The sequence below is a fragment of the Pezoporus occidentalis genome, unplaced genomic scaffold, assembly GCF_034315485.1.
Source record: "Pezoporus occidentalis ecotype Australia unplaced genomic scaffold, CSIRO_AGI_Poc_V1 ctg133, whole genome shotgun sequence".
In the NCBI taxonomy this organism is placed as follows: domain Eukaryota; kingdom Metazoa; phylum Chordata; class Aves; order Psittaciformes; family Psittacidae; genus Pezoporus; species Pezoporus occidentalis.
The window spans coordinates 1,764,955-2,027,205 of NW_026913136.1; the positions used below are offsets into that span (position 1 = coordinate 1,764,955).

Sequence of the window (262,251 nt, forward strand, 5' to 3'; positions counted from 1 at the left end):
CATATCAACACAGATTTTCAATACTCTTCTAGTGTATTGATTCCCCAAGGTTCCCAGCATTAAGTACTCTTTACAGCTTGTTCCCTTTTCTGTGGTGCTGTTCCAGACTTGTTTACTAGAAAGCCTGATTGATCAAGATTCTTAGCTTTATTCTGGATTTTTATTCCAATTTAGTAGTGTTGGAAATATTAATATTTTAGTGATTCCTAACTCTTCAGGTAGGTCTCAGTAGAGCTCTAGAGATGCTTTGTCTTCCAGATGCTGCAGAAGTGTGTGTCTCCCCAGCACATTGCATCATTGATGCAGTATTGTTTACTAAGGAATGTCTAAGTTAAGTGATTTGTGACTAAGAGTTTGGATGAAAAGTTCCTGGCTTATTTTTTGTTTTCTTTTTTTCACCTGCTGTGTACTGTACTGGGCCTTAAATACAACTCTGTTTTAGTCTTATTGCTCTCTATATTTTCACCTGGCTTGTGTCTAATGAGAATTTTGAATAATGTGTTAAAACTTCCAAACAGAGCAAAGCTGAGCATTTATCTATGATGCTAGAAACTCTTGATAATAGTAGGAATTATAATATATACTAAAGCAAAGCTGAATTCTGTTTAAGCGAGCAAGGCTAAACTTACATACTTACATTATGACAAAAGGTCATTATGATCTTTCTGATAATAGATGTATATTTTTTATAAGATAAGGAATCATAAAGTAGCCTGGTTATTAAGACAAAGCTTCTCTTTGATTAAAAATTGTCTACTTAGAAAATATTACAAAAAAAATTCTTGTCTGTGCATATCATTCAAATGTTTAGTCTGTTGGTGAAAAATTGTTGTGTTACGGTTTTTAAGTCCAAGCCCATAAATTTTTAACAGAATTTGAAAGAAAATACATGTTAAAAGAGAGCTGATTAAAGATTGGTTTATATCTGTCATAATACACGTAGGTAACAGCTGTATTTAGCACCTTATGGCCAGAAAAATGAACAATAATCAGATACTGTTATGTTTTTAAAACACCTTGCCAACTAATGTATAAAACAAGTAATTGTAGCAATCCAACTTAAGCTTTGCAGTTATTTTATTACTAATCTTAATGTTTAATGTCCTTTTGTTTCTGTATGTTCTTATGCTGTATAGTTCAACAAAGAATGTTTATATTTGCACTGGTGATACAGTTTATTTGCTTCTGAACTACTGAGGTTTGCACATTGTTTCTATGTGGTACCTGAGTCAGAAAAATGGAGGCTGAGATGAAAAAGTATATTCTGGTTTAAAGAGCATGTAGAAATGTTCATTCTGATGCATTGGAATAGATTCTTACTTCAGAGGAATAAATCACATTTTATGCTTGTGCTGCCAAGTGCTGAATTTGGCACTGTATTCTAGTTGTGCATAAAGAACCTTCAGCTGGGATTTATCAAAACAATATCAACAGGAAAAGGCCTGATCTCAAGTTTAAACATGCTGTCTTGGGCATATAGTTCTTTTGATGCAACCTGTCTAGCCTGAGAGCTTGTACAAATCTATCAAGGTCTAGGAGGAAATAAAGGGCCTTTGAAATGTAGATAGCAAATAAAAAATAAACTACTTTAGCCTCAATCTGTCACCAGCGATCAAGTAATATCTTTAAATGGTATAAAACACGGGAGTGGTTAATAATTAGCTTATTCTGTTATCAGTTATTTAATTAAATTCAGTAAGAAGTAGACATAATACTCTCCTAGGATTCTTTTAAAATCCCATCGTAAAACCCAGGGAGAAAATGATCTTTTTACATGTGCTCAGGGCTTGGTTTCAGTAACATTTAGAAAAGTGAATGTTTGAAGTTATTTTTTAATGTGACATGGTTAAGTATTTCCCTGGTTGCATCTAATTTTACCTGATGTTTCACAGCAAATAGGTCATTTAAGTGTTTGCTGGGAGTTACCACTAATACCCATTACCTATTACCAATAATTGCCATGGTTTGAATGATAAGAATGGTGATTTTGGTTACCATAAGAACAGAGATTCTGTTCTTAACTTGGCTCACAGCTAGGCAAAAGAATCGAAATATTCCTGAATACTTGTTGCTGCCTGTAAGATCCTAATTTACTTTCAGCTATTAGACATACCATAGTCCAGAATAAAACCTCTGTAGCTAGATCAGAGTGACTGCAGAGTATTAAATAAAGGAAGTACACTGAATAGAAGGAGGAAAAGAAAACACACTGAGGAAAGATAAAAGCACAAAACCAGGAGCTACATCTGCATTCATGCCAGCATGTGGCAGCAGTTATGTTATAATCTGCCACTGGAACACTGCATGCTGTTGAATAATAACAGTTCTGTTTATTGAACAAGTCATCCTTTCTTAAGGAAATCTGAAGAAAAGCCAAATAAGCTAACTTTGCATTCTGGTTACGTGCTGTTCTTACGTAAGTGAAAAGTCACTGCATTGGTATCTCTGGGATTTCTGGAGTTATGCAATCTAATTAAAATAAAATTATACTTTTTGTCTGAACAGTTCGAGGGGATAGATTTCAGTGCCACTTGGTAAATTAATTGGTGGGCCTTATGAATTTTCTATCTTTTTCAGTTGACTTATGTTAAAACCGCTGTGGTTTTTATTTGGTATGCTACTGAAATAGTTGCAGTAGAGATACCAATTGTTTTTGAGTCCATTGTAAAACTGAATTTAAATTTTACTGACTGAATGTTAGCAGGACAGAAATGGAAAAGCGACTCCTGATTTCTGATACAGCAAGTTTTCTTAGCTTCAGGAATCTTGCCTGTGGACTTTGGAAACTGTTGCATACCCAGTGCTTCTGGTGTACGAAACCCAGTTGGAATAGTGAGAGGTTTGTTGGCAGGTGTTTTCTTCCTGGACACTTCTGAAGCTAAAAAGGGAAAACTGACTTTCCCTTTTGACGGGGGAAAAAAAAAGGGGGGGGGGGGGAGGGAGAGCTAACACTTTGCTTTTGTTTTTCTTCTGTGAATTTTTCATTACTTGCCTAGGACAGCCAGGTTGGAATCCTATTCTTACCTGTCTGCCTGGCTGTCTAAAATAGATAGCAGAGCCTTCAAAGAAAACTTTCATCTGTCGTTAGTATATGTGCTTCCCTGGAATTACGCAAAACAGAGGTAACTGCTTGTTTTGGGTAGCTTGTTTGGATAGCCATTAGGAAAGGATCAAGGGAGAAAATGCAGGAGAAATTTGGGTGTGAAGGATAACAGTGAGGTAGAAGTAAGGATATATTGGATAGGGATTTCCACAGCACTTGAACCACATTATACCACACAGAATAATGTGACAGAATAGTGCAAATGTCATTGTGATAGAAAAGCGTCAAGTAAGAAAAATTATAATGCAGAGTAATTGCTTGCTGCCTGAGAGGAGGCAATATGATCTGGAGGTAATGCAGAGCAAAACAGTTACTTCTGCTAAAGAAAAAAGCTGATGAGGATAGATGGACTTCTTTCCAGGCCAAATTGCTGATTTTATGTAGTTGGAGTTCTCTGACGACAACTGCAGAGAAAGGGTGTTTTGAGTTCCTGTATGAAGACTGTTATCAGTACAGCCAGAACAGGATTCTGTGTCTGTGTGAAAACCTTGCAGAGCTGTGGCTGATAACCATTTCTTTGGATGACATGTCTGAAAATAAACACACCAAGTTGTGAAAAAAAAAAAAAATGGAAGTTTTGCAATGCCAGATCTTAAGTTTAATGGTTTTAGTCCTTTTTTCCCAAGTTAAATTGAAAAGTCTGTGTTTATGAATTGCTGACAGACTTGGCAAGACTTTTTTAAAAAATTCATTGTGTTCATTGTGGTTTAGAACTAGACAGTTACCTCCATGTAGATGTGAAGTGGGATTCATATCTCCTTCTGAACTTTGGGACTGTGTTGTAGGTTTCCTCGGGGGACCTCCAGAGAAAAAAATGAAGATGAATACTGATCAGACATAACAGCTGAATTAGGTTAAATTAAATTAAATCAAATAATAGGAAAATAGTTGGTCTTGTTACTTGTGATGTCTTCAGTGTAAAATTAGAGGTTTGGAGGGACTTGTTCACTCCTTTAAAGATGCTTCAGTTTCACGGATATTAACTCCTAGTATAAATGAGTTGCTTGCAGCTGCAGGTGTTCTTAACAGTCTGAAACATTGCTCAGCTCAAGGCAAGCGCACAAGTTTTCCTGGAATAAGAAGCTTTTCCAAGAGCACTGTTCTTAAAACAGGGATTATGTAGACTGCATAGTAACTGGTGTCCACTATAGTGCAGTTGAGTACCTGTACTCAATTTGAGGGGATAAAAAAATAATGAAAATCACTTAGTAAATTAATAGCAGCAACAATTTGAGTAGAAGATACAGAGGATAGAGCCTCTTACCCTGGTAGAAAAAGCTAGAAATGAGCTGATGTTAGAGTACAGTTTGTTTAGAATGTTATACAATAGTATTTTCTAAATTTTTGAATGTTTTGAATTTTAATGTTCTGTCAATGGTCCTGTAAACTCTTGCTGGTTTATTTCCTGTGAAATCTGTAATGTTTGTGAACCTTCACACCTAATTTTGAAGCTGCTGTTCTGTTGATTGTGGGGGATTTTTTTTACACAGAAGCTAATACAGCTACAGCAATTGTATTTTTCACTACATAATAAATTGTTTCTATCCAAAACTGTATGCTATCTGTTTGGAGGTGATGTTGGGCACCTTGAGAGGGGAGGGTGGTGTACGATATAATCCAGCTGAAGAGACTGTCCATTTTACAGGCTAAGGAGTTTTAATCCCCTGTTGTTTCCTGACTTGAGTAGTTAGTCAAAGTTTTGGGAGACCAGGATGCCTTTCAAAACTCAACTGAGAAAGAGCTTGGATGCTCATATTTTCTAGGTGGCTTCATGATAGCCACTTACACAAACATGCTGATAGTGACCTGGATGATTTTCAAACTAGCTTTTTTGGTTTTAAACCATAAGTGAAACTTTGAGAGGGGCGGTGTGGAAAACATAATCTCAAAGCATTTGTGACAACAAGACCATACAAATGCAAATGGCAGAATGGTTATATTACATGTCCAAGTGCTACATGTACCTATCTGAATTCTTCAGCATTCAGATTCCCTTGTGCTGCTGTGCCAGAGTAGCACCTGGAAGGGATGAGTACATCCATGAGGGGACCTGCTTCATTTCTCTAGGTGGGCAATAAGGGGATGGAAAGGAAAGCAGACCATAATTTTTTCTTTCAAGGCAGACCACAGATTTTTCTTTCTGCTTTGCCTTATAAATCTATGACCAGCATGTGTGTACTGGGGGAATGGTGAGTTGGGAGTCTTGGTTTATAGTTCTGTTTTGCAGGGGGTAATACAGTTACGATGGGTGGAAAGGTATCCTCTGTGTTACCTGTTTTACGTGTATGTTAAAAAACCCCAACCAAACAAAAAGCAAAATAGAATATCCCACAACAAATGCCCTCCCAACCTGCCCCAACCCGCTGCATGCTAACTTTGCAGTGGGGACCCTCAATTGAGCATGGATATTACACAATTTCAAAAGTAACTGGGAAAATTCCATTCTTCATTGCTGTTCATTTAGTGAAGGCTCATTCATACATCTTTAGTCAATTGGTGGTATGTGGTAATTCAACTGAATCTCCACTTCCGAAATATATTTTCCAATCCAGTAAATAATCAGCTACCTAGTAAAGTACATACTTTCTTTCTGTGAAGAAAGCCTCTTGGGTCAATTCAGTGGATCAATTTTGTAACAAGACTCACTAATGAAAAGTGAGATCTAGTGACTAATGTGAAAGTCTTACATTGCAAGATCTCTTCAAAGAAAACACGGATAAGGAGCAGAGTAAAAAATGCTCATGGAAGTAATTGCCACTTAAGAGGCAACATGAAATTTTTCTATGCAATTCTTTTAGTTGTTTGGAGCACAATCCCTGCCCTCTCCTGAGAACGGTTTTAAAATGCAAAGTGTTTGTAAAAAAGTATCCCCTCAAGAGGTACTCGAGGAGAGAGCCATAGTAGTGGTGATTAATCCTGGCAAGAGTAAACCTGGATCTGTGTTGTAAGAAGCCTAGCTCTTTCATCTGGAACTTGTTAAGTCATAAGATTGTTTTTGTAACATGGGTGTGACAGTTCTGCCAATAGGTGAAAAATTTCAGCAGTTACTAAATCAATTAGACTTCCGTGAACTGTTTACATGCACAGTTTTTAACTCTCAACTCTCTTTTAACTTCTCAACTTTCAGTGACAAGATCTGAGCAAGTACATAACGTTAACAGAGGATTATGTCCAGGCAAAGACAGTAAAGCCTTCAAGCAAAATCTTAAGTCTGAAGTTGGATTTCATTTGGAATGGAAAAGAATTGTTTTGACCAATTGAAATCATGCAGTTAAATCATAGCACTGAAATAACAGATTGGAGTAACTTTTTAGCTGGCATGTGTTGCTGTGACTCCATCAGAGGAGCCAGTGACTTCTATTAAAAGAGTGAGTGGGGCTGGACCATTTTATTTCTAGTCCAGTACTATTTCTGTCAGAGAGCCTGTGCAGTGTCAGAACTGTGCAGAACCAGAAGCAATGCTGAGAAACAGGCAGAAGACCTTACCTACCACCTGAAGACTGAAGTTTGTTCATCCATAAACTGAGCATGTTTCCAACAGCCTGTTCTGTCACCTTGTTCATCCAGCACATGCACATTCTGCATTGATACCTTGTATTGCATACCTTGGCCTAAGGTTGTCATAAGCATGCAGTTGAGGTGTCCTGGATTATTGGAATAATTAAATAGTGTTTTATTTAGGAACAGGTCAAGTAACACATCTTTTCATGTTTATATGTAGAAATATGTGCAATAAGTTTTCACAAATATAAAAAAGTTGATATTCCAATACACTTTTGAGTGAGAAGTTAGTAAGATCAGTATTATCCTTTGTTAACTCCATTCACTGCTGCAATACAGGTAGGCAAGGTGAAAGTTTTAAGAGGCTGGCTGCACAAGGGCAAGGACTCGGCAAATCTATAGTAGGCATATGAGAAAAACATAGGAGGAGTTTTCTGGGCATAAATCCATTGCATTGTTAATTAATAGCTAAAATTTAATAATTAAAACCATTGTTTCTCAGAAAGCAAATTGTTTGGATAGATGTAGCTGTCCCACAGCTATTTCTGGGTGAACGCTCAACATTTAAACTGTCCTACCTAATATTGGCAGCTGCCACCCAGATTGCAGGGCAGGAGCCTGGAGCCCAGCCTGGCCTGCTGGGTCCCACAGGAAAGACTTTGCACTGTAACTCCTACTTCAAATACAGAATAACCCACCCTTATCCACCTGGTGCATCCCTATGGATTTCAGTGAGCTTGGTGTGACTATGTGATCATACTAATTGGTCTCCTATGGCCAGCTACTACTATAGCACTGTAAAACACCTGTGTGGTTTACATTAGTGAAGAGGCATTAGACGTATCTTGTAACATCATGTAAAGAAAACAGGAGTTCCCAGTGCCATAGCATCACCATTGTCTCGCATGGAGTTTCACGCTGTGCTGCTGTGCCATTTAGCAGGGTTTCCTGGGGGAGTTGTTTCTTCTCCCTAGCCCTGTTACCTTGCTGACTTTTTTGAGGGACCTCATACTGGCTGCCACCACATATGTACCTCTAGCACTAGAAAATATCATCAGCAAAAGCTTGTTTAGCTCAAATGGTGTTGTTTTTAAAGGAAAACAAAACAAAAGAGCCCAGCACCTCCCAAATCCTTCTGGAGAATGGGGCTTCCAGGGGAAGCATCAGAGGCAGTTTCATTCAGAAAAAGCTGAAATTTTTTAAGTATAAAAAGCTAGTGGTGGATGGCTCAAGGTTCTGAAGTATTTTGAAATGGTTTCAGGTATTTTCCTACCAAACGTGTAATGTTTCAGTGAGGCCTGATGGGGTTGTGAACATTTCAGCTACACAGCCAGGATGAAGCTGTCTTCTCAGAAGGTCAGGAGGCCTTGTGGGACAATTCCAATTAAGAAATATGAAGCCACAGCCACCCTGAAATACCAGAATCTGGATGTTGGAAAATAATCAGGAACGCATTTTATGGTACAAAACCAGAATCAAACAGAAACTGATTATCTGAGCTTGTTTGTTTATACTTCAGGCTTTTTGATAGGTCTGTTCAATCTCTTAACTCAGTAAGTGGCTGATTTGTCAAAGGATAAGCTTTTGAAGAAAGCCAGATGGAATGGCATTGAACTCCCTCTTATTTCGTTTGAAAGAAAATGGATTGTTTTGTTGCAGTTCTGGATGTTCCGGAAATTCAGCCAGTTTAAGCTGTGTTACTTCATTGCAATTCATGTGTTAGAAGCTTGCACAAGCTACGTTTTGCTAAACTGCAATGTCATTAAAGAGTGTTAAATGAGCAGAATATGATTACAAAACCTAGAGGCTGGACCCATGAGAACAGGCTGTGCCCTGCTCTCATGACAAAAGTTGACATGCTCTTGGCTTACACAAGGCTCCTTGCTGCTTTGCCCCATTGCTGCAGTTCAAAGCAGTAGGATGAGGAGTGTATCAGTGAAGCTGCGAAATTGAAAGGTAACACAAAGCTCAGCTTTAACAAAGAAATGCTTTTTTTTGAGTTAGGGAAAAAAAACCACTCTCTTCCTTCTCCTGATGCATAACCTTTCCTTTCCCTTCTTTGCTTCCCTCCCTCCAGGGGAGGGAAACCCAGCAGCAGAGCCCAGTCCCAAACTGTGCCCAGGACCAGCAAGTACACAATATTCCTCCCTGCTGTTCCTACTCAAGCTTGGCAGGTGGAGCTGCTTGTGATCAAGATATTTATTGCTGTTCATGTTATACTCACTGGGTGTGCAGAAACAGGGCCTCGAGCCTCTGCATAAATTTACAGATCTCTTAACATGCTGCAGACATTCTTCATAGAAATGGAATGGATGCCACCCTGCAGTTATTGAACAGGGAAATTAAATAGGCTAGGTGATGTAAAGAAAATCACAGCTTTGAACTTTCCTACTTAAAAATAACCCTGCACAGAGAGTACTATTTTGAACATGTGAGAAGGCATTCCTGGTAGGGCTTGTGGGTGATGTGGCACTTCTCCAGTGACAGATAGATGCAGGTGCTGAAATTGGGCTTGTTAGCAGTTAGGTTTCATCTTAGTCCCAGAACTGCTCCATCTCTCAACCCATCACCTGAAAAAAATCAAGGGTAAGGGAGGTGGGTTTGTCTCTTACCATGGGTGTGTGGATGGTTGCATTTTCACAAATGGTTGGGCCTTGCATGGGAAGGCAACTTCAAGAGCAGTTAGATCATTCATTTTAAGTTTTATGAAAATGGTATATCATTATGGTCAGAGAGCAGAATGCATATGAACAGTGTATTTCTCAAAGGAAAGAAGGGGTTTGGTACAGGGGGACTTTAGGGCAGTTTTATGACCAGTCAGACAGAATCTGAGTAAGCCACCAGAGGAACTGCCAGTGATGCTCCTGCTGCAGGATGCTGAGGGAGAGATGGTGCGAGGGGAAACCCTGGGCTAGGAGGGTGTTCCCTCACCAATACCAGGGAAGACACCCAAGTCTTCCTGACCATGGCAGAGGCAAGATCAACAGCAGAAACTGCAGCCTTACTGCCTTGCCAAAGCGCAGTGGCCCAGCATCAGCCCCTGGGCAGGGACCCTGGAACACCAATCGATGTAAAGCATCTTGTGTTTTGTTTTTCTTTCTCTCTTCTAAGTTCATGCCCTCTCCTACCTTTATCTTGTCCCCTGTAAATAACCTATGTGACCAAATCAGCACTTCCCAGAAGGCACAGATTCTGCTCCCCAGGGAGAGCCGTGGCTGCTGTTAGCTGTCCTCACCCTTATCAACACAAAGAAGGACCCTCAAGCTGCAGAGAAAAAAGGGGTTGCCCTTTACAGGAGCTAATTGAAATTGAGAATATAAGATGATGTGGGAGTTATTTCTCAGAACATGAAACAAATGGCTGTAGCCTTAACAAGATTAGCAGAACTTGAGAAATATGTGCAATGTTATTTAGGACACTGTTCTGGTCATTGGTGAAGCAGTTGGAGGACTGAGTACAGACAGCTGCATGTTACAGAGAGATGCTGTTCACAGAGGAAGCAGCAGTCTGAAAAGCAGACAGCAAGACCTGGGAACTGAAGGAACAGTACAAATCCTATCAGTATCACCAAAATAAAACATCTTCAGAAACTGGTGTCATAGGTTCATGTCTCCAAAGCTGTAAACTGGCCATTGTCCTTTTGGCTGCATTGGCTGCAGACACATGAGGACATGACCGGGGACTCAGCCAAAATAGCAGCTGAGAGGACACTCTGACATGGAGGTCTGCAGATGCAGTATCTGGCACATCCAAAGCACAGCGCTGCATATGGGGCTAGACAAACTCCTTCGGACATTTAGGATGTGAAGGGTAACGGTGTATTTGAAATGACATTGGAGGTGTGGTTGAGACAGGTGGAGGTTAAGTGTTTTCAAACTTCTCAGACTGTCTTGTACATTATTTGTTTGGATCTCATGCAATTCAAACATGGGATCTGTGCACAATTTAGAGCAGAGCAGGAGCAGAACTGAGGTGAGTACACAGGCACTGAACCTGGCGCCAGGACTGGGCTTAGGGTCCTGGTGCACTGACATCCCAGCCCACTGACAGGAGAGAAAGAAAGTGTTGCAAAACTTTGAGAATATGTCATTTTCCTACCCAGGGTTTCCAGGTAGGTGCCAAAATGAGAGAGAATGTGAAACAGGGGCTCCTGTACAGCCTGCAAGGAAAAACAGATAATAAAGCACCAGGACTGGATGGGTGTGCAGCTCATTTTAGGGGACATTGTGAGACAAATTACTTCCAGTTGTAGATTAAGTCTGTTGATGTACATAAAAAACAAAATATTTTCCCCTAACTTAATTTATCACACCGGGAAGAAAGCCAGAGAAGTGTAGAGTGTACAAACTTATGTCACTATCTTGCAATGACTACAATAACTGTAAAAATCAATTACTATTAGGTTAGGGGACAACATTATAAGATTTTCTCAGGACAAGTCTGCTAGAAGCTACTGCTCTCTGAATCACAGCACAGAGTGTGTGTATCAGCTTTACTATAGCATTACAATTTGATTGACTAGGAGTATCTCAGCAGGGGATTAATTTTACCTCCTGAAAAGGGAAGCTACTCACTCAGGCAGACACTCTCTTAACCTATTTATTGGAAGAGCATTGATTGCCCTTTCCCACCGCTGCCCTGGGAAGTGGAGCACACTCGCCTTGTATGTGTTGGAACTGCCTCACACACTGCACTGCTGGCCCTGAGGACTCTGAGCGGCCTGGATGTGCACTGGTGTGAGGCTCTAAAAGTGCTGACACAGCAGCTCACAGCAGTGGACACCAGCTCAGTTTGTAGTGAATTATGCCTTTGTCTGGAGCCAAAAGTACGTTGGGAGTCCAGTAATTTAAGTAGTGCATGCCATTCTCTGTGCATGGCAATTATCATCACAATTTATCAACAAGAAGTGTTTCTGGTTTTTAGGTCATACCACTCAAACCTAGATTTTTTGCTTGTGTAAGATGCAGTATATCTGCATATATATCTATGTGGGTGACAGTCTGCAGAGCTATCTTTGTCAGAGGTGATGTTTTTGAAAGACATTACCCTGTTACCAGAATTTGGGTCAATGTTCAGCATCTTTGTTGCACATGTATTTCATGTGCTTCTCTCTATCAACATGTATTTGTAAGGTATCGGTTGCTGTGGTGTAAACTTATACATTCATGCAGATACATACATATTAACATGTAGGCATATATATGTGTGTATATATGCTTTTTAAGCATCTATTTAAAATAAATGAGTAATTATTCCACTTGGGCATAATTTCGTGTAACAATGTGAGCCTTAGAAATATGAATTTGTAGCGCTTGGAGAACACTTCTCCCCGTGTTAGCATTTGCTCCATAGTTGCAGCGTAGGCACAAACACAGAGAGGTTTATTGTAGGAGGGAAGTAGAGCTGTCTCCAGAATCAGAGCATCCCTCCCCTCAGATGGTCATGATGTCACTGGCCTATGCTGAAGCAGAGGTACTCATCTGCTACAGATGTAGTGTGACTACTTTTAGTGCAAGATGTCTTTGGTAGGTCTGATCATCCTCATGCTTTCCAAATACAAATGGAATCCCACCTGGGAACCAGGGCTCCCTCCAAACAGAGGGAGATGAGCTTGGCTGTAGAGCTGTTGCTCTCTGCTGTGCCAGGCAGCAAACTCATCTGCAGAAGGGGCTCCATTAATGGTTTGAATAGCATTTTCAGTTTTATACAGCTTTTACCTGTGTGATTTGAAATAAAAGCAGCCCCCTCACGGTCAGTGATGTCTCCATGGCCTGCGTAAAGGACTATGCTTTGCTCTCAGGCTATGCATATGCCCTGCCTTTCACACAAGAGTGTGCTGAGAGGTTTTTCAAACTGTAACAGGTATTTCTAAACTTTAGCAGAGTATTTATTTCCTATATTTGTCCTGTTGTAAACACAGACTGTTGTTTCTGAGCAGAGCCCAGGAGGTGAATAAAAAATTACCAATGATGTACTTTTAGAAATGCTTCCAGTGTGACCTAGGACATCTCAATACCTTGGATATCTAGAATTTACAGGTTCCCTGCAGAAGCTGGGAGTCTTTTTTCAGTCATTTTCAAGGTTTATAAGACAACATCTTGGACTGATTCAGGTTAAAACAGTGTATCTAAGGATTTATGTATAAAGGAGTAGGAGAGGAAGTATTTCTGTTGTTTAATCGATCCATTGCCAGCTGTCTAGAGGTGTCCGGAAGCCTCTATATCCGTAGTCTCCAAGAGCGAGCATGGCTATACCGCAGAACAGCTTCAGCACGAAGTTTTTATTCTGTCGTTGCTGTGCTGCTCTTTCCTCAGTAGGTGGCAAACTTGTCAAGCTGCAGTTGGCTTGGTATTTTGCGGGGCTTTATCCCTCAAATAAAAGAGCATGCGCTGAGAAAGCTTTGTTTGGACTTCATCCAAATAATATTTGCTTTCCTTCACTCGCAAAAAAAGGAGCCATTATTGCTTCTAATTCAATCATTTTCTTTTCTGGGCAGATCTGTGGAAAACCCATAGCTGCTGCAATGGAGTGTTCACTTTGTGCACAAGTGCTCTTTGTAATTGTTGAGTAAACAACAGGGAAAAGGCCCTTTTTTTGCTATTCAAAAAAAAGAAACACCTCACATCAAGTCCATCCATGAAACACAGGCCTGGTTTATTGGTCCCACAGAGCAATTAGTTAAAATAAGGAAAACACTGCCATTTTCTTGTATAGAACACATTTATTTTGGGGCTACCATTTTTTTAATTTCACTATGAAGTACAGGAAGAGCTCTTGGCACTCTTCATACCACAGAAACAAGGATGACCTTCAAGAAAATTATATGTGTGTATAGATGTATATATATATATATGCTATATATGTATATCCAGCATAAAGCTAACATGACTCACGTGTTTCAGCAACTGCATAATCTAATTTCAAGTAGTGATACAGTGTAAGTAGCTAGGCAGCACAGAAAAACAGTGTCTGCCTTGGGGTCCCAGCAGGTTTTCTTTTCACTCATGGACTGGTGGCATTTCTACTAAGCATCAGTGGGCTTTGCAGAGGAACTGATGTCCCAGGAGGCATTTGAAAGGAAACAAAATGAATGCCTGATGCACAAGGGCATTAAGAAAAGTCTAAAGCATACGGGCCTGTGCCAGGTTGGCCTGACTCTTATCAGAAACTCTGAAAATTTTTATCACATTTGTTGTATAGTACATTAAAAAATGTACTTAATTTGCACATTATTTTGTACAGGTGCTTGTTCTGTAGCATTTCTCACAGTAGGAAGACAGAGTGAAGAAAACTAGAGAAACAAACATGAGGAGCAACAGATAGATTTCAATACAAGATGTGAAAAGGACTGGAGAGCCTCAGTAGCTGGGATGACAGTTCAGCTGAAACTGCTGCTGCAGCTGTTAGGCTTACTTTTAATGATACTGAATTTAGACTAAGTACAAAGGCCCCCCCTAATCCACAGGAAGAAAGTTCTCTGTGGGAATATTTCTGGGTCTCTGAAGGAGAAATTGCTTGCCCATCAGCAAGAATGCAATGTGGGGGGTGGGGGTGGGGGGGGTGGGGGCAATTGAAACCAGTTGGACTGGTAAAGTACTGTGGTCTGAACTGGAATTTGCTCTTCTGAGTGGTCGTGATGACATGCTGTGCTTCCAGGGGCACGTCATTTCATTAGTCTGTGCCTCTGAAGTTTTTGGCTGCCAAGCATGAGGTCCTGAAACGCTAATAAGGGTTTTTTTAAAGTCAGACATCTACTTTTTGAGCTGGAATGCCCAGTCCCTAGGGTTTATACCAGTGGTCTCTAGCAGCACATATACCATGCCTGTGCTTTTAAGAAGTAGCTGATTAACAAGTGCCTCTTCAGAAAAGGGCTTTTAAATATTCCTAAAGGGGCAACAAGGTGTCAACTGGAGGAAAAAAATTACTTTTTCCCCTGTTTCCTTTTAACAACACAACAAAATGTTTTTAAAACCCCAACATGGGCAAATATTTTAGTAAAGTGCAAAGTCCCCCTGAGGGACATTTTGGGGGTATGGATTACCAATGAACAGGAAAAGAAGACCATGATCTGCTCTGCTGGCCAAGACAACCAGTACTTCATGAGGGGCTGACTGGGCTTTACTTCGGACCCCCTGTTGCACAGGCTTTGGGTTGACTTTTAGAGCTAACATCAATAGCACCGTTCCTCCACAGCCCCAGGCTGTGCCTGTTGGTGAAACAAATCAAAGCAATCTGTACCTCATAGCTCATAATCTTCCCTTGCATCCCACTCCGGCTAAATCAGCTTGTTTACAAATGCAAGCAAGTCTGGGATAAACAGACAGGTGTTTACTGGTGTCCTGTGCAAACTGACAGGCTCCCTGCTAGAGAAAGGAAAAGCTTAGCCTGGGCTCCATGGGGCCAGAAAGGCAAATACTGCAAGTAGCAGTGTGGGGGAGGCTTCCTCATGTGGCCATGTGGTTTGCAATATGTAATGTCATGCACAGCTGAAAAATACTTCAGTCCACAGTGGGGCTGCGTGATCTTTCTGGATTTTGACACACTCCTGTTTCTTCAGAGCAGATGGTCAGGTTAGAAGCACACGTTGTGTTTGATACGTGTGGCTCAGCCTGTGTGCGGAAAATGCAAAGTCCCCCAAACCCCACACTGCTCTGTGGCTTTCCTGAAGCTGCATACCAAATTGTCATGGGTGGGTTTCATTACCTGTAACTCTTTATGGTCCTACTCTGAACACTTCTTCTGGCCTGTATACTTGGAACTGTTAGAAGCAAAACCTATTAAAGGCAATGACTGGCCTTTTCAATGTAACTAGGAAGAATCATATTATTTACAAATTCATGTTTTGACACAAAAAGTGTCAAGTAAAACTTGTAACACTTCTTCCCTCATTTCACTATCTGCTTGGCCACATGCCTGCATCTTCTACACAGTTTTATCACTATAGCTTTGTGGAAGAAAAAGGACCTTAAGCAGATGCAATACAAAATCAGGCTTTGTTTTTAACTGTCATTTTCTCTATTCACCTATTTACTTATCCAGTCACTTGAGCTTCAAAATGTTTAAAAATATCTAGGATTTTCAACTACTTGTATTTGCAGACACTCCTGTGTGGATTAAAATAACTCGTGGAGCAAGACCCTACATTGCTGCCAGAATGGCTATGTGAATTCCCTGTTGACTGGGATCTTTGCAGGATACAACAGTTAAGTGAGGTTGACATGAATCTCTTTTGAAAGCATGTACAAAATCTCCCTGGCCTCTAGTCCCTGCTTTCAGCTGTTGCCTTTTCTTGGGATCGCCTGCAGGCAGTGCTTGCTGTGCTGTGGGGTACATACCTGGGGATTGAATTTGAGTCCTGGTGGGAGGAAATGCAGCAATTATCATACCAGAATTATTCGTTGTTAACTGTGGCAATGGAAGAAACAAACATTAAGTTCTAATACCAACTGTAATTTTTGAGTGATTAAGGCATCACAACGCCAAAAAACCTAAGTAAAATAATAAAGAACAGAGTCAGTCTAGGAATAGAAATAAGTAAGATGGCCCAGACAAAGAGAGCGCATCTCACTTTTCTAGTTTTCTAGACATTTTCTATCAGGAAATCTTGATTGTTGGCTTTTTGAAAGCATTGTTTTGGAAGCAGAGGGTAGCCTGGTAGCACAGCTATCCTCTCACCTTCTCCCTGATGTGCAGCATGAGGGAAATGAAATGGAAAATATGAAAACAGGAGGGAAAACATCAGTTCCTCCTGCAGTCTTACAAAAAAAAAGGAGGGAGGAAACTCAGCTTGCTAAGTTTGCTTTTGCTAAGGTTTCTTTTCAAAAGCAGGCCGCCCTGCTAGGTAGCTGGATGAGACTGCTGCTGTCCTTCTGCACAGCACAGCGGAGATTAAAACTCGGCTGGAGCTGAAGCAGTTTGCAGGATCATGGATTTTCCAGGAGCTACATTTGAAGACTGTGGATAAGTTCCGAGTTTCAGTGCCCACAAGGAGGCGTCTCTCACATCCCTGTGCAGAGTGCAAATGGAAGCTGCATGAAGTGTTGTTCTGAAAGTCTCTGAAACCGCAGCGTCAGGCAGGGAATTTTACTGCCGGTGAATGTCTATCTGTGAGACGAAGGCAAACTGTTGATAACTTTTTGTGACGTTTAAGCTCATTAGTTCTACAAGTCAGTACGTGCAGGCATGGCTGGAACAGCAAATCCTGCATGAAAATAAGTGAAAAGACAAAAAAAAGATTTGTTCTGATTTCTCTGAAACACAGGGAAGATTAAGATGAGAAGATACACAGTCCAGTGTGGCTTATTCTATCTCTAAGGCATTCCCATGAGGCCCTTTTCTGTAATTGCACCTTCTCTGCCCCTCATGGAGTTATTCCTTGGGTGGATTCATCCTATCACAAAAAAAATTTTGGGTTATTTCCCTTGGCTGCTCTGGTTCATCAGTAGAGCAGCAGCTCTGGTAGCTCTTTCTCTGGCTAATATGCACAGTTTATGTCAGTCCTCAGGAAGAGAGTCAGAGGATGCTGGAACAGACAATCTCATTTCTACAATGAAAGGCATCTTCTGGCTAGAGCTGCAGAACCTTTGTTTCAGGGATCAAAAATGGTGCACTGATATTTCTAGATGCTGTCCATCCGTAGGTCTTGCCTACTGATTTCCACCATCTTGCTGTTTTACAGACCTAGTGATTCAATAAAGTGCAGAGATTGTAGGGACTGGAATGAAAACCCTATGTACAAAAGGATCTGGAAGTTAGAAAACACATGATTGGAGACAGATTGGAGACAGAAGTCTTTCATCTCTCCTGCACTGCACTGTTTGAACTTAGGCAGGTCAGTGCTCACCTTTGTGTCTCTAAATGGGGATAAAAGTAATCCATCTGTGGTGTTACTTGTTGAAATATTTTACACAAACTAAACATATTTTTTTTTGTTTAGATCAACCATGCCCAAATATAGAGATATACTCCTGTCCTAAATTTCCATCACTGAAATTAGTATAAACTACTACATTACTCAAAACCACAGATTCCCCTCAAAGAAATATAACCTGCTGCTTCTTTTCGTGGTGTAAATCCTTCATAAAAATGTTTCCCTAGTTGAATGAAGGAAAGACCTTGTGCTGTGAATCAACTGTCTTAGGGTGGACCACCACATAACAATGATTTCCTTAAGAAGATCATTCTAGGACCTTGGCCTCCTTCCCTTTGACTCATCACAATTTCCCCTGTTGTATCTCCAGAATTAATCTTCTTTTATTTTTTCCCTAGTAATTTCTTTCTTGCTTCAATGAACTAGAACGGGAATTTGTAGAAAATGATTTATGGATTGTTTATGTACTTAGATGCCTCCTCAGGTTAGTGATACCATTCTTGATCGAATTGGTCTTTCCTCCACATAAAACTTCCATCCTTGTGGTAACAGTGAACATGTGCTTCAGCTGTCCTGACCACATCTCTGACTCTCAGCATCAGTGAGGTAGACAGCACGTATTCACTCTGTTTTGCTGAGAGCAACCCCTCTAAACTGCTGAATTGTATTGTAGAGTAACTGCCAACTCTTCCCATCTGATTTCTCCTTTTGACAACCTGTATCTTGCAGCCACTGTCTGCACTGTTTGATCTGCTGGTATCTGTTTCCAGCCCTAAAATTGAACTAGTGTGTACAAACCATAGATCTGTGTTGGTCCCCCTGAAGCTGGTAGCTGTGTAAAAAACTTGGTAGCTCAAAGGCAGGAGGAGCAGCTGCCAGTTCTGCCCTTTACAACACCATGCTCCTCAGCATGCCTGTGACTTGTTGGTCTGTGGAGTGACACATGCAAATATGCCATTGTACTGTGGGCTCTGCTTGCTTTGTCAGATCAGTTTTGCTCCCAGAAATGTAACATCTATCTTTCATCTTGCTAGACTAGGAAGAGCTTCTGACTTCATTCTCTTTTATCCCTTGCATTTTTTTTTTTGCTCCACAGCATATCAAAGTACTGACTGGACCTCAAACATGACACCTTAACTACCACCATGATCACTCCAGCTTTGTCTTTGGCCATGCTGGAGTCTGCAAAGGTTGCTTTCTTATCTCCTGTCATCTTAACCACATTTCTGTACTTTTCATGTCTCTTCCTCACCAGTTTTCCTTTTCACTGCATTGAATTCAACCATTTCCCTCAATTTTAAGGCTTTCCAGCAGTGGTTTTGGCTTTCTCTCAGTGCTATCAGCTGCTGAGCAGAACCTAGAGCCTTGCCCGAGTTCCTCTTTTGTATGTGTTTTTTTCACACAATTGTGTATGCATGCTTAATAATGCCAAGAACACATTCTTCCTTTATTTTTAGTTATCCCTTCATTCTCCAGAAGCTTATTGATGAATACCATCACATATAATTGCTTTTCTTAGTTAACAAACAAATTGAAATGTAGTAAAAAGCACTAAGGGAACCCCCAGTGTCTTTTCTCTGTTTTGACTACTGAATTGCTATATGCTTTTTCATCTTTTTCTTGTGGCCCTCTTCTAATCCTTTTCACTGACCATCCTTTTTCAGTTTTGGGGGACTGTAAAATATCTGATAACAAAAGTGATGTGTCTGCTCTGTAAGAGGATCCTAGCCTCAGGAGTATTAAAAAAGCTCAAATATCCTCTTTGCAGAGCTCATAAAGAACTGCCTGGTGCCTTTTTGCAGAGCATTTTGTCTGGAATGTCTGAGGAACACTCCCTGGCTTCAGACATTCTTAAATCTTTTGCTGGATTCTTTAGTTCATCACTGTAATTTTAGTTTTGTAAAATTCCTTGGGCTCCAGTCCCACAAGGTACTAATTATTCTTGACTACTCCTCCTCAAAATGTGTTCCTTACTGCTTGAGTGTGGCTTTTTCTTTTCATTACTTCTGTTACAGAACTACATTCCCATTTAAATCCTTCTTGTTTAGTATCTATGTCTTTTTATTAATGAAAGCTGATTATGTTCCTTCATTTTTGTAATAAGTGAATTGATATGCAGTATCTTATTTCCTGACTTTTAATGTCCCTTAAATTCTTGATTTTAGTGTAATAGGAAAAATACCTCTGTCGTGGTTTAAACCCATCTGGTAATGCAGCACCATGCAGCCACTCGCTCACCTCCTTGTCCTGGGCAGGACTAGGGGGAGAATCAAAGAATATAAACCCCATGGATTGAGATAAGAACAGTGCTGTAACTAAGGTAAACACAAAACTACTACTGCTACCACCAATAATAATAAGGGAAATTAACAAGAGGAGGAGAATATAAAGGCGAAAAGGAAGAAAACAATAAACACAAGTGATGCACAATGCAACTGCTCACCACCTGCTGACCAATATCCAGCCTGACTGGAGCATCAATCTGTGCCCTCCAGGTAACACTTCCCAGTTTATATACTGGGCATGACGTGCTGCGGTATGGAATACCCCTTTGGCTAGTTTGGGTCAGGTGTCCTGTCTCTGCTTCCTCCCAGTTTCTTGTGCCCCTCCTCACTGGCAGAGCATGAGAGACTGAAAAGTCCTTGATCAGGGTAAGCACTACTGAGCAACAACTAAAACATTGGTGTGTTTTCAGCATTGTTCTCAGACTAAAGCCAAAACACAGCACTGCACCAGCTGCTAGGGAGAAAAAAAAAATAATCTATTACAGCTGAAACCTTTATATCTCTATACCTGCATGCATCAGACCCTCAGAGTCATTCAGTAGAATTAATCATGTGAACTAAATGCCTTGATGTACCCAGAGCATGTATAAGGGCTTGGTCCTGCATAAATCTTTTGTTTTATTCTCACTTCAGGGATAGTCACAGAGCAGCTTTTGTGTTGGTGCCTCTGCCAGTGTGTCCATTTCATGGGCTTTTAATGCCCAGTTTCACATTCTCGTATATTTGACATTTATTTCTGTGTGGTTATCCTAGATGTGCACCACCCTCTCTCAGACCTGAATATTTCTCTTTCATCCAGGAAATCTCTCTAATACCTTCTCATCTCATATTACCTTACAAGGAAATATGTAACAGCCTGCAAAAATAAACCCAAATACCACTGTGTTGAAACGCACTTACATTCACCTTTCACAGTGCTTATTCTGCTGCCATTCCTGAGAGCTAAAAACCTGGAAACTTTTGTCTTTGGTGTCCTGAGGTGTGATAACACCTCAGGAAAAAGCTTAGTGTGGGAGTGCAAGAAGCCTAACTTTACTTTTTTATTCCTCCAATAAATACTTCAGGCTAAAAGTGAAGACAATAGGGACAAGAAAGTGTCATATGAAAGGATATGGGCAATGAGCTACAATCTTATTTTCTAAAACGTGATTTCCTTAACAGCTACTGAGTCTCACTAACATGTAGAAACTATTTGCAAGGCTCCTGTCCAGTCATTTGTAAACTGAAAGTGCTTTATAAGCAAAAGTACTCACTTACAAAGTAAGCATGAATTGCTGACTCCTTTGGTGTCCTTTTTCCCATGTCCCCAGATTCCATAAATATTTCCCAGTTAGTTTTGACTGAAAATATACAACTGGTGACAAAGATAACTACTGAGCTTTGCAAGAACCCACTTGCAAGGTCTGTTTTCATGGCTTGCTCTTCTGTAGACAGTGATGCACTGCAGTGAAAAATACTAGCCTTCCCACTTGGCAAGTGCAGAAACTGACATACAGGACTTACAAGAAGAAATGAGGTGAGCTGGGTAGGACTGATTAACAGCTGACTGACATGACTACTTTCTAGTCATGCCTGTGCCGCACAGAAGAGTATAGGGCAGTCACAGGGAAAGGAAAGAGGATTCAGAAGCCCAAACTGAATATAACCAGTCCAGCAAATCTAGGCTGCCGTTGGGTTTTTAGCTTCTTCATGCTATGTAGTACTTATATGCTCTGTAATCTTTCAGATTCATACCCAGGAAGCAGCACAGCTTTCAAGATTCAGTCAGAGCTTAGCCCCTGCTCTAATCTCCCACAGCTGTGGTGAGGGGATTGGATTACCTACTGTAAACTAGAGATCCAGCCTACGTATTTAGCTAAAATCCTTAGTAAAGCTTCTCCACAGCCTACAAGTTGATATAAGTGCAAGTTGATTAAAAAATAGTAAAAAATATGGCCTCTATCTTACAGAAAAGGTCACAGAATCTTATGCTGTGTGTTCCCCCATATGTGCCACAGCTTTCATGAACCAAAACCCGCTTCACAAAGGCATGTTCTTTAACAGTTAATTCTGGAAGTGTTTTTTTAATCAAGCATCTAGCAGAAGACCACACAGGGAGCTGAACAATGCAATTTAAGCGCAAGCCCTTAGTGATCAGGGCCTCCTAAAAGCCAGCAGTTAAAATATTTGAAACTAAGTGAACTCGTATCATTGCTGCTCTGTGATCCTTTTGCACCAGCAACCCAAGTGCAGCTCCAAGTGTGCATCAGTATTGAGTACATGTTTGGGGCAGCAGCAGCATTAGAAACCCACAACTGGGGTGGAAGGGGTGCACAGTGGTCCATTGCAATAACCTGCTTTGGTGTGGCCCTGTCTGTTACCTGAATGTTGGGTAAGTATTTTTATGTCTGTTTTAGGGATATCCCAGGTATTTGAGTCTCCTCTTCCACAACGTGCATTACTGCCTGGGACACTTAATTGAGGTTAGTATTCTCATAAGCCTTCACCTGTGACTTCCTTTACCAGCTCTGCTGTCGGTTTGAATGTATCTCAATGTAACATTCTTATTTTAGGTGTCTTTCAGAATACATGGTATGTTTTGTTTGGCTTATTGTGATTTTTTAATTTTAGATGGATAATCCTCATCCTTCGATTTATTTATTAGCAGTGCAATCTCTGCAAACTCAGAGTAGCAATAAACTGACTGCCAGTTTTCCTTGTGAACACTTAGTATGTCTCCTGTCCTTTGCTGTGGCATTCCTGGGATTTCATGATCCTGTCTCCTTTTCCACTTGGATATCTACGTTGTTGGAATTCCAAGCATGAAAACATAATTGAAAGCAACTTATTGCTAGTCTGGTTGTAATTTCTCTTGTGCTTTGTAGTTATTATTCATGGTTGAATTGGTCACTCCTCATCCGTTAGTAATGGAGATAGACCTTTCAGGTAATGAAACTATTCACAAGGCCCCTGGCTAGTCATTTATAAACTGGAAGGCTAGTGAACTGCATTTTTAGCTGCCTGAGGTATCTGATTATTGAATTATCTCCTCCAAAGACCAGAAAAAGTCTCCCTGCAGAAAATTGGTAGAAGGATCAGGAATCCTGCATTGGTTTAGAAGGAATGTCACTAAACGTATGTTCCCATGGATAGCAGTAACTTCTCAATTGGGAAGAGGTGTTCTAATGACTTTTTTCAATTTCTCTGATTGACTTTATTCAACATACATTCTGTAAAAAACCTCAGTTTTCTGCTGATGAATTACATTCTTTGGTGTTCACCTTTGTGGAACATCAGTTCAGAGCATCAGTTCTTGTGCTCTTTCTTAGGATTATTTAGACCATTTGAAATAACTATTTCATCATCAGTAATTCTTCAAAAGATACAGTTATTGATGGAAACAGCTGAGGAACAGCATCAATGTTACATCTGTAATAAGAAGTATATTAGGGGTTGCTACTTAAAAGGCAGATATTTTTCTAGGTGAAATTACAAAACTTGTGTTGGTGCGCTATGACATTCATTTGAATAACCTTGCTTCACTTTCAGTTTTGGGAAGTTTTTGCAAGAAACAATTTCACGATTGTGGTTGGACAAATTAGCACTTGGTATATGAGGTCTTTGTTGAGTCTTTTAACCTGTATACTTTGGTGAGGGAAAATGTTTCAGTGAATTCAACTTCCCGAGTTTGGAAAATGAGTATATTCTCATTTATAAGAGAGAGAAAGAAAGGCATAGTTGCTACAGCTAAAATGCAGGATAATGATTTTGTAAGGTTTAACTGCTTATTATTTTCTGACCTCCTTCCACTGTATTGCCTTAATGTTTCCTGAGAACTCATATGAAAGACAAAATTTGCAGCCTACCAGCCCTATATTTAGTCAGTTTCTTCTTGTCAGAACTGCATTTTCTATTAAGCAGTCACAGCTCAGTCATCCAGGAAGACTAGCAACATCATCTTTCAGCTTTCACTCCCTCAGCTCCCACTGTCTAGAGGTCTTGCGGACTAGATAATAATATACTTTTTGGTCTGCAGAGTGAAGGAGGAGGTCTTATCAGTATTGTTCTTTCATTAGAGCATGCAGATGTTCTTTGAGACCTCACCTGGAGTATTGTGTGCAGTTCTGGTGTCCTCAACATAAGAAGGACATGGAATTGTTGGAACAAGTCCAGAGAAGGGCCACGAGGATGATCAGGGGGCTGGAGCACCTCCCGTATGAAGACAGGCTGAGAAAGTTGAGGCTGTTCAGCCTGGAGAAGAGAAGGCTGCGTGGAGACCTCATAGCAGCCTTCCAGTATCTGAAGGGGGCCTATAGGGATGCTGGGGAAGGACTCTTCGTTAGGGACTGTAGTGATAGGACAAGGGGTAACGGGTTAAAACTTAAACAGGGGAAGTTTGGATTGGATCTAAGGAGGAAGTTCTTTCCTGTAAGGGTGGTGAGGCACTGGAATGGGTTGCCCAGGGAGGTTGTGAAAGCTCCGTCCCTGGCAGTGTTCAAGACCAGGTTGGGCGAAACCTTGGGTGAGATGGTTTAGTGTGAGGTGTCCCTGTCCATGGCAGGGGAGTTGGAACTAGGTGATCTAAAGGTCCTTTCCAACCCTAACCATTCTATGATTCTCTGGTTCTATGATTCTATTCTCTCACACATTTTCCCAATTTCAGTGTCAGGTGGGAATTGCTGCCCTTTCTGTAGGATTTTTCGCCTTGTTCATTGCATGCCTCTAGTAAGTGTTACAGATGCACTGTAATCTTGTTTGGATTTCCTCCTCAGCTGATGAAGTCCATGTTGTATAGTGTAGCCTTCCAACAGAGATACTTCTGCAGGAATTATTATTGGACCTATCAAAATTCATAGTATCTATAAGCCAAGTAAATCACATAAATTTCACGGTCTGTCACAAATGGGTGCCCTTTTTAAGGCAACTACTTTCATTGTGCATTAATAATTTAAAAAGACGCTGTGACAACTGGAGTTCTCACACTGAAATTTTCAGGAGAACAAGATTGCCAATTGTAATTTCTTGTTTGTCTCTGAGCAAGACTGAGGCTGGACTCCTGGAGGAATTTCTGCACTCCCTATTATTCACAGCCTGTCCTGTGATACCCATCTGAAAAGTTCAGAAATATTAAAGCAATAATATTTCTGCTATTACAGAAACCAGGGTTGTTTGAAACTTTATAGGAAAAAATGTCACCCTTAACTTGTAGTGAGCTCTACTTACAGCCAAATCTGGGCCTGAAACAAAACATAGAATTAGAGTGGTGTGGGGTTGACATTCCAGGAATCATTTCCAGTTGCTTCCTGCTTCCTTCATGTTTTGGAGAAGCATTGGTCCAGTGTCCATCAGTCTGGCAGATGTATGTGTCCTCAGAGAGCTAACATGATGGACAAAGAAAAGACTTGGTACTCCGGCTGGCATACAAAAGCATAAATTTCTGTAGTTTTTTATAGCTATGATTTTTGTCTATGAGTTTGGTTTTGCTTATGATTAATGGATACCTTTTTAAAGGATATCTTTTGCAACTAAACAGGACCTGCAGAATGAAATTAAGCAGATTAACAAGAAATGGAGAAAGAAACTGCTATTTCTTTCTAAAAGCAACTTGAAAATGGGATGGTCAGATGACCACTGCCAAGAGCAGTGTTTTCTGTTTTAAGTAATTCAGCTGTGGTTTATTTGAGTTGTGCTTGGGTGTTTTGTTTTGTTTTTCAATCTTTTAACTTCAGAGTAGGGAAGGTTCCTAGTGCTGTGATGGAAATTTACTGCAACAGGACAATAATTGGTTCACGTGACTCTGCTGATTTTTTTTTCTCCCTATCTCTAAATGTAAAATGTCCACTGAAAGTACAAGATTTATTGAGACAAGGCACTGGTTAAAGCTGTTCATTCCACAAAAGAATAAACACTAGCACTAATTAAAAACTAAGCAGCTGTTATTAATGGCTTTATATGGAGTTACTTTTTCTTCTAATTTTAATCTTAAAACCATGCTCTTCAGAAGATTGCAAAAATATAATAAATCTGCACTGGATCTGTGCAAGGTCCAGGCTCTGCTTCCCAACAGTGCTGAAAGTGGACACTGAGGAAAAAAGGGTGGAAACAGGGAGACAACTACACAACATTTCAGCCTTTTTGTTCCCTTTCCTGCACTCTGTGCTGTCCAAGCATTTGGCCTTTCCCATTCTCATGTTGCTGAGTTAGAAATGGTTTCTGCGTACTTTGTGTAGCTCTGTGGATTTCTTCTCCACTAACCTGCAAGGACTCCCCTTCAATGTCTATAAGTCATTATGGTCCATATTGCCCTGTGGCGAGCAGTTCCACAGTGTCACCACCTGGGCTTGCAACAAATCTCCCAGCTTTTCTTGCTGATCCCCTTTTCTTTCTGAAGGGGATAGGGACTAACTTTTCTGCCCAGATATACTCTAGAACAAACTGGTGTTATAAGGATCTGAGCTGGTACGTGAATCGTTATTTCACTGTGTAAAACATTATTGGTCAAACTGAATTTTGTGTTCGTGTGAAGGGGTATGTGTATATGATAGCCATACCTGCTAGCAATATTTACTGAAGAGAAGGCCAAAAGAGGACGCTGTTAACTTTTATGAAAACTTGCACAGATTTTAGCTGCTGAGTTAAAAATTTTTGACAAATGTTACTGAAGTTGGACTAGACTTTTCTTAGGGTGGTGAGCTCCATCCACTGCACGGCAGCTATTTCTGGTTGCATCAAGTGTGTTTTTTTAGCAATGCTTCTTGCTTTCAGAAGCTCTCCTGGGTCTGTTTCTTTGAGAAAAAAATAGTCAAGAGGTCAATTGTCAGTATGCTCAAACACTGGTTATGGAGTTATACCTCAGTTGCACGTTTTCTTAAGGTTGGAGTTTGCATTTGAACTAAACCTCTCATGTTGATATGCAGCTTCCCTCTTTAGTATCACACAGGAGGTGAAGGCTGGTTCCTACCCAGGTTTGTTTGCATACTGTATGTGGACAACTGACAACTGCAAATTCAAGCTTATATCTAGCAGCTCCCAAAGACAACGTGGCCATGCCATGTACTGCTTCTAGACAGACAACCATTGTATACCCAAGAGTCCTTTTTCCCAGATTCAACAGGCTGTGGACATGTGGAAACCACCAAATGTATTTTTGGGGGATGGTGGTATTGCTTTAGTTCTGTCAGCTCTATGGCTCTGTAAGAATGGACAGAGTGACCCAATGCAATAGATTTTTTTTTTTTTCCATCAGCTGTAGGTTTCAGTTTCCAGATCTAGTAAGGACTTGTGGGCTTGTTTTAGCTCTTTCCAGGAAGGATATTGCCACTGATTCCCTTTGCCTATTACCAGTGAAGCTGCTGAGGTTTAATGTTCCCTTCTCTGACACACTTTTTCCAGAACTTTTTTAACTGTGGAAGCCGTATGTTCCTTGTCACACAGAAGACCATTAACCATGCCAGGCTGACTGCCAATAACCCTGGAGCCGCTGAGGTGCTGTGTCTCTGGAGATGTTTTTCTTTTTCATCTTTTCAGTATCTCCCTGTCTTTTGCAGGGATCTGGCTGTACTTACAGCTGGTTTAACAAAGAGAGCATAACACAGCTGGAATTCTATCTTCAGCTGCTTTAGGAATAAATCACATTCTAGGCCCCCTTATCAGCACAACTCCATGAATGCTGTTACTGACATAGAACAAATTGCTTTACCACTGCACCAGACAAGCTGTGGGCAGTGATGTGAACCTGATATGCCCTTGCACAGCCTGTGCTTGAAACGCCTTGAGAATGCACAGAGATTCATCTGAATGGGAGAGAAAAGAAAACCCTTTAAGGCAATTTACTGCTACTACAGAGGGTTTCCCCTGAGGTGTTCTTAGTATTTTGTTTACTCCTTTTAAAAAAGAGAAATTAAATGCCTCAGTTCACAGGATTTATTTAATGACCTTCAGACTCCTTGAACACAGACTGTAGTAGGGTGCTTACTCAGGATTATTTATTAATGAGAAGCCCATGTCATTTTTTTTTTAACAGTGGTGAATTTTAGTATTAGTTATCATCTACTTTAGAAGAAGGTATCGCTAGGTCAGAATGAACTGGACTATTAAAACTCTCTGACAACATCCCAACTATTTTGTTTCAAGAAAAATAGTGTTTCTGTACAAGCAGAAAAATTCTCTAACCTTTTGACAAAAAACTTTATGTAGTACTACATAAAACCCTTGTACAGGAGACCCACTAAAGACAATGAGATCCCACATAGTTTAGCAGCTTTGGTGGCATAACATGGCCTTTTTACTTGTTCCTGGATGGCGGTCTCCTCAGGCAGGAACATATTCATATCATCATTAGAAGTGTTCAAGGCCAGGTTGGATGGGGCTTTGAGCAACCTCATCCAGTGAAAGCTGACCCTGCCCATGGCAGGGGGGTTGGAACTACATGATCTTAAGGTCCTTTACAGATTTTGAAGTGTCTGAGAAGTTTCTGTTGCACTTCTTCCCCCCGCCTGCCCTTTTAAGATTTAGTTAAATAAAAATGTGAAGCATGGAAGTAAGCAAATTTTCACAAGTGAATGGATTTCCCTATTGACATGAAAGCAACTGTTGCCTCTGGTATTGACATGAGGCTCCCCAGGAGAGGAGAGCAGACAATTCATTCCCTGTTCTGTCACCTTCCCAAAGCTGTGCACTGTAAGTCAGAAACTGCTGATAGGAGCACCCCAGGAACTCAGAGTTTCTTCAGGAACCTTGCATTTCCCCAAGCCCAGAATAAGGTGCAAACCCCATGAATTGGACCTCTCATTGCTAGGAGCCTCAGCTATTTCCATGGAAGAAAAATCCTGAGACTGAAAAAATAATTCCTATGTTTGCATGTTAAAAATGCTAATGTTTCAGAAGTGAGACAATGGGGATCTAGTGCAAACCCCACTAGCCATTATACCAGTATCTTGTTTAACTGCGAGATACATTTGAAAAGAGACACAGTCATCCACGTAGGCTGATATAGTCTAAGGATCCTCTTGCTGAGAGTGTCTAAGCATCAACATGATAGCACCATGTACTGAATAGCATGCATATTGGCATTCAGTGCCATTGCCAGCTTCTGGCAGCTCTGGGCTTGCAGCTTTGTCTCTCTATTGCCTATGCCTTACTTTTAATAAATAACATTTTACACAGGTATGTGTTCTATATTAACATACATGTGTCTCTAATAGTATTCTGTAAGTCTGCCAAATATTTACTTGTAGTTATTTTAATCACTGCTGTCTTGTCCTTCTTTTTAGTATTTCATTAAAAATCAAATTAATGCTTCCTGCTTAATGTCTAGCTAAGAGCACAGAATATGGCTTACTTTAACACCTGTTGGGCCTGATTTTAACTTTATTCTGTGCACGATGCCCAGAATAAATATTGTTTAGCTTCACAGAATGTGGAATTTTCCCCAGCGCTTAAAATCTTGTCCAGGGCAAAACTTTAATTAGTAGAGTGCAGTGCATTGGCAATTATTAATGGAGCCTTTACTTGGTATGTGTTCTGGCTATCTTGGGGACTTAAGCATCTGTCAGAGGAAACACGGTAATTCTATTCTTTCTTTTGCTCTCCTAAGCCTCTTTATGCTGAGAATTACACCGGAGGCCCCAACTCTTTCTTTGTCACAGTTACCAAACACATGCTTTTTTCTCTACCACTGGAGAAAATGGAGGATGAGCAGTGTGATAAAAATGATGGAGGAAAGTTATACACCGGGTGCTTTGGGAACCTGCATGTCTGGTCACCCTGAGAACTGTCCCTTTTCATTAAAACATTTTAAGTATGTTAATATATGATCTAAGGGGGACGTGCCTGATGTTTTATGGTTATCTGTGATTTCAGAATAGTCTGGGACACTCTATAGTTAACTGTGGTAAGAGGAGGTCTTTGTGCAGCTTTTGTAAATCTAGCTGTCTCTGTCTGTGTTAATCACAGAGTTTTATTAGCTCAGGTTAGATAATGTGACTTTTCATGGTTTGAACTTCTGTCAAGGTAAGTCATGTAACATGTTTAGACTTAATTTCTAAGAATACATCTCACAAGAAGAGATTAACACAGCCAGTACAATATGTGGAGACCCCAGTCCTGGAGAAGACTAGCTATGGCTGTCACACCGGGAGGGTGTGATTTGAAAACATGGGAGGACATTTTTCTCTACTACAGGAACCTAATGTTCCAGTCATAGGATTCAGAAAAATGCAAGGATTGATAATGTTCCTGCAAGTGGAATACAAATGCTTTTCTGCCTACATTTAGGTTTGTACCTCTGCTTACTTTACCCTGACTTCCAGGGCAGAAATAAAGAGCCAAATCTGGTGACTCCTTCAACTCTGAAGAAAAATCTACCAGTGATTTTGAAAAATAGGAGGCAAAACCATGAAGGTAATTTGCTGAATGTTTTTATAAAGGCAGAATATGATGGGGGGATTAGTCCTTGTGAAAATTGAACTAGATATCCTATTAACAAGTGATTTTTCTTCAGAAGGATACTGTCCATCTGTGTTTAATTAACAGAACTGTTTTTTTTTCTATTTTGTGGGAGTAAAAATCCACCCAGTGCTCAGCAATACAGAGGACTACAAACATGTTTACTTTATCCTGCTGTGTTATCATCATGGCACTTTATCACCCTGCATTCTTCTTGCTCCACAAAAGCATCTTCCAGTTGAGTGAGTTTTTGTGAGCTCATGAGCAGCCCTGCACTGAAAGGAGTTTATGCAATGAAATCTGAGTAGTAAACATTTAATTGTTTTGCATAGGAAACAAACATTTTGTTTGTACTATTGTTTCTGTATTATTTTTTGGTGGGCTGAAATACAACCCATAAAAGAGCTTTCAAATAAGCTTTTTAATCTATTTTCCAGCTTTTCTGGCTTTTAAAAAGAGCTGACCTCCTCTTCTGAACCTACATTTCTGTTTTTAAGAAGAGTCTTTTTGGGTGTTTTCTTTCCTAAGAAGCATCAGGAGTAGTTGCTTTGCTCTACTCTTGTTTTGGTGGATTTCCTGGCCCGGTAAGAGGCTTACCTATGTGTTGTCAGCATGTATTCTTTGATTGACAGGAAGACACTTCAAAGTGTTAGCCAAGCCGTTATTACAAAGCATGATAAAAAGCTGTTAACAAAAGCTAAAACAAAGCTGAAGTTCCCAGAAATCTGTTTTTAACACTGCTTTTGCTGGGTTTGTCAGTTTCGTCACTCTAGTAAGGTAGTAATTTTGCCAGTTCCCTATATGCCTTAAGGGAACTTGTAGCAGCCAAGACCTGATGTTCTGACCAAAGAGGAAAAGAGTTTCTGCTGCAGTAGACCTCTTTCATCCACAGTTTATGTCCCTCCTGTACTTACATTTTTGCAGACTATTTTTAAGGAAATAAAATATTTGATCTTCCTTTCTTGTTCTTACTTTTTTTTTTTTTTTTTTTCCCCATGCCTTTCTAAAGGAAATGGTGGTGGAAGGATGAGAACAAAGAAGCAGAGAAAACAGCACTGCAAGCTAATAAACAAAATACTACTTTGGCATTCCTGCAAAAAATATCCTGGACTGGCTGCTGACCCCTGAGCTCCCTCTGCTCATGGCAAAAATAACAGGGAACACTTCTTTCATGGGGAAAGAGTAAATCTCTTCAGAAGTAAGCAAATGCACCAGCATCATAACCAGCAAAGTGTTATGAAGCAGAATTAGCAATAGAAATGTGGGTTTTTTTTGCAGTAAGTAGTGTTAAGTTTTAATTTCTTAAACAACCAATTTGTTTTGTTGTTAAACTGTAAATGATGCAACCAGTGCTAACAGTTACAGCTATTACCAGTCTGGTTTTGCAGAGAACTTTCCTGTCCTGCTTCTCTCGCCTCCTAGAGGTGAGGAAATACGCTTTTCAGTATACTAGTATCTCATTTTGGCAAGGCTGAGAATGGCACGTGAATTAGTCACATGAATGGTAACACAGGCCTCCTAATCTTATAAATGTATTTGCTACAGGGAGTGAAGAAATTGTCCTCATTATAGAATAAAAATGTATTGTGCAAAGCCCACATGAATAGGTACTCTGGCAATTACTTTGGTTTTGGAAGTTGATATACATACTTCATATCCTGTCATCTTCAGTATTTGGCAGTGCTCTTAGCAAGAGCTGGTTTGGTTAATTCAGCAGGATGTCAACTTGGGGCCCCTTGAACTGTGGATGTTCAAGAAATCATGCTTTCAGTTTCAGAGAGGATAGCTGAAATAGAGGTGGTCCCTTTAAATACATTTAAAGACATTTCTTATACACAATTTACTTCTGTTTACATGAGATCTTATCTAGAGGATGCTAAGAATTTAAACATCACTGTTCATTTGTGCTTACCGTAAAAACTGATTGTAACCATCTGTTGTAAAACACCCTCAGGAAGGGAAAACCTTCCTGGCTTCTAGTTGCTTGCCAACTGAAGCTCAGGCAAGCAAAATGAGAGAGCAGAAATACTGTTGTGCTGCTAAGTCCTGACCTGCAGGTTAGACAGTTGTTTGACTGCTGTTTGAAAGGAAGGTAACTGAAGTTTTCTACACAGAAATATTTTAGTTTTAATGCACATTGCCACTAAATTTTTTGAAACGTACAGACTGTTAAAATACTGATTCTGACCTTGTTGTCAAGTCTCTCTTGTCCCATTAACACGTAGCACCAGCATTTTGGAGATGCCAGAGGGTCAGCACCTCAGCAAATGAGGGTATCTATCTCAGCAGCACTGCAAACTGCCATAACATAGGAGTTGCATGGCCCTATCTGGTACTGACAGGACTGAAGGGGGATTCACTGTGTGGGATGCCTGAGAAGAGCAAAGTGCTAAAAATTATCAGGAGATGGGCTCAGAACTGGTAGAAATGAGACTCCAGAGAATTACATCTATAACTTGTATGAAGATTGGGATCATGGAATCGTGGAATCGTAGAATCATAGAATCGTTAGGGTTGGAAAGCACCTTAAGATCATCTAGTTCCAAGCCCCCTGCCATGGGCAGGGACACCTCACACTAAACCATGTCATCAAAGGCTCTGTCCAACCTGGCCTTGAACACCGCCAGGGATGGAGCATTCACAGCTTCCCTGGGCAACCCATTCCAGTGCCTCACCACCCTTACAGTAAAGAATTTCTTCCTTAGATCCAATCTAAACTTCCCCTGTTTAAGTTTTAACCCATTGCCCCTTGTACTATCACTGCAGTCCCTAGTGAAGAGTCCATCCCCAGCACCCCTATAGGCCCCCTTCAGGATCTGGAAGGCTGCTATGAGGTCTCCATGCAGCCTTCTCTTCTCCAGGCTGAACAGCCCCAACTTTCTCAGCCTGTCTTCATATGGGAGGTGCTCCAGTCTCCTGATCATCCTTGTGGCCCTTCTCTGGACTTGTTCCAACAATTCCATGTCCTTTTTATGTTGAGGACACCAGAACTGCACACAATACTCCAGGTGAGGTCTCACAGGAGCAGAGTAGAGGGGCAGGATCACCTCCTTTGACCTGCTGGTCACGCTCCTTTTGATGCAGCCCAGGATATGGTTGGTTTCTGGGCTGCAAGTGCACACTGAAGCCGGCTCTGTTCAGTTTCTCATTGACCAACAACCTGAAGTCCTTCTCCACAGGGCTGCTCTGAATCTCTTCCCTGCCCAGCCTGTAGCTGTCCCTGGGATTGCTCTGACCCAGGTGTAGGACCTTGCACTTGTCATGGTTAAACTTCATGAGGTTGGCATCGTCCCACCTCACAAGCAGGTCGAGGTCCCTCTGGATGGCATTCCTTCCCTCCAGGGTATCAACCAAACCACACAGCTTGGTATCATCGGCAAACTTGCTGAGGGCGCACTCAATCCCACTGTCCATGTCACCAACAAAGATGTTGAACAAGACCGGTCCCAACACCAATCCCTGAGGGGCGCCACTTGTTACTGGTCTCCAGCTGGACACTGAGCCGTTGACCACAACTCTTTGTGTGCGGCCATCCAGCCAGTTCTTTATCCACCGAGTGGTCCACCCATCAAATTGATGTGTATCCAATTTAGAGACAAGGATGTCATGTGGGACAGTGAGAAAACATGGGCTGAACACAGTGATACAGAAGAGGCAGGACACCAGCTTGTTTAAGAATTTTTTTATAAGAGAGACCTTTTCCCTCTCCTTTTCACTTGAAACACAGTAACTTCCTGTTATTGGTACAACTTGTTTGGACTCCTCAGAATAAAAAGTCTGGAAACTGAAATCTAAAATGTGTTTTGTCTGAGGCTGTTGGTTCATACATAGACTTAAAAAAAACCCCAACCCACTACTAACTTAAAGGGTCTTTCATCTATTTGATGTGATTGTCTACTTTGTATCCAATCAAAATCTATGAAGCCCAAGAGGTATGAGTACAAACGAGTACTATGAGCTCAAAAGTGTAAAATCACTAATATCACTGTCACAACTCTAGCTGGCTTCAGCGGAGATGGTCTTCCACCCCAAAACCTGACCAGAACTCTGAGGTTTTGTAGCTAGCCTGTGTCTCTGTTTAAAACATTCTTATTAAGTGTCTTGGCTGTCCTGCATGTGACCCAGGTCAGCTTCGGAAATAAGGGCACAGTGTTAGAGACAAAAAAAAGCGTTTTCACTAAGACAGACAATTTATTTTGTCTGGTATCTTGTTAATCAGTATCCCTCGTTCTGCTGGAGAAAAAAGGGAGAGGCAGGTGGGGGAAGTGAGGACAATTTTCTGGCCTACTCTAGCTTATATTGAATACTAAAGTCAACATTTATTTTACATTGAACACTACGGTCTGGTTAAGAACTTGCCCTTAACTTTAGGTAGGGCTTATAAGCATAATTGACTGAAGGTTAGAAAAATTTCACTAAGCAGTTCTCTGTTTCTGCAAGGAGTCTTTTGCAGAGGAAGTCAGCTATGCTGAGGAGATACAGCAGAGGAGATCAACAGTGTAAAGCATGCATTTTTGTTAAAAATACCCAAACCTTCCAAAATTTGCTAAGGTACAGTAATTAGCAGGTTATTACTCTTTTCCCTCATGGGTACTAATAACCCCCCTCTCCCTCCAGTAGTTTTGGTTGTTTGTTTTTTTTTATTCTAACCCCACATAATTTTACAAGTTAACAGCATATGTAAGTAATTGCCTTCTTCAGTCACAAGCAAAGTACCACATTCTTGCTTATCTGAGCTAAGTATTTGAAGGATGAGGTTTAGCTGACACCTTAATTCTCTGTAAAAGGGCTTTGGCAGGATTGAGAATGCAGGGAGCAGGCTTAGTAAAAGGAAAGAACCATGTATTGCCATCTGATTCCCACCCTCCACCCCCAGCCCAGATATCTCAGTTTGCAGATTGGTTTCTTCTCATAGTGGCAAGCTATCCCAGCCCAGGTTGTGCCTGAGGAAGGAGCTGTTTGCAGATGTCTGCTGAGCCTGGGATTTCTGTCAGCAGCCTGCTCCTCAGCCTCAGGCTTCCTGAGGACCCACTCAGCTCCCACCATGTTTGGATTTACCACTTGGATTCAGCTCCTCAAGCACAGAAGATGGTGCACCCAAGTTGAGGTCTCTAGTCTCCCACTGTGGTATTGTATGGCCACATGGTCTGTGGCCAGCGCAGTGCACACGGAGAGAGTGTGTCTGTCCAATGCTAGTTTGCATGTGTGGAGTGCTGGCCTTAACCAGGGTATAAGAAGTGCACAAAGTGTCTTCCAAAAGTGGCACCCAACAGTGCTACTCCCTTCTAAAGTCAATTTTAGGGGGACATCTGTGTAATTACAGAAGTAACCTAAGTTTGTGATCTGAAAGTATCAAACTACGGTTTTTGGCTAGGTTCTTAATAGGGTTTTGCTGCTGTCTGTATTGGTTGGTTTTAATAAAACTACTGGCTGCTAGACTGAATAGTTCAGTAAATTCCACTGATGAGGCTTTTGGCTGGTCTTAGTTCAAACTGAATATTAGCAAAGAGTGGTTTGATACACTTTATAATGGTGAATCTATGATGTACATTTAAATTTCTGCTCTTCCCAGAAGATTTTAAGCGCAGCTTAAACCTTTGTAATATTTTATATTGGAGTATTGTGTACAGTTCTGGTGTCCTCAACACAAAAAGGACGTGGAATTGTTGGAACAAGTCTAGAGGAGGGCCACGAGGATGATCAGGGGACTGGAGCACCTCCCATATGAAGACAGGCTGAGAAAGTTGGGGCTGTTCAGCCTGGAGAAGAGAAGGCTGCATGGAGACCTCATAGCAGCCTTCCAGTATCTGAGGGGCATTTGTAGGGGTGCTGGGGAAGGACTCTTCACTAGGGATTGTAGTGATAGTACAAGGGGCAATGGGTTAAAATTTAAACAGGGGAAGTTTAGATTGGATCTAAGGAAGAAGTTCTTTACTGTAAGGGTGGTGAGGCACTGGAATGGGTTGCCCAGGGAAGCTGTGAATGCTCCATCCCTGGCGGTGTTCAAGGCCAGGTTGGACAGAGCCTTTGATGACATGGTTTAGTGTGAGGTGTCCCTGCCCATGGCAGGGGGCTTGGAACTTGATGATCCTAAGGTCCTTTGCAACACTAACTATTCTATGATATTAGAGACCTTCTTTTCTTTGCTTCTTTATTTTTTTTTAATCAAAAGGGTATTTAACAGAATGTCTTTTTTAGTTTTTGAAGTCTCCTTAAACATCCAGTGATGTTGCTATGGGTGGTGACAAGATAAATGGTTAGGAAGCAAGAGTTACCAGTTCTGATGCCCACATAGCAAAGGATTCTCTCTCCCCAAAACCAATAAAAATTCAGTTTTGCAGAACTTCAATCTTACTGTCTTTGGTCTGAATGGCTAAAAAGAAAATCTTCCTGGAAATGAACCAAAACCAACCACTGTAAAACTTTGTATATGCACACAATACAACTTCTTTTCTTTTTTAAAGATTTTAATCATGTGAGTTCAAAGCCCTGGTTTTGTGGATTACAGTAAAGCTGCCTGCTTTGAATAAAAGCTCATTTTACGCTGGTGTTCAGTTTTAAATCCTTGCTGTTTTCACTGCATCCTGAATATAGCTTGGTGGCTACCTCGGTTCTTATGCTGTTGCTGCTGAGAAACACCAAGGCCATCTTCCCTACTGACCCTGCTTCTGGCCCAGTGACCTTTAAACAACGGTGGTCACAAGCTGCTGGGAGGTAGATACAAATGGGTGCCACTGCAGCTCTCAGTGAGTCTTAATGTAGGGCCTCAACTAATTATTTCTGCTTAAGCAGAGTATATCCTCCAGGGCAAAGCTACATGTTGACATGACTGCTCATTAGCCAGTGCATGAACTCATTCAGCACCAGCCAGGGAATGTTTGCTCAGCATGATGGTACCCTCCAAGTAAAGCTTCCTCTGGGCTTGTGGACGTAGATGCCTCTAAATAACTAAGTAACCTTGAACTTTAAGTAGGTTATTTTTCTGAAATCATTCAGTTTGACTCTGAATGGAGTCTGGAAAGTGCCATTTGCAAAAGCTGCAAGGAACTGAGATGGGCAATTCAAATTTAAGGGCATACATCCTTTACTTTCATAGCTACATCCCTGCATACTGTACTGCTGTTAAGGCTGAGCAGGTCCCTCACAACTATGCTCAGGCTCTGGGGGAGGTGCTTCCTTTTCTCTCTGTCTGTCTTTATGGAGAAATACAGTAATTAGACGTTTCAGTCTGACACTGACACAAGATATGCCCCAATCTATCCTGTGGAATCTGTACCAAAATAGGGTTTGGTGAAATTTTGAGCAACCTGACCTAGCAAAAGATGTCTCTGCCCATAGCAGGATCTTTAAGGGTCCCTTCCAAATCAAGACAATCTATGTTTCTAGGATTCCACATGTTTTGTTGTTGGCCTTGACATTTAGCAGCTGGCTCAATTTCAGTGATCTCATGCTTTCACTGTTTGAACCTAACTCTGACCTTTGAGAGAGGGAGGTCAGAAAATGGGAGAATTTTCTTTGTTTCTTGTACATACTTCTATTTTCTCACAACACCCAGATCTCTCTGGCAACACTAGTTTCTGGCCAACACACTGCAGTCCTCAAGGGACTTCCTGTGTGCTTTTTTACTTAGACCTAGTTTGGCTAATTTCAAATTCTGTTTGGACAAACTTCCAAGTGAAAAGACTGTCACGCTATCATTCACTGGTACTTTATAAAAAAACTCAGCTGGAAAGAAATTACTTTTGATACTTTGTAAAAAAAAAAAGAGTGTCTAGTTTTGAAAAAGAGGAACTAAAACAGAAACCAGAACAGGCAGTAGATACTGATCCAATTCAAGGAGAAAGCATGTGAGTGTACAAATTTTAGCACAGAGGTTTGGGAAACCATGATATTAACTAACCAGTTTATGAAGTAAAAATCCAAGAATGGTTCAAGTAAGGAACAGACACTGAGAATAAAAAGTATGCACTCCCAAGAGAAACTGAGATGGAGCTACATCTGGTCATTAAAGACTTGGGAAAACAATGGCTTCAAAAAAGCAATAAAAGAGGAAGAAAAGGAAGAACTTGCTTTATTAAAAAAAAAATAAATTAAAAATTAATTGCTATCAGCTACAGATGTGACCGTATGATGGATTTTTAGGAAAGTTTCTGCTCTTGGTAACTTGTATAGGTGTTTTGTGGTGTATGTTTTATAATTGCTTTTTCTAGACATGGAAAATTTCAAAGTTAACTCAAAACACTTATTCAAGGCCCTTTCTCAGTCATTCAGAAGTTCTTGCTTGAGAATTTTCTCCTTCTCCTTGTATTATCTGCTGTCACCCTAAGATACACTTTGAAAAGAAAAAAAAAAAAAAAAAAGAGGAAAAATTAATTAATTTCTTCCACTGACCTGGCTTAATTGCATTTCTTGCATCAAATCCTTGATGGTTTTTATCTGTCTGTACGTCAGGCTGGAGGAGTGTTTATTTGGCTTCAACAGATTACTACTGAATACTAGCATGTTATTCAGTAAGAATACCAAAACAAAGGTGTGCCTTAGGCTGCATGAGATGGAGCTGGAGGCTATACCCAGTGCCTGGGTTTCAGGCTGTCCTTTTCTGTTGTATTCCTTGTCCTTCTTTCTTTTTGGCTTTATCTTTCAAACCTCCCAGGCACATTCTCTCCTATTTTCCTTTGTACTTCCCATCATTAGGTCTGCATCTGCCCAGACAACTGTGGATCCTGCTTGGGCCACAGATGGTCTTTGTTATAGTAGGAAGATCACAGTAATAACTACATGTGCAGTGGGGATTTTCTGGAGGAGTCTGAACTGTACTTTTCCAGTTGATAATTTCTTTCACTGCAAGCAAGGATCGTATCTGTTACTATTATAATTAATGCACACCTTCCTAGATTTCCCCAAGCTCTCTCTAGGTGCATACAAGTTGGGTTTCTTTTATTCCTGTATCTCAGAAGGCTCTTTCAACTTTCTCTAATTAAACTCTTGTCTTAATAATACCTTGGCTGAATGCCAAGATATGAAAATTCTTCAGAAAGTAACCTTTAGAGGATTATATCAGATTAAAGCACCATCCTGTGTCTGAAGACTTCAACACACTTTCCAAACAGCCAGGGATTGCAGTCATTTCAGAATATGTTGTGACCCTTATTAAAGCATTTCTCCATGAAAAAATGTAGATTTCAGAAAGAAGGGAAATTCTTTATGAAGATTAGAATTCTTGGTTTTCAGTCTGGATGCTGCGTGTAGCACGTACAAGGATAAGCACAATATACTGAAACGTACAGGTTTACTGGAGCTACAGGTTGAGGGCAGGAGTGGTATCAGTTATGTGTTAGTCTTACCTGATCATGCTTCCGAGAAGCATTCTGCCTTCATAGAACTTGCAACTTTCTGCACAAAATGAAATAAAATGGATGATATTGTTCAGAAAACTTTATTTTGCAGATATTTCATAGTCAGTGGCAACGTAAACTGAACAAAGAAAGCTGGTAAAACTTTAGAAGCATTAACTGATATGAAAATCAGTTGTGCCAGCTGTGGTCTAATCCACATAAGCCAAAATAAAGTCCCTGCCCCCAAAAGGCTCAGTTTTCAAAGACTGGATAAATATCTTTAGACTCTCAGTAAATTCACTTTGACTGATCTCAGTTAAAACAACTAAGGCACCTTTTCTGAATGCACTGATATTATTTTAATAGTGATAAAGTAGCATTCTTAAAATCCTTTCAGTTTGTGATAAGTAGTAGTTTAACTACAAGAACAATTCCCCATCTGCATTAACGGGACTATATTGCATCGGGATTTTTCTGGAATGACTGGAGCAGGAATAATACACTTTAAAGAAAGGGAGGGAAAGCACTGGAATTTTGAACATGCAGTTTGAAGCCTAGTTGCGAGCATTGTTACAAGGAGTGGGCAGACTACCAGCAAGCAACAGTCCTTCATGTAGTTTAGGGCTTTTTTCGCCTATGGTATCTGACTACATTTTGAACCTGAAGTCTTTACCCTTTCTCTCCTGTGCTTCTTGATGTGGGAAAAAAAAAAGTTCTATCCCTTGTTAGGTTCATTAAAGAATAGGCCAGCTCTTCACAAGCTGGAATCTAATTTCTTCTGTTATGGAAACATGGATGCTCCTCCAGTGCCTTCATTCCTGTCGCCAACTGTGCCAAAGACCCTTCTGTGCCCTCTGTGAACATACTGGTTGTCTCAGGAAGGGATGGAAAAAGGTTAATCCAGGGCCTCATTGGTGACACCTGTGTGACAGACCAGACTGTCCCCACTCTCAAAACTTAGAAATGCTGATGGCCATCTTAGCTGCCACCAACCATTTCATGCTATGTTACCTAAGATTTGAAAAAGCCAACCTCTATCTTCTACCCTAGATAAGCAGTGTACAGCAGCAGCCTGGGACAAAATGGGAAGAATCAATACCTTTATAGATGCTGAAAGCATAAGTACAAATATTCATAACCACAATTTCTAGGACTGAAGTCCTGAGAGGAAGCTTAAACATGCAAGAATGCACTTTAACATTGCAGAAGATGCTATGCAAGACCAGTGTTAGTCTGATTTTCTCTTACTACTACATTGTTATATATCATCTGTACTATCCTCATTCAATGATGGACATACCACCTCTGATGGTCACATAGTCCCAAAACCATGGTGAGGCTTGCCCTGAAAGGGACAGGAGTGCTCTGGTGCTGTGCACCCAGTTGTGCCTGGTCTCCCTCACATCTCTGAAAAGAAAGACATGGCTACTAAGAGGTTTTTTTATGATTTGTGGTACGTATGCTGATCCTTATGGCTGTATAATTTGAAAAAACATTAGAAGTGTGATGTGCTCTAGGTGTATTCAGGCCAAGGACTGCAGGGACTGCCAAGATGCTGAAGTCCTAAAAGACATCAGTTTACTGTTCCTCAGCAATAACTGAAGACCTAGCCTAAGATACGAATAATTTTGAGAAAAATCAAACTGTTTAGAAATAACTCTATCAGGCATGGATTTTTCAATGGAGATACTATATCGTTTTAATTAAGAGACTGCAGTGTTTCAGAGAGCAATTTTAGTAAATACAAATAAAACATTTTTCATGATATGTGAAATAAATAGTATTGTTATTCTTTATAATATGTTCCAGTTAAGAATCTCAGTGTTTTATAAGCATGCACCTTGACTGCTGAAGAGCAACCATGATTTCAAATAGCTTTGTTACAACTAGGGCATCAGTGGGTCAGGTCATTTAACACAACTGAGGTGATGTCCTGGGTTCAGCAGTAGCAGTCATGTTTTTCCTTTGTGGTAGCTGGTGCAGTGCAGTGTTTTGACTTCCAGCCTGGGAACAGTGCTGGTGAAGCCGATGTTTTTGGTTGTTGCTAAGTGATGTTTACCCTGACCAAGGACTTTGTGAGGCTCATGCTCTGCCAGGGAGGAGGGGAAGCTGTGAGGAAGCAGAGATGGGGCACCTGACCCGGGCTAGCCAGGGAGGTATTCCATACCACAGCACGTCATGGCCGGGGTGGGGGGTGACTGGGAGTTACCCGGAAGGACATGGGCTTCTGGGTCGGACTCGTTTCTTGGCCGGTGGTATCGTATTCTCTTCCCTTGTTATTTTCCCTTATCATTGTTGTAGTTGATAGTAGCAGTGGTGATTTGTGTTGTACATTGGTTGCTGGACTGTTCTTGTCTCAACCCATAGGAGTTGCACTCTCTCGATCCTCCTCCCCGTTCCTCCGGTAGCGGGGAAGGGGAGAGCCCCGGTGCGGGGGGGACACGGACCTCGATTGTTGTCAGCTCGGCACCACTCACTGGGAGTGAGTGAACGAGTTACCTGACTGGGTTTAAACCACGACAGTTCTTTTTGGCGCCCAACGTGGGGCACGAGGGGTTGAGATAAGAACAGATCTGACTGGATTGATAGTCACTCGTCACAATGCTGATTTATTGGCTCTCAAGGTTGTTCCTCTTGATCTCACAGTTTCACTATATCGTATCTTACGTCCATCCGGTATTTGCTGTATTGGTGTTTTTCAAGTGTGGGGCTTGGGCTAAGGTTTTTGTCCCATTGTACTTTATGGTAATGACTTGTAATACAATAGAATCATTGATCATGAAACTGATCTGGCTTATGTTCCCAGTGTGGTCACCACCTTTATACTTTGGGAGGTATATAATAGAAGTGCTTAGCAATTACACATCTTTTTTCTCCTCGGATGCTCAACCTGTGAAGGAGACATCCTTTTACCCTCCCAGTCCCCCCCTCCAGACCGTTTACATTTGAGAGTTTTGAAGTTTTTGAATGCCCTTTTAATATTGTTGAGACTTGTTTGCTGATTGTGATGGGGATCACCATGCTGGCATGCATACAGAGTGTGTCTTGCCCACGACCATTTCGTCTGATTTCAAGAGTTAAGCAGAGTCAGATCTGGGTCTTGTCTGGGGTTAAACAACGATATAGGAGGACCAAGAGATTTTCCCTGAGGCTGGACAGCCATGAGTGGCAGGGTGTGTGGGATAGTATGGGCAAGTATCTAGGTCAGTGGGCCCCTCCAGTACTTTGGAATTCCACTACCGAACAACTGCAAAATCCAGAAGAATTAGTAAAACACTTAAATGAGGTGTGTGGTCATTCTGGCCATACCAGAGATGGACAAATCATGGCAACGTGCTGGGGCTTGGCCTATGCTTACAGGGCCTTGTTCAACACTATCCAGCACCTTCAAAAGGAAAAGAATGTCGGCGGATCTGAGGGCAAAGCAACAGTAGTGCAGCTACTCAAACTTTGGCTGCAATGAACAGCACAGCTACCCCAGTGGCAAGTACAGCAGCTGCTCAAACTTCGACTGCAGCAGACAGCGCGGTTACCCCAGCTCCAAGCACAGCAGCTGCACCAACCCCAGTGACAAGTACAGTTGCTACTCAAACCACAGTGATAATCACTGCAGCCAAACCAGAGAACCAATTCGTACCAATATCGGTTGCCCCTGTATGCAAGAGAACAAGCAAAAAGGAGGCAAGAAGGGTGAAGCGAGATGAAGAGCCAATGAATTCACCACCCGGTCCAGAATCTGATCAGGAGTCATCATCACATGACGAAGAAGAAGAAGAAGAGGTAACTTCTCGACCTCGGACCTCAACCGAGCTGCGGAATATGCGAAAAGATTTTACCCGTCAACCAGGGGAGCACATCATCACCTGGTTACTCCGATGCTGGGACAATGGGGCTGATGGTCACGAACTAGAAGGTACAGAAGCCAAGCAGCTGGGATCACTTGCTAGAGAGGGGGAATTGACAAAGCAATTGCAAGAGAGAAAAAGTCCCTCAGCCTTTGGAGGCGGCTCTTGGCAGCTGTGAAAGAAAGGTTTCCGTACAAGGACGATGTTACGAGTCGTTCGGCCAAGTGGACTACTATAGACAAAGACATCCAGTCTCTGAGGGAATCAGCCATCGTAGAGATGATCTATCACATCAAGCCGAATAACGGGGGTACACCCATAGATCCAGATGAAGTTGAATGTACACGACCCATGTGGCGAAAACTTACACGGAATGCACCGTCATCATATGCCCATTCATTGGCAACAGTAACCTGGAATGACATAGTACCACTAACAGTGGATGAAATGGTTCATAAACTCCGAGAGTTTGAAGACAATCTCACCCCTTCCATCATCTCAGCTGTGGAAAAACTGTCCCAGGACCTCAAACAATTGAGGGACGATCTATCTGATTTATCCAGCTCCTCACGTGTACCAACACACGTCTCAGCTATTAACAAAAGGCGTCCTATTGTTCGAGAGAGGAGATACAGGAGGTATACGCCACGGGGTACCCTATGGTTTTACCTGCTGGATCACGGAGAAGACATGACAAAGTGGGATGGAAAACCTACTTCAGCTTTGGAGGAACGGGTGAGTGAACTGAAGAGGGGAGCAAGGGCCAAGACTGATCGTCCCATGAGAGCTACGGCTTCAGTCTCTGGTGAGCAGTTTCCCAGATGGAATGGAAGAGCTGATTTTACTCCAGCTCCTGTGATAACAAAGAATAATCCCTTTTACCACGACTTAAGTGTCCAACGCTGTGAGGACCATTAGAGGGTCCCTGCCTCCAGCCAGGTAGAGGTAGGGGACAATCGGATTTACTGGACTGTGTGGATCAGATGGCCTGGCACATCAGTCCCACAGAAGTATAAGGCTCTAGTAGATACCGGTGCACAGTGTACCCTGATGCCATCAAGCTGTCAAGGGGTGGAACCCATCTATATTTCTGGAGTGACAGGAGGATCCCAAGAGTTGACTGTGCTGGAGGCTGAAATCAGCCTGACTGGGAGGGAATGGCAAAAGCACCCTATTGTGACTGGTCCAGAGGCTCCATGCATCCTCGGCATAGACTACCTCAGCAGAGGGTACTTCAAAGACCCAAAAGTGTACCGGTGGGCTTTTGGTATTGCTGCTTTGGAGACTGAGGAAATTGAGCAGCTGTCCACCTTGCCTGGTCTCTCAGAGGATCCTTCTGCTGTGGGGTTGCTGAAAGTTGAAGAACAACAGGTGCCAATTGCGACCACAACAGTGTACCGGCGGCAATATCGCACCAGCCGAGACTCCCTGATTCCCATCCATCAGCTGATCCGTAGACTGGAGAGTCAGGGGGTGATCAGCAGGACCCGCTCGCCCTTTAATAGCCCCATATGGCCAGTGCGAAAGTCTAATGGAGAATGGAGACTAACAGTAGACTATCATGGCCTGAATGAAGTCACACCACCATTGAGTGCTGCCGTACCGGACATGCTAGAACTTCAGTATGAACTGGTGTCAAAGGCAGCCAAGTGGTATGCCACGATTGATATTGCCAATGCATTTTTCTCAATTCCTTTGGCAGCAGAGTGCAGGCCACAGTTTGCTTTTACTTGGAGGGGTGTCCAGTTCACTTGGAACCGACTGCCCGAGGGGTGGAAACACAGCCCTACCATTTGCCAGGGACTGATCCAGACTGCACTGGAACAGGGGCAAGCTCCAGAACACCTGCAATACATTGATGACATTATTGTGTGGGGCGATACAGTGGAAGAAGTCTTTGAGAAAGGGAGGAAAATAATCCAAATCCTGCTGAAAGCCGGTTTTGCCATAAAACGGAGTAAGGTCAAGGGACCTGCACAGGAGATTCAATTTTTGGGACTAAAATGGCAAGATGGACGTAGACAGATCCCCACAGATGTGATCAACAAGATAACAGCAGTGTCTCCACCAACTAATAAGAAAGAAACGCAAGCTTTCTTGGGTGCAGTGGGGTTCTGGAGAATGCACATCCCGAATTATAGTTCGATTGTAAGCCCTCTCTATCATGTGACCCGGAAGAAGAATGATTTTAAATGGGGCCCTGAGCAGCAACAAGCCTTTGAGCAAATTAAACGCGAGATAGTTCATGCAGTAGCCCTTGGACCGGTCCGGACCGGGCCAGATGTAAAAAATGTGCTGTACACTGCAGCTGGGGAGAACGGTCCTACCTGGAGCCTCTGGCAGAAAGCTCCAGGGGAGACTCGAGGTCGACCCCTTGGGTTTTGGAATCAGGGATACAAAGGATCTGAGGCCAGCTATACCCCAACTGAGAAAGAGATACTGGCAGCCTATGAAGGGGTTCGAGCTGCTTTGGAAGTGATTGGCACTGAAGCACAGCTCCTCCTGGCACCCCGGTTGCCCGTGCTATGCTGGATATTCAAAGGCAGGGTCTCCTCTATACATCATGCAACTGATGCTACATGGAGTAAATGGGCTGCACTAATTACACAACGAACTCGAATAGGAAATCTCAGTCGTCCAGGCATTCTAGAAGTCATCATGGACTGGCCAGAGGGCAAAGATTTTGGAATGTCACCAAAGGAGGAGGCGGTACGTGCTGAAGAGGCCCCACCATATAAAAAACTGTCAGAAAGTGAAAAGCAGTATGCCTTGTTTACTGATGGCTCTTGCCGTATTGTGGGAAAGCATCGGAGATGGAAGGCAGCTGTATGGAGTCCTGGACGACAAGTTGCAGAAACTGCTGACGGAGAGGGTGAATCGAGTCAGTTTGCCGAGGTGAAAGCCATCCAGCTGGCCCTGGACATTGCTGAACGAGAAAAGTGGCCAGTACTTTACCTCTATACTGATTCATGGATGGTGGCAAATGCCCTGTGGGGGTGGTTGAAGCAATGGAAACAGAGCAACTGGCAACGCAGAGGTAAACCCATCTGGGCTGCTGCACTTTGGAAAGATATTGCTGCCAGGGTGCAGAACCTGGTGGTGAAGGTACACCATGCAGATGCTCACGTACCCAAGAGTCGGGCCACTGAGGAGCACCAGAACAACCAACAAGTGGATAAAGCAGCTAAGATTGAAGTGGCTCAGATGGACTTAGATTGGCAACATTAAGGTGAATTATTTTTGGCTCAGTGGGCCCATGACACTTCAGGCCATCAGGGCAGAGATGCAACATACAGATGGGCTCGTGATCGAGGGGTGGACTTAACAATGGACACTATTGCCCAGGTTATTCATGAGTGTGAAACATGTGCTGCAATTAAACAAGCCAAGCGGTTAAAGCCTCTTTGGTATGGAGGACGATGGTTGAAGTATAAATACGGGGAGGCCTGGCAGATTGACTATATCACACTGCCACCAACCTGCCAAGGCAAGCGCTATGTGCATGGTGGAAGCAACCACCGGGTGGCTGGAAACATACGCTGTGCCCCATGCCACTGCCCGGAACACTATCCTGGGCCTTGAGAAACAGATTTTGTGGCGACACGGCACCCCAGAGAGAATTGAGTCAGACAATGGGACTCATTTCCGGAATAACCTTATAGATATTTGGGCCAAAGAGCATGTCATTGAGTGGGTATATAACATCCCCTACCATGCACCAGCCTCTGGGAAAATCGAACGGTACAATGGGCTGTTAAAAACTACACTGAGAGCAATGGGTTGGGGAACTTTCAAGCATTGGGATACACACTTACCAAAGGCCACCTGGTTGGTCAACACCAGAGGATCTGCCAACAGGGCTGGCCCAGCCCAGTCAGAACTTTTACATATTGTAGAGGGAGACAAAGTTCCTGTGGTGCATATGAAGAATTTGCTGGGAAGACAGTCTGGGTGATTGCTGCTTCAGGTAAAGGCAAACCCACTCGTGGGATTGCTTTTGCTCAGGGACCTGGATATACTTGGTGGGTAATGCGGGAAGATGGGGAAGTCCGATGTATACCTCAAGGGGATTTGATTTTAGGGGAAAACAGCCAGTGAACTCAATTGTATGCTGTTGCCTGCTGCGTAATACTTTTATAGCCCATCAACTAGATGTCTCCAGGTCACCAGCGACTGGCCTTGACTTCCCTCCAGCCATCATCCCAACAGAGAATGAACTTTGAATATCATGGACTGAATGGACTCGGCAGCATTATAGGGATTGGTCCATGCACTAAGAAAATGATCTTTTCCTCTTGGTCTGTATGTATATGGATGTATATATGTGGGAGAGCGATGGTGTATTGAAAATGTGGGATCTGAGCACGACATGAATGGTATGGAATAAGGGGTGGATAATGTCCTGGGTTCAGCAGTAGCAGTCATGTTTCTCCTTGGTGGTAGCTGGTGCAGTGCTGTGTTTTGACTTTCAGCCTGGGAACAGTGCTGGTGATACCGATGTTTTCAGTTGTTGCTAAGTGATGTTTACCCTGACCAAGGACTTTGTGAGGCTCATGCTCTGCCAGGGAGGAGGGGAAGCTGTGAGGAAGCAGAGATGGGGCACCTGACCCGGGCTAGCCAGGGAGGTATTCCATACCACAGCACGTCATGCCCAGGGTGGGGGGTTACTGGGAGTTACCCGGAAGGACACGGGCTTCTGTGTGGGACTCATTTCTTGGCCGGTGGTATCGTATTCTCTTCCCTTGTTATTTTCCCTTATCATTGTTGTAGTTGGTAGTAGCGGTGGTGATTTGTGTTGTACATTGGTTGCTGGACTGTTCTTGTCTCAACCTGTAGGAGTTGCACCCGTTTGATCCTCCTCCCCATTCCTCCGGGAGCGGGGAAGGGGAGAGCCCTGGGGGGGGGGGGGGGGGGGGGGCCTCAATTTTTTGTCAGCCCAGCACCACTCACTGGGAGTGAGTGAACAAGTTGCCTGACTGGGTTTAAACCATGACAGGTGAGTAGAGTTTTTATTTGATAGAAAAACTGAGACACAGAATGCTTTCCAGGAAGCTGGACTAAAGCTTTTGAGTTGAAACCAGCGTCCAGAATTTCTAACTCTAAATGTTATGCTCAATCTGGCTAGCATTTTTACATGGTTGCATGTCTCTGCCATGTTCATTACCTGTTAATAGTAAGTTGAGGGGAAGTTGTTCTTGCCGAGGGACTTTCCCTGCTATTCAACCCAAAATAAATCTCTAAATGCACGCTGAAGAAAATAGCAGTATTTTCTCTGCTAGTTTGAGGTTTTACAGTAGGGTAAATACTGGCTTCCTTATATTCAGTAAATGGCTGGTTTTAGTTGGTTGGATCTGGGTAACATCCCTCATTCCCTAAAGATTAACTTTCCATAAAGCTTGCCTTTCTTTCTCTTTAATGGGAGTGTATACAGGTTAAAACTCCCTTTAGGTCACAGCTGTTTTTTTCAACAGCACAGCAGTGTCATGGTTCATAAATTAAGAGGTCAATTGTTTGCCACTGAAGCTGAAAATAACTCCCTAAAGGTTAGGCCTCTGAGAGACTCAGAGTTTCAGTGACAATGGTCCTTTGAAAAGAATATTTTCTGGTACTTACCAGGAATGAAACAACAGTGTGATGCCTTATCACTTTGGACTCAATAGTGTAGAAAACTTTGTGGTGCTGTTTGTGGTGTCACTGACATTTCTACTGTCGGTTACAGAGAGAGTTAAACATATGTCACATAAACTCTAGCACTGACAAAATGTAAGTTCCAGTCTTCTTCCTTCCCAAAGAAAATAATGCTTTTGTGGAATACAGCTAAAACCAATACTCTTCACTCAAGCAGATGTACCAAATCTCAAGGCCTGCTTCACTCCATGCTTGTAAATGGGTAGGTGTAATGTGAATCTAGATAGCCTGACTACCAGGTCACAAACCATTGTGTTCATTATGAGTCATCAAAACTACCCAGGACTGTGTTCCAGACTATGAGGATATGTCACCAGGAGTCTGAAAGCCGCAATGTCTTTGTACAGGCATCTCTCTCCATTCAGTCTGTTACTGCAGCAACCTTTCTTGAGCACCACTGCTGTAGTGGCTGTGGGCAATAGAGGGTTTAACCAAGCAGAGAAGGTTTTTTTGGTGTCTTTGTGTTGGATGAGGCTTTTTAGTGCCTCAGAAATGGAAGAGGAAATGGATGTACTCCCTGCAGCAATGACTGTTTTCTCTGTTGTGTTAATTGCTTTGTACTATGCGAATTAAGCAAGTTTCTTGCTTAACTGTACCTGACAACCAATAGATCCATAGTCTTCTATGAGAGAACTTAAAGGAGTATCTTACACAGTACTTCCTTGCTAATCTTTCAGAAAATACTTTTGGATAAAAAAAGGAAATAGCTGGGAGTCTGTTTAATTTTTAATTTCATTATTAACTTCTTGCTTATAAAGTCCAGTTTATTGTGGATGAAGATGACAGGCTGGAGCAGCAGCATTACCCTCTTAGTTGTGGTGGCAGTGCACAGCTGCAAAGAGGCCCCAGGCAGTGACTCTGGCCACAAGCATGCAGTATTCCCAGATTATCTTTGTTTCTTTTATAGGAAGTAGTGTTTTTTTTTTGTTTTTGTTTGTTTGTTTGTTTTTGTAATGGCATGGACATGCTTATCATGTTCTTATGAACTTGATCATAAGAACCACTAGGCAAGTCTCCATGCAAGCCTTGTGAATTTTCAGCCTCCTGCAGAATCAGCTTCCTATCAACATATCAATCCTTATTTTCCTGTTCACTGTCTGACCTTGCATTGTTAATCTTATTACATTTTTAACCTTGCTTTTTTATGTTTAGGAAGAACATAACTAAGTGAACTCAAGGGCTTTCCCACATTTGCAGTAGTTAAGTGAATCTTTATGGACTTGAATATACATAGGCTAAGGAAGGATGAAAAGGTAGATTTAATATTTCCCTTTTTAAACGTAATCTTTATCATGTTCTCCTCAGCCTGCATTAGAAACTGGAGAGTGGACTGCTGCAGCCAGGTACTGCTGCTCACAGAATAAAATTTCTGCCATTCAGTAAATACCTGGGAAGTAATTGTTACCTTTTTCACCCACAGTTCAGCAGGTCTTCCTGTGTGCAAGAAAATTGAGATTTGGGATTAGCACAAGTCTTTTTTTACTCTGAGAACCTCACCCTCCGTACAGGAGTATTGACTGAATGTGCAGATGACAGTGTGCAGTTCAGGACTTTGCTCATCAACTCAAAAGTTATCAAGTTGAAATGAAAGAGGAGAGATTGGGGTTTATATGTGTGTGCCTCAGGTACACGTTTCCTCTTGTCCAAATAAAAGCCTGGAAAGAAAGGGACTGATTTATTGTTAAAGAAAGCTTACAGAAAAGAGTTGACTGATTACCTTCATGTCAACAGTCTGAGCTGCACAATTTTAGCTAGTAATTAAAAAGGAATACGTACTGTGCTTAAGTTCCATTCACAGAAAACTGAACTATTCTCTTCCCTGTGTGAACAAATGTTGAAATAAAAAGGCTTAGTATGCGTATAAAGTGAATGTCTTCTTTTCAGTGCTCTGGCATTTCTCAAGAAAAGCTTTCGTAATTTCAGTCTATCCTTTGGATAATGTCTCTGATAGACTGCAAAAACAAATTGTAATTAAGGTGTACAATCAGAAATTAGATACCAAGCTCGTTGCTGAAGTAATCAAAATGGTTTGAAAAGAACTTCTGCAATTATGTTTTGGATTATTGGGACAGAGACCCACATACTTTAAAGTAAGCTGCCACTTTTTTAATCAGCCTGTAAGTACAGTTATGTTGATGATCCTAACCAGACCACTGGGCAATACAAACAGGCCATTCATCATGGTGAATTAGAAGCTACATTCCAGCAAGCACAAACACAAACATACAAGTGAACCCATAGTCATCTACAGGATTTAGAGGAGGTAAATACTCCTGAAACCCAGGACAGTATAACAATCTGATGTTAGTATTGTACCTCAAGGAATTTTTTTTTTTGCCTAGTGTTTTTTTTCACAAGCAAATATATCACAGATTGTATCCTATTACACATGGTGTAGCTTTGAGTTCATTTTAATTTCTCACAGTCATCTGTTTTCTTCATCTGCCTTCAAGTCATGCCACAGTTAACATCTGTTGATTCTTTTCTTCCATACTATTGACTTCAGTTTTGCATTTTTGTAGTGCAGTTTTGTTTCCGTATGAGGGTCTAACTCAGCTTGCTTGTTCAAAAGAGGGCAAGGGGAAATAACATACTGCAGTTACTGTCATGCTGGATTTGGCCCATGCTTACAAAGGAAACCTGAGAGTCAGAAGCTCTTCCCCATGCTGTCCTTCTTCCACTGCGGCTGGGCTGAAAATCTGCTTGTCCCCTGTGCTTAAAAGTGCTTTTAGTTCCTGTGCTGAAATGGGCATAGGGTCATCTGTCCCTGGTAATTCTGTCTCTGTATTGCAATTTGCTTCTGTACTCTGAAAATGTGGCTTGTGAAGTTTACTTCTCAGGATGACCAACGAGCCACTGTGTGGTAGCAAATTTTACTTAGATTCCCACCAACCAGTCTAAGCTGCAAATCTGGTATGAATCTCATGACAGAAGGCTGGAGAGATAGCTTGAATTTTACAAGGTATTAAATAATTGATGGTACTTGGCCTATAGCCTTCCTCTATCCTGCTTTTCTGAATGGGGATAAGAAATCAGAATTTGAATAGTCATGGATTTTCCCTTGTTGCAACTGCAATTAGTCAGTAAAATGAATATATTTTATTTGAATCCTTAATATTTTAACACATAACAGGATTTTCAACAGCAGTTAACCAAACTTTTCAGCTTGTAAATAATATCACATTTATAAGAAGGCAATATGCATTACTATTAAATTGTTAATTCAGCTGATTTTAATTTCATCACCCACCTTGAAACAAGAGCAGACCTATTTTGTTATCATCTTAAAAAGGAACTTAGTCACGTCTGTATTTTTATAAGGACTCTCTTTCTTTTCGTGTGGGAAAACTGATTGATCTGAAAAGATTTTAGGTCACCCCTTTGTCTATTAATCTTTAATATATAAATGAGTGTGTGTGTGTGTGTGTGTGTGTGTATGTGTTGAAGCAAATAAGCTAACAGAAGTGGGGATTTAAAATGAGCAAACCTTATTAACAGGAACTCAGTTTTTAGTCCCAGCAGACTTAACTAGCAGAAGGGGAAGGGAAGATCTGGGGCTGGCTGCCAGTGAAGCATTGCTGAGTGTTAACACTCCAAGGCATCTCAGAATGCCCTTATCATAGGGAGCCTGAAAGTGAACTCTGTGACTCTGCAGTCAGGAGCAGTCTTGCAAGGAAAGAGTGTTTACTGAGGATCTGGAGTAGGGAGAAAACTACAGCCAAGCTGACCAGAAAGACTGGAATTTCATCTACCTCTGCCTGTCCCCTCCCCCTCTCTGTCTCCCACTCACTGGATTTCTTTCTCTGCCAGCCTTTTAAACCAGAGATTACTGGGTCAGTGACGTTCATTATTCTTTTTATTCTAGTATGATCTCGTGTTTGGCCGCCTGGAGAAACGCTGCTACCTGTAAGTATCTGCTTCAAGTTTATAGTATACACTTCATGCTGTCATGCTTGTGTTTGTAACAGTGTTTAACACTTGCAACATTCAGTTTGCTGCTGAATGTTGCAGAAAAGCAGTCGGACAGTAATGTTTATACTTTGAATGGATGAAAGCTCAGTTCTAACTTTCGAGGAAAGCAGGCACTTGGCTCTTACCAGTAGTTTAGCAGGAGTTAACTTGGAAGTTAAGCATTCGAAGCAACTTAGTTTTTTCTAATATTCAAGCTGATACAGATTTCTCAACTACGCTGGCTTTCTTCCGTCAGCTCTAATAAAACTACATAGTTTTCTCTTTTATAAAAGCTTGGAAGCACAAAGCAAAATTTCTTTTCTTAAATCGGTCTTTTTAGTAAGATACACTGGGAGAGATGTAGCAAAAAGAACTGAAAAACATTCAGTATTAGTAAGTCTTTCTAAAGGAGGTATCTAATTTAGCTGGGAGAACTTATTTTTTAAATGCATGCTTTAAAATTGTAAACTTTTATTTTGCAGTAGAGATCTGTGAGAGTTTTCACATTTCCATGTACATTCAGACAGCTGACTTCATTCATCTGAATTAGACAGATGTTCATTGGTCGTATGTATGTGTAAATATTTATGTGTGTTTCAGGGAAGTCACATACATGCTTGCACAGTTTTTGCATTTCCTGCTGCGTTCTACGCATTTATCTAAAACCAAACTCAAAAACATCACCCCTTAATGGTTAGTTGCTGTAGCTCTATGTTGTGCTGAGACACTTCAACAAATTCTGTAGGTTATTATACACAGTTTCTTGGAACAGTTATTAAAAAGTGATTTTGCAAATTATTTTTGCTAGTTAGAAAATTCTACTAGTTCACCATCTCAGCTAACTCAGGACTGAACATTACCTTAGACAAAATGCATCTCTGCTGTTGACATATGTCCAAGGTGTCTGTGGGAGGCATTGAAACTGCAAATCTCCAGTTGCTTTCACAGTAAAAGAACACACACATTTCCAGTTGTCTCATCTCTTTTCCCTTACTTGGCTGTTACTGCTGTGTGCCTGCCAGCATTTTCTTGATGATTTTTTCCTAGGGTTTAGTTTTGCATGCAACATGACTGCATGCAAATTGGTTTGACCCAGAGAATGAGGAGTTTTGGGTCTGGGCTCCTTTAGGTTTTGAATATTTTCTCCAGCATAGATCCCTGCTCTCAGGAGAATTAGGCAAGTCTAAGGACAGATGATAAAACAAGTGCCTGGACAAGGACTGAGTTTTTTTTTTAAATGAGAGTACCTCATACCTGTTCATTCATTACATTTATTTTCTGCAGTCCTTGAAGTAGTCTTGATAACAGTAATCTTTGATATTAGTTACACTAGAACAAGGAAAAAGAAATGGTTATGGATTTCATCAAGCTAACATTGAATTTAGATGACAACAACTATGTGTAGTAAAGACTTCACAGTAAAATAGCACATGCTAGTCAAGTAGTGACACATTAAAAGTGCAATCCACTTGACTGTACCTGTTGAACATAAAGGGAGATTGAGCAGATGATTTGTCATCAATACTTTAACTTTTCTTCTCTAATTTTTTGAGATTGTGTGGCAGTCAGTTGTGGACCCAGATGAATTTATCTCATGTTAATGTCTGTGTGAGCTACAGTTACTGTAGCTGGGGTGTCCTTGCAAAACTTCATGCTTTCACACATTGCAACACGAGATCCTCAGGGCAATTCAGCTACCTTTTGAGCAGTTGGGTAAAAAAACGCGAAAAGACCACAGCTGGGAAGTTGTTAAACACTCCCTAACAAATGTGTTATTTCTGTCTCTAGTTGCTGTGATTTTGAAGTCTGCAACAGTAGTTCAAAGAACTCTAATAGCTGTCTGTGAAGATAAACTGTCGCTGCATTGTGTTTGATTTTCTGACAAACGTTGTCTAAAACCATTATGCAATTACATGAGCTGAATGGCTGTAGCTGCACTGTGCAGGCATCCTGAATGTGTAAGGATATACATATGTAAATGAAAATTCTTAGCTAAAGAGGAATCATGGGTTTGTTTTGTTTCTTTCACTGGATCTAGATTAATTTTGATGAGATGTGTGACTTTCTAGTGTATGATAGTTGTTTATTAAACATAATTTGAAGGTAATCATACCACATCTAAGTAACCTATATGCTTCACAGAAGAATCTGAAATCACTTTAGATTTGTATGCATGGACATCAAACTCCCAGTGAGGTCCCCATCTTTGCAAACCTAATTTTGTATCTGGGCCAAATCTATCCTCTTTCCCTAAGATAGCTATACAAACTGGAAGGAAATGCTTTTTGGAGACACATTTTTTGCTCCCATAATATAGCAATAATTCTGGCATAACCTTCGAACGAGCACCTAAATTTCACATATGTAAGGCTCAAAGAGATGAACCAAGCCACTGTGTTTGTGGGAAAGTGTAAACCATACCATCTACCAGCTGTTAAAATTTAAGCATTCAAAAAAATCCTCTGTGTAACATGTGCAGCAGATTGCAAGTCCTTTTTTTTTTGCACTGTGAAATGGGGCACATCCTCCAGTGAGCTTGTTTTTGTGAAGAAGTCTGAAAAGCCTTCCTTCTCAAAAAAAAATCAAAACATCTGCTATTACCCTCAAGGATTGGTCAGCTCAAAGCTCAACCTTCTCCCTCACTCTTTTAACCATCCAGTCAACAGCAGTGCATCAATTATTCTAAACCCACTAAAACCACATGCTGTGCTTCAGGTAGGTTTCTACCAGTAAAAGGGGGTCTGCCAGAGGCGGAAGTCCCTTGCCATGTCATTGGTCTGTACCTCCAAGTAGAGCAGGGTTGCATGCTACCACACACAACTTACTGAGGACAGGAACGTAAGAGTAACACTATGGAGATGCGCAAAATGTCGGTGGTATTGCATTTCACCCCCACTGCCCAACAATTGCTGCGCTGAAGTGCCAGTCCTTGCAGTTCCAGGTGTAGTGAAACAATGTTACTGTTGGGCAGCTGGTTACAGGTTCCTCATCTCTGCGCCTTCACCTTTCCATCGCCTGATCCAGCAAGATCCTTTTACTGCTTCTTTTATATGGATTTTGATACCTCACACTTGTGCATCAGAGATGCATTCACTCTCTGGTAAAGCTGCTCTGCCATAACTCAAGCTCATCTATAGCACTTCATGTGAGAGATCTGACCATAGCTTGCAAAGAGCATGGGGATCCAGAGTTAGAAGCCTTGTGTTGTCAGTATTAGGTACTGCATGCAGTACTGTTGTTTCTTTCTTCACTCACCAAATTTATGGCTCAAGGTGAAGCTAATCATTTTGTCCTTGTAACACAAGCACAGTGGTCACTGACTAATCCTAGGCTGCTTGCTGAGTTTCACTAGTTTCTTTTCTATCCATTACTAGATTCTTACTGAAATGAAATGTCTTTTCAAAGTCAATGGACTTGGGGGATTTCCTCTATCTACTACACTCTCTTTGGCCATCTACAGTTACCATTATCAGGGGTGGTTTAATTTTATTTTTGTGTCATTCTCCGGGTGGATTAGGGAAAGTCATCCCACTGCCCACATGTTGTTATAGACTGCTCCTCTCAGACCGAAGCCGAGAGAGGGAAAAGAAAAAAAAAAAAGAAGAGAACTGTTATCTACCATTTGTTAACTCAGAAAATACCTTGCTGAAGTTCCTATGTGACCTGTAATCCTTTCTTGTAGCACACAGAAAAAAAAACAGTCAAAGCAGTGCATGTGTTAATTGCACATTCTGAAGTGACAACCCCCTAATTTAACAGCTCAGGATCCTTCCATTGCCCTGGGCTGAGTTTTAATTGCTGTAATAATATTGGTCTTGTTTCACAGAAATCGTGGAAGGCTACTATTTTGTTTTTTTCTTTAATCCCATCATCTAAAAAAAAGAAAAAACCCAATGTTCTTTCTGTTTCTTGTAAACTTTTTCTGGTGTTCATTAAAACAAACCAGTCCAACTCCCAGCCCACAACAGTCACTTTCCATAATCCCCTTCAAGCCTGGCAAAAGAAATGGGCAATTTTGGATCCAATTGTTCAGTGAAATCTCCCAGGCAACCAAAGATTTTGTCACACACAGAGAAACTCTTGCCATCTCATCCAAATCCAATTGGAGACTTTGAGTGTCATTGATATTTGGTTCAAGGTCACTAGTGATTTAGATTTCTTTGTGGGTGCTCTTAAGGATTTAATGCAGTTCTCCACATTCCAGAAGCCAGTGAGCACTTGTCAAATTAGGAAGTTTTGTCAGCTAATTTGTGATTATGATAACTCTACAGCAGTCCTTTTTTTAGTCTCTCTTTTTTTTTTTGTTTGTTAAGAATCTTGAAAGCCAGTTGTATTTGGTAAGAAGTGAGAATATTAATGTTTTCAATTAACCATTGCATCATTTCTCACATCTGTACCAGCAGCCCTGGGGAAAAACTAGTTGTTTTGGCATTTGGAGGAAATCTTAAACAAACCACATCTGAAGGTCTCAGTAACCCTCCCCTACATTGTTCCCATTCTGGTCTGTCCCTCTGTTACACCCACCACTTCTTCAGAGGCTCCTTCTCCATTTACCTTTTCCTCTGGGCTCATCTGCAGATGGGGCAACAGTCTGCCAGCAGATGAGGAGATCCTCAGAGTTCCCCTTGCCAAGTCTCCCTTTCGCTATGCCTTGGACATGTCTCTGGGACTCTTTTTCCCAGCCCCCAGATCTCAGGGTCAGCTTGGCCAGTCAATCTCTTATTATGGGAAAGGTCTTTGTTGTCACATTTTTTATACCAGTCTGGTTTTATACTGGATCTCATGGGAATTAGTGGAGAGTTTGTGTGGTACAAAGCAGTATTCTGCAAAAATATGCCAGGAAATTAACTTGGGTCCAGAAAGCCAGACGATACTGTCTCCTGCTCCTTTCAGAGCCTTTCTGCTGTTAGTATTTGATGCAGCAAAGAAACCATCACCTGTGCCTGGGGTTTGTGCTGGCACCCATTGCTGGGGTTTATAAGGCAGGCACCAGAAACTGATCAACTGAACATCAGAGCTGAGGTGCAGAAGTCCCTGTATGAAACTTCTGGCAGTGCCTGTTGCAGACAGACAGCTTGTAAGCACATATGGAAGGTGAAAAGAGAGTAATACACTTCCCAAACAGTGCTATTTCTGAACTGGTGATTAGGCAGTCTCTGAACTATAATGTGTTTTTGTGGTTCTATACAGGTGGCAGTGGAGAAATTCGGAACTGCTCAGGCTTCAATTTTATAATTTCTCATAAAGTACTTACTGCCCTATGAATAAAGGCATTTTGTGTTGTAAGTCAATGCCCTTACCTGATATTATGGAGCATGAAGTTACTGGCATTGTCATGGCTATAAACCACCGGGTTTATGCTTCAGTTACTGACTGCTTCTCAGCACTTTGACAGGTTCTAGTCGGAGTCTAAAATTTCTAATCACTTTCTTCTTATCTGAGCCCCACTGTGGCTTCAGAAACTGGGTCTTCTCTGAAACAAGCTGAGACTTATTCATGCACTGCTTGTTCGTCAGGGTCTGGAATCAAAGGATTTAAAATCCATTGCAGTTCCTGTGCCAGGATGTTCCTGCTGGACAAGTATCCTGACATGCCTGAAGTCAGAGGAGACAGTAGGCAGAACATCTTCTTGAGACATGTGCCAAGAAAGTTATTTCACTTCCCTTAGACCTTTCACTTTGATGCAGAAAGTAGGAAAAGGGCACAGCAACAGAGAAGGTTTTTGCTCAGAATATGTCTCCAGGCTTTGCAGCTGGTATTTTAAGGAAACACAGATTATATTGGATAAATGCTAGCAACCCGTGCACTATGTGACAAATGCATACCATACATTCTCACCTGAAGGCTGAAGTGCAGTCTGTTTTTCTCCCTGTCTTTCCAAGTTGTCCTTTATGGGATTTAGGCTGTGTTTCAAAACTGTGAATTTTAGGAAGCTGATTGCTGTCTCAGATGTGGTTATTTCAGTAAAGTGCTATGCATAGCCATCCCACTAAAGAGAAACAAAAACTAGCAAGTACTTTGGGCACATTTACATATCTGGGTTTTAATGGAAGCTGTCTGGGTAAGTAAACTTTATTAAAAGGAATTGAGATTTTGAACAAATTAAAAAACTTTTGAACATGAATTTCATTCCTTTTCCTCTGGCTGGAACTCTGCATTTCCTCTCAGACTTTGTTCAGACTGATCTGGCTGCATAATTTTAGACCAAAATTGAAATAGTTTCAGGTAAAAAGCTAGGAAAGCAGCATTGAAATTTGTGGCCCAGACTACATGGTCAACATACATCTAACTTCAGATGTTAGTTCCAGTGTCTTCAGTCTTGAATATGAGCTGAAGTGAGTGGGTCTGTCTTGTGTTATTTTAGGAAGTTACTAATTTTAAAGAAATTTGTGACTACTGGTCACTTTTCACTGAGAGGTAAAACTGGGCAGATATATGTATAAAACTGTAGTCTGTTTAGAAGGTCATCCTGCCAGAAACAGCAGAGAAAAGACCTGTTAACAGCAATGAAGAAAATCAAGATATACACGGATCTTGTTTTTCACTCACTTTCAGGAAATCTCGCAGACGGTGTTAGGACTGGGGTTAAATCAGACTGTACAATTTAGTAGTCAGGGTACTAAAAATTTACAAGAGACAAAAGGAATGTTGATGTTTCACTAGCTTGAAATACTCAAGATCTTATGAAATTTAATTAAATTAATACCATTGCCTATTCTTTGGGACATACGTTCTGTTACTTTGGAGGGCTGTAGAAATTGGGTCTTACAAGGATTTCAGTTGGACTTGCTCAATATCAGAACTCTGTTTTTTGTATAAGTTTATGAAAATGAAAGATGAAGATTAACTGGAATTGGAGGGCATGAGGAACTTTTCTATTTTTTTTTCATATTATATTTTGTTCCTTTTCTCCACTGAAATGCTTTCAGAATGATTACTTTTTGTGTGTATGAAAAAGAAAAACCTCAGCTTTCATATGCTTCCATGTTGATGTCCTGGCATAGTTACTTGCTGTATCAGAAAGAGTAAAGAGTCACTTGCCATGTGTTTTGAATGGAAGTTTTCCCCCACAAATTCAATGGCAAAGAAAAAAGGGATTTAACAAAAGGCCATTTTTCTGTTATCCCATTTTCAGGTATATTTAACCTGGACAAACGTCTACTCCTTCATTTTCGCATTATTTGGATCCTCAAACACTTTTATAAATATCTACTCAGTCCAGCAGTAAAAAAGGCTGGTAACAAAGGATACTATACAACAAATGTTCATTATGGATCATATGGATCAAAGGTGTCTGGAATTCATATTGAGAGCTGACCTGTTGAAGGAGGGAGTCTCATTGGTACATAGCTAATTTTCTGAGCATGTGTGCTTTTAATAGCATTCAAAAGTGAATTCAAGCTGCTGCTTGCGATGAACTGCAGTTCTAAGAAATGATTTTTTTGTGTGTGTGTGGTTATTTTAATTTCCCCCCCCCTAATTTTCTTTCTTTTCCCCCCCCCAGGATTAACAACACTTTAAAGCACTCTGAGGACACATTCATCATTTTGTCAGGCTTAACCAATGAATTTCATAAAAACCCAAGCATATTTTCAAAGGCTCCTGTCCAAATTTCAGTCAATGGGTTCATCTTAATATAAAACATGTGGTACATATTTACCTGTGGATAACATTTTGGTCCTTCATTGTATGGTGGAAATCTGCTGGTGGAGAAAGAGAAGACTTCTGGAACATTTTCACTGGTGGAAAAAAGAACTGTCTTTCCCTTATAATATGAAGCCCATTGAGAAAAGCTGGGTGTTTCTACTGCTGCCTTTATTACTAAGAGTTGTATGCTCCTCCTTTATTAGTGTCAACCTTGGGGTGAAAGTGATGAAGGGACAGTCTGTCTTCCTGTCAGAAGATAACCTCAAGTTTTCCATCCCCAGAGAGAAGGATGCCTGCAAAGTAGAAGTTGTGATCAATGAGCCAATAACACAGAGGGTTGGGAAACTAACTCCACAGGTATTTGGGCTCTGTTTGTGCTGCTCTGAGTGTCCACATGTGCACAGTTGTGGGAGAAACTAGAAAGAGCTGCTTTATTGACTTTTTTTTTTTTTTTTCCTGGTAATGACCAAAAGGCACAAAATGGGATGGTCTATGAGATTCAGCCTTATCCTGAAAGTAGCCAGCTGACAGAGAGCTGCAGCCCTGAAATCCTAAAGCTCACTTCAGTATTACAGGTGCCTAAGAGTGAGTTTGGTCAGAGTATCCTTTCACAAGCAGAGAATGGGTAATTCAAACCTTTCGGTTAGGAGGCATTCTCCAGTCTCTCAGCTGCTTTTTTTTCCACCATGAGGGTAACCAGCGCCCCTCGGATAATGCACAGCCTGCTAGAGCATTTCACATTTCAGTCACGCAGCCACTACTTAGGGAGCAATTAAGAAAAAAAAAATCATCACATACAATAAGCACATTGTGTACACCGTTGGTTGCTTTGCTACAGCTAAATTGCTAGCAGATGGTGAGTACATGAAAAAAAAACAACTGTTTTTGTTAAAATGTCAAGATCATAAGAATAATGAAATGTATGTCACATATCACCATTCTGCTACTCATTTGCCCTACAAATCTCCCCACCTGAGTCATGGCAGAGAAGGAGCTGAAAGTAATTGACATGAAGGTGTGATGCTAGAGATAGAAGATGAATGGTTTGAATGAAGCATAACCAAAGGGGTTTTGCCTATTTTCAGAAAGTTTTGTTGCACCATACAGTATATGCTCCTTTATGTTTGTATATGTATATTGTTTTAAACATCCTCTCTGAGATTTCTGGTGGTCTCTGTGAAGATGGAGGCAGGAGCACCAGGCTCAACATATTTTTCAAAGCTTGTGGCTCAGTCATCGACATTATTTTTGCATAACCACTGACAAGTACTGTGGCTGAACCAGCACTTACAAGGAGCAGAGCCATGCTAGGGAATACAGGAGGCAATGAGCAGGGCAATGTGTGATCTTCTGTAGAGACTGTCCCCGAGCAGTGCAGTGCCGCTGCTGAGACTACCCCAGGGCTTGCTCTCTATCAGCACAGGGGCTCTGGCCATAGTACCCCTGCTCCACTTCCTCTGCCTAGTTTGGCCCATGAGAAGAAAAAGAAAGACTTAGGTGTGTCATTGTTGGAAAACCTATTTTGTAGACAAGCTGTCTGGCTGAGGGCGTGACTTTGCTTTTGGTTTCTGCCTCAGCCTCTATATGCAGCAGGACCCAGCTATGTCGAAAAAGCTACTTTGTCCTTTGTAACCTGACGTGCTTCCAGCAAAGGGTTTTCCGGAGACTCTCAGGGACCTGTATTCACACACCTTATTTTACAAAATACCTATGTACCCAGGGACTTTCCCCACTCCCAACCCCATCCGTGTTAAGTGTCCATCCCTCCAGGGCCCCAGTGAGAGCCCAACCAGCTGCATGTGGAAGCTGCAGGCCTCCCTGCAGGGCGGGTGCGCTATTCTGGGCCGGTGGCACTGGCATACCAGGACAGAGGAGTGCTGTGGCTGCAGGTGATGCTTGGGATACCTGCCCTGAGTGGCTTCTGATACGAGTGCTATCCTGCTAGGCAAGGTGCCTTTTCCTCTCCACAGCCATGGGGAGGTGGGAGTTCCAGACACACCACAGCTCAGTGTCCCCCAGGGAGACTGCCAGCGAGATAGGCGTTCTGGTTATCTCAAGTCATATTTCCCTGCTGGAAAACAGCAAGACAGCATTTGTAAGTTGAGGGCTTTTGTTTTAAATGACAAAATCTTGAGCTACACAATGTAAAGAGCTGCCCGAGCTTTTACCATTCCTGAAAAAAGGTGCCAGGGTCCAGCCAACCCTGTGCCACTAATGCTCTTTCTACCAGGAAATTCTGCCATGTCTCTGATATGATCTCTTTTACTGCCATTCAATGAGTAATGTCCTAGGAATGTATGACGATTTAATTACAAATTGTAGTTGAAAAGCAGTTGAAGTGGAAAAAAACAAAGCTCGACAGTAATTAGGAAAAGATTTAGAACCCCTTTGTCTTACCCAACGATATAGACAATTAGAATTGCCTGTTCGTATAAAAAGAAAACGTATTAGGAAACATAAAACAGATGTTTCTTTTTGCAAAGCAGATTCTGTCTTATATGTATGTGCAATGACTGTCAGTCAATGGTAATAGACCTTTGTGGAAAGGTCTTTCATTTTCCATCACCCTGTTATCAACTAGGAGGTGGAACTAATAATGTTTTGGAAAGAAAGAAATTAATTCTTTGATATCATAGACCATCTCCTCTGTTGTAGGCAGTCCCCTCTGATGTGAACATCATCTGAGCAGTATCTCATTGTCAGGTCCGCACCAGAACTACGTGTCACCAAAACCCTACTGACTTTGAGGGGTCTATACTGATTTACGCCAGTGAAGAATCTCATCTTCAGTGTACAACACTAAACTCCTGGAAGCTATAATATGACTTACTTTTGTGTATAATGTACTTTTTTTTTTTCTTTAGAGTATCACACCACCTAACTACTTCTTGAAATATTTTTTTTGAAGACATCACTTCTACTACCTAATTAATTACTTAACTGTTACCTTTCTTTATGTTAGCTTGCACTAAGAAAGAAAAGGCATTAAGTCAGATCAAGACGTCTTTGTTTTTTGTTAAACACTGAAAAATAACATACTTCTGTGACATTTGAAAATAATACACAACAGAACAGCCACAACATTGTCAAAACCTTCATCATATGAGAGCAATTTTGATTTCCACAAATTGTTCCTGTCCTTCCTTTCTAAACAGTCCAAACAAATGCAATCAATCATACATTCTGTAACACCCTATATTACAGATTATTCCAAGATTATTTTAGCCATTAGGAAGAGGGATAAATCTGTGTATATGGATCTGATAATCAACTGATTCATCACTTAGTTAAAAATAGAAAGACTTTGTACAGTGTGTTTCTTGATACAAGTTAAAAACAGCAACACATTTAAAAGTCACTAGGAATATAGAACCATTACCACGTAGCTTGAGCATCTGAGAATAACTTCAGTGGAAGTGGACAAGTCAGTAATAATGGAAGCTGATCAACTCGTTATTCTTCCATTATAGAAAGACAAAAGCTCTAATTCTGTATAATTGCTAGAAAGAAACAGAAGTCATTAGTTCTTATATGTGTTAGTGTAAATCCAAAGAGCAGTCATGATGTGCTTCAGTTAACCATACATTAACAAATTAAAGTATTTTATTTAATGAGAAATTGAAGTATTATTTTGTTTTTACACTGAAAGTCAGAGCATCCAAAGAATTTCTTCATGCACTGCACTTCAAGTCAACATTTCAGAGCCTCACTAAAATTGCCCTTCCATTTCACCACCCTCCAAATTGGCTGGGGAGATGTAGGTAATTCAGGCAAGTCACTTCAACTTCATGATTCTTTTGGTGCATTTTAAGAAATGACTGGCAGTAAGAAATGACCTCATCTTTCTGAAAATCTAAACAAAACAGAAGGTAATTTGTCAGTCAGCTGTATATATGTATTAATCTGCGCTCCTAATGACTTCATTATATCTATTACCGAGTACTGAACAAATTTTACTTTAGTACATAGATGTCCCAAGAGTTGTATACGCATACTGCCCATAAAAAACACATGCAGTTTCAAACTGAGACATCCAGGAAATGTAATTATTATTTTTTGCCTTTGTGCTGACAAGAATGTTCCCTGTCTTACTGTAAATATAAAATACATATGTATTCTCCATCTATGCATGGACCATGTAGGGGTTCCATGTTATCACAAGGATAACATAGACAAGGTTTTATCAATGCTAGCAGCTTTCAGCTGTTAAAAATCTATAAAGTAGTATAGTTACATGGGAATTGTAATTTGCCAGACTTGCAAACTGGTTCGTGCAGACATGAAAATCATGTGCCCCAGAATCCAAATCCCTTCCCCAAAGAATGGTGTGTCAGAACTCTCTAAAGTAATCTTTATTTCCATTTGGGAAAGGCATTTCTACTCATTGACTTGTGCAAGTCATCAAACAATTAAATAAAACAACTAGACTGAGAGAAGTGTCTGGTTTAGATGGCTAAACTGTGCCCAGACAGCTTTGTAAATTTGGCCTGCATCAGATATGTCTCTTAGACTCTTTTGAATTTGGTGGTGGACGGAATATAGAAATTCTTTGTGCTTTTATGCTGTGGGATTACACTGGCATTGGGGCTAGGCGTTGGTATGGCATGGAGATGACATCGGATCTGGTAAAAGGCTACCAGTACAAAGCTGGTATTCCAAAAAATTGCAACAAATCTGAGCTAACAAAGTTTCCAGCAGAGAAATATCACCAGATAATACTTTTGTAGTCCAGCGGTAGTGGCCATAAAGCAGGATTTGCTATCTAATCAAGCTACTGCCACGAGCAACTTTAAAAGGTAATACATCTAACAGTAAACTGCAGGAATTTGCTGCCTTTTTGGATCCACTGAAGTTGTACTACTGAATACAACTGTGTGCATGTGTGAGTTCAAACTAGTTGTTGCACTGGAGGAGGGACTCAGCAGCTTGCAACAAACACATCTATATGGCCTATTCCTTTTCTAATTGTAGAGTGCCAGCAGCCCCATTCTAAAGTGGATACTCTGACTCTCACTGGGAGACAACAGAATGGGTGAATACTTACTCATAAATTACAGATTAAAAATTTCCAGTTGGAGAGAGTTGAAATGGAAGCTGTGAAGTCAGCACCCTTGACAGTGTTATATCTGTCTATTCTTTCTCTTTCACAGGTTTTTGATTGTCACTTCCTTCCTGATGAAGTCAAATACACCCACAATGGCTGTCCAATTTTAGATGAAGATGCAGTCATGCTCAGGCTGTACAGGTAAGCAAACAATTCACTGTTACCAGAAGCACAGCTGCCCTTGGGAAGAGCAAGCAGATCATTTTTCATGGTAAAAGCATGTTCTGCTATACTTGTTGTACCTACTTAGATCCAGTTGTGGCATTATAATTCAACAAGTGACCAGCTGCTTACAGAAACATTTCTCACAATGTATTTCAGCTACATTTAAATAACATGTTTGGTAATATTAATAGATATCATGTATTGCTTATTTGTTACAGATAATCAGAGATTTTTCTTTTTATTATTGAAAATGACAACAGAACTTTCAGAGCATTGTACGTTCTGCGCTGTCCGGCTGATAGTGACACAGACCCTTGTATGTACGCAGCAACCAACCTCTTCCTTCACACAGACATCCTTTGTACAAGTATGAGGATGTTGGCAGCAGGATCTGGCACCTCATGGCCTCTGGTGGTCTGGGGTTTGAAGGCACATGAGAGAAAGTGGTTAAAATATTCAGTTTAGAATGTGAGGCCAATGCCAAAGTCACAGAGTGACAGAAGATGGGATGAAGCAAATTAATTTCCTTCTATCACCTGCAGGTTTACAGAAACTGAAACGTTTGTAGAGACATTCATCCTTCGTGTGCAGTTACTTGAGCCAGACTGTAACATCATCAAAATGCGTTCCCGTGCCCTGGAGGTCCCTGAGTACTATGGTCTGTCTAGAGCGATTGACAAGAACGTCCTCACTTTTGACTATGACAGGAAGATAAATCTGGATTGCACCATTTCCATAGCCTCTTCGGAAACCTACCTGCCTGCTCATGGGCAGCTCATTGCTGGGGAAGTGCAGCAAGAGCAGCTCCGTGGGGATCAGCCACAGAGCTTCTTCCCTGGCCCTAGTACGAAATGCTTTAGTTGTTTGTACTAGCAGATTCAAAGAGTCCCAGCAAATTAAGTATGCTGAAGTGGGTTGCTTCAGACATGCTGGGTAAGAGTGGGTTATGTGAAGTTTAATGGACAGCTTGAGCTTTTGTATAAACTGAAAGGGCCATGAAGTTTGTGTGGGGCACAACGCAGACCACAGAACTGGGTCAGTAGTCCCCTCATTGGAGTCTGGTTTTGTATCTTAGATACATGAACCAATGGGACACTTTGTGAGTGCCAAGACTCAGTAGAAACAGCACAGGGAGTTTTTGGAGGCAACACCTACCCAAGAGACCAAGGGAGGTTGGAGTTGGAAGATGTCGGTTGAAAAAAAATCCTGTAGGAAAACCTAAGTCATGAAAGGAACCTTAATTCTCATCACTGACTTTTTATCAGGGTCAGTTTAGCTGTAGGGATAGACTTCCCATCTTGGTTTCTGCTCTGGTAACTGTTTTGCTTTTGCTTCCATTGGATTACAGAGAACAGTCTGGGCCAGCAGTGCAGAAATAAGAGCTGCACACCGGGACTGGGAGTCATTCACAACACAAAAATGAGCTGTGAAGAATTTCTGCGTATGGGGATTAGATATCAGCATCTTGACCCTCCCTCACCTGACAATGACTATATTCCTGTGAGGCTGGATCTCACAGACACAAGAAGCAAAACTCTGCACAAGGTAGACTTTCGGACAACCTCACGATGTCTGATTGTCCTCCTGGCTTTCAAAACATTTAAGTTTTGTTGCTCTTTTTCACGTTTGGAGAGAGATAGTGAGCCTGAAAATTTGTTCAGTTCTTACACTATTCCATCATCTTACACTATTACATTGTCTCCAAGCCTCAATGCTTGGACCACTATGGGTACAGAGAAACATCTCTGGTTGTTTACTGGCAGGCATAAGTCATTTAGCCCGAGAAAAAGATTAATTCTGACATAATTCCACCGTTTTATAGAGAATGATATGTACTGAATTCAGCATATATAGTAATTAATAAGTTAAGAGCTGTACGAACATATTCAGTTAATAATAATTAATGGCTCATGCACCCTTCTGTCAAAGTTATACATTACACTCACATCAAATTAAGCAAGTTGTTTTGGCCCAAAATTAAGAGCACAAATAAGATTAATGAACCTTGAAGACCTTTTCATGAGGTCTAAATATTTCCTTTAGGCATTTTCTCATTAAAAGGTTTAATTTTTTTCCTTTTAAAAATAATTATTGCTTTAACATGTACCCCAATTAATTACATGGGGCGTAATAGACGTTTAATGTATTCTGTTTGTTTCACTTTGTCCTTCTATTTGTCTCTTTTTTTCCTGTTGTAGACTGAGCATGCATGGCTTCCTGTTCAGATTACAGGCGGTGCTCCCAATCAAATACCCAAAGCTGTCCCAGAGGCAAAGTTCACCCTGGAAGTGGACCAATTTATTTTAACCACCATTACAACCACAACTGTCGATGCTGAAGACAATGAAACTCCGAAGTCCCTACTTGTATTCAACATTACCAAGCCACCTCCACGGGGCTTCATCACGCATCTATCTGACCACACAAAACCTGTTGGCTCCTTCACATGGAAAGATCTCAGTGACATGCTCATTGCTTATCAGCCTCCAAATGTCAGCCACACAGAGAGGAGGAATTATGAGGTAACAGTGCAGTGTATAGGCATTTTTAGGTATTTTCTGGTTTCCACCTAACCAGGATTCCAGGATTTTTTGGTTCCTGTTTTCTTTTTTTTTTTTTTTTCCTGCTGGGAGTAGTAAAAGCAAGTCAATAACACAAAGAACATGGTGCAAACAATGCGAGCAGGGTCTGGAGTGAGTAAACAAACAGTGCTGATTTATGAGACCAAGGCTGTAGGAATACATTTACATTTTATGGGAGCAAAAAGAGGACCACTTCTACCTTTCCCATGTTGGCTGCTAGGTGCACAGTGTTACTTCATTTCTTCAGTAATTAGTGCTGGTAGATATTTTGCATAATTTAGCAGTGTGCCAGCACTCTCAGAAATAAGCAATAGTCTTAAAAAGGAGATATGAAAGGAAGATAAATGAGTTAAAGGAGTATATGAATATGCTGGTAGTTATAACTACTTGATAGGATAGTTAAGCAATATCCCAAACAAAATAAAATGGTTGGTACTAAAGGTATGACACCAAAGAAACAAAATCAGAGCAAGGTAAGCTCGGGAAAAGCAGGAGTGGAAAGCAGAGGAACAGTAACAGTAACTGGCACCTGATCCTGACAAAGACTATCTCTTTTTAATCTTGGCTGTTTCCTTAGTATGGGGATCAGTCATCCCACCAAACCACTGGCTCCTTAAGTGGTTCTTCTCTGTTCTGCTTTCAGTGTTGTTTCACAGCAGGTTCAAGAATTCAACAGTTCAAGAGTTCGATATTTTCTTCAACAAATAGTTTGTCTGTTTTGACAACAGGTGGAGTTTGAGGTTCATGACTTCTACTTTGAAAGGAGTTTACCAATCACTGTGCATCTTTCCATCAGAACAACAGATACAAATGCTCCTCGGGTTTCATGGAACACAGGTGAGATCTTTTTTCCTGAGTTTATTTTGCTACAGAATTTATAATGTTTTGACACAGACCTTTGACAAAGCTCTAAACTTCAGATTTACTCCTGGGGCTTAAAGACCATTAAACTGATAGAATGTAAATCTATTCTTTGCCTTTATCCATTGTGGGGGGAACATGCTACACCATCTTCAGATAATCTTATGGTTTAACTGGAATGAAAAATAAAGAAAAAAAGGGTGTTATAGGAAAATCTGGATTTTTGTATATAGTTTTTTCTTCAAGAATGAACTGGACATAAGAGTATAAATAGTAAGACAAATATGTGGTGGAAAAACAGTAGCAGGGTACTGTGTGGGAAAGATCAGTGTTTGCTGATATTGTTTAAAATGGAAGTCGGTAAAAACAAACAACTAGAAGGGCATGATACACCACCAGCCACTAGAAACCTGGAAACCTTAGAGGGTTAAGCTTAATTCAAAGAGATTTATAATACTTACATTGGAAAGGGGACAGGCTTTCCCATCTAGGGTGAAAAGTACATTGATATTTAATCCTCAGAAGGCAAAGATACAAGATCAAACAAGTCTTGAAGTTAATACCAGAGTAAGTGCAGTCTCCTCACAATAGGAAAGGAAGGAACCTGAAAAGAAGAGGCTTCATGTCTCCCAGAGAAACCTCACCTGAAATGACTGTCAGAGTAAAAGAGATACCATCCTCATTCATGAAGATTAATAGATATTTTCAAGTGCTGACTCACTAAGGAAGCTTAGCACCCATTTTCAGGCATTGTGAAATTTCAACTGTGGTGCTCCATTTTGTGCAAATATTCAGAAAAGTGCCTAACTAGTCTATCAGATCATTTGGAATCAAATACATTATTTCTCTGAAAAAAATTTCCTTAAAGACAGTTGACTAAGGCAAGTATCCCAGAATAAAAGCTGATACCAAAGCTTTGCATTGGCCTTGAATTGTCTGTCACAGGTAGGTATGTAGATGGATTTAAGCGTGTCTTTTTTCTGACTGTACATACCTTTAGAAAACATCTGACCAGATGCTGCTTACCTTGAATGTCGCAGATGCTTTGGTGAAATAAAGTTCTGCTCTTTACAGGCCTCAATCTCTTGGAAGGACAATCCAGACCGATCACATGGCAACACTTCCAAATTGTAGACGATGACATCCAGAGTGTTCGCTTAGTTACAGTTGATGGCTTACAGCATGGGAGGCTCACAGTGAGAGGTAAATAATTTCGATTTGAGGGCCTGGGAACATTCTCTAATGCAAATGGGTATGATAATGTGGCAGTCAATAAGACACTGATAGTGTCTGTTTTATGTCACTCCCTACTGAGGGCTGCCAGCCTAAGAGCCAGATTTACATGAGAATAAAGGAACAGAAGAAAATATCTGGATGCACAGTAAGAAATTTAAAAAAAATCACAAGCTCATAAAGAAAACCAGTCGCTTTACTTTTGCAAGCAGTTTACTTATGCTGTTCATGCCCTTAAATGCAAGTTGGGCATTTTGCCGACACACCACTTCCATTTAAAAATTAAATTGGTTCTTAATTTCTCCATTGGAGGTGAGTTCAGCCCAGTGAGCCAATGCACTTAGTAACATGCTTGGTGCTGACCTGTCTCACCGAGGCAAAATGAGGACAGATAGTACTGTGATGCCACTGCAAAAACAAGACTAACACCAGCATGGCCGTATATTGCTCTGGGTTCCTCAAAGAAAACAAGAAATTCTGGGGCATGAGAATGAGTCTTCTGCAGGTTTACCCTCCAGAGCAAAGGGCAAGACCAGCCAGCATGTATGGAGGCAGGCAGCACTCCCGGCTGCAGGCAGGCAGGCAGGGAGCTCTGCTCCCTCTGCCCAAGAATACAAGAGTATTGAAAGATTCAGTATTTAAACTTTTACTTTCTTAACATACATTTACTTTTACCTTAAACTTTTACTTTCTTTTACTTTATTTTTACTTTCATATCATACTTTTAAACTTTTAACTTTCTTAACTTTTACTTAACATTAAACTTTTACTACTTAACTTTTACTTTCTTACTATACATTTACATCCCAATGCTAAAATTTTAAAGGAATCAGGCATGCTATCATTGAGCAGGCATGACCTAGGCAAAATGCAGTCATTGTATTGTAACTTCTTACATTTTTCTTGAAGATGTTAAGGAATGAGGAGTGATTTTAATTTGTTAGCAAATACAGACAGCATATGGATAGTGTTGCTATTTATTGGAAGCTTTAAGGTTTATTTCAAAAAGAGGCAATTAAATTAGATGTAATTTGTTAGTAATTTTGCTTTGAAGTCTCATGAGGCAGCATAGTGCTGCTTTCTTTGGGAAAATGGTTAGGTTTAAAATGTCACTCTGCTGTTGGCAGGGTAGAAAGATGCTGCCTCTGTCAATGCTGGAGTTTTTGGTAGTTAAATGTATTAATGTAAACTGCATAGCCTAGAGACATACAAGTATTCAAAAAAAAGGGGAAGGTGGTATTTGGAATTTAATGGAAACAGGAGTTGTCCAGAAGTGCGTTTCATCTCAGGAAATTACTGCTGATCTGCAGGATCATTCTCCTGTAATTGCTGTCATTTCTGGTGGTGAGGTAGTTATTTCTCCATCATAAAGTTTGTCCATACTCTTCAAGCAAGGAGCAAAGAGAGTGAGTGTGTGTCCCAGCTGATGTTACACAGGCTGGAGGGCAAGGCAATATATTCCTTGGAGACCCTGGGGAGATCATCTCTTCCAGCATCAGCTTTCAATTCTTGAAACCTTTAACCTGCATGAATATTTGTCTGTGTACATAACATGTCTATAGAAGCAGATCTGTAAAATCATCTTATTATAGAGAGTAGCCTCAGTATACAGGAAAAACAAGAATCAGAAATGAAATGCTGATCTGTAATTATAAAGCATATTCTCTTTGATGCTTAAAGTACATATAAAATATTCTGATAAGAAAGTAAAGTTTGAAATAAAAGTGGTAACAATTGCAGTTAAAAATCCTTTATATCTCTGGTTAGCTTTAGTTCAGTGGACATTTGGAGGATTCTCTTTGCTAGCACAGTTGCAAAGTCTGCATTCTTATTAACTGTTCCAACTTCTACAATCTTGTTTTGAGTAGGAAAGATTACATTTGATTCTTCTTGTTGGAAATGCATTCTCTTTCTCTCTCTCTTAATAACATTCAAATTGGAAGGATTCTTCTCTGGGCTGAACTGGACATTTTTGACGTGTTTTCTTCCATTGTTTTGACAGGAGGGAAAGGATTCATATTCACAGTCTCTGACATTCAGGCTGGAGTCGTTCACTACCATCATGATGACAGTGATTCTACTAAGGATTTTGTGGTATTTAGGATTTTTGATGGCTGCCACAGTATTCGCCATAAGTTTCCAATCAATATCCTCCCTAAAGATGACAGCCCTCCATTTCTTATCAGCAATGTGGTCATAGAAGTTCATGAGGGACAGATGATCCTGATTCAGAGCTCTATGCTTCATGCATCTGACATGGATTCCAGTGATGATTACATACTATTCAATATTACCAAGCCACCACAGGCTGGAGAAATCATGAAGAAACCAGGACCAAATCTGATAGGTAATGAAACACATCCACAATAGTACACTTATCTTTGTTCATCCCTCCCTTCCCCCTTGCTTTTTAAAACTGCATTAAATGTTACAATTAGACAATTTATTTTGGCTCAGAACAAATAATGGAAAATTTGGACTTCTTTGTAGAGACCCATTATTAATGAAAGTTGGTCTTGGCACCAGGATAACTGTACATGTGAACACAATTTATCCCATAGTTCTTTCATTTTCAGTCTATTTGCCTGATGTATTTTTCTCCTCCAGAAAAGTTGGGCTAGTCAGGAGTTACTTGATCTATAAGGATCCCTGAGAAGTTCAAAGTTATTAGGTGATGCTAATGATGCTAAAAGGGAAGAAAGTTCTCCTTTCATTGAACTGAACTCAGAAATTCCTGTGCTAGACTGTAGAGGCTGCTCGTCCTGCAAATACTCTTTTGTCCTCTGAACAGGGCTTTAGGCCAATTTGCTGTGTTGTATAATTTTTTGAATGATCTTTAAGAGACGTAAAAAAGATGTTGATGACCTTCAGGAAATGTGGGAGACAATGCAATAAAGGACTTGCCCTAGTTAGGGTGAGAAAAAGGACATTTTGCTTCACCAGTTACTTGCACAGCTAACATAATTTTTATGAATTATTAAAATCATGCACTGTTCAATATAAGATATGTTCTTCAATTCAACAGGGTATTCTGTCAGCAGTTTTCTTCAGAAGGATATATTTGATGGAATAATGTATTATCATCACTTGGGAGGAGAAGTATTTGAAGATTACCTTGAGTTTGTGCTGTGTGATAGCCATGAACCCCCCAATCTCTCAGATCCACAGGTATGAAAATGAAGCATCTTTTGGCAGAGCCCCGCATATTTCCTTCAAATGGATGATGATTTTATGCCTTCTGATAGACTTTAAAATCAAACTGGTATGGATCTCTTCTGTTTGCTGCTACCCTGGTCATAACCACAAGTAATGGTCTTCAGAGCTAGCTCTTGTTCTTGCTTCCCATAGGGTACTTCTTTCTCCTAAGCCACAGAGAGACAAGGTCATTGCAAAGGCTTTTTGCTGCAGTGTAAAATGAAATGTTGAAAACAGATTAGATTTGGAGATTCTACAGACAAACAAAACAGCCCTCCTGAAGTCAACTGAGAAGAACTGACTCACCCAGGAGTCCGACATACTGAATTTAACTTTGATTTCAATTTAAAAGGAAACTACTAAGAATTATAGGCTTTGCATTTAACTGCTGTGTATCTCCGTTGCTCATGTATTCATGACTGGGCATGATAGCCACATCCTGCATACCATATTCCAGTGATTTACTTACTTGTCTGTGTGCATGTTTATAAACAACTGCTTGGACAATCTCATCTTGAGATGAATGTCTGCTGATTGCACTCTCTCCCTGATTTCAGGTGATGGTGGTGCACATAATCCCTGTGGATGATCAGCTACCCAGAGAAGCCCCGGGCGTGACCCGTCACCTGATTGTTAAGGAGACTGAGATTGCTCACCTAACTAAGAAACATCTCTACTTCTTAGATGTGGAAGATCAGGACAGGGAACTCACATACACCATAACCACTTCCCCATTTTTCTCTTGCACACATGGGTAGGTGTGACCTGCCATATCTTTCAGGTGGGACTGGGCAATGACTTATGTAAGAGAAGCAGCCTCAGTGGCAGTAGCATTCTTGTGTATCAGGTTCTTCAATTGTTTACTTAAAGTGCAACAGATGGTGCACCTCCCTGTTGATGATTAAGTGTGAGCTAAAGCTGAAAGCAGCAGAATAATACATGGAGTAATTAAAAAAGCCCCATAGTTTAGCAAGAAATAAGGAGGAAAGCATCTGAAATATTTTCTTTCCTTTTGTTGGACTTGCATTTTACACTGCCATATGAGATCCTGTGCAGCCTTGAGCACAAGTCACAGCACGTCTCTTACTGATGGAGTTGGACTGACCTGGGCCTACCCCAGGCTGAGACCATGAGGTGCTATAGTTTTTTCTAGGATATTATTATCATCATGGCACTGCAAAGGACTCCTGTTCCTGGACCCACGGGGCGCAGTGAAAGCAGAACTAGTTAAGGAGGCAATGAGTGTGTGGAATGAATGGGTATATTAGCCATCTACATGTCATTGATGCTGTTTCACTGGTAGGAAATTCATGAGAATTCATGACAGCATTGGCAACAATTTGTCAAATAGAAAAGTTTAAAATCCAGCCATTGTACAGCTCAAGCTGAAGAACATCAATTTCAGTTTTGACCTCAAATAACAGAGGATCAGCGTGCAATTGGGAAGAAGGAAGTTTATGCTGGTCCCTTATTCAGTCAAACAGCTACATGGTTATCTAGTTTGCTGGTTACCGCTGTTGGAAAGCTCACTTGTTGGAGATGGGTTCATTTCAGAAGTTTAAAGATGCATGATATAATTTATTTTTCTACATAAAAGTAAATGCAGGTTTGTAAGTAATAAGAATGTGATGGACTGGACTTTCAGGAGGTGTAATTGGTATCTGGGCTGTACAGAGACACACTTGTATCAAACCCAGAGCTTGCTTAAAAGGTATGTAATAAATTTTCATGACCATCCTGATACACATTTTTTTGTAGTCAGTTTTCTGTGATAATGTTTAAATGAATAGCAAGTACAGAAGAAAGAATATAGTTTGGGTGGGAATTTAATTTGAAATGCAAGACTGACTGAGCTATGTGACTGTTGGTTTTCCTGTTCTTCAGTTTCGCAACCAGGATGTGACATACTTATTTTTGTATAGCCACTCAGATGCTGGGAAGCTGTTTATGGTGGACACCATCCCCAAACTAGTCAAGGACCCTGCTGCTCTTGCACTGCGGTCCTTTGCTCAGGTTTGTTATATGTTACCTGACATTAAAACCTGTTCTAAACGATTTGAAAGTTACAAGTATACAGCTTCTTTATGGCAGGAAGGGGTTAAAAATCAAAACTTTCATAATTCAATTCCAGCTTTTGAAAGAAATGTCCATTATGCTTCAGTTCTGCAACATGTAAACATAACTTTCCTTCTGAAACCAGCAGGGGCTGCAGTTTCCTAGGGTAGCCTGTGTTTGGATCCACCATGATTTTAAGATGAAGGAAAAAATGAGGCCTTGAGAGTTTTCTGCTTATTCTCAGTGTCTCCACCAATAGATTTGATACAGGCTGAAAGAGGCCTCTTTCAGGATTTTGTTGCTATGTTTCCACTTAGTCTGATGGATGTCTTACGAATATTAGTAAAGTGCCCTGGTTTATATCCTGATGTATTGATAAGGTAATCGTAATAGATGATAATGATGATCATCGCAGTACCATAATGGGAGCTCTGAGCCTACAAATCCTTAATAAGGTGCCTAATATGGGTGTCTGGATGCCAGATTTTGGTGGTTATTTTGGCCTTTTTCAGCAGCCTTCTCTTGGAAAAAAGAAAATAAAGGAGGAGGCAAATTCTGTATTCAGACATGCAGTTCCTGTGTGTTTGTTAAACTTCATTAGTTTATAAGAAAACATTTCATTAGAAAAGGCTTTTGGGCCAGCATTCATAAAGGGATCCATCAAGGAGACAGGCCATCACCTCTGTCAACATTTATAAACTGTGCCTGTGCTTTTTGCTACAGGTTTGAGTATTCGAACCTGTACTTACTTGATTGGTAACTAAAGATGCATTTAATCAAGGTATTGCCAGTATATAAAGAGTAGATGCGAAGTTTACGGAATTAATTTTGGCAGTTCAGATTCCATCTAATAGGGGGTTGAGAAAGGTCCCTAATGTCAGTTTTGGCTCTCCCAAATTATGGGTTTATGGCTCTCTCATTATCTCTTCTTACCTTCACCCCTCTTCTCTTTTTGCAGCATGCTGTGAACTATATGAAAATTGCTTACATGCCACCGCTGCAGGACATCGGGCCTGAACCTCAGCATGTCCAGTTTATTTTTTCTGTCAGCAATCAGCATGGTGGCACTTTGCATGGGATATGCTTCAATATTACAATTCTTCCTGTGGACAATCAAGCACCAGAGGTAGGGTGGTGGTGAAGGCAAGAGGAAAGGACTGGAAATGGCTCTGAGTAGAAACAGAAATGCAGAAAGAGGTCTTGCTCTGACTGAAATGAAAAATAAGTCTTCCATGGGATCAGGGTTTTAGTGCATTAAATGTAGCCTGCATTGGGACTACAGTGGAGGGGAAAGTGTGGTGAGTGTGCAACGTGATTTTGTGTGTTGAATAATTTGAGGGCTACCTCCAATGCATGAGTGGCTGTACAAAATATGTATGCCATATCCTGGTTAACAAAATGCATCCTCCCTCTTTATTCTGCCTATCGACTATAAAGGCCAGGAGCCTCCTTGAACAGGATGGAGAAGGGGCTGCATGTAGTAGGGCCTGCTATTAGTAAATTCCTTAGGTTTTCCTAACACAGCCATTGGCATTTTATTTTTTAAGGTGTCATACGTCCTTATACTGGAGCAAACTGAAACTGCCATTTGGTGAATATTGGGAAGTGCAATAGAAAAGAGAGTTAAGCATTTTCTCTTCCATGCAGGTTTCTACAAGCCATTTAAGAGTGGAAGAGGGTGGCCTGAGCCCTGTCACAGAGGAACACATTCTCATTTCTGATGTGGACACAAAACAGGAGCATCTCCTCCTCCTCCTGCAGAGACAGCCTCAGCATGGGACGTTGGAACTGGATGGCATTCCTGTCAATGAGGGCGACAGGCTTTCCTGTGGGGATCTGCGTACCCTGGCAGTCAGGTTAGAAGAGTGGCTGTCTTCTCCTCTTACAGTGGCTGAGTTTTCCAGTCAGATGAGTGAAAGACCTGCAATGAATTGGTGAGGTGCAGGGGATGCAGCCAGCAATACTCACCATAGAACAGCTCTGGCAGAGCTGCTCCAAGATTGCTGGCTGATCCTCAGGACTGCAACAATCACTGCAGAAGCTAAGCTGCTGTGTCGCCAGAAAGTGGGAGCTAGTGACCATGTCTGGTTTAGATAGGTTTCCCTATATAGCACTGCCCCATGCAGAGGAAGAAGCAAATTCTGTATTCAGACATGCATCTCCTGTGAAGAAGGCAGTGGCTTGCAGCTTTTTTCTTTTAAGGAAATCACATGTTTATTAAACTTTGTTAGTTTACAAGAAACCTTGTACGCTAATTAACCCAGAGATGAAAATGCTGCTGATATATTTGTGGCAAGAATGAGACTTGATTTCCTACATGCATGCAGAATAAGAGCTCTCTGACTCCATTTCCATCTATTAGTCAAAGTAGGCACCTACCACAGCAAGGGCATACATGCTTGGCAGACATCTCACAAGCAGCCAGAACAAGGATGACAAAGCCTCAGTGAAACCTTTTTCCCAGCTGTTGTCTGGCTTTTATTGGCAGTTTTCTTCATGTAGGAGACCCCACAAGTCTTCTGAAGACATCCTAATCCAGAATAAGCAGTCTTAGATGGACACACTGGCACAGGGATTGGCTTTTTATATTGGGAAGGATCCATATTGACTCTGGCATGACCAGAAAGCAGAAAGCAGAGCTTCTTTGTCTATGTGAAATATGTGTAGCTCTTCTTTTCTTTTTTTTTCCTTCACAGTTATCGGCACAATGGCTCTGAGACTCTCACTGATGATATCCTCTTTGCAGCCACAGATGGCATCCACTTTGTAGAGTTCATTCTGCAGGTCAAGGTCAGTGTGTTACATATTTCTGAAAGCAATTGCCTCTGTAGAAGAGTGTAAAGCTTGATGTCTGAAAGTCTTTGCATTCTCTTGGAAGATAATGGACTTGTTAGACATCAGGAAGATAATGGACTTGTTAGGCATCAGGTTTATGTGGCAAATTGAGACATTTGGCCTGTCCTAGCTGAAAGGCATTTGCACTTGCTCTAGTCTGGGTTCTTTAACCTGGAATTATTCTCTGTGTACTTAAATCTGGGGACTGAGATTTTTCTCAGGCTGCAATTATCTAGTTCAGTTTATTTTTGTCTTTGAATTTTTAACGTGACCCTAATTCATCTGGTTTCATTTGGTTCATAGGAAAGCTCAGTGTACTCTGGCCGTGACACCATACTGCTGGTTTGAGCAGTATGGAAGGCAATGTATTAAAACAACAGCTTTCCACTGAAATGAAGGATAAAAGATCTTAACTTATTTTTCTGATTAGGTGCTGCCTGTGAATGATGAGCCACCTGTTATACAGACAGGCCTTGTTCCTGTGCTCCACTGCCTAGAGGGTGAAGAAGTGGTCCTCTCCTCAGAGTACATCTATGCCACAGATGCAGACAGTGATGACATGAAACTGATGTTTACTCTGGCTCGCCAGCCCTATCATGGGCTGGTGAGGAAAGCTGGCATTGCTGTGGATCGGTTCACCCAAGCTGATGTAATCTCTGGTTTAGTCACATACAAGCACACCAGTAAGTGAGTTCATGATAGAATTTGGCTGGAAGGTTGTCACAGAGTTTTCTGGAAGGAAATCTTAACCAGAATTCATATAATCTTTGCAGAAGCTCAGCAGGAACTGCTGAGAAACCACATGTGTTTTGTCCAGGGAAAAAAATAAGGTGGCTTTGAAAGAGCGCTGATGATATAAAACTACCAAATGTTTTAATGAGCTCTCCAAATCCCTGTTTGAAGTGAAAAAATTATTAGAACAGCTCCATGGAAATATCATAACCTTAGAGGATTTCTTTCATTGTTCCTGGTAAAATATCTTCGGCAGTTTTTTGGTTTTGTTTGGTATTTTTTTTTTGTTGTTTTTTTTTTCGGAAGGGGGGTATTACTGTTGAATTAGGTACAAAATAGAGCCTTTTTATTTGTTTCATGACATTAAAAAAGCCCACTTCAACCTTTTTCCAGAGTCACGTTTAAATAAAGGGATGTAATGCTGTAAATTGGGATGCCGTGTTTTAATAGAAAACTGCTAACAACCTGAAGTACTTCTTGCTTGCCTCTCCAATCTAGATGGCTGTCCATTTCTGGACTGTTTATAGTCTTTCTGTACCACAAGGTAGATGATCAGATTTTCTTCAGGAGAACCACAATGCTAAAAAGATGTTATTTTGTGGTTTTATTGTAAAAAATAAAAAAAAAAACCAAAAACTGTTTTTTTTTAATTTTTTTTTTTAATTACACACTGAAATCAAGGGCCAGTTAACCCTATTTCCTATTTAATGTCATATTTTTATTAACATTAAAGGGGTTGTCTTCTATGTCTCTGATGACAGCTTTAGTCTTGTTTGTTTTTTTCTCTTTTTCCAAAGGCTGTGGTTTTCTATGTAATTAGTCTGTAATTTTGTGCTATATATGCGAAATTTTCAGGCTTGGCACCATCTAAAATAAGCAGCTGGTATTTGAGAAGAGAAGCAAGTACTTGATTATGGCCACTCATAACAAATTTTTCTTCAGCAGCCGAAAGATACCAGGAACATTATTTCAATGGCAGTGTTTTTCAGAGTAATGAAGGGCAGAAACTCGCTTTCATGGGTGCAGTGCCGGTGTTTTTTCATTCCCAAATTTCTGCATGTGCCTCCAGTCAAATGTTCTAACAGCAGATATCACAAGAGATGGTGGGAATCACTGTCCCTTCTTTGCAGACAGCATATTAGAAATATCCTGCAACAACGCAAGACACAGGCTGCCACAAATGCTGGGAAATGCATTCAGCCACAGACGCTTCTTGCAAAGGGTGGTAGTTCCCAGTCCTGTGCTGTATCAGCCCACATTTTCAACATGATTACATATGGGCATAATATACAGTTGCAAAAAAGTACACATACAAAGCACAGCCCTTGTTATAGTCCATTTTGTAGGAATAAGAGGCATATACGAATACATGCATTTTTAGGTGTGCAAAAATGTTTTCTTCTGGAACACTGTGGATATTACCATTTGTCATAGAGAGAGTATATATACGTATATACATATCTAAAAGAATGACCTTTTCCTATATTTTTTGAGAAGGAATGAAGGAAAAACTCTGCATGAATGTATGATTTGCAAATGCCTTAGTGAACAAAGAACAGAATTATGAGTACTACTAGCAATTTTATTACAATATAGTATTACAAAATTGAATGAATAATGTTATAACTATTAGTAATACTTAGTTGCATACTTTTCTGCACCCTTTTATTCTAGAATAGAAGCTGGTTAAACTTAATTACAAACAGCAAACCAAATTCTTTACTAAACAGCACCCCCACCAGCCAGAATTAAGAATTCTAGTAATTTTGTTTTTTCTTCTGATTTTGAATACTGCAGGCTGTCCTTGCAGGATACAAAACTACTCTTCATGAAGCTTTGGTAAAACGTTTACTCTGATCTGCAATATTTTTTCCAGGTGGGGAGATTGGCCTGACTCCTTCCATTGAGATCTTAACCTTCATTGTCTCTGACAGTGAGGCTGGCATAGATGTGAAAGACTGCTGTTATGATGGACCTCTTTCTCCTCCAGTTCCGCTTCAAGATCCATTTCCAGTATATGACCTTAACATTACTGTACTTCCAGTGGACAACCAGCCTCCATCAATTGCAACTGGTGAAAGATTCCTCTCACTACACAGTTATAATGTGGGCTTACGCAGTACTGTAATGGCTAAGGACACAGGGATTTTACTTATTTGTTTGTTTATTTGGGATTTTTTTCTTTATCATCAGAAAGAGCTGGGATCAGCATACAACAGTTTTGAATCAGAATATCCATGGATACTTTTTTTTCTTTTGCTAGTACAGTATAGCCACCAAATTCAGCTGCAGGTTCAAGTGTGAGTAACTGCTTGTGGCTCTTCAGCTGCACGTTTAAATCATGTGGTTAGAGATAAGTGTTCAGATCTATTCCCCTCCACCTATGCACGTTCCTTGCTTCACATACGTAGGCATCATGGTTTATCGCCAACCAGCGACGAAGCGCCACACAACCTCTCACTGACTCCCCCTGGTGGTATTGGGGAGAGAAACAGCAGCATTAAAAGGGGAAAACTCACTGGCCACCCACGCAAGCAAAGCAAAGCAAGATAAGGAATTCATTCACTGTTTCCTACGGTCAGGCAGGTGTTCAGCCATCTCCAGGAAAGCATTCCATGTTAACGGTTACCTGGGGAGACAAACGCCATTGCTCCACATGTTCCTTCCTTCCTACTTCTTACCCCAGCTTTGCATGCTGAGCATGATGCCATATGCTCTGGGATATCCCTATGGACAGCAAGAGTCCGCTGCACCACCTGTGTCCCCTCCCAACTCCTTGTGCACCCCCAGACAGCTCACTGGTGGGGTGGTGTGAGAATCAGAAAAGGCCTCGGCTGTATAAGCACTCCTCAGCAGTAACCAAAACATTGCTGAATTACCAACACTGCAGCCCAAATCCCAGACTTAGCCACATACAACCTATTATGAAGAAAATTAACCCCACTTCAGCCAAAACCATTATAGTAAGCTATGTCTGAGTAAAAGTGATCAATATCTTCTCTCTGAACTGAACTTAGGTCCAGAAAATAGTCATATGCACTGTTTATGCAATAACATAAAGTAAGTATCTATCTACTTTTACATGTCAAAGCTACAAAAGAAATTTAGACTGGCCCTTATATAAAAGGAGAGAATCTTTTAATACCAATATTTAACTCTGTTAATAGATGAAGCCAAATTTATGTTATATGTGCAATCAATCAAATAAATAGATTTGAACCCATATTTTTACTAATACTTTTCAAAATCAAAAATATTTAGTTAAAATGGAAATAGTTTTGGTAATGTACATGTAGCCTAACAGACCTCATTGTGCAAAATTTCCATTGACTTCCTGGGCTTTCAATGAGGTCTGTAGTATACACATAAAGGTATGCTTTCTTTATGCCTGCCTTTTTCAATGTCATTTGTTTGTTAGCATAAAATATATGTTATGTATCTCAGAGAATATCTAAGCATATGTATGAGTAGTTTCATAATTGGCAGGCTTTCACCCAAGTAATGTTCTGGAAATGAAGTGTTGTCCCAACAGGGAAATTAAGCAGTGTTGCATGAAATATTATTCATTATGAACAATTCAGAACAGCTCTCATGTAATTAATGCTCTGACTAACACAGGTAACAACTGATTTTGAGCAGCACATAGACTATACCTAATGATTTACCAGCAAAATAATTTCATGATCCCCTTCCTCTCTACATACGTGATGGCAAAAGCAGGGTTGACAGTGTAGGCACTGAAAAAAAACCTTAAACCAAACCCCCTCGGTAACTCAGTATTTGTTGTCTTTTCCCCCTTAGTTACTACTTTCATTTGTATTAACAAGAGCAACAGCAAAATGAGCTAAAAGAGCAATAATGCTTATCATATTGTTTGTGTGCAGGTGCAAGGTTTGTGGTGGAGGAGGGCTCCTCAGCAGCCCTTACCACAAACCATTTGCTTGCCACTGACCCTGACACCACTGCAGATGACTTAGAGTTTGTCTTGGTTTCTCCTCCTCAGTTTGGTTACATTGAAAATATACTGCCTTCTCCTGGGTTTGAGAAGAGCAACATTGGTATAAGTATAGGTAAGTCTTAGTGACATACGGTAATCAAGTAGATGAGATACAGAGGGCTTCTGGTGCTGTGGGCTCTGGTGGTGTGTACATTAATATGGACTTACTGAGGAAGGCAGGTGCTGGCAAATGCAGAGCAAATGGGACTGTGAGGGAGGAGTTCAAAGGAAGACTACAAATCTGAAAATGTGAAGAATTAGCACTTGAAGTAAATAACCCAGTCTTTGCTTTATGCATTCCAGCTGCAGTCGATTAGAAGTGACAATATGAGACATTAATCTGCTCTCTCTCTGCCTTTGCCTTCAATCCCCTATGCAAGGATCCTGCACTTCCCTTCACCTAAACCTCTGTCACCTAAATGCTTTAGCTGAGAACTTGAAAAGCCTGGGTCCCATGTTAGTTTTCAAGACAAAGTAACAGAAGTGATAGAGATGTGGGTTGGCTTGGGTGTCTTCATCTTCAAACACTGTAATGCAGTTTCATCCTCAGTGAAATGGACTGTGGCATGCTCTGTAATGCTACCAGCTTTTACCAGTGCCTCCAGACAGACACTCGGAACCACTGAGCCTTTTGGTCCTCATTTTCCTGGTCTGTCATAGAAACGTTAGTGTTGAAGTGGACCTTAAAATTCCACTAGTTCCAAACCCCACAGCCATCAGCAGGGATACTTTCAGCTAGACCAGATCAGTCAAGTGAAAATCAATTTAACTACTTAGAGCCCAGGTCTTACCCATCATTTGGGTCTTTTTGGGGGAGCTCCGTTCTGCAGACTGAACTGGGAAGCATAAAGTTGCAGTCCCACAAGCAGCATTTGTGTTTCAAGGGAAGGGCACGTGTCCTGCGGTAACTTGCAGTGTAACTCTTTCAGCCAAAAAAAAAAATTGAAAACTTATAAAAACCCTTGCAAAATCCAAGATATTTCTTTGAGAACTACATAGTTTCAGATTTTTTTTATGATAAGACCAGAAGGTTGGAAAAGATTGTGTTAACTCATAATCTCTTTAAAATATCTAGCTTCGTTTCAGCTGAAGCACCTGAAAGCTCTGAATATAAACTATGTACAAGCCAGGCACGAGCAAATGGAACCGACAGCAGACCACTTTGTGCTTTATGTCACTGATGGGCTGCATCGCTCCGCAAAGACTCCATTTTATGTGCTGATCAACCCAACCAATGATGAAGTCCCGGAATTCATAGCAGGAAATATTACTGTAAGGAAATAATAAAATGTCTGTTACAGAATTATTTTATACCAGAAAACACTTTTTCACATAGATAAGAACATTGCTCTGACACTTGTTCCTCTACATCTTTCCTTTGCTCATGTAGTTCAGCCTAGTTCAGGAAACAGCCCCGTTAAATCCCATGTAAACTGGTAACAGAGAGCTGCAATGGGACTGTACTAGTGCACAGCTCTGGTAACTTTCAATTAAGAGGAAAAAAAAGTGCTCAATCTTTAAACAAACACATAATCTGGAAAGCAGAAGGATCTTCATGCTGCTTCTGGTTTCTCAAGAGCTTTTATATTTTCCTGTAGTTTTTTTATGCTTCAGGCTTAGCCTGTCCCCTCTCTGAAGACTGATTTTAAAATAGTTCTGCCTTCCCCTGGCAGAGGGGGCTCTTGAGAAGAGCAACATTAGCAACCATGCTAAGGCAGTGTAAACTAATGTTATTGTGAAGTAAAAAATGCATGATTTGTATAAATGTATATGCATCAATTATTTATACATGCATACCTTTATATATTCAAATTCTTTCTCCTTGGCACTTAATATGAAGTTTATTTACCTAACAGCTCTTCTATTAATTGGGGCGTTACAAACTCCTTATCTCACCTTCTTTTTTCATCACTGCAACCATTTACTTCTCTATGTCACTTAAAGTGGTTGAAATCAGTAGCTGATTCAAAAGCGACTGGGAAACGGGTGGAGAAAACAAACTCACACACGGTAACAACCTACTTAGGAAACTGAGCTAAAATTCTCAGATTCTTTTTATGTAAAAGAATTTGACATTTTTTTCTTTCGTGTTTAGGTTCAAGAAGGGGAGATGAAAGAGCTGGATCTTTCTGTTATCAATGCAGTTGATCTGGATGTGCCTCAAGACCATTTGGTATTTGGGGTTGTACAGAGGCCCCTGTATGGGTTCCTTATTAATGGAGTTCATGGCAAAGATATTCTATACTACAGACAGTTAATCAGCCATGACCACCACAGCCATGAGTTGCTTGTTCATGACTTTTCCATGGAGCTACTGAAGAATGGTAGGTGCAGCATTCTTCTGACATTGGTCTTTCATCTCTTTAATGAGGCAAGGTGGCACAGTAAGAAACCTTTAGCATTTATTTAGTCACTTGCCTTATGTGTATTTCCAAGATGATGTTTAGGAAGCCTACTGTAGGAGAGGATAAGTTTCGAGACCATCTTAAGAACCTGAACACGCACAAGTCCATGGGACCTGATGAAATCCATCTGCAGGTCCTGAAGGAGCTGGCGAATGAAGTTGCTAAGCCACTGTCCATCATATTTGAAAAATCATGGCAGTCAGGTGAAGTTCCCAATGGCTGGAAAAAGGGAAATATAGCCCCCATTTTCAAGAAGGGGAAAATGGACCGCCTGGGAATCTACAGACCAGTCAGTCTCACCTCTGTGCCTGGCAGGATCATGGAGCAGATTCTCCTGGGAACTATGCCCCTTCAAAACCTGAGGAGAGATTTTTTTTTTCCTCTGTTGCCTAATAGGAACCTTCAGAAGTGTCAAGTTCCCACCCCAAATTCCTCAGCCTTCCCAAGTGCTGTTTTTGTTTCTCTTCCAATTGCTTGGTTTTTCTCTTTTCCCATCCACAATGGTGACCAAGCTACCGTCAGCCCAGATCCTCTGATTGGCTATGATCACAGCCACAAGGTCAGCTGTCCTCCCTGAAGCTTGTTTAAAGATCCCTGAGAATTAAGGCACAGAAGAGTGTTGCCTGATAGTCTCACCCTTGCTATGGTCCCTGTTAAAATAAATTGGAATGAAGAGAAGAGAAGAAATGTGCCTTTTTTTCAGACCAACAGAGTCCTTTTTGTGGAGGGAGTCACTCCTTTCTCCAGTCATGCTGGTGTCTTTGAGACAATGATGAACATCATCGGCTCACCAAGCTTATTTTCTGGTAGCTGAAACCAGCTTGCTGTGACAGGTCATGTGGGGAAGGGAGATGGAAGAAGGGTGAGGGGAAAACAGAAATAAATGATGTGAGAGATTTTGCTGCAGTCAGATTTATTTGATTTTTCCATTTTTCTCCCTCTCTTCTTTTTCCCACCGCCCCCTGCATAGGAATGAAGCTGATGTACATGCATGACAATTCCGAAAACCTCACTGACAGCTTTAGAATCCAGTTATCAGATGGGAAACATAAAGTCATCAGAACCATTTCAGTAAAGGTCATTCCAGTTAATGATGAGAAACCAGTGCTGAGCAAGTAAGCCACATGTTCCTGTCTCTGACAGAGGGATAAGTTTAGACAAAATGATCCAAAAGTGATCAAAACAGCAAATTGGCGACTCATGGGGAGAATCACAGACTAATGTCAATACAGGTGTTTCCATATGGGTCTCTATCAGCTTGTTCAACAAAAACATTTCTAGTGAAATAAGGATATGCTTTAATGTGGCTCAACATTAAAAGAACAGTGAGAAAAAAAAAGAGTGGGGGAGCATGCTTATTTTGCCTTTTACAGCTTACTTGAAGATGTTTGTCAGAGAGCTGTCATGTTTGCACACCTCTACCGGCTACTGACCACCATGGTATTGACTGCAGCTACTTTGCTTTGCCCTTCCCTGGGACAACTGCATGTCTAAAACATCTTTCTGAAAGCACTTATGTATTTTGGCATGAGATAATCCACAAAGTTGATGCCTCCTTGCCTCACAGGGGAAAGCTTTTCAGCTTAATGATTCTTTTATTTTCTCTTTGCTTAGCTATAATTCAGCTTCTGAAAAGATGCATGCTAACTTCCCTTACAGTTCAAAACTAGGAAAGAGAAATGAAATAGACATAGTCAGAAATTGCTTGGCTTACCATTTGCAGATAGGCAGCTGGCTGTGAGAAAGATGGACCTCCTGGACATTTTAACAAGGGGCTTTTCCCTTGGGATCCCCATTTTTTAGCTAATGCTCTGCTGCAGAGCATGAGGGCCCCCATCTTCCTGCCTGGTTTCCAGTCCCAGTCAGGCAGATGGGGAGCTGGGAACCCAAAAGCTTTGGGCACATAGCTTGAACCTCTGAAGTCTGCATTTCAGAAACGACTCACAGTCTGTTCAGCAGGCTGCCAATAATGTGGGCATTTCTGATCCCTCAGGATATTTGGCCTGCCTTCAGATCAGACATACATTTCCCATTGCAGAGAATTTTGAATATTTTGTTTTGTTTACTGTGCAGAGCTTCCTGCTTTAGCAAATTTTAGTTTTATAGTTGAAAGATTATCAAGGATCACATAATGCTAACAAGAGAGAGTGTTCATTTCTTCTTAGAATAAATGATATAGTTTATGAATTCATATCACATACTGATAATTGCCTATTTGTTCCTCATATGGTAAAGACTGATACAACATTTTCCATCCCTTCTCTCTGAAGGAAGGTGATGGAGTACAAGAAATCAAGTGTTTTTAGGTTTGCCCAGCTGGATCCAGAAACTCTTGCTGCCTCATCTGGTGTTGTTAGAACTCACCATTTGCCACTCCTGTGATGAACAACACACAGTGAGCCACCTACTTGAAAAATATCTATTTCATTATAAGAAGTTACTGCTTCTTGCCTGTTACTCTTCCACTGATACGCAGTATGCTCCCAGTATTTAAGCAGTAGTGCTTTGAGGAAATGTGTTCAGTTTGGCGTTGGAGTGGTTTAGCTTCTACATTCAGTCATGACATCTTTGCCATGGGGTAGGAGCTACCTTACGCTACTGAAGGGTTTTACAGGTGAACATTTGACAGTACTTGTAAGCTTTTTCTCACCTTTTGATCTGGGGACACCCTTTCACCTCAGGGAGTTTCAGGTGTCATCTCCATTAGTGGTGGTCAACAGACTGAAGAATTTGCAATGGGATGTTTTTAGCTGGCAAACAGTGAGTGCCAAAAGCTCAATCTGTCAGCTCTTGGACTGCATCCTGTAGCAAGGAGTGCCCTTGGGGAATGTAAGGCCCTGACACATTCCCCTTGAAAGCTTCTTCTCAAGATGAGATATTGGTGATAGAAACAGCATAAAGAAGAAGTTGGTTACATCTTTGTAGTACCTTTTAAAGATTAAGTGACAGACTAGTCAGTTGAAAGACAGTCTTTAGTGTACAATCAGTTCATTGGAGCCAGTATTAATATCGTAGCAGTAATATACAATTCAGCCTATTTTTTTACACCACCCTCTTATAGATTTTATGAGGGTAAGTGGAATAGATTCCAGATTAAGACAGATGTGATAAATCCCTTATTGCTGTGTGTATCTGCTTTGCTATTTTTCACCATTCTAAGGAGAAGCTGGTCTGAGAAATTACATTGTCAGAGAGGTTACTTTTCTTTTACTGCATCAATACATGACTTTCAATTTTTGCAGAAAGGATGATATAGAGGTGAACATGGGCGAAACTCGAATAATTTCCAGTGCTGTTCTGTCTGCAGAAGATAAAGACACCCCCAGGGAGAGAATTTATTATATATTTGAAAGACTTCCAGAAAACGGTCAGCTTCAGCTCAAGGTTAGTCTTTGTACTTCAACAAAAAGCAGGCATGCAAACAATGCTCTCTTTTTTGGATAGAATGAAGTTCATCTTCCTTTTCTCTCAAGTGTCTGTCACGTTTTGAAGGAGACAGCTATGGCCTGTTTGACTGTTGAAAGAGTGTTTGAACCAAGCAACGATGCCGTCTCACAGGCTTTGACAGTAAAGGCCAGATCCTCAAGAGAAGGAGAGGGTGAAAAGCATAGCAGATCATCTAAGGTGACAATGGAGAGAGATGCTGGGAGAATCAGCACATGGAGGGCAAAACCAAAGTGTCAAATATGACAGAGGTGAAGGGGAAAAGTTCTTGATCAAAAAAAGTGACAAGGAAGCCATTACTTCAGTTACTTCAGGATTCAGAAAGAATGGAGGGAGATGTGTGTGAAAGAGTGAGGGATAAATCATGAGCTAGAAAAAAAGTATAAGGGGAAGGAAGGGAAAAAAGGAAGAAAATTAAAAGGATACAGAAAGAAGAAAGGCAGAAAATAAAGTTTGGAAATGGAAGGAAAGTTGACCATTAATTGACCAAATATAGGCCACATGAAGGAAAAGTTAGAGGAAATACCTCTTTTAAATTGCACGCATATATAATAGAAAAAAAATAAATCATTTTTTAAGACCCATAAGTATGGAAAGTATTTTGATGTTGGATCCTTGTAAGAACCTGTGGATCACAGGATCATAGAATCATAGAACAATTTGGGTTGGATAGGGCATTAAAGCTCATCTAGTTCCAATCCTTCTGTCATGGGCAGGGACACCTTCCGCCAGACCAGGTCTCTCCAAGCCCCATCCAGCCTGGCCTTGAATACTGCCAGGGATGGGGCATCCTCGTCTTCTCTGGACAGCCTGTGCCAGGGCCTCAGTACCCTCATCATGAAGAATTTCTTCCTGATGTCTAACGTAAATCCGCTCTCTGTCAGCTTAAAGCCATTCCCTCTTGTCTTGTCACTACTTGATTTAACAAAAAAGCCCCTCTCCAGCTTTCTCCATTTAGGTCCTGGAAGGCTCCTCTAAAGTCTCTCTGGAGCCTTCTCTTCTCCAGGCTGAAGAAGCCCAACTCTTTCAGTCTCCATAGGAGTGGTGCTCCAGCCCTTGGAGCATCTTCATGACCCTCCTCTGGACTCATGCCAACAGGTCCATGACCAAAACTCACATGAGACTTGTGAATTAAAGGGATCCCACTCACTGACTGAAGTCTGACAGTTTGAACATTCAGGGAACCCACGTGTGTTTGAGCTCTCTGTCCTTGATAAGCTTTGCTCCGAAGCAACTGATGCTGTTACTGCAGGCTAAATGTCAAATACACAGATCAGTCCAGCTACTGTGCTATCTTCAGAAAAGCAGGAAATTTTATTTGTCAATTCAATTCTTTCCATCAAAAGACAACCTCTGGGGGTCTCAATTTCTCTGATTTCCTGAAGTTTCCCATAGGTTCACTTCTGATATCCCTTTAGGTATGGTTTAGGAAGGAACCAAAGGCAGCTTTGTGAAATTAAGAAATAGAAAACATATGCTAGGTCAGGAACCATTTAATATTCATCTTGTTGGTTTTCAAAAAGAAATGCGCAGAAATGTATTTCCTGGAGTAAAAGTAACTGAGAAGGATGCATAGGTGACTATCTGTTTAATAAAGGGTGTTTACTCTTTCCAGGTAGGCCAAAGCTGGATAAGTCTCCAAAATGGAATGAAGTGCAGTCAGGAAGACCTGGATCTGAACCTTGTGAGATATGTCCATATGGGAACTATAGGCTCAAAGAACCAAGACAGCTTTACATTTTATCTGTGGGACGGGTACAACAGGTCCCCAGGTGTGGAGTTCTACATAAATATCAAGGACACGGAAAAGGGTAAAGATCTGTCAGACTTGACATTTTACAGCCTGTTTCTGAAACAAAGATGATGTGAATATGTGTCCTGATACTTCCCTGAACATTATATAGGCCCTTGACAAGTCTCCCTGCAGATCCTGAAAGGTCTCTGCATGGATTTCACTTCTGGCCAGAGCCCTGATGCTCCTGCTGGTGAAGAAGTGGCCCTGGGATTGGAAAAGGCACTGCCTAAGGCAGTGTGTTGCACCTTGCCTCTCAGGACTCCCAGCTACTTTTCAAATAGAGTTGAAAATATCCTTCTGAAACTAGATTTATGTTTGAATAAAAGCACAAGAAAACTGCAAGAATGTAATAAGGCAGACAAAAAGCTTTTCAAGAACAGCTAGGTCTCCCAGGCTTATGCTCTATTCTTATGGTCCCTCTTCCTTTATTGCATTCTTATTAGAAACTGAAATTCGACCAATTTAACCTGACACTGCTAAAATGGGAAAAAAAGTTCAAAGAGGTTGTGCTGTCTCCATCCCTGGTAGTTTTCAAGCCCTAATAGATAAAGACCTGAGCAACCTTGTTATGGGTGATCTTATGGCTGACCCTGCTTCAAGCAGAAGGTTGGACTAGAGAGATCCTGAAGTACCTTCCAGACTGACTTTCCCTATAATCATACCGCCCTATGATTTTTCTGCTGGTGATGGCTTGCATGTGGCTAAATAATGCAAAAGAGATCAACTTATGATTTAATATGACTATGTTAGTGTTTTGTCTATCTTGCAGGAGACATTGCTGTTTTTATAAAGCCTCTTACAGTGCCAAAAGGGGATCAGGGCTACATTACAACCGACGTCCTCCTTGCACTGGATGGTACTGACATGCCAGAGGAACTTCTGTATGTGATAACCTCCCCACCCCAGTATGGCCAAATAGAGTATGTCAGCTATCCTGGCATCCCCATTACAAGCTTCAGTCAAATGGATGTAGTAAGACAGATAGTTTGCTATGTTCACAATACAAAGGCAGTTGTTCCTGAAGATACATTCAGGTAAGGGATAACAAACACTTCACCTCCTGAGCTTTCCCCCTTGGATTTTTTCGGTATTCAGAAAAACTCACAACACAGAACAAACAAAAACAATTAAAAATAGGTGGAAAGCCTGTGGGAATTCAGAGTATTCAGATAGCAAAGATATTTCTACTATAATATACACAGTTGTGAATTCTTTGGTAATAAATGCATTTTCTAATTGATGTTGAAATTGTAGCCAGAGTACATTCACTCAATGATACTAGCGTCAATAGTATTATAGCACCCATACACATCTGTAAAGATATAAGTGCTGGAGAAGGACTCAGAACGTACTTTGTGGAATTTTCCTTTGGTTTCTTGCTACAGCTGGATGTGGTAAAACTGGTCCATTCAGGTACTGAATAGCTTCTTTCTTGTCTATTCTTACTTATCATATTAATTCGGCTCCAGGCTTTTTGAATCCATAAATGGTTCTTGAACAAAGTGAAAATCAGTCCACTTAACCTATTTTTCACACCACAATAGCTCAGAAATTCATGTAGACAATTGGATTTTTGAGGTAAACCTTGTTACCTATAGATCCAGTTCAGCAGCCTAGTGATATTTGTTTACTTTCACCCAGTTCTGAACTTTCCTCTTGGGCCTGCTTAGCCTAAAGTGAATACTTCCTTATTTTATTCTTAAATGAACCTCCCTTGTTTATAGAGTGAAATGATGTAATGAGTTATCATCAGGTAAAGACAAAGCATACACATTGTTGCTCCAAGTCTCAGGGACGGTTTTGTAAAAGAGAGAAAATTCAGGGGAAAAGAACCCCTCAGAAACAAACAAACTTACTTCCTGCTAGCATTGTCAATTTTGTCTGAAAGCATTTTTTGACAGAAAATGAACTTTCTACAAAATTCAGTTTTTCCACCCAAAATGAAAAGTTCATTGTTTTTTCAATTTTGACTAAGAAAAATTAAGGATTTATCTTCTAAGTGTTGAAATTTAGAAACAACCACTTTTTACACTCTATTATGACTAGATTCCTGATGTAAATGGCATTTTCCATGATGCATGATGAAGATTCGAGAGCATGTTGTGTCATTCATTTTGAGAGGTATTTTGAAGGGAAGTCAAGCAAGCAGGGCATGGAGACATTAAATAAATCTCCCTATGACATGGGGCAGCTCAGGTGACATTATCTAGAATTAAGCCAAAAGTAATTTTGGAATTTTCCTTAGTTTAAACATTTTAAACTATCCCTCCCACTAAATTCCATGTAACGGATACTTGTCTTATCTACTTGAGTTGTAACAGAAAAAGTGAACAAATATTTTCTGGCTTTATGTTTCTCGATTGTGAAACACTACAACCAAAACTAGGATTGGCTTACACAAGCAAGGTTGCAGTCACGCCAACCCTAGGCTGTAGGAGTGGCTTAAGTGAGTATGACCTCTATACCACACTTACGAAAAGCAGACCAAATGATTCCAGGGAAACCATGCATGTGGATAAACCCAGTGTCTTCTGTTTAGGTCAATGGCTATGAACCAAACTAGAAAAGTAAGATTACTAGCCTATAAAAGTGAGTTTATACCGCTTTAATAAATATTGATATTCAATAACTATTTAAATCACAATAATTAGTATCCTTGATGTTGTCATTTGAAAAGAATTTGGTTTTGTGTAGACATACAAATATCGTGGTAGAGTATTATGATTACTTGAACAAGGAATGGTTACATTAATTATATGGGTAATTATAGGGGGAGGAGGGATTAACTGATCAAATTTTTACTGTCCACTGAAGTACTTCCTTCAGACATAAATTTGCCTGTATTCTTTGGTGCTGGTGGCTTGGAAGAAAGATTTGGCAGTGCTTGTTTGGACAGACAACTTCAAGTGGTTAGCAACCTGACATCAGATGCTGGCAGCAGGATATGAAAAGAACATGCTAATGTCCTCCATTTTGACATGCTGGCTCGATTTTGTAATAAGCTGGCACTATTTATGATTCCATTTTTATCTTTTAAATGCCATGGCAGATGGTAGGTCCTGCAGCCAACTTTGTTGCCGTCAAACTGCAGAAAGCACGAAATGTTGGTAATGGTGAAATCAAATCATGCAACATGTCCTCCTAAATGTGCCTGAGATTTGTCCCCTGAATTTCATTAGGGTGAGGAGAATATTGGCTGCTCTCTATTCCTAAGGAAATGATGAAGCAGCCATAAAACAGAAATAAAGAACCAAAATCTCCCAAAGTGCAGAAAAAAGGACATCTTGGACACAGGCAGTTCACCACCTGTGAAATTAAATGGTGTATGACATTTGCATGGTAAATTTCAGTCTGATATATATCCCAGAGGTTTCCTCCTATCTGGTGCTCTGTAGAAGATTGGATGAGTCTTCAGTTTCATGAATGGAATTATCTAAGTCTTTCACTTAAATCATCCAAATTATTTTACAGCCATCAAAAGAACCAGAGGAAACTCACTTCTGCTGCAATCTTGCAGACTCTTTGAGAAATGGTTAAGGTCTTGACTGAATGTGTTTTGCCCCTTTTTGACTTAGCATTGCACTATTGATCATTATGCTAGTTCTGTATTTGATTTCAGCTAAATTACTAATAGCACAACCCTTTTACCATTGGCACAATAGCACTAGGTCAGTGCAGACAGATGTCTCTAGGTTCCCAGCTGGGAATACCATCCTCAGTAAACATATTTCTAACTGCTATATAGTTCCTGGTCTGCCTATGCTCATTCCCATCTGTTACATGGCATACTGCCAGTTTACAAGTTGATCAAGCCCTAATCATCAAGCATTGGTGAAGGCAGTGAGTAATTTTAGATGGACAGTCTGTGTGACACAGTAAGTTACTCCATGACCTAACTGAAGGTCACTTACATTCAAGGCATGCAACAATAGGCCAGGCTTTGACCCTCTAATTATTTAAATACTTCTTTGATCTGTGCAGCCAAGAGAGCAAGGGGAGGCGGGTAATTTAAATGTCAACCAGTTCCCATTTCACTTCTGAATGGTACAAGCATGCTATGTGAAAAGCAGCCAGTTAGACTGGCCCTCGTAGTGCTTGAAACAACTGTTTGTGACAGTGTCCCGTACAAGATCAACTTCATAAGGTGTATGTAAGCCAGAGGGTGCACTAAGCCTGCAGCCAGCCTGCCATTTTAGATCTGCTCCATCTGTATCTAAGGTAGCAGATTAGATCAGCTCTGTTATGATTACTAGGTTGATGAGTACATCCTCAAAGACATTCTTCTGGCATCTACTCAGATTGCTACAGATGCAATTGTAACTCTTGACAGATACCTAGCCATCTGCTTTCATGATTTTAAATCATACACCCACCCCACCCACAGCCTGGCTTTGAGCTCGAACCAGCTCTACTACTTTTAAAGTATCAACACAGGCAAGTCCTGTAGTAAAGGTGTGTATTGTCATTTCATTTCAGTACATGGTGAATCAAGAACATATGCTGAAGACTACCTTGCCTCTCTTTGCCAGATTCATCATCAGCAATGGAATGAGGACTAAGCACGGGACATTCATGATCTCCTTGGAGGCAGTCGACCAAGCTTTACCCACACTGTCTAGGAACATGGGGTTAAGATTAGTGGAAGGCACTATGGCACTCCTTTCTCCTGACCTCCTGCAGCTTTCAGACCCAGACACTGCCAAAGAAAACCTTACCTTCCTCTTGGCTCAGCTGCCCCAATACGGTCATCTTTATTACCGAGGGGTTGTGCTACTGCAGTACAATTTCACCCAGCAAGATGTGGACAACAGGGATGTTGCATACAAGCACCGAGGTGGGGATTCCCAGATTGACAGATTTACATTTGTGGCAACAGATAGGACAAATCAAGGATTCATCGTGAAGGGGAGGGTGCAGAGTGAGCCAGTGGCATTCACCATTCAGGCAAGTGTGACTACAGGCTTACTTAAAAGAGGTACATAGCATGGTAAGGTGGAAAACGTAGTAATTTTGATGAGAACTGGTACTTGCTGCAGTTTATGATTTAACTGAGGTATTTGTCAGCTAAAATGTTTGCTTTCTGTGTTCCATCAGTAATTAACTACTTGCCACAATGTAATTAAAAGTAATTAACTACTAACTCAGGCAAAGAATTTTATAGAGTTCAAAGAGAGAGACTGTGTTTGAGAAAAAAAAAAGACATCTTGCTTATATAAGTATGTACTTATATTTGCTGAAATATTTTACACAGAAATCTCAACTCTAAATCTTAGCCCAGCTGTTGGGAGGAATGAAATTCCTCCTGCTCTGCTTACCCACTTGGTACCTGACTCACTGATTTGCATGTGAGGGACACTAGCATGATTGTTGATCTTCATGTCACAGGAATCTTGAATTACAGACACTTTGCTCCCACAGCCAGACAGCCTGTCTTCCTTCTGGTAGTCTTTGCCTGCTCTGATTCTTCCTTCCCTTACTAGACTATTTCTGTTCACTTCCCATTTTCCTTATTTTCAAGTTCTTCCCACTGTGTCATAGGCTTAGGTGCTTCTTCTATGTATGTATGTATCTGGCACGTTTCAGGATGAAAAGCAGGCCTGGTTGCACTCTATGTCAAAATTCTGTAGTTTTCAAAACACTGATACTAATGAAAATGCTCCTAACTTTTCCTTATTATGAAGTCTGAAGTTACATGATGAGCAATGATGCTGTATCATCAGAAGATTAGGTATAAAAACAGCAACAACTGTTGCAGAGTGCTAGAAGATTCATTAGAAGTTATGAAAGGTGGAACAGATTTTAGGAGACATAGTTGCCATGTCTATGACTATGATTATCATAATCTTTAGGTTTCCAAGCTTGTTATTGTAAAATATTGGTGAGAAGCCCTTGTTTTGCTATGAAAAAAATTACATCAAAAAGGAGAAAGACAATGGGGAGTGTGGGACATCAAGGCAGAGGTACACAGAATTTGTATTGCCCTCCCCAGTGTGTGCTGTAGCCCACTGCATACATCAAGTGACCGGGCAATGTGGGCCTGGAAACACCTCATGGGAAGTAGTACTTTACTGGGGATCAGACTCTTGGAGTACACTGCAAGTCAAAGTGGCTATTGCTACCCTAAGGTAGCAGTTACAGTGCAGTAGCAGGTTACAGTGCTTTTAACGAAAGTAAGACGGAGAATATTCTGATGCTGTGAAATGAATATCCATTATTCTAACCTTGATTTAGGTGGATCATTTGGACAAAATGGCACCAAAAATTATTCACCTCCATTGCTCTTCTGATGTGGAACTGCTGAAGAATGGCAATTATGGGATCTACATTACTGCCAGGTCCCTGAAGGCATCTGACCCCAATACAGAGGATGACAAAATAATATTCAAGATTTTACAAGGTCCTCGTTATGGCTACCTGGAAAACATAACAACAGGTGCTGTCTTCTATGATCTCTGTATTTTGGCACAAACATACCCTGTTCATGTTTGCATGATAGAAAAAATCAAAATTTCTTATCAAATTTTGGGCAAGGTTTGAATGTAATAAGAAAGCTTTTACACTAAAACTTGAGTGTCACATTCATCATGAATGCTCAGAGATTTTGATATGATTGTTACTAGCTGCCTTTGAGAAATTTCTTGGTTTTTTGTTAAGATAAAAAAAGAACATTGAACTTGGCCATTTGATAAATACTTCAAATGGAAAGAAATTGGTGGGAGCTTGTAACAAGCTGGTATATTGCTGTTTGGCTATAAAACCACATTTCTGCAAGTTCAAATTTTCTAAGTGCTCAATAAAAAGTTGAAAGCAGCCTGTATGAGCTATGTGGTTCTTATTAACAGGCTTCTGGTTCACCTGAATGTTCCTCTTCTTTCCCAGGTGGATTTATTCAGGAAAGTTTTAGCCAGAAAGATTTAAACAGCAAAATCATACTTTATGTCATCAACCCATTGTGGGAAGTGAATGCAGACAACTTGGAGTTTCAAGTCACAGATGCCAGTGGAAACTCAGCAGTGCCCCAAAGGTAACTCTGACCAACCCTTGGTGGTGTGTGCTTTCCCCACACGAAATGAACACAGGCCAGGCTTGAAGCCATGCAGGCATGAATGTAGCTGTGAATCAAACAGCCGTTCTGTTGAAGAGTAGAAAGGTTTCTTCCCTCAGGGAGGTGAAATACAAAGAGCCAGCTCCAGGTTAGACTGGGGCACAGTAGTCAATCCTTTGGGGTATCATAGGAAAACATAATGGAGTTTACTGTAAGTGGCAGTTGGGCTTTGGAGATGGGAGACACTGAGTCCTGAAGAACTGGACTGTTGTTTCATGTACATGGTCCTGCAGCTGGAGGTCACTCTTGCCCTGTGCTGATGGCAGCACTTTTTTCATAAGCTTGAGATCACAATGGAGGGAATGCTCTCAAGCAGCAAAAGCTAAGACAGACATAGTTCTGCAAAAGAGCACTGAAAGAAGTTGGAAGGCACACATCCACTGCCAAAACTTATATGTGACATATGATAAGCCTCTTGGACAAAAATTAGAGACTGGGGTGTCATCTGAACTGTGCTTTGAGGGTTAAGGCCAAAGTGAGAGTAGCTCTACAGCAAGGGCAATGTTTCTCTTTATTTCTGAAAATAAGGCTGAATGTTCAACCACTTCATTTAATCACAAGTAACAGAGAAAAATAATACATGCGACTGTGCTTCTCAGCAACCTAGTCTAGTCGAAGATGGGGGACTGGACTAGAAGTTATTTGAAGGTCCTTTCCAGCTCCTCTATGGTTCTATGATTCTGGGCTTCCTGGGCTAAAGTGGCTATTTACAAAGCAGGACCCATGGTGAGAGAAAAGCATCAGAGAGCTGGTTCCAAGGGCCAGGCTCCTCTGCAAAGTGCTACCCTGCACTCTAGATTGAACAGAGCCGAGCTGGAGAGAGCGTTCTGGCAGTTACGTGCTGTGCCAAAAGATGTCCCCATACACAAACACATAGAACACAGCCAGCCTAGGCTCTTCCTAGCTGCACTGTGCTGGCTCACAGATGTACTAATATTAAACCACCATCAAAACACTGCCATTCCTCTTGGGAAAGTGTGGCTTCTTGTATATAAATAGCAATGCATAACATAGCTTTACAGAAAGAGCAAAGAGAAAGCACCTTTTGTATGGAAAATGGGAGCTTCAGAGAAGTAGAAGTTCTCTGTTAGCTGCACTGGATCTCAGAACAAAGGGATTTTGTTTTTTAAGGAAAAGACAGTAACTTTAATATTGGGTTTAAAAGCTTGTGAGAGGTATTTCTTTGTTGTTTGTTCACTTTTTGGTTTTTTTTGTGTGTTTTTTTGTTATTTTGTTTGTAGTTTTTGTTTGTTTGTTTGTTTGTTTTGTTTTGTTTTGTTTTTTAATTTATCACCTAATGATCACTGGTGCAAAATACAAGTTTGATATTATTAAAAATTAATCCCAGCTTTTATCTGAATGCTGCTGAACTACATCTGGTACATGCACCCTCTTTAGCAAAAATAAAGCAAATCAGCTTCTAAATGGGTTCCCACAAAATTAGTATCAGAGGATACAGGCAGACAGGAAGAAACTTCCACTGATGTTAGAGTTCATCTACCTTGAAAGGTCTAGAAGTTTGTTTTAGAAAAGTTAAAAATGTTTCGTAAGTAAGTATCACAGCTCATTTTCTTTCTTTCTGCTCTCCTTCATTTCTCTCTGACTCGCACTAATTCTTGTCACAGCTTTTAAAAACACAAGAACTTTATTTGCTATCCTGTACAGCATGCAATCCTCTGAGGAGGATTTTAAATTCAGTGTATGAGACACCTGAACTCAGCCACTTCTATGGTTGAAGAGTGAAGTACACAGAGAATTCAAGTAGGGTAAATGTGCAAAGTCCTAGAGTGTGACCTATATGCTACAGGAGGAGAGATAGAGGATAGATGAAGGAAGGTGGGAATAAAAGAAGATATTACAGAGAACATACAGGAGAGTGAGAGTAAAGTAAAACTACAGGGTTAAAGGGAACCAAGAAGAAACAGTGATAGTTTGTCTTGGCCTATTTGCTGTTGCAAAGATGCTGCAGCATCCACCTAGATCTGAAACAAGGTTCAGACTTGGCATGGGGTAGACTAGGACTTGACTGGAAGATTTATTGACTGAGTGGAAGATCTGTTAGCTGTCTCTCCTCATTTCTGATCAGCCAAATCAGACAAATATGTTGATTTGGAAACAAAGGCTCAGTATGTGTATTGGCTAAATCAGCAGTCAGCAGAGAAACAGCTCTTCAGTGAACCTGGCAGCAGGGGGTGGGGGCAGCAGGGGAGGTGGCTTTGCTTCTTAAGGGCTTTCCCTCCTCTCCTGCAGGCTGGAGCTACGGTGGTCTCGGATTGAAATGCAACAGACTGAATATGAAGTGTGTGAGACCATGGGAGTGGTGTCTCTGAAAATCACCAGGGCTGGACACTCCGCAGAGTCTGCCTTTGTGGATGTGAAGGTAAAGCTAAAAGACAAACTCCTAACTGGAAACTTGACAGTAAGCAGTGCAGTCCATTAAATTTTCCCTTGGACTTAAAAGATACTTAAGCAATCAGCAAAGTGGCTGTGCAATTCAAACCAGACTTACCAGAACATTGTCCTTGCTATGCAGATGGTTGAAAAATTGCTAACAAACTTTCTGAGTTTCAAGTAGAAATGATGATTAACCACAACTGGAATGTTTTGGAGTGGTGTTTCAGTTCTGATTACCTTCTGTGACAGAGCAGGCATTTTCCTCTGGCACTGTGCTCAGAAGCTAGGTTTCCAGGATTTGCCACATTAAAACCCAGGCTTTGGGCAACCTGGGGCCTTGGGACTTCTCATTTCCCTGCTCAGGCTGGAAGAGAAAGGGAGCTATGGGATCTTCAACTCCACAGTCATGACAGCCTTCCCCATTTCTCCCCCCACTGCCATTAGCATAGTAAGAAGTCCCAGGAACACCCTATATATTCAGTAACAGCCTCTGTCTTACTTGGAAAAAAAAAAAAACAAAAATACACCAAACAATTAGTCTGAAAGCAACACGTTATAATTTTGTAAACCAGGTTTTGTGCAACTACTCTTCACAAAGTTTTTTCCTCATAAAATGGAAAGTCCAGGATTTTACCAAATCCCCTTGCTAGAAAAATACTAAAACTCACAGTTGCTAAACATGATCGCCCTAATTGGAAACATAGTTTTGATTTTTCTTTCACTGAAATCACTGAAATTTTGCTATTGACTTCATGGGGAACCATCCTGCCCTGTACTTCATGGACTCCAGTGACTCTACTCCAGTTGTCACTTGACTAAAAAGACCAGTGAAACCGATCCTAGAACTGTGAACAACAGTGGAAACTGATGTCCTCTCCCTGTGAAAATCCAGGTAGTCACTGGTGTCTCCAGACTTACGTATATACGGATTCATGACTATCCCCATGAGTCTCTGGGGCCTGCCAGTCAGCTCTGTGTACAAAGACTTCTTCCAAAACCTCACAAATAGCTAAATAGGCAAATGTGGCCACGCCGCTTCTTCTCTTCCAGGACACCAGGATGTGCCTGTCCAGGAGCCAGGTATGGCCGGGTCCCCAGGCATGGTGAACAGCAGTGTTGTCTGATGCTGTCAAGTAGCTATTTGAAAGAGGAGGAGGCAAAATTTTAAATTGAACAGGTCTTTTATGAGGAGTTTTAAAACATGAGTAAGGACAGAATGACAGTTGTGCATCACAAGGTTTATTCTTTAGGCCTTTATCTTCTTTTCTTCAGCCTCAGCACATGTATTATGGGTTGGCATGTCTTTTATAGACTCTGTGGAGAGGCACACAGTAACTTCAGCACACAGCAGAATGCAGTGTTTTGGTCACAGCATGGCATTCACTGTCTGCTCTCTTCTCAGGTGAACGAAATATCTGCTGTTCTGGGACAGGACTTCACAGTAACTTCCTCCAAGCTTGTTCAGTTTGATCCAGGTATGAACCAGTGCAATGAATAATTTAACACTTAATTCACTGATTTTGAAAGTGTCAATTCTCATTTTGGAGAGTGAAACCTATTACCTTTCTGTAGCTAGAGGAGCTGAGTGCGATCAAAGACACTTCATTTTCTGGAAGTGCTTTCTTTGTGAATTTTCTGGGCTTTCTTTGTGAATTAGTATCTTATTATAGTTAAAGTTTCAAAACTGCTGTAATTATGCCTCCTTATCCCCCTACAGCTAAGCTGCAGAGGACTCACCCTAAGCTGAGCCATGAGATGCTTTAAAGATTTCAGGCATAATAGGTAAAATGCAGGATGCTGGCTAAATGTGGACAAAACTGAATACAACTTAAGTTATACAAGGTATCCAAGACCAGAAAGATGCAAAGGAACCTGATAAGTGTTAGACTTCATCTTGCTTGCACTGTAATCATAACAGCAGTCTGACCTTTGCTGAGTCCAGGATCTGAGTTTATAAAATGGGGTCTGCACAAGCCTCCCAGGATGCTTCCTGCTGTGTCAGCAGAGGTTATCCCAAGACTGTAAGCAGTAAGATTTCAGTGGCAGAAAGTCACAGTGACTACAGAGGAGACAAAATACATCATGTGTGAAAGGCTGAAATAAATGACATCTACTTGATAATTAAAATTGGTCTAAGTGCTTACCTGCATTTGAAAAACAGATATGGGGAATACAATACATCAGTTCCAGCCAAAGCCTGGGGACTTTAGAAAAAAAAAACACTGCATCCCATGGATGAATTCATATATACCCAAGCTTTGCTTGTCTATTCCATAGAAAAAAATGTGGCTTTAAGTTCTGAATCACAAATCTGATTACTTTGTAAATCTTCAACTACAGTCCATCCTGAGAAGGCAGATTTTATGTAAAGGTATAGAATTAGCGAATGCAGGTTATTTTTCAGAGGTGGATAAGAGAGGACACCCAGCAGACAGCAGTAAACAAAAAAACCTGTGTGGAAAGGTGAAAATCTGCCCTAATTTCCAGTGGAACACACGAGAAACCTCTGAAACCAATAAGCCACTCTCTGAGACCCTTTTATCTATTCTTAGATTTTTGTTTGCTTGCTTTAAATTAGAAGATGGAAGAAAGATCTGAGAGATAAGTGTTAAAAGTCCTTAATACTGTGCTGACCCAGGATTCCATCATTCTTTCCTCTAATGTACTACACAGTCAGGCTTACCAGACTCTGAATTAAAATGGCTCAAGATTGTTACAAAGAGATTGTGACAGGAGATACACACTGTTCCCCATTTCTGGCCACCTTCTCAGTTTTAAGCCTGCTGAGCTCCCTCACACAGTCCTTTTTGCGTGGCTCTTTATTTAGACTTAACTGTAGGGAAACACCCTCCAAACTCTTATGTTCAAGGTATCAGTTTCTTAGTTCTAAAATCAAGTATTTGATAGTTATAATTACTTAGTAAAGCTTTAAAAACAACCCTCAGCTGTGCTCTTGACTGGACTGATAGGCACATCGGACTGCAAACAATAAACTGTACGGGAAAGGGGCAGAAGACCCTAACCAAGTATATGGGACTGTACGCGGCTTCTCTTAGCTAGAAGATTCATACTGGAAAAGACGAAGGAAATAGAGCTTAGGCAGTGTCATAAGGATGTAGAGATTTATTTTTACAATGTTGCACATGTACCTTTGATACTAATTTTGGATGTCAGTGCTGACTTTGTGATGCAGAAATAGTTCCCAAGAAGTTTTGTTGACAGCAATGGGTATGTTGAGGTCTGTTTCTGTCCTGCTGCCTCTGACCTTTCCTGAACAAATTTTAGCCTTTTGGGTTAATAACTAGCCTCGTCCTTTATCTTGAAAAGATCATTTCCATAATACAAGCCTGAAGTTATGCAGTAAAGGCAAGCAACGCAGCAAAAGTTTTGTAACCAAGTATAAAATCTGCCTCAAAAGTTGTCCCTCAATCTAAGAGAGTCTTTGATCCATTTGCAAGTATTTTAAGTAGTCTCTAGAATAGATCTTTCAAGATAAAAACCATATGATTTTCTCCTGGAAATTGCAATGGAAGTCCCAGATCTATGCATTGTAATGTCATTTTGCACATCTGCAGCAATTTTTTGTTACAGTATGTGCACTTGAACTTGAATTTGTTCAGGAAAATATTTGAACTTAATGTTACTTGGGAGAACAGCAGGAGTCCAGTCAGTTGGTAAGAGCACGATAGCATACACCAGCTACTCCATTCTAGCTGCAGACATGTTAAATTAATATATTCCTCTGACACCCCGATTGATTGAAATAACACTTAAAGAGTAATTAAAATGTTTATTTCTATTAGGAATGTCAACCAAGACATGGAATATAGCAATTACCTATGACGGATTAGAGGAAGATGATGAAGTCTTTGAAGTAGTTCTAAACTCCCCTGTGAATGCTGTTCTTGGCACCCAGACAAAAGCTGTAGTGAAAATTTTGGACTCAAAAGGAGGTATTCTCTTTTGATCTTCATCATTAAGAAGGTGGGACAATCTTGGCTGAGTAGCTACTTATTTTCAACCATAAGTAGTTCCTAACACTCACCTTCAGATCAAAATGCTTAATTTCTTTTAGGGAAAACAGGCTTGACAGTTGCAGATCTTTTATTCTCTCACACAGTCATATTCATCCTCTTAGGAAACACAGCGTGCAGTAAGCAGTAAGTACAAAATGAGAAGGGTGCAAGAAAAGAAACCACTTTTCATAACAACATGAGTTCAGTTCCCATTTATTAAAATGGGAATAATGCTTTTAGGTCCATTAGAATTTTTTCCCTGTTATTGTTCAATGGTTAATGTTGCATGCCTCTAAAAAAAGATTTATTTTCCTCTCAAAAAAGATCCTAACAACTAAACCCAGCTCTTAGCAATACATTTTCTAATGCTTAACAAACAGAGTCCACAACATTAAAGCACACAGCAGTGATCATCACAGTTCAGGCTTTTGTGCCTTCACTATTATTCTGTTTCTCAGTCATCAAATGTGGTGTTCCTAAAATCACACTGAAAAACAAGCAACTGTAGAAAGCTTGAAATAGCTAGCAAGGCAGCAGAGTCCTCTGGAAGCACAAGAATTTTTTTAACTCTGGTCCTTAGTGAAACAATATTTTAAACACTTGTGTTGCAATGAATTAGGCTTCAGTTTACAAAAAATTCTTTTAAAATTTCAGACCTATTTTCTTTATAACATCATAATGTAAATCAGGAGTTAATTCATGTAATTGGTTTGTAGGAACAATAGTGTCCTGGATTTCTGGACACTGGAAAGTTATCTGGGTATGACAGAAGTACCACTGATATTAGCCAAACGCACCTGGCTATCCATGATCAGAATCCTAGTACTCCAAACCCCAATCTATGCATGAAAACAGGTAATTTCAGCAGATGCTTGACTGAAATTCTGATCTGTAGATAAACACATTATGCATAAAAACACATATACAGGTAGTAGTTGCAGTCATAGTCATAGCAAACCCCACAAATAAGGATGACTGAATGAACAACAAATCAACTACACCAAGTGAAAGAATCATCCAACTTTTAATGACAAGCTGTTTATGTGCCCATGTCAACGTGACCAGTTATCTGCTCATGCAGTTAGAACTGACCATCTGCCATTTTTTACGCTTTCAGGTCAGTGCAGCTATTCCCATTCTTCTGGCCAAAGCAAGCATGACTACTGGGGGAAAGGCACACTGTATCCAGTTTCCGCGGGCTCTTCATCACCTCCCAGGCCTGGCAATGCTCCCTTGGAAAGGATCCCACGGCTTCCTTCAAAAAGGATAAGAGAGAATGGAGGGGACCCACAGCAGGAACACAGCTTGGTGAATCAGAAAAGGACCAGGCTGAGAGTGACTGGAAATGGCAGAATAGTAAGACATTTCTGTAATGCAGTGATGGACTGATTTGTAAATTAATTGGGATGTGACATCTTCATTTAGTGCTTTTTGTAGTCATCCTAATTGACTGTATAATAACCATAAGCTACCTGAATTTTCTCTGAGTCATAAGTGAGAGGTATTTAAAAATACTGTGAGATAAAAATATGATAATATTATTAATAATAATAAAAATCATAATTTTAATGATCCATGTATGCAAGAGAATAAAAACAGAGTTGGGGGAAGAAACATGCACCAGGCAACTTCAGCAATTACACAATTTCTAATTTTGTCTAAATTATGGATCAGAGAGAAGAAAGAAGTTACACAGTTACACACAGAGTATGCCAGAGATTGGACGGGACCTCAAAAGATCATCTAGTCCAATCCTCCTGTCGGAGCAGGAACACCTAGATAATGTTACACAGGAATGTGTCCAGGCGGGTTTTGAATGTCTCCAGGGAAGGAGACTCCACAACCTCCCTGGGCAGCCTGTTCCAGTGTTCTGTCACCCTCACTGAGAAGTTTCTTCTCAAGTTTAAGTGGAACCTCTTGTGTTCCAGTTTGTACCCATTACCCCTTGTCCTATCATTGTTTGCCACTGAGTAGAGCCTGGCTCCATCCTCGTGACACTCCCCCTTTATATATTTATGGACACTTATAAGGTCACCCCTCAGTCTCCTCTTCTCCAAACTATAGAGACCCAGCTCCCTCAGTCTTTCCTCATAAGGGAGATGCTCCACTCCCTTAATCATCTTTGTTGCCCTGCGCTGGACTCTCTCCAGCAGCTCCCTGTCCTTCTTGAACTGAGGGGCCCAGAATTGGACACAATATTCCAGATGGGGTCTCACCAGGGCAGAGTAGAGGGGAAGGAGGACCTCTCTCGACCTACTAACCACCCCCCTTCTAATACACCCCAGGATGCCATTGGCCTTCTTAGCCACAAGGGCACAGTGTTGGCTCATGGTCATCCTGTCGTCCACTAGGACCCCCAGGTCCCTCTCCCCTACACTGCTCTCTAACAGGTCGCTTCCCAACCTATACTGGAACCTGGGGTTGTTCCTGCCCAGATGCAGGACTCTACACTTTCCCTTGTTCTATTTCATCAAGTTATTCCCTGCCCAACTCTCCAGCCTGTCCAGGTCTCGCTGGATGGCAGCACAGCCTTCTGGCATGTCAGCCACTCCTCCCAGCTTAGTGTCATCAGCAAACTTGCTGATAGTACACTCAGTTCCCTCATCTAAATCATTGATGAATATATTAAATAATACTGGTCCCAGTACTGACCCTTGAGGCACTCCACTAGTTACAGGCCTCCAACTAGACTCACATAGACCCATAGACTACAACTCTCTGGCTTCTCTCCTTCAGCCAGTTCACAGTCCACCTCACTACCTGATCATCCAGTCCACACTTCCTCAATTTAGCCGTGAGGATGCTGTGGGAGACTGTGTCAAATGCTTTGCTGATGTCAAGGTAGACCACATCCACCGCTCTGCCATCATCCATCCACCGTGTTATTTCCTCATAAAAGGCTATGAGATTGGTCAAGCATGATTTCCCCTTGGTGAAGCCATGTTGACTGCCCCAAGTCAGTAGAGCCAGGAAAATGTACAGAAGCTGTGCATCTGGTCCTGAAGTATTAGAGCTGAAAATACTGCTAGATTAAACAGGAAACTGTTACTTAAAACTTGCCCATTGATTTTCCTGCTTAAATTATATTGCTTTAACTAGCTGGTTTAGTAACATTCCACTACTGTAATCTTAAAGGTTAGTGAAATCTGTTTATAAACACATTCCTAATAGGTGACTTTTAATGGCTGTTTTCAGAGTTGATCAGGTTCCATTCTGAAAGAGAAAGAACTAAAGCCAAGATACGTGCTGCATGAACTGTGACCTAGATCTTGTAGTAAATCTCGTATAAAGTCTTTCTGTTTCTATAATACGTGAATATGCCCATCTCATTCTGCTATTCTACTGTTTTCAGGTTCATCCTTCATCTGTATTTAGAAATGGAACTGACGTGGTTTTCAAAGTAAGAGTATTAGGAATACTTTTCAGACATTTCTATGATTTCTTTCTGATTCTGTTCTTTCCAGAATATTTCTTTCTTAATAATGCACTATGACCCATACTTTATTTTCCTTTGCACCATTATTTTTTTTTTCTGTGGTATCACTTTCCCTTGATTTACAACAATTTCTATTATAATTATCTTTTAATTATTATTTTGTTTTGGTTTGTTTTAGAGTTGCTTATATGTGCTAACCTTTGCTTTTCCCTCTCCTGTTCTCTTTGTGTGTGTAATATTGTGGAACAAAGCATCACGGGATGGTATCACTCAAAATAGAGGAAGACACCTCATCAGCTAAAGCAAACAAGAAATCTCAAGTGTCAGTAATTAACCAAGCACAGTCACAGATAAATGTCATCTCCTCTAGGAGCGCAGAAATCCCACAAGCTGATAAGGCAGAACTGGCATCTGGACCAAGCTCAAGACATCAGGTATGAAACCTTTTGTTTCATAGGCATTTTCAACATCTGCTTTCAGACATGCTGTTTTCCAAAATGCTTTAACACTTCTCAGATCTGCAGCCTAACCTTTCCCACTCCAAAGCTGAGTCTAACCAATACATAGATAAATTAACAGCTCAGCATAAAGTTTAACATAAAACCTATTTAATCTGTTTCAAGTAGCTTCTTTTCCGTAATTTTCTCCTTCAACTGTTCAAATGACATCTCTCTTTCCAGGACTTCTACTCTTTCCCAAAGGCCTGTACAGAAGATTTAAAGGGGCTCTTGCATTATGAAGAAAGCACTGAAAAGTTATTTCAGTGTGATGGGATAATATGGCAATTCTGGAATTCCCAAAGCAAGGTAAAAATGCCACCATAACTATGCATCTAGATGGAGTCTACAATGAGTGAGACTTTCAAGCAAAGGACCTAAGTGTAACAACTATTGACTTGTATAGTGAATAAAAGAATTGTCCAGAGTCAGGTTTGCCATTCCCAGAAAAAAAGATTCCCAGAAACCTGATAAGGGTTTGATTGCCTTTCCTTTCTGTCATCCACAGGTGCCCCTGTGCAAGACACATGAGCAGTGATGCCTTGGTGCTTGTGGGGATGTAGATGAGACAGTGAGTGAATGAAGTCTGTGACAGAGCGAGGGAGTTAGTAAAATTAGCTCACTTGGGTATCCTTTTCCATCCATTTCCACATCCATTCCACAACATAAGATGTTGTCTGCACATAATGTCTGTGCGTTGCCTACACAGACTGCAGGAGACAGAAAATGGTGTCCAAACTAATTTGGCCTCTTAAGAGGGTTTTTGGAACTGAAATATCAAGTCACTTTTAAAGCTACTCATTATAAATTCTAGGCTCCCCTGGCAGGCATTTATTTCTTCACATCTTTCAATCAATGCTGTAGCATTATTGACATATAGCAAAGTTCATCTTCAACTTAATTCTGGGGAGGCCACAAGCAGCATCTCTATCTTTCAGCCTCATTATTGTGCACAGACCTAATTGCTGTGAGCAGGAGTCTGTTTTGCCTTTTACTTCTTTTATTTTAGGAGGTAAGCACGAAGAAATGTCCCTCTGGATGGAGCCATCACAAGGGCAGCTGCTACTTGCTGGTAGTGAATCAGAAGGTCACCTGGAACACTGCTGCTCGGGCTTGCAGAGAACGGTAAGAGACTTGCTCGACTGAATGTATTTGCTGTGCACTGCTGTTGCCCTGAGCTGAATGATGCTCTTGAGGATGAGTTCATTCAAATAAATCTCACTTTGGTTGTGCTGCACAGCTCCCCAGAAGAAGAACAACAAGCCCTGGGATTCAGACCCAGTGGAAAATAGCAATATTACTACTCTCAAACTGTTTCACGTTATTCACAGCATGAATTCCTGAAGCTATCCATTTACAGTGAGGATACTTTCCTAACAGGAGAGTTAGACTGGGAAGACAGAAATAGAACAAAGCAGTCTTTTGTCCTCCCTGACACACCAATTCCTTGGCTGTACCTTCACTTTATTTAGAAACAGTACAATGTTGCCAGCTCCTGTTGCTTCACTGTGTTCTTCTGAAGATGCAGTTCTTCAGATTCCATAACTACTTCAAAACATTCAATCATAACAGTAGATTTCTGAATGCTAGGATTGCCAGCCATGCTAGAATGGAGCTTGCCCTAGGGTTGTGCATGTTCTGTACCTTCTGTTGCATTGTGAGCACCAGGTCGAAGACCAAGATGAATAATAGGTAGGGCTTTAACAGACCTCTCCACTACTCCATGAAATGAGAAATGAAACAGGGAAGAACTGGGTATAAAAGAAACACAATGTATTCTGTAAGTGGTTGAAGAACATGCAGATACATGAAACACTGACCAGCATGCAGAACAACCCTTGATTCATTCCACTCTTATGCCAGATTATGTTGTCTTGGTAACACACAAAAGGGAAGTCTTGGTTCTCATACCCCCCCAACTGATGGAAGCTATTCATTACTAAGATATAAATGCTACTTGCTTTTTGAGGTTACCACAAATCTCACATTGTTGAATGGTTTACTTCAAATTTTGGCTTCTGAAATATTTTTTCTACCACCTGCCTTTATTTTGTTACTTACCCAAGCAAATCTATGTAAATCAAGTAAGCTATGAATGTTCTAATATTTTTTTTTTTTTCCCCCGGAGACTTCAATATTCAATTGATCCCTTGGGAACATACACCTTTTCCTAAAAAAGTGTGCTCCTGGTGACCCAGAATATTTATAGGAAGTAACTTCTTGCTGAAGTCTTTAGTGTGCAATGTAGATGTTAAAATGCATAACAGTAAGTTAATGACAGTGTTAAATACCTACACAAAAAGTCAAGGCATCACTGAATCCACAATGAAATGAATTCTATGGCAGTGATGATTCAATTAATGTCAGCCTATTACAAAATAAAAAAGCTTTATCCTGGTAAATGGAGTAATCCTGGCCTCCATCTGGAACTGATTTACAAAAGTACAACCCCATGCACACATTGAAAAGTGATACAAGAAGATAACTCTATAAATTTTATTTTGTGCTTTTGTCCAGCTCCTCCCTGGCAATCACCACTACCACCAGTTGTAGTACTTCTGTTATTAATATTTCTACTGTTGACATTTAAATAGCTGGTATTTCCAACAAGGAAATAAAATCAGCATAGATGTCAACCCTCAGTTTTTTTTAATAGCTCAAAAAAAAAAATAGACATTAAATAAAAATATTAGAACCAACTTTCACTAAATCATTCCATTTCACTGAAAAATAAGAATTATTTTTATTACTACAAAAAAAAAAAGGTCATTATTTTAAACTGCTGCCCTCCTGTCCTAATGCTGTCCTAGTTGTGTGAGTGACTGGTTTAACTTGTGCTATTACTAGTGATTGCAGAATGGGGATTCGGGTACCTAGAGTCATTTAAAGTCCCAGTGTACCTTGTCTGATTTTCAGCTGCCATTCTGGAAGTGCAGGGCTCCTTTAAGCTCTGTGTCATGTCTGACAGCCTCACCTGAATGCCAAAAGTATTGTAAGCAACATTAGACACCTATCGCAAGGCAACAGGATTACTCCGTAGGTGATTAAACAATAGGCTGGGATAAGCAGAGCCTCTCAGTCACTCCCCCCCGCCTTCACCATCAGTACAGGACATGGATTTGCTTCAGCATGTCAAATTAAATGTCCTTCTGTGCTGCATAGATTTTCATAGCTAGTCAAGTGTGCTTTTGCTGAAGTTAAATTTATTAGAATGGGACAAAGCTCTTTTAATATTATTATTGGATAATAATATCCAATTAATATTATCCCTGGATAATTTGATGTAAAATCAGCAAAGTCTTTGTGCTAATACTTTGCATATAATACTTCAAGGTCAATGGCTACCCAAAATATTTCCTTAATTTGGGCAACTGCTTTAAGATGATGGATGCTAAATGTTGATAGCAAACATTTCAAAACACACAGGAATAATTTCAAATGGACTAATTTAGCCCAGAAATCCATGATGTGTGTGGGTTTTGTTTTTTTTTCAAGATGACATTATGACCACTTCTCTAGAGTAATTCAAATTAGGAAGTGTTAGATTAACATAACTCCGTAATTAACATTATCTTGTCATTTCCTTTGTCTGGCACTCTGCCTAGAGGTACAGTTAGTAATATTATCCTAAGTGGTATGTTCCTTCAGGACTGTTCTCATTTCCCTACAATACACCAAAACCCTTGACTAGGTGTTAACAGTTGGAGTGGCTGTTCTCTCTTCAGCCATGTGTGCTTTTCAGACTGCATTTAGGATGCACTCCTATGGAGAAAAGATTAGATAACGTTATAATTATTGCGGTGCTTTCCTTTCACAGTGATGAAGTCTCCCCCTGGTAGTCGGCTTGAAGTGTGAGACTGTTATTGCTTAGACCACCCCGTATGTCATAAATAATACAGCAGTTACTGATACACATCGACGCTTTTTGGTTTTACGTTTTCTAAAGCAATTGAAACAACAGGAAGTAAGCTATGCTTATTGAAAGTAAATTACTTAGTTCCAGGGCTTTGATTGTCCTTAAGTAGAAGCCAGATAAAATGCCCTATTTCTATTCTTGCTCAGCTAGTAGTGACACCACAGAAACTGCTGCCCAAATCCCTTCTTAGCCCCAGGTTTGGTCAGGGGCCAACCATAGTCACTGTGAGGGGGAATGGCATCCTGCCATTGACTCAGTTACCCTGGGAAGACACCCTGAATTAACTGAGCCTGCCTTCCTGGATAAAGCTTAACCCTGAGCTTTTTACTGCTCTAGCACAGTCAAAATCTCTGCTGGGAGCTTCCCTTGGTGAACTTCTGGGAGCCTGTTACCATAAGCGGGCGCACATCCTGATCCCTACCAGACAGCTCCTAACCACTTTGTGCTGGGACAGGCTGTAATGTCATTATCAGTGTCTCTGAGGCCACCCTGCCACACCTCTACCTGAGGAAAGTGTATGAAGATGTCTGCAAGATCCTTTACACTTTGTTGCCTGGAGGCCTCTGAACTTGGGGGGGGCCAGGACAGTACCCACATTACTGTGTAGTGCTTGGTCCAGGGCAGCTCTGATTACAGCAGCTGTGAGGGCAAACCCTCAGCTGTCCCACAGGCCTTGGCAGACCTGTTGTGCAAAGCAGAGCACAGAGCGAATCACCTGCTGCTTGGTTGACTCCAGGGATAATGGAAGAGGCCTTTGCAGCAGGAGCATTCATTAGCATTAAAATGAATTTGGTCCATACCGTATGCCCAGTGTAAGGAAAGGTCCAGATTTTGTGCAGTAGGGACTGTAAAGAATATTGTGGGCTAATACTTTGAATTCCTCCTGATGCAAAATTTGCCTGCTTCCCTGTCTTGTGTGGTGTTATATGGCATCCATGGGAGCAGTACTGCTAGAAGAGCTACAAGGCAGCAAACAGGAATGGAGCTCCAGGTATGGGCCTCTAACTGGGCAGCAAGCTTAGTGGTGGGCTTGCACCCTAAGATCTGATTATGGTCTCCAGAGTGAATTCAAGTTTGCCATGCCCCTATGGAGGTCTGGTTGTTGTCCCACCTCCGAAAGAAGACAGTCTTTACTTCCTTTGGAGCAACACTGATCTTCTGTCTCTGTTATCTGGCAACAGTCATGAAATTAGCAAAATCCTCATAATGCCATTGACTTATTCTACTGTTAGAAAAGTTTTTAGCTCTCTTAAAACATGCTTTGATGACCTGTGTTTGCTTGGGCCCTATCAAGCATCACCCAGGATGTTCTGGGAAGCTGGAGGGGTTGGCATCACTGTTAGACTTAATGGCAGTCAGAAATACGGGACAACAGAAATAAGAGAGGCTCAGCATCAGAGGGAAGGCAACAGTAGGTGTGACAGGTAAAAACACGACATGACATCAAGGCAGGCAAAAAGATGGATCAATAAGAAAGTGGAGCCACTGATGGCTGACAGTTCCTGGCAAACATGAGGGATACAATTTGTCTCTTAATGCAACAGGATTTAGCCTGATCTCTAAATGGCTTAAGAGCAGCCTGCTGGGGCTTGCATGCTTGGTTCTAGGTGGAAGACTTCTCACTGCAAAGGTCTGCAAGTCCTCCTTTGGGGTTGTCATACTTTAACTACAAACACAGAGCAGAGTTTACAAACTGGCTTCATTCTGAAATAGTGTGGTTAATACACAATTTGCTTTGAGCTGAACTGAGTGTGTAGTCATTGCCAACAACATTACTTCTCAGAACCACACTACTCCTCTAAGTCAGGCCCCTAAATTACATGCATTTAGTTCAGTTTTGAAACATGACTAAGATTTTAACGGTTACTCAAAGCTTTAATTTTGTCAGAATGCAAATTTAAAAAGATATAGTCTGCTCTGCTACCAAACGGATGAAGCTGTATCTTTCAGTGGAGTGGGTTTTAGTGTGAGCAGATTATTATTTTAAATAAAAGAAGGTATCAATGATTGTGTCAATGGTTTAGAACTCAGTTTGTGAGTATGAGGTACATATTCCCTGTATACACTTCTTTGAATTGCCTGCGTGATTAAATTTTCTGTTAGAAAGTCAAACTAGGACTTAGATTCCTTTCTGAGAAATACAGAATTTTTAGACTTTATTTTCATGCAATTATTCTGTCATGCCAGTAAGTGGTGGTTTTCCTGCAAATGTTATTTACATGCTTTACTAGAATCAGTATCCCTTGTTGTTAAGTGGATGGGAGGTGTCTGTCACTGTGGAATGATAATTACTCTGTGCTCTCCCCTTGAACCTAGATACCTTGGGACTCTAGCCAGCGTGGCTAATGAACAAAACATGCAGTGGCTGTGGGACTTCAGTGGGAGAAGGCCCTTTTGGATAGGTAAGTACCTCATCTGACTGTCACTTCTGAGGGTTACAGCTCCTCTGCACCTTGGAAAGCAGAAACTGCCTCAGCAGTTCCAGTCCAGTTTTCAGACACTGGATTGCCCTCCACTTTCTGCTGATTTTCCTATTTCAGAGCAAGGCATAAGCTGCAAGCCATAATTTACCTAGCTAATTTTATAAGTCTTTATAAAAAAGAAGAGTTTATCATGCTGCCCTTTGATGGGTTGTTTTGTCTTGAAACCTTTATTTTAATACTAGCTGATTAAATAAGTTCTGATGGAGATCCTACTCTTTTGTTTGTCTCATTTTCTTTTGACTGTTATTTATCTCTATTTCTTTTTAACATTAATTATTTATGTTACTGCTAATTTAATGATGTCATCCTGTATCAGAAATCATGTTAGATGATTAGCTAAAGAAGATTTAATCTCATTACTTAAGACTTAGCTATTTCTTATTGTGCGGGTCAGAACGGTAGGTAACAAAGTGCATGGGAAGCTGCAGATCCAACAGGGCGGGCCAGTGCATAGGTAGCTCGAATTGCTCAGGAGATGACAGTCCTGGTCGGACACTTCCTGATTGCCTAAGCACCCTTTTTTCCAATCCGATTTGCATATCCCACTTGCCCTTGGTCATTGTGCTTGTAGTAAGCGTGGTTAAAGCCCTTTCCGAATCTTTGCTTGCGAAGCCAAGCCATCAATTGTGCATCTTTCATTTAAAGAGAAATGGAGAACACTCAGCTGGGCCTTCTCTGTACCTCCTGATCCCCTTCTGTGAATGACTGCCTTAGCTCATGGACTAGTGCTACTGCTTTCTTCCAATCCTTGTTTCTGCTACACTGTCCACATTTTAGGCTCTTTTTCTCCAACTATGCTGCAATTTTCAGCTCTTAGTAATTTTATAAGATGGATTTACTAGCTATAATAAACTAGCTTTCAAAACTAGTTACTTTGGGATCAGGTTTAATGGTCTGATGCTTCTGTTAACCTGAGAGAAATAAACTCCTCTGATAAGAACAAAGACCACAAGACCATTGTGTCAGTTTTCTGATCTTGGTCTCTTCTGGCTAAGAAGACAGTCACATTGGAAAATATGCCACTCATGTTGGTCTTAGTAACTCAGACACTAAGTGAAAAGACAAGTTTTAGGCTGCATTAACTAACACAACCTAATTTTACAACTGTTTATGTCAACAGTGCAAACAAGATCTGCAAAGATCTGCAGCATCTAATTTTCAGAAGGAATCTTGAGGGCATCTGGGGCTGCCCAGACTTGAATACAATATTCTGCTTGGCATCTTAAGTATCAAAAGAAAACTTGGTAGGAGATACACATGCAATAGATGGAAAGACAGATAGGCAATAATACAGAAAAGTGTGTTTTCCCGTATTCAGATGACACCAATTATGATTTAGATGGTCTTTTGAAATATAAATTGTAATTTGCTAGTATTCTTCCTAATGTTTTTGTTTGTTTTTTTTTCTCAGCACAATACTGCATACATTTTTTAACAAAGGGATAGAACAGCATGCCTCTGTTGGCATCAGCTAAAGAGATGATAAACATCACTGATTTGCTCTTACCAATTTCACACAGGCTTGAATGACCAAGTCAATCCTGGACATTGGGAGTGGAACGGAGGAGAACCTGTAACCTACATGAACTGGAGGAGAGGCTCCTACCACTCTCCAAAGAAAGGAAGAAATTGTGTATTGGTGCAGAAGCAAGGAAAATGGCAAGCAACTGACTGCAGGAAGGTCAAACGGAAGAGCTATATATGTTCAAGAAAGCTGTAAAGAACAGAGGATCCTTGTAAAAGCGTGCAGACATTCATGTTGTTTCAGCTTTACTTATCTTCAGAAATGTAAGGGTGTGCAGTCAGAAAACTGTCCTAATTATCAGTAGGATTCATTTTATATGCTACCAGTGGCACAGATGCATGGAACTCTAACCCAAGGAATAGAGGTCAGTTGCAGATGTTAAGTCCAGGCCAAGATTTTGAACTCTTCCCAAAGACTCGGATCTGTCACTTTTATGTAGTTCTACACCAAAGAGCTAGACCTGAAGGTTTTAATCACTTATTTGTGTACTTTGTTTTTTTAAGAAGAGATAGTAGCACATTGGTTAATGTGCTTTGCTCTTAAGGTTGTGAATTGGCTGTTTCTTCATCTGCAGAAGATAATGCAGTTTTACCCAAATGCAGGAAGACTGCTTGGGGTGGAAATGAGAGCAGACTCTGCTGGATAAAAACAGGCCCTTTTGGGTGATGAGAGACATTATGTCAGGAGACTGGGGCTTCTTGGGGGACACCTTAGTATAATTTCTCACAAAAATACCAACACCAGGAATTAGTGAAAGAGTACCAACAGAAGCAAAGCCTTGTATTCTTTTTTTCTACCTCCCAAGTTCAACTACAGATCCTAATGGATCTGCTAACACAGAGCTGCATATTGTTTCACATTCCTACTGAAAGCTGCTCAACATTTTCTGGAGTTGCAGGATGATGCTATAATTTTTAGTGTAATTAAATAATGGGACCTCTGTATATCCAAGGATGATTTACACAAAAAAAAATAATACTGAAGCTTAATCCTAGAATATTATCTTCAGTGATACATGAACATCAATAGGATTTATATGTGTGTATAAACCAATGTAATCGTGAGACATATTTTGTACTACAGCATCTATAGCTTTAGAGAAGTATTAATCTAAGTCCTTATTAGGGATTTGGGGTTTTTAAAATAATAATTAAAAATCCAGATTTAGTTCTGAGAAAGGATTAAAAATCAGAATGTAATTGGAAAAATCCAGCTGCTCGTAACTTAATTTTAACTTATTTCAAATATATGCAGTTGCAGTGTTACCATTTCCTAACATCAGACCTGTCAAAAATCTTGCTTTAGGACATTCTCACTGCCAGCCTTAAAAATCAGAAAAAGAAACAAGTCACACTCTTCCTAAAAAAATAATCAAATGTCCTCTCTCAAACCCTCCCTCTGCACACAATGAGTGTGTGACTGTTGCCATGGCACTGAGCAGAGTGAATTTGTCCTGCACCTCACAAGCTCTCATGGCTCCCATTTGCCTGCCTGCTGCCAGCAGCTGATTCTTCCCTTGCCCCCATCAGCCTGGCTATTTGGTCAGACTCTGGATCAACCGCATCTATGCGCTCTTTGCACCAGAAGTGCAAACCCTCCTCCTGAGGTTCCTCACCACAATGCCTCAGTCTTGCAAGGGACAGATGCAACATAATCACCTTTCCTCTCTGCACTGAGGGACACTGTGTAAGGGATTATTTATCCCTCTTCCTTGTTTTTGGCTTCATAGATTATTTATCCTTCCTCCTTGCCTGTGACATGTTAAATGAATATGCATGTAAGTAGCTGGACAGTCTTTTTATATAGCCCTTTCTGAAAGGGCTGCTGCAGATAAGCATGAGTGCATTGTAAATTGGAAAAATATTGTGGACAGAACCTCCTGTCCTTTATTGTTGGCATCAACAGACACAGACAAAAATATTCCCAAGATTTACTTTTTCTTGGTAATCTATACGCCAAGCTCCTAGACACCTTTAAAAGACACCAACACTTTTGATTAGTGAGTCTTCTAGATCAATACAGATAGATAAATTGCTTCAAATTCTCCAAACCAAGTACCCCTGAATATCCATATAGGCCTGTTTTTACTTCTGATAGTCTTCACTGACAAAAAAAAAAAAAAAAAAAAAGGATATAAAAAAGCACTCTTGCTGTTGTGGTCTGGAATTCCAGGATAAACTGACTGAGAGAATTTGGTCACACAAACATAAACTTTGATTTCTTTAGGGCCTCCTTTTTATAGAAACTGCTGAGTTTATTGGTGCTATCTTGACAAAGCCTGTCAAGATAATTTAAATATCTCTCCTAATTATTCAATAAATGAATGATATCAATAGAGAGGGAATTTTGACCAAGGTGCTTATTACTTGATCAGTAACTAATAAATAACTCATGCCTACTCTGAGACAACACTGATCTCAGAGGTTTGCTATTGTGAGACGGAAGGATTTCCCTCTTCTTGATTTCATTTGAACCACTTTAAAGTGATTGAGGAGAATGAAGGTTTTAGTACAAAATAGACAGTTGCACAGACTGTATGTGCTTATTGGTTTCATTATATCTAATACACTAATGAGACTAAAATTCTTACATTGCAGTACAAGGATATTTCTGCCCTGAAAGGCTACTGACTTTTTTTTCTCTCAATACAACAAACTGTTCCAAATATTTATTCATAAATTCTAATTTTTCTATTCTTAAAAATTGAGGGTGTTTTTTTTCACAAACTTTTACAGCTTTCATTATAATAGGAGAGTACAAAGAATACATCATACTCGAATCAGGGAAAGCACAAATAAATCAGTTTTTCTGCTGCCTGGGAAGTTGTTGTCTCTAAGAGGTTTAGTAAAGGAAGGGCCTAAAATCCTGATAAGTTATTGGGAATATTTTCAGTCTTCAGTACTTTTGATTTAGGCTCCAAGTAAACTCAGAGGAAAATCAGTGTTCAGTGGATCAACAGAAAAATTTCAAGAGGCTGAAAGTAAGAACAATGTAAATCTGGCATTCACCTGTGGATGCCACACTTTTTGGATAAACGAAGGATTTATTTCATCAGAGCTGTCCATATATCTTTTAAGAGCAACAGAACCAAGACAGAAAAGCTCAGTGAAAAGAACTCAGCAGTTAGCCCAGATCTCTGTAAAGGGATAGGCAACATGAGCTCTTTGTGTGCCCATCACTTTTAATCACCTTCTCTGTCAAGTATCTTTTAAATGTGTTGAGCAATTTCAAACAAATTTGACAGAAAAGTAGTTGACTCAAACACAAAGGTTATGAAAAATATGGATAGGTAACTGGGCACAGGAGCACTTCTTCCAAACCAGAATACTCTAAAACATTTGTATTGTTATTAATAACTTCATTGAGACTGGGGTTCTAATCTGAAAAAACAAATCAAGAAAGTTTTCCATATCTATTTTGTACACACTGAAACTTACTGAAAACCTTCAAGTCTTTATTCACTCATTCTAAAACTATAAAAATAACTTTGAGAGAATTATATATATAATTCAGTTAATACTGTGATTCTACATTATTTTCATCACAAGACTGGTGCTATTGTTAACTCTTGTATTCAGAACAATATATATGTTGTTATGTTTAACTTTGTTATGTGTATTAATACAAAATTGAAACACATTATGCTGAACATGTATTTCTTCAGTTTCATAATTTCATAAAAGTTTTTCTTCTAGAGGTGTAAACTATAGTGCTGGGCATATAGAAATATATTAGAATAGAAATAACTTACAGTTAAGCACAATATACCTGCTGTTTATTCTACAGTTTCTGAATTCTGTTTCTTCTTCTGCATGAGTTTATTCCTGAATTACTACTATAAAGGACATTTGTACCATGATCAAAACATTTTAAAAGAGAAAATTATGTTTATTTTGAGAAGTAAATTTAACAAAACTTACAGGTCTGGTAGCAATTATACAGAAAGAAAACCAAAATTAAATTCTAATATGATCCTTGATTTAAAGGAGAATGTGATTAAACGTAATTTTCCCTCAGTAACCAGTAATCAGAAGAGATGCAGATGTCAGTTCTTTCTTATTACCCTTTAGGAAGCTATGCAGATTGTAATAAGGAGAACTCTTGCTTTAATTCCATTGCTTAACCACTATCATCTACAGCCGTACACAAATCATACAAGGTCAGAAGAACACAATAGGTTTGTTTATTTATTTTTATAGCATTGAGACAATCATAGAATGGTTTAGTCAGAAGTAGTCCTAATGAATAGGAACCTGGTATCTGAACTACTGGATATAACTACAATAAGCAAAAAAATATAATTTTATTCACACAGATTAAATGATCAGATAAGTCTAAATATACTTTTACTTAATAAAAGAAACCCCATCTCCATCTTCCTCCCTGTATTACGTTACAAACATTTTCTTGGTGGTGTCACGCTCTTCAGTGAATCACCACTGCTCTCTTCAAATTATTCATGGCAATCTAAGAAAGATGCATCTCCCTGAAGACTGAAATGTCTCCTTGCCCAGACTCTTTCTCCCCTGGCTCACTGTCTCACAGCTTAACAACCTGAAGTAATCAAGCACATACACATACCCAACATAGCTCCTCAGGCTGGGTTCAGAGTTGGATGCACTCTCAACAGGCAGCATGTATGTGCCAGTACCATTCAGGAGATATCTCAGGAGGTGGACACCTGTCCAAAATATACCAGTTTGAGAAGTATAATAGAAAGAAAACCATCCATTGCATCATGTGTATGTACCAACAGCCATGAAAACATGGGCCAATATACACAAAAGAACATTTATCCTAGCCCTGCTGGACACATGAGTGAACATTTTCAAGTGTGAGCATCTCCATTTTGACACCAGCTTGAAACTTAAGACTGTTCTCAGTTCTGTTACCACAGCACAGAGAGAAGAGAAAGCAAATGTGAACAGGAAGTTATAAATGAGTGATGAAAGAAACAATGCAACAAAGGACTTGAATAGCAAAGGAAAGAATTAATGCTGTACAGTATCTGAGGTTGAAGGTACAAAACTAACAGATTTAGTCTGTTATCATGCCTCACACAGAGCCTTTTGGTTTCATAATTATAACTTTCCCATGAGGCCTGTATGTGATCTGTTTCCCCGAAACTCAGTAAAACAAAGACTACAGATGGCTTTCTTTGATAAGTACAATTATTGAAGAATAAAGTGCACAGTGCCAATTCATTAGTTCTGAGGTCTTCATATGGGTTCTGTAAAAGATATATATGGATACAAGTCTGTCTACATAGGATGTGTTTTGAAAATGATAGGATATTGAATTGGGCTTTAATATATAAAATACATTTTAATTATTTAATCATCAGTCATGCTATGATGAGACTATTTAGCTCAACAGAAGGCAAGTAATTCAAGCACTGCCTAAGAATTATTTTTAGACATCAACTGGCAGTGTAACTAATTACTCAGTTTATGTCCATAATGACTGAATAAACTCCAACTCAGAAACAAATGAAGACTACTTTGCATTTGCATAGGCCTTGTCATCTATAGATCTGACAGTTTTAGGATGGGCAAATATTCACGGTGTCTATTTCTAGTGAAAACAGAATGTCCCAAATAAATTGCTACTATGAAGGCAAATCAAAGCCTGCTTGAAAGACACCACTGCATTTAGCCACAAGATTTAACGACCAAAATACAGTGAAAACATGTGCTATGCTTATATGAAAGGGTAATCAGGCAGGAAAACAAGTTTTTATAAAAGACACAGCACTGCTTTTTGTAGAAATCTGAGATTAGCTGTATTCGTAACATAACGGTTATGCGTCCGGTCCAATCTGTATTGTCAACTATTACTCTATACAGTTGATGACACCACAAAGAGACTTTTAAATACTTACTATTTTTAACTTCAGAATGATTCTTCAAACTTGCTGTCTGAACTGGGATGCCTTCCCATAATGCAGGCAGGCTCCTGCCTGAGCTGAGAGGCTGAAATCTGCTACCTGTGCACGGTTATACAGGCAGCTGACTCCAAAACATATTTAGACAATATGTAAATACAGAAAAAACTGTGCTGAGATGTGCCAGGTTCCATTTCTTACCAACTTGGTCTCTCAGAAAGCAGCCACAGCTTACTATCATAGGCATGAAGGAGCAGTATTAGACTGGCCTGGCAGAACCTGAGCTGAGTATGCTCCTTTTGTCTCTCAACAGCTCCCAGTAAAACCACCCAACAAAACCCAGGAACTAGAACTGGCCTGACCTAGACAAGAAGAGAGCTCTGTTTCTGCCTCTGTGTGACAGAGTGCTTTCTGGAGTGACTTGCTGATACTGCTTTGTTTCAGCCTTCTTTCCTACCCTTTGTAAAAAATATTTTCTGCTTTTATATCCGAAGCCCTCTAAGGCAGGACTTTGTTCTTTCTGTATGTTATAGTATAGAATAGTACATACCATGAACAGATCCTGAACAGGTTATTTTCAGTGCCATTGCACTGCAAATGTAACACTAGCAGCTTAACATCTATGCATATATGTCAATACTAGGTTTTTTTATACATTCCTTGCTAGTATCTGGACTACATCAATAAAACCCAGACCAGTTTAAGTTAGATAGAAGTGTCTGGCAACCCAATTATTCCAGTACTATTATTTACTTATTTTTTATCTGTGCACTGACAGAGACATTTTTAGGTGAGCTGCAAAAACATATGTTGCTTCAAACAGTCAAATCTTGTGTTTCAAAGGCACTGTTAAATGTGAGGCCCGTCTGTATCTATACAATACAATATAATACATAGGTCTGAGTATCAGCCAAGTCTTGTAACTCTCTTAGCAACTAAAATAAAGAGGAAAAAAAAAAAAAGTAAAACTCAAAATATAATGTCCTTGTTCTTGCCGAATAGTTTTGCGTAACTACTACCAACATGCACCAGGTACAAGAAATTTTAGTTCCAAAGGTCAATTACTTCAGTTTAACTTGTTGGCCAATAAAGATAAAATGGGGATTTAAATGGCACTTCAAGACTACTTAATTACCTACCAAGCTAATTAATTATCAAATCAACCCTGTTGATTCACTGTTGCTGCACCTCAATACTGTACATGCTTGTGTAAATATGATGGAAGGACCCATCTTGTGGTAGATGCCAGTATTTTTCATGATTTCACTCCTGATAGCTGTGACAGAATCTGCCCTCCCAGGGCACACTTGAGACTTCAGGAAAGCACCAGATCAGTGGCAGAATTAAACTGCCTTCAGCTGAAATGACAGGAGTAATAAAGGTTGTGCTTCATGGCTGCATAATAAGATCATCCCACTGAGGTCAAGGAGCAAATACACTCTAAGATTGGTGTGGGAGCCCCATTCTTGCTGGAGCTCCATGCATTCCTGTCCCAGGATGGATGTCAGATTACAGCAAATTTATCTCAAGTGAATTATGAAGTATGGAAAAGCTTTAGAGCTCCTCCAACTTTTTGCTAAGGTTCTAAGTGCCCCACAAGCACGTTGCTAAGAAATTAGTCTACTTTAATTATCGCGCAATAAACTTATTTGCTGGAAATGAAAGTCAAATAACCTTATATACCTAATACAGACCACCTAAATTGTCAAGAATAATTAAGAGATTAGCTACAAAGTTTACAGTCTATTGATAGATTCTTTCTGAAAGAAACAGGAGTCTGTAGAGATTAGAGTACCTAAACAACAAATTATCTGAAGCAGAATTTTCTTTTAGTATTTTCAGGTGAGGATCAATGTTTTGCAATGTTGACTGAAAATGTTTTCCTCCCAACACTTTCCTCTGTATGTTCTGTCAGATTTCTCTTTTTCCTTATATATTGCATGGTAATTTTGCGAAAGACACCTCCGGTTTGGGGTGTGGCAGTCTTCAAATACTTCTGTTGAGTCACTGATGTCCAGAATCATAAAATACGTCAGTTTTAAGCAGTTTTGCTTAAATCCCCAGTTTGTATACCAACTTTATAGTGGCTTTGGCTGTAGCGGCTTTGGCACCCAAAAGAGATGTAGCAGTGCTAACTAATCTTTGAGAATGTGGGGTGCAGTGTTTATTCACCCCAGGACCTTTTATTCTGGGTTAGTGTTACGCCTGCAATCCAGCAGCTGCAAACCTGCTGCGAAGGAAGTGAAACAAGGGCCAGATTCCTGTGGGTGTGTGAGTACCAGTCTGCCAGTTTGCGGTAGTGCTGCTGCAGGCCTTGGGTCAGAGGTGAATTAGACTCAGCTTTTGAAAACACAGTCTGATTTGATGTCTCCAGATCCAGCTTTATGTTTTAACAAAGTTTTATCAGCTTGCCTTTTCCTGTTGTGATGAAATAACATTCCCAGTTTTGACAGTCTCTAGCTTTGTGGAATGGAAAGTCAAAATAAACAATGAAGACCACACTGAACATGCTAATACACAACCTCAAATGTTTCCTTAATTCCTAGGCCTAAACTAGACAGCTTATCCAAACATTTCCTCCTGTTGACTCCTTCTGTCCCTCACGCCATCCTGGGTTACAGGATTTTAGATAGGAACTTCTAATACACATAATCCAGATTGAAAGCAGAGTTTCATTAGCACAAACTCCCCTATCATAATTGTAATCTACAGTAAATGAATGCAATTAGCCACACCAGGTCTCCCCTGAGCACTCCCCTCCTCTGCACTCAGACAGCATCCATAAATTGACACCAGGCTCTTGTATAAAGATAGCACACTCTAATAGTAGCAGGTCTCCAGGCTTGCACTTTACGGGGTCATGTCACTGCTTCTCTTTCAGCTGTTAGTGCTCTCATGTCTTGGAGCCACAGAGCCAGATGGAGATTCACCACAAAAGCAAAGCAGAAGGACATTTCAGCACCTCCTCTATCTGGACAAAAAACTGCTTGAAAGTCAGAATTTTCGTGAGCTGGCAGGAGAAAACCCAGTAGGTGCTGAGGAAACCCTGGGAGAACCAAGCTTTTTTGTAGCAATTCCACAGATGGCATTTAAAAGTGAGAAGCAAAAGGAGAAAAAAATGTCCAGATTCATCCTTCCTGATACAAAACTCCATGCAGAACAAGGCCTGAGAACCTGGGCAGCACCCAGAGAGATCTCTTCTCTGGAAAACTCCTCTCCATCCCCCTTTTCCAGCAAAAGGGAGGTTGAACCTTCCTATAGAAGAGATGCCAAGAAATTCTGGGATCACTTCATGTTAAAGAAAAATTCAGCATCTGAAGAGGTTGTCCTGCCAATCAAGACCAATGAAATGCACCAACAAAACTGCAGAACGCTGCCTTTTTCCCAGGTAAGATCAGGTGTCCAAGATCAATAAACTTGTCCTTTTCCCTGCCCCTTGTAATCAGAGACTAAAGATTCATGGGTTATTTCATTTGCTAAGTCATGGGGCTGCTTTAGAACATTCACACACAATAAGTGCCTCAAAAACACTTCTGAAAAAGTCTGGAAAAGCTTTGGTATGATGAGGCAAATTGCTAAATTGCAGCACTGGAAAGCCACACATTAAATTTTCAGTTATTCTTATGCAAAGATGTTCTGACTCAGTCTGAGCAAGCAGGGCAGTGGTTAGTAATTACCTATTCAATGAATACATATCTAAACAGCTTTTATACATGAATTACCTATATAAAAATAAGTATATTCAGATACACATATTCAAATATACAGAGTTCCAGGGCAAGTATTTACAGGAGAAGCTGTTTGCCTAGACCTAAGCAAGGATTTCTTTCTGGTGGATTAATTGGAAGACTGATGCATACATCTAGTTCTCTGCTAAGGATGCTAGAGAACTGGTAATTGTCTCATGCACAGATGAAGCCATTCTGTCATATTGCAACACAAAGACAAGCAAATAGTATAGATATAAGAGCTGCATTACTTGTAAGGAAATGTCTATTCTCAGTGTTTCTGTACTCACAGTCCATCAAGGACTATGTTTTTTCACATCCCTCAGTAAATTTAGTTCACTAGCTGACAAAATATAAATGTAAATTATTAAATATAGATGTGGCCTGGAAACCTGTACTATTTTACTTCTGTCATGTAACATGGCAAGATTTCTCCAGGACAGATGCAGTTATGCCAGTATAAAAGGGCTCACTTCAGTCTAGCTTTTTAAAGCTTGAGAGTTGATGTAGGCCCTCCTGATACAAGGCACTGTTATTTTTGCAAAGCAAGAGATTACAGAACTTCTATTGCATTTTCAAGATTTTCATTAAAATAAAACCCAAATACTGCTAAAGAACATTGTCTATTCCACAAGATTTGAAGACAAATCTTCATGATTACAGCTGAGTCTAGCTTGTGGTTCATACAAAAGAAGATTGAACCAAAATTATATTTTAAGTCCTACTATGCGGGTAAGACTGCTTAACCATGTCAGAAATGTAGAACTCAAGGAATAGTTAAAAGGAAAATATGACTAACAGAATTTCCTCCATAAGCTCACAAAGGCTCTGACTGAAACTGACTTTGACTTTGTTGTTCAATCTAAGAACTCCTCATAGGAGGGCTATAATTTCTTTTTAAAAGCTCTTATGTTTTGCTGCTTGCTTGACAGAAACAAATAAACAAATTTAAAGTAAGTGTTCTGAGAAGAAAAATATAGTGTTTAGAGGGTGTGGGGAGGTGATATGAGGGGAGAGTTTTGCCTTCATGCCTACTAGCAAAGCCCATGTACCAGAAACTTAAAACTGCTTTCTGTTTCAGGGTGTTACTCATGACAGCTGTGAGAAGGTGATCGTGCAGAATAATCTGTGCTTTGGAAAATGTAGTTCCTTCCATGTTCCTGGTTCAGAAGATCATCTTTATACATTTTGTTCTCATTGCTTGCCCAGCAAGTTCTCCATGAAGCGCCTGGATCTCAACTGCACTGGTTCTGTTCCAGTGGTCAAAGAAGTCATGATTGTGGAAGAGTGTAAATGTGAGAGTCAGAAGATTAAAGGCTCTGTAACTGGATGTCTACAATCAGACTTGCATGCAAATGTACATCAGCACTATTAATCTGTGCAAAGTACCTCTTAACAACTTGATCATAAGAATTTGTAAATGAAGAAAAAAAACGCAAACCCAACAACAAAACTAAAGCTTTCATCACACTGATACACAAAAATATTAAACTGCCTGAACTGCTTCTCTGCTTCAACAATAAATTTACCTAACATGTAACAGATGTTTCCTTGCAGCTGTTAAAGAAACGGAGATGAGATTACTGGGCTTATGTGTACAGTTCTTACTTTAACAAGGGAAACCTTTAAAAAATTTTCCACCCTTCTTATCACTGTTTCTAGGATGCCAGTAAACAATAGCTGAAGAACTAGCAAGATTTATCTGTGCAAAACCCAGATGTATTGGCTGGTTTACATTCCCTTTGCTTGCAGAGACTGCCAACATAGGTTTATTGGCAACACTGATAAGGCTTTAGTTTCTTCCTTGCAAAAACAGGTCTACTTTCAATCAAGATAGTGCCTGAAGAATATAAAATATAAATGTGCATAAGGCAGATAGAAGGCTGTGATTAGTTAAGGTCATTCTGACTGCTTGTAGCTGGGGTCCAGTTCCCAGTGAAATCTAATATACTTCACAAATTACACACTAGGATAGTGGTTGCAAAGGCTATTTTGCCATAGAAACCACTTACTCTCCTTCTATGTGCCTGCATTTGCTATGCATGGCTTTTTTTAGCTGAACTTCTGGCTTCTCTGCTCCCTCCAGCTGCTTCTCCCTTAATTTGTCTCACAAACCTGGCACACCAGGCAGTGATCAGCTTCCAGCAACTAGGCTTCAGCCTATTGCTAACTCAGCTCATTCAGTTCTCTGGAAATCTGCTCCACTGCTATTGCCAAACTCTCAGGCCTGAGCCTCTGTTGTTGAACTATCCACAGCTCTTTTTTGGGACACTGGAAATCAGTATTGAAATAGCTGGCCAAGCCAAGGTTTGGGTAAATGATTCCTTGTATATGAACTGCTCTGTGATCAGAAGTGTCTTCATAGCCTGTCAAAAAATACATTCAGCATGGCTTTGGAGCGCAAGTCCCATTTAATATTTACTGAAAATTGCACCTGAATGATATTCTGCTACTGGATCTGAACTGCTGCAATAGCTGTTTGCTTCTGCAGGTCAGTTGCAGTCAGCGAACTCAAGATTAGTATATAATTATCCTACATTATACATAAACCTGGTTCTAAATAATAAAAATTGTATACTAAAACTGAACAAAGACTTCTCTTGATCCTTTTACGCTGAGGACTGATGTGCAAATTTTGTATGGCTGTTTGTATGTTGTGGCATCATATATGATGTAATTCCACATAACAAGCAGTCAAGGCCTTATCATCCCTGTACTGAATGCAATAAAGGACATACTTATTTTAACTTAATATTTATTCTAGCTTTATAATGCTGATCGATATCCTTGGGATGCTAGTGCAGTGAATTAGCACTCAGATTCAGAAATCCACCTTCCCAGGTTAGGCTGCATTAAGCATGAATGGGCTCATGTTATGACCAAAGAAAAGCTTTCATAACAGGCAAAGTAGGACCAGCTAGCAACTGTATAGTTTCAGAGAAGAAAGTAATTCCTTAAAACTCATGCTTTTTCCAATAGATTCCTCCTCACCAATTGAACATTCAACCTTAATAATTACTGCTTTGTTAAAGCACACTGTACGGAAGTGGAAAGAAACAGCTTCCTGCCTTACCATGAGGTCCAAATCTCAGCACCTTACTAAAACTTTGTGAGTCATTGTGATTATAAGTGCTCATTTTTAATCGTGCCTAAGGAATAAAAGCACACAAAGCATCAAAGTTCCCAACTTTTTTCTCTTTTATTCCCAATTTTATTTTTTTTTAATCTGAAAAACCTAAATCTTCTGAGCCTTCTAACCACTGACGTTTTAAAGCTGCGTTAATATATAAGAATGCTTGCCTGCATTTTCTTTTTTTCTGAAATGCATATATGCTTTAGGTTTGATACTTGCAGGGAACCACTTGAACGTAGGACCTACATACACTCCCTGTAAGATGACAAGTCAATTAAAAAGAAAAATCTGCCAGTCTTGTAATTTTGACATGGCTGACTGAACTGTGACTTTTGCACATAAGGATGGCACAACTGAAGCTATCCTGTGGACAACATAGTATTCAGCCTAAATTTTAAAGCGCCTTCTGTGTGCTGAAGTATTATTGCAGTTAAAGAAACATATTCATATAAGGAGTTTGCAGGACCAGATTCTTAGTGTGAATTTGCACAGCTTAAAAGTAGGTGAGAAGAGGTAGTGACAGCTGTAGTAACTGCTAATTAGATTAGTGCTGTAGGTTTTTTTTGATGAATGTTTAATTAACCCAGCAATGACTGGTTGCATGTAATTAGCACAGTATTCTGCAAAATCAAAAATGTGTTAATTGGATCAGATTTCTCAGCCTTTAAAAAATTTCCTATTAGGAATATGTTGTGCCCAGGGGCTAGCAGGATTTTGCTCTCTCTGCACAACTATGATGGCCTCTACTAGTATAATGATGTGGGTCAGAAAGGTGAAGGGTGTGATCCGCATCACTATATGGATGCTTCCAGTAGTAATTCCATTAAAGCAGCAAATCTGCATGACTTCAGTTGTGTCCACACAGAGGCTGCATGCTTACAACGGATGCAGTTAATGTGATCTCTTCCATTTCAGAGCACTCCTTGTACAAACCTACCATACAGAGAAAGACTGTCTGAAAGACCATGGTTGCAGAGGTCTCTGAAAATTCAGCTCAATTCCAAGCAGAGTTTGTACACTTCTGCTATTTCATTTTACTTACTGCTTCTTTTCCAAATGGGTGGGCTTTATCTTGAAATTAACTGAAAATAACTGTTTATGATAACTGCTTAAGCAAAATAAATCTTAATTTTCTTAAATAAGGTTTTTATGCAGTTTACTTTAATGCCTAATGTAATTACATCACACAGTAAATAAATTCTGTACAACTATGTATTCCAGGGAAAAGACTGTGAAGTTGCACTCAGTACTTCATGCTGTGCTTGGTAGTTTGTTCACCATTTATGAAATATTCACAGCTAACCCCATGGCTGTCAGCTAACAAGCTTTAAAATGTTTTACTGACAGGTGGTGAAATCTCTTGCGGTACTTCCTCCTAAATGTACTAGCTCCTTGCTGAAATGGCAAGACGACAAGATTCTCTACTCAGAAGCCCCCTGCCAGTCTGTACAGCTGTATAATCACATCATGTCTGCGAGCTCATGCTGCGCAGAACGGTGCACGTGAAGAGGTGTGGGGTTGAGGCTACCTCAGGTCCTCCATCAGGCAGCTTGCCAGTGGAAACATGAAACATTTATACTGAATTATAAATATTTTGTATTTGCTGTTTTGCTAAACCAAACTCCTTGAATATCTGGTATGCAGCCACCAACTTCAGCTCCCCTGAAATCTCTCCCTGACAGCTGCACACACTCCCTCTGCTCAGATGAGAAAGAATGGGGATAAGAAGACTCTGTAGCTGGCCCGCTGCAAGAATATCAATAAAAATGTTAATTGTCCACACTGAGAAAAAAATCACCCTGTTTACAGTGCCTTGTGCTCCACGTCACCAATAAAATGCACTTCAACTTGAAAAACTAAAAATGGAACAAAAGCTAAAATGAATAATAATAGGAAAAGTCAGGGACAGCTTTTATGTTTCTCTGAGGCCTTTTCTGAGGTATTTTACTTCTGCTGGTTTAGGATGTTGCTATTACCAGCCATTTAGTTCAGCTGGCGGCTCCAGCCTGCAGTCGGGGTGTTCAGACAGAACCGGCATGTGCCTCAGCTGTCTTTATGAAAAGGGCAGTATCTCAGCTTAACCCTCTGCTGAAGCTGGTTTAAACTCCCTTCGTACTGCAATAGATACAGAAGCATTCAAGCAGTGTGCTGCCTGCATTTTAGTCAGCAACTCCTGGAAGGAGAGAGGTGTTAGAAGAGCTAATACTAGGACATCTACTGTAGTGCCCACTGGGCATTATCCGAACAGAGCTCCTTATATCTACTGAGGCAGACAGTTCATAAAACATACCTTGCCTTTGATTCTTCTGGGAATTAGATCAGGCAGAAAATGTAGCCCGAGAGACATTTTCTTTTCCTTTCACATCTATTGCCTCATCCTCAGTATGTGACCTTATGACTGACAAAACTGGGCCAGGACAGCTTTTGTTTCAGCACAGCATGCCATTAACACAGACCTGGTTTTGTTTTTATGACATGGATCTTCATGACACGAAGGATTTTGCTCCCATTCTAGAGTTAACATGTCTCCTTCGGCCATCAGCAAGGTTTACAAAGAAGTAACAATGCAATAGTAATGCAGAAAAGTGGCAGTGGGAAACTGTACAATTTAGAAGGACATAGGAAGATGAGCACTGTTGAGAAGTCTGATTTCTCAACCCAGGAGATACCTGTGCTCAGCATCCCTTCTGTACAAGGGGCACATTTGGGCTCAAAATGAATCCTGGAAAACAGTCTCATAAAACAGGGGGCTTGGTAAGCAGTTAAGAATCACTGGAGTCACAGTGCATACCTCTCTCCTGCATGTGCTCTCCATAACCGAGCATCAGCTGTTACTGCACATGGCTTCATTTTAGCATGCTGATTTAATATTTACAGAGTGCCAATAAAATTTATATGATGACAGCTGGTGGCTCCTGTGGTAATTTATAAACAGCAACAACAACACAGCACAGGCATCAGAAATTCCAAGAGGAATTCTATGCCACTGTGCAACATTCAACACTGAAGAATGTGGGTTATTTTCTAAATTTGTAGACTTTTAATAATCTCTGTGTAAGGCATCCATACTGAACTTTAAGTAAAGTCTATATTATGCAAAGTTCTTATTTCCGCTAGGTACGTTGTTTTCATTCAGAATGGAGCTCACCACAAAGACTCCTTATCTAGCTATCTGGATTTGATTCTCTGTCAAGAGTGTCAAGTAATCTCTGTGGTTTGAACCTTTGCAAGTTCAATTGGGAAGTCCAGCAGATGATTGCCTGCTTTTCTTCTTGTGCTCTGCTTCCCCAAAAGAAATACTAACAAATGTGAACTGCTGTGCAGATGACTAAGCCAGAAGACTATTGCCCTTATTCTGCAACCTGTATTTACTCTGCACAAACATGAGTAGAGAAAAGTAAGCCACAATCTGTCTGACAACAAATCTAATGTCTGGCCATTGCCAGTGTACCACTATGGAAATGCAAACACCTGGTACATCATTAGAAGATTACATCATTGACTGACTCTTCTTCATTCTACCAAAAAAGCTTCATCAACCATACTATCCCTCTTTATCTTTCCTCTTTATTTCCCAAGTCCTTGATTTCCTTTCCACTCCTTGTCTGTTTGCCATAATTTACATTTATTCTTCAAATCAGTGAAAAGCTTTCACCTTTTATTCTGCCTTTTACATATAGCCATAAATTCAAATGTGAAATTTGTCATGGAAGAGAAGCAGAGGTAGTTTTTTTTATTACAACAACCTTTCCAGGATTCTTTTCCCCATATTTTTTAATAGTCCAATTAATATATCTATTATTTTTGGTGGTACCTGTTCCTAGGGACATATATAGGTTGTTCTGAAGGAACTGCTGTCTTCTGTCTTGAACATGCTCCATTCTCCTTCTAGACAACCTCCAGTTCCTGCTACCACTATGTATTTTCAGGTCAGAGTAACTTTAGCTTCAAATGTTAACAATTGCCCTGCACAACAGAAGATTCTGGACACCGAAAAATAAATCGGGACAAGGTCCACAAAAGCTTGAAATCCACCTAAACACTAACCTGGCTTTCTGGGCACTGTCTTTACAGAAAAATCATGTTATGATTTAAATTTTAGGAAAAAATATCAGTAATGAAGAGTTTTCTGTGGTGATCATATTACTCTTCCTCCATTTCATCCATCATTGTGCAGGAAAAACGCTCTGGGGCAAGAGCCCATAATTTACAGCGGGAACTATGCCACTCAGGCAGATGGGGTTACCTTTAGGTAGCCAAAAGATCATGTTTGTACATCAGCAATGGGTGTTCAAGGCATGATTCCCAGCTGGGACCACTGAAAATGCTGTCCGCTACAAGCTGTCTGTGGCTTTTAGCCACTGTTAATCCCCTGTGGGTCAGAATTACCTTTTAAAAACAGATTGGCTTCTGTGGCCAGTTAAGGGTCCTCCGTGAGCACGGGACATAGCACAGCAGGGGACACAAGTGTCATAGAAGTTTCACAACTGGCCTGTGCTGAATGAGGAGAGATGCTAAAAGTATAGAATTACAAGAATAATTCTTTATCCATGCTCATGAGGTATCCCATTCAAATCTGGGCACACCACATGCAGTTTTTTACCCACGGTTCTTATACCTTTTAAGCATTCAGATACAACATGATTTCTTGCACACACATACTTGTTTTGAAAACCAACTATAATTCTACAATGCCATCATCCACCTGCTTCCTTCTTGATCTAGGTGTCCCTAGATCCTAGGGAACCAAGTCCAAGTCTGGAGTTGGTCTTGCTATAGTTAATTATCTATGATGCTGCATAATGGGAGGATTTCACACAAGCGCTAGAGAGGCTGGGATGCTGGAGGTTGTAGGAGTAGCACATGGGTTTCCCTTCTTCATGGATGACTTTAAGATTCTGAGAAAAAAATATCCTTAGGGTGGCAACTGTCTTTCTCTTTCTTGCAGTGAACTGGGCCTTTCGTTATGCTGATTTAACCATGATTATGGTTATATATGTATCAGTGGCTATAAATGTATGGTTTTATATATATATACGAATAAATGCGTCTTAAGAAAGGTAACATGGTTTCATACTACTAAGTTAATGCAATTTCATACCACAAAGCCTACTTGGTACAATAGTTAGGGAACCAGTTCTCCGAAGAGGTGCCCGCAGACCGAGACAGAGGCCCTGACCGCAGCACTCTGGTTTTGCCAGGATTGGGAGAGGACACTACACGTAAAGGAGACAGCAACCACCTTGACAAGCGGCTGCGCTCGGGAACGGCCATGCCCTGGAGGAACACGGCCGCACACCCAAAAGCGGAGCAGGAGAGCCTGCTTCCCACAGCCTCCCGCCGGGCAGGAACAACCACAAGCTAAAACACCCAGCTCCAGCCGTACTACCCGCGCACATCCCCACAGGTCACTAAGCTCTACCCGCCGTCAGGCTCCGCCCCCCTCATGAGACCCCGACCACCTAACGCCCCCCGAGTCGGCAGCGCTGCCGGTGCGCGCATGCGCGGCTCGCCCGGCGGAAGCGGAAAGGTGTCTGTGCCACGCGCGGGGGCGGTCGGGCGCGTGCGTTGCCATGGAGAGCGGGGGAGAGGAGGGCGCGTGACGGCGGCCCCCCCCTTCTCCTGCCCGGCGTCGCCCAACGGTTGGTTCCGCCTCGCGCCGCGGGGAGAGGGGAGGGGGGAGTGGTTGCGCGGCGCGCTGGGGATGGGGGCCACTGCCTGCCCCGCCGTGTCCCCGTTCCCGGGGGCTGCGCTCCGTTGTAGCAGGGGCCGCTCCGGCGGTGGGCAGCGGCGGAGCCCCGCGGCACTGGGGAGGGGGGCTGCAGCCGGCTGACCCTGCGGCGCGCTGTGTTAGCGCTGCCCTGCCAGCCCTGGGTGCTGCTTCACCTGTGGTCACTGTAACTGCAGGAGTGCCGGTTTCTGCACAGACACCTGGGCAGGGAAGCCCTTACCCGGGTTCCTGGCTATGGCCTTACCTGTAAGATAAATACTGCTGTCACTTTCATCAAGACCCGCGGTGCTGCTTTCTCTGCCAAATGGCGAGGGGGTGAGTGCTGCCTTTGGGGTGGCAGTGGGAGGGGTGACTGCGGCGGCAGCATGGCATAAAGAAGCAGAATGCCCTCTGACATCTCCCAGTATCACACTTCCGTTTTCCATCTCCAGGAGTTAGTAAAACAAGACTGTACATCCTCATGTCCTTCCCACTGAGGATCCAGACAGTGATCGGCATAAGTAACATAGATGATGTGCCTACAAGTATCTGTTTGCTCAACAGTGGGTGAAAATAGTGTTCATGGATTGTGATCCGTGGGGATATAGTGGGCTTACATTAGCACTGAGCCATATCGCAGGCCAGGCCCATGTGGCATCTCTGTTGAATGCAGTAGGTGTTTACAGCTACGCCTTGCAAGAGCCTATCTATAGAAAGAACTTGGGTGGGAACGTCTTTGCCAACCTTCAGCAGCCTGTCAACAGCCACCTAGCAACTGTATTGCCAAGGGCTCTACCAGCAACCATCTATTGTATAGATACCTGCAAAGCTAGGTACACGGCCTTTAGTCATGGCAAAAAAATGCTGCTGCTTGTATTATCTGGTTGTTCCCATACTAGTTTGTTAAAGGGGAGAAGAGCTGCAGAAGGCACAATGGTAATTGTATTCTGACACCTGATAACATCATGTAAGTGGTTTCTTTAAAATGTAGTTGAAAGTAATTTAGTTATTTGGTTTAAGGTTTGAGGTTTTGGGTTTGTCTGTTTTGTTTCTGGTGAAGTATATTGTTAGTTTTATATCAGATTTTGGCAGTAATGGTGGAGATTTAAAGAAGGTCACAGATCTAAAACCACAGGTGGATCTTAAATTGATGGTGGCTGTTGATTGCTGTGGCATTGCCTTGGCTGTCACTAATATTACAGCGTTTCTACTCTCTATTCTCTTTTCTCTTTCAATTGCTTAGAATGCAGCCTTTTCAGAAAGTGATGTTTTGCTCACCCTAGAAATGTATTTTATAGAGCATAGTATTGTTCAGTCTGTGTGGAGTGTTAAAACTGGTTTCACAGTTGTCCTGGTTTTGGCTGGGATAGAGTTCTTTTTCTTCCTAGCAGCTGGTGCAGTACTGTATTTTGGCTGTAGTCTGAGAACAATACTGATAACACACTGATGTTTTCGTTGAACAATACTAAATATTATTGCTCTGTGTCACTCCGGACTTGTTTAAACATTTGGGAAAAAAAGTTATGAAAGTCAGATGTCACAGGTCTCACTTCCCTTACTGAAGTCCAGGGCTGAGCCGAGGCAGAATGTCTAGGGTCTTTTTTGCCAGTTATGTATCAAAGCAGGAACCATAAGAATGCAAGGAGCAGGATGTCACCATGGATAGCTGTCATCCTTCTTAGGATGGGAAGTCCTTGTATTGGGTTTATTTATAAAGCAGAATTTTCTGAGAATGTTTTGGGACAGTCTTGGTGCAAAATTGTATACTTTTTATTGAAGGTTGCAATCAAATGAGCCAATTAAAACAAACTTTATTTCATGGTAAGATTCCGGGTTAGTGCAATGCTTTCTTGTTTCTCAGAAGTGAGTTTCTGCTGCCTGACTCATTCTGTGGTCTAATTATTCAGTGGATGTCATATCAGAAGTGATACGGGAGGTGACTGTAGTGAACAAATATGGAGTTTATGATCCTGTTGATTTGGATAGAAATGAAAGGTTTACGAAAAAATGCTGTCCAGTCATTGCATAGTAAAATTAATTTTTGGAAAGGCAATAACAATTCTTGATCATGTAGGAAAGACTCAGTCATATTTTGGAAAATTAGAACTTTTCACAGCCATAGCTACTGTTTGTTTTCAAATATTTTGATATGTTTATTTAGAAAAAATGGCTATAAATTAGGGTAAGAGGGAAGAAAGCCACAAAACCTCCAACATTAGTGTTGTGCATTTTATCCTAAATTATTTTATTGGAAAATCTTTAGGCACTGCATATATGGATGCTGAGTGTATATGGATATAAATCACTTAATGGTTTCTTTTCAACTGATTTGTTGTAAACCTGTTCATATACTTTTTTCTCTACATATTGTAGTTATTCTCATCAGAAGTGATGCATCCTAAAGAACAGAATTATTTGAGATTAGTCTTCCTTTCTTTTGATGTATTTAAAAGACTTAATACAGATTTTTTTTAAAAAAGTATGTTTAAAAAGAGAAGACTACAAATTCACTTTGTCCATGTGTTGAATTGGAATCTACTGCTTTCTACCGAATCATCAGAACATGCATGTTGTAGGTTTTCTTTATACCACTTCTTTTCCCTTTTGTATTTATTTATGGTACATAAACCAAGAGGGAGAGGGGGGAAAAAAGCTCACTTTACTGGAGGGAGTCAGTATATTAATGTTGCTTATGCAGTATTGCTGACAGAAGTATAATGAAAAATATGAAACTTAATTTTTCAATATAATATGCATGCAGGAAGCAACTGCATCACAGTTTAAAATAACTAAACCACATTGGCAGTAGTGCAGTTTTATACAGACCTGTTTTTCATAAACACTCCCATCTTTTTAAATCTATATTGAAATTATAAATGGCTTAGAACTGAAATTCAAGGAACAATAGTTAGAATCAGCATGTCAGTTCCAATGTGAGATGCAAAGCATCTGGGTATTTCTGTGAATGGCTTGAGAGGAAGCTCTACTGAGTGAGATGAGGTATGAAGAACAGAATAGGAGGTAATCTATTATACGCAGCCTCTGAAAAGAGGGATGATGATTATTTATCACTCTTTTCTATCTCTTTCAGAAAAGATACAGAAGACGAAGGTGAAAAAAAATCAGTTCTTGAGAATGGGGCCTTTTTTTGCATAATTCCAACTTAATTGTGGAACTTTCCATCAAAGGTATGGATTTGGGTGTGGTAGCGGTGTTTGGTTTTGTTTTGCTTTTTTTTTTTAATTATAAAAGTAAATAATGTCATGCAGACAAAAGTTAGTCATTGAGTTGTAAAAATTTGGTATATATTTCAATTACAGGCATTCCCATAGTTTTCTTCAGAATCTCTCTTACTGCCTTATTACTCACACGTTATGCTTAGTAGGTCATTTGTAAACAAGTATTTCAGTACTTGCATCTCTGTTTTGTTTGTTGAGTCGGTGTTTTACCTTCTGAGGAAGGACTGTGGAGTTACAGGATCTCTGCTGCCCTGGTGAGATGGAAAACAGGCAGATTCCTGAGCAGTCAGCAGTGTTTCTAGCTCCCTTCGGGTTTTTTGGCCTCTGTGTTTCTGTCAGTCTGCATGATTTCCCCTTCATAAATTCATGCTGACTACTATCAATCATCTTGTTGTCCTTACTGTGTTTGGAAACAGTTTGCAGGATTATTTGTTCCACCTTCCCAGAGATGAGGGTGAGGCCAACAGGCCTGTATTTGCCTGGATCCTCCCTTTTTGCCCTTGAAAACAGGGTTGATGCTTGCTTTCCTCAGTCCTCTGGAACCTCACCCATCAGCTTAAAGCTTTCAGACAGTTGAGAGTGGCCTCACAATGACGGGGCCAGCTCTCTCAGCACTCATGGTGGCATCTCATCAGGTCCCACAGAAGTGTTACATCCAATTTGTTTAAAGATTTCTTAATCTGATTCTTCCTCATTTAGAGTCTTTATAGCTCCAGACTTTCCCACTAGTCTCAGGTGGATGGAATTTCAGAAAGCGGGTCTTACCTATTGAGCAAAGTGAAGAAGGCTCTTTGACATTTTGGCATTGTTTCACCAAGTACCCATCCCATTTAGCATCAGGCCTATGTTTCCCCTAGCCTTCTGTATGCTGCCCATGTACCTGTACAAAACTTTTGACCTTCATATCCCTCACCAGATTCAACTCCAGGTGCACCTTGTTTTTCCTAACTCCATCCAAGTGTACCCAAATGGTGTTCCTGTATCAGATGTGTGCACACACTTGATGTAGCTCCACTTCACCTCTGTTTTGTTGATTATAAGATCTCTATTGTCCACATCACCCTGCATCCTTTGCTTGCAAACCTGGACCTCCACTTCCTCACGGAACTGTATGTCACACCTCTCTTTCCATCATTTCTAGTCTAAGCCTTCCCTTAGCAAGTTGACTAGCCTTTTGGCAAAGATGCTTTTGCCCCACATGGTCAGTGGACCTCATCACCTGGCAGTTCTTTGAACTTAGTGAAGGTCCCATCATCGTAAAGGCTGAGTCCCTGTTGTTGATGTCAGCTGCATAATGACTTGTTTTTGCTGGCGGGATTCATAGGCTCCTCCAGTCCTTCCCCTTCACAAGCAGGATAAAATATACACCACCTGGCTACCAGGCACTGGCCAACACCCTCTGAGCACTGTAGTTGTGCTTGATACGCTCTTGGACTCCCTTGGTTGTATCTGTGGTATCTGAGTATAATAGTTTGAAGGCCAGCCTACTACTAACCTCAGTAACAGCCTATCCATGGTGTCCAGGAGCCAAGCCCCAGGCAAGCAGCAAACCTGGCTGGTGGAGGTGGCAGAGGTGCCTCTGTCCCAGCAGCAGAGTTTCCGACCACTGTTCCTTGACCCATCCTGCCGCACTGCCATAAGATGCCAGCTCAGAGGCTTCATTGGACAGAGCTCTCTGCCCGCTGCCAAGGCTCAGAACCTGCTCTGTAGATCAGGGCTGCAACAGGAGCAGGAATGGTCTTCCTAGTGCTAGAGCTTGCAAGCTCACAGGCTTCACCTGACTTGGCATCTCCATGCCCAGCTTGACAAGATAAGGTTCTGCCTGCACCTCCTCTGTGAAGTAGGGGCTCCTGTAGCTGCAGTGTCTTGGAGAGAATCTGGTCTCTCTCCTTTTCTGCATCCCTGATGTTACACATTCTGCTCACCTCCTCACACAGCTTCTCTGCTTAACAGATCCTCCATTAGTGCATGCTTAGAAGGATATGGAATGTTTTTTTTAGTTCTAAACCTGCTGCTTGCCAAAGTTAACTTACAACAGACACACACTAATGGTGGATTCAGCAGTATAATGCTAAATCAATTATATGTCTAGAGACTGTACATAATTTTGTAGTGTGTTAATACTGTGTATACAACAGACTGTGGTACTTGCATGCTACATATAGTAAAATTAAAAAAGAGCAGTAGATGTAAGCCTGATCAGTTTTTATGATTATCATGAACTTACAAACAGTTTTAAGGGCATAGTAGCTGTATTCAGTATTCAACATGGATTTATAAAAAAAGTGTTAGCACATATGATGAATTTTTAGGATAAAAATAAGCACTTAATACTCTGCTGTACTTGAATGGAAACACTGTTGCACTGGAAGATAACAAGCAAAGGGTTATGATAAATGGTGCATAGGAGAAGTGTGGAAAAATGTCAGCTTATTTGGGTTTGATTTTGATTACAGTATCACAGTATGCTAGAGATTGGAAGGGACCTCGAAAGATCATCTAGTCCAATCCCCCTGCCGGAGGAGGAACACCTAGATAATGTTACACAGGAATGTGTCCAGGCGGGTTTTGAATGTCTCCAGGGAAGGAGACTCCACAACCTCCCTGGGCAGCCTGTTCCAGTGTTCCGTCACCCTCACTGAGAAGAAGTTTCTTCTCAAGTTTAAGTGGAACCTCTTGTGTTCCAGTTTGTACCCATTACCCCTTGTCCTATCATTGTTTGCCACTGAGTAGAGCCTGGCTCCATCCTCGTGACACTCCCCCTTTATATATTTATAGACACTTACAAGGTCACCCCTCAGTCTCCTCCAAACTATAGAGACCCAGCTCCCTCAGTCTTTCCTCATAAGGGAGATGCTCCACTCCCTTAATCATCTTTGTTGCCCTGCGCTGGACTCTCTCCAGCAGCTCCCTGTCCTTCTTGAACTGAGGGGCCCAGAACTGGACACAATATTCCAGATGGGGTCTCACCAGGGCAGAGTAGAGGGGAAGGAGGACCTCTCTCGACCTACTAACCACCCCCCTTCTAATACACCCCAGGATGCCATTGGCCTTCTTGGCCACAAGGGCACAGTGTTGGCTCATGGTCATCCTGTCGTCCACTAGGACCCCCCAGGTCCCTCTCCCCTACACTGCTCTCTAACAGGTCGTTCCCCAGCCTATACTGGAACCTGGGGTTGTTCCTGCCCAGATGCAGGACTCTACACTTTCCCTTGTTCTATTTCATCAAGTTATTCCCTGCCCAACTCTCCAGCCTGTCTAGGTCTCGCTGGATGGCAGCACAGCCTTCTGGCATGTCAGCCACTCCTCCCAGCTTAGTGTCATCAGCAAACTTGCTGATAGTACACTCAATTCCCTCATCTAAATCATTGATGAATATATTAAATAATACTGGTCCCAGTACTGACCCTTGAGGCACTCCACTAGTTACAGGCCTCCAACTAGACTCACATAGACCCATAGACTACAACTCTCTGGCTTCTCTCCTTCAGCCAGTTCACAGTCCACCTCACTACCTGATCATCCAGTCCACACTTCCTCAATTTAGCCGTGAGGATGCTGTGGGAGACTGTGTCAAATGCTTTGCTGAAGTCAAGGTAGACCACATCCACCGCTCTGCCATCATCCATCCACCGTGTTATTTCCTCATAAAAGGCTAAGAGATTGGTCAAGCATGATTTCCCCTTGGTGAAGCCATGCTGACTGCCCCTCATAACCCTCTTATCCTTGATATGCCTTAAGATGGCACCAAGGATAAGGTGTTCCATCACTTTCCCAGGGATGGAGGTGAGGCTGACCTGTCTATAGTTACCCGGGTCCTCCTTCTTGCCCTTTTTGAAGACTGGAGTGACATTTGCTTTCCTCCAGTCCTCAGGCACCTCTCCCGTTTCCCAAGACTTGGTAAAGATGATGGAGAGTGGTCTAGCAATGACTTCCGCCAGTTCCCTCAGCACCCGCGGGTGCATCCCGTCTGGACCCATGGATTTATGGATTTCCAGATTGCTCAACTGGTCTCTAACCCATTCCTCATCGACTAAGGCAAACCGCTCTGTTGACCTGACTTCATCTAAGGTCTCCGGGGTACAGGGCTCTTCAGGACTGCCTGCAGCAGAGTAGACAGAGACAAAGAAGGCATTCAGTAACTCTGCCATCTCTGTATCTTCTGTCACCAGGGCACCCATCCCGTTCATCAGTGGGCCTACATTGCCTCTGGTGTTAGTTTTGTCTGCCATGTATTTGAAAAAGCTCTTTTTGCTGTTCTTGACCCTTCTCGCCAGGTTTAATTCTAAGGATGCCTTAGTCCTCCTAGCTGCCTTCCTACATCCTCTAGCAGCAGCCTTATATTCCTCCCAGGTGGCCAGCCCCTCCTTCCATGACCTGTAAACTCTCCTCTTCCACTTGAGCATACCCAGCAATTCCCTATTTAGCCACGCAGGTCTCCTGGCCCTCTTCCTTGACTTCCTACGTGTCGGGATGCTCCGATCTTGAGCTCGGAAAAAGCAATCCTTGAATGCCAACCAACTGTCTTGGGCCCCTTTACCTTCAAACAGCCTTGCCCATGGGATTTCCCCCAGCAATTGCTTGAAAAGGCCAAAGTTTGCCCTGCTAAAGTCCAGGGTTGCAATTCTACTTGGTATTCTACTAGTCCGACCACACAAGATCCTGAATTCCACCATCTCGTGGTCGCTACAACCAAGGCAGCCCTCAACCCTTACTGCTTCGACCAGATCCTCCTTGTTAGTGAGGATGAGATCCAGCAGCGCTCCTCTCCTGGTTGGCTCATCCACCATTTGCAGGAGGAAGTTATCATCCATACACTGGAGGAACCTCCTGGACTGTGGCTGGGTTGCCGAGTGGTCCTTCCAGCAAACATCAGGGAAGTTAAAATCCCCCACGACAACCACAGCCTGTGACTGTGAGGCCGCTCTCAGCTGCCTGTAGAAGGCCTCGTCAACTTCCTCACCCTGATCTGGTGGTCTGTAACAGACACCCACAACAGTATTGCCCCTGCCAGCCTGCCCCTTAATTCTCACCCACAGACTCTCAACTCGCTCGTCATCTGTCCCTGGACAGAACTCGGTGCATTGTAGTTGCTCCCGCACAAAAAGAGCAACCCCACCACCCCTCCTGGCTGGCCTGTCTTTCCTGAAAAGGACATAGCCCTCCATGACTATATTCCAATCATGTGAGCTGTCCCACCACGTCTCTGTAACTGCCACCAGATCATAGTCTCCTGACTTAACACAGGTTTCCAACTCCTCCTGCTTCCCATGCTGCGCGCATTGGTGTACAGACATTCCAGGGAGCGAGCTGAGCACACCGATTTCACCCTAGGATTATAGGAGGCCTCCCAGTCTTCATCAGTTCTGGAGTGCTGCCCCACTGGGGCAAGCCCAGCTACAACCCCATCCCCCTTCGAATCTAGTTTAAAGCTCTCCAAATGAGCCCTGATAATTCGTGCCCCAGCATCCTTTTGCCTCTGTGAGACAAACCTTTCCCACTTGTCCTTGGTTCATCTAGGAAAAGAAGAAAGCAATACATTAATGAAATGTGTCAATAATATTAAGCAGAGAAATTGAAAATGCAAGTGAGGAAACATGAAATAAGTAAGAAAACCCTGGAAACAGACACATAAGATGAAATTTCAGTGCAAGAAGAGGAAGCTTAAATGGATACATCCTGAAGCCCAGAAATAATGGAAACTAATGGGTTAGGAGAATAGCTTGGTGTTTGTGTGTTGCAATAATAAGACACATATATGAAAGCAGCCTGACGAAAAACGCAACAGTAGTAATCCTTCCCTTGAAGATTCTACTGAATAGTGCTTCCAATTTAGTGTGGCATTTTTATGGAGATCAGTTTATGAAGCTCCAGTGTTCATACTGTAGGACTTGGAGTTTCTTCAGTCTAAAACAAAAAAAAAACCAGCACACTAAAATATCAGAATGGAAACCTCAATGTTTTAAGTGTAATTAATAATGAGAAAACTATTTTACAAGATCTCTTACTGATCTACATGAAAGATATTAGGGTAGAGTGGTTTCTTTCCCTACTGGTCTGCTATAAATGCCACAAAGGAGTTTTTTTTAAGCAGGGGAACATAATAGATTCCTAGGGAAGCTTGTGAGTATTTTAGCATGCAAGCTTTTAAAAATAATCTTGGAATATAGTTGGTAGACTGTAATAGGTAGGTGGGAAGAATCCTTGTATAAGTCATTCCCTGTGGTTTTTTTTTTTGCTTTGCAACCTTTTTATTTTGATGGAATATTTCTCTAATATTTATATCCTTGGCTGCTGCTAGCTGGCTGTCAGTTGCTTACTTTACCTATTACTTAATAGTTTTTCCAGGTACATATTTTACTTGCATCTTGATAAATGTTTTGTTTTAGTGAGATATAAATAATGAAATAATAAACGATTTCTCTTCCTGATACTTGAACAGTGCATGTGAAATGTCTGCAAGTTTTCATTTAATTCCTTAAATCAGTAGCTGACAGGTTTGGTTGTTGTTTTGTTTTTTGTTTTTTTTTCCTATTTGAATGTATGTAGGACCCTATAGGTTGCATGATACTAGCTAATTTACTCTTTTTTAAAATGATTTTTTTTAATTTATCTCTCTAGGATAATTTTTGATTCCTGGGTTGTGACAGATTATTACCTGTTTGCATTCAATGGGACGACGAATTCACTTTGTGGTTGACCCTCAGGGTTGGTGCTGCATGGGTCTCATTATCTTTGTCTGGCTGTACAACACAATCTTTATTCCAAAAGTCATCCTTTTTCCACACTATGAAGAGGGACATATTTCAGTTCTTGCAATTTTGTGTAAGTCAATTTAACTTAGCCCTTTTTTTATACCAGTAAAGATAGTATATTTGGGTAATAGTTAACACGTAGAAGAAAGATGAGAAAAAGAAAAGACAAGAGGCGAAGCATAAAAGTACTGTGGTGCATCCTACAATTTTGTGTTCTGAGGAGCTGAGACTTTCTTTCATTTCAAAGGTGTTCTGGTAAAACATGTTTGTGTGTAAACTAGGGAAAAGTGTTAATATGGTTTTCAGATCCTGTAGCTGAAACTTGACCTAATTTCAGGCAAACAACTCTTAGTGCTTGTCAGAATTTGGGGTGGTAGTACTGGCAAACAGAGTTTCGGTAGTTTTGTCATAAAAATGACAAATGACCTGGGTACGTCAGCTAATATGAGCTATGGTAATGAGTTTTTCTGGAGGAAGGCTTGGATTATAACTGGAACCAACTTATAGTGAAGATTGACTATTGGGAATGTCCTTTCCATGTGTAGGCTTTTTCTGCTAATACAATAGTGAAGGAACTTCTTAAATACAGTAGTAAGGTCATAATGTCATTCTGTCGGTGCTGTCAGAACAGTGTTCACTGCTACATTTTCCTTTCCCTTTTTAAGACTGGGGATTACTTAATATTTTAGACTTCATAGTACCAAATATATGCCTGGAATTGAATGAGAAGGATGAGTAATTTCTAACTCAGTGCTGGAGCATCTGTGTTCTTGATTCAGTGTACAGTGGGTGTTTTGTACACCTGAAGAAGACTAACAAGATTTTACTTATTTTTTTAGGTTATTATTTCTGCTCATTGTTTTGTATAGCTTCATTACTAAGAGCCTCAGTCGCTGACCCAGGAAAGCTGCCTGAAAACCCAAAGATACCGATTACAGGTACATTAAGTTGTTTCTGTATAATTGAATAAAAGTTATTTTAATGTCCTCAAAATAGTAGGAATCAATTTGATTTTGTGAGATTTGATGAAAACTATGAGCAGTTTCTGGTGGAGCCTATGTTGTTAATGATATTAGAATTGGTATGGTGCTGTTTTTAACTTGTAAATTCCTAGGACTTTCCCTTTTGTAGACTTTTCTAGGACTTTTCGCTTGTATTCCATAAGAAGTTTAGTTATTTAGGAACTTCTGCTAGGAAATTTTTCCACATGAAGGTCTTTTTTGCATTCTAGGCTTTCAAACATATTGCATATACTTCTAACTTGGTATCATTTAATAAAAAATGTTTAGAGGCGGTTAGTCATTATAATTCCATAGCTTTTTTCCTAATAGATTTATAAGATATCCAGGGTGGTAGTAGAAGGTACAGGATTTTATCTATGTATTTTCTACACAATCTTTTCCAGTGACTTATGTTTGTGTGGGCTGTTAACCAAACAAATGTGATGCTAATTACATTGCGTTCCTATGGGGTAGCAACTTAACATGTTAGATTTCCCTTCTGTCCTTGTGAATTTATTTCATAATTCCTTAATGGTATCTGAGGCTCCAGAAATAGAAGGAGATTTGAAACCTTAATGATTCTTCACAGAGAAAGCCATATTTTTAGGAACTGTTGAATGGTGTAAAGGTGCTTGTCTAATGCAGAGAGCTTTTGTGTAGCAGTTTTGAATGGAGTAGGTCTATTAAATAATATGTCTAATAAATAGGTTTGTTAAAATGTATGAAATGGAGTGAGGGGTGAATATTTCAGTCTTTTTTTGTTGTTCCTGGCATCTGCCACATTGTATTTCACTCTCTCTTCCTAATGCTAGTAGAATCTAGGATAATGCGTTTGGAAAGATGATCAGTTTACCCTCAGCACTGATGTTACAAGGTGCCCAAACTAGGCAGCAGATAGTAGGAAGGGGTGTATCTTTCTGGGATTCAGATGTAAAATACTGATTGCAAAAAATCTCATGTCAATGTTCTTTCTGCTTTTGGTAAATGATCCTTTGATCCAGTAAAAGGAAAGGTGGCTCAGACTTGGGTTCTCCAGTCAGAGTTCTTGCCGTAGGAAGAACAAAATGGGTTCTGCAGCTGAAGCTGGAGACTGAAGATACTTAGTACAGTTACAGATGATTATACTTATAACTGAATGTTCATTTACCTGCAAGATACCAAGACCAATACAAATTCCTTCTGTACAAATGTTTCTTCCCCTTTTAAGGGATCTCGATAAACAGCCCTCCAGCCTTTTTGTGCTCCATTCATTTCATATGGCAGTGATGCTTTATAGATACTTGTGAAGATGGAATGCTTAGGCTTGACTGTGACATTGGATGTGCGGATTTCATGTATGCCATATCAAGGATTTTATACTTTCTCAAGTAGCACTTCAGTTCCCTGGTATTCTCTAGGTTGACAGGAAGATACATTTTTACATGGTATAAATTGTATTAAAAATTAGTTGGTGTTTTTGAACTTTGCTGGTAGCTATCCTATTAGGGAGTGACATATTTGTGACACTGGTTTTATGGGAACAGATTGTAAATCAGTTTCCATCTGGTATTATTACTCCTTTAATGATCTCAGATGTTTGGCTTCTTTACTTCCAGTGTCCAAATGTTATTTTGTTGCAAGAAAGATAAGATTAGAGCTGCCTGCAGGTAGCTCAGAAGTGCTAAATTTATTTAATTTATATTGGGACAGTGCTTTTTCATTTAAAATTTCAGAATGCCCTACTGCAAAAAGTATGCTTATTCCTTTCTGACCTCCCCCAGGATTCAAGAAATTTCTCTGCATCAAGAAAGTTCTATCTAGGTAGAAACAACCAGTCAAAGTATTTTAAGATTCTCAGTCATGCACCTATTTTCCTTAAAGACAAAAAATACATGCTTTTGTGAATGCAAGTGTTACAGTGTTGGTGTGATTTGTTTCCCCTGTGAAAATAAACTTCCTAATATATCATTTGAATTGTCATTTTCAAAGGCTTCCTCTAAATTAGATGGTGCATTTTGAGATAAATAATAAGCTGAGTAATAGTAGCTCCTGGTAGTTTCAGCTATTTAGTATCTCTGGAGATCAGAATCTCACACTGGGCATCCAAACATAGAGTATAATTTTAAATACAAGTCTATCCTCTCTTCTGTGTTTCCCTTATGTGTAAAATTGCATGTTGTGTGGTGTATGTCTGAAAATGTTTTGAGGTGGAAGATGCTCCTGAAGTGTTCATTCTACATTTTATTTTGATTAGCTGGCTTTGACAAATTTGAGTAGCAGTATTTCCTCAGGAGGTTTTGGAACAGCAGGGAGATTTTATGATGGTTTTGCCTAGCAGGTACAGTTTTTGCAATGAGCATGTAAGAAAATAATTGAATTACAGTCTTCCTTGTTTGAGTGACAGCTTTTGTGCTGTAATAATTACTCCCTAGAAATATATAGGAGGAGAGAAGATTTTGGGGAAGACTGACCCAGATTGGCAATATTTTCCAGTTTAATTAAGGTGACAGTGGGAGAAAAGTTTTCATATGCTGCATACACTTCTCAGATCATAGTAAGATTTTATTTTTCTTTTTGAATCACTAGTTTACAGATTTATCATGAGTGTACTTTACTGAGTTATGTCTTTACATTTTCACCTAGAACGAGAATATTGGGAATTATGTAACAAATGCAATATGATGAGACCAAAGCGTTCACACCATTGCAGTCGTTGTGGACATTGTGTGAGGAGAATGGATCACCACTGTCCATGGTAAGACCAGGCCGTTTGTTCTAAAGCTCTACTGTTGTTTTAGTGAATCATTTCAAAGTTCATGGTCTTGACTATTGCTCATTTGCCATATTTCTTTCCTGGCAGTGCTTACTTGTTTAGGCATTTAGAGCAGGGAAGAACAGCTTTGGGATTTTCATATATCTGCAAGTAAAACTGAAAGTAGGGACTACTACATGTAACATTTTATCGTTGTCAAATTGTTATATGACATATAGTTTTGGAAAATTAACATACTTTGTTTAAGTAACTGGATTTTGCACTGCTAATAGTGATCTCAGCATAATTAATTTCTACACTGCAGATGTATTTCAGCGGTTGCAATTCAGTTTCTGATGCTGGAAAAGAAATATCTTTTTGTAGGGCATTAAACAGTGTGTTTCTTGAATTGAAATAAAAGATTACAATTTTAATATAAGAGAGGATGTTCTTTGTATTACTAAAAAAAGCTGATGGTTTCAGACAGGTTTTGATTTTAATGGCAGTGATGAGTAGAAAATGTTAGTGATTCTTACCATACTCTACTTGTCATAGCTGCTCTGATTTTGTAGTGAAATTGCTTATTTTAATGTTCTCTAACTAGTTTCAGTCAAAATGAACTAATACGGATAAAATTCTGTTTAAACTGGTTGTAGCTTAAAATTAAACATTTCTGTCAGTAGTTCTAAGGTATTGTTTGCAGCAAGACAGCAATGAAAAACACAGAGGACACAACTGACATTAGGATCCTTCTATGTTGATTTAGTAATTTTTCAAACTACCCTTTTTGTCAATTGCTACTTCAGAAAATTGTGCCAATATAGTGCTTTTGTTATTATGCCTTAAATTGGTACTGTGCCAAGAATGTTTGTGTGAAATTGCACCCTGACTGCGGTTTTTGCATCAATGTAACTTCTGTGAAGCAGACTAGACCTAGAATTCAAAGGTTTTGAATATCATTATTTCTAGAATCCTGGTGATTTCTTTGCTCATTTGTGTTGGAGTTTGCAGAAGGAGTTTCTGAATAAAGATGTCTATTCTGTCTTCTGTGTCTTAGGCTCCTACCCAAGTCACGCTTATTTGTCATTGAGGTATCTTGTAATGACATTTATTTCAAACCATTCATCTACATTTCCAGTTTTTGGACTCCGTATAGTTCACAACCAGTCAAATGCGTTGAGTAGCTGGAGATAATGCGTATTACTGTGAAATTTTGCAGACTTTTAAAACCCAATTTTGTTACTTACTACTTAAAATTGTGGGAGTATGTTTGCTATATGGAGATACAGAGAAATATGTCTCCTGTTCTAAGCAGTGGTCTCAGTAATACAACCTACACTTTAAGTGGCAGTGTAAGGAAACCACTCCTTATAGTAACTGCCATCTGTAAAATCTTTATTAAGAATGGAGTGATTAGTCAGTAGTTCTTATGTTTGTGCCATAAAGAACCATAACTTCTTTTACAATATCATAACTGCAGTGTTAAAGTCTTTGTATTTCTGTCTTTATACATTTTATTTCTCTGCAGGATTAATAATTGTGTTGGTGAAGACAATCATTGGCTGTTTTTACAGCTATGTTTCTACACTCAGATCCTTAGTTCATATACACTTATACTTGATTTCTGCCATTACTACTACTTTTTGCCTCTGAAAAAAGAAAACGGGGTAAGAATCAGTTTTCTTTACAAAGTGAGTAAGTAGCTTGTGCTGTAATGTAATTTATTTTGGTATATAGTTACTACATGCTTCTTCTAGCTCAGTCGCTTGCAGTGAAGAGAGTTCAACTAGATGCATGCTAAATGAGCAAACTGGTTTACAGTAAGTAACAAAATATCTAAGAGGGTCTATGGTTTCAGTTTGTTAAAAACGCAACATTAGTTTTCTTAGAAATCTAGGAAAGGAGGACAGAATCAGTTAGGTTCCTTTAGAAGAGATTAGTGAATAATGGGGAGAAGCAAGATAACTGCCTTATGTGTATTCAAATATCCTTTTACTTCCTCCAAAGTAAATTGCAAGTAAATCTATTGCAAGTGTCTATTTAAAAATATTGATAAGGCTGGAAAAATGAGAAAAACATACAATTATTCTGAAAGGAGTAAAAATTGCATTGGCTTTGAAGCAATATTTTGTGTTGCTTTCAAAAACTTATGTGGGTTAAGGGAGAATTGAGTTTGTGGAATTTTTTTAATTGAACTCTGTGCTGTTACCGTATTTCAACATTTTGTCATCAGTTAAATGCAGTTGAACACACAGAGAATATGGACTTATGGATGTTTGCTTGAAAATTGCTCAAGGCTTGAAAATGCTAGAACAGCAAATATTATGAGATCTTGTTCATAAAGAAATGTAAAAACTTCTACCCAAAATCTGAAATGGACTTTGTATTGGTACTGGTCTGTGACAAAACAAGCACCCTAAGGAAAAAACCTAGGAAACAAGTTTAAAATATACTAAAAATTAGATAACATTCCAGATGTTCTAAGTGAAGAGTCTAAGACCATCTCAGAAATTGGTAATGTACTCTTAAGTTTGTTGAGATTTTTTCCAAGTACTGAATTGCTGCAGATTTTTTTTATTCCATGTTGATGTGCCACCTCAGGATGTTCTCTGCTGGTAATGTCACACCCATCTTTCAAGGCTGCTGGAGACTGGCTTTTGGTTATGGGTAAATTAAGCCCCTTTTTCCATTTTGTTGAACAACTTCAGTTTGTTATTTTGTATTCCAAATGGTATGAAATAAGAAAATTAAACTTATTTTCAGCTTTCAACTTCTGTAAAAGAATGGGGCATACATAGCCTTCCAGTCTTCTTTGCTTCCTTATCTGCCTGCAGTGGATTTGATGTTCCCAAGAAAGCATATGTGAAGATGATGTGTCAAAGGCTGTACTCCTTTGACCATCCAGAATTGATAAAAGTGTTATATTCAAGTTGATAGAGACCAACTTTTTAATATAGGGAATGCACCAAAGTTGAATTTTTTGCAAATCTCTCTTAAAATAACTTATATTCTAAAGGATTTATTTTTTTCGTTCCCATCTGTGTATTTCCCCTTTTCCCTTTAAATGGCTTAAGGAACTCTAAAAATAAGGAAACGAGAAGAATTTGCTGTCTTCTTGGAGCATCTGTCCATAGACACTGCCCTCTAAACAGAGACGGACCTGTAAAATATGTCAATTAAAATGGAGTACTCACATTTTTCACTTTGTTTCCGGTTTGTGGCAGATGGGCTTTTCATATTTACATTGTTTTACAGGCATTGTGAGATTTGAAGGAACTATTTTGATTTGTTGTAGCTATGTCCAAGTTAAAAGGAATATGAAATTGCAGTTTCTCTATTAGTCAGTAAATCTGTCATCTAAGTAAAATTTCTTAAGTTTTTGAATGGTAACTGAATGTAAATCCTTTGTTTCTAGTTTCAGTAGATTTGTAAACTTCTTTTTTGATTTATAAACTAAGTAAACCTACTGTGTTTCTGGACAGAGTGATCCTACATTTTGTGTATTCTGAAGGCTTCCTGTACATAGAGTTTGCAGGTTTCAAGTGCCAAGACTTCTCTCTCAGTGATACTGCTCTGAATTTATTTAGTTGTCTAGTCAATATATCTGCTGGGAATAGGTCGTCAGAGTCCTCTTAAGCTGTTTTTTTTTTACAGTGTTGCTAAGGATACAGTGCTATATAACTTCATGTCACAGAGTAACATGTCAGAATTGTGTAATTTTGATATCAAATGAACAGGATCACTGGAAAGATTTGCTTACTGTTAAGTAGGTTTTTAAGTAAGCATGCTGCAAGATTCTTTAGTCTTTGTATATCGACTAATACTGAAGTACCATAGCATTCCAGAGACTGAAGTACCTTCTACCTCTCCTGGAAGTGCTGCTTTTAGTTGAAATTTTGGGTGTAACCAGGAGGCTACATTTTCTGAATTGAGCAGGGCCAGTGTTTAGCACAGATTCAAAAAAACTGCATATTTTTTTCTAAACAGCCATCTGGAATTTGCTTATTCCTGATCATTAAAAATACATGTGAGGTTTTTGGCAGTGTGCCTTCAACTTAATTTTATTTCTTTGGATATAAAATAGTACAGAACACAGAAGCAGTAGAGTTAAAATTGCTTTTAAGGCTATTGTGAAATAATCACAGTACTGATTAATGCATTATGAAAATAAAATCACAGTATGCATTCTAGTATTTCCTTCTGAATATAAACTTGTGGTTTTATTTTGAAAGGGTTAAGTAAGAAAACTCCAAACATTTTGTATTAAGTGCTCTGCAGTAGAGGTGATAGCTTTAAAGTTAATAGGGGAAGCCCTTTCAATAGAGATACAATCTTTCAGCTCAGGTTTTATAGCAGAAAATTGCTTCATAGTATTCTTGGCTCTTCTAATTGATACAGTCAGAAAGATGGATTTTGGTTATTATCTCTGTTTGTCCAGCAGGAGGAGTACAATTACTGCTAGGAATGAGGAAAATGGTAATTAAATTGTCAATGGGAGATCCTAGCAGAATAAAAAATACCTAATACAAATAAACTAGCATATGAGTTCCTCTGTTACCTTTGGTGGTTTTCAGAGGCTAAAACTGGAACATTCTTAATTTTGCATCTTCAATAAAAAACATCAAGGTCAGGAAGTTTGTATCTTTTAGGAAGCATTAAATGTTGTGGGTAGTGAGGTGACGAGAATAAATACTAGTCTTGTCATGACTACATATATAGTTGCTGTGTACTATGGCTGTGCTGGCAAAGATTCAAGACACAGCTGGTTGAGTAGAAGCAAAAATAAATGCATTGGCAGTATATTTTACCTGATTTATAGAAGGCTTTCAATCTTTTAAGCAAAAGATTTTTTTTTTAAAAAAACAGAGTTTTTAAAAACTACTGACCTATGAAAACCTAAACCTCTTTGCTCTGATTTAGTTTTACCAAATTGATTGGTTTTTAAAGAGTTCTGGGCTCTATTAGTACAGGGGGAGGAAAGATCATTGAGGAAGCATTGCAGCAATATCAGCCTGCTCTGTCTGGGGCCCAGCTTTCTCAATTCCAATAAGTGCTGTTGGAAAATATTCATTAGCCTTTGTGAGATTATTTACAGTACTATTTCTTTCAATATTATGTAGTAGCTATAATATTAATTAGAATCTGGGAATATGTATTATTCAAAGTCCATTTATATTGTAAAGAGAACCTAAAGGAAACCTTTTCTCTCTTAGGGCCATTACATGACCTGCAGGATGTGAGAATTTTTTTAAAAAATAAAGTACATCAAAATTTTCCTTCTCAGTGTTCTGAAACAGCAACCTTTCCCTCCTCTCCTCTTGTATAATTATAGAGACAGTATATGAATATTGAATTAGGTTTAGAAAGTAAATTCTATACAGAAAAATGTAGGAGCAACTGAGAGGATAATATTTTGTTAAAAATATATTGATAGTGTCATTTTTATGTTAAGATCGTATGGCCTTTTCTTAAAATCTTTTCTAGTCTGAAAAGACTTCAGAATTATCACTTTGGATTGAAGTGTATGTAGACAATTGGTTTTGAAGTCAGAGTGTTATTCCCATTTTCACTTCAAACCAAATCATTCATGAATCAGACTGCAAAATTACTCATTTAGTAGAACTGAAATAGTCCTGAATCAAAAAGTACTTTATGTAAACATCAGTTGTTATAAATATCTCTGCAAAACGGCTTATTGCAATGCAGTTTGTGTTCTGTGAATTAATTTTTTTTAACTGTATTTTTGTGGAGTCACATATTTCTATTTCAACGCAGAACTGTGAAATGATCTCTGTTATTAAGATCTGATTACCAAAAGACTCTATTCCTGTGTATACTTAGCTTTTCTGTGGAAAAAGTGCTGTTCTGTCTGTACAGATTGCTAGGTGAGGGTCCAGTATTGATTTCCAGGTCATCATTGCCTCAGAGACTTTTATTCCCCTTGGGTTGTGTAATGGCTGGAAAAACATTGGTGATGTTGCCTCTTCAGCAGCATCTTTTCCAGTAGATGTTTTTGGTTTTTAGGATGGGAGGAAGAAGAATAGGAAGGAAAGAGGGAAGGAAAGTAAAAAGGAAGGAGGGAAGGAGAGAAGGAAGAAAGAAAAAAGGTAGTATTCCTTGGTCTTCAGTATGAAACATCTTTCCTTTTCTGTACTTCTAGTTTTAATGTAGGTTAGGGGGGCCAAGAGCAAAATGCAGTCTGCCTTCTTTACACTAGAATTTTCCTTTCTCATGTTTTGGGTTATGTGGTTATGTTCTTTCTAATGAAGGTGATGCTCAAGAGAAGGAACTCTTCTAAATTAGAGTGTTAGAGGGATACCAAGAGCTGTGCTACAGACTTTTTTCTAATGGGGAGTGTGATGCTAGACCCAGAATGTGACTTTGCTGTTGGAACTCTTACATTTCACTGTTTTCTGATGAGTCTGAGTATGTTAAAACTTTTCTGATAAATTAAACAATGAAGATAAACCTTGTTCAACAAGGAAGAGTGCCATGTCCACACGTGCAGTTGGTCTACAAAACCCCGCAACACTACAGGCATAGGGAAGGGTGGCTGGAAAGTTGCTCAGCAGAAAAGTGCCTGGAGGTGCTGACTGGCAGCTGCTGTACATGAGCCAACTTGTGCTCAGGCAGCCAAGAAGGCCACCGGCGTCCTGGCCTGTATCAGAAACAGCCTGGCCAGCAGGGACGGAGCAGTGATCATCCACCTGTGCTCAGCAATGGTGAGGCTGCACCTCAAATCCTGTGTTCAGTTCTGGGCTCTCACTACAAGAGACACATTGAGGTGCTGGAGTGGGTCCAGAGAAGGGCAATGAAGCTGGTGCAGGGTCAGGAGCACAGCTCTGGTGAGGAACAGCTGAGGGAACTGGAGTTGTTTAGTCTGGAGAAGAGAAGGCTCAGGGGGGACTTTATTGCTCTCTACAGCTACCTGATAGGAGGATGGAGCAAGGAAGTGGCTGGTCTCTTCTCCCGAGTAACATGTGATAAGGCAAGAGGTAACAGCCTCAAGCTCACCAGGAGAGATTTAGATTGGGTATTAGGAATGATTTCTCCACTAAAAGCGCAGTCAGGCATTGGAACAGGCTTCCCAGGAAAGTGGTGGAATCACCATCCCTGGAAGTGTTCAAAAACGTGTGGTTGAGGCACTGACATGGTTTAGTGGCGGACTTGGCAGTGCTAAGGTGACAGTTGGACCTGATGATCTTATCTTTCCGAACTTAGCTGATTCTGTGATATGAAAAGAATTTCACAGCTAGCAGAACTTGTGTCTTACCTTGGTGGTGAAAAGGAACAAAAGTTAGTATGAATGCTTTTATTTTGAGTTAATGTAATTTTGAATTAACTCTTTAATGGGTAAGAAGAGTTTAAAAAGAAATTGAAATGAAACATACGTTTTCTACAGGCAGTAAGAAAGGCCAACACTAACAAGAGCTGGCTTACCAGTTCCCAAAAGATGGTGGGATTTGCGTTAACTGGTGTTTTCTTCTTGTTCATTAAACATCAGCTCTCTTCATAGCCTTAGTAGACAGCATAAACTTTTTTTTCAGCATAAACCTTTTTCCTGGGTTTATATTTTGAACCTTTGTGAAAATAACTTAAATCTAAAATCAGACTTTTTTACTAAGTATAATTTGCTTTAACTATTTTCTGTTTAATTAAACTGCAGTATTCCCAAACCCTTAACCATTACACTGAACTTAAAGAAGGGAAGTTCAAAAGCAATGTTTTTTAATTGTGTTTTGTTTGGGGTTTGTTTTTTTTTTTTATTCTCTTCCCTCTTTCAGTTCACTTTTATGTTGTGGTTGTAATTTAAAGTATATGTGAAAAGTTTTAATAGTTTCCTGCTGTGATCTGGCTTTTCTAAGTGGGAAAACAGATGTGTACATTCAAAAGAGCCTTGAGAACATAATCGTAACTTATAAATAAGGGAATGAGTGTGTTAACTCATTATCAAAGGGTAAGACAAGATGTGAACTTGGAGTACACCTACAGTAACTGCCATGTGCAAATGTTTTCCTGTTATAAAAATAAGGTGTTTTAACCTTTGAAAAAGATCTATAAAACAGTCTTACACTTTTCATATTTTGTGCTGGGTGAGAGCAGGCTTTCTAGAGCAGGTGATACAGTAAGTTTGTATTCTCCTATACCCTGAGGCAACTTGGTTGTGCACCCATATCGAAAGTTAAAATAATCCACTGAAGGCAAAAATTTAAAATATGGAGATAAGTTTATGTTGGATAATAGTGTTACGGTGAGGCTAATCCAATACAGGTACTCATATTTTGTAGGTATCATCTTTAAAAGTCAAGCTAGGAATGTTATTTTTATTCTGAAAGATGTGATGTTAAAATTAAATTTGAATGGGTTGGAGCCAAGGTATAGGAATCTTATAAATTAGAGTATTTAACTGAATGCTGTTCTTATATTTTGGAGCTTTTTTTGTAGCAGTCTGACACAGTTTGAGATGAAAGATTCAGAAGTAACTCATTTGAGCGCACTCTATTCCCAAATCTTAAATACCCAAATGAGGTTTTTGAAAATCTGGCAAACCCTCCCCAACAATAAATAAAAGATTATCGATTTATAATTTCAGCCCATAAATGAATCAATTTGCAATGTAGCTCAAAAAATCCAGTATTTGCCTTTAGTTATAAATCTTTGGGAACAGCTTTTATCTAGCATTTCCACATAGTTCAAAGACTTAAATTGATTTCTGTGTGCTAAAGTCTCTTTCTTCTTTCTGTCTTATTATAGGATGTTTTTTTATTTAGACACGAACTTGCTCTCCTAAGAATATCTGCCTTCATGGGTATAATAATGTTAGGTGGAATAAGTGGACTCTTTTACACTCAGCTTATGGGTATTTTCACTGTAAGTATCTATTTTTAGAAGTATATATTAGTTTTATTTTCAATAAAATTTAAAAAAGCAGAAAAGTATATTGCATTTAAGGAAAGAGTAGAAAACCACTTGAACTTTGAGGCGTCTGTTTGGTATGTGATCTGTCAAAACTCTTGTTTCCAAGGAAGTCTTAAGCCATCTAACAAGTATCTAATAAAGTTCACCTATCAAGGCAATTTCCTGATTTATATTAGTAAAATAAAACCATACATGGTCCTGGAATTGTGCTGCCTACAAGGTATGTATTCGTGGGGTTTGAGTTTTGGTTTTATTTTAAACTTTCATGTGCCTTAGTGTTCATTATACTGTGTGACAGTGAGGATCTCCATTAAGTCACCCATTCTAAGAACACAGGCTTTCTGTTAAGTATTTTAATAAATATGCTTACATTTGTATCTCTTCAGTCACCAAACTGTGGAGTGGAATCGAGTAGAATTTACTTCCAAATGTATATTCTGTATTTAAAGGTACAGAAAAAAAAGGCTGTGCATGGAAAAATTTTCCAGTTAAACGGATTTGGTAATGTCATAAATATCTACAAGAAACAAGTGTCTGTTGCGGTGATATCCTGTTGTGTACATTAGAAGTTAGTCACCAGCAGTGGATTCCTTAATTATCTTGAGAATCCATGCAGGTGTTTGAGTTATTGCAGTGTTGAATGGAGAGAGTACAGTAGTTGCATCTGTATATGTCTAAAAGGGTGTATGATCTGACCTGCAAATTTTTTTTAAAGACAGTAACATACAAGATGACAGCATCTTTGTCACTGAAACTGGTTGAGATCTGCCTGAGGTCTCATTTGGGGATTATGAGGGTTTACACAGTATTAACCTTTGTAGGTGCACAATGGGAAACCTCCTAACTATATAATGTAATTCCTCTGTATAGAATAAAAGACAAAAATTACTGCATAGGTTTTCCTTCAGTTAGATAAAACAATAACATTGCTCACTGGTTTTATTGTATTACCTTTACATAAGTTTACTATCTTCTGCTCTTTGTGTGACTGTGGCTATGCTGTGTGTTATTTTTGCCATCTTCCAGCTGCTCTACCAGACCGTTTTCTGCACTTCTGTCAACCCCCCAGGTCTACAGATTTGCCTTTGTGCCCCTTCACTGTGTGCCTGATTTCTGTTCCAGGATCTTGCTGACAGGTTCTCACCTCGCTGTTTAAATGCTGGCACACAACCTTAATGTTTGTGTCCTCTAGAGGTGGGACTTCCTTCTAATCTGATATTGTGCCTTGCTGGGTACCTAGCTGAAGTGGTGGGCACATCTGAATTCTGCTCACCCTTGCTCCCAGTAGTGTGAGAGGCAGAAACACAGAGAGCCTTAGAGTTCAGATGCTGAAATACGGATTTGTTTTAGTCTGTTAAATGGTATTTGAGAAGGAACAAAAAGCCATGGGATCAGTACTGCACTAACCCACCTAAGTCTACCATTCTGTTCTGTGTGATGCTAGAAGCTGGACTAAATTTTGGCTATGGCCATCAGCATTTATTCAGCTAGTCTTAGTACACATGAAATAAAAGCTCTCAGTCTGAACCCTGTTCTGTCAGATACACCTGAAATTTGGGACATTTCTGTTCTGACACAGAACACAAACTGTGCTGCCTCTGCAACGGACAGTATCTTCTTTTACTGTTCTGAGCCTTAGCACTGCCAGGCTGCTACCACCACTGCAAACTCTTACAAAGTCCTGTAAAGCCCTTTTGCTCTGTCAGTTGCATTATATACTGTGAAGTACATCCTATACACTTACTAAGCCAGCTACTACCCTGGAACAGATGTGGGCTAATTACATTTTCAAGTCCAGCCTCCTTTTATGTGCTGAAATCATAATTCTGTGGGTTGCTGAGCTGCAGTATGCCTGTATATTCTGTTTTGTCCTCTTTGCCCACCTTTGCAAATAAACCACAATAACTGTGGATATGAATGGACTTTGAGAGGCAGATGGTGGAAAGTACAGCCCTTCTGCATTAGGGTATCCTACTGCACCCTACCTGTAGTGGAGGGGCTGTTGTGCTTGCTTCCTATGGACAAGTTTTTAGGTTTGGGATTGATGGGGAAGTGGAAATCCATTACTGGGATCTCCAAACTCTAACTCATCCACACCATGTGGATGCTGTTGCATTGACTCATTGAAGAACACAGGTCATCTAGTTCGTCCCTCACTCAAAGCATTTCCATATTAGCAGCACAATCATCTTCTTTTACAGTCCTTTCTTCATTAATATAGAATTGGCAAGAATAAACAATGCAGTCACTCTAAGGAAATCTACTTGGAAACAGCTAGTCAGACTTCAGTCAAACAAAACCAAATCTGTTTGTTGAGGTTGTGCTTAGCCTGCAGGTTATGTCAGAAAATCTTTCCGTACAAATAATTTTGATTGTCAGCATTGTAGTGTGGGGATTTGCTTCCTCCATAAGCACCGACTATCAGCTTTGGCTAGCCAATGGAAATGGCGGAGGAGAGGGCAGCAGATGAGTGAGTAGTTTCTTTGCAGGCTCCCTAAAGACACGCCTATGATGCATAGAATAGGGAAACAAAGAAACCGGGTATACCCATGCACAGGGCTGAGCACACAGCATGGAAAACATTCAAGTCCTGTGGAAGCAGTGAACCGTGATCACTAAGAGACAGCGATGTGCCTACTGTGTGCTATGCTGGAGTTACTGTTCAACATCTAACCTTCCTGCATAAACTGAGTAAATTGCAACTGAAATGAGCTCTATTTAAAATAATTAATTAATGGTGAAATTAAACCTAACTTATGAAAAGATACAGATCAAAATCCATTTAACAGCAGAATGCAATTGTTGAAGTATAATTCTGCAGACTTGAGGTTAATTTAAAAGAAACTCAAACACTTGAAGGCATAGATACGCAGTTAAAACCTTCATGTTATATTGATTGATCCATAGCTATTCTTCAGAGCAACAATATCGGTGATTGCTGAAGCTGCCCAGAGATGTGTGCAGGAGAGGTGGACAAGAGCATGGGCCTTTTGAAAAGGTGAAGCAAAGCAGCTCTTACTTGTGCTTCTGCAGGAACACAGATAATAAACAGTTTCCTAGTTCATGCTCTATGCCTGTGTTTGCAGTTTAACATCAAGACAAGATTAGTTCCACAGCTCCTGGATAAAAGTGATTTTTGAATAATAAGACAATCAGTATTGCATTCTCTGTGATCTAAACTTTCACTGATACATACTGTTGCTAAATGGGTCCAGCAAGTTCAGGGTTGTAGGGGTTTAACATTATTTACCTGTATTTCAAATGCTGCCAATATCGTATTTCTGGAAATAAAAATAAACTCAGGACCTATGAAACTTTGATCATTTTTGTAGCAAAACATCCTGATTGCCTGTAAGGTAAACCTGCTTGATGTCATTATATAAATTTCTGAAAACCAAGCCAGTGGTTTCTTTTCCAGCTAAGTAATACAAAGCTAAGGCTGACTTTTCCCAGGACTATTGGATGTGCGTGTTAAGAAAAAATCCTCAGTTCTTGGTCTTTCAGTACATATATAGAATGTGCTCTACTTACTGTCAGTCTTACAGAAGCAACTTGTGATAAAGAAATCAAAGACTTGTTTGTCCTCTTTTAGCATCATGAGTAACAAGTAACTGTGACCTGGAATGGTAGCTTCCCACTTCATTGTTTATGGTTGATTTCCACGTCTGAATGGCTCTGCTCAAATGTAAATAATGGGAAAGTAGCATGCATGTGAAATGTGATACCTATCCTAGTCACAGCACTTGTGCTGTTTCTTCGTATTTATGGAAGTTTATCATTTTTCTACTTCAGCAAGATAAAGTTGAATGTATAGAATTAATTTAGTGAATATACTCCAGCATGTTTTTCTGGAACAGGGCAGTAGCTAAAACAGGAGAGCAAAGCAGCACATTATGAAGTACAGGTGAAGCAGTCTGCTGTGTGTGCTGACACTTTCCAGAATTCGTTGTGCAGTTGACTGATTTCTGTGCCTATGAATTGCATGACTTGCATAGGTTATAACAGTATCTACTGTATAAGCTCTTTAAGAAAAAGGTGCATGTAATCTGCTGTTACCCTATTTCATGTGTGTTTGACAGATACCAAGATGCTTGTAAAAAATGTGATTTCTGGTAAAAGTGAAAACTTTGTAACTTGTGTACTCAAATTTGGTCCTTGCACAGAGAATGTTTCTTAAAACTGTACTTACTGCTTGAGAAGGTGATTAACAGAACAAGTTGCCTAACGTAATAATTGAGTGCATTTACCACCTCTCTTACTTCGGTATCACTGGTAGGGTATCATTAGCATAAGGCTGTTCATAGCTCGTCTGGAGGTGCAGGAAGCCAAAGAGCAAGGGAGGTGACTTCCTACAATGAGAGAAGAACAGCTGGTTGGCAAAAACTGTCCTTAGAGGAACTTTTGACAGGAATTGTTCCATTGGAGAGGGGAGCAGCTGAGGTAGCCTCTGTATATGAGATTAGTGCTTTCTCCCTCGAAACTAGCATATGTGAAATACACTTCTAGCAGAAGGGGCATACAGCTCTTTTCATCCTCCTTCTGCAATTGCTTTCCCAAGCTCTGTTTTGGCTCATTGTCATCCTGAATTTTAACACTTCTTCCAGCATGTACCTGAGATTGCTCTTGGGGAACTTTTATTTGGATACTTTGGAAACGGAAGTACTTCAGTTCTTTCTGGTTCATTAGTCTCTGAAATAGGGAGAAATTTAAGATCCTAATTTAGGGACTGTAGGATCCTAAGAAGATACTCCTAAAACCTCAGCATAACAATAACATAACTTCTTACTTACAAGTTTCATGTTTCTAGAGAACTGTATAGAAGAAAACAGTTTCACCCATGAACAAAGCAATGCTTAATGTAATTTTCAAAATGATAATGTATTTATATTGAAGGCCTGCTTCTCTTCCATACTTGGTGCTTCTTTTATCAGTCCTCTACTCCCTGCCACTGCTTGTAGGAAAAATTCAAATTTTATATTCCTTAAATGGAAATGAACCTGTATTCTCACATTCCCAGGTAGCACGTTTTCTAATGACAATGCTCAACAAATAAAAGCAAGCTTAACATATACCAGTAAGTGAAAAAAAACCAAAATCCCAAACCAAGGAAAGCAACAACAATCCAAAGCAAAAAAACAAACAAACACCCCCCCCAAAAAAAAAACAAAACCCCAAAATCCCCACCCAAAAGATATTTTTGTGAGTTGCACCCTACAAAAACTATTTTTTCTCCTACTAATATATATATTTTTTTTTTTGTCAATTATTGGTACCCCTTACTTCAGACTACTAGCTGCTTGTAATCTCACAAACAATTATTCCTTTTTTGCCTCAAACGCTACAGGATAACAAGATGGCGCTAGTGTAGAAAAACTCCATGAAGGTAGAGAGATGGGTATTTTCATTTGGTGGTTTGTAATAAATAATAAACTCACTATTTATAGGTAAATTACAATTTTGCTTGAAGATAGTTGCATTTCAGAAAGTTTTTAAATTTTCAACCAAAAAAAAAATCCAAGGTATCCACTGTCTTGTACAATAACAGCAGATAGCTATTAATTATATTGTGTAGCAATGGCAAATGCAAAGTTTATGTAGAAAATGTGCACTTAACCTAAAAGAAAGTAGACATGTCTATGTACCTAGACATACCTGTCTTACTCAGTTTTATTTCCAATTACTTTTTTTCTGTAGTTATCCTCATATTGAGTAATAAAGTTTAGTTGGAAGCTAGTCAAATGATATCCAGAAACTAACTTTCTCAAGACATATCTTCTTGACATAATGGTTTTTAAGAAGTCTTCTCTCATTTTTGCATGTAACAGATGCTTCTATACCTAAAAAAAAGAAAAAAAAAAAAAGAGCAGAGCGTAACTAGCCTATTTATTCATTCAGGCTTAACAAAAGTGTGTATATGTGTATGTATATATATATATATATATATATATATATACAGGTTGCTTCTGGTTTATGATTGCAGGAGGTAAAGAGCTGCAATTCAAGATGCTTTTAAAAGGTGGAACTGTCAGGATGCTTGTGTGTATGTTAGTTCAAGACTAGCCCTGGAACTTTCGTTATTCCTGCTCAAGCTCCATTTTTGCTTTAAGAAAATACTTCTATATGTCTTTCACATCACTTCAACAGTTAAATGGTAAAAGCCAATTTTTTCTATTTATACTGTAAGATTCTGATATCAGTTATATTTGATCTACAAGGCATTGTTGTAGATCAAGTAATATATGGCACACTTTTCTAAAAATGACTTTTCTGATTATTTTGATATTTGTTTATCTCTAGTGAGGTTTTAAATTGCACCATACGCTACGAAGAAGCATTCAGTTTGCTGACCTTTTATAAGGCTGGTACCTTTTCCATATGTGAAGTTTTTCTTCCTGTCAAGATCTGTATTCTTTATCTTGTTGGCTGCCACCTGTCTGAAGCAATCAGCCACTTCTTTCTGTTCCTCAGTACAAGAGGAAAATCCTCTCTTCCCATGGATGGTGGAAGGTAACAGGATAATCAGTTCAGCAGTGATCCTCTGATGTCATTGTGGGAGCCCTGTAAAAGCAGATTATCTGTGACCCAGATAAAATAATTAGAAATTACTCGAACACTTAAAAATAACTGATCTACTAATCTCATTTCCAAAGTTAAAAAAGGCCTGTCTCTCAACATAACACTACCAGATGTTTCAGTTAAACAGCATCCTTTGCAGAGACTAATCTGAACCCTAATTTTAAAGGATTACCTTTGATTGTTTTTTATTTCAAACACTAACCAGTTTGTGTTTTCATTTTTCCGTATGTTCAAAAAAGTATTTATATGGAATGAAAGAAATTGTCTTCATTTTACCACTGTGTCTATCTAGTATGATTTTATGTGATTTTTGTGGTTAGCATTGCAGAGAAAAACTTTTCATTAAAATTATTTAGTAATTAACTTGTTTCTCTGGGTCAGAACTATGTAATGGATGGGCTTTTATAAATTTAATAGATACCATGTGGTCTTTGTACATGATGGTGGATGCATTATTATAAACTAAGTGGACAATGACTTTATTAATTTAATTAATGCTACCGGGGTTTCCTGTTAATTAACTGTTTGAATGGGGTACGGTGATATGCCAATATCCTGATGCATCACTACTATGTGGATGTTGTAGAGAGAAATTTCCCATTATTTGGTTTGTGGAGGATGTAAGGGAAAATAGTTTAACAGCTGGTGTTCAACAGTCTGTCTTGTGCACAATATTGATGCCTACCACATAGATTTTTTTCCCGTAGAAGCATTTTACAATCTTGGTATTTGTTGAGTGCTATGTTTTATTATTGTTGCAGTGTTTCTCCTTTTCACCTTCAAGTACCAAATATATTTCACTACCTGGTTTTTGTCATACTTGTAAACAGATCCATTTCCACATGAATGTTTTAAACTTATTAATTCATATATATTAACTATTTTACTTAGTGTGACTGATACTTACAGTGAGCATGTAATAAGGAACATTATTCATTTTTATCAAAGCTTGTTCTCAAAAGGACAAAAAGTCCTTTAAGGAAATTTTTAAAAGATGGAAATTGTAAAAATTATCTTTCAGATATAATTATTACAAAAGAATATTTTCAAGCCATTAATTTTCTTTAGGAGTATCATTTACTTTAATAGTATATTTCAAAAATGAAGTGCAAAGAATAAAAATGCCAGTGAAAAAATTAGAATTCTTTGTATAATCAGTCAGATAAACTCTTACAAAGGTTGAAATGCAAAATAATGAAAATTTAGCTGCAATTATTCTAGCAATAAACTCAAAGGCTTTTTAATTCCTTGAATAGTTCATACTGTTGATCCATTGCTGTTTTAATATAGAGAGTGCACAAGTGATCTAGTTGTGCTAAAATGCTTTTTTGTCTCTTAAGTGTCTTATAATTAAACTTATTCATAACTGTATCTTTAATCAGATAATCTATTAAATGCTATTTTGATTAGTGAAATACTAAGGTTTTTTTCTGTTTTTTTCAAACATGGCAGAAATGTAATCAAGGAGCTATTAATCCTTATAATTAAGTTTAACACAGAAGAAATTAGGATTGGTAGGGAAATTAGGATTCCCAGGCAAACATATTCTTTAGCTGACTATAATAAAGTGTAAGATATAAAGTAATTGTAGAGGGAGAGCAAAAGGTATGTAAACCTCAAACCCAATTAGTAATTTGAAATTAGAGAAGTAACAGAAAATAAGTTCATGTTAATGTTGCCTGTCTGTGTCTTCCCCATTATTATCCCTTCCCCATTTCCTGTCTCTACCTGTAATCCACGTGTAGGTAAATCTTTTATTAGAAGACTGCATGAAGTCCTGTAAATTGTCAGGAATTAGTGATGTCATGGTCTTTGGATGGGATTTTTTTAACTGTGTGAAGTCTTTTGTATTTTTACCTTATTCTTCACAATCAGAATAGCAATTTGTTTAACATTTCATTAAATGTATTCTGACAGTCTTAAACACATATTTACTGTTAAAGGACAATTCTAGTAAATTTCAAAAACTTCTTTCCTGAGCTATTTAAAATTTAAGGATAAATTCAGGATAAGTGAGGATAAATTCACACTGAGTGGCAAAAGGTCTCATCTGCATTTTTTAAATAATTACATGGTTTTAGGTAAAGTGGAATGCTTTTATTGAAGTTAATTATTTACAATATTATTAAGGAAAAACGTACATTAGAAAATTTAATTAAAGACATTTTATATTGTGCAGAGAGCCAAAATACAATGCAAAAAATACCCTGTGATCATCACTCAAGGAGGAAGTCCTTTTACAATTCTAGTTATTTTATACATTTATTATAAATAAATATTCAGTATATTTAGTTATTTTTTCTGAATAGTAAAGGAAGTACCTTTAACCAACTGAAAATAAGTAACTATAATAACGTTTGAGTGTTCTGAGTACTGAGTACATTTTCCTTAAAAGTTGCTTGTCTCATTTAGACATCAGACCATTAAAATGGCTTCTGTGTGAGGAAGGTCAACACCTAGCCTTCCTAAGTAATTTTTTTTTCCCTGATATTTTTGTGCTAAGAAGACATTCGTAAGTATCAAGAAAAATAGTATGTTTTGTCACATGCCTTGCTGTCATGCAGCTATCTGCCCATGACACACTAAGGATTTGAAATAGAACAAAGAAAAGATATCTGTTTGTAGGTGTGTTCCCAATTTACTGTCAGAGGTTTTCTTTTCATTGAATCCTTTTCTGATAGCTGATCAATGCATTGTTCAACTAAATTCATCAGAGCACAGAGGAGTGTCGAAGTATTCCTAGAAATAATATAGTTTAGCTTTTTCATTTTGCACACAATTCTCTGATTTAGGGACTTGAGGTTAAAACTGAACTAGTAATTTTCAGGCTGAACATAATTGTAATTGATAAAATTAATCATATAAGCTGTCTAGATGTAAGGAAACATCGCTAAAAGATGGCAAAGTGGAAATCCAAAAGTAATGTCAAAAAGCAAAATTTCTGAAATATGAAGTATGCTTTCTATGAGATTTTCAGTATTTTTATATTCTTCAGTTGATCACCTGTCATTTACGTGCACACAATTAAAGGATGTTGGAAGGAATGAAAAAACTTATTATTCAGCTAGATGATATGTTGTCTTGCACTTTAGGATAGAAGCAATGGCTGCAAATTCAGAAAGGCTTGCAAGTTTTGAGTATTTTGTTTGTATGTTTTTCTCCTCTCTCCACTTTATCATATTTTCCTGATGATTCTTATATACTAAGTATTTGAAAATACTGTATTAAGAAAGTGTGGCACAATGCTTATGTTCTTCTACTGGAAGTATTAGAGCTGTACTGATTACATGTTACTTTAAGCAAACACAGGAGAAAAATCAAACCCAAGACTGTGGCTGCGTGCTTAGGAGTTAGTCCTGTGAGTTACAAATTACAGCTTCTCCTTTGGAGAATATGAATCAGTAAGAGGAAAATATATTTTCAGTCATGTGCTTCTTCCATGATAAATGGTTCATGGTGAATCCCATCCTATGGCACAGCTTGTTAAACAGTGCATGTGATCTTTATAAAAAGCCTGTTTTTTCAAGCAGTTGGTTATGCTAATTCAAAATACAGCTATGAAAAATATATTCCTCTTTTTAGCTAATACAGGTGCATTTGCAAATGAATCTTAAGTTAGCCTGCAGAATGCAGTCAGTGCTCTTACACAGTTCTTTCCGTTCCCCATCTTAGCTGTTGTCCCTTAAACAAGCTGCTCTTGCAGACTTGCAGTGTTTTCAAAGCAAAAAGCCACTCTTCATTCCCTCAGCAGAATCAGAAACCTATACCCTTTTCCTCTTGTTTTGAAGTGATGTGGTTTTAATTATTGCTATGTTTAATTCCTTCAATTTCTTTTACCTTTCTCACGAAGGTACAATTTTGTTTTTCCTGGTTGCTTTAAGATGCTTATCAGTAGGTATGTATCTGAATAACTAGGTGCAAGAGTAATAGTTGTTTCCAATCTGGATGATCACTCCAGGGGTCCACATGACCCATCGTGAAATTAATCAATTATGGGTTAGTCAATTTTTTCTTGTATGCAATTGTGAATTTTATTTTATGGAGATAGAGGTTACTAGGACTCAATAGATATGCCATGTTTGCTCATAGCAGTTTATTTTAAACATTTGGATGATTGCTAGTTCTCCAAAAGATTTTAACGTCAGCATTAGGGAATAGGGAGGGAATCTTAGCAGAGTTCTATTTGTGATAATAGTAATCCAAGATGATAGTATATGCAGACAGCCAAAGCCTCTTAGGCTGTAACACTGATGTTGTAACAAAACCAGGGTATACATCAAATGCATAATTAAGAGAGGTGGTATTCTGGTTGAAAGCCATTGTGAGATATGTTAATGAACAGAGGAACACCTTGTCATTCAGAAGAGTGGTAAGATTATTCTAATCCTCCAGTCTCTGAAAGAAATAGAAATTGTCTGTCTGAGAAGAAAGCCTTAAATAACAGGCCAAAACTCAACTGGGGTCCTCTCCCTTTCGTTCCTTTCTTGTCTCTAGAGGGGCTACCGAGTTTCCTGGGTTGCTGTGAAGTTTCACTTTCATATGAAAAGGTAAATTAGTTCACTCTCAAATGCAAGTACATTTCAAATGACCCCAACTGTTTGGCAGCAGTGTTGGCAGAGGGAAGCTGTTAGGGGAATTTGGTTCACAGCCATAGTTCACAGCTTTTAAAATGTGGCTATAAGGTTTTTGTAATTCTGAAAAAGTATCCCAGAATCAAAGGGTTTACTGCTCAGTCCTAATTCCTTTAAAGTATTCTAAAGTAGATGTTGGGAAAGAGGGAAGGAGGGAGAGAAGGAAAGAAGGAAGAATTTCCTTTGACTTCCTATCCAACTTCCATATCCCTAGTGTGTTTTAAAGGTGCGGAAGCTTGACAGTGTTTTCTTCAGTCATGTTCTGCAGTTCCTGTTTTGGTGCTTTCACTTAAATCATTAATTTAATGGATTACATTTTGAGGGGGACAAACCCTCATGATCATCTTCCAGGTCACGATAACATGCCATGATAACAATTAAAAAGAATTACAACCCCCAGTTCTCAACCTGGGAATTCTTCAAAAAAATCTCAAATGTATTATTTAAAGAGCTGTATGAATATGTTAATGAATAAACAGTGTGAAGAAACATGGCAAAAAGCCGGATTTAAGGTGTTCTTTTATTGTGTTACTTCTGTACCCAAAGCTACTTTAAGGTTCCTTTAGTGAAATGATAGCATAAACCTTTAACAGCTAGAAATAAATTATAGTTTGGACTAGCATGTTACTGTTTTACAAACTTCTTTAGCAATCATTGCTTTCAAACATACCAAAGTTATTTTTATTTTCTAGTAACAGGTAGGCAGCTTTGAGTTGATAGAGATGATACTTTGTAGAGCTGAGATATTTTTGCAGTTACAGAAGGAGCATCTCATGAAGATGATACTATAGCCTCACTGAAATGTTGCGGAAGCAATACCTGTGTTTACTTAGTCCTTTTTTATTCAGAAAGTTGTGTGTGGATTTCTGTGGTCAGAAAAGGTGGTATTTGTTCTGGCAGGAGTTAGGAAAACAGCCAGCCTAAGGAAGCAGAATATCCCTTGGCTATGCCCTTAGCCAAGGCAAGCCCAATCTTGCCCTGTGAAGGAGAATGGCTTGTGTCCTGTAATGCTTCCCTGCCACTGGTGGCAGGTGAGGAGGAATATGCTAGACAAGCCCAAACAGTGGAAAGGAGCAGTTTATCTGTGGGAATCAAAACAACAGACAGTATTTACATTCTTCTGTCTCCAGTCCTATCCTCTCTCACTATGGAGCGGTTGTTCAAGTCTGCTTAATCACGGGGCCAGAACAGTTTATGTAGTCTGCTGTGAGCATGCCTTCGCTAACAGGGAAAAAACCTATACATTGTCACCACGATGCGCAGGTATGCGTGAGAAGAGGGAACTTCTCTTGTTTGCCGTAGTGCACCTAGAATTCAGCTAGGTACATCATGGGCACAATTAAGATTTTTTGCCATTTAGCATATAGTAAAGGATCCTCTTCCAAAACTCATCAGAGCTGGGAAGTGGATTTAGAAAGACAAAAGTCGACAAGGGAAGTTGAGGCCACCTGTATCTGGTGAAGCTTCTTCATTTTGTTCCCACTCATATTTCACCCTTCCTCTTCAAAGCTTTATGAAAGATGGTGGCAGAATCCCAGCAGTGCCTGCCCTGAATTGGATGCACTGATGGCAGGAACAATCGAGGAACACAGTATGGTTTTATTGCTAGGTAGTGTTTCCAGATGACAATGAAGTTGCAGCCTAATTAAACCGCAGCCCTTGTGTGTCTGTATAGCTGGGACAATGGAGACCAGTTCTTGGTTTCATTCAGATGCTAGTGTAATCTGACAGGTGCATTATGTGCATGCCTAAATCAATGAACAGTAAAGGGAAATGTCAAGCTGCTTTAAAAGGGAGATGGAATCATGAGAAGTATTTCAGTTATTGAATTTTGGACCTCATGAGGGATTTTGGAACAGAATGAGCTATGAATGTGCATTGAAAATCCTAATAATGCTGGAGTTTAACAAAAAAAAAAACACCACCCAAAAGCCTGACTTTTTTGTTAATTATGTAGTGCAAAAGTGAGAAAAAGTACTATTGTTGGTAGTTTTAAAAGCTTTATTTGGGGGTGATCTAAGCTTAATTTTTTTTTAATTATAAAACTTTGTGACTGATTAATCAGAAAAGTATGAATTTAATTTACTGTTTGCTTCAGGGATGCATTCACTCTGCATATCGTTTAGTTTTTGTTGCATTTTAAGAGAATAATTTTTGTATTTGGTATTTACCTGTAGTGACTGTGGAAACTGATGGTATATTCCTAGTGGTGCTATTTGCGTTGCAATACTCATAAAAATCACTATTTTAAACACTATTTTAAAACTTCTTCATAGCTCATGCTTTTCAAAAATGCCACAACTGTTAACAGGTACATTTTACTAAATTTTTCTGTGGTTATCTCAGTGGGATCAGTGCTTGTGAAAAGTATGTCAAGAGTCTATCTTACACACATTGCATCTAAATGTCCCATTAATTGTAATATCTGAATAAATTTTGAATGTAATAATGCGGTACATTTTTGTTGACATTCTGTGCTATGTGCTGTCACAGTAAAACCACACAGTACAGATTCACATCGTGTTTGTGAAAAACATTTAACAGACTGAGTAAATTTGCATGTATGATCTCACACCTATTTAAAACTAATCTGATGAGTAATATGTAACCTAGTTGCTTTCAGAATGACATTTTAACTGTTAATAATTGTAAATAAATACTTTTTTATTGTGTTTTCTTCAACAGGACACTACAAGTATAGAAAAAATGTCAAACTGTTGGGAAGACACGTAAGTGCTCTCAAATTTCTGCATTTGTTTGCTGAAAAGCTGAAGGAGTAGCTGGGGGTTTAAACTGTGTGAAAGAGAAAAGGAATTGCAGGGACTTTGTTAAGATTATTTTTGTGTGGTGTTGTGCTCTGTACTTCCTATCTCTAGCAGCAGTTCACTAATCTTTTAATATTGGTTGTACACAAAGTAGCCTCACATTAGTCCCATTCCAAAACCAGTGGAACTATATTTTCTTTCAACAGTAAAGATCAAAAGACACTTTCTGCTGTGTCTTGACATACATTTAATTGATTCAGAGGTTCTTCTCTGCTTCAGCAGTTGCCTTCGGTTGATTGACGACACAGATAGTTTCTGTTCTCCAAAGTTAAGTCTCAGCTGTGTGCCTTAATGAAAGAAAAGCTGCATTTATGATGCTGGGACACAATTCATCAGAGTCCAGTATTGGATCCCCAGCCAACCTGCATTGTTCTAGCTGACTGAAGTGCACTGTGGGCGTGCTGTCTTTCACTAATAATGCTGTCTTCTGTAGATCGAGGCCCCAAAAGCCATGGCAGCAGACCTTCTCAGAAGTTTTTGGCACTCACTGGAAGATCCTGTGGTTTATTCCTTTCAGGCAGAGGCAACCACTGCGTGTTCCCTACCACTTTGCCAATCACGTCTAAACAGATGGATGGTGGGCACAGATGGGTCCTCCATGCTGGAAGTGCATTACAGGTTTTATGATAATAGGACTATGACAGTCTTCAAGTCAATTAAAATCCACCCACCAATCATAGGCACAACAGTGTGCTCTAGTCTGTATTTAATAGTGGTCTTGATTCTGTTCTGAGATTAATACAAGTTGTATGTTTCATCTTAGGCATATTTACTTCTAAATTAGCTTTCCAAGGGGATTTCTTTTGTATTTGAGGTTAATACCAAAACCAAATGACTGGAATGCAGTCTTACTCTATTTGTTTCATACTGGCTTTTTTTTTTATTTCGGTAGAAAACACTGAAGTTTACATTGATTGTTAGCTTTCCCACTAAGTGTCTTATTCAGCCTTGATTTTTTTATCTGTAGGTGTGTCTTGATAATATTTATGTCTTTTTTCTGCTACATGTATTTAAAATTCACTGACACTGCCATTTATTTATGATATGCAATAGTAATCCTGTGGCACTGCACTATAAAAGGTAACGTATAAAACCAATGCAGACTTCTTCCAAAACCTTCCCCAAAGAGATTTATAAAAATACATGTCAATGTATGTGTTTATATAGAGAAATCAAACATGTTACAGTTATCTTTCTGCATAGATATGATCCTAGTGAAAAATATTCATGTCTTTATGTCATCAAAGGAGATGATATGTTCCAGGGTAAAGTATGCAGATAGAAAGCATGTTTTCCTTATATCACAAGGATTTCTTTGCAATAATTCAATAAAAAAGTTGTATGGTGCAAATACTCAAATGATTACTTTTCTAAAAATGTGGATTTAATTAGTTTGCATGATGTACCATAAAAAAGAGTATATTGTTAATAAAGTTATAAATTTTATGTTTCCTTTAGTTATGATTAGGTGGAATTGGTCTAAGTGTTTGTATATTGGAAATATATGTGAAAATATTTTAAAATATTTATACATCAGATATTTGGTACTAACATGAATAGTGAAGTACATTAACTGATTTAATAGGTTACTATGTCAATGTAGATAGCTTATTGTGGGCCCTTTAAGTGCAGAAGTAGTTAACTGAAGAAAGCATCCTTAAGGTTACGTTTGGTAAAATGATGATTTCCAAAGTACTGGATCAGCTTTGCTATATTGGAAAAATTGTGTAATTTATTCTGTCCCTCTGGATCTGTACAAATATCAGCGTGATATGATTTTTGAAAGTTCTGTGATTTTTTTGGAGAAATTCACAGCTTTGATGTGAATTTTTGTTCAGTTATGCTGCTGTGTTGTCTAACGGGACTAGGATCCACCTTAAATAACAGTCATGCAACAGGATAATGAAAGACAAAAAATCAGGATGTGATATAGGTAGTTTGGAGAGAATAGCTTGTTTACGAACAGTTCATTCAAAAAGAAGGGCTAGATTTGTCATGAGTTTTATTCATAATGATTTTTTACATCAGCTCTTTGAAAGTCGTAACATAGCCACTGCCAGTGTTGGGTGTCCCTTTATTGAATTAACAGGTTTTAACGATCTATTGAAAATTCTGAAAGGTACATCTTAAAAATGACTTGAAGCTTGAGGAAAGTGGATGAAAAGGCTGGAGCAGTGCTTGGAATTAAAAAGAATGTGCATACACATTATAAAGTAATGGCAGTATTCTCTCGGGGTTTTTTCTTGTTTGTTTTTTTGTTTGTCTCTTTGTTTGTTTTCCCGGGAATTTCACTAGTTAAGTCTTCGTGAAACACAGGGAAATAAAAGCAGTTCTGTTACCTGCCGGCATTGTGGAGCACAGGGGTACCAAACGAGGGCAGACGTCCGCGGTTTACCTGGCAGCGCGTCCTCCTTCGCTCCCCTGGCTCCCTCTGTTGGCCGCCCTCGGGAACGACCCGGTATGACCACATACAAGTATCTGAATGATAAGCCGCTTACTGGAGTGATAGAAAGAAAAGCCTTGAGGCTGAAGTATCAACCATACATTTAACTAAATCATGCACATAAAAACCCGGCCCGATTCTCAAATAAAAATGCTGTTTGCACAGATTGACAGTTTCTCAAATGTCTTCGGATTCTTGGATTTTTTGGTACTTTTTTTTTTTGTTTGTTTGTTTGTTTTTTTTTTTTTTGTCTCATTCTGCTATTCATCCTTAACATTAGGAATCAGTATGCAATGCAATTGAGGCAGCTACTTCCTTTTCTTACCCCATTTCTGAGTATGTGCAGGAGAGAAGGGAGATTTTGAACAGGCTTCATTTTTAAGAGGCAGTGCGCTATCTCTGAATAACAGGCCTCCAAAAGTGTAAAAGTAATAAAAATATTTTAAAAAATTATGTTACTAGTTTATTAATGTTTCTGAAACTGATTATCAGAAAGAGTTATTCCAGCAGGAAATGATCAGGTAGACTTTTATGATCTAGTTTGAAATCCTTTGAATCTTTACTTTGAAATCCCACTTATTTCCGTCTGGCTCTCCTTCATGATTTTTTTTTTTTTTTTAGTAGAAATTGCATTCTTAGTACTAATTAGTGCTTGTCATTGTTACTCATGTTTCATCCTAATGTAATATCAAAGCTACACATGCTTTAATGAGCACAGTTAATACTAGATGTGAACTTCATGATATTTTATTTTCTGAGGGGTACAAAGAGATCTCAAGGCACTAATGAAAAACAATCTGAAAACATTGGAAAATAACTGATTTACTTGCAGTATGGGGTAGCTCCTGGTAGGACCAAACAATGTTACCTCACTGTCTCCTCATAATACCAGAGATTCGAGATTTCATCTGGAAGATCTTAATGCCTAAAATAAAAGACTGTGCATTAAATAACTTTTACCAACCTATCCTTTGATCTGTTGGTTTCAAGGACAGGTTCCATTGAACAGATGGTAGAGTACCTGAGATATGCAGTCATTCTCAGTCTTGAGGAGGATTCATGAGTAAGAAACAGTCAAAGAAGCAAGTGGTAGGATAGATTTTGAACTAGGCAGCTTTCTCCTTGGTTTGAATCTAAAACTGGTTAATGTGAGTGGAATGTTTATGGAAGCACAGAGAAAATGAAGGTGGGGCCAAAAAAATTGTTCTGATTCATGACCAGAGTTTACCAAATGAGGTGAGATTGTGAAGAGTGGCAGTTACGCAGTAAATAAATACATATGCTGTCATTATGTGATGTCTTTCAATGTCCATCTTACAGTTGTCCAGTTTTGTGCAGTAAATGATACATTAGCCATTATATGCCAATGCAAGGAATGTAGGTGGCAAAGATAGGATTTCTGCAATACTATTAAAGTCAACTTTGCATTCAGATGAAATGTGTCAATAAGATGAGTTTTCTGGCAACCTGAAGTCGTTAGTTAACATGAAACGCTTTTTTTGTAATACAGTATTTAACTTATTGTCTCGCCTTCCTGCCAGCGGTACATCACTTACTGCAGTGTTTCTGTTATATATTCGAGGATGCTGTCACCTAGATGTATTATTTAACTTGGCTATCTCCACCCTTTGTCTTCATCATACACTGAACAGGTAACAAACTTTCAACTTTAAAACTGAGTGATAATGAGAGATGCTATGGGTTACTTTTGGGAAGAATTGATACTTCTAAAATACAGTGTCTGTTCATCCGCAACATACTGCGTGACTGAATACTTCAGAAAGCATTGTTCTTCAAAAGAGTTTTTACTGCTTCCTCAGTGGCTAAGCATCTTCTGTCTTGCCAAGCTGTGGTGGAGCAATGAAAGTCAGTTGTTGCAACGAGCTCGTCTAAATATCGTCTGTATAACTGTAAAACTGATTCAGATTTACAGTTGAATATGTGCTTTTCAAGTTAGAAAATATGAAACTTAAATTGTAATTTATATGCATTTCTGGGTGAATAGGTATTTCTGTGCACGTTCCTGAGACTCATACACCGTAGATCACAGTGTAGTTTATAGGTAGATAATTATCACTCTGTCTCCTTAACAGTTTCAATCTAAGGGCCAGGTAGCAAAATATTACTGAGTTTTGTAAACTAGTATTCTGAATTTTGTAGTTCACACATGTGATTGAGCTTTACTAATTCATTTATCTTGACTGTTTTCAAACAATGCTGTTTAATGCTTATACTGTACTTGTTGAAAATTACAAGATCTGGCACTGATTATGCCTGAATGGGTAACGTATGAAGTGAATGGATGAATAATATCAAAACAGGGAAACTTACTCTGGTATTCCTTTAATCAAATATAAAAGTGCAAGAGTATGTACATCTGAAAAACAATGTATTGTCTTTTTATTTTGTTTATTTTAGTCACGTAATCTTTCTGTTTTTTCTTTTTTTTATTGATTTAAGTTACAGATAATGTTTTTATTCCTACTGAGATTTCTTATGTTCTGTATTTTTTGGAAATCTTATTTTTAAATTAAAAAAGAAAACCAAAGTTTCTTTTTCTTCTCTGGATTTCATTTACATTGGTTTAAAGTTGTGTAAATCCTTTGCTAATATTTTCCAAATCTGTTCTTTTTTTCCTAATTCTTATAGAAGTTATTCTCATTGCTCAGTATTTTTTTTATTGTGACTAAATTAAGCTATAATCCCAAATGATTGTTTCTGAAAACTGGCCTGTGAAAAATCACTGAATAGTTAGTAAGGAAATTATTATCTGAGTTTGGTTGGTTTTAAGAGACCAAATGAGTGTTGGTGGAAATACTGAAAACTTTCTCTGTTAGGCGTATCTATTGGTATAATAACACTAGTTACAGTATTGGTTAAATTTCTTGCCTATATAATTATGTGTATGCAGATGTTTATGTTATACTGATGAATTAACCCTCCTACCCTCCCACCCCATCCTTTTTTTTTTTTTTTCCTTTCTTTATGCTCTTGTTATGGAAGGTAAGAACAATCAGATTTCTAAAGCAAGCTGCTCAGGGATGCAAGCACATGAGACGCAGGCACATTTATGCTAAGATAGAGTTCACAATTATCCATAACCCCCACTAGAGTAGGAGCCTCTGATATAACCATAAACTAAAAGTTACATGAATTGCCATTTTTTTTTTCTTCTTAATCTTTGGCTTGTATGTTTTTTTACAATGTATTAGATTGTTCATAATCATTTTTGGAACACTTTTTGAAAGAGTTAAATGGATCTGAATCAGCTAATCATCTGGTTTGTGTACCTGTGAATTTATGTCAGATTTTGATGCAGAGAGTTTTCACATGTTTGTCTCTTTCAAATGACGTGCTGGGTTTAGACATGTAAAAACAAGTGCAGAAGTATTAATGGCCATAGAAAAGTATAGGAGAGAGGAATAAAGTAGAAACTGCTGGGTATGATATGAGCAGTAGTCTCAGCTTTACAAGGGGTGAAAGGAAGATTTTAGACACCTGGGAAGACAGACTGCAAGCTGAAGAAAAGAGCCAGTGGTTATGCCTGAAAGGAAATGATTAAAATAGCTGAGTTGTGGCACTTCATGAATAAAGGAGCACAAACTACATGATGACAGTTTGTGGCACAGGACTTGCGTCTTCTGTTTCAACCCAGGAATCGAATTCTGGTAATAACAGTAGTAAAAATCACTTCCATACTGATCCTTACACAACAGCATAAAACCGACCTGTAAAATCCCATGTTCTGTCTGTATTCCAAGACAAGGCTGTAGTGCCTGTTGCCAACAGTTTCAGTTTCTTTTGTATGAAATTTCAGTGGGCCTCTTTTCCCCACGTAATAATTTTGGGTCTGGTTGATCTCTGCTATAAAATTTATTTAGTTTAGTATTTACAAATTAGATAGAACTGACTTGTGTGAATGTGTGCCTTCTTTTTGATGTGTGGAAGCAGAAGTCTATTCCCACTTGCCCATAAGAATAATTTTAAGCGTAGACTGCAGTATTTTTAACGCCTAAAGCTCCTGGAATATTTCTTGATGTGTCTTGTTCTTTTATAAACTGAACAAAACAAAGTATTCAACAGTACTTTGAGTCTATAAATTAATTTTAAGAGGCTGTCAGGTAGTGCAGATGAACAAATGCATACAAGCACTGCTGTAGGCTGACCCAGTTACCCATATGAGCTGCAATTACGTTAACGTGCAAGGGCAATTGGAGGGAAAATTGGACCCTGTGGACATCCAGCTGAGTAAACAGGCTTGAGGAAGGATGAAGGATGTGTTAGTCTGAAAAAAATACAGCTAAGCTAATTTAAAAGAAAAACCAGGAGAGAATTTGTATCAGTCACAGCGTATTCTTTGTATGTCCTCTAGTTTCACAGTATTTTTCTTGTTAGACTTCCCCTCTCAAAAACATTCCCTTTGCTGAAGGATTAGTTTAAGATCTGACACATGCAGAAATAGGCTTTGTAAGCAGTAAGCCAAAAAGCTGTATTTCAGTCACACAGAGCTGAACATAAAATGAACTGGACAGGTGCTGCTGAGGAATAAGAACTCTTTCAAGCCAAAGCAATAATTTCTCTCCAAATATGAAATTATTTGCTGCTTAGGATGCTTCATACTCTCACTCTTTTGTTCCACGAAGCTGGCACTTCCCTGTAGCTGCAGCCAAAAGCCCTACTTCCACAATCTGTTGGCTGCCATTTGGGTGATGGGCTCCTCTTTTGTTTCTAAGTGGTGTTAAGTGCAGACAATGCAGTTACTCCAGCCCTGCAAAGGTGAGATTCGATAATTTGTTTCGGTAGCTAATGGATGCTATCGAACTGGGTTAGACTGCAAGTGTGGGACTCAGGAGATCTGCCTTCAGTTCTCTGTGTGGCCTCTGGTTGCTTGGTAAAGACACCATGTGTCCAAAGCAGTGGTTGAGTAGAAATGCAATACCAAAGGTGAAAGCTGTAACCCTTGCTCGAGCGCTGCTGTACATGCCACTGCATCCAGTGTCACAGCAGCTGAGGCTGTAATCCCATATGGGATCCAGAGCTCCCACGGTGTCCAGAGCAATGCATCCCCACTGCCCCAGGCTGCCTCTGCCTGGGGAACTGCATATTTGCTTCCTGCCTGCAGGACACTGTGATCCTTTCCTGAAGCCTTTGAATGATGCAGCCAAACACAGCTGGGGTGCATGAGTAGGATTTGCCAACTACATCAGCAGCCATTGCTACATTAAGGCCACAGCAAGTTACTGTGCATATCTTTAAGCAGAGAATTGCAGTTAGAGCAGTTCCCTGGGGTATTTGGTACTCCTCCCAGCTCAGAGTAGTTCCAGCACATCTCGGGTGCTCGCAACTGCCATTCACAAAGTGCTGGCTCCCATGGTGTCTTCACTGGAGGTCAAAACCCCAGCATTCACAGCTGTAGCATCCTTTTCTAGGGTCCAGGTAGGAGGTTTTTATTGCATCCAGGCTCCATCTCTTTCTGCCTGTATGGCAGAGTAGGACTACAAGTGCTTTCTGCCTCAGTTATGCTAAGGATAATGTTGCTAAGGGTGATAAGCAGTTTGGTGCTGTATTTTTTATTTATTTCCACAAAATATTCTGACAAATGAGATGGAAAGTTTTTTAATTATGTTGAAAATCACAAGTGTTGAAGGTAACTTTGTCATGTGTCAAAGAAGAAAAAGAGATTTATTGTCCCACGTTTATGTCTGATGAGGCTTTGTCGTGTCGTTTCCAACTTGGGTGTTTTATGTAATAATGCATCTGCCCTGAGGGAGAAGCCATGAATTCAAGAAGTTGATCTGTTTAATTGACTTTCTAACATTATTTCCAGTTAAGACAAGTCACTGTATTTCTGCTAATGATAAAACAATTTTACTTTCTGCCCTCATTCTGCCAAAAGGCAGTTAGAAAAATGAGAAAATAAATTTCCTCCTTTATCCCACTTCATTAGAAAAGTAATGCATTTCATGAAGAGGAGGTGGTTTTGAGTGTATTGTAACAAGACGATGAATAATATACTTCCCTTTTTAACTGCAGGGGAAGGGGAAGGAAGGGAAGGGAAGAAGGAACTTCAAGTTCAAAACCTCTCAAGTTTTGTCACTTGAAACAAATGCTTACTGTAAAATGAGATTCAAATACTCCACATTTCTGTCATCTTCCACTTAGGCAGTGGCTTGGCAGATATGAAAAGACAAGCAAGAGTTGGTAGCTGAAGGATTGTAAAATCCCCTCTAAAAGAGCTTCTTTTCTGGAAGATTCACGTAAAATCCAGACTATGAAATCTTAACATGTTTTGCCATGTTCTACTGAACACATACATGGAGAGCTCCAGTAGGGTCAATTCAACAGCCTCCATAACTTAGCAGAAAAGGATAAAGGAGAAGGAATGTGACCATGTTAGCATTGCACACCTTTTAAATGGGAACTTAGAGCTACTTTGGCATCTCAGCAGGATAGTCTCTCGCTGAGTATCTGCTACATAAACACAGCTTTACTTACAGCTTTTCAGGGTAAAGATATGTCTAAACCTCAATAAGTGAGTAAGAGAAGATGCACTCACTGAATTAAATAAAGAAATTTTCAGGACCTTATTTACAACTATTCAATGAAACCAGAATGCTATTGAACATCTAATTTTGTGCTGATAGTTTTAGATGGAAAGTATAAATGATAGGTTTCTTTGTTAGAAAGTGACAGCATAAAATGGACATTTTTTATAAGAAAATGTTTGGTTTTGAAGAATTTATCAGCACGGTGTTTTTCACATTTCTGAATCAATGCCATTTTACTCTTATTTTCTCACTCAAAGTGACTGTGCTCTGTATTTTTTGGTACGTCAAGTTAGACACAGATCTCTGCTTTTGGCGAAGTGATTCTGAAAGTACATTTTTGCAGCCCACATACCTCAAATTGCCAAAATCAATTATTTTCAACAGCACTGCAACCAGTCTTGTGTTGTTTCAGTAAGCTTTTATCTTCACTATCATTAATGCTTCCTGTCTGTCTCTGGTGGTATTGCATGGGGCATAAAAGCCAGTACTTAGTGCCATGGAATAGGTTTGTCAAGTTAACAGCAGGCCACCATGAAACATATTAAAACTCTTTATATATTATATATATTATTTATATGTTATATATTATTTGTAGGTAAAAACAGTGCTAATTTTGTCATTAAGTTCATCTTCGTTTTCAAGTACTAGCATTTTTGGTGGAAAAGATTCATATTCACTCAGTTATTTGTAAGGAAGAAAGCTGTTGAAAACAATGCATCAGTATCCACTAACCTTTGAAATTATCAAAGGAGTAGCACTTTACCTCTAATCAGTCAAACATAAAGCAAGATAATAGAATAATATTCAAGTAAGAAATTTATTTGTATGTGGAAATCAGTTTATATTTGAAATGAAGAATAACCATAAATGTGGTGAGACGTCCAAAACTGGCAGAATGTCATTACTTCACACAAAGACTAGATTAGAATCACAATCAGCTGTGTCAGGTGGGGAAGCAAGTAACAAACATTTAATCCATAGTAGCAGAATTGCTGGAAATTACCTGCCTAAACCTTAAGAATTGTCAAAGAGATTTCAAAATGTGAAATGTCCATCTCAGTTTGATTTTGGCACTTGAAACAAGAATTCTGAAATGTATTTTCGACTGGGGGAAAACATATTACCAGAAACATTCTGTCCTTGATGTTAGGTCTTCTATTGTTCCCTGTAGAATGTAAGAAAACTGCATCATTACAGAAGAAGTTTTGATAAATCCTTCCTAAAACCTGGCAAAAGGATGTGCAGGCTGGCGTATAACAAACGTAAAAGTGTGGACAGGCATTTAGAAACATGGGAGGGCTGAAGATACGCATCTAGTTTGATTTAGCTCTCCTAAATGAGATGAAAAGGGTTGTTGCCCCAAGGTGACTCTGAATTCTTTCCAATGTCAAAATGTTTCTGGCTCAAAGTGGTAAAGAGAGATGCAGGGCGCAGTGCTACTGTTAGCAAGCCTGCGTGTGAAAATTAGTCTCTTTATCCTTTCTGCTATCATCAGTTCAGATGCTTTTGTTCTTGGAGCTTCCTTGCGGAATTGCCGAGATGAATGGGTGCATCATGCTGGGACAGAGTCCACTCTTCCCAAGTCTTCCTTCAAATTAGCGGGAGAGCCGACTTTACAAAAGCTAAACATTTCAAGTCTAATAGAACTGCAGATACTTAAAAGAAGAAAATGTTGCATTGATGGCATTGTTGACCTTCAGCCACAGTCATGTCCAATTGATCAGATTTCCCACCTGCACACCTTCTTCAAAGCAGCAAAATCATTCTTTGAGGGTACACGCAAGCTAAATTGGTATCTGTAGACTTCAGAGTGTTCTAATAAAGATGTAGCTGCTGTTTTCTGAAAAATAAAGGCAATTGAAAAGGCAGGGGTTAGGTATTACAGCTAAGATGTGTCACTCTCTGGGTGTCCTATTCTAAATACTTAAAAAAAAGATATAGGAAAAATTACCCATTGCAATTGAAATTAGTGTGCATGTACAGATGAACACTTTCACAGTTTTGGAAAAGTCTGAACAAAACCACTACTATTCCAAGTAGATCTTGACATAGGCTGAGAGGCAGATAATGCAGAATAGTACGTAGTGGAAATGATTATCTGAAAAATTACATTTCTTTTGTTTGAGAAGCACAACAATGGCAAATTTTCTTATAGCAATGTGTGGCTGATTCTGAGGAAAGGAAGAAATTACTGGGGTTTTGGCATATTGTTTTGGTTAATCAAATTTTAGGAGAAAAATTATGCAAATGGATGGAAAAGAGATTTGGTTTCTCATAAAAGATACGCAGTAAACAATGTATGGCTGAAAAGGAAGCAGAGAGGAAGGATTGCACCTAGGAGAATGCTAACAAGGCTGTTCTATTAGTCCACATGGCTACTTGTCATTGTTAGGTCTAGTGAATGATTTGGTAAACCTATCTTAAGTGGACTTTCAGTTATCATTTTAAAGGGTTTTGAATATGAGTGCCTATCCTGTGTAGTACTTGAGTACAAAACCAGTGCTATGTAATCTGATCTCAATCATTTATCATTTAAAATAAATGGTAAAAAAACACTGGAAAATTACTTTTTGAGGAGGACAGGAACTGTGAATTCTTTGCAGGATATGCTATCTATATCGGCACATTTTGTGTAGTTATTTCACAAAAGCCAATCAGCACTTGAAGGTAAGAATCTGTATCAACCAAATAGCTTGTTTTGTTTATAATTCCCTGGAGGGGCTGGCTGGCTGGTTGAAATGATTCATTCAGTTTGTCTAATATGTCCTTAGAATTATAAATTGTGTAGATGAATTGAACTACATTATTATGTGAATGCCTTTCAAGAGCAGGCTTTCAAAAATAGTTACTGTTTTGATGCCAGGGCCATTATCAGGCAGACAATAATTTTCCCAGGTGGGAACTGAGTTAAATTTTGCACTTCTTTCCATTTACGTATTGCTTGCTGTTCTCTGCTACAGCTTGCTGCTCTGTGCTCCACTGGGGCAAAAGGAAGACGATGAACTGAAAGAATGAGGCTAGCTTCTGCTAATGCTGGGTCATTGAGCTCCCCATGAACCTCTGATTCATCATGTTTGCAGTCTCCTGCAGGTTTGGGGTATCTAGTGTGGCAGCAGAGGATTTGTCAGTTTCTTGGATTGCTTCATGCTCTGCCCACAGTGCGCTAGCCTGTATCTGGTAAAACTGGACAAAAGGAAGACACAGAAACACAGGAAAATGAAAGAAACACCAAGCAGGCCAGACTTTTATTAAATCACTGTAATATAGTCTTGGTCATTGCTAACTTTTAGCACATGTAGATGAGTACTTAAGTCGTATACCAATCAATTCAGGCAGTTAAAAGGAAATCGATCTTCTAGATCTTTCACATATGAGATGTTCTTTATCCCTGGCCTATTCTCCCCTTTTCCTTACCTCTCTTATGTAATACAACTGGGTGAAATCAACTGTAGCCATTCAACAGTGCCAAACTACATACAGCTTAACCCTGCCCCTGTATTTTTATTTTTTACAAGCAAAACAGGCTCTGGACTGTCAAATACAGGAGGGTGTGAAAGAGCATGAAAATGCTCATATGAGGAAACTACTTGAGCAGGAGGTGGAACAAGTATAATCATAGGTCTTACTGAGACATGAGCCAGTAGTTAGTGATACTCCTAGGTTATTCTGAGCAGCACAGTTACATGATGCCCCCGAACCCAAGGGCACTGTGCTTCCTGTCTAGCTAATAACAAACCCATTCTATGTAATTTCAGCAAAAACGTTAGAATGAAGTACATAAACTAAATGTAAATATTCTTGAGAGAAGCCAGCTAGAACAGTGTTTTCCCCTTACTCTTCCTTTTGTTTTCTGAGGAGTTTTGTTTCACCAAGTAAAACTGGTTGAGACCATCCTCCTTGCTCCAGCCGTGCCCTCTACAGTCCCTGGCCAGCACTCAAACCAAGGCAACTGCCATGCCCACTCCTTCTGCCCTGGGAGCATTGAGCGCATGCTGTCAGGGCCTGAATCTAGTGTTCAAACACATGAGCCTGGGGGAAGGGCAGTGATTTCCCTAGAGCCCTCTGCACTGTACTGTTCATGCCAATGCATGGTGAGCACCAAGCAGGTGTTTTGGGCCAGCAGATATGACTGTTTCAGCAGGCCCTGAACTCAAGATGTGCTGCAAGCAAAGTGCTTGCTCCACATCCAGTTACAAAAGTGCAGTGTATTTGATGAAGCACATCGGTATGCCCCTCTCTTCAAAGAGCAGGCAAAAAGAATACATTCCTTCTTCTAAGGAAATTATGAACAATCAGCATAATGACTTGCTAGGGTTCTTAGCACTGAATCTCAGGGGACACACTTCAGATTTCTACGATTCTCAAATAGCTCATAGGGATGAAGTCCAAGCAACAAATGAGGTGGATTATTGTTAGAGTATTATCCTGTACTGAACACTGACAGCCACCCTCCTCATGAAACAGGGTATTTACTGAATAAAGAACACTTGTGTGAGACACACAGTTCTTAAATATCAAACAATATTTTCTTGAAAATAGCAAGTATAACTTCACCTTGATCTTTGAATAATGGTTTTCTTTTGGGGATGTTTTTTTAGAAATGAGAAATGCCATATATTGCCTTTGGTAAAGTTCTTTTTTAAATAATTTCAGATAATGCTAGAATTTTAGCATTTCCACTTATGTAACATTGGCTCCATTATTGTGCATGAATTATTTGAATGGAAATTATGCAAATGAAACATTTTATGAGGCTGATTTAGACTGTACAGTTGAACCCTCCAGTTTTGGGCATGTCTCCACCACTGGCTGTGTCCTGACCAAGTTGCAAGTTATAGCAGCACACAAGCATATACAAAAGCAGCAGCGCTTCCGTGGACATATTGAAATTACATCATAATTAGCTTTCCAAGTAAACCATCCTATTTGCCTCTGAGTTTGACTGATGTATACTTTTAAAACCAGGAGTTTTCACTGTGCTGTTTTGCCATATTTGCTTTGCTAGTCCTCACTCAGCATTTATTACTTCAAGGAGTTACTTGCAAACAATAGTTTAGCATTGTTTCATGAATGTCATCAGCCTGTGAACTGGGTCTCTAGGCTTTAGGAAGCCACCTTGTCCACCTGCCATCCGCCATTTTCTTTCTGCCCCCAGAGGTGTTGTGCTCAGCCTGAAGGGCTACCAGGCAGCTGTAATGGGAGCAAAAGCAGGTGTGTTGGAAATACACTACTAGTCAGCCTCCACATCAGCCTTCTTTATTACTTTCAGTGAAGCTACTGCTGCTGCTGCTGTTGTTGGCTCTCTTAGTCAGACCGTTTGTGAATTGACTGTGGAGCTCTGCATGTTCCTGGAGGCACCCTGCCAATTCTTGTGTACACTGGAGTTCCAGAAGAGAGAGTATGTCTACTTGCAAGAAAGTGCTAAGGTGGAAGCGGCTGGTTGTAAAATGCTGGCTTTCATCACTCTAGCAGTCAGTAAAAATGCTTCTTGGATAGCATCCCTTCCCCCCAGCAATCAGTTGAACCACACAGCTTGGTGTCATCATCAAACTTGCTGAGGGCACACTCAATCCCCCTGTCCATGTCAGCGACAAAGATGTTGAACAGGATTGGTCCCAACACCAATCCCTGAGGGACACCATTTGTTACCAGTCTCCAGCTGGACACTGAGCTGTTGACTTCAACTCTCTTATTATTAATCCTTATTTGTCTCTTTACTAATGTCAAATGGGAAAAATTAGGCTAAGCAAAGGTAAGAGCAACTATTGTCCCAACTACCACAGCCGTGGCATGAAGGAATTGTCAAATTTACATTTTCCAGAGGACATAGCTGAGAGCAGTGGGCTGTCAGGCCTCTGTAGCCACATACTGCTCCCTTAATAGGAATTAAAAATCTTGTTGCCATAAAGCACCTCTCTGTGTCAGTTTATGTGAATGGGTTCTGAAAGTGCCAATGACTATGGATGGAATATATTTACCAGAAAATATCAGGGAAAGAGGAAAAGTTTATGCTGAGGGGCAGCATATGAAAGCCTCGCAAGAGCTGTTGGACTCTGGAGACCAGCAGTCCCTTTGTATTCTCATGAAGGGCTGAAGCAGGGCTGTGTGTGCATCTGGTGAAACAAGGCTGGATGGCTTTCCAGACACCTATCTAAAAGCCTCTGGTGTGTCACTGCAACACCACACGTCTGAGGAAACGCCTGGGCCTGATTTCCCAGCTTCAGCCCAGCAGTGATGAGTGTGTGTAAGTGTGCACACGCATATGAGTAAGAACTATGGGAGGCAGTACACAAACATGGCCTGTGGTTAGCTGTCTGCTATACTAATATAAATGGTTTGGCCTTGGTGGTGGCTGGGTTAATAAAAAGTTTCCTAAGAAATATGATCTGTGACCGGTGTCTGTCCAGAGGCCTATTAACTTCATGAAATGGAAATTACCAACACGGGAAGGGTCCCCACATACCATGGATAGCCTCAGGTCGCTAGGATAGTCTCTATCCACTAGTGAAAAAAGATGTTGCTCTGGACGTACAATAATGAAAGGAGTTTTACAGAAAAGAAAAACAAGATTTCAAGATCATCCAAAAATCTGGATGTTGATCTTGGTTTCTATAAGTCAATCTACAATACCAGTTTGGGTCTCTCTGTGCCAGCACTGCAAATCCTCCAGAGCAGCTTACTTTGACTTCTTTGTTTGAGCCTCTCTATTAGTATGTGTTGGGACCTTCTGAAAAGAAAGGCTCATTAAGGGTGGTGATCTTCATTACATCCCTTCTGGATATGAAATGAGTGCCCTTGAGCAGAGTCAAAAGCTGAGCCAGCCTGCAGAAAACAAATGTAAAAAACGTTACAAAACCCTGAGGAAAAGTCAGGCTGGCAATCACAGTCTTAATGTGCTAGGAAGGCAGGTATCTGCAAACGGATGAACTTGCTTGCATCTTACTTCACTTAAATAAGAACCGGATTTTTGTGGTACTGAATTTTCTATTCTAACATCTATTGCTCCTTCGAAAATGTGGGAAATATGTTTATCCAGGAGAGGAAAAAACCAAACCAAACCGCAAACACAAACAAACAAATCAATAAATGAATGAAATGGGGTCAGCAAAATTCACTTGAAAAGTTCACTTAAAAAATCCAGCTGGCTTGAAAAATTTAAGTTATTCCAGTTAAAACCTGCCACCCTCTTATGGAAATGAAGTCTGAATAACCTTGAATTGCATTGCCATTACATAACAAGCAATACTGATTGCTTTCCTCAGAAATCTGTCTTTTCCTGAAAGAAAAAAAGATAACCTGAAAAATGTTTTCCAATTACATGTGTCCCTGCACTGTGTGTAACTGTACCTATAACTGTATCTTCATGCAGCATAGGAAATTAGACCTCTTCTACATGTCACGGCATTGTAAAATTCTCACCCACAAACCAGACATGGCTGGGAAAAAAGGCAGACCTCCCAGCAGGCAGGAGAAGGCATGAGAGCAACACACGTATGGGAAGCATGCACTGACCAGCACTGCAGGTGCTGTGTTTCTGCGTGCCAGAAATCCCCATTCTGCCCTCAGCTAAAGCAAGGAAACAGGCAGCAGCAGAAGGGAGGCTCATCATTAACTCTGTCTTTCCTGGCTGCACAAAAATGGACATCCATGTGGTGTTTGTGCCTACAGAAGTGTTCTTCCTGAAGCTTCAGGAGCTGTGTTCCTCTGGAATGGAGCAGCTCCACTGGTCACAGCAGGCTTGGTAGAAGAGAATGCTGAGAAGTGGCATCTGCTGTGGGCTGGGTGTTTGAGAGCCTCTCAGGTAGCTATAGTGTGATAAAGCTTTTATCCTCTTTTTAAACACTGTGAACTGGCTAGTGATTACCTAAAGTGTGGACTTCCACTCCCAGCCATCACAGCACTGCTGAGGATTCATGGATTGCCCTAGTAAGACAGATTAGAGGCTGACACAGTTGGATTCTTCACCTGTGATCAAACTTCAGTGAGTGGAAAACTCCACATTAGTCCCAGGTTTCCTTCCACTGGGAAGTACATTTGTTAGCTGAGGTTAGCAGTTACGTGTGAAAGCAAGTGGTAGGATCCATTTTCTTGTCCAAGGTTTATATCACACCTGCAGCTGACTGCTGTGTGCAGTTCCACCGTGATGGTGAGCCTGTTAGTGATGGTGACAGGAGAGATTCATCCTGGGACCATTTCGGACATCTGATTACTCACTGCCTACCGACAGTTGGATAAAACTCTGCTGGTGGCGCACTCTATATCTTACAATGTTTATCACATAGCCAGGATGTTTGACCATGATATAGGGACACAGCCAAAGTGAGTTAATGCCTCCTCTGTGCTGCAAGTCTGCTGAGCCAACCCGCAACATAGGCAATTCATAGGCAGATCTTCCACTGATTCAGAATTTTCACATGTTCTTATTTATCACTGTGACCTAGCTGGAATGAAAGAGAAGAAAACACCCTCATCTATTGCATGGACCTCTTCTAGAAAAAAGAGTTATATATATTTAGGGGACTGGGATGTCCAGGCTCTCCCGTAAACAGTTCTATGTCTGCCTTCACTGGTGCTGGCCTCATCCATATATTTAACACAAGAAACTGAGGCAGCAAAATCTGATTTTAACAGCACCCATGGAGAAGGGAGGAGTTTTAATCGTTTGATGCGTCTGGTGTTGCTACAGAGCTGTTCTGTTGCTCAGAGTCATTTTTTTTAGGTGCTGTCATTGTTTCAGGATCTAATTAAATGGACCATGGATGCCAGCCCTGACAGTCAGCTGAGGGCTGTAGGTCCATGCTAGACAAACTACTGCCCATCCTGCAGTAGTGGGGTGCATGCATGGGTACCCCCATTCATCAGCAGGAGTGTTGCACAGCTGTGGCAGTAGCTACAGTGGGCTTTCTGCTGCATGAGCCATTAACTCTGGAGGTGATCTTCATGGAAGGAAAAAATACTGGAGGCTGTGGAAAAAAGAGGCAAGCACATGCAGGAGAAAGAAGAGATGCAGCAATGAGGAGTCCTGGTAGGCACTATGTGTACCATAGTGTTGGTACCTCCATATGCCGATAGTTCTGGATTCTGGCCTACAGCCCACGGCAAATAGGTGTAAGGAGCCTGTCGATTGCAAAGACTTCTCAAGTATAAAGTACAGAGCAGAATGTCAAAGACGATAAAGTGAAACCATGATAAGTAGAGAGATGCTAAGCATGTGAAAATTTCGCTTGCTGAGTCTGTGATTCTATAATATTATAATTTTAAAGAGAATTTCTGAAAGCGGGTGGAAGTGCTACAGAGGGGTTCGTAGCTAAAGCAACATAGAATGTGCAACACAGCAGTAAAACTGATTTTGATTGCTTTGGTCAGGACTACCAAATGTTCTTTCTGTATATCTCCTTTAATGTGAGCCAGGGTTTATTGATTTCCTCTGCGTACTTATATATGCACTTTTCCTTTTCCACAGCTTAAACTAAAGTCAGAATTCTTTGTTCTTCAAAGCCAGCCCTTCCTTCGGGGAGTTGCAAATTTTCCATTAGGGAAAAGCCTTGCATGGAAAACCTTTCAGGAAGAATCCCTTCTCTCCCTGCTGGCAGTAGGTACAACAGGCAGATGACCCCAGGCTGTGGAGAGGGAGGGAGCAGCGACTGAAGTAGTTCCCCGCCCCTCACCTCCCCCTAACCAGCTAGATCATCCCGAGCACTGGAGATCAGGAGCATCCATGGGAAGGGGGGGGGGGGGGGGGGGGGGAAGGGAAGACTGTGGCACTGCAATTCTGTCTGTGGCAGTGCAATAACCACAGCCCCTCCTGCTCCTCTTGTCGATTTACCAGCCTCGCTAGTCCTTGTTAGAGGCTGATTGCAAAGAGTTAAACTGTTTCCATATGTCCAGAATAAGAACAGAGTTCCTAGCCTTTGGCAGCCGCTGTTAGATGCAGCTGCAGCTGCTACCTTTTTGTTTCTGTGGGGCACCCACCTGTGCACAGCACACACATGTGTTTGTGTGTGCGAGCATGTAGCGGTGCGTGCACAGTCCCGACATCTGAACCAAGTCCCCACTGTGTCAGCACAACTGGTGTGGCCTTGCTGGGGAGACACTTAATTCAGAGCAGTTTCTTTCCCCTCGTTTCTTACGCTCAGAGCTGACCACGAACCATGTCAAACAATATACAACCGAGAAGAATGCAAATAAACTGAAGTCCGCACAGTCCAGCAATGCAGCTAGCCGCCCACTTGCGAGATGCTGAGCTGGTGTGCGCATGATACTCAAAGAAACACTGGCGAGTTTCACCAATCCCTTCAGAAAAACAGGAGGGGAAAAAAAAAAAAGAAGGAAGAAAACCTGATCCTTGTCTTTATATCAGTGAGGTTGGAGTTCTTGCTAATAAAGGAGCTTTTCCCATGATGCAGTGTGATAAGGATTGGCCTACATGTAGCCCAGCAAGCCACTGCTGATGTTTTCTTGATTAGGTGTCTTATCTTCCATTGAACTGCATCTGATGAAGGTTGCTGACAGCATAATGGCAGGGAAAGCATCGGACAGCTCCATAAAATGGCAGCTATGCTATGACATGTCAGCCAGGACCTGGTGGATGGTAAGTTGGTGTGATAACTTTCCTTTTTTCCTTGCCTGGAAGCCTTTTTGTTTTCCTTTCTGAACTCCTCCTTCACTGCTGCAATGCATATGCTGCAAAGTTCAGAGCATGAAAAGTTTCCAGCTCCAGCTCAGTGACTCTGCAGAGCTCCTTAAACATCATTGTCAGCTAGGCAGGATTTCTCTGCTGCTGTAGTGGCATGGGCCTTCTTTATAAAAAGGCAGCAAGGATAACATGGGATTTTTACTTCTTTTTTTTTTTAATTTTTATTCTTCCTATCTCTTTTTTATTTCTTCTTTTTTCTTTTTTTTTCCCTACACTTCCCTGTGAAACGCAAATTTTGCAGCGCTTGCCAAGCCACTTGGTGTGAGAATGTGGAGGTGGAAGCAGTCACGGGAAAAAAGAAATCAGCCTTGTCATCATGGTCTTGGCTAATTGTTCTTGAGTTGGTCTTAAAAACAGAGCAATCTGCCTCTTTATTCTGTTTCCTCCTAATAATTATTTAGAAAGTGTATTGTATCATGTTGTGAGCAGCCTCCTAATCAGTATGCGATTGTCTCCCACGCTTCCCCTTAATTTGGAGTCCTCCTCCCTTCCAATGAATGCAGTAACTGGAGCAACTACTGATTAATATGCCGCTTGTCATAATTAAATTTAGTTAATGAGGATATGCATATTCAGTCCATTTTTTCTTTGTTTGGACGAGCATGGCGGTTTTGTTCATATTTATACAGCTGCAAATGAAAGCGGGGAGGTGGAAAAAAACCCTTACTGAGCTCAGGGAAGGGTGGACCCTGAGAGGCAACTTTTTTAATGTTGCCGGGCAAAGGAGACCAAAACTTTATTTAATGAAAACAGTGAGGCTGAGAGCAAGTGTTCCGGGAATGAAAAGCTTTTCTCCTCAGCAGAGCCACATGAAGTTTTCTCCATATACTGATTTTGTTACGTGTGGACAATGGTCTCTTGTATGCAATAGCCATGCCATGAAAGGGACCTTCTGCTAGCAAGCATTCCATTATGAATATTAATTTCATTCTTGGGTTGCTTTGTCTGGTGGTGTATTTTTACCCTTTTCATTCCTTCATTGATTGCCTTTGCTTGTTTGTCTGCATAATTATTATGCTTACTGCATGGACCGTTTTTTTCACAATTAGTACAGTGCTGAGACAATAGGCACTTTATTCTTGGTCAGTGGGTCTGGGTAGCACCAGTGGAGAGCAAGTCCCGGTGCCTGGACAGAAGGCAGCTTTCCTACACGTACTGCGTTCCTACACGGCTTTGCAAGGACTTCATTATCTTCCTAAAGGTGGATGTTGATACATACCTTCAGTGAGGGTGTCACACCTGAAGGGAGTATTTCATTTAAATTATGTTTGCTGCTTGTGATTGTTTCTGTACTTTCTGAATATGGGGAAGGAGACTTTTTCTGTCTTTGCTACTTGTTGAACTAGTGCAGTATGAACATTAATGTAACTTCAAAAAGAACACAGCAGGAAAGTAGATGATGAGCTGTTTTGTGAACATGCTTTTCTCGCTGGGAGTTATACTGTGTACTATTATGTTTAGATTCATGTTTATATCTTTAATCAGACTTTTTTCATTGTAAGAGTGTACATTATTAAAAAGAGCTGTTAAAGTGACTGGCAGATGTTTTAGACATGAATATTGTGAAATGTTTGCATAGCAGATTTCCTTAATGATGCATGTACTATGGCTTGGTTTTTTAAAGGAGCATGTCTTAAGTTTAATAAACGTTTCTCTAAGGATAGCTTTCAGTAAGCTGGCATTGCTTCCAAAAGGAGAAGAAAATCAATACTTTCACTCCATGCGAATTTTGTCCTGATTGGTAATCTGTAAAGTGCAGGCAATGTAAATGTTAGCTGTCACAAGTGTGTATTTCATGCACACTTTAGAAAGTGAGTTTAAGAATGCTAGACTGTTAATTATGGGTTAAAAATAAAGTTGTATTTTAGCTGTGCAATCTATTATGCATCGTATTTCTAAAGATGCAATTGTAGAATCTGAAGTAAACCCCTGTACAGTGTGAATTGTTCTCTCTCAAAGAAGTATCTTATGCTTCAGTGCCATAGTGTACAAAATATTACCACAGTTTCCTGCATAGTTACTTACAGTAAGTTCCTATTAAGGATATGCAGTATAAGTAAAATATAAACACTTTTAACCAAAAAAAAACTCAAGAAAGGCTGATTTCATTGGTTTTCTGCTTTTCCTGAGTGATCCTAAACATTCAATTGCAAATGCTTTGTGGTGAATAGGAAATAATGTATTAAGATGATTACTCATAGTTATGAAAAGTTCATAAAGAAATGTTATTATGACAGGCATCATTACAAAATCTAGTGTTTTGCACTATAGATAAGTTATCTTTTTATTATAGGTAAGTTTATGAACTTTATAATTATTTTGTAGCACGGGTGTTCAACATCACATTGAGTTTGAATATTCCTAAAATAATGGCTGGTGGGTTTATTTGTGGTTTGTTTGTTTGTTTTGTTGGTTTTTTTGTTTGTTTGTTTGTTTTGGTTTTTTTTTAAGTAATTTCATTTAAACTGTTTTCTGGAAAACAACATTCTATCTTTCTCTTTAAATTAAGTTGAATGAGTGTTTAGTAAGTGAGGTCTGTGTTATCTACCTATGATATTGTAGTACCACTCTATTATTTCCTGTCTATCTTACTGTTTATTTCATTCAGATTCTTTTATTTAGCTATAATAGTAATAAATTAATTTGATAGGGAAATACCAAACAAACAGAAATTGCATTCTCTCTCCATCTGCGCTATTTTGAATACGGACATATTTAGTAAAACATAAGTGAGTAAGAGTTTTACTGAGAATGCAGCAAAAACCAAGTGCAAAAAAAAAAGTAAACTTTCAAGACATTAAGAAACACTAAATATATGGAGAACTGTTAACTGATTATCCCAGTCTTTTAGATGGAGTTAATGTGACCATCTTGGTTTCACATAGTCTTAGTATTTTTGCATTTAGCTTTGTGGTGAGGGAGAGAACATATTCAGTGAAGAGAGAGAACCTATCTATCTATCAAGTCCTGCTCAGTACAGCTGGCAAATACTCCAGAATTTTTAAATTGAAAAAAGTCCATTTATAAAGTGAGTAGGAATGTTTATAAAGGTGATTGAGAGGTTGATACCCATAGAAACACTAGATATTTTTAAATGTCTCTTTATTAATGGCAAGAATAATCCAGTAGCAAATAGCAAGTTCCAATTTGTTGCAAATACTGCACATTTCCTTTTTGCTTAATGGCTTGATCTTACAATCAAACACATCATAATGAGATCTCGGAACAAAAAGGTTGTCGATACAAAGTTCATCGCTTTCTTATTTTACTTTGTATTTTTGCCTTCAGAAAGAAGCATTTTAAAAAAGTATTATGTATCAAATAGTATTAAAACTGATTAAAATGCTATATGATTGCAAATGGAGGCAAAAATAACAGTTTAGATGCTATATTTCAGCATTGAAAGAATTATTCCAATCCTAAATTTATTAGTAAAACCAGATTTTAATGTACTTTTTGGTTTAACACAAATATTAATCACATTCCAAGGGAGTTACATTATGTCAACATTATGCAGCAGCACATCTGTGCAGTTTTCTAATTTGGATTAAAATTATATTCATAACATAATAACTCCATCAGTTGTTCAAATCTACATCTTGCTAATGAATCCTTTGTTCTCAATAATGACTTTTAATTAAATGATTTAGAAACAAATATCAGTATAACTGTGGACATATTAAACATGCTGTGCTTATTCATGGACCTAGAACACAATATCTTAATTCTATAAATTTCAGGGGGAGAAGCGGATATAAAAATAATGGTTAACTAAAGGTTATATTTGTAAACTGTTGTTCAGTTTTCCTTAAATAAAAATGCAAACAGTGTACATAACTTACTACAAGATACTTTATTAACTATGTAACGGTTATTCTGAATAATTATCCAAAAAAAAATCTTCTTCTAAGACACACTGTCTATGCTTATAAGACACCATAAGTATTTAGGGTTTAGGTTTTGTTCAGAACAGTTGTATTTCAGCCTATAATAAATATGAATCTCGGGTACTATGTATACTTAATACATCTCAGAAATAGACTGTTTAAACTCAGAAAGATCTGTCTTCTTCAACTGCAAAACCTGAATGCATGTTTGTTTCTAATGTTTTGGGGGATTTTTTTAAATTATGGAACAGGCGAGATAATCTTCCTTTATAAAATAAAAACCTAGAAGAGGCAGGGAGTTTAAATCCAAACAGTATACACTTGTGTAGATTCAGGGTTCTGTCACTAATGTTTAACACTTGGTCATTGCAGATTCTTAAACGTGTCCTTTTAACCAAGAATACCTGTGTTTATTCACAAGCACAGATTTTTCTAATTCTTCTGTGCCTTTTTCCTTCCAGTCCCTTGCATGTTAGTTATGAATTTCCAGTTAGATTTGCTGCCATGAGATGTTTAGGACCTTCTGAGTGAAATAGCGTTTTCTAGTTGTGCTTCATACTTGTACCTACCACAAGCTCCACACTAGGAGCCTCACAGTGCTTCCTTTTGTCTGCTCATTCTGGTAATGTTAACAGTTTTCATATGAAGAAAGCTGTACATCAGCAAATACCATAAACATATGTTTTCCTGTACGTATGCATATAACTGCATCACTAAATATGTGTGCACTGTGTTGACTTAAGGCAAGATCCAAAGTGCACTGAAAACCAGGAGAAAGCGAGTGTTTAGGTCTAAAGCATGCTTCTACAGCATGTAAAATGCAGAGTACTTTATATAACACATCTGTAATATATACAGCTGTCGTATTCAAGATGTAATTAACATCAGTGTTTCATGTACCTGTTCAACAAGTTTTCCTTTGTAACTTACCTGAACTTGCACTATGACTGAAGAAACCTATGTGTGAAGCAAGCTGTGGCACCTTGCCATAGCTGAATATTCTGTAGGATCTACAAAAATCTTATGCAACTCATAATAAAGTCACTTTTCCTCTTCTGAAGTTACCAGTCTGTTCTTTCACTTTCCTGTTTTTTTTTCCAGATACCTTTTTTAATTTGCATCAAAAATTTTCATATGCAAAAAATGTAGTTTTCTAGCTGAAATTTATGATAGTTGACCTCTGATGTTATTCGATGATCGCTGAGTCAAAATTCTGAAGAAATAAAGCTGAATTTTCTACATTCCAATATTGATATATTGAAAATGTTATCATAACTGGAAACATTTACTGTTTAAGAAATCTTTCCAGGCTCCTAGTGTAAGACATTCTGAATAAAGGATCCTCACTAAAGAAATGGAAGACCTAAAGTAAATACAGATAGGTGAAGGTTTCTGCAATTTCTTTTTGCAATTTAAATTAGAAATAAAAGTTACTAGTGAAACACAAAAGATAAGAAAGTCACTCTGTTAGCACTTTCTAGAAATAAGAGGTGAGTAGGTATTAGCTACAATTGAAATAGCATGTCTCAGATTATAGCTTCACAACAGTTTAAAGAAGTAAAAACTACACTGAGAACAAATAAAATCAGCTCTTTCAAACTTACAAACACAATGTGATTGGGAAGTCAATTTTACCCCTTTATTAGCTGCTACTAGCAACTTCACCACTTTGTGCAGTTATACAGTGATATCATTAAATGTCTTAAAAATTTGACTACAGCCATTCAGAATTCTAAACAAAATCACACTATCAATTATTTTAACAGGTCTTGTACCTTACAATCTCATCTACATTTAAGTTCTGTTCTTGCACTAGCCTGAATGTGCAGTGATAAATCTATTTTGATTCAATGTCAAACATCAAATCTCACATTGTCATTGTGAAATGTCAGTTTGTCAAAGCTATGATAGATGGGAGAGATTTTCTGTGTAGCATACTTTTAAATGATGACTTGCTTCTCGGGGGATCTCAAAGAATATAACCTTCCAGTGGAAGTGAAGTGAATTCTTTGTAAATCAAGGAAAGACTGCACCCAGAGACATTAGACTAGATGTAAATTTTCCCAGTCTTCAAGAAGATGTGACATAAGGATTTTTATTTCTTTCATATAAAAAAGACTTTCAATTTCTTGCATGTAATAAATTTGATCCAATGAAGTTACATGGTCTTCCTCTTAGGAAAAGCAATATGTAAAAGAAAGAAAGCACCAAAACCTACTGGTCTTGCGACTTGTGGTTACAATATAGCAGATCTGTTCCCCTTAAAAAATAATAGAGGATCAAACTGAATCCTTTAGTGCTGGGCTTTTAAACTAAACCAGTTTAATATTTGAAATGCTTCACCTTCATGTTGTGGCACTGCCAAGTTGTCCTATTTAACCAATCATATTCCACATCATCTGGCAGAACCATGCCTGTTCAACTGGCTTTTTTCAGCTTTTGAGGAGCTCTGCTTTTATAACACATTTAAAATTACCTGTTAGCTAGCCACAAGAGGACGTTCTATAAGAGTCTGTCACTGGAAATAAATAACTGCTGATTACATGCATGAAAGCATCACTGCACTACTTCACAGTAAAAGTTAACATAGTTTCAGAAACCACTGTGATCTGTTGCATTACCCTGGAAGGCTGATGACGCTTTTACCTGTCAGAATATCTGCAGACATCTCTGCGTAATGTCATGCAGACATGCTTCTTAAGCAGAGCTCACTGTCTCAGCTTCCCAGCCACAGTATCATTCATGCATATTGCTCCTTACAAAATAAGGATTTCCCAGTTGCATCTTGAAGGACACAGGGAAGCTGTTGGTGCTGTTGGTTCATTGTTTGTGTGACACCTATGATACCACTACAGTTTCTTATTTCATCAGTCATTGCTGTCATGGAGCAGTCTTCTCCCCGGCTTGAACAGTTGCACACTAAGAAACAAGGTTACAGTCTGCATAACTCTGCATGAACATATTGTGAGGTTACTTGGCCCATTAATCAAATTTGGGTTTGGGTGTGTTTTCATGGGCCCAACATTAGAAGGAGATATTAGATGTATTTGACGTGAAGGCTGACATCTATCCACCCAGCACCCATGGCAAATGCATCAGCACTGGCTTTCACTTTACACCCAGGCTTGAGCTCTAGTTGTACAGAGGTACAGTGCACTCCTGAAACCCATGAATTTTCTGTCCTTGGTACTTATAATTATCAAGTTTGAGTGGCAGGTGAGGACTCAGAAGACAGAATTTGAACTCAATTTGTCATTCACTTCATTTAAATTATTATTAAATTCTTTAGTAGCCATTTCAATTGATTCCCACCAGCAGCACCTTGGTGAGTGTCCTTTTCACTTTAATCCTATCTGATGCATCTGACTGCAATTTTGTGACTTGTCATAAGAATCTGTTCTTTTCAACCAAAGTAGTTATGAACCTGGATATTATTCCAGAGAGGAAAGCATAGTGAGTTTCATCTAAGGCTGAGACCACCTTAGAGTTTTTGTAAATGGAAGGAGAAAATGTCCTTTTATTCTTGCTCAAGTAAACTGCATTACAGTTAACACTGCTGCCCGAATGACTGGTGCAAAACTTAGATTAGAACGAAGTGAATGTGTTAATAGAAATGACACATCAGTTCTGAATTTCTGAAAACTCTTACCCAAAGTTAATGTAGTACAGTAATCCTCAAGCCACTTCATCCAGATGTGTTTTTCCATTGTGCTACCAGAATTATCTCCAGATACCTTACTGACAAATGATAAAGCATATAATTAATTAGATGGAATACAGTTAATTGTGAGTGTTCTTTCACAAATCAATAAGCAAACCGATATATCAGTAACTAACAGAAAGTCTACACTGAATAGAGTATAATAATTCAGATTTTCAGCCCATCTAATTCAGCCTTATCAGTGTGGTTTACCACATTGTAAGCAGAAACTGTAGGGGGTTTTAAACTCTGAACCATCTTATTTATTCTTAGAGTGAATAATTCAATTTGCATGGTATAATGCCAGGTATTTTTGATACAGTATTTGTAAATTTTTATATCTCAAATGATACTGATGTGTAATTAGAACTTTCCTGGTATGTACTGTGAAGATTGTCTCCTCCTTACCTAATTTTAGTGGCAATTTTAATTTTCTGTATATATGGTCAACAGCAAAAGAATGTTTATAGAGTTTACCAAATATCACAAACATGGAGGGGAAAAGACTCATTTGTACTGGCTCTCAGGCAACTTTTCTAGTAGAAAGCCTGATTTCATCTTGCTTCAATTAAAGCTGCTACATTTAATAAGACCCAGTGAAGACAGAACTGCAGGTCACCTGTTTCAGACAGACAGAAACAAGTATCATAATAAATATTTTTTCCAAAACATTTTTAAAGTCACTCAGACTTTGGCTTACATTCTCAAATGAGTTTTATAATATGATAGAATTAGTAACATTTGATGTAGACTTCATATGTAGATATTTATAGATTTAATTTTTTCATCATATAAAATCAGAAACCATTTGAACAAAGTGAAAGGGAGGTTGCATTCTGGAGGATATTCAGGTACATTAGCATTTCTTAATAGATTTCACAACAGTGGCAGTGCCCTTTGATACACTTTCGTATATAACTGATGCTCCAGGTAGGTTAAGAGGGAGTTGAAATACCAGCACAGTTTGACACAAGGAAAGAAATTGTCCAGAATTATTTTGCTGTTCCTTGGTTTTGTCATTCAAGACATGGATGGTTATTTACCTGCCCTTTACTGTCCTGCACTCTACAGATTGATCCACAATTAACTCATTACTTTTATCTTGTAATCAGGAGGTCTTGATGTACAATGATGAATGTATCAGAGCCTTTCTTTTCCTATCAGCGTCCTACATTTTTGCTGACAATAATGAGCTGTCACAGTGTGAGTTCTGGAGATGAGATTAGTGCATGGAAGAATGAGTAAACCTGTACACTAGGAGCATAATTAAATCAAGCAGAACATAATAACAAGCATGTTACAGCAGTTTGACACGAAACAGGGACAAACTTGAACAGGCTGCTAAATTGTGTATGTACAGAAAACTGTGCTTCATCGTTACACTTTAAAGATTAGCTGTCTTGCTGGTACCATGTTCATTATGTCCCAACTTTTCATAGCTTAGTTTCCCCGCATGCACTGCTAATGCAGACTATGAAGCATAACCCCGGGGATCTGTTTTCCACATATGATGCTTTTTTGGTGACACACTGTTTATATCAGAGCACCAGAAATTGCAACAACACAGTTTTGGAAATTGGCTTGAAGAGTAACGACAAGCAGTTATGGCTCTAAGGTATGTAATCTGCTTCTGTAGGAGGAGAGGAGAAGCTGGGTGACTGAAAGCTCTCTAAAAATACCCCACTCGGGTTCCTCCCTCATTTCAGGCAGCCCTGGAAGAGTGAAATTCAAGGTTAGCAGTGAGCCCCAGGGTGGTGATTGTTTTGTAATGGAAAAAATTCAATTACATTCAATATTAGAGCTGTCTCTCTGCCTTAGCACTCCTCAATCTATTTAGGGACAGTCAGGAAAAAAACTGAAACTTATCAACAGATGCCTGCCTGCCTGGGTACAGAGAGGAAAATCATAATTTGTCTGTAATCCCTAATGCAAACAGTTGTTCATTAAGAAAGAAAACTAATGTAATCTTGATGATTTGCTTGGATTTCTACTCTATCATGGTGTTTTGTACAGCTGGCAGGCTAATGTAATTTTACTTAGAAACCCAAAGCAATCTGGTACTCAGACAACACCATGTAGATTTAGGTAAATTTGGGACTCAGATTAGCATAATACTAACTAATCGTGAATATCATTTGCATTAATTAGAGTATTGGGGAAAGATTGTTTTTAAATGGAAGAAAATTGAAAGAAAGATTAAGGGCAAGGACTTACAAACCTAGTTTTGCTTTATGCGAGAATACAGCAGATGATTTCTGCTATAATGTCTAATATTTTAACGTGTAAGTATTAATTAGAGTATCAGCAAAAGATTGTTTCTAATTGGAAGAAAACTGAAAGAGAGATTAAGGGCAGAGTTTATGAATCTGCTTCTGCTTGATGCCAGTGTGTAGCAGATGATTTCTCCTATAATGCCAAAGAGCTTAATCTGTAAAGGATAGGGTGACTAATGCACTACACAGTAGAGACAATATAGGGATTTTTTTTTTTTCAAATTAGGCTTATTTCATGCTAAAAGAAAACCAGATGTTGTATGAATATGTCCATGATATTGTTAACAAAATTACTCTAGTTGGATAGAAATATTGCCTTTGAACATATATGCTGGGCTTAAAATGTGATTGACCCTCAGTAGTTTAGCATTTGGTACAGCTACTTTCTTTATAATGACAGTATTTCCAGGTTATCTGAGTGATTTTTTAAGAAAAAATATTTAATGTCTACGCTTTAGACTATGTAACAAATACATTATAAGGAGTGCTCTATTTTAAAGCCATGATCCAGTTATGCAACAGCTCTTTTCCATATATTGCTCTGGTTACTGAAGGGTTTGGAAACAGGTTTTATGGCTATTTTAAATATTAGATTAGTAAAAAAGTTTACCATGTACGCTTTAGCCTTCAAATATTTTCAAGACTTCCTTGTAGTCTAGTTATCACTATTTATTACTGTAATACCATACTGTAGTAAGTATTACCATGGCATACCATTTCTTCAGTAGCACCAAAGACTTTTTAGTTAGACGTGCAATTTCAAAGCAATGCCTCAATCACTGAAATTAAAATAAAACTGATTTTACTATACGTAGTAGCTGATCTAGTTTGGAAGTGTGCAAGGTTATTATATAATGGGCCAGTGTTTTGTGTATTCCTCACATACATTGCTTGTTCGTATAGGGCCAATAATTTATGACATCTATTCATTTGGAGTCATAACCCAAAATTTAAATCAATCTTGCCGCTGGCTAGATTCTTGAACTTGTGTTTCATTTGAGACCTTTCATGTCATCAGGCATGAAAAGCTTTTATCTATCAAGCACTATCATGCTTTTCTCTCCTTGGAGAAAATGAGTTTGCAAATCTGTGCAAAAAGGGAAGGATGAAAAGCAGGCACAAATCATCTTGTGGAGGTAGGACAGGAATCATTGCAATCTTTCTCAAAAAAGCCAGGGAGGATTTTCAGTATTTTTGTAGTAGGGGCTGAACAGACTGTGCCCCTGTCAGTGATTTGAACTTCTGCATAGATGTGTTCAGTGAGATAAAAACACGAGGTCAACAGCAGCAGCCCCACAGCTTGAGACATCTTTCAGCCTTCTCAGGTGTCAGGCCATGAGACAGCATCAAAGCAGAACAACCTTCAGGGCAATATGACTACTTGATGAAAAACAGTGAAATGAGTTTAATAAGATATCATGTTGCTGAGAAAGTGTTTGGGATATATTCTGAAAACATTTTCATTTTCTCAAAGCTTCTCAAGCTTAAATAGTGTAAACCTTTGTAGGTTAATTATGCCTTCCAAACAATGCCTTATAAGAAAAGTAACATGTTAGCCTACTCAGTCATCTGTGAATGTGTTTGTAGGTACTGCAGGTGCTCAAACATTCAGTGGCTAGAAACCCTTTTTTTTTTGCTTTTTAGACAAAGCATATCTTGATATTGCTGCATTTAACTTTAGATGAATCGTCCCTTGTATGATGATCTACCATATTAGAGAAATTGGATGATGTCTCATGAAATTCAATACATAAATATTTCCCCAAAGCATAAGTGAATAAAGAAAGGATAAGTAGTTTTAATAATGTCATACAGCTGTAGGGTTTGTATTTGGCAATCTCCCTGTACCTGCATACAGCCCGAACATACTGGTTTTCAAAGTACTGATGAGGGCAAATATTTAAGGAAATACCAATTCAACAAAATGAAGGATAACAAACTGTTATTTAAGGGAAGGAGTGCATCTTCTAAGCTCTTTGCTGAAAAAAGAAAACATAATTCTTCCATCAGGGAAAACAGGACAGAAATCCACACCTTTAAGTACGTCTATGCAAAATTGCCCTAAGTAGCCACTACAGGAAGATCCACAGTATGTATGGTAGCACAGTGTAAAAAGCTTTGAACATAATCAAGTCATAGCTGAATAAGTAGCAGGTTAATGATGATGATCTCTCTCTGTTGTACTAACTCTTCTTAGACCACCTTATATGGAGTGCATCCCTCTGCCCCTTGTTGTAGTGTGTGGTACGATGCCCTTCATGGCTGAAGGACAAGAAGATGCGCTCTAGCCAAGAAATCTGGGCACTGTTGCTGAATCCCAATTCATCAGTAGTCCTACTTTGTGCTGAACCCTCCTGCCAGGCAGGAAAAATGTCATAAACCATCTTTCCTTAACTAATTAATGCACATAGGACAGCAATTATGAAATCTTCCCCAGCTAACAAAATTATATATATAAAGCAGTCAAGGAAGGACAGTAGGTCTGAGTTCCTCAAATACTCCAAAAAGAATGATAGGAAATTTGCTTTAAGCAAACTTTAATGTTGATGTTATGTGGATAAAACTGCACAGTAAGAAGCACTGAACGCTTTACACCAACCCTTACACTGAATAGAAAGGAAGCTCAAACAGCATTCCAAGATGGTTTTCTTATGGGATCTATTTCCCTATCTTTGGTTTTGCTGTGCTAAGTAGACAGGAAACAAACACTGGAAAATACAGTGGTAAAATGCTTACTTTCAAAAATGTATCAGTATATAGATTTTGCAAGTAATTTTGGATTTGTGGATTGCAAATTGGTTTTGTCATCTAAATTTCCCAAGATTCAAGTATTTTCTACTTCACATCAGTGAAAAATCAAAACTTTTCCATTTTTTGTTAATTTACGCTGTAGTACTGGAAAGGGGGAGTGGGAAAGAGCAGGGAGGGGCAGCGAGAAGATATGTCACAGACGGGTGGACAGTAACTTGTATGTTAGGGTCATAGCCAGGAAAACACATGACAAAGATGAAATTCCCTGCTCTGCCATTTCCATACCTGAAATAGAATCATAGAATAGAATCATAGAATAGTTAGGGTTGGAAAGGACCTTAAGATCATCCAGTTCCAATCCCCCTGCCATGGGCAGGGACACCTCACACCAAACCATGTCACCCAAGGCTTTGTCCAACCTGGTCTTGAACACTGCCTGGGATGGAGCAATAATCCCTGTCTATAAATCAACACGCCAAGTGAATCCCACAGTGATAATCTGATAATAGGAATCACTGCAACTCCTACAATTTCACCTGACAATTCTTCCTGGGGACAGGTCAGACCCAAAGCTGTGCCACGGCCTTGCTTTGGTTCGTTCACAGCAGCACACTGGGAGGGATTTATCTAATGAAAAGAGCTTCCTATGGTGTAGATGTCCACATCTGAGCAAGTGGTAATAGGTTCCCTGTATAGTTAATAGTTACTTGATCAGTAGAATTTAGGGAGGAATTTCTCTCTTTAGCAGACACCTGAAGCTGGCTAGCTGAAAAGTCGTCTTTCCTGCAGTTTAACTGGTTAAGGAGTTGTCCTTTTTCTCAATGAAGCTACCAACACTTTCAGAGTCATTTCATGTCACTTTTGTTGGCAATCTGGAAAGAAATGGCTTGCTAAATTTGGTAAAATTTCCTCAGAAATATCTGAGTGTCTTTAAATTAGTGTCAATATTTTTCTTGCTGTGAATGTATTCTAAAGAAATCAACCTACTGAGCTGACTGCTGAGCAATTTATATGGGCACTGCACTGAGGAAAGCTTTTCTAGAAAGTGATTTTGCCTTTAGGAATGTTTGGATAAGGGAACAAAGTAGTCTTTGTCGCCATTAAAGATTCATGAATAGCCGTATTTCTACATACCTATAAATCTGAATGATCCTTTTTAGTCATGTTCTATGTTTGATTACAGCTGTTTCACTGTGTTGTACATTCTTACAGTGTTCTGTATTGTACAGAGCTGAAGTATGCGTGAAAAACAGCACTTCAGAACTGTATTGGTGTATTACACAACAAACTTTGGGAATTCAGTTTTGCAAGAAACTTGAGACCTTAATGCAATACAACACTTTGAACTGCCTATAAGGCAGTTTGCCTTCACCGAACAGGGAATGAAAGACTTCCCATAGGGAAAAATATTTTTCAGAGGTATTCCAGTAACTTAACAACCAGGTGAGAAGCAACATGTGTTTCAAAGTCAAAGGCAGTTTGCTCTCAATTTCCAGCTCATGCACAGCTCATCAGGAGAAATGAAAAATAAGAGGTTTTACTTAATATTGTGAAATTGTTGTTGAGTTCTTAGAATATAAATAAGAATATACTGTTTTGCAAATCTGGGTTGCTTTTGGTTTTGGTATTTAATAGTACTTAATGTTACAGAGTTTCTTATTCTTTTTCTGTGAATCTCACCTGGTATTACTGGTCCGTTGGAGGTAAGATGCATTGAACTAAAAAAAAAGTTTATATTGAGTGAAATTCTAGGCCAGAGTTTCACTGGCCATGACACACTAACAGACAATTAGGATTTAATGTCCTCTAAAAAGATTCTACACTACTCAGAGGTCAGGAAAAGGCATACAAAGCCATTTTAAATCACAGCTTTAGAGAATAAAGATTATCAGATAAGGGGGCAAATATCCTAAAGGTTTTTTATGGGTAGCAAAACAATGAAGAACAAGTGGAGAGTATTCACACAGAGCCCCAGATAAAGCAGAACAAGACCTACTGTGCAGTAAATTTCATCAACAGGACATCCTGAATGCCTTTGAAGCTTTTTTATGGCTGGCCCAGGCTGTAGGAAAGTGCTAAGGCACAGGCCCTGTGTATTAGCTTCTTTGAAATGTCTTAAACAAGAGAATAATTAAGTTTACATTTAACACAAAATCCTGTGTCCATCTCAGTAGAAAAATTCCTGAGGGCCACTCTTCAATGTTCAATAAGCATAGCATGGGAAAAATTATTTCTGCAACATTAAGAAATACTGACCAGCCCAGCATGAGACTTGTGAGCTTTGACTTGTATCAGCAAGTGATGATGAACAATTTCCGATCCAAACTTCTGGCTTTTCAACAGAGAAAATGTCAAATAAGTAAAAAAAGAATTTGAAATGAAAATGAGATGCTGAAGAAGCTCTGTACCACATGGTACTTGCTTACTAGCTACCTGGATTTGATAACTAGATTTGCAAGCGATATTTCCTGATAAAGCAAGAATACAACCACAAATGTCAAGAAGAGCTGGCTTCCTACTATGTAGTAGTATAGTGATTCTAAGGTAAATAAATACTTTTAGGAGCTCCCTGGAAAGACATATTTGTATGGTTTCCAAAGGCATTGCAACAGTAATCTCTGCTACCTAGTAGGGAAAAGTCAGAATCTGCTTTATCATCCTGTACAGCCTCTGCCTGTTATTGTCTGTGTTAACAGTAATGACTGTTTAAGTGTCGAAAATCTAATTAAAATGTGATATTACTTTGACTACCTCTGTCTCCTGCCATTTTAGCCTAGACTCTTCTGCCTTTTGGTGTAGTCATAGCACATCCCCTTATTTTGAAGGGCAGCTGTTTATACCTCTTCCACAGCAGAAAATATCTTCAAGTATTTCCTTCAAAAAAAAAAAAAAAGGAAGATGAAAGTGTGGCCAGCGTGTTCTGTTATTGCTGGAGATGACTTCCTAGTTCTGCAGTGAGCAAAGCCAACACACATTGGTTATACAAGTGTTTTTTAAAAAGATGATAATGTTATTTAGCTAATCTTCATTACCACTTATTGAAACTGGATCCAGCAAAAATAAAACTCCTTGGCCACCAAGTCACCAATCATAACCAAGACTTTGCTGCTTTAAAAACTTTGCAGTGAAGCCCATTTGCTTATTTGTGCTTAGAATAAGATTAGAAGCTCTCCTCCTTTTGACTACTTATGGAGGACGGTTAGCTGAACACAAGCAGTCCCACACACTGTTCCAGACAGGTGCTAGTTTTCTGAAAAACACTTTCAAACTGGCAGCTTTTCGTCTCTCTTTTAAAATGCTTTTTGAATGAAAATTGGTGCCTTGGTGTTGTGTGCACCAGAAGTCCTTATGAGTCCTGTGGAATTATCTCTGGTTATTCTTAGCACTCATTCATAGCCAGAGCTGTTCATAATCATCTCATGACTGATGCTAAGGAGGATTTCCTTTTTTTTTTTCTTTTTTCCTCCCCCTAACCCTCTAAGTCTCTAAGTCTGCAGGGAAGAAAGCAAGAGCTGCTTTGGTCAGAGAAGCACTGGCTGCTGCTCTCCCTCTGTCCCCATAGCAGCCACAGGAGAGCATGTCTCTTAAGAGATTAAAAGGACTAGGATTACTTAGGTTGGCAGCCAGAGTGAGATGGTATGTAACAGGAATATAAATGTTACAAGCTGTAAAGAAGGCAATTGATTTATGCTTACTGGCATCCAGACTAGATGATCATTGTAGGTCTATGCTATTATACAGAGCTAAAATGGCACTCAGTGAGATGAAAGACCTTTATGAGAGGTACACAGAAGTAGTATTTGACATGCTATGCAATTAACTGATGGAACCATTATTGAAGGATATTATTCAACAAATATTCACAGCTTACTGAGCTTGTTGAGTTCAGTATTGAAATGAGCAGTAGGATTAAGAATGAGTAGTAAGCCTTCAGTTCAGAAAAGTTTCTTCATATTATCAACACAGTTAATCTACACTAAATTCTGCGAAACTATGTTACAGGTAGAGAGACGTTCATCTTGCACATGGATATTACACTTATCCTTTGTTTTTCTGGTCCACTCTGGCAATTCTTGTCTTCTAAATTTTGCTTTGTAGCTAACAAGTGGCCATGTTCCCCTCTTTTTTTCTATTTTTTTTGCTAGCTAAATTTACACTAACAGTTCTTTCAACTTTCAACCAGTGAATGAAAAGAGAGGGGCCTTTCTCTGAAGCTTAAATAGATAAGGAAAGAAGGAGACAAAAATCATGGAAAATTTGAAAAACAGAAAGTTGGAGGTCTTACATTAAAAGCTAAAAAAAAAAAAAAGAAGAGGATTTTAAATTGCAGCTAATCAAACCTAAACTGCATCATAATTCAAAGCTGGTGAAATGCTGATCTTTTAGTGACATAGTTTGGAAGTAAATCTGATTAAAACAGCATAGTTATACTGGAGCCAATGTCTTCAGAACTAAAACCACCTCTTACTATTGAAACATACTTCACCAATATATGTCACGGATGCAGAGTTTCAGGATGCAGTGCCCTGAGGAAAAACGGTCCTGTAGGCTCCGCGGAAGCAGAGTGAGACCCAGAAGCTCAAAGTTCCATGTTCTGTTTTGTTGCAAACCAACTCTGATTAAAAAAAAAAAAAAGAAAGAGCTGAAAAACTAGAACACAAAAACTATGAGAAACAGGGTGCAGACTGCATTGTGTTCATCTGATGTGTACACAACATCATTTATGCTCTTATCTGTGAGCTTTGTACAATGTATACAACTGAAGCTACTTTCAGACCTTGCTGCCATTCTCAGACCATCACTTCAGCAAGGACAGCAGAGCACAGGCACACTGTTGGTGGCACCATAGTTTCTTACAGTTTTACGGGGAGCAGAGGCTTAGACTCTGTTTCTTTGCAGCCTGTGTGACTTAAGGTGGAATGGCAGCTATTTCTTCCCAATAGGTTGATACAGACAGTACATTTTTGTCTCAGTATCACAGAAGGGGTGTAGGTGACATTTAAGAACAATGTCCTGGGGCTGCCATTAGAATTAGTCTGGGGGTGTTACCACACCAGCTGCTCAGTGTGTGCAGCATCAGCACTGATGTGCTCTGTCAGCTGAGCAGCAGGACTGGTCACATCTGCTGCCAGTGTGCTTCTGCATTTCATTTGTATTAGCCTTATTTTCCTAAAGTTCTCTTTGATACTTCTTCGTGGGTAGATCTAATAAAATTGAGGTTTGGGTTATACTGTGGAATTCCACAGTCCCAGTCCCTTATGCATGGAAAGAGGCATTTTGTCTGAAATAGTGTTTCTTCCTCCTCTTGCTTTTTATGTGCACTTTGCAAATTCTTGACTAATCCAGATAATTAATAAGGGCACTATTATTCTAATATCTAATTGCCTGTGAAAAAGGGAAATATTATTCCTCTCTTAAACGGAAGGCTTGATATTCACAGAGGAATTCCAATTTTGTAACTTCTGCCTTTCCTCAAGAGTGAAAATTATAAAGGATTTTATTAAATACAAAGAAATGTCAGAGGATTCAACTATTACTGATATTTTTTATCAGCATGCTAGATAGGATACAATTACCTTGTCTCTTTTCTCTGCACAACAGCACAAGCATATTGTTATTGCTTACATGCATGTGAATGAACTGTTTTTTTAAACACTAGGGATGACTCCACATGTGTCTCTCTGCTATGAGGTAGCAAAGGGACAATGCAAGCATTCATATATAAATAAACCCCATTCATTTTTTTAAATAATGTGGAGGTCATAGCAGAGTTTTTGGAACATGACTGAAGAAAGCAGGCTGTTATTGACTATTGAGATCAACTCCTTCAATTAAGGAAAAATGTATGTTTGCACGGCCAGTGTCATGTGTAACTTTTTTATCTATAGAGGAGATACAGGTTAGGTAACAGTAACAGAAGTTACACAGCAGCTTGGCAAAATGTCTCAGCTCTGATTTCCCAGAGTTTGCTGATTCAGAAAGCATAATCTCACAGTTCATTTCTTTACAGTAGAGCTGCCAACCTATCTCTGATGCAGTACCATTATGCTAAGACTTGTAGTGAGCCTGCAGAGTCTACTCCAGGTGAGTTACCACCGTCATTGAAGGTGGATTACATTTGCTCCCTATTCACCCCTTTTGAATATCTTTGTGCATCTGGGCACTGAAGTGGTCAGTTTCAACTTCACCATGCCTCTGATGCCATCATGACCTAAAGCATCAGCAGTCAGAAGAGGTATGTAAAAGCCACTTGCCTCTGCAGTACATCTATAGAAAACTGTCAGAAATCCTGCAGGCAGAGGAAGTAATTCCTCCAAGGCAAAGTCAGAGAAAAACCTCCTGCAATGCCTGTGGTGACATGAGGAACAAGTATGGCTTGAGGATGAAAGAGGATCCAGATCAGGAGAAAGCCAAGGTCAGTGACCCAGGAAGCTTCTCTCAACCCTGTTTTCCTGTAATCTTTCTCCAGCTACTCCCCCTTTTTACCCAAACAAGTGCATGTTTAAGTAGTACCACCCAGAGTTTCAGGGAAGCAGCAATTTTTACCTCACTCATCTTCTTGTTTATTTCTCTGCTTATGAGATTATGCTCAGTAATCTACTCTGGTCCAAGGAGGGGATCAATATACTCTGTTTAACAGTAAGCTTGTTTGTTTCTAATAGGTGAAATACAGCAAGGTTCTCATCCAGTAGCAAGAACTGAGTGATGTTATGTAACTACTAATTCTGGTTGGCAAATGTAAAGAATGAACTTCATTCTGTGTTAACCTCTGTGAAATACAAACCATTGCCCTTGTGTTTCTGGCAGAGGAGTACAGAACCAGGATCTCCTAAAAACTCTGCATTCAGACTGGATGTCAGATTAAAAAAATTCCTTTGTGTTGAAACAACCAAGTTAGCATTCATAATCTGTGATCTTCAGGGGATGACTTTTACTTAGAGCTGATAAAATACCACTAAGCTGCAAATATATTTGTTTAGTATTTTCTGCCCTACAGGGCAAGGAAATTCTTTCAAGCTTAAGGCAGCAGCAACTTCTGGAAATAATGTAGATTTCAAGATTTGTAGTTAATATTGGCCAAAGTGACAACATGCATTTGCATCTGACAAAACTAGGAAGTGCAGTCCTCAACTCTTGCCCTAGCATGACAAAATGCGCCACTGGTTGGCAAAAAGGTAGAAACTTCACTGTTGCATGGAGAGTACAGAAATATTATGTAAAATTACAAGCTATTGACTACTTGCCATGCTGTTCTTCGTGTCTTGTTTCTAATTCATTTCTGTAACAGGTAAGCCAGGATCTGTATATTGTAATTAGGAGTTAGTCATTCATGACAATGTATGCAGAGCCAGCATCTTCCCTCAGTACAAATTAGTTAGGTGGTTGCCTGAGAGACTCTCTAGCTTCAGGGCCCATGCTAAACTTGCAATATTGACTTTAGAAAAATTGCAAGGTGCCGGGAAGCCGCAGTATGAGAGATTTTCTTCATGTTTGTTTGTTTAGCTGTGTTAATGCACCTGCAAAACCACAGCTCCATTGTTAGGACCATATCCTGTATCATGCTTCCCACTTAATGCCTTCTTCCATGTTGTCAGGCAGACCTTGACCTCACCCTCCATCTGTCCTGCGTTTCTTTCCATCCCCCACCCGTATCATTTCAGTGCTGCTGGGGACATTTCCCTGCAACTTCTTAGTCTGTCTTCTGCTGCCAAGATTTCTCCCATTTCTTGTCTCTTTTGTGTCCACATCCCACTCTGATGAACTCATGCTTTCTTTTCTAGGTTCCCATTTCCCAGCCTTCTGTGGCCAGGATCCTTCCTTCTATCTCTTTCTGCTGTAAGTCATTATACTGTACACAGGTTACCCTCAAGAAATCTGTACACCATATGGCTGTTCTCTTTTCTTAGCACAGCTCTGCTTCATCCATATCAAAGCCAACAGAACATAGAGAGAATTCTTCTATGTACATGAGTTGTTGTTTAGACGTATAGCTGGTAATATGAAGCTGAGGCTATATAGGACAAGCAGAAAACTTCATATTAGAAAGTATAAGGCTGAAATTCATAAGAAATATTTAGCACCTTTTTTGCAATTACAATAAAAGTACAAGCTGGCAGGTACATTCCATCTGCTAAACAGTGAGGAATCAGTGAAGTTTACTTGGTGGGCTACTTGGGACTGATTCAAGACAGGATCAAGACATTAAAGAATGCTCATAGTCCAAAAATCTTCAGAAAATTTGGAAAACAATTAGTCCAGAAAGCTGGAGAAAATATCTGTGCAGGGTGAAGGAACAAAGCTTGACAGGAAAGGAGAATGGGATAAATTGATCTCTTGGCTATTTTGCTGTAAAAGCTCGTAAGTTAAGGTTGCAAACATACTTTTTTTTTTTTTTGCTCATAGTCTTTGTAATCCAGATGTAGTAGTTGAATTGCCTGATTATTTTTCCACTGAGACAGAATCAGAAGTAAAAGTTTCTTCTTCTTTTTTTTTTTTTTTTCTGTAAGAACAAATGCCTGGTTTTTGGCTGACAGAGAAAGCAAGATCATAAACTAAGCTCCTGCCAACTTAATCAAAGATGGGAAAAACAAAATTTGCCTACTGTAAAACTAAAAGAAAATAAAGAACACCATAGATACTGTCTGAAGATGTTCTTTTGCTATATCCCTTTGCTATTTGCTTTGGCTTCCCACTATCCTGTTTCTCAGAGGAATGCTTTGCAGCAAGGGCTGTATCCAGCCTTCCTGTGCTAGCTACAGAACAGTCCCTGTTCCCAACCACAATTGTCAGGCATTTGTAACACAGCTGCAAAAATTCTTCTGCGGTTGAACTGTAGGAAAGAAGGTATCTGAGGAAAGCAAAAATGTTTCCATTTTAAATAATAAAGCCCTCTATTTCTAGTTTAGTCAGTTCTGTGTAAATATTAAAACTTTCATGTTATTACTCAAAAGTGAAAGTTTTTTTTCCATGCCTCACAGAACTTCTCAAGTCACCAGCTTAGTCCAGTTTAGTGGCCCTATGTGTATAATGTCTGCTGTAAAATGCCAAGATGGCTGAAAATCTGGGCTGCTTCTAGAAATCGTACTGTAGTCCTCATTTGTGAATAATCTGTGTTTATGTGAATAGTCAGGCTTCTGTGTCTCACCTGGAAGACCAGAAGATTAGCAACAGTAGAATGCTATGGGGATTTGTCAGCGTAAAAGACTTTACATGACTTTCTTATTATTAGGCTACATCTTTCGCAGTGCATTTAAACAAAGTTACTTTGAAAAAAAACTGAGAAGCAGGTTTTTACAAGTAGTGAACCAGAAATATTGTTTTAGGGTTGTCATGGTTATCTTAGTGATCTTCTTTTCAAAGATCCTAGAAACTGATCTGAATTTAGGAGTGCAAAGAAATACCACTATTCAAAAAATGCCGCTTTGTGTTTCATATAAAAAAACCACCCCAAACTTCCAACTAATAAGTAGTAAACATTAGGAATATATCCTTGGCACAAGATGGTGGTATCTGTAAGAACTACAATGACACTGCAGTACTTATGGTGAATCAGACCATTTTTTGCAGTAGCGATAAATCCTTTGGCTCTTTCACAGAAGTCATTTGTTACCTGCTTAGTCACATGCAAATCTGAATTGGCAAGCACTTGAACACAACTGTGTGCTAAGCTGGAAACAAGTAAAACTTGGACTTAATCTGCTTTTTTTTTCCCCTCTGCCTAGTGGTCAGTCATCTTGCCTAGAAATCACTTTGTTGTTTCAGGCTCCTATCAACTGTTCTGGACCTTTCGAAATCACTTTGTGGGCAATTCTGTTTGACTGGCTCATTGGTATAATCTTGCTATATCAATAGATCAAACTATTGATTCCCATCTTTCTTACAACCAGTGCATCAAACTGGTAGATGAAAATTAGAGCCAAGGCTTGGATGTTTCTGAGTTTGTGGTTGTAACAGATTGTTGTTCCTAAAGCTGGTGTACAGCTGAGGCCTCTGCAGGGGATGGGCAGGCTGTCAGGAGGAGAGGCACACATGCCTGTAGATGCAGCAGGCCCTTCTTCACTTTACAATGGGATGCTCACCAGGTCTTGTATCCCTACACACTGTGGGCTTACACATCCTCCTAAATAGAGCTAAGACTGTTCTAGGCTGGCTGAATATGTATACATACCTGTATGTGTGTATACAAACACAAAAGTGAGCACAAATACATATAAACATATGTCTGTGTATAACTATATGTGAAATAATAGCAAAACCTTAGGGGAATAGGGATCATTCTCCATTCTTTTGGGGTAGGATTGCAGATTACCAGGTACATCTCTATACAACAAGACAGGTGTTGTGAGACTTAGCACAGGTTTCAGTCTGGTTTATTTATAATGAAATATTAAGAAAATTCAAAAGGAAGAGTTGTTTCTCCTCTGAGTCTTTATAGCACCTTAAGATCTTAGACTGTAACAAAATACACTCCAGTCAGCTCAGAGTGGAAAGATGCCAGAGTGGATTTAAGACACTTTAGTCAAAAGGTAATCCAGCTAGCTGGTGGTTACACCTTTAATTTCTTATGTGGCAGGCTTAAGGCTGTTCTACACTCCACCAGTTATTCTTAGTACCTTTTGTCTTGCCTGATGGGGTGGGGGCGTAAGCTAGTCTCAGCCATGCCATCTTTGTGTGAATAATACCATGTATTATTAGTTACTTATATACATGACTTGTGAACACATTCAATTAGAAAGTGCACAGCAGTTATATTACTGTCTTAACTGTCTACTGGAGGATTCAGCAAAATCTCACCATGATTTAGGGCAGGTGTGCCAATACCTTTACTACAATTCTTTCCAATCCCCAGCAATGAGGGGTTTTCTGAAAGTGCTTATGGCAGATGAGTACCCCCCGTCCTGCAGCTCTGAGCAGCCAACTTGCCCTGTGAAACCATAGGCACCTGAGAATTTAGTCATAATTCAAATAAGTGAAAGTCCTTTCCACCCTGTCCTAAGGCTCAGCAGCTACTGTATGCAATCTGAGTTGAGGTCCAGACTGAGCATTTGAATATCTGCATCATCTAAGTGCTGTCTTTACAGAGATATTATATATCTCTCCCTGGAATGACCAATATGTATGTGTATGTGTATATTTATTTTTAATTTATATTTATATTAAATATATTTAATCTATAATAATATGAATATATTATTTAATAGAATGATATATGTATATTTATATACACAAATACAGATATATATGTATGTATGTGTATGTATCTGTATGCATACACACATAAATGCATATATATGTGTATTCATACATACGTGGATGCATACATATATGTATGCCCATATATGTGTGCCTACACGTGAGAGAGAGGAAGTGCTTAGATTTCTAAAATCATGTATTTCTGACAAAAAGTCACTGGGGGGTTTCACACTCTGACTGGGTGAAGCCCTGAGCAGCCTTGTGCTGACCCTTGAAGTTTCATAAAGATGTACAACACAGCAAGAATGAAGAAGCAGAGGTTGCCTTTGTGCATTATGCTGTTTGTATGGACACTCCTCTGTCTACTGCTTGTAACAGTCAGCTCTCGGAGTTTTTTGCATGCCATAAAATGGAGATTTCTGATCCTTGCCACACATCTTGTGAAAGTTTTGTTTGCTGAGATCTTCAGAAGGATGATAATTAAGTATTCTTGCAATGGTTGCTTCCTAGTGCAATTACTGTGCATTTGCTTAAACGAGTCCAGGTTGTTTCTTGCCATCTAAGTCTCATTAAGAAAAGAATAACTAATAACCTCCAGAGTTTTTCATTCAATTTTTGTTTTCAGAACTCGTGTAAAGAGATGAGGGGGGAAGGAGGAACCTGGAGCTGGAGACATCCAAGTACCCCACCTGTGTTTTCCAGGAATAAATCACAGAATGGCAGACTGAGGGAGGCTGGAAGGGGCAGTGGGTCCCTCAAGCAGGGCTTGGCCATGGGCTCAGATGAGGCTGCTCAGGGCTTCACCCAGTCAGAGTGTGAAACCCCCCCAGTGCAGGAGACAGCCCAGCCTACCTAAGCCCTAACCCTACTGCTGGGCTGACCTCATGAGTTAAAGGCTTCTCCTCATCTCCAGCACAAGCCTCTCATGTTTCAGCTTGTGCAGCTGCCTCTCAGTCTCCCACCACATACCACTGTGAAAAGCCTGGTTGCATGTCCTCCATCCACTCCCGTCAGTGCCAGGGATTCTTGTTGAGTGCTCCCAAAGCCATCCCTTCTCCCAGCTGAACCAGCTTTGGTCCTGCTGCCCCTCCTTACAGGGCACCTCAGTGGCTTTACTGCACCTATTTGTGTGTGTCCTTCCTCTACTGTGCAACCAAAACCAGACACAGACCATCTACTGAAATCATGACCTTATCTTCGTTCTACTTAACTCCTCCCATATGCTTTAAAAAAAATGTTTAACATGCTGAAGTGTTATGTTGTTCCTTTTTTCTATTATCTTTGTTTCATGTTCATACGTTTGCTAGCGTTTCCTCAAACCTTGCCCACCTATAAGCACTAAAGAATTGATGTGGAACAAGAAGTTAGATGGAAATCTTTCAGGACCTAATGCACAAAATTTAGTTCTCTAGTTTCCTACAGCTAGAAACTTTATGCAGATTCAGAGGTCTCTGAAAATGAAGATGTACTTTTCCTCTTTTGATCTGTTTGCCATTTCCTAGATATTTCGCTCCTTCATGTTTTTGTTGAACTTGTCCAGACATTATTCCTTTGAACATCTCTGTCCAAGCACTTATTCTTTGTCTGTGTTTGCCCTGTCAGCAATTTGTCTGTACCGTGAGTCTCATGCTCCAAGCAAGGTCTTTAGGGTGATTTAAGTGTGATCTTGAGGGCAAAGGATGAATTGAAAAAAGATCATGGGTGAACCAGTGACTGAAGGCAAACAGAGATTTTTTTATTATTTCTGAATACATGTATGCACAAATTTCACATCTTTGTTTGTTTGGTTTGGTTTGGAGTTTTTTTGGACAGGAGAGAAGCCAAAACATCAGGGAAATGATAGGCAATTTAGATTTTGGTGTAACCAAGAACAGCAACTGATCATATAATTGTAGTTCCACTGAGTGGTGTCTTCCACCAGAGGAATGGGAAGCAAGAAGTAATGCATTAGCATTCTGCAAGTAAAAGTAACAGGACAGATTGTGTTTTAGGAAGGATGATAACTGTGGTAAGAAGAGAAAAAGGCATACACTGATCTTTCAATAGAAGAAGCAAAATAAAACTGACAGTCTTTCCTACCTTAGAAAAAAATAATCTGTTTGACATAGCTTGACTGTGTTGCACTTCCCATGTCTAGCAGTTCAATAAATGGGAACTGTCAGGATACTTCTCTAGTCATGTGTGGGAAGCTGAGGAGGTTGGAAGGAAAACATAACACCCTGTCTGGGAAGGAGCCTTAAAGCCCCATATTTTGGTTTTCACTTAGAGTGCTGTGCAACTGTAGCATCAGTGAAAATTAATGGGAATGTGGATGTTTCCCTGACAGGTAAACTGCAGGAAATAAACAGGAAGAAACATAAGGAGGAGTCATCTAGCAGCAATGGTGTTTAGAACATTCTGCTACATAAAATGGAATATTTAAAAGAGGCATTGCAAAGATTTGGTAAAAAAACTCGAAGTAAAGTTTCGCAACGACAAGCAAAGCTAGCATTTTGCAGTTGTTCAGCATAAACCTTGGCAGAAGAAAGTGAGATTTTAACCTAAACTGTATATGAACATTAATAGAATTCTCTGGATCAGATAATTTTCAAACAATAAAGACATATATTTGGTCCTGTGGATATTAAGTTATCTCCCTAAATGCTTGTCATCGCTGGAGAGGCTATAAATCTAATTTCTGTTCATGAGGCAGGCTATGAAGAACATTTCATAAGATGGAAGAATTTAAAAAAAACACTGAGAATAGAAGGATAATTTTGTTTTCTACAAAATATGAAAGGACTAGAAGGACTTTCAACTTCTCCAGAAAAATGCCAACATAAATGAAATTGCCTTAATTTATTTGAAAGCACAATATTACTCTGAGGATACAACCCTTAGGCTTCTCAGAGAAGCACTCAACCTAGCAAGAAGAGAGAGTTGTCTATCCTGAAAAAAAAATAAAAATAGAAAATATATGTTTCATGTAGAGTAGAGGAGATGGTGAAGTAAAATGAGATTCCTCAAACAGTGAATTTGGGACTGAATATTTTTTTCTTACCACAGAACAAAGAAATGGCCTGATCCTGTAAAAGATTGACTGTGAGGCATTCAGCACCAAGTATCAAACCACAAAATAATCAGCAAAAAATTAGAGGTCAAATGACTATATAGTCAAATGAGAAGGTTAAAATAATTCTTCTGAAAACTATGGGCTGAGCAGATACATGGGTGGTTCAGACTTGTTGCCAAATCTTTACTGGCTGAATAAGGAAAGCCAGATGGATCAAAACAAGTAAATAATTAAAAAATAATGTCAAACCCCACATCTGATTTTGCTTTAGCATTCTGTTGCAAGTACAGTTCTGCCAACACTTGAAGGAGCACGTGTCTGCACAGCATCTGTAGTGCTTTATTTATAATGCTCATTAGATATTTGCCCCAGGTAGATATCCCAAGAGAATGCAAGATAAATGTTTCTGTTTGTGTCAAATTTTAGCAATTTTTCATGGCCTTTCCTCATTAAAATGTGCACACACATGCACACATGCATGTGCAAGATGGCACTTCCCTTTCCACAGTGGATGAATACCATCTTCGTTTAAACAAATCTGGGCTAACAGATCATTTTCAGCAATTGCTGAGTTCTAATATCAGGTTTTGGTCTTAATGGCACAATATCCTTCATTTTAGTACCTGGAAATATAAAAGAATGCTGACCAAAGCATAATAGGGTAAACTGTTGGCAGGTGCTGTCTACATTTCAATGGATTTCCAAACACTTGCGTTTGGACAATAGATGCTACATATCTTATGCCCTTATGACTAAGAAGTTTAGATTTCTTTGGATTAGGAAATAACACAATCCTTCTGCCTTTTGGGTACTTATTTCCTACAGAAAATGAAAGTGTTACTAATACAAAAGCGTTTATATTACATAGCACACACACACCAGCTGAGCATAGTTACCTGGTGTGAGGTGCTGTGTTTGGGTAATAGTTTCTGCATTACAAAGAGTGTAAATAGACAATATAAGCAAAAGGTTGTGGACCATAGGAACTCTACAGAAACAGTATGTTCTAGGTTTATCTACATTTTTCTCATTTATCTATGAGAAAGCAAAAGGTTCAGCTCTGTGCATGAGTTCCCTGTTATTCATGCTACACCATGCCTATGCAATGAGGCAACAGCTTAGTAGTAGAAACAACTAAAAACCCCAGTTTTTATGAGGTGTCATGAGGGCTTTATCCTCTGGAGCACACTCAGTTGTACAAAAGGACTGTGAGACTTGTAAGTCCTTCTGTTTGTTTATGTGATAACTTATGTGCATATTTATATAAAAACATATTTCAGCAAGATAAAGATGTAGGTTTGTGCTAGTGATTGTTTTATTTCATTTTTCAGTTGGTTTGGCTTATGATTCAGTTTGACTCTACTTTCAAAGTCCTTTGGCTTTCAACTTTCAAAAGACTTTTTACTTCAGTCAGTATTTGGAAGAGAAAATAACTACATACCTTTTAAAAGACAAAATCAGTTGTCTGAGAACACACTTGGAAGAAATGGCATTCCCTTGACATATAATGCAATATAGTGCAGTAATTCCTCAGCTTTCATTGAACTGGGAAGCCAAGTTACTTCATCAGTATGGCATTGTGCCTGGCCAACATGGTTATTATGCTCTGAAACCAAAGGTAGCATTCCCACACAACCTTAGAATTGTTATTACACATCTATTTTCTATAATTGTACTCTAAAAAAAGGGTTACTCTGCCTACAACTTGCCTGTGTTAAAATTCCTCAGTCTGACTTGCAGTGGTACCAAGTAAGAAAATGATAACTTTTTCAGAGCTCGCTCTGAAGCTGTATCTGGGAGTAGTGTGTAAGCACTACACATATGATTTTATTTGATCCTAGATCAGCAAAAGATCCGGGTAAGACTGTCCCATCTCATTGATGATACATATATTTGCTCTTATTTCTGTTGCTGTCCAGGGCAGTTCTGTGTGTAGCACAAATGGAATCTGTGCTTTAGCGGCACATTGTGTAGATAATGAAACAGCAGAATGAAAGTTTACTCTTCCTAAACAAGGCATAAAACCAGTGATTTTCATCACTGTGAATATTTTTACTTAAAAAAGATTAATTTCCATTTTGTGATTTTTTTGCTCTGTAAGTTACCACCTTCTAGTTAGACCTTCTCAAAATATAAACAGCTGGGTTTGATTTGCTGCACCAAGATCTTCTGTAGATGCTATAACCACTTCTAAATGATAACAAGTACACAGATATTTTCCCTAAAGTTTTCTTTTTAACATAGGCAACAGCTCTAACGTGAATACAAATCTGATTTGCAATTTTGAGACAGAAGAATCTTAGAGTCCCTCAAGTGGTGACTCATGAAAATTGCAGCAAAATACAGAACGTTAAGATCAGAAAGGAGTGCAAGCTTTTGCAATGAACAAAATATTTTTCATGTAAGAACTGACTGGCAAGGAAAAAAAACCCAAAGTTCAAAATCATGTATGTTTGCTATGGAATGTATTTTCTATTTATTTTAAATACTGTCATAGTTAGACTTTTACTGTGTGAAGTTACTCGCTCCTGTTTGCTATGGAACGTATTTTCTATTTATTTTAAATACTTTCATAGTTAGACTTTTACTGTGTGAAGTTACTCATTCCTCCTTCAGAGGCTGTATTCTGATTTCAGAAGTTAAGGTCTGGTTTTGTTTGTTAGTGGTAGTATGTTATGCTCTGAAGTCTTAAATGGAAGTACCTAGGTTTATCTTTACAATTAGTCTGTGTTTCAGAATAAGTTAAAAAGTGGCCATATGATCCTCTTCCTTTAAAAGTAACAACGAGCTGGTGTCCATTTTCACAAAAGGTTCACAAAACAAATTAATGCTTTAAGACCTCATGGCATTTCTCTTAGTGAATCTTCTACTAATAAAAGAATTTTTTAAAACTGAGCTGTGTCCAAAAGTTGTCCTTTTGTATTTTTGCTGTTGCCTGAGATCTTTTAAGGATAGCACACTGTATTATTTTCCTGCATAAAAGCTAGCAGGTGGGTCTTGGTGGGAACCCAGTCCAAGGAGTAATGCATTTTTGGTTTGCCATGCTTTCAGTTTGTCTGTGTTGGCTTAGTACCGCCATGTGCCGCTACCCTCTTTGTAGCTGAAAGCTGGTGCCCTTCGTGTGTGCTTCTGAGTGACTGCCACCGTGTGCAAATGAACAAAAGACTGCCTGGTGATGCTGAAACCATGCCTTTCTGTCACATGCCTTTCTACACCAGAGAGGGTTTCAGATTAAGTTCTGGATATTTAAGGACTTGTGCAATTACCGTCTGGTAGATTTCTTCACCACAGCTGCTATTCGTCCCTTCAAGTCTGTTCTCTCCCTCCTCCTTATTTTAGCATTAATCTCTCCCATAACCTCTCAAATAATTAGTACACAAAAATTAGACTGTGAAGAAATCCAAGTTGCTCTTCAAAGAGAGAATCAGAAACACAGAAACACAGATTTCTCCTGTACTCTTACAAATGCCTTGCCTTCATTTGTACACCACATATTATGAAGCTTTTATTCATGAATTCAGTAACAGAATACAGTTGTATCAGAACTGATACAACCATGTTATTCATATTGCTTTCATTCACTAAGATTTTTATTCCTTGAAAGGAAAACCTCCAAAGGGCCCTGATATAGTTTGTCACTTGAGAGAAATCACTCGCAATGTCAGCTGTCTCCATGGTTCATATTTAAATTTAGGCATGCTAGGAACAGTACACTTCAGAGTGGTAATCTACCTATACAAGATAGAAATCAGAATAGAAAATGATCTTTTGTGGCTGAAGCTGCACAAAATTCCCCAAGTTTGTGGAGCAGTTCAGGAAAACAAGCTCTCACTTCTTCCACTACATTCTGCACCCCTTACCCTTCTCTTCGCAAAAGTATCAGCTTTGCCAAATTGGCGCATGCCAAAGGCCACATTTCTCTCTGGGATGCATGTCTGTAAGCTACTTGCTCTGAATACAAACGGAGAAGAGGACCTGGCTTCATGGGAGCATCTAATTGCAGCCAGGCCCCTGGTGTGACCTCAGCGAGACTTAGCTGACAGCTCATGATCCATCTTAAACATATGCTCTGGAAATGATAAAAAGTAAGCCAAACCAAAACAATTAAGCCAAAACAACACCAGAACAATGTGTATGCACGCAGAAATGCAAAGGGAGCTTTTCAGGTGGGCTTTAATAATCTGTGCTTTACTACAATGCAGATTAACCTTAAAGTTGCTTTCTAATGGCTGCATTGGCACAATTACATGAACCTTTCTCTTTGCAACAGAAAACTGTCCTGTTTTTTAACAGGGCAGTCTGCTTTGCAGAGCTTTTGGGACTAAATTCAATTTTTAAACTGTTTTGTATGCTTCCCAGGTAGCTAATAACATGCATTCCAATATAAAAAATGGAACTCTGTAACTATTAGCAGAACAGTATACTTTTATGTAATATTTGGCAAAGATAAAGCTGATTTTAAGCAATTCTGTCCATGTCAACAAACCTTTACAGGAAGTTCTCTATAATCAGAACGAGAGGAAGTCTCTTGAACTTGCAACATTGAAAAGTCTTCTTAAGAAAAGAAAATAAATACTTAATGCATGATCAGGATATTCAATTCACATGGTTCTTCTCTACAGTCTGCTGTACAGGGAGGAAGGAAAATCATGTCCAGCACTTCACAGGATCCGAGTGGCTCATGTTTCTGTTGGAACTGCACTGCATCTTTTTACCTGTATAATTGTATTTGCCAGGTGTTTATTGCAGTGGTACCGAGGAGGCAATTCTGTCTTTTTGATCAAATGTGCCTGTGAAGTGGGAAAGCACTTAGACTCTAATGATACCCCATATTACAGTTATACTGAGCCAGGACTAGGAATGCATTTATGTGATAGATAGCATTTACTTCAGAGAGATAATCACTGTCTGTTGGAGCCCTTAGTAGTGCATGGCTTAAAAAGATAATGCAACCTTATTGTCTAACCATATCTTCCTTACAGATGTAAGCAGAAGCTGTTGTTAGCATTATAAGAAAACTTTGTGTTAAAGCTCAGCCACACAATGATATTTAAACCTAACTTCTTTGCAGCAAAATCCTTATTGTCTCGGAAGATGTATTTTCAGCCTCACTTTGCATTGCTATTTTTTCTTTTTTTTTTTCCCTTTGGTTCTGCTCTTTTTGTTCCAGAAACAACAAGATGTGGATGTCCATATCAGTTTATCCTACTGATACTGCAGGAGAGGACTCTATCGTATTTATCTCAGCAGCACGTTGAGACTAGAGTGAAACAGCTTCAGAACAAAATGGAGCCTCTGCTCTTTTATATTTGATAGACAGTGTTATTTGTCAACATAGTTTTTGTCATAAACACTTCCTTAAAGATTTTGTTGAAGAATAAGACAGGGCAAGGAAATGTCTAGAGGTCTCAATGAATGCTAGAGGACATTACTCCTGATAACTTAGTATTTTAATCACTGGGTTAGAGCTGTTGCACTGTACATTTTGTTTGTTTCTTTCAGTTTCAGTAGGGGATTTTACAGATGATCATAGAGCCATAAAGTATGGATGGGGGGAGATTTAATCAGTGCACACGGGAATGTACTATACCACTAGACTGCAATTATTAGACCATTTCCACTTTCTTAAGAAGATCTTACTCTCAATTATTTGCTAGCAAATAAATGAGTAAACTAATAATAATGCTGGGGTCTTAGTCTTGCTCCTGTAATAGATGGCTCAGAAGAGGTCCTTTGTAATTCAGTCTCAATACCATATGTCTCTGTTGACATTAAAGTGCTTAGTTCCAAATGAGTTGGCTTCATTCAAGCATCTTAATTCAAGAGTGGATGATTAGATCTTAAGCTAAAAACCTATTAGGATGTAAGCACTTATGTTGCTGAAAGGTATTAAAGGAACAGCATAGTGTTGTTGCAGATAAATCCTCTCTATCTAGTACTGATTGGTTAAACCCTGTTTCATCTTCAAACAACATTAAAAACTAGCTGAAATGTTCAAAGTTGAATGTTGCATAAGTAAAGCTCCAGGATATGTAGTGTGAAAATAAATGTTCATGTTTTTTTGAGAGATTGGGAAGCTCAAATATGAGAACCCAACACTCTGTGAACAGAAATAACGTAAGAGCGAGCACAAGACACTTTACCCTTTAGAATTGAAAAGTGTGCTTTTAACTTTAGTCAGTAAAACATGGCAAGAATAATAAGTAAGTCCAAAGAACTTTATTTTTCATTCCTTGGCACGGTAACTAGAATTTTCCATAATTCTGCAACTCTTATTTTATTTTATTTCTCATCTGCAAAGCAGTGCAAATTATATAATGAGGAAAAAAAATCAAATCCTTGTGTTAAGTGGAAAGAATTAGTGCCTGATTCGCTATTAAATAATATTCAAATACTAAAAGTAGAAATTGTTATTTTTGGTGAATGTTTTTTTTTTGGCATAATTTAATTCTGTATGTGACCCAGGGCACTGTAAATTTTTCTTCCAAATATCTTTTGCTTCAAGCCCTATAATAGAAATAGGAGAAGAAAGTGAATATATGAGTAACCATGAAATCATACTTAAATACTGTTTTATACAATTTTGAATACAAATAACAAAAACGCTGGAGAAGATGCTGAACTCATCACTATCATACACACTGCTGTAATGGAGAAGGGGAATAGGAAATATGTTTGCAGGCTATAGTAAAAATAAAGGAATTTAGGACATGCCTATACGTAAAAAAGTCATCAACTTAAGAAATGCTTTTTGAAATGAGCTCTGCTGGAGAGGCACATTCTTCCTTGTGCATGAACAACGTGATTTCTTCTTCCTTTTTCTGAAGTTCTCATTTATTAAGCAGAAGTCAGTAAGGGATCTCTGATTCATTTGGAAACAACACAACTATCATATTTAAGTAAGGAAAAAAGTCAAAGAAGTCTGTGCTGTTACAGGGCTTGAGAGCCTATTCTCTGGCCTTTTAACTGCACTTCTGTTAGGACACAGGTGAGTGGTGAGTGTAACCAGAAACAGCTGCTCTGTCCCAGTCCTTGGCAATGTTGTGGTACACAGACCACAGTACCATTGTCACCTTGTTGTTCTTTAGATACAGCCCTGTGTGTCACTAGATCACCTGGCAATGACCTCTTCTTCATGATCCAGCTTGGAAGTCAAACATGGTTTTCGCAAGTTAGCCACAGCATGCAATGCAGAGTTGAAGCCTCAGCTTGTACAGCTTTACATTAGCTGTAGGAGGAGACAAATACTGATCCACCATACCAAACTCAGGTGCCTGTGTTTTGGACCTAATTCGAACAGTTCAAATGAACTCACAGCTCCCAGATCCTTTGCAGACTATGGCTGTGGTGTTCATCCAGCCATAAGGATTACACAGCTGTATATCATAGACCAGAGATTCATACTACTTGCTCACAGACAGACCAAGAAACATTTTACCATCTACCTTATCAAAAAAAGAAGCTCTTTTTATACTCTTTTCAGCTCCCTACATTCACGTATTTGCTAGGGCCTGATACAGAACCTAGGCTAAGATCGTGCTCCTCAGCTGTGTCAGAGCAAACCCCTGCATAAATCCTACATCCATCTGTCTCGTTTAGATATATATGCATGAGTTAATAAATACTATGAAAATCTGCCGCAATAATGAAATAAGGTAAATTGGTACAATAATGTGAATATGCTTCCTTACAGTCTCATTTTGAGTAATCCTCTGAATACATACTGGTTTACAGGATGAAACATGTACATGAAATAATTAGGCTAATGGGGAAAAAGAGAGTAATGGGGAGAGGGAAGACAAGAGGGTGAGTAGTAATGCGTGAATTCACATTCCCTGAGACATGGAAAAGGCAGAGGAATCAGGGCAACTATTCCATACCCCCTGACAGCAGAAGGAGCTGATCTTCATAAACAAAACTGAACCTTAGCAATTCACTTGTTTCATAACTTCAGAAAATGTATATTTTTTGTAGATATAAGATGTATACGCCTATTGCAATGCACAGGAATGATAAAGAATTTTCAAACTAAAGGTTAGATATTCCCTAACCAAAGGAGTGTATCTGAAAAGTGGGGATATTCTCTTCCTGTTTTCACTGAAAAAAGCATCCCATTATATTCCAGCTTCATGAGTGGGAACTATGCTTGACTTTAGCTTTCATTTCTAGCAACTTACTTATCTGAATTTGTCCTTGATGACTTTTGGGTCTTCTGTCCTTAGTCAGCCTTCAGTTTTGGTGTTTCCTCTCTTTTGCTATAACACTATAGCTCTCACTCTCACAGCAGGTTGTAGTAGAACCAGCAGCTACTATTTTCTGATGATGTGACTGGAGCTGCAGGTTGCCTTGGTGCTGCTCCCAGCTCTACCTCACCTTGCAGGCAACACCTGCTCACACACAGTCAGTGCTACTTTCAGGCCAGAGATTCTGTGGCTCTACAAGCTAAAACCCAACTCAGCCTGTAAATGTAGGCTGGAAATACCCCATACACAGGTTGCAGGATAATTTACTCCAGTGCTATCCTGTGCCCCACTGTACCCTGCTACCCTCACAAAAGGCACAAACAGATCTCCTTATGCCTCATGGCGAAAGAAATATAAACCAGTTTTGCTTATAATAGCAAAAAGATTTATAAGATGAATATATGCTGAAATCTTGGGGGTGCCACGTACTTATCCTCAGCACTGATTATGCCATGAAAGTCCGGCAAGCTGGGATTTACAACTGCTTACCTCTGAACATGCATAACCCTGTGGCTCCATCCCTTCCATTTCTGGAAACATGGGGCAAATTGCTCCACCAGGAAAGTGTATGGAGGATAATGCTCACCCTCCTTTGATGGAGTGGGTGAGATTAGAGCTATAATGATCAGCACATCTCAAAGCTTGTGAAGCTTTTCCCTGGAATAGCTCCTGGGATTTTAAAAGCTGAAGGCATGACCTCCCAGACTGACAGGAGGGTATGAACTGCATCAGTTCTGCTCTCACAGGAGTACATCAAGCCTAATGTTTTATTTCTTTAATGCTTTTTTTTTTCAGCACTTCTAGAAAGCGCTCACAATAAACATAGACTGGTCAAATACATGCTTTGTTAATGAATGTGTAGGTGAAAACTGCTATCAAGACATGTTTGGCCTAACAACAGTTAACATGTTAAAAGGTTGTCATACCCTAAGTCAGTTTTCTCAGTTTGACTGCCTTGCTCATTATTATCTTTTCATTAGGAGTTTCAGTTCTCCTTTCATGCTTACAAGTCACTGAGCTGAATGTGAGGTGTAGTTTATCTCTTGCAAAAGGGTGTTTTCTGCAGATTTGCCTACCATGCAACAATAAACTCACAGAAGAAGCTGCCATATATAGAGATGAAACAACCACCAAAGAAAGTTAAAATGCAGCATAGTGGCAAGGAATGGCAAATCCTGGCTTTTAAAAAGCCATTTCCTCTTTTGTTCGTCAGAAGAGAGAGCATGGTGCAGAACAAATGCCAAAACTGCCTAACAGCCTCTAAGTCTTGTGTTTTGCAACTGTTCAGACACACGTGGCTTTAGGTGAAAGTGTATTGTTGTGTTACTGTAAAAAACAAATGAATGTTTTAGAAACATTATGTATACAAAAATCCTTCCCTTGGATGCACGTCAACTAATTCACTAACAGCAGAATGTTAAATGGGAAGTTGTGCTTATGTTTTGTTTATAGTTAAGAAGAACATGTGTTTGACAGCAACAGAACATCCTGAGACCTTCCTTAGTCTCAGTACAGTATGCAAAAACTTTAAAGAGTGGGAATTAAAAATCCCCACCAACAAGCATCTTTAGCTGTAGGAATACAGCCTGCATGAGTATTCAGTGAGATGGGGAATTCTGCACAAGGATAAAGTTAAAAAATAAAGGAACAACAGGTGACACATTCACTTGTACCACAGACTGGCAGAAAGGAAAGCCAGTGCAAGTTTGGGCTGCATATCAGAGCATTGGATAACAGGGTAGGAAATTTTCTATGCATTTACCACATAGAGTTTGGAATTTTGTGAGGAGAGATGCATTTGGTTTGTTTGCATGCTGACCTGAGTGCTCCTCTGGGTGAAACCTGTGCAAAGTGAGGTGAATGCCAGCAATCTACAATCTTCTCTTCATCAACACATAAGTTTTGTTGTAAGACCTATTGCATAGTCATGATCAGATGTAAGTAGTGCTAATGATATGGGATTTTGTTACTTTGAAGATTTTTGCTGTGTCACTTGCTCTCTCTGTGCTATAAATATTTATATTGAAACATTCATGGCTGCTGTTGCGGCCTTGCTAGCTTTGAGATATCACTGTTCCTGTAAGCACATAGAGAGTTCTGGCAGAAAAATGTCTGAAGTGTTTCATTCATTCTAGGTCTCTGGCTATCAGAAAGAAACTTGAAATCTGCAGGAAGCGAAAAAAACAACAGAAAAAAAAGAATAAAATCCTTAGCAGAGGGAGAAATTTATTCATAAAGAAAAGTTATGTGGTGTTGGTTAAGGGAAAATACTAGACGTTTGCACAGCTGCTCATGGCTGACTGTGGGGAGGCACAAAGCAAAAGGAAAGCATCATAGCATGGTTGTATTAATATGCAAAGAAAAATAGGAATCCCAAGGTGACTTTTCTTGTCTAGGAATCTTTTTGGAGGAGATCACATAAAAAATAAGAGTGGTTGCAATACTAATAAGAATAATATTAACGGAAGAGAAAAAACTGCAGTGTAGAATATGCCTGAGAAAGGTACCATGGCCAAGTGGCAAGCACATGCCCAACAGAGAAAACCTAGATTTCTCTATAATCCAGCCATAGTGAAAGTCTAAGCTGTCTCAGTGCACTGTCTTTGTGCCAAAGGCTCAGTAGAATGACAGCCCCTTAAGCAGAAAGAGGAGTAGGTTCTCTTTTCTGCAGCTATACATGACATTCCCTTACCCTCCCTGTACACCCTTCCATGGCTTTAGCGTTCAGTATTTACTGGGGGTTAAAGCTGAATTCTGGTGAAAGGTCCCCACAAGGTAGGAGGTGGGAGATCTGCTGAGTGACTCATTCATGATATACAAAGGGCTCTGCAAGGCTCATAAAGATGTAGGGAGTGCTCCTTGTAGGTCAGAGAAAGGGAGGACACTCTGCCTTCAGAAAGTCAGGTGGCTCTTGGTCCACACAGCTGGTGTGCCCTCATGGAGTAGTGACAATGGTGAATCAAAGGCAGTCAGCAATAATTTCATCAGAGACTGTTTGAATATCCTGAATATATGTAGCAGTGAAAAACCCAAAGCCTTGTAATTGTAAAATACTACCTAATTGGAATTGTCTACATACATCACACCAGGACTCCAGACTGTGCAAATGATGGCACCAGCCCAAAGAAGCAGAGAAGGCCTTCATAAGCTTGCCTGAATGGTTTATAACACTTAAATGTAAGGTCATATATCCCCTTCCTTCCTGTTCATTAAAAGTACAGTCAGAGAGGATGGGAATGATAAATGCTGTTAAATTTATTTAACTTAAATAACTTAACTTACTTAACTGAACTTTAACTTAACTTACTGGAATGGGTTGCCCAGGGAAGTTGTGACTGCTCCATCCTTGGTGGTCTTCAAGGCCAGGTTGGACCGAGCATTGGGTGACATGGTTTAGTGTGAGGTGTCCCTGTCCATGGAAGGGGGGTTAGAACTTGATGATCTTAAGGTCCTTTCCAATCCTAACTATTCTATGATTCTATAATAAGCTAACTCTGTAATGAAAACTAACAAGCAGATACCTCATGGTGTTCACCTTCTCCTACAAACATGTTGGATGTTGCTATCTAGACACCATCAAAACTCCAGTTGTGCATTATTTCTTCAAAGCAGCTTCTGTGGTCTGTGTGATGATTGTGCTTCACACAAATGCTAACTTTCACTGAATGTCCTTACTATTTTTGCATCAAAACCTCTTTAATTTGTTATATTTTTAATAGCAAAGAGCCAGAAGCCAAATTTTGTCAGCCTGTAATAAACTCTGGTTTTTTTTTACTGAGACAAATCACCAATGTGCATGTGTGTGGGAATGGACTTTCTTGCTTGAAGGCATCCAGGAACAAAACACCAAACACAGAAAATGCCAGAAAAATTCTGTTTCTAACAGTAAAAAGACAGTGCTAAAAGAGACTTGCACGTATAATCCCAAACTGTTTTGATGTGGACAACTGCATAGAGTACAGATTGCAATAACCACTCAAAAACATTTATTAAAGGTCGTTCTGCAAACTGGTGACAATTTAAACCAAGCAGTTTAAAGAAAGTATGAAGCCAGTTTTGAGCTCTGACCTAGCACCCAAGTCTTTTCTATCACGTGGTCAGAATAGATGTTTGAACTGCATGAAGCTGCTATGAGAGTCATGGAATCATAGAATCAGCTAGGGTGGAAAAGAACTTTAAGATCAAGTCCAACCATAACCCCCGCAATGCCAAGTCCACCACTAAACAATGTCACTGTGAACGTCATCTACAGGATTTTGAGCACACGGTGATTCCACCACTTCCCTGGGAAGCCTGTTCCAATGCCTGACTATGCTTTTAGCGGAGAGATTGTTCCTAATATCCAACCTAAACCTCTCCTGGTGAGCTTGAGGCCGTTATCTCTTATCTATCACCTGTTACTTGGGAGAAGGGACTGACCCCCATCTCGCTACAACCTGCTTTCAGGTACCTAGAGAGATAAGGTCCCCTCTGAGCCTTCTCTTCTCCAGACTAAACAACTCCAGTTCCCTCAGCTGTTCCTCACCAGAGCTGTGCTCCTGACCCTGCACCAGCTTCATTGCCCTTCTCTGGACTGGTCCTGAACCTCAATGTGTCTGTTGTAGTGAGGGCCCAGAACTGAACACAGGATTCAAGGTGCAGCCTCACCAGTGCCAAGTATAAGGGGATGATCACTGCCCTGGCCCTACTGGCTATGCTATTTCTGATACAGGCCAGGATGCTGTTGGCCTTCTTGGCTGCCTGAGCACAAGGTGATTTATGCTTAACTGGCCATCATAGAGATTGTCACCCAAAATTAAATAAAGGGATTGCATCTCCCATCTCTAAGACTGGAAGAAACACATCCTTTGTGGTACAGGCAGGCATCAAACAGAATGAGAAATTCTTCTCAGCAACAGAAATAAGCAGAGCAGAGACCTGATCAAGGTCTCCTATTCCTTATGCTGACGTCTTGGGCTACTTGGTTGTGGGTATGGAGAGGATATGCCTGTCTCAAGTTTTTTTGTCAGGTGTTACTCTTGCACAGCTAACTCATTGCAAAGGCAAAAACAATAAGCTCCACGGCCTGATGCTGGAGACACTCAGCTAAAGCACAGGTAGGTAGCCTGGAAGCTAGTCCCATTAGTGGTTGCTTATGCTAACAGTAACTGGAAGAGATCACACCAGAAACACTAGGAGAGATTCACCATAAATTAATTAATAATCTGTTAAGTAAAGAATCTCCTTGGGAAATGTGAAAGAAAAAGAGAGATACTGTTTGTGCAAGTTTCAAGTCCTCCTTCTTCCAGGCCTACCCATGTACCCATGTACCTGTTTGCTGCCTACAAAGTGGGGGGAGAAAGAGGAGTGTCTTCTAATTACTTTTTTTTCTTTTTCACCAGAGATTCAATACTGAACAAGAGAAATGTTCTGTCCAAAACTGACATCTCAAAAGAAAAAGTCATAGTTTTGAAAGATTATTTTTAGACAAAAAAAAACAAACAACAGCAGCAATGATAAAAATCAAAAAAGGATGCTCCAAATATTTAGAATGTCTTCTCATGTATGTGGGTGAAAACTGTCTAGCTGTTTCATGAGCCCAAGTAATGGTGGCAATGCTGGGCTCAGGGGCAGAGAATCACACGGCTGTACATATACTGCACAGGGCATGCTCATGTTCACTAACCTTTCCCTGTGGAAAACAAAAAAAGAAACAGTATTAGTATTTTACTAATAGAAATGATAAAAAAAGAAAATATATGCAAAAAAAAATGCGAGATGCATAGAGACTGGGTGGAAAGTTGTAAACTGTAGTACAACTAATGAAATGATCATATTATCACCCAGTGATTAGTGCTTGTTATATCACCTCAAAGATTTGTGTACTGATCCTAAGGGCTTATGGATGTAATTAATGACATTTATTTTTTATAAACTGTATTTTATACTCGTGTATATAGGTCTGAAATAAACACAGTATATAAGTGACTCGACTTAGCAAAACATCCATTAGATGACATTGTAAGCTCTGTACAACAAGATGGAACAAGAAGTGGTTTTTTGTTTGTCTGAGACCCAGATTTAAAACAATGATATGAATTTTTTTTTATGGGAACCTAGAAAACCTATTTCACTGTTGCAAAAAAGTAGGGCACCCCTATGACTGCTATGGGAGGTGACACTGTATAGTAGACTAATACAGGTTTCAGAGCTTGCAAGGAGCCTGTCTCATCACGGCTGCAAATAATTTATTGATGATTTGGAAGACGAAACACATTTAAAATTTCCTTCATTTGCTGAGTCTTGTGCCATAAAGCACTTCAAGGAGTCCTACAGTAATTTTAACTTAACCTCTTTACTTTGAAGGGGAATGCCATGGAGAAAAACCTGTAGCTATATTTACTAGACTTCTGTCTTTAGGGGAAATCTGGAAGTTATAGAAACTCAAACAAAACTGAAATTGCTGTTGTTACTTCAGGTCAGGTAAACAGTAATAACAAGATCCAAAATTAAAAAAAAAAACAACAAACCAAACAGCAACTAAGGTTGTTTAAGGTCCTAAGTATGAAAATTAAGTAAACCTTTTAAGAGCTTTATTTCTGCTGGTCTACAACAAGAAACCTCAAAGAAGTTATGACTGAAATATTTTTGTTCCAGGTTTGTTTTACCTGCCCATGCATGCATGATGCAACGCCATCTTTCAAATGCATTCGTGCTCACTTGCAGGTGACTAGCTGATGGTACAGTACAGTCTTGTTCATGGGCAAGACCTGATTTCAGCCCTTATCTACCACCATTCTTTCTAAACCACATTTTTTCATGAACACATTAAAAAAAAAAAAAGGAAAACTTGCAGTAATGAAGAGCACTCGATACACTGTCCTAACAGTGGCTATTAAATGCTAGTACCCAGTTTCTTTGTCTTGCTTAATTGAGGTTCTTGGAGTACTGGGGAGTACCACACCAAAGCTTTCACCCAGAGCTGACAATCATTGTCCAGCTTTCCAGGGAATTCTTTGTCCAAAGGGCTTGGAGGCCGGTAAGGGAAAAGGAAAAAGGCCTTCCCATACTGTGAGTTCTTACAGCTGACAACATACATGTGCTGTCCTAGAGAGGATTGCTTTTTCCAGACCCTTTTTCTTGCCCAAAGATTCATCAGCTTATTCTGCTGACACCTTCTTTCCAGACAGCTGTAATGTAAGAACTGAAAGACTGTTCTTGTCATTTATTTACACAGTTGTGCTTAATTTTTGCTAAGTGTAATGGCTTTGTAAGGCAACAGCAAGCCTAAGTTTGCTACTCCTGTTCCTGGTTTTATTTCTTTCAAGCTTGTGGTAGCAATGCAGCCCCTAAACACAGGGCTAAGCTGTGCATGGCAGGATTGGAGATCACGGAACCAGCAGCTGTCCAGTCCCGTGGCAGGGTACCCTGACCCTTCCGCAAAATGCTGTCACTCCAAGCCACCAGGCAAGGCTCTAAGGCGAGGTACAGCAGTACAAACCAGTGTTAGAGGTCGGCTCCATGTGCCCCCAGCAGACAACAGAAAGAGAGAGAGACTTTATCTGTCCGTCCTGCAGCTCCAGCGGCAGGGAGGACCCATCCTTGCAGGATGTACCTCTGCTTTTCACTGAGACAGAGGCAGTGCAAGTCTGCAGAGCCCTGAGGCAGAGCAGAGCCTATTTACAGTGTTTGCCTTTTAAAGTCCCAGCCTGATATTTCTTTTACACAGCCTACTTATGTATTAGTCCCCACTGTGCAGACCTTCACCCAGAGTAAAGCCACATCTCCGCATGTTGAAGACATGCTGAAGACATGTTAATGGTCTCGGGTATGACAGCCTAATAAGTCTCTATGTATGTCTTCCTCCTTCTTCAGAGACTCAATGTGGCACTGTGGTGCTGCTGTAGTCTCCAGGTGTATCAGTGAGGCAAGGTGTTTTAATTAAATAATGAATATTACTACAGTGGGGGTGAGCATGAGGAAGACAGGCTGCATTTTCTGAGCAAGGCTTGAGGGCCCCAGAGCTTGCTGCATTATTCTCTTTCCCCATGATGATCTTTGCTCATGTTGCATAGCTTTATCTCTGTTAGAGCTTTCATTTGAGAGAACTAACAAGTTTTTGCTGTTGTGCCTACTTGAATGTTGCTCAGCCTTTTTGTGTATGATCATCTGACAAAGGTCATGTGCTTCCCAGCAGTTGCTTCAATATAACACTAAATGATGGTCTTGATAGAAGCTATGTGCTCACTCCCCTCAGACATTACATGTGGTATCTGACAACCTCCTTCCACAGCAGATAATGCAAATTCTAGAAAAGATGGGGGGGCTTAATGTTCTCTGTTTATTGCAGGGGTAATGAAGAGGGCATCTATATATATACAAGCCCTTACATTAGAATGAATCATGCCTGGTTCAACTTATCAAATACTGTTTTCAATTAAGTAGATTTTGTTCATTTGCCTAAATATGTCCTTACAGCACACAGACAGACTTTACTGTCATGGCTTTACCTTCCCCGCCACTGATAAAATAGGAAAAAGAACGTTCTCTTTGAAAAGGTGTGGAGGACATAAGAAGGCTTATTATAACTCTCCTGAGCCTGTTTTTAGGCAATCCTGATAAGCATGAACTATTAGGAGAAAGGAAAAATAAGCCTGGAAGAAATTTTGAGAAGGCAGTAACCTGTAATTACTTCTGCGGACGTTTATAACCAGCTGCTGCTAAAACTCAGTGTAAACTGTAGGTGGCACCATTTGTATAGAATTTTGAAGACCACTGGTGAAAAAAGGCACCTCTAATTTCGAGTTTTCTGATAGCTTGCCGTGATCGTATAGTGGCTAGTACTCTGCGTTGTGGCCGCAGCAACCTCGGTTCAAATCCGAGTCACGGCAGGGAAAGGTGCATCTTTTGAAAAGCATAATTAAAGTCTGCAGACCAAAAATAACTAATTAGTTATTAGATTAAAATGAGAAAGCAATTAGAAGCTCTGCAACTTTTACAAGAACATTTCATACATGTGTATGCATCACAAATATTAATTCAGTTATCCTCTTGTCAAGTGGTTCGGTGTTTTGTTTGTTTTTTTTTAACTTAAATACTTTTGGATATTTTGATAAATGCACTGGCATAGTGAGCATATAGTTTTAAGTCATTACAGCTACTTAGAGACCAGGACTGTTCAATGAAGTCTGTTTGGGTGTGATCTTTCTTAGTTTTCACGCTAATAAAACAAACAGCCTGAATTGCTTGGAAACACAACAGTGGTAGACGTGGAAATCCTGCATACACAGGCATGAATTTCTGTTAGCAGAAGCTCTTAGCTGGTGACAGACAAGAGGACCCACCACTTGTCAGTGATTCCAGTGATTCCCTTTGATTTGGTGGTAGGAATGGTGCGTAACTTCACTGTCCTGCCTCACTGAGTAACATGAGCTCACATTCTCAGAATGAAGACTTCATAAAAATGACCATGTGGATTTTATAAATTGGTAATGGCAACTAATGGCAGTTTGTTTAACAAATGATAAATTAACCACAAAATTACATAGCTGGTAACAACTGTATTAATAAAAGATTGTTATTATGGAGTTTATCACATTATTTGGATGTCACTGAATAGAGTTTCTGATAGCTGTCTTCAGTTTACTAAGGAGCTAACTCAAGAGCAAGCACTGTTTTTCTCTTACTGTTACATCTGCCAGGACATCAGTCCTGTGCAGAATAGACCTCCACCAGGCTCAGATAGACTCAGCCTTCAAGAGACAGGCCCAGCACTTGCAGAGTGTGAATGACAGGTACCTTTCTCTCTGCAAAGAAACAGGAACTTTCCTTGCTCTCCTACCCAGTGAGGAAATGAAACAGAACTTTCTGTGTACCACTGTCAGGAAAAATCAAAGCCCTGTACACCTGCAAACCTCAGAGGGAATCTCACCTCTGGAGGCTGTAGGGTTAGGTGCCCCAGTTTTGGTGTGGAAGAGTAGTGACCACTGGCATCTTATCACCTCCCGCAGGTTCACAAGAGCTTTTTCTCTTCTTGAAAATATCTTCAAGTATTTGTCTGATTAGCCTCAGATTTCCTGACTAAATATCACTCAGCCTTTTAGGAGCATATCAGAGCAATTAGCTTTTGACTTCTTGGTCTAATTGATGAGACAGATGTGACTGATTTCCCAAAAGAAAGTAATTTAGGAACATGACTAGTGTAAAAGAGACCAGCATGATCTTTCATACTCTATCTCTACTGTAGTCTGTCAGAATGTCATCTGCTGTGTTAGATTTTATAAACCTCAGCAATACCAAATTAACTCATCACAGATTCATATATTCTTTGAGCATCCTAGTGAATGATTTCCTAGAAAAGAAATACAAAAATTGCAATTCCAGAAATACTAACAAGGATCCAGGCTTACACAAATTTCTTTCTAAAGCTCTGATTTTTTTTTATTGATTTTTTTTTTTTTTGTCCCTAAGGTCAGGGAGAGGAGTTTGTTTCAGCAATTTCTGTCTTTAAGTAGAAAGCTGATCTGGTGGGAAATGAAAAATAGTATGTTAAAAACTAGACAGGAAAAGGGAGTGCATGTCTTTCTCTGCAGCATTTCTGTGTCCTTTTGTGCCTGCCATTGTTCTGGTGCATGACCCATTCTGTGTTGAGAGTTAAACTGTTAAGACATAGAGGCACTTATGTACATATCTCCAGTATGCCTAATTCACATCTTGGCACTGCAACAAATAGGATGTGTCCATCAGCAGTGGTTTTGAGAGATTTATTTCTTGTTATTGTATGTTAACATTAGCTGTTGATTAGGGTTGAAACTGCTGGAGGTTTTAAGCTATGGAGAAAGACAGCTAGTTGTTAATGAACTGGAAGACTTGAAAAACTTTTGAACAAAACCTTTCAAAGTATTAATAGAATCTAATGTAGATTTCTGTTTCAGCGCCTTTGTTTTTCAGGAGTGCAGCAGACCTGGTTGTATCCTGTCTGATGTTCATATCAGGTGTTGAACAGGATAGAAAGCAGTGGTTGTTTTGAATCTGCAGTCATCAAATCAAATTAATTCTGGTTTTCATTCTCTTTACAGGAGTGCAGCTCATATTAAAACTTTTATAGGTCCCCTCTGAAATCCTTTCAAAGGGCTCTGGTCAAGAAAGCTCTTTGAAAGGAGATCTGTGGTAAAGAGACTCCTGAAAGCTTAAATAGCTCATTGTGCTTCAGCAAAGAATGCCAGGAATTCATTTCACAGGTGGGATGATTTTACCTCTGGAAATTCAGCTCTGACTTTACAGGCTATTATTGCAGGATAGGTAGTAATTGGGGAAAATCTGGCAGACAGGGAGATTCCTGAGCCTGATGTGTAAACATCACTGCATAAACCATGTCTGATGCTGCACTTCTGTAGCTTTTCTTACAATCTGTCTTTGGTGTTTCTTAAAAGAAAGCATGTCCCTCTCTAAATAAGACTGTGTGGTTTCTTACTTGTAAAGCTCCAGCAGCCACTCACAGCACTGGAGAGAGCTGCACTAGAGCACATGGGAAGACTGTGATTAATTTTTGAAGCTTTGACTTGCACAACTTTGGGTTAAGCTTTGATTCAGGTTTGAATCCTACAGTTTTGTGTACTACGCTTAAAACTAATGACTAGGGTCTGGTTTCATTTCTCTATCAAGAGATCAGCACAAACCCAAAACTACCAAAATGTCCAAAACTAGCTAAGTAATATTTTATGTTGCTTAAAATACATGTATTTTATATATGTGTGCATATATAAAAACATATATAGAGAGACATGTTTTTATATCTCTTGAATTCTAAATTCCCACTTTTTCATTCTAAAAACTGGATAGATATATCCTCTTGATCTGGAATTTCACAGAAGTAAAATGAGCTCTTTGAGTTATACTCAATCACATCTGATAAATACCTCTTTCACAAAGTTTTATGAAAGTCATACATAATGTTTTACAACTCTTTCCTCCACTTTTTTATAAAGAATTGTTGTATATGTTTTCTCGGCACCAAAACCAACCCAGAACATGACACTTGTGATACTTCTTTGTAGTGGTTTAAACCCAGTCAGGTAACTCGTTCACTCACTTCCCCCCCTTTTCTTGCCCTCCCCCTGCTCTCGGAGGGACGGAGAGGAGAATCAAAAAGAATGCAACTCCCACGGGTTGAGATAAGAACAGTTTAGTAACTAAGGTATAACACAAATCACTGCTGCTACCACCAATGATAATAATGATAAAGGAAATAACAAGGGAAGAGAATACATCATCTCACCACCAGCCGACCGATAACTCGCCGCCCCCAGCCTGACCAAGCTCTCCGACCGATACCTCCTCCAACCCTGCAGTCTCCCAGCCCTTCCGGCTAACTCCCAGTTACATCCTGGGCATGACGTGCTGTGGTATGGAATACCTCTTTGGTCAGTTTGGGTCAGGTGTCCTGTCTCTGCTTCCTCCTGGCTCCCCCTCCTCCCTGGCAGAGCATGAGGCTCACAAAGTCCTTGGCCAAACCAAAACATCGCTTGTTATCAGCTCTGTTCCCGAGCTGAAAGTCAAAACATTGCACTGCACCAGCTACCAAGAAGGGGAAAAATGACTGCTACTGCTGAACCCAGGACATTTTTTTAAAGGAATATCTTCTTTGCTAAGATAGCAAAAAATTTCACTTATAACTAAGTCTGTAATGTTAATATAGTCATGTCTCAGTGCTGCTAAAGCAGAACCTATGTGCTTCTTGCACCTCAGAGTTCTGCATGGAGTCAATAACATAGTCACTGCAGTATTTCATAATAGTGTAATGTTGTTCTTAGAGATTCCTGCATTCCCAGTTTAGGTTTTGTGCTCCCAGACTCCTGGAATAATTTTTTGGTTTGTCCTGTTTTGGTTGGGTGGTTTTGGTTTTCTGGTTGCTTGGTTGCTTGTTTTTTGTTTTGGCTGTTTTGGTGTGGGTTTTTTTTTGTGTGTGTTTGGGGGGGGGGGGGGGGGGTTTTTTTTTTTTGGTTGGTTGGTTGTTTTTTGGGGTTTTGTGGTTTTTTTTTGTGTTTCTCTGATATGAGCAGCAAACCCTTTATTTTACTGTCTGGAACTGTATCACTAAGTTGTTTGGCAGTGGCAGCTCTATCTAGTCTCTTTAGGAAAATCTGCCATAGTAGGATGTGTTTATTGTGGGACCTGCACTGTTGCTGTTATTCAACATGCAGCCAATGGTGAGAAGGTGTACTGACCTTTATATCGACACAGAGAAGGAAACTTCTTTATGATATAACCATGAAGGCATTTATATTAAAACCACATGGGGTAAATTCATGTTTTACTGTTACACTTAAGAGAGAGAAATGTCTGAATCATTTAGCTAAAGCAACAGTAAGAAAACTAGCATATCAGGGAAAATTCTCTTCAGAAACATGTTTTAAAGCTTTTTGCATAAGTACTGAACTTGACTGAAATTTAATTGCAAAAGAACTCTAGAAAGCTAACAATATGTCTTCCAGGAAAAAGAAATAACGATGTCTTCCAGAAAAAAAAATGTAAAGCCTAGAAAGAGACTTAAGGTTGATCCACCGGCTATTGAACTGCTTTATTTCACCTTATTGTCCTTCCTATTTCTTGTTTGCTGAGAGATGAGTTCAATGGAATTAAGTATTCCCTGCTGGTCCTCATCATTATGAGAGTCCTGCTCTAAAAGCAATCCCTTTTCATCTTAATAGCTTCAAGATAGTCTTGCTTTCTTACCGAGCTCTGGACAGACACCTAGAGAAAGTTTGCCAAGATCTGGAAAGCCTGTGTCTGGATGCCTGAATAGTGTTTGACCCCAGAAGGACATACACTGTCTTCAGTAAGGAAAACTTCCGACATTCTGGCCTCAGCTGTTAGAAAGACATGCTATTTATCTGTCGTGGTTTAAACCCAGTCAGGTAACTCGTTCGCTCACTTCCCCCCCTTTCTTGCCCTCCCCCTGCTCCCGGAGGGACAGAGAGGAGAATCGAAAAGAATGCAACTCCCACAGGTTAAGATAAGAACAGTTTAGTAACTAAGGTATAACACAAATCACTACTGCTACCACCAATAATAACAATGATAAAGGAAATAAAAAGGGAAGAGAATACAACACCTCAGCACCAGCCAACCAATAACTCACCCCCCCCCCCCAGCCCGACCAAGCACCAACCGGTACCTCCTCCAACCCTGCAGTCCCCAGCCCTTCCGGCTAACTCCCAGTTACATCCTGGGCATGACGTGCTGTGGTATGGAATACCTCTTTGGTCAGTTTGGGTCAGGTGTCCTGTCTCTGCTTCCTCCTGGCTTCCCCTCCTCCCTGGCAGAGCATGAGGCTCACAAAGTCCTTGGCCAAACCAAAACATTGCTATCAGTTCTGTTCCCAGGCCGAAAGCCAAAACACTGCACTGCACCAGCTACCAAGAAGGAGAAACATGACTGCTACTGCTGAACCCAGGACAATCATAAATGAATATTTGTTGCCTTCTCCCTTTTCATCCTCTAGTTTTCCTTTTCTCTTGCAGTCAAGCTATGTGTTTAAGTATGAAGAAATAATTTAGTCAAAATAAGTAGTTACTTCAGTCAGCAAGATGTATAGCTATCTAATGATGACACCAGAATTGGTTATATGATCTCAAGTTCATTAATACATTTTTATCATCTTCTGTTAAAAACAAATTAGAACTGTGTTGCTGCATGGTTCAATCAGTATAATAAAACGCCTATCTCTAGGCACTTGAGAGTGGTTTTGAAACTCCTTGTGCCTTTCAGCTTTACTGCCCATACTGAAAAAACATTTGTCCCTAGCAACCCCACCCCAGCAAACAACAACACCCACCAGGCAGCATAGGCAGGATGAGTGAATACTGTTTAGATAAATAGAGACACATGTCAGACCCTTTTGGCAGAATCCTCGTGGCAGCATCATCTTCTCCCCACAAAATGACACTGCATTTCCAGCAGCATCTTGCTTCTCTTTAATCAAATTTCAGACCTAGACATAATGTCTCCCGTTTGCTGCTATTGATTACCGGCCTCATAAGAACATCATTCTAGGGAAAAAAAAAGTACTAAAAAGCCTCACAATAAAGAAATTGATTGCACATAATTTCATGCCTCCTTTGCTGCTCTTTTCTGAAAAATTATTTTTGAATTTTCTTTTGTGGTGAGTCATCCCTGAAGACAAATCATAGACAGAAATCAGTCTTCACTGGGAGAGAGAAAGGAGATATGTTAAAAACCTCACAGAGTGAAGTCAGTGAAGATGCTGTCCCAGACAACCTTAGTACAACAGCTGTGTGAACTGCTTGAAATGGCACAAAAATAGACAAAAAACCTACGGTGCAAAGAGTGTCAACCACCCTATCATGTTTCAGGGAGCATGATATTTCTTTCGTGCAGCTACTGCTTCCTCTCATCTGTTTTGGTCTGTGCTACAGACACTGCAGCCTGTTCAGCAATTTTTGCAGAGTGAGGCTTGGTTGGATGTCACATTCCCCATGGTGTGTCTGCAGCACCAAGCCTCTGAAAGTGAGGACTAAAAGAGTTCCCTCCTTCCTCTGCCGTGACTCGGATTTGAACCGAGGTTGCTGCGGCCACAACGCAGAGTACTAACCACTATACGATCACGGCAAGCTACAAAGGATGTGCCCTGTGTCTCCTGTTCTTTGTCCCCTCCAGCAGAGCCATGCAAGCGTTGCCGCCTAGTGTGGACTGGCTATAGCACTCTATATGCTGTCCTCCTCCCCAGGGTGACTATTGCAGCATGTTTGGGCATCCCAGAACCAAAACCAGCGCTGCCGACAGAGAATTGCCTGCAGAAGACAGGCACAGATGTTATTGCAGCAGAAAAATATTCCTGCTCCTTTTGGCAATTGCAGTCTGATGCAGAAATGTTTTGTTACCTTCTGTTTGGCCAGCGTCTATCTCCAGACATAACTTTTTTTCTTCTTTCTTTGATGCTGGGCCTAGTGACAGTGGAAAATCTGTGAAAGGACATTCAAAGTTATGCAATTGTTTTAAAAGCTGTTGAAAAGGAAGCATACAAACACACATTTCCTTCCTGCTGTAAGTCAGATCTGAACCAAGGTTGCTGTAGCCACAACACACAGCACCAGCCACTGGACTGTCACAGCAAACTGGCACATTTGTGGCAGGTTTTGAACAGGTGTAGTAGAAAAATAGGATTTCTAGTAAAATATTGAACATTGGCAGCAGTGAGTCATCAAAGAAGGATTTCTGCTGTGGCTTGAGAGTTAATGTTGCAAGACGCAAGTGCTTATGGTAGAGTTAATCTAATAATTTCTTTATTATTATCTTATTAAAGATCTCATATGCACCAATTAGTTTCACTTTTTAATTCTATGCCAGACAATGATAACAAGAAAAAAAAAATTATAATAGCAAATGTCTTCACAATTTTGTTAGTGAAAAATATAGAAGGAATAGGTGGGTACACCAGAATGTTGTGCTGCTATTCAGAGGGACCTCATCAGGTTGGAGAAATGGGCTGACAGGAACTCCACCAAGCTCAACAAAAGGAAGTTCTAAACCCTGCACCTGGGGAGCATCAGGCAGAGCATTGCAGCAGGCCAAAGGAGGTGATCCTTTCTCTGTTCTAGCATTGGAGGGACACAATTGGGTAGTGTGTCCAGTGCAGGGCTCCTCAGTGCAAGAGAGACATGGACGTACTGGAGTAAGCCCACTGAAGGTCCAGTATGATTATAAAGAGGGGGGGAGACCTGGGACTTCTTTGGCTCAAGAAGAGCGGGCTTACAGGGGAGCTTACAGATGTGCATAAATACCTCTTGGGAGGGTAAAGAAGATGGAGCCACACTCCTTCTGTTGTATGCAGTGACAGGACAGAAGGCACTGGGCACAAAATGAGATAAAGAAAATTCCTTTTAAATCTAAGAAAAACTTATTTACTATGAAGGTGGTTGAATAGCAGACAAGGTTGCCCAGAGAGCTAGTGGAGTCTCCATCCTTGGAGATATTCAAACCCAACTGGATGGTCCTGGGTAATCAGCTGTAGCTGACCCTGCTCAAGCCATGGTGGGTCTAGAGACTTCCAGAGGGGCTGGCCAGCCTCAGTGATACTGGTTTTCAGGAAAAAAAAAAAACAAACCAAGCCAAACAAACTCAAAACAAACAAATAAAACAAAAAAAAACCCACCTCCAAAACCACAACAAATCAGACATTTCTATAATTTGTAGCTGTGCTTAACACCACAAGAACTTGAATAGAGGGAGTCAATGAGTGCCAAGAAATGGGATACTGAAAGCTTGACAACTTTCCCTGTCAACATCCACAAAGCCTGTGTGAGTCGGAGAAGTAAGCAATATCTAGAAGATGTGCATCTTACTTGGCAAAAAAAACATTTAGCCTCTTCTCGTGTATTTTCAGAATCCACAAAGGCTTTGCATCATGGATCTTGCCCAGTGCATGCATATGTTATATTTTTGCTGGGAGTTAGATGTGTCAAATCATGAGTATAAATGGTTAAATGTATAGATTAGCAAGATCGCTTGGAATTTTCTAGCTTCTCTTTTTTGCCAAGGTGAATGAATATAGATTATACTGTTTCAGTGAAACCCCCAGTGATCAAGAAAAAAGGTGTTGGCTAATTTTTCTTCTGTTAACCACAAACAAAAAGAAGACATTTTGCCAGTCTATTCAGACTATGTTCTTCTTTCATTCCTTTTAATAAGTCCACCCAATGTGGTTGGTTGTATATGCTGGCATAATAATAAGAACATCCACAACTGAGCTGCAAATTAATTCCATTTCTAGGAATTTGTCTTGTCCCAATATTTGCAGTGCCTTGGATTTCATCCAAAGGTCTAAATTATTTGACTAGTGCACAAAGCCACGTTTCTGCACCTAGACACATATGTACAGCTTTATTTGCATTGCTTGCTAAGATTCTATGTGCTAAATAAAGGACTTTTACATCTGTAATACTCACGTACAGTGTCATGCCATATACATGCCATAACGTGCTCTTAATTTTTATTAAATGCGTATCCACATATTTGAGGCTTACGTATTTAAGGCAGTTCAGTAATTTTTCTGTGTTGCATACATCCTCAGTGCTTCTCTTAAACTGAAACCAAAATAGATTATTGTCAGAGAATCCAAAACAAAGCTACTGATTGTGTGATAGGAGGTGTCATTCAAGAAAAAAAAAAAAAAAAAAAAAAGAGTGATTTTTAAAACCTTTTAAACTCAAAAGTATGTTTGCAACAATAGTAGGTATGCTTCTGCCTTTGATTAGAATTGTGTATTCCTAACTGTTAAACTTGACTAGTTACTATTGGTACTGAGGGAAAAACTTGTTGCATTAGACTGTCAGCATGTCTGAATACAAAACATGAGCCTCTAGAGATTGATTTGATAGCTTGTTAGTTATGTTTCTCTAATTGACTGTGGTTGCTGAAATTTTGGTAAAAGCTTGATAGTTCAGAAATTGGGAATCTTGACCTAGTGGTACTAAATAGAAGTAGGTCTCTTTGAAATAATCTGGCACACTGTGTTTCCAGTATTTCCCCATTTAAAATAACCCAGGAAGCAGTGGTTGGGCCTAACTTGGTAGGAGAAGCAGAAAAAATTTAGCTCACAGGTGGCAAAGTTACCTTACATTAGAGTAGACAATGGCAATGTCAAGGAAAGAGGTCTTCAGAATAAGACAAAACCCAGAGGCAAGTAGATTTTGAAGGACGTCATCTTTTTTGTAGTCAAGGTGTGGCTCTTTGGGCACAGCAAGACCCCTTAAGTGCATAAGCATCCTAATTTACAGTAGTAGAGCAGACCTCTGTCCCAACCCATGGCCCTAAGAAGCACTTTGCAATACAATTTTTGGTATTGCAGGAAATGTTAGTGCTACAGTTGAGATTATGCTGTTGCTGCCAATAAAATCCTGGCACCCTGTCATCTCTCTTCCCCTTATGCCACTAACTTTCTTTCCTTGTGTATCATGACTTAAATTTTCACTGCACTGAATTTCTGTTCCTGTGCAATCATATCAGCATAAAGTAACACATGGATACATGCGATGGGCTATTTCCCTCTTGAATGACATTACATTTAGTAAAACAGCCTTAGAGTAAGAGGCTTTTTCCTGGGCTACATTAACAATCCAGACTCAGCTGCTAAGCTCTGTGCAATTTTCTGTGGAAAAACAAACAGACAAAACACAAACACACACACACACACAAAACCCAAACCACCTCCCTAAGGTGTGCTTCAAAGCACACTCTCTGATAAGCTAAATTCCACTGCAATTGTCCTGATTTGATCATCATACCATTAAACAAGCCAGAAAAGCTCTTGTGGTTAAACCAAACATTTGCAACAGAGTATTATCTTGGCAACTGGGAAAAATTTAGAAATTGAGCCTCCTATTATACTTGTTTTTAATTGTCTGAGTTACTATGGGTGGACAGATTATATGAGAATTTAACACAGTCAGCACAATGACTAGAATGTTTATGCAGTGTATTATTGAAAGGTAAAAAACTTGGTTTTGAAGCGTATTACTGTTATTTTCAATATAGTTTTTTAAAAGACATCCTTTATCAAAACCTGAGGCTGATGATGGATATCTCACAATTTAAAATAATTTAAAAATTAATTTCTTGTGCCATGTTTGTACTGGCTTAATGTAAGAGCTAGTGAATTTTATTTTTTTTTTAACTTAGACACGAATTTTCATAGTGTCTAAACAATACACTGGGTAATAAACATGTCTTTAAGTAAATTTGGCTGGCAAATTAAACATATGTGTTCCTAAGAAAATCCGTAAAACAACCCATGACTCTTCAGTTAGAATTCTCCTGATGCAGAAACTTGCCTCACATAATGCTAAGAAGAAACCAGAGGGGAACAGTGACAGTGACTGAAAGCTAGCACATACACATCCAGCTGTGTTTCATTCTGCATGGCACACATATGCCAAAACTTGTCTTAATTAATGACCAGTATTTTCTTTACTTTTTATTTTTGGAAGTTGTTCTAGCTCCAAGGCAGCTTAGAAGTGATATATCCCTCCATAATGATCATGTCAGACAAGAACAGACTATTGTTTGGAGACTCATGGTTTGAAATCCTACGTTTTATACTTGGATTTGATGTAGATGCATGGAAAGCTGCAGTCAAGACCATCTGTTTAAGTGATCAGCAAAGACTTCTCAGACTTTGAGGTGTTACAGTGCAGAGGAGCCAAGCAAATGGAGGTTGTTTGGCTATGCAGACAGTACTGTTGCTCACAAGAAACTCTTCCATGCAATAACTAAGGTAACGGTGGAAAAAGTTTATGGGAGCCACATTTAACTTGATTTACAGCTTGTTCTAAGAAAAGGATAACCACGAGGCAAAAACACAAAGGAAATATTCACACAGCTCTCTTATGCAATGGCTGCTTAACATAGTGTGTAGAGGACTGACAGCTGTGATAAAGGAATTGTCATCAGGTCATTCCAATCACAACCAAAATGTGTCTGATAATGGATAGTATTTAAGCATCTTTCAAGTTCGGAAAAGGATTTCAAAATCAGTTTTTTGAATAAGAGATTTTTGCTAAAAAGAAAAATTAATGAGAATGCATTAGACTCTCAGAAATTCAGCTTTCACAAAACAAGGTACACATGACACCCAGAATAAAATTTAATCAGGTTTAGGTTTTGTTGCTCAAAAAAAAACCAGATCTCTCTGGTTTGTTGCTCCAATATGAAAATTTCTCTCAACAGAATTATGCAACAAGGAATGAAATGACCTTTCAGCCACAATTCTGCAGCCAAGCAGCTTGTTATCTTCATCCTGGTCTAGGCAGTATTGTACTCTGTTAACTTCAACCAGAAACCACGAATCCCCCCTCTTTCTACTTATGAATCCCAAGCTTCCATGCTTCATCAGTTTGAAAGATGTTGTTAGTTTCTCGAAACTTTCATCATAATAACTAGTTGTATAATTCCACTAATACATGAATAGCCATTAGCAGAAGAGAATAACCCTTCCAGCAGTATTTTGCTACTATCCCATGCCTGGTAAACACTGGAGATCTGAAGCTCCAGTACTGCTCTTTGCTGTGGAGTCTGCTTTGCTGCCCTGATGGATATTTGCATTGAAGTCTCGTGATAGTCATGTTTGCCTACCGTCATCACCTCATAGTGCCTATGGCTGTAGTAACTGTTCACAGATATTGCTGCTGCAGCTTAGCATTTACTTTCAACTATCAGACTGTGCTCCTTGCTGTTGCAAGAAAAAAGCTACCAGCGCTAAACACGGGAGAGCAAAATGTTTTTATAAGGAAACTTATAAACTCGTTTTGTCTTTCAGCTTCTCCCTATAAGCCTTGTGTAAAACCATATCACAACACAATTAGCAGTAGACTGATAAAATATAAGATGATTCATAAAAAGTTCATAAAAAGTGATGCAGACTGTTGTGCAAATTGATCAAATCCTTGTGTGATTTTGCTAAAACTTGACATGGTGCTTCACCTTCTGTAAAGGTGTTTTCAAGTTCCTTCTTTGAGCCTTTTTAGGGATACTGCTACTCCCACTACCAATTTTTTTTTCAGAGAAAGGTAACATTGGTACCACCAGAACCGCTGTTGCTCAGAAGATCCAATGTTTAAGTCCATGTACATACAGGACTACTCTTTCTGTTTTTTGGCTATCAAGAAGCCTTTTCACCTCTCTGTTTTTAATGTTTCTTTCAGATTTGAAACTGGCTTAGTCCTGAAAACACCCTCACAAGCATAGTAGATGGTATATTATAAATATATCAGGAGTTCATTCTGTATGATGCTGACAATACAAACTTAAGCATTTGTCTAATAAAATACTGTTACTGTCAATGAGAGAACAGCAGTGTACCATTGGGCCCATGAGAGCTCAAATTCATTTCTGTGTCAATAGTCAGATGTCAACTACACACATGCTACTGCTTGTCCTGTTTATGTGAGGCTTTTCAGATTACAATGAGACGATACTGTAATTTTTGTTTTCTTTTTTTAAATACCATCTTGTATCTCTGAGGATAGTTTTTGTCAGCTCAGTTGTGACTCTTATATTGGCTGCACCATCTGCTCCCTAAGCACCAGTTCAACAACCTACACTATAAACCATACATAAATGCATTTTCTATTCTTGGTAACAAACCAATAGACTTTAAAATTTATTGTAATGTTCATTAATGTTAAAATAAGGGGGTTCAGATGATTATAGTCAGATAATGTTGTGCTAATTACCTATTGAATATGGGGGTTAGGCGATGATAAAAAAAGAGCTGCTGCTCTGGAGGTGGCAGAACTTTCCAGTGCTTTCATTCCTAAAGTTAGAAAGACATTACGCTCAATGATGATGTCTTTCACTGTATCATATGCTGAATGCAAAACAAATAAACAAAAAACACCACTCAAACCCCACATGTATGTTCTTTAAAAATGTTCCAATTTTCTTACTTAATGTGCTACATGCAGCTAAAAGTGCTAAAGAGTCCATATTCATGATACTTTGTTATGTTATAAAATTATAGAGCATAAAAATTATCTGGCTTAGATTTGTAAACTAATTAAGATTTACCTGGCAGGAGTTCATAAGGAACAAGCACAATAATGTCAAACTTTTGACTTCCTTGAGAAATCTAACCTGTGACCCCTCACTCAACATTTGACTGGTCTGAAAGAGATTTTCTTATGCTGAAGTAACAGTTTTAGAGAATACCTGCTTTTCTGAAAGCTCAAATAATTGGTTGGTTAATACCTGTGAAATAACAAAATGTTAAGCGGTTACCAGGTAAAAAAAATCAGTCCAGGAGCTGGATAATACCATAACCTAAACCTCAGAACTGAATTAAGGCCATTGATTAACACCATCTGACCCTGGAGATTGACTCACACTATTAGAATCTACTTGCTGGCTATTAAATGATTGTGTAAAAAGGGAGTTATTGTTTTATAATGATTTAACCAGTTATGTCTACGTTTTGAACATTTGAATGATTCAGGTTATTCAGTGATATGACCTGATTTGTTTAACTAAAAATCTGTACTTTTTTTGGCAAAAGTACTTATACTGGGAAGAAAAGCAAGGTGACAAGGTTTTCCCATAAGCAGGAATGCTGTTGCCTTACCATATCCCTCAATATTCTTCCCTTTTTTATCTACATCAGAATCATATTAAACATGCGATAGGGGGGATTTTTTTATAAGGCTGGGGCTGTAAAGTGATTGCAGTTTCACATGTTGTTCTGTCTGTGATTGAACTAGGTTTACTGCTGCCACTTCTCATCTGTTAAACACCGGTACATTCACCAAAGGTTATAACCAGTTCACATCTACCAGCATAACAAGCCATGTGTTCACCCTCCAAGGAGCCTCTCATATTCCCTGAACATATTTCATGGTAGGAAAGACCGATTAGGAGTGAAATACAAAAACTCTTGGAGGATGATGGGAGGGAACAATAATATTAACCTAGCTCAGCTGTGCTTGAACATTATGGTTGATAACTCACCTGTCTGTAATATGAAAGGGACTGTGAAAATTGTCCATAGTCTTGCATCCACTGACCACAATAGGCATGTCATTCAATCTATATATAATGGAATTTTCCACCTCTCAAAAGCACTGTGAGTATTTAATTTGTTAATGTTGGCAAATCCCTGTTTCTCAGAAAAGACAGCACATTGCCCATGATATCTAGATATTAATTCAATTATATAAATGATAAATGTTATTTCAAAATCAGATATATTCCCAAGCATAATAAACCTCCTTTTAGGGTGCATTAGTAGCAATTACAGCTATAGGATCCAAATATTTATGCAATCAAGTATTTACCAAACAAATTATTACATGAGCTGTCTTAAATGAATGTAACCTGACAAGGTTAAAGTAACCTTGAGGCAATTAATCTCTTCTCCTGCAATGACCAGTACCATGAAGCATTTATCAAACATGACCTTATCTTCCCTCATTTCACAGTACACTATCAGTGTCGTCGGACTACAGTGCATTCATTGCTGTGGTATTTTTGAGGAGAACAAATCACTGACAGCCCAGAAATCTGATTTCTGTTCTCTCCTCTCTCCCAGCCCTCAGCAAGACATACAACTATAACTCCTTATTTTTCATATCTGTAAGATCCAGATAACAAAGTAAACTAACCATGGCTGATAGAAAAATGCTTTGCAAATTAGGGATGAAACACATGAAGGAAGGTCACCCAGCACATGTGTAATTTTAACACCAGTATGTGTAATACTGTCCTAAACATGGCTCCAATTCAAATGACTAGCAGCAGTCTCAACAAAGATAACCAGTTGGAAATATTTAAAGCCTCTGTGAGTATTAAGTAATAGAGTTTTACAGTTTTTCAGAGATGTTATTGCCCTATACAAATAATAAGTTGAAGCAAAAAGAGGTAACCGCCATGCCAGTCATAACATACTTTTTAGCATGACTTAAATGATAGAATAAATCCTGATTTTAGACTTCACTTTGACTAAAACTGTAGCATAAAGACATTATTATTACTGTCAAACACAGAGCACGGGGCTTTTTTTGTATTGGTAGTTTATACAGATGTGGTTGCATTTAGTTATGCTCTATGAAAATCCCACCAAATTATTTATCTGTTAAGACTTCATAACTCATTTAATGTAATTTTTTACTTACTACATCTGGTTAAGGGATTTACTACCTTCCTCTCTGTTCCCACCTGTCACCCCCAAATCTTCAATAATTTAGTATTTAACTGAGCATTTCTGCTAAGTGAAACAAACTCCCTTTGCAGGAAAGGGTACGGATCTGTGTAGGTCTTCTGGACGAAGTCTTGGTGCTCATTGAGTCTTGTAATTTGTTTCAGTTAATTGTATTTTCTTATTGACCTTGTTTGTTTAAAGCACCACTTAAAGTACAAGGAATCAAAAATTTATCTACATGGAGTCTTGACCCACTGATGAAGACTACTGGCTCTGTAAGGACAAGGAGGCCTGCCCTGAGACTGTTTTTCACTAGTCATTAGAAAGCTAACTCCTTTCTGTGAAAAGAAACTAAGATGTTGACTAGCAAAGGAAACCATATTATGCCTTGTTCAATGCTGAAGTGCTTCATTCACTGCCTGCTGTATCTCAGATCTTTCTCATGAGAGCAGAAAAATTGCTCAGCACTCTCCTTCAAAAGCATGAGACCAGTTTAAAAATCATGAGATCTTCTATGAAACCATTAAGAGATAAAGAGAACATAATTTTTGAAGAAGCTGTGCAGAAGGAGGTTAAAACCAGACATCTACTTTTTTAGATGCTCTTAATGAAAACAGACATTGTATAATAATAACTTTATCAGTAGATTATTATTAGTTACAATGATATGGTTAAAATTAGAATTATTATATAATCCTCAGTCCCCAACAATTGCTTAAGGAAAAACACCAAATATCATGGAAATCAGAATAATGACATACAACAATACTACAATTCATAAAATCTCCAAGAAAGTCCTCATTTTTCAAAGTCTGGTACAAAAAGAAAATTTGCTATGACAAGAAGTGTTCTTCCTAATACTAGTTTCCCTCTTGATCGTTGCTCTCCTTGAACTCAGCATGCGCTAACTGCTGTGCTCGAACGAAGAGCTTGTTAAGAAGTGTGACATGTTTCTGTTCCAAGTTGCAAAGTTTCATTGATTTGTTTGTAACATTCTGTCCTTACCAGAAACTGTGACCAATTAAGCCTAGAAAGCTCTCTTGGACAGATGAGCTTGTCTCCAAAACAGAGAGAAAGCATGTTCCATATTAAATTGCATTATTTTGCATGTCTAATTTAAGATCCTCTGGGAACTGGCGTTCATAAATCCCACTGCATCTTGCTCCTCTTCCCTGCCTCTCGTAGCAGCCTAATATCTGACTGTTACATACCTAGACCTTTTGAGATTTTATTCATATGACTTAAATTTTGACCCCCAATATGCATATGCTGGAAAAAAAGCAAAACTGGGAAGAAGGAACAAAACCGTCTTTCTGTGTAATTGTGGGAACTCTTTGCTTTGTTACATGGTTAGGAAGACTGTGTTCTTCCCTATAGATACATGTTAGATATGCATGTTACCGCCTCTTTGTATCCAACACTGCTAACTACCATAGAAAGGGGCTATACTTAGATGGGACTAGTGCGCCACAATTTCCTACGGGGAAAAACTGTTCCAAGTCACATAATCACAGAACGGTTGAGGTTGCAAGGGACCTTTGGAGGCTGTCCAATCCAACCCCTCTGATCAAGCAGGGACATCTAGAGCAGGTTGTACAGGACTGTCCAGAGAGATTTTGAATATCTCCAAGGATGAAGGTTTCATAGTCTCTCCAGGCAACCCGTGCAGTGCTCAGGCACACCCTATGAAAAGGTGTTTCCTAATGTTCAGAGGGAACATCATGTGTTTCAGCCTGCACCCATTGCATCTGATCCTGTCACTGGGCACCACTGGAAAAAAGGCTGGTTGCACCTTCTTTACACCCTCCTTTCAGTTATTTATATACATTGACAAGATCCCCACTGAGCCTTCTCCTGCATGGGCAAGACTGAACTGGACACTGCTTCCTTATTCATGTTGTATCTCTGCTCTGGTTTAGGTGAAACTATCCCTCGATGTGTCTGCTCCTGCACAAAAACAGCGTGGTTCATCTATGAAGAGGACATGCCTTTCAATGTGTCAGAGCAGCAATGTTCTGGACGTGCTGAAGCCAGATATTTCAGCTGTGGTTTTGGGGAAAAGGTTTTCTCTGACAGTGTTAGGTGGTGGAAGTCCTAGTAAAAAAAAAAAAAAAAGGTCATGTCAGCTACAGGAGTTTTTTTTATGCTAGAATTAATGCAGAATGTCTTCCAGAACAGCTTGAGTTTAGGAAAGCCGCAGTAAAGGATGGTGAAGTGATAATCTGTTGGAAGTAGTTACTTCTCATGCGTAGTGAAATGCTTCCTCTGTTAGATCTAGAATTACCATGCTATGACCAGCCTTTCTCTCAATAAACTGGCAATTCTAACCAAAAAGCAGACTCAAACAAGGGAATAACTTTTATAGGGAAGAAAAAAGAAAAAAAAAAGTGTAAGAAATTTCAGTATATGCTTGGATTCAGTTCCTTAGAAGTCTGGAAGAGAGAAAATTTTGCTGTTTATTTATGTTCAAAAGTTTTATAATCAAACCATCTGCAAGCAAAAGATTTCTTTAAACACTTCTAGCCCCAGACTCGTATCTGCACAATGCCACAGATTTCCAGCAATAGCATTCATAATGCTGATGACTACATTGTGAGCCGAGCAGTCCAGAAAGTTTTCCATCTACTGTATAGTTTGGCTGTACTGTCTGTATCTGTACAGTCTGGCTGTAAGTGTGCTATAGAAGATTGCTCTGAAGGCCTCACTAAGCTCAGATAAACAGTATTGACTGCTCTCCTCTTGTCTATACACAGGATGTTACAGAAGACAATCCAGTTGGTCAGATATGATTTGCCCTTGCTAAATGCATACCCCAAATCACTTTATTCTCCTTTATTCATGTAGATATGGCTTCCAGGAGGACTCACATCATAATCTTACCACAGAATGAGGTGAGCCTGACCAGCCTGGTGTTCCCTAGACCCACCTTCTTGTCCTGTATGAACAAGGCTGTGTGTCCTTTACCTTTTTTGAGTCATCAGAAACCTCTTCAAAACACCGTGACACTTTGAAGGTGGCACAGAGCGTCTCTCAGGGACATCAGCCAGCTCCCACAACATCCTGAGATGCATCTGTCTGGCCCCCAGGGACTTGTGTATGTTCAACCTGCTTGAGGACTCTTTAGCTCAATCCTTCTTGAGCCTGGGTAATGCTTGATTCCCCAGGACATTGATAGTAGTCTTACTTAGGACATAGTAAGGACCTAGGAGACGTGAAGACAAACATAACCAGTAAAAATCAAGGCAAAGAAGTCACAGGGTGTCTTAGCTTTTTCCATAGAAGCCCTTATTGCTGCTCTTCATGTCCCTTGATGACTTCAGCCCCCACTAAGTTTCAGCTTTCCTAACTTCACCTTTTTTGTACCACAAAAAGTTCTTGAAGCTTTGGCCTGTATTGCATAACTCCTAACAAAGACACTTATGCATTATTTCTGATACTGGTTTTTGCAGACCCATTCTTGCTTTCATGCTGATAACACAGAAAAAAAAAAACCAACAAATTATTCAGGACACATCTCCAAGGTCCAGGGCTACTGCTCAATGTCTCTCAATCCATCCTGTACTGTGCCTCACATCAACAGCACTTGTCTGCTGAATCAAATCTTATATGATAAAAAATCTTATTCCTGTACATCAAAGAAACATAATTAGTCAGAATTCAGAGAAAGTATGAAACAATAAATATGGTTAATATTGCCTCCAGTGTTATCTTCTGTGTTACACAGCTGAGCAAGAGCCATTCTACAATGCTGCTCCATCAGCTGAAACATTTATGTCTCTATAGTCCCAACAAAAAATCATTTATAATTCTCAGTTCCAGCTGTAGGTGGCACTGCATGATACCATGCATGCTTTTTGCTTCCGTATTCAGATTTCTTCTTTTCTAGCTAGCCTCCAACCTTTTCACAGCTTGTGCCTGTGACAGGCAACTGAGGATGTTTGTCTGAGAATGTAATTAAACCAGAATTTTTCAAAGTTATGCAAAGTTCTGTCTGGAACATACTAAGCACTGTTAGGTGAATATGTTTTACTCTATTTCCCCATCAAAAATCTGATGTAGAAAATTCCTTTCAATGAGTAAATATGGGACAGGGAGAAATAAGTGTAGTATGCCAGCTAAGGCATCCACAACAGGAATCCAAAAATCCCACAACTGCTTGAAATCCCCCTCCTGCTCCACTATTATCTATGGGAACACCCATATAACCTTCATTTTTGGAGCTTCAGAGACAGCCTCTTCTTTGAGATCTTTAACCCCTTTTAGAGTCTGTTTCTGTTGTATATACAGTAAAAGACTGACAGTATTTTTTCTGTTGTCAGAACAGGAGTTCTGTAATGGATTGGTCTTTATGTCCTTACCCGAATATTCATGCCTGATCTTTATGTAAAGCAATCCTTTATGCATTAGTCAGTAAAGGGAAGGGGGTGTTTTTAACTTTTAATAATGGAGAAGTAAATGTTTAGAAATCAGTGCGTGTTACTAGCACTTTTCTGTGTGCTCAGTCAAAAAAAATCACAGATGAGAAGCATTCAGAACACGGTTTTCAATTGAGCTTATTTTCTCTGAACATACTGAATAGCGTAAATGCTGGATCTGGAAACTATTACAACATTTTTAGAAGCTGAAAAGTAATCATAATGAGATCGTGCAAACAATGAACTCTGTTCTCTCTCTGACATACAGAAGGATTTACGAACATATTATTGCCTGTGCACTCAAAGTCCCTTGTGCATTAGCACAATAGGACACAAATATCCACTGAGTTCTTCCACAATTACAGTGCTAGTTTTGCCCATTTAAGTTTTTTAATTATTATTCTAACAGTAGATGGCAACATTTAGTTGAATCTTGGCAAACTGTTGTGGGCTTTACAGAGTCATTTCAGTTCTGATCTTACTCATGAGACTTAGTGATACAGAAAAATAACGTATAACAGCATATAATTAGAAACTATAAATTAACTAAATTGTTTAATTATCTATATAAATTAATATAGCAATTACCTTATTTTCTTCCAAATTCCAACTTGCCCAGGTTAGTTTTTGACTGAAAGCCAGCTGTGCTCTGAGAGTTTGTCTGGCATTTTGGAAACATATCAATCTCCTAAGGCTTAAGCTTTCCTTATACAAAGTCATAACTGGAGAAAAGCAGCAGTCTAATTTCTTGAAGGGTTATCAATAAAGCTTTTCCTGAACTGCACAGCTTGGATTCAGATGTGAACTGCCAGCATCTCAGGATGTTTGGATCAAGCTTTTCAATGTAGACATTTACAGTTCTCTGGCTTTTACCATATCTGTTTGCCCTGATAGGTGGACCGTGATTATTCCAATTTAATGCTGAAGTTAATGAGAATTCAGATGTTGACTTGATGGGAACAAGAACATCCCCTGTAACACTAAAGTCTAGAACTGCTCTGTTATTAAGAATACAGTAAAACTGAAATTTCTTAACATTTCAGAGCTTGTCTTGTAACAGATGTCTGCATGCCTCAGGTGCAGGCTCAGGCATAAGGTGAAGCAATAGGTCACTCACCCAAGATGGGCAAGTATCCACATCCTGTGCTGTATTCTAGTCTTTGGATATATAGGGAAGGTACTTGTGTGATGTCTGGCCTTGGCAGAAGAGGCCAAGGGCTTAGGAAAGGAAATGTCAGCTTCTTGGAGCTCTCTAGGTATACTAGTCAAAATAAGGCTATATGTGTGTTTAATTAGCATAAGCAGCACTTCATGGACTACGTGCTTTGTAGATCTGTTCAAGAAACATATTTTCCTGAAGTTTTAATTTTTTAAAATAGTAAATACAGACCTTTGTGTAACATACATCTCTGAGTGTGTGATGTCTTGGCTGGATCCACCTTGAAATCTTTAACTTCATTTTCTCAACAGCAAGAAGAAAAACCATATAGTCAAGAAACATTCACCAAATTCTTCCATCTAGATGACAGTGACGGTAAAAAGCAGATCAGCAGGTATCTTAACATTCATGGTTTTGTGAAACCTTCTGACCAAGGCACAGTATTCTGCATGGATAGTGCATCAGTCACTCAAAGAGGCTGGGGCATTATTCCCGGTTATTGGAAACACAGCCTGGGCCTTGTGCTGTTGTGCAGACAAGTACAGAAAGAATGTTTGAGAGCAAGAGTGGGAGCTGAGTGAAGAGAGGGGACCCATGTACGGGCAAGAGAGAAGAAAAGAGAAAGGAAGAAGGCCCAGATGCTGGAAAGCAAGAAGACTTTTAAGCTGCCAAAGGTTTAACAAAAGCAAGCATGAGGCTATCCAAGAGGGAATAAGCTTCTTATCATAAATACACAGATGATTTCATGGGCATGCTCTGAATCTCACCACACTTCCATGTGTAGCCTATGAAGTAGTGTTTGGTCTCTGACTTTTCTTGTAGAAGGATATCTCCTATAGAACTTCACCAGAGGCTGCACATTCCACAGGGCATTGATGTGGATGTGGAGCTGTTAGAGAATGTCCTGTGTATCTAGCTACTGCACTTTTTTTTCTGATAATGGAATGAAAGAGTATTAAGAAATGGAGTATTCTGGAATTTTAAAATCTACTAAATGTAAGGCAGCCTCTGTACTCTTCAGATACACTGAGATGAAGTTACCTCTAAAGAGGTGTTTAATCAGAGGAAGGCAGAAGCATCTAGAGACAGGGTAAATAGATCAGAATTAAGTAACTGAGGCTGCCCTCTGTGCTTCAATTGTGACTGCAGAATTCCTTTGAATTCATCTCTCTGCAAGAAAATCCATTGCAGCTGCTTGAAAAAACTCTGACTGTGGAGTGAGTGAGAATAGGAAGCTGCTAAACCTTTGGCTGGCTGCTAGGACCAGTTTTGAATCAAAAGCAGGAGAAAGGCCCAGCACAAAAGACACAGAGGTTTAAAATTTGAAAAGCAAGACAAATCAGGAGATTCAGGGTCACTCATCTTACAAAAGAAGTTGCATTACACTTACAAAATGGTATGCCAATGTAGATTTATATTTACAAAATAAAAAACTCTGTAGATGATTGAATGATCCTGGAAGGAATTAGTCAGGAAGGACAGGCACACACTTTCAGTAATCTCTCCTAAAACAACAATGCGTTTAGGCAGTAACTGCCTACTAGCAGTGTGTGCTATTTGATGAAGCTGGAAGATACAAACATAGCCAACCCAGAAGGTTAAATGGGGGAGTTGCAGTATAACTTTTAATACACTGCAGCTTGAGAATAACATGGGTAAAAGAGGGCCTCTGGTTTGGTGCTGTCTTTTTTGGAATGTATAGTGCAATTGGATCTAAATTTTGGGAAAGTGCCCAGTTTCAGATGTCTAAAGCCTCTGTTGAAAGCAGTGGAGACTACACACTGCCAAAGTTTTATGTATGCAACTGCAGATTGATTGCCTAATGGCAGTGGTGGGCTTTGATCATGAGTGTCTGCAGAGAGAAGTCTCAGTAGGTGCCCTTTTCCTCTGTTTTCCCTTTACTCTTCTAACTACAAATTCTACTGTTTTTCTATGCTCCCCCCCCCCCCCCCCCCGTATTTACTACAAGTCTTTCTTTCACTGATACCTGGGATATAAAAGTTTCTCTATCCACATATTTCTTTTCTTTAATGGTTTGCTAGTTGAGGACTGTGCAAGAGGAGTTAGCTGAAGAAGATGCAAGGGTATGCAATTGCTCTAACACTGTCTATTTTGAGCTTTATGGGTGAGAGAAACAGATGAAGATAATTTCCTCTCATTCCCTGTTTCTCATTAGTAAATTGTGAAGAATTCTTAGGTATAGAGCATCCAAGTGGGATCATCATCTGTACGCAAGGGTAAATTCTTTCTTTACAGTTTGGTCAATGTATGAGTCAGAGTCACATATAAGATGTAATAGGCTGCTTCTGATCACAAATAGAGGTTTTGTTCTGATGGCAAATTAAAATCTAAGTCCAGTAGAATTACATGTGAAATCTTGAAGATTCCCAGCTAACCATATATTGTGATTCCACTTGGCAGCTAATAGGACTTGCAAAATTGCTTTTATTGGCCCTTACTTTCCATTTTATGTACACTCCTGGAGTTGTGTAAAATGACAGCAAACTGCAATGAATGTATCATTCGTCGATATTCATTGCTCACTTCCTCCCTTGAATGAAAAAACTGGCGATGCATCAATTTTTATACCCTTTTACTGAAGGAAAGAAAAAAAAAGAGGTAGCACTTCTAATACTTACATACCCAAGAGATGAGGTGAAATGACGAAGAAATGTCTGACAGTTTAGGCTCTGTTTTTTTTAGTGAAAAATCTTGCAAGTATTTTTTTTAACTTTTTTTTTTTAACTTTTTTTTTTTTTAAGATCATGCTTGCCCTGAAATCAGCCTGTGCATTTTTCTTTATAACTGTGGTTGTGGGGAATCATCTCAGAAGCTTCCAATTCTGCTACAAAGGCAGATGTTTGAACGATCCCCTCCTGCTCAGTATCAGCTGTTCAGCAGAGCTTGCCCCTGAAATAAAGGACCAGTTACCTCTGATTCTGGCTGCTTTTTCAGGAATGATACAGGGAATTTTTTAACAATAAAGGTCCCTTCTTTCTTCTAGGGCTCAGCTAGAAAGCCTGTGGCAAGCACAGATTCAGCTCACCATCAATAGAACTTGCTGTGGCTCGTCGCTCTTAAAACTTTATATACAGGTTAATTATACAAGTAGTATATTTTTGTCAAGGTGTGATGCAGATCTTCACCCTGAACTCCCCATGAATTCTGCATCTATTCCTTTCAGGCATGAAGGATTTGTTTATTGGCAGCAGCAGATCAGGCCTTTAGAAAGAATGCAGGTAGCCTCACATTCTGTTCCACTGCAAGGACAGTGAGATAGTAAACCTGATTCAGTGTTCAAAGATAGATAGTCTTGAAGGCTACACTGTCACGTCATTTTACACGTAAATCAGTGTCCTTGGGTGTGGATATGAAGAGGATCTAAAGAAATGAAACTGATAACCCCCAAACTAGGTGAGGATATAGTGCCAGGTATGCTCCTCAGGGTTGCCATGTGGTTTTCTCTAAATAGGCTTCACAAGGAGTCCCCTAAACATTCAAGCAAACCACACTGCTGTTTTCCTTTCTTTTGATCCCTGGGTTACCATTGCAGGAAAGGTTCTTTTCCTTCAGAACCTAAAAGCTTTCTGAGAGGTGGGCTGCAAAGTAGAAAATAAAAATGAAAATTGACTTTGAGTATTAGGGCCTTGACCAGGGAAGGGAGCAGGAGAACATTCCCCATAGATAAACTCCCATTTAACAAAATCATAAAAGCCTTGTAAAAGATTAAGTATAGAAAATAATGGCAGTCCAAATATATGGTAACAAAACACAGTAAATCATTCTTGGGGGGAACCCATTTCATTTTCATGAATTAAGATGACCTCTGCATACTTCACCGAAGTTCTTATTTTACCACTCCTGGGCTCATAAAAGAGGGTATATTTCATCCCAGAGGTAATGTTAAGATACTGTGAGTTAAGCTCAGAAATATGCAGTGAACATCCCCCCATTACCAGACTGGGTGGAGCCTTATGCATAGGACTAGGACTTGAGTAACCCTTTCAAAGCCTTCCTGCTCTCATGGTGCTCCCTGCTGCTATGATCTACTCCGAAGAGCTTGTCTTTGTGAAGAGGTGACAGCCTGTGTAATGCCTGGGCTTGCTGAAGGCTTTGAGGGAGATCTTCATTCACACTTGATATTGCTTCTTGGGTATTCAACAGCTGCCAGTGGACAAGAGGCATCTTTCCATATGCACAGACCAAGCAGGGAAGGAAATTGACATAAAAAGTGTAACGCATATTGTGACCAAAAGTAGAACAAGGAAGACTGCTATAACATGGGGTTGCCTCCAGATCTTATAAATTACACCAAAACCTAATTTGGCTTCTCTAACAGCAGTCATCCTAAAAGCCACCTTTGCCCCACCTGTCATTTCCAAACATGCCATATGTGCTTCAGTTCACTGAGGTGCAGGACAAATTCTCAGACAGCTCCCCTGTCTGGAAATGGTAGGGATGGATATGTTGGAAAAAAATGTCATCCCCCTCTGCTCTCACCATCACCATTAGACCTGTGCTTGAACTCTGCCATGGCTCTCCTCAACCCTCCTTTCAAGACAGAATAAATCTGGGTGCTTCATCATTCCCTGTTAGGACTTATTTTCTCTTATTCTTGAAGATGTCTCTTTATTTTGCTCATACATACATCAAACAAAGACTTTGTTTAAGCTTCAGTCTAAATTTCTGCTATTCTGTAGCAACTGAGGAGCTCTATTTCCTTTCATGCCTAAGGTAGGAGCTGATGCTCTGTATTCCAATCAGTTGTGCAGCTCTGCCAACCTCAATGCTTAAAGCAAAGCAGAGGTCAGGAGCTGCACATTCTGCCCATTGTGGAGGCAATGGCATCCTGGTGTTTGCTTCTCTGTTTCATCAAATGGGATGACACTGGCAACCTGGCTGCCTTTGAAGATTTGGTTGCATGGCTGAGGTGGATAGTAAGAGATTACTTATAAACAGATGATTTGTGGTAGATTTAAACTGGTTAAGAAGTGGGATAAAAAAGCTTCACAGGGGCAGAAAGTCCTCTACAGACAATGGTACCCCTTCATGACAAGATGGCTTTCGGCAGCACATGGCGCAAAGCTTAGACAGCAGGAAACTGACTGCTCTGTGGAAAAGCTGTGCACAAGCATCTCTGAAGGCATCAAGCTTGCTGGTAAACCTGCCAGGATGATTCCATAGAATGCTATTTTTCAGATTGCTTAATGAAGAAGAAGCATGCAGCGATACCTGTGAACAGTTTTAAGTACTCTCTGCACCTCAGTAAATTAAGAACCAAGGTGAATTCTAGAGCCTTACTACAAATTTGTGTCTGTAAACATTATTGTGCAGTACTTTCAAACAGGGCACATGAGCTTAGTACTTTTTACCTTTTCTGCCCTTGCACAACATGAAGCTAATGGCCCTTTCACCTCCAAGGGAGGTTGTGTGCAAGTAGATGAAGCCACTTTTTCATGCCTTCCCTCATGTACCTGTGATGAGAAGGCAGTATGTTCTCTAGAAGGAAGACCTTGGGCAGAGGATGAGTATCTCAGGCCAGGGTCAGGCATGTGAATGTCAGCACAGGGAGATGGTGACAATGGGAGAAGGCCAGCTGGTTGTCACCATTGACCCACGCGTGGGGGAGGCTGGGGTGCAGAGGCGTGC

At 39.6% G+C, this 262,251-nt stretch overlaps 3 protein-coding genes, 1 long non-coding RNA gene and 1 other non-coding gene across 16 annotated transcripts; 3 read left to right on the plus strand and 2 right to left on the minus strand.

The window, feature by feature from the left end:
* The first annotated feature begins 52,574 nt into the window (after positions 1-52,574).
* Positions 52,575-116,907, plus strand: FREM1 (FRAS1 related extracellular matrix 1). Of its 8 annotated transcripts, XM_062609040.1 has the most exons (37): positions 52,582-52,958; positions 60,508-61,007; positions 65,801-65,895; positions 66,462-66,763; positions 67,268-67,464; positions 68,118-68,441; positions 69,230-69,338; positions 70,437-70,565; positions 72,598-72,942; positions 73,621-73,763; positions 74,348-74,544; positions 75,713-75,803; positions 76,804-76,971; positions 77,493-77,701; positions 78,542-78,635; positions 79,111-79,363; positions 81,289-81,486; positions 83,297-83,482; positions 84,485-84,681; positions 85,505-85,733; positions 86,785-86,929; positions 89,057-89,198; positions 90,874-91,069; positions 91,823-92,087; positions 95,583-95,997; positions 97,285-97,486; positions 97,933-98,077; positions 100,409-100,538; positions 101,955-102,027; positions 104,356-104,505; positions 105,686-105,924; positions 107,921-107,968; positions 108,256-108,438; positions 108,685-108,810; positions 109,511-109,626; positions 114,734-114,819; positions 116,421-116,907. In XM_062609040.1, the coding sequence occupies exons 2-37, from the start codon at positions 60,693-60,695 to the stop codon at positions 116,618-116,620; spliced, it is 6,642 nt and encodes a 2,213-aa protein (XP_062465024.1). In that variant the 5' UTR covers positions 52,582-52,958; positions 60,508-60,692; the 3' UTR covers positions 116,621-116,907. The 8 variants fall into 8 exon arrangements, 6 of the variants coding, with proteins under 6 accessions (XP_062465028.1, XP_062465029.1, XP_062465027.1 ...); XM_062609041.1 differs by lacking the exons at positions 52,582-52,958; positions 60,508-61,007; positions 65,801-65,895 and having other exon boundaries at positions 66,686-66,852; XM_062609043.1 differs by lacking the exons at positions 97,285-97,486; positions 97,933-98,077; positions 100,409-100,538; ... (7 more) ...; positions 114,734-114,819; positions 116,421-116,907 and having other exon boundaries at positions 52,576-52,958; positions 95,530-95,614.
* Positions 116,908-124,197: 7,290 nt separating this feature from the next.
* On the plus strand, positions 124,198-128,738 carry CER1 (cerberus 1, DAN family BMP antagonist). The gene is made up of 2 exons (XM_062609011.1): positions 124,198-125,697; positions 127,119-128,738. The coding sequence occupies exons 1-2, from the start codon at positions 125,170-125,172 to the stop codon at positions 127,410-127,412; spliced, it is 822 nt and encodes a 273-aa protein (XP_062464995.1). The 5' UTR covers positions 124,198-125,169; the 3' UTR covers positions 127,413-128,738.
* A 6,050-nt stretch (positions 128,739-134,788) lies between these two features.
* ZDHHC21 (zinc finger DHHC-type palmitoyltransferase 21) lies at positions 134,789-173,003 on the plus strand. 5 transcript variants are annotated; one of them, XM_062609014.1, is made up of 9 exons: positions 134,789-134,812; positions 137,972-138,068; positions 144,741-144,944; positions 145,714-145,812; positions 148,498-148,609; positions 150,135-150,297; positions 157,361-157,477; positions 171,418-171,461; positions 171,991-173,003. In XM_062609014.1, the coding sequence occupies exons 3-9, from the start codon at positions 144,791-144,793 to the stop codon at positions 172,121-172,123; spliced, it is 822 nt and encodes a 273-aa protein (XP_062464998.1). In that variant the 5' UTR covers positions 134,789-134,812; positions 137,972-138,068; positions 144,741-144,790; the 3' UTR covers positions 172,124-173,003. The 5 variants fall into 5 exon arrangements, with proteins under 5 accessions (XP_062464998.1, XP_062464999.1, XP_062464997.1 ...); XM_062609015.1 differs by lacking the exon at positions 134,789-134,812 and adding an exon at positions 134,963-135,147; XM_062609013.1 differs by lacking the exon at positions 134,789-134,812 and adding an exon at positions 135,361-135,847.
* A 68,877-nt stretch (positions 173,004-241,880) lies between these two features.
* On the minus strand, positions 241,881-241,952 carry TRNAH-GUG (transfer RNA histidin (anticodon GUG)). The gene has a single exon. It is a non-coding gene; the product is annotated as a tRNA-His (tRNA).
* A 6,664-nt stretch (positions 241,953-248,616) lies between these two features.
* On the minus strand, positions 248,617-252,316 carry LOC134158739 (uncharacterized). Its single transcript, XR_009962886.1, has 4 exons — positions 252,034-252,316; positions 249,840-249,952; positions 248,907-249,002; positions 248,617-248,652 (listed from the first exon to the last, which is right to left on the minus strand). It is a non-coding gene; the product is annotated as an uncharacterized LOC134158739 (long non-coding RNA).
* Positions 252,317-262,251: the final 9,935 nt, after the last annotated feature.

Coding starts and splice junctions, on each gene's coding strand:
- CER1 (XM_062609011.1), top strand. CDS start 125,170: ATGTCACTGCTTCTCTTTCAGCTGTTAGTGCTCTCATGTCTTGGAGCC. Junction 125,698..127,118: donor GAACGCTGCCTTTTTCCCAG/GTAAGATCAGGT, acceptor TTTCTGTTTCAG/GGTGTTACTCATGACAGCTG.
- ZDHHC21 (XM_062609014.1), top strand. CDS start 144,791: ATGGGACGACGAATTCACTTTGTGGTTGACCCTCAGGGTTGGTGCTGC. Junction 148,610..150,134: donor ATGGATCACCACTGTCCATG/GTAAGACCAGGC, acceptor ATTTCTCTGCAG/GATTAATAATTGTGTTGGTG. Junction 150,298..157,360: donor GAATCAGTTTTCTTTACAAA/GTGAGTAAGTAG, acceptor GTCTTATTATAG/GATGTTTTTTTATTTAGACA.
- FREM1 (XM_062609040.1), top strand. CDS start 60,693: ATGGTGGAAATCTGCTGGTGGAGAAAGAGAAGACTTCTGGAACATTTT. Junction 67,465..68,117: donor GAAGCAAAACTCTGCACAAG/GTAGACTTTCGG, acceptor TTCCTGTTGTAG/ACTGAGCATGCATGGCTTCC. Junction 92,088..95,582: donor GTTCCTGAAGATACATTCAG/GTAAGGGATAAC, acceptor TCTCTTTGCCAG/ATTCATCATCAGCAATGGAA.